Source organism: Podarcis gaigeae (genome assembly GCF_964106915.1).
Source record: "Podarcis gaigeae genome assembly, chromosome: Z".
NCBI classification, from domain to species: domain Eukaryota; kingdom Metazoa; phylum Chordata; class Lepidosauria; order Squamata; family Lacertidae; genus Podarcis; species Podarcis gaigeae.
This window is the reverse complement of record NC_139691.1, coordinates 33410924-33650323: the sequence shown is the minus strand read 5'-3', so window position 1 is coordinate 33650323 and position 239400 is coordinate 33410924. Positions and strand designations below refer to the sequence as shown.

The 239400-nt window shown below is 44.4% G+C and overlaps 8 protein-coding genes and 2 long non-coding RNA genes across 30 annotated transcripts; 6 read left to right on the top strand and 4 right to left on the bottom strand.

Annotated features, from left to right (window-relative positions):
* Positions 1 to 1276: 1276 nt before the first annotated feature.
* On the bottom strand, positions 1277 to 12611 carry TRMT12 (tRNA methyltransferase 12 homolog). 3 transcript variants are annotated; one of them, XM_083722964.1, is made up of 8 exons: positions 12072 to 12611; positions 10661 to 10761; positions 9406 to 9574; positions 8796 to 8994; positions 8562 to 8712; positions 7628 to 7737; positions 6893 to 7050; positions 1277 to 3419 (listed from the first exon to the last, which is right to left on the bottom strand). In XM_083722964.1, the coding sequence occupies exons 1-8, from the start codon at positions 12087 to 12089 to the stop codon at positions 2949 to 2951; spliced, it is 1377 nt and encodes a 458-aa protein (XP_083579090.1). In that variant the 5' UTR covers positions 12090 to 12611; the 3' UTR covers positions 1277 to 2948. The 3 variants fall into 3 exon arrangements, with proteins under 3 accessions (XP_083579090.1, XP_083579091.1, XP_083579092.1); XM_083722965.1 differs by lacking the exon at positions 12072 to 12611 and adding an exon at positions 11039 to 11246; XM_083722966.1 differs by lacking the exon at positions 12072 to 12611 and adding an exon at positions 11039 to 11222 and having other exon boundaries at positions 10661 to 10757.
* On the top strand, positions 11348 to 29596 carry LOC310836998 (uncharacterized protein). Of its 5 annotated transcripts, none has more exons than XM_083723113.1 (4): positions 11348 to 11516; positions 25344 to 25476; positions 26196 to 26389; positions 27114 to 29596. In XM_083723113.1, the coding sequence occupies exons 2-4, from the start codon at positions 25349 to 25351 to the stop codon at positions 27428 to 27430; spliced, it is 639 nt and encodes a 212-aa protein (XP_083579239.1). In that variant the 5' UTR covers positions 11348 to 11516; positions 25344 to 25348; the 3' UTR covers positions 27431 to 29596. The 5 variants fall into 5 exon arrangements, with proteins under 5 accessions (XP_083579239.1, XP_083579238.1, XP_083579237.1 ...); XM_083723112.1 differs by lacking the exon at positions 11348 to 11516 and adding an exon at positions 13963 to 14076; XM_083723111.1 differs by lacking the exon at positions 11348 to 11516 and adding an exon at positions 14810 to 14935.
* A 17553-nt stretch (positions 29597 to 47149) lies between these two features.
* LOC310836109 (uncharacterized protein) lies at positions 47150 to 56247 on the top strand. Of its 2 annotated transcripts, XM_083721016.1 has the most exons (7): positions 47150 to 47797; positions 49750 to 49836; positions 50184 to 50335; positions 51288 to 52765; positions 53658 to 53795; positions 54873 to 54997; positions 55759 to 56247. In XM_083721016.1, exons 1-7 carry the CDS (start codon positions 47649 to 47651, stop codon positions 55772 to 55774), a joined length of 2145 nt encoding a protein of 714 aa, XP_083577142.1. In that variant the 5' UTR covers positions 47150 to 47648; the 3' UTR covers positions 55775 to 56247. The 2 variants fall into 2 exon arrangements, with proteins under 2 accessions (XP_083577142.1, XP_083577143.1); XM_083721017.1 differs by lacking the exon at positions 50184 to 50335 and having other exon boundaries at positions 47764 to 47797.
* Positions 56248 to 58309: 2062 nt separating this feature from the next.
* Positions 58310 to 102616, bottom strand: NOX1 (NADPH oxidase 1). 11 transcript variants are annotated; one of them, XM_083722911.1, is made up of 18 exons: positions 102325 to 102616; positions 100352 to 100431; positions 98608 to 98694; positions 92844 to 92971; positions 89441 to 89587; positions 88147 to 88300; positions 81350 to 81445; positions 79765 to 79875; positions 78683 to 78767; positions 76765 to 76907; positions 75788 to 75969; positions 74885 to 75020; positions 74173 to 74265; positions 66144 to 66379; positions 65433 to 65595; positions 61381 to 61527; positions 58992 to 59116; positions 58556 to 58743 (listed from the first exon to the last, which is right to left on the bottom strand). In XM_083722911.1, exons 6-18 carry the CDS (start codon positions 88171 to 88173, stop codon positions 58617 to 58619), a joined length of 1671 nt encoding a protein of 556 aa, XP_083579037.1. In that variant the 5' UTR covers positions 88174 to 88300; positions 89441 to 89587; positions 92844 to 92971; positions 98608 to 98694; positions 100352 to 100431; positions 102325 to 102616; the 3' UTR covers positions 58556 to 58616. The 11 variants fall into 11 exon arrangements, with proteins under 11 accessions (XP_083579036.1, XP_083579037.1, XP_083579031.1 ...); XM_083722905.1 differs by lacking the exon at positions 88147 to 88300; XM_083722904.1 differs by lacking the exons at positions 88147 to 88300; positions 92844 to 92971.
* On the top strand, positions 87519 to 88372 carry LOC310837071. The gene is made up of 3 exons (XR_014560405.1): positions 87519 to 87601; positions 87782 to 87900; positions 88279 to 88372. It is a non-coding gene; the product is annotated as an uncharacterized lncRNA (long non-coding RNA).
* Positions 102617 to 105607: 2991 nt separating the features above from the next.
* On the bottom strand, positions 105608 to 147192 carry XKRX (XK related X-linked). Of its 2 annotated transcripts, XM_083722969.1 has the most exons (4): positions 147038 to 147192; positions 129120 to 130341; positions 119725 to 119984; positions 105608 to 107018 (listed from the first exon to the last, which is right to left on the bottom strand). In XM_083722969.1, the coding sequence occupies exons 2-4, from the start codon at positions 129479 to 129481 to the stop codon at positions 106273 to 106275; spliced, it is 1368 nt and encodes a 455-aa protein (XP_083579095.1). In that variant the 5' UTR covers positions 129482 to 130341; positions 147038 to 147192; the 3' UTR covers positions 105608 to 106272. The 2 variants fall into 2 exon arrangements, with proteins under 2 accessions (XP_083579095.1, XP_083579094.1); XM_083722968.1 differs by lacking the exon at positions 147038 to 147192 and having other exon boundaries at positions 129120 to 131466.
* Positions 147193 to 153986: 6794 nt separating this feature from the next.
* LOC310837078 lies at positions 153987 to 156083 on the bottom strand. The gene is made up of 2 exons (XR_014560413.1): positions 155951 to 156083; positions 153987 to 154659 (listed from the first exon to the last, which is right to left on the bottom strand). It is a non-coding gene; the product is annotated as an uncharacterized lncRNA (long non-coding RNA).
* Positions 154683 to 171048, top strand: ARL13A (ARF like GTPase 13A). Its single transcript, XM_083723000.1, has 11 exons — positions 154683 to 154769; positions 154884 to 154996; positions 155924 to 156043; positions 157934 to 158004; positions 159115 to 159364; positions 162144 to 162249; positions 163779 to 163984; positions 165252 to 165345; positions 166534 to 166750; positions 168893 to 168991; positions 170078 to 171048. Coding segments are annotated over exons 2-11 (1242 nt in total). The 5' UTR covers positions 154683 to 154769; positions 154884 to 154994; the 3' UTR covers positions 170155 to 171048.
* A 3156-nt stretch (positions 171049 to 174204) lies between these two features.
* Positions 174205 to 193404, top strand: TMEM35A (transmembrane protein 35A). Of its 2 annotated transcripts, XM_083723146.1 has the most exons (3): positions 174205 to 174390; positions 181096 to 181297; positions 192043 to 193404. In XM_083723146.1, exons 2-3 carry the CDS (start codon positions 181178 to 181180, stop codon positions 192427 to 192429), a joined length of 507 nt encoding a protein of 168 aa, XP_083579272.1. In that variant the 5' UTR covers positions 174205 to 174390; positions 181096 to 181177; the 3' UTR covers positions 192430 to 193404. The 2 variants fall into 2 exon arrangements, with proteins under 2 accessions (XP_083579272.1, XP_083579271.1); XM_083723145.1 differs by lacking the exon at positions 174205 to 174390 and having other exon boundaries at positions 180953 to 181297.
* A 2396-nt stretch (positions 193405 to 195800) lies between these two features.
* On the top strand, positions 195801 to 226228 carry CENPI (centromere protein I). Of its 2 annotated transcripts, XM_083722864.1 has the most exons (22): positions 195810 to 196001; positions 196403 to 196542; positions 197956 to 198090; positions 198263 to 198381; positions 198560 to 198667; positions 200404 to 200452; positions 200857 to 200903; positions 208196 to 208315; positions 209442 to 209528; positions 210962 to 211090; positions 211698 to 211835; positions 214265 to 214382; positions 214801 to 214892; positions 215660 to 215777; positions 215872 to 215936; positions 216662 to 216756; positions 216887 to 217022; positions 217332 to 217456; positions 221882 to 221930; positions 222641 to 222862; positions 224959 to 225000; positions 225761 to 226228. In XM_083722864.1, exons 2-22 carry the CDS (start codon positions 196410 to 196412, stop codon positions 225872 to 225874), a joined length of 2241 nt encoding a protein of 746 aa, XP_083578990.1. In that variant the 5' UTR covers positions 195810 to 196001; positions 196403 to 196409; the 3' UTR covers positions 225875 to 226228. The 2 variants fall into 2 exon arrangements, with proteins under 2 accessions (XP_083578991.1, XP_083578990.1); XM_083722865.1 differs by lacking the exon at positions 208196 to 208315 and having other exon boundaries at positions 195801 to 196001.
* The last annotated feature ends 13172 nt before the right edge of the window (positions 226229 to 239400 follow it).

Here is a 239400-nt window from a genome sequence, read left to right as displayed (position 1 = left end):
CAAATTTAGCACTGCTGCAGAAAGCTGGTGCAGAGGAGAGGTGGGCTGGTCCTGGTCCAAAGTACGCAGATGACCTATCTGGCTACATGTCATCACCAGCTGCTGGATTTGAACTCCTCCCCAAGAATACACACAAAAACCCTAACAGGCGATAACGTGGGTGGGGTCAGACCAGACTGGTTTGTACAGGCCCCAGATCCGAGAGTGGCTTTTACTTCTGGCCTGCAAGGATTTCCAAGTCTCTTCCTGTATCCAGTGATTAAATGCTTCCCTTTAGCCTATCCTCTAGGTCGTCTGATCTTCCTCTTGGCAACCACCTTTGCTGCTGCTGCTTCTCGGCACTGATTTAGAGGCTCCCTTACGCAGGAGGTGGCTTCCAGAACAAATGGAAAGCTGGCCAATGATGACTCATGCTCCGTTTGCTCTCTGGGTTCTGAGCTATGATAACAAAAATGACAGGCCTTAGTGTTGGCAGGTAGGCACCCCACCCAAACAGTGAGTTCACAGCTCCCATTGCTACCCTGCGGGCAGGCAGGAGATTAGATTGAGGCAAAAAAGCAGAGGTTGCACATCCCAGATTGAGACGATGCCTCACGGAGCACAAACAGGAATCCTGGCCTATATTTACTCTGAACATTCAGGGCTTACCTGCACTTACCTTCTGCTCCCCAATTTCCAGGCACAGTAACTTCCCAGAAATGTTACTCTAGTTTAAACCCATACAAATGAAACACACTTCCATAGCTGCGCCAAGACATTTGCATGTGATTGCTCTATTCCAGGGACATGGGCGTAGCCCAGGGGATGGCAAGGAGGGGCAGCTGCCCCCCATCAATAAAAATAAATAAAAATACATAGGTAATTGAGGTTCTGCTCCTCCCAACAAAAGGACTGCCCCCCCCCACAAAAATCCTGGCTACGCCCATGTCCAGGGGTAGGAAGTTTTTACAGCCCGAGGGCCACTTTGCCTCTTGGGAAACCTTCCAGGGGTGGACTGAATAGAGGCAAAAGGGGGCAAAGCAATGGATGCAACCCTTACCTTCTGTACAGTAATGTAGCCTTGGGTCCCCAGATGTTGTTGGCCCAATGGTCAAGGATGCTGCAACCTGCAGCCTAACAACATCTGGGGGCCCAAGCTTGCTAGAGGCAGCAGTAGGTTACGTTCAAGCAGCCCAAGGCTTCTTCACACACCTCTCTCCACCCAGGCAAGCAAGACACATTATTGTCGTTCAAGGGCACATTCCAGCCAGGCAAAACCACTCAAGGAGGACATGGAGCAGAGCCAATTTAAAAAAAAATGTTTTTATTATTTATTTGTGCCCCACCATTTTCCCAGACCAGGACTTACACAAATTGAAACTATACAGATAAACTACAAAAAGTTAAAAGATGCTTGTTGAAAAGTAATGAAACCCCGATAAAATATAAAGAAGAGGTGTTGCCTGGGTAAAGCACCAAGGGCTAATACCTCACCCTGATCTACTCAGAGGCATCCTTGTACTACTGGCTGGCACCCAAATAAAAAAATATGCTGCCCTGCCAAGGCAATGAAAACAGTAAAAGTTTGGTATTCTTAGCACAAGCAAGGTGGGCACTAGATGGAATCAAATATTCCACCCCCACTGCACTTCCCATGCCTTTGCTTCCTCTGTGAAAGCACTTTCCCTCTGCCATTTGCAGGACACAGGGGTCCTTTAGGTTTCTTCCAGGATATTCCAAAGGTAAGAAGGGGCAAAATGGGAAGAAAAGAGGAAGCAGGTAGGAGATGCCACCAAAGATTAATGGGCCAGCAAATGGTCATCCGTAGACCTCACCTTGCTCACAGACTTTCAGTTGCCAACTCCTGTAAATACAGGGTATGGCAGGGGTTGCCAACCTGGCTCCCAGGGGCACACATATGCCTGGAAAGGACTTCCCTGGTGCTTGGGACGTCCTCTCCCTTTGCTAAAATTAGGCTTGAAATAAGGAATCTGCTATAGCAAACTGAACAGGCTGTGGTGTGTGTTTCATTACAAGGGGTGTGGAGATGAGCATGTGGTGCCCACAACAGTTTCTCTGGTTTGCAAGCATGCCCAGGGGTCAAAAAAGCTGGCAACCTCTCATGTACAGATTGTCAGTGACCTCATGTTAAGATGAGTGAAAATGCAACAGCATCCTAAAGATTGGATTGTAGCCAATGCTAGTCCTATTCTAAGTAGACCTACTGAAATTCATGGGTAGGTCCAGGGCTCAGTTCCAGCACCTCTCAGGTGGGCACCATTGCAATTCTAAGAGAACAATGGAGGCGTTCATGGTGAGTTCTGGCACCTCTTTTTCTAGAAAAACTGTACTGGGCTGGTCCATTGAAAACAGAGTATAATTTAGTTGGAGAAAACGCAATGCTCACAGCAAGGTTTTAGGAGATAAGTTGGCCCCCTTTCCTGCCAGAACGCTCCCAAGATGAACAACAGCAATCATATCACTAGGGATAAAAGAGGATGGCAGTGAAGAATTGCATGCAGATCCAAAAGAACAACATGCATTTCTGCTGCCCAAACCCAAAGCTGTTTCCTCTAGTGCCATGAAGAAAAGACCATGTTCTAGAGCTAGATTCCACAACGCAGTGACTGTGGGAACCACAACACATTGGAGGCCCTCACCAGACCCCCAGTTCCTCCTTATCTTTTATTTTTAGGCAAGTTATTTTCGTTTTGTTGTTTGCTTTTGCTGTTTGGGAAGTGGTTTTCTCCTCCTTTTTTGTCTGTGTTTTACTTGGGGCTTGAGCAGGGAAGGTTGCAGTTGTTTCACCTGTCTAGGGCAGACGTTCTGAGCCTCACCAGTCTTCACTTCTGCAAAATGGCTGCTTATGACAGCTCCTCAGATTCCCAAATGTGCCCTCAGACCTATAAAGATGGGGGATGTTTTTCCTAGTGCTGCTCCTGTAGGAAAGCCAACTAACTACCTGTGTGCTACATAAGGGGCCGGCAGTCCAAATCCAAGACCAGGTGGTGAACGTGAGGGGCGTAAGATTTCACTTGCTCAATGTGCAGGATTTTTGTCCTCCACTGCTTCCCGTCCAAATCCTGAAGCAAAGTCTTGATCTGGGTTGCTGTGGCCTCTGCCCACCTTTGCCACTCGCCCCTGGCTGAGAGAGCCAGGCCCTTCCTTCCTGCATCCTGCAGAATACTGTGGTCTGCAAGGGCCACCTTGTCCTCTTGTACGTTGGATACCGCTTGCACTGGAAGCTGCTCGCGAGGTTGATCCTGATGTGGCTTGTGGTGCAGCCTAAGGGCATTCACTGGAAAGGATTCCACATTCTGGTGGATATGTAGGATCCCACCCACATCTTTCCGCAAAACCCGGCAGGCGATTGGCCATCCTGCCTCCGACGTGGGGATCAGTCCCAGATTCACCCTGTCAGCCACATCCCACAGTTCCAGCTGCAAACAAGGAAAGAATATAGACAGTTGTGTTTTGCAAGTTTGAGATTTGTCCACATCACCTACCCTGACTGGCAGCAGGTGTCACGCAGCTCAGGCAGGAGACTGGCCTTTCGTGCACTTTTCCTGAGATTGTTTTAACTGGAAATGCCAGGGATTGAACTGAGGACCTTTGGCGTACAAACCGCATAATCTATCACTGAATGGAAGAGGAAGAATGAGAGCAGGCATAACAGAAGGAAAATGTGAGGGGAGACTTTGTTTCTTTCAAAAAAAAAAAAATGTATTTGAGATGCAGAGAGGAATGCAGAGAAGGCAGCAAAGAGATGTCTGGGCTGCTCTAACAGATAATATATAGCAATTCTCAGTCTGTTGCTTCAGAGGGCAACAGGTGAAAAACTGAACTGCTGGACAATCAGAGACAAATAAAACTCTACTTCATGAATACAAATAGGTGGCAGAGATCAACCCCCGTGTCAGGGCCAATGCAGTCAGAAGACCCTGAATCCTTTATGCACTTAATAAAGTAGGCACCATTCAAATTACAATACTTTCCCATGGTGGCTTGTAACGTTTAAAACCACATTAAGTGGTTTTACACAACATAATCACCACCCTAGCAGCAGCAATTAACAAATTATAAATCAATACATCACAGCCAGCTACACCAGTGTTAGACTAAAAATAGAGGCTACTGCCTATTAGACACCCACATCTGGAGCAATGCGGAACAAACAAACAAGGCTTTTTAAGGTTCCCTAAAAACTACCAAGGACAGCGTATTTCAAGGGGAGAGAGTTCCATAGCTGCAGGGACACAGCTGAAAAGGCCCTGTTCCTTGGACACAGCTGCCAGACCTCCTTCCTGCCTGCTTTGCCCTGATAACAACCATCATAAAACTTTATTTTTTATACCTCGCCCATCTGACTGAGTTTCGCCAGCCACTCTGGGCGGCTCCCAATCAAGTGTTAAAAACAATACAGCATTAAATATTAAAAACTTTCCTAAACAGGGCTGCCTTCAGATGTCTTTTAAAGATAAGATAGTTGCTTATTTCCTTCACATCTGAAGGGAGGGTGTTCCACAGGGTGGGCGCCACTACCGAGAAGGCCCTCTGTCTGGTTCCCTGTAACCTCACTTCTCGCATTGAGGGAACCGCCAGAAGGCCCTCGGCACTGGATCTCAGTGTCCGGGCTGAATGATGGGGGTGGAGATGCTCCTTCAGGTATATAGGACTGAGGCCGTTTAGGGCTTTAAAGGTCAGCACCAACACTTTGAATTGTGCTCGGAAACGTACTGGGAGCCAATGCAGATCTCTCAGGACCCATGTTATGTGGTCCCGGCAGCCACTCCCAGTCACCAGTCTTGCTGCTGCATTCTGGATTAATTGCAGCTTCTGGGTCACCTTCAAAGGTAGCCCCACATAGAGCACATTACAGTAGTCCAAGCAGGAGACAACTAGAGCATGCACCACTCTGGCGAGACAGTCTGTGGGCAGGTAGGGTCTCAGCCTGCGTACCAGGTGGAGCTGGTAGACAACCGCCCTGGACACAGAATTACCCTGCGCCTCCATGGACAGCTGTGAGTCCAAAATGACTCTGAGGCTGAGCACCTGATCCTTCAGGGGCACAGTTACCCCGTTCAGGACCAGGGAGTCCCCCAAACCTGCCCGTCCCCTGTCCCCCCAAAACAGTACTTCTGTCTTGTCAGGATTCAACCTCAATCTGTTAGCTGCCATCCATCCTCCAACCGTCTCCAGGCACTCACACAGGACCTTCTGATCACTGGTTCTGATTTAAGAGAGGTAGAGCTGGGTGTCATCTGCATACTGATGAACACCCAGCCCAAACCCCCTGATGATCTCTCCCAGTGGCTTCATACAGATATTAAAAAGCATGGGGGAGAGGACGGAACCCTGAGGCACCCCACAAGTGAGAGCCCAGGGGTCTGAACACTCATCCCCCCACCACCACTTTCTGGACACGGCCCAGGAGAAAGGAATGGAACCACTGTATAACAGTGCCCCCAGCTCCCAGCCCCTCCAGACATTCCAGAAGGATGTTATGGTCGATGGTGTCAAAGGCTGCTGAGAGATCCTGCAGAACTAGAAAACAGCTCTCACCTTTGTCCCTAGCCCACCAAAGATCATTGACCAGCGCGACCAAGGCAGTTTCAGTCCCATGGTGAGGCCTGAATCCCGATTGGAAGGGATCCAAATGGTCCGCATCCTCCAGGCGTCCTTGGAGTTGTTCAGCAACCACCCGCTCAATCACCTTGCCCAACAATGGTAGATTTGTGATGGGGCGATAGTTGGCCATATTGGCCGGGTCTAAAGATGTTTTTTTAAGAAGAGGTTTAAGGACCGCCTCTTTCAGCAGGTCTGGGAAGGCTCCCTCGCAGAGAGAAGCATTCACTACCCCACAGAGCCCATCACCCAGCCCTTCCCAGCTTGCTTTTATTAGCCAGGATGGGCAAGGATCAAGGAGACAGGTGGTTGGTTTCAAGCATCCAAGCAGCCTGTCCGCATCCTCGGAGGTAACAGGTTGTAATTGATCCCATGTAACATGACTAGACAGGACTCCAGCACTCTCCCGTCCCGGCCCTGCTCCCACGGTGGAGTCTACCTCCTTCAGAATCTGAGCGACTATTTTATATATATTATTTTATATCCTGCTTATTTACTCATTACTGAAGTACACAAAAAAGCTTACATAACAAAATACAAAAGCAAAACCTTGTAATTAAATAAAACCTTTTTTAAAAAAGTAGAACCATTTTAAAAAGAAAAAGTAGATGGCACTCAACCATATAAGCAGCAGCTGGAACCAGAGTAAAAGCAAAGTTCTGAAAAAGTGTGCCTAAATAAGAGTTTTCAGGAGAGGTGGTATAGGAGGAAGGAGAGTGTGTCTTATCACTGTATTTGCAGGATTTATCAATGCTGCCATTTGTTGGCATCTGTTTGTCTCGAGAGACAATGGAGTGTGCCTCTCGAGGTGAAGTCAAACCACTGCATTAGCAGCGCCAAAATAACCTCCCCATGGCACAAGCCTGGGCAGTGTGTAGGAAGGTCCTGGGCTGCTCCAATAAGACCCCCCTTCTCAGCCTCAGTGATGCAGTCCAAAAGAAAGCAGAGCAATATGTTTGGCTGCAGGAGTTGCTGGAAGGAGGCTTACAAAACACCATCCAACCATCTTAAGTAGCCATTGATAGCATGATCTTCCACAAACTTGTTTTAAAGGTATCCAAATTAGGAGTCATTCCTGCCTCCTGTGGGAGCAAGATCTCTGGTTTTAACTATGCACTGTGTGAAGAAAGACTTTCTTTTGTCTGTCGTTAATCTTCCAACATTCGGTTTTGGTGATCCTTCCATATTGTTGGATTCCAGCTCCCATCAGCACAGGCAAATGTCAGAGGTGACGAGAGAGGATAATTTATTCATTCTATCTAGGTCATTTCTACCCCTCTTTGCTCACCTTCTGATTATCTCCCTGGTGAACGCGGCACCGATCCTGCACACGGTTCAGTTGCAAATTCTTCTGCAGTGCTTCCACGGCATGCGGGTTCCACTCGCAGGCATGGACAAAGGCAGCACCAGCATGAATGAGGTACGGCAGGGTGAAATAGCCAATCCCTGAAGACAAGGGGGAGAACAGCCACTCGTTATCTTACAGAATACCTTTAAAAGTGGGTTAGACAAATGATAGGGTGATACGGCTACTAGCTCCCCAAGCAGAGGCAGTGTGCATCTGAATACAAGCCTCTGCGGTGCACAGGTAAGTGCTACTGCACTCTTCTCCTATTGGTGGGCTTCCCAGAGGAACCTGCATGGCTGCAATGTAGAAAACAGGATGCTGGACTAATGAACTCTGGATGTGATCCAGCAGGGCTCTCTTTAGAAGCCTTAGTTGGCAAAGCAATGGGTCAAATGCTTCTTGCTAGGGCTGGAGAATCATGCTGCCAGTCACAGCACAGGATGCATGGCAAATGTAGTTCAACTTTAGGAGGGCTAGACCCCTGGAAGAGGGAACTAAAAAAGAGAAATCAAGCGAGCTGAGTTCATGCTACTTCTATACATGGCTCAAGGCGCCCACCTGGCTTCAAGACCCATCTCTGGAAGGCTAAACTATTTAGAAATAGGCTGTGCCCCAAATGGGGCTGCAGAAAGAGACAGCAGCCGCTTTGCTGCTCCCTCGTATCTCAGTATTTACCAGCGTAGAGGTCTACCACCACTTCCCCAGCACACTTCAGAGATGCTATTCGCAGCTTCTCGGTGATGTTTCCTGGAGACAGCATGCACTGTGTCACGTCAAACATGTACCTGCGGAGGCAACCGAATCAGAAGATGACCCCGAGGAATCAAACTTGTACTTGTTAAGTACTTGTAGTTCTTAACCAACCCCTATTTGGGGTGGGAGGAAATTCAGAGCATACAAGGATTCTTTTCTAAATACTGTGCACATATACAAACAAGCTTACAGCACTGAATGCAAGGGACGCATTCACAGATAACTATATATAGGACTGCAGCCTTATCTACCTTTTGCCCTGAGAAGTGAAACATTCACCTTACCCCACTCCAATCTTCACCCAATACCCAGACCAGCTGAGTTTTCCAGAGCCAACTCAAAAATCTTACTACATGAAAATGACTGCAGACTTCATATTTACCCTTTGCTTTTTTTAGAATTCATTGGAAGAAATAGCTATCATATTTTTGACGGGCACATTTACTTCAGCATAAGATCAGGCCAAAACAGAGGGAGGCATGAGACTTCTGGGCCTCTCAGCTGAAAGATCAGCAACTTCTGGCTCCTCTCCTTGAATTCTTTCCAATCCATCTGGCCATTACCGTATAATAATTCTGTAACTAAAAATAAGCTTGCTTTTTCCTCTTCCCTCCCACTCCCTTTTCTTTTTGTGTTGGATCTCTGAGGTGTCAAGCCTGAGGGCTGGGTCTCACTGCTGACCCTTGTAAGCTGATCTGGCTAAAGACTGGGGTGAATAAACACTCCTTAAACACCTTAAATTTTCTAGGCTTAAGCTCTAGAAATGAAAAAGTCTTAATTAGACTCCATTTTTCAGTGAACTCAAAGAAAGAAGACAGTGTGGTGGAGAAAATATTACACTGCACCTCTCTCTTACCGAATTCCATTCTCTACGTGTTCAACCCAGCCATCCTCCCCCAGCAACAGGGTCACTGTTGGGGATCGAAACAAATCTGACTGCACACGTCCGCGTTTTGCCACACGTTGGGCCCCGAGTGCACCAGCAACCACCTCCCAGAGCTCTTGTCCTGAAAGAGAACAGTTGTAATGGTTTTGCTGAGAAAGGAAGCAGCTCAGAATGGTCTGGCACAATGTTGTGTTTGTAATTTACCCAGCTCTCCCCATAGGGGTTCTCTGAAGCTCTCCTCACTGAACAGAACCAGATCCCCGTGCCGTTGCCAGGAGCGTGGTAGATCTCTCTCCAATTCTTTTGACCAGGCAACTCCATGGCTCAACATCAGGCACTGCAACTCATCATACAGTTTCTGGATGGGAGGCCGGAATTGGGCCGCTTTTGAAGGAATGGGATTCTGCAAATGGGGTGCAAATGATTAGTCAGTTTCCTATTTCATACATGTACCACGCACCACTTTCAAAGCCTATACAAATCCGTTGGCAGCAAGCACCATCTTTATGGTAAAAAGTCTAAAAAATTGTTTTGCAGATCAACACCTGGAAAATATTCACGTTATAGCCTAAATGATTCCCAAAGTATAATAACAGCATGTGGCCCCACCACTACCACACAGCCATACTGTGGCATCAGAGATCAACTGATGGCATCAAATAAATCAAGCAGGTAGGAAGCAGAGAAGAGGACAAGACAAAGGCAAGAAAAGAGGGAGGCAGGCAGGCAGGCTTGATAACAGTCATTGCCCAGTGTAGTGACAAACCCGTAGGTCATGAAATAAAAGCAACCTGCCAACAAGAACTTGGCTCACCAGAATCCATGTTAAAGCACAGGTCTTCCCAGGCAGGATACTTTCCTTCAGCTGATGCAGGTGCTCTGCTGTGAGCTTTTGGCCCAACACAGGCAAGGCCATGGCACCATTAGGAAGCTTCTGCACACGGTAGCTGCTGTCCAGGAAACCCTCTCTTTCCAAAAGTTTCCTGCAAAATCAACAACCTGATGAGCTCCTAGAGAAGACTATCAACTAAACCTACAGAAACTCCTTGCTATTGCTGCAGGGAAGAAGATCCAAGAGGGAGGGCAGGGAAAGCTCTTTGTCAGCTCTGTCAGAAATAGTATTGTGCCTTGATTACCAAGGAGGGGGCAGCTAGGCTTCATGGCCCAGAAGATGAAAAACCTTCTGGCCTCTGAGATGCACTAGAAATGGCTGGCCTGAGTATCCAAACAGCCTCTACAAGGCCTGTGTGCTTCACAACTGTGAATTGGGGAAACAGGTATGTGCTGGAGAGGATGGAGAGAAAAAATGCTAGACTGCAGGGATGGGGGACATTTTCCAAACTGAGGATCACATTCCCTTATGAGCCACCTTCCAGGAGCCATATGACAATGGTGCATGGAGCCAGAAGCAACAAATGAGCCTTGTACTGTAGGCCACACAACACTCAGATGTTACACACACACATATCTCTCATCAAGAGGCATTGTTAAATTTCAAACATGTGTCCCTGCCAAATGAAAGCTAGGAAGGGTATGACCAGGGTGAATCTCAAGGGCTGAATAAGAAGGGCTGTGTTTAGTCCCTGGGCCTGAGGTTCCTCATTCTCATGCTAAAATTGTCTCTCTTGACTGGGATTTGGGAAGAGGTCAAATGCACCGGTGAAATGAACATATAACTAGGCAAATGCATAGTTCTCTGTATTTATTTGTGGGCAAGTCTTTCTTCCTTTCTCTGCCGATCCCCCTTAGGAATGGCTAGGATCTCCAGCACTGGATTGATACCTTCACTTTTGGCATTGCCTTTTTCAGACATAAGAGTAAAAGGTAACTCTCACTAAGAAAGCAAAGTGGTACCCTCAGAGAAATCAAGGCGTTGTGAGCTAAATAAGTCTGACTCTTTGCCACTGGTAATCCTAAACCACTGAGAAATAGGTCTGTTCATTTCTACAAAAGCCTCACTTCCATCATCATAGCACCTCCAGTTTACTGATGACATGCATGATGAATGTACCTTTCTTGAGCATTTATTTCATTTTCTCCACGCCACCTCCTAACACCTGTCGCCATACCTGAATAGCTGAGCAAACTGTGGCTCAATAACAACAGCTGCAGTACCACAAGAACATGAATCTTCCGTGTTCATCTTATCGGGAATGGGGAGGGGTTCTGCCTAAAACAGAGTATTGAGAAACAGCGAGCATCATGGTGGTGTACAATAAAACAATTAAAACAAAACAATGCTGCACACTACAAAACAAATGACTAACACTGAATATTCATATACCATCACCCCCGATGGATCTAGCCAGCATTCGCCGCAGAATAAAGTTTGACCACATAACTCATCAGAAGACTCCTGAGGGGCGGCTTAAATGCAACTCCTCTTTGCACGGACTGCACACAACAACACAACAAGCGCAACACAGGCAGTTAGCCCAGGGAGATACCTAATTATTCAATTTTTGCTTCCTTTGTTTCTGCAGAAGGGGATAGAAGGCTTCAGATTCCCAGCAGCAAGCGCTGGGCAACCCTCAGGAACTACGATCCTATCTATGTATTCGGACTTGGGAAAGATTCGGACCGGACTCGGATTTCTAAGGAAACACGCGCAGGAGCGAACTGTGCACTTCCTTCTATCCCTCCATACTCGCTGGTTGGTTACTATGGCCACCACAGACGTGAGTCCTTCTATCCTTGCGTACTCGTTGGCTGGTTGCTATGGCCACCGCAGACGTGAGCCTGTCTATCCCTGCAGACTCTTTGGCCGGTTGCCATGACCACCGCAGATAGGAGCCCGTCTATCCCTGCAGACTCGTTGGCCGGTTGCTATGGCAGCCGCAGACAGGAGCCCGTCTATCCCTCTTGATTCGTTGGCCAGTTGCTAAAGCTGCAGTATGGCAAAATGTCCGAAATTCTTTTAACACTGTACGTAGCGATACATACTGGAGAAATAACCCACCCATGCGTCTCCTCTCCTTACGTAGCCCTTTTGTTAGTGAAATGGGGTATCTCTACTGTTTTGTTTGTTTGTTTCTGGAGTGCATGCCTTCAGAAAACCTTTGGGTCTGAACTTATTCATGAACTCCATTCCCCATCCCCGCACAGCATGCACCACAAAAATCACGGATCCACGGCTTCCTGGCCATTCCATGGCCCAAAAACGTGGTTCTGAAGCATGGATCCTCATGGATCCTCACGCTTTTTGCATTGGGCCAACCCAAATGCACCATCACATCACACATCATAGCCAGGGGCACAGCCAGCACCACAAAAAACTCGGATCCATGGCTTCTGGGCAACTCCATGGCCCAAAAACGTGGTTTTGAAGCACGGGTGCACATGGATCCTCAAGCTTTTTGCATTGGGCCACCCCTATCTCACCATCAAATCACATGGCAACTCCATGGCCCAAAAACGTGGTTCTGAAGCACAGATCTGTATGGATCCTCATGCTTTTTGCATTGCCCCCCACCAACTCACCGTCAAATCATACATCATAGCCAGGGGCACAGCCTGCACCACAAAAAACAAAAAATGACTTCATCGCCATCCAGTGTTGGTGCATAAGTGCTTATAATAGTAGCCTGTTGGTTTTTTGTGAGCTTTATCCGAAGGGTTGAGAGTCACTCAATTCCAGTAGGAACTTCTGACAGGAGCTTCACAAGGTCGTTTTTCATAGCGAAGCCTACCCCATGTATTCAGTGTTCTTGTTCTGATAGACCTTTCCAGAATAATGTGAAGCCTCCTTTTTCTTCCTTCAGTTGTCCCTCGCCTGCTCTTCAAGAGTCTTAAAGCACTGCACTATCAATGTTAAAACATTGCAGCTCTCTTGCCATGATGGCAGTTCTGCGTTTAGGACGTATGCTGTGTGTTATCTGACAAAGTCCATATATTCCATGTTCCAAAGTTCAGCTGTATTTTATGACCCCTGGGTGGTGACCCCACTGGGCACGGTAATCCAGTCAGGGAAAAAGGGAGGCAGACTATGTTTAGGGCACCGTTTCAAGCCCCTCCCCCTTTTCGGGGCGAGCAGAGTGGATCCTAAAAAGGGCTGCTCAGTCACGGATACAGCTGCCGAGCTGCTCAACTGCCTCGTTCCTTGAGTCAGAATGACTGAATCTGTATCCACCGCCCATGTGCTGGTTCATGACTAGGGGCTTCCAGGTTTCACATTCCTGCCCCAGTAACCATTTGCTGATCGCCATGGCACTTTGGGGGATTGGGTTGGGTTTTTGGAAGACACCTGTTTGTGAATTTATTTTATGTGTGTAGATCAGTGCACGCTGACCAACGCACAGTCTTCGCAGTAGGGCTCTGTTCTGATGGCATGAGTAGTCACGACGAACTGGTGGATCCTATCTGCTACAGCCTTCATCCGCCTTCACAGCCATTGTAACACACCGCTTGTTATCATCCACCTGTTCTGCCTTTGAGGACTTCTTGGATCATTCTTTGCCTAGCTCCTTCCCTGTTATGTACTAAGCTTGGATCCTAGAACAATAGGCAAGTAGGATCCTAGAATGCAAGAACTGATTGGCTTGCAGGAAAGGAACAATCAGGCTCCAGGAGGGAAGCAGAATCAGCCAATCAGATGTGTAAATATTATTGTGTAAATAATGTATATAAAAGCCTGAGGTTTTGGGGAAAATTCAATCAACGTTTTACAAGCTGCAATAAAGAGCATGAAATCACTACAGAACTCTGAGTAGATTTCATTTTCTTTGACCTTACCACCGTGGGTGACCCTGCTGGGAGTACAAGATTCCCAAAGGCTTCGCTCACAAGGGTCTTAGGAATGTGCAAGCCCACTCACCACGACAAGTGAGAGAACTGAGATAGCTTGCACTCAGCCCTGGTCTCATTAGACAAAGCGTTCCAGTAAAAAGGCTCTGGCTCTGGTTGACGACAGCTGGATATGTTTTGGGCCAGGGACCACCAGTAGGTTGCTGTTAGATGAGCGTCAGACCCTTTGGGGGGTGTATTGGAAGATAATTCCCACAGATAAGAAAGGTCACAGACTGTTTAGGGCTTTAAAGGTTAGCACCAAAACCTTTAACCTGATTCGAGACTCCACCTGCAGCCAATCCAGCTGATGAACAACCAACTGAATGTGGGCTCTCCACAAAGTCCAAGTAAGAACTCATGCATCTGCATTTTAGACCGTGTGGAGTTTTGGAGCAGTCTCAAGGGTAGCCCTGCGTATGTATGTATGTATGTATGTATGTATGTATGTATCATCTATCTATCATCTATCACATTTATACCCTCCCCTCCCCGGTTCAGGGTTAGAGCAAGTTAAAATAGTCTAGTCTGAAGGTGACCGCTGCATGGATCACCATGGCTAGGTTGGAAAGGGACAGGTACGGTACCAATCGCCTTACCTGATATGGATTAAAAAATGCCAGTTTGGCTACATTTGTGACCAATGCCTCCATAGACACAGAAGTGCCCAGGATCACACCGGGACTCCTGATGATGGCTACAGGTGACTATTGTGCCCAATGAAGGGCTGGGAGCTGGCAAACAGAACCGAAATTATTTCGGCTCAGCCATTGGACCCCCATCTTTAATGGATTGAGATTCAGCCGACTCCGTTTCCTCCATCCCAGCACACCCACCTAAAAACTGACCAATATATCCAGGGTAGCATCTGGCCAGGGCCACGAAACAGTAGATCCATGATGCTTGTGGTCAGATCTGTGGTTATGTACAATATATTTGAATAAAGGGTAAATTTGGGGTTCCCCAATGCAAAAATAGTGACAATCCATGAGAATCCGTGCTTCAAAACCATGTTTTTGGGCCATGGAGTTGCCAGGAAGCCGTGGATCCGAGTTTTTTGTGGTGCAGGCTGTGCAGCTGGACATGATGTGTTATTTGTCAGTGAGTTTGGGGTGGCTCAATGCAAAAAGCGTGATGATCCATGAGGATCCGTGCTTCAGAACCATGTTTTGGGACCATGGTATGGCCAGGAAGCCATGGATCCAAATTTTTTGTGGTGCACACTGTGCCCCTGGCTATGATGTGTGATTTGACGTGATTTAGGGGTGGCGCAATGCAAAAAGCATGAGGATCCATGAGGATCTGTGCTTCAAAATCACGTTTTTGGGCCATGGTATGACCAGGAAGCCATGGATCCGAGTTTTAGGTGGTACAGGCTGTGCCCCTGGACACAATGTGCGAATTGATGGTGAGTTTGGGGTGGCGCAATGCAAAAAGCATGAGGATCCATGAGGATCTGTGCTTCAAAACCACGTTTTTGGGCCATGGTATGACCAGGAAGCCATGGATCCGAGTTTTAGGTGGTACAGGCTGTGCCCCTGGACACAATGTGCGAATTGACGGTGAGTTTGGGGTGGCGCAATGCAAAAAGCGTGAGGATCCATGAGGATCCGTGTTCAAAACCACTTTTCGGGCCACGGTGTCACCAGAAAGCCTTGGATCTGTGATTTTTTTGGTGCAGACTGTGTCCATGGCCATGATGTTTGATCTGATGGTGACTTTGGTGGAAAAATGATGAGGATCCATGAGGATCTGTGTTTTTAACCATATTTTTGTTCCACTGCGGCCCCACGAAACAGTGGATGCGTGATTTTTTTGATGCTGCCTATAGCCTATAGAGTAAGACATGGTCTACAGTATCAAGGTGGTTTTATTTAATTTGAATGAAAAAATCATATGAATTCATGAGTATCCGTTTAAAATCAGCTGGATCCGCCTTTTACCCTTTTCCCTCTAGGGGGATTGCTTGTTCTGTGTGTGATTTCTACAGCTATAGAAGGTACCAGCGAGATGCAAGTGAGATGGTAATGTTTATGAGTATAGGATTGCAGAGAAGGTGGTTTAAAATAAAAACCAACAGCACTCATACTGTATTAAGAATGTGTCAAAAGTACTGTGCACACATAAATTGACAGGAAATAGGGCTGCCACACATCCAGAATTTCCTGACATGTGGGATAATGCAGGTGGCAGCAGTGCCTAATCCGAAATCGGGAAATATCTGAGAAAATCCGGATGCATGGTAGCCCATGTCAGCCATGCTGTTTTTGCAATTTTTCCAAAATGGGCTTTTTTATTTTCCCCAAAAAATTCAACAACTTTGGGCAAACTAAAAAAAAAGCTTTTCCCGGATTTTCACTGTTTGAAATATGGCAACCCTACGGGAAAATGAAGCAGGTAGCAAAAAAAAAAAGTAAAAGAAATTGTTTAAAAATTAAAATTACAATATATGGCGGATATTGCAGTATGTGATTTAGGAATATGAGTTCCAAGGAAAGGCAGGGAAAGTCTTTCTTGGAACTAAGTGGGGTGCTGTCAGAGAAAAAGTACAGAAGGGCTAAACAAGTGAATGTTGTGTTTGCAAGAGAACCACAACAGAAGGACAGCAACAGGAGATGTTGCTATAACTTTTGCGTACAAAGGATGAAGGGAAAGATAAGAAAGTTGCTATGTCTTGTGATTAAACCAGTAGAAGCTGGTCTATGGAAGTACTGCCCTAAATGGGCACAACCGCTCCTTCGCTTCAAAGTGTATTATTATTTATAAAACGTGTATGCTACCCTTCATCTGAGGATCTTAGAGTGGTTCACATCATAAAAACACAAAATGAGAACACAAAATACATAATGAAACAAAAACAAAGTATATAAATGTTTCATATTTTGGGTGCCACCCTTCAGCTACCGTATTTTTCGCACCATAGGGCGCACCGGACCATAGGGCGCACCCAGTTTTTAGGGGGGGAAATCAAGAAAAAAAATATTTTCCCCCAGCCCCAAAGAGCAGCATACAGGCTGCGCACAACCTCTCCCTCCCGGAGGGGTTGCGCACGGCTATGGCACAAGCCAAGGCAGCGAGCAGGTTGGATCCCACTCGCTGTTTTGGCTTCCCCTTTAGCCCCGTGCAGCCTCTCCCTCCCGGGAGAGGCTGCGTAGGGCTAAAGACTCCATAGCCCCGTGCAGCCTCTCCTTGCCGGAGGGGTTGTGCGCAGCTATGGAGCAAGCCAAAGCAGCAAGCCGGATGAATCCCGCTCGCTGTTTTGGGTTCCCCTTTAGCTGTTTTGGGTTCTCCCGGGAGAGGCTGCGTGGGGCTAAAGACTCCATAGCCCCGTGCAGCCTCTCCTTGACGGGAGACGCTGCACAGGGCTTTCCTGGCTTTCCTGGGAGGTGGGGGGATTCACCCACCTCCCGCAAAACCGGCAGAAGCCGCGCAACTCCTTTAAAGAGATCGCGGCTTCTCCGGGCTTTTCTGGGAGGTGGGAGAAGGGGCTGATGCGGCCAGTCAGTCCCTTCTCCCTCCTGTGGAAAAGCCCGCAAGAGCGCACGGAGCTTGTGTGCAGCTCTTGGGGGCTTTTCCCGCCTGCCTCCCCCCTGCATTCGCTCCACAGGACGCACACACATTTTCCCTTGCTTTTTAGGAGGGGAAAAGTGCGTCCTATGGTGCGAAAAATGCGGTACTTGCTGTTTGAGGTTGTGTCACACTAGCCTTTCAACACCTAAATAAACATCCTGTTTGACTGACAATTGAAGGCTGAACCCACAGGGTATTGGGGGTGGAACCCAAATCTTTCTCCTACAACCTTTAAGTTGTTCTGGGACAAGGAAGCCTGCTTACCTTTTCTTTGTGTTTGATGGAACATGATATACCGTATTTTTCCATCTATAAGACGCCCCCATGTATAAGACAGCCCCTATTTTTGCAGCAACAACCAATGGCCAGTCCACCCTCAGCACTATCCGTGTATAAGACGCCCCCTACTTTTTGACACGGAAAAATACAATATTTCTTTGACTTCTCTCTGTTCCCAAGCCATCCTCTCAGACATAGTTGTTGGAAAAGCCATCAGGGACAGGGATCTTGAGCAGGGAGAGGTGAAAGAGGACAATGTCCTTACCATCTTGGACACATATGAACTCTTGATGGAGCAATAGGACAAGTCAGGAACGACACAGCAACCCTGGACAAAATCGCTTTGTCTTCAGAGGGCTTAGTTTTCATATCCTTGGCTTGGCCCAGATGAGTGTGACCTGTCAGAGGGGCCCCAGGGTTGTGGAGGCTCTTTTCAGTCTTGCATGCTTCTACTTTTCTACTTTCTGTTTTCAACTCAGCCATTGTGACACATTTTCAGCCTTTCCACAAGTTCTGCATTCTTCCCTGTAGCACAAAATCCCAACATCTTACCCTGTTGTGCCTTTTGGAAAACAACAACAGTAGGGCTAACAAAATTAATTATTTGGTGTGGATTATCCTTAGTTCCTTGAGCTCATTCAATTCTCCATGTGTACCCTTGTGACAGAAAAGGTTGACTGCAAACGGTTGACTGGCAACGGCATCTGATTGGCCAGAGTTCTGGGGGAGGGATATAATTGGTTTGAAGCAGTTTCAGGTTTGGAGAGGTTTCAGGTGCGAGAGAGGATGAAGGGGTTCATTTTTCTTTTCTTTTTGTAGTATTTTTATTAAGTTTTCAACAAAAGTAACAAAAACAAAAAAGTAAAAAACAAACAGCAACAAATGCAATAACATCCATAAACGAAGAAAATTATACATAAAACCATATCATTTCCATAAAGTGGGATTCTCTGAATCCCATTACTTCCCTCCCCACCCCCCCTTTCTGGTTCCCTAAATTTCTTATCAGCTGCATATCATTTCTACTCCAAATTTTACTAACCTCAGATTTCCTATACTATTTCTAAAATAATAAGCGCTCTTAAAATCCTGCCAATGTATTTATCTGTTTACAATACCTTTGCAAATACAGTGGTACCTCGGATTAAGTACTTAATTCGTTCCGGAGATCCGTACTTAACCTGAAACTGTTCTTAACCTGAAGCACCACTTTAAGTAATGGGGCCTCCTGCTGCTGCTGCGCCACCAGAGCATGATTTCTGTTCTCATCCTGAAGCAAAGTTCTTAACCTGAAGCATTTTTTTCTGGGTTAGCGGAGTCTGTAACCTGAAGCGTATGTAACCCGAGGTATCACTGTACATAATAAACACTTCCCATTCTTTTTTAAATTTCTTGTTATCTTGATTTCTGAACTTTCCAGTTAATTTTGCCATTTCAGCATAGTCCATTAACTTGGTTTGCCAATCTTCTTCGGTTGGGACTGCTTATTCTTTCCATTTTGGGGCTAACAGTGTTCAGGCGGCCGTCATAGCATACAGTGGTACCTCGGGTTACATACTAGCCAGGTGAGGAAGGGATGCCCACTCATTCAGCCTCCAGCACAGAGCAGCTTCCTTTGTCAGACTAGCAACCATGCTTAGGTGGTACTTGGGACCCTTGCCTGGCTAATTCAACAAATCTCTCTCATCACCAATGATAAATATATAGAAAGAGAACCTACCCATGTGTTGAAGACACAAAAACCTAGCACATACAGGATGTAAAAAAATGAAAGTTTACTACTCCTCTCTCTGCCCCGTTTTCTCTCCCCATTTCTCTTCTCCAAGCTGTCTGCAATATTAATGTTTCACATAAAATATAACTGACCTGTAGAAAGGACTTTATTATCTGAAAACAAAGATTATGTATGTATTTTTGTAACCCAGGAAAAACCTTTAATAAAAACAGTTTTTTAAAAAACAAATCGAATTCTTCATTAGATTTTAATGCTTGTAGACTAACCTCCCCAAGCTCACAACAATATGTTTTGTGTACTATTCTGAAAAGCATCTCAAAGCTTGCCCAGACCAGTTTGTACAGTACTAGTCAGCCAGGAAAATTGTCCAGTGCAATGGATTCTGAGGTCTTGGGCCACATTCTTCTTTCCAAGAGCTCTGCAGGGCACCCTACTTGCAGACACAACAATCCATGCCTTTCTGTTATCTTTGTGCTTAGAATCAAAACAGAGAGGAAAATGTGTTGCCCTGTTAAGAAAAATATGGCTGGCATATGTATCTAGGATACAATAAAGTTTAAGTTAATAAAGGGTTTTAAAATCACGTAATTTGGATTTCTCTGTATAAAGCTTGGGTAAAATGCAATTCTTAATTGTATTTCACTATTAATATACTTAAGGGATGCAGGTGGCGCTGTGGGTTAAACCACAGAGCCTAGGACTTGTCGATCAGAAGGTCGGCGATTCGAATCCCCGCGACGGGGTGAGCTCCCGTTGCTCGGTCCCTGCTCCTGCCCACCTAGCAGTTTGAAAGCACGTCAAGTGCAAGTATATAAATAGGTACCACTCCTGCGGAAAGGTAAACAGCGTTTCCGTGCGCTGCTCTTGTTCGCCAGAAGCGGCTTAGTCATACTGGCCACATGACCCGGAAGCTGTACGCCGGCTCCCTCGGCCAATAAAGCGAGATGAGCGCTGCAACCCCAGAGTCAGTCATGACTGGACCTAATGGCCAGGGGTCCCTTTATCTTTACCTAAAATACAAGGATTTGTTAGACCCCAGGACACCGTGGTGGCTGTCTCCCTTGGATGCCATCTCTGTAAAGAAAAGAAAAATATGGAAAAGAACTATACATATAAGCAAACTATAAAAGAAGAACATAACCAATTAAAATTGAAAATTTTTGAAGAAATTAGACAACACTGCATCGATTGGCTATAATATCACCAATCAAATGATGTATTTAAATTAGATAAAAAGGTGGGTTTTGAAAAAGAAGAATCTAAATTACAAAAAGAGTTATTACAAAATACAAGGAAATCATTATCAAAAACATATGATTTGTTGTTGGATTGGGAATTAAAGGATACCGTATTTTTCGCCCTATAGGATGCACTTTCCCCCCTCCAAAAATGAAGGGGAAATCTGTGTGCGTCCTATGGGGGGAATACAGGCTTAAGCTGAAGCTTGGAGAGCGAGAGGGGTCGGTGCGCACCGACCCCTCTCGCTCTCCAGGCTTCAGGAAGCTATCAGCAAGCCTGGGGAGCCCGCGGGAGTTCCCGAAGGGGCGCCCTGAAGCAGAGCGCCCCTCGCGCCGGGCAGACATCTGCAGCATGGGGAGCCTTGCGGGAGTTCCCGCAGGGCTCCCTAGGCTGCGGATAGCAGCCTGCTGCACGGAGCGCGGGGCGTGCTGAAGCAGAGCGCCCCGCGTTTCGGGCAGATATCGGCCAGCCCCACTAGCTCGGGGGACAGCGGGGAGGCACAGCGCCACCATCCCGCTGTTCCCCAACCTGGTTTTTTGGGGGGGGGAATAAAGGAAATTTCCCCCCCAAAAAACTAGGTGCATCCTATGGGACGGAGCGTCCTATGGGACGAAAAATACGGTAAGTAAAAGAGGTGATGGTAAAGTGGACCCAAGATGTTGGACACCCCATCCAGATGAATGGGAAAAACTGTGGAAAAAAGATATAAGATTCACAGCCTGTTGCACAATAAGAGAAAATCTCATGAAGATGATGTACAGGTGTACATGACCCCAGGTAAATTAGCTAAAATCTACAAATTAAAAACCAATACTTGCTGGAGATGCAAGATAGGGGAAGGTACGGTGTGGTGGGGATGTGAGAAGATCAAAAGGTTTTTGGAATATGGTGTATGATGAACTTAAAAAGATGTTCAAAATAACGTTTGAGAAAAAATCGGAAGCATTTTTATTAGTGATTTTAACAATTAACATCCCCAATGACAAGAAAAAGGTGTTCCTTTATGCCACTGCTGCCGCCAGAATATTAATTGCTAAGAACTGGAAAGGGGAAATAGTTCCATCAAAGGTAGAATGGCAAAAGTATGTGGTATGTGGGTTCATAGAATTGGTTAAAATGAGAGCAGCTATTAGACAACAATCAAACCAGAAACTTAGAAATGGGAAAGTGTAGAATATATGATAAAACATTGTTCCAAAGTAAAACCTCTCATATGTATTGATTAAGTTTCACAAAGCTAAAATTCAGATAGGAAAGCTATTTATTTCATGTAAGAGTGAAAACATGGTTTACAACACAATAGAAAATGAAATGTAAGTAGATGATGCTGTAGTGAGGTGGTGGGAAGCCATGGGTGTAGTAAAGTTAATAAAGATGTAACAGACTAGATATTGGATGCAAGCGAAATGTGTAATTGTTTATTGGGGGAAAAACCCTCAATAAAAATCAATTAAAAAGAAAGAAGGAAAGCCAAGATTGCATCTCATAGTAGTCCTACTCAGAGTAGACCCATTGAAATTTATGACAGGACTAATTGAAAGGCAGTGTACTGTGGTGGCTGGGACTAAGGAGACCCAGGTTCAAATTCAGCCATGAAGCTCCCTGGGTGAACTTGGGCCACTTGCTGTCTCTTGTCCTAAGTTGCCTCACAAGTGGTGTTGTGCAAGTAAAATGGGGCTGGGTGGGTGGGAGAAAACCACGAACATTTTGGAGGTAGGACAGGATATCAACCTGAATGCAAATAAAATAAGCAACAGTTTCCTGGGCAGTGTTTCTTCTGGACATGCCTGTATCTTGGAACATCCATAGCCAGCTATGTCAGGTGATGCTCTTTACATTCCTCCTTCCCCCCAATTTTGTCACCCAGAGCATCTGGAAGGCACCAGAGTAGCTTAATTGTTTAGTAATGATGTATTGAAGAAAAAAAGTTAGGTGGAATAAAAACAAAGCCAAGGAAATCCTTGAAAGGGAGTGAAGAAGCTATGTTACAGATAACGGAACATTTGAAGATAACAGGAGCTGGAAATGCAGCCAATCATGCTTCGTTGCGTCTTTTTCGTTGAGGCTGCTCACATTGCAGGATAATTGCAGTTGATTCATTACCTCAGTATTATTAACCTCCAGTAAGGGAACCTAACATTTCTCAAGAGTTTTCGGTGGAGAAGGCAGGATACTGGAGCACCGGTGAGCGTTGGCAAGATTCGAGACTTGGAACGGGGAACTAGGCTGGCCACAACCAAGGTAGAGAGATGCAGTTAAAATCTCAAAGGCAGGGGTCCTCAAACTTTTTAAACATTCCATTTTAGCCAGGCTTTTGGCTGATTGTTTGACATCCTGTGCCCTTTTTAAATGTGGTTCTTTTTTGTGGGGTGGGGGGTGGGGAGATGTTATTGGGTTGTTGTTTTTATTTTGACTATATATATATGGTGCTTTTGGATTTAGATTTTGTTCTGTGAACTGCCCTAAGACCTCAGAGTACAGGGTGGTATATAAAGTCTAATAATAAAAGCTCAGTGGCATTCATTTTGTGAAGAAACTAAAGTGTAGAACAATTATAATATGCAGTAAGAATTGGAACTTTGGGGGAGCCATGGAGGGGAAGTCCTAGGTTGATTGATTGAATGTTAAATGTTCAACTAATATTTATTACTTACAATAAATAATGAGGGGGGGACTGTAGCTTTATGGGAGAGGGAGGGAGGTTGTTGGGCTTATTGGGGTGATGCGTGTTTGCAGAATAGCATTGAGCAGTTCTCCTGTTTGTTGCTGATTGAGTTGTCGGAAGTGATCCACCTGGGGGCTGGTTTCCCATGTTTGCATGCTCCACTCTTCAAAAAGGTTTCCTGCAGGTTGATCACTGGCATATTGGGAAGACATTGCTAGGCTGTGTAACCCTTTCTCTTGGTATTACCAATTTCTGAATTGGGTTGTTGTGTGTTTTTTCTCAAAAAACTTTTAATGGAAGTTTTTTGTGTTACAAAACAAATAGCTCAACAGTGAATGGTACATCTGTTGTCTCCACTTTCATTTCATAGTCTTTTTCACTGTTTGTTTACAGTTGGTTTGTGAGACCTTTGTCATAGACATCTTTCAGTTGGGGAAGAGATGGGGGAATTGTTCTGTTGCCTTTTATTAGTGTAGGGGTTTGTGTCAGCATCATGTGGGTAGTTCCTTTGTTTATGTATTTATTTATTTATTTATATTGATAATGCAAGAGATTAAGGGGTTGAGCTTGGTTGGTTGCATTCAGGTGATTGCAGTGTGGCTTGTTTGTATGTGTGGGTGGCGGGGGTGGGGGGGTGTAGCTTGTTGGGTCAGGTTAGCCATATTGAATTGTTTGCTGATGGGGGACGTGAATGCTGGGGTTTTATGATTACTGTATTTGTGGGTTTGAGGATACGAAATAACAGTCACGTGAAACACACACCACCCCTTTGCAGCCTGACTTAGCACAGTGTGTGTTGCTTCTCAGGCTTGGGCTGCCATTCGCCCGGATTTTCCTGGATATGACTGGGATTTAAAAGGCGGATGGGAAAGGATTTCGGACATAATATTCAGATGGCTGATTGGGAAACATTATGCAACACAGACTTGAAATTCACGGCATGTTGCACACTGAAAGAAAATTATATAAAAATGATGTTCTGGTGGTGTCTAACTCCTAGTAAGTTAGCAAAAATGTATAGAACAAGGAACCAAGAGGAAAAAAACTTTTTTTAAAAGAATGAGGAAAAATTATAACATATCTAGGAGACCACTGCAAGCAGATGGAAACATTAGCAGGATTTTAATCTCACTTGTAAAGTAACAGATACCATGGATAATTTGAGTTACAGATAGGTAGCCGTGTTGGTCTGCCATAGTCAAAACAAAAAAAATTCCTTCCAGTAGCACCTTAAAGACCAACTAAGTTAGTTCTTGGTATGAGCTTTCGTGTGCATGCACACTTCTTCATATACACCTGTATACACCGTGTATCTGAAGAAGTGTGCATGCACACAAAAGCTCATACCAAGAATTAACTTAGTTGGTCTTTAAGGTGCTACTGGAAGGAATTTTTTTTGTTATGGATAATTTGGATTGACATAAAATAAAGACTATGGAGTAACAGGCAATTGTAAATGTTGGTAATAGGACCCATGGAGGGGGTGGGTGGAAGTCACGAGATTCAGAGTAATTCCTACATATGGATATGCATTTGGAATGTTATAATTTTATATTTGTAAAATAAAAAAAGTTTCAAAAAATATATAACAAAGGCCGAATTGACATCCAGGGGGAATTTCCAAAAGGCGGCACTTTGTCCTGGATCTTAGGCAAGTAAGTCCATCAAAAAATATTGTGTTTTGGGGGGGGATTTTTGTAAACGGTGGTTTTCTTAAGAAAGACTCAACATTTTGGGTGTCTTCCTTAAAAAATCTCAACAACTCTCGTGGGGGGGGGTGTCCTGGTTTTTCCAGAGGCGATGCACTTTAACTGGAATACATAGCTGTCAACTTACAGATTTGAAAATAAGGGACCAGCAGCCAAAATAAGGGACCTGCAGCCTCACCTGTTCCAGGCACTCCAGTCTTCCTGTCCTCCTGCAGTCTGGTCAAACTCATGCTGGTAGCTTCGAGAACACTGTCCAACCAACTTTGTAACCAGAGGTTCAACTGAATAGAATCTGAATCACATGCACCACAAGGCCTATGCGGCCTCACCTTAAGATGGCTCCCCGGCCTGGCTTTGCACAGCAAAGTTTGCAGCAGCACGTGCAACAAAATGGCGTCCAGCATTCAAAAAACCCCTCAGCTTGCATTAACTAGCCACACACAAGGCATGCAAGCTCCACCCCCCAGTCGTTCTTAGACTTCTTATTGGGTGAGCAACACAGCCAAGCAACACAGTTGGAGCCTCCCTCCTCCCTGGCTGGCAGGGAGAGAGGGAGAGGAGCTTCTTCCTTTGAAATTTAAGGGACATCATTTAAGGGACATTTAAGGGACATCTATCAATAAGGGACAACAGCGCGACATGGAGCTGGAATAAGGGACTTTCCCTTCAAATAAGGGACACTTGACAGCTATGCTGGAATAGTGCCGTGCCATCAGTCTGGAGGCGGTCTCTCCCTAGATTTTCACTTTCTCTGCCTTTTGCTTTCCTGACAGTGACCATGCCAGATACACAGGAATCCGACCAATTCCACCCAGAGGAAGCTAGCACAGTATCCGCTCCAGGCCTTCCCGTATATTACCCGAATCTTCCATTTGGGGCGTCTATGCAACGGTCAGCCTATGGAAGGTAGGCAGAATGAGCTGGAACTGGTAGAACTGGTGTTAAGAAGGAATAATTGTATGTTCTCAGTAGGCTTGGAATGCTTGCAGAATTTCTAAAAATTCTGGTAGGAAGTAGCAGTAGCTCTTCCTCCTCACCTCCCACACCCTTTCATTGCTGTAGCTGCAGGGGGTGAAGTAACAGCTTTGTTTTAATTATATGTGCAAGCCTTTATGAGGCCTGGTTCTGTGTGTTTAATGCGCCATCAGACTTGCAAAGCAGGGAGGGCTTCATATGCTCTCCGGATGCCAGGGTTTAGGCTTAAGCAGGTGTTAGAGGGGAGCCAGGTGTGGTGCCGGAGGGTCAGAACCAAAGGACACATTGAAGCACACCAGAGCCAAGAGCAATTGTTGTTGCTTAGGCAAAGCCCCTAGCCCAAAGAGGGAGCCGTTTTCTAGCCCATCCTGTCTGGGAAGAGCCAATGGCCAGCTAGGGTGTGCAGTGCCATTCCAGAGCCTCTGTTGTACTTTGTCACAGTTCAGTATCCTTCGGGGCAAATGAGAGTTCTGGAGACTCAACACATGGCCACGGGCACAGAGCTGTGGGTTCCCAGTTCATGGCAGTTATTTCTGTCCTTGCTGCCTGAAAGCAGTAGAAGCCATGCAGTCATTGGCCACCTTGTTTGTTGTCTGAAAGAACTGAATCTGTATTCTGATGTCTTCTTCCCCCACCCCCCTTACCTGCAGGTATAATCTTTGGGAAATGATCCAGGAGATTCGTTTTTTGGGCCCCCAAGTGCCCCGGGTGCCTGATCGTCAAATACGTAGACCACGAATGAGAGGCGGAATGATAAGACAGCAGATGCCTTTGATGGGACAGCCCCGCGTAATGCAAGGTGGAGTGATGGGAGAGCCACAAGCGCCCTTGATCAATTTCCAGGGTGAGAGGTTTCAGGTTTAAATGAGAAAGGACATTGATTTAAATGGTATAAACCACAGCACAATAAATTAAAATGTAAAGATATCCACAAGAAAAAGGATAACTCTTATTCCTATTGTTATCTGTTGAAATGTCTTAGCAGAGCAGCAAATTCTCTGGAAGTCAAATGATATAGTCACCTCAAAAGCTATAACATGGGACAGGATGGAAGCATTCTTGTTAATAATTGGATCTAAAAGAAATAGATACCTGTTCAGAAGTGCCAAATTATAACATCTGACAAATAATTTAAAATGACAATTCTGATTGAGTTGCCTCTTGGAGATGAGGCCTTGTGAGATCTTAGGCAATGATTATTATGTTCCTTAAACATGATGCAATGGGGGTGTGTGGACCTTATAGGAGGACAAAGGGATCCAAACCATTCCCTCTGTGCCCTTGGCTCAGTCCCCGTCACCTTTCTTTGGCAGTTGAGGCTGCCCTCACAATCAGCACCACATATTGTGCTTCCAGGGGTGTGCGAGGCAATGCGTCTCTGCACTCTGACACATATTGCCTTGAGCCCCCTTCTGTCTGAAACACATAAAGCTTCATTCAAAGCTTCTCTATGCATGTATTAGGCACTGGCATGGGTTCCTTGCATGGTCATGGGCAAGTAGCTCCCATTTTTACTTCTCCATCTATCGAATGTGCTGCTTTTGTAAGTGTGATGGTCTTTAATGCAGGTAGAGGAGGAAGGGAGCCCCCTAGAGGTCCACAGCGCAGAGGCATGGGACGTCGAGGCATGGAACGTCGAGGCATGGGACGTCAAGGCATGGGACGTCGAGGCATGGAAGCTCCAGAGATAGCACCTGGAGGCATGGCACCTCCTCAGGGCATCGAACCCCAGAGAAGGAGGGAACCCAAGCGCAAGAAGCCAAAAGAGAAGAATCAAGGCGTGGAGCCCAGAGAGAGGGAAGAGGAAGATATGGAGCCCCCTAGAGACGTGAAGCGCAGACGCAGGAGATCTCAAGAAAGAGAACCCCCAAGTAATAGTGCCTGAAGGCATGGAGCCTCCTAACGGCATCTAACGTCCCAGAGGCAGCAAAGCCAGATGCAAGAATACCCGAGGCAAGAAAAATTAAGGCAATGGAGCTCACAATTTAGGTGTTTCTCAACAGCAGATCAGTGTGATGGAAGCCTAATCCATCTTGTTAATAGAATGCTCTGTTCTTTTGTTCTGAAAAATGTCTAACAAATTGGCATGTTGAAGACAGCATAGAAAATGGCTTCTACACCCTTCCTATGTCTGAACCAGATCAGTACTGGGGGGAAGGGGGCTCCCTTCCCCTTGTTTATCTTACTTCTCCCGTCATTTTGTTTACTTCCTTGAGTTTCAATTAAAAGTTGGGTTTGGCAAAACCGTGTGGCTTGTTGTACATCTGTATTGCACTTGCCTTCCCAGTCACCCCATCCTCCCTTCTAGATCAAAGCTTAGCTTACGTTCCCATGAAGTCGTTCCCACACATTCTGCCTGTTGTGTCATCCCTACTGCTGCCCAATTATTTTTTCAAAGGCACTAGATTAAAATTCTCCTATGCTTATCTAACCAGCAAAGTAAAAGCTGACCCAGACAAGGAACTCCTACAGCACTCCTGAAAAATGGGGCAGAATAGGACTTCTTTATGCACTGCTGAGGAAAGTTTGTTCCATGACCACTGAAGAGGGTCAGCAAAGTGTGCACCCATTCTGTCCTAACATGGCATGTTATCAAGATGACCCTGTCAGGACTGGTCAGGACACTCACTCCCTCCATACATGCACATGCATGCACCAACACAGGAAAGGGGGACCTTTGACCCGCCTGATGCTGTTGGACTTCAACTCCCATCATCACTGGCCATGTTGGCTGGGGTTGATGGGAGTTGAGGTTCAACAGCCATGGTTTTCAATCAGTGTGCTGTGACACCATGGGGTGCCTTACATGATGGCCAGGGGTCCTGCGGGAGACATTGGTCTCTGTCCCTCTTACCTTCCCTCTGATGCGCTCTCGTATCTCTGTCTCCCAAAGGCTCGCACAGCTGTTTGTTACAGCAGCCCTGGCTACCAGCTCTGCAGGCAAATGGTGCCTCTGGGTCTGGCCAGGGGGTGCTGTTTCCCAGGAGCTGAGGCAGCCTCAGAGTAAGTAAGCAAGCAGGCAAGGGAGCCCAGCCAGCCAGTCTGCCAGCCCTTGCTTATTCGGAATGGACAGACAAGTGGGAGGCTGGGAAGGCAAACTCTGCACTGGCCTTTCTTGTGCTTACTGTATGTGAAATATACTCAGAGCCAAGTGTGAATTTAATGCTCTTTATTCAGCTCATAGTAGCAATGAATGAATCTTTCCCCAAAACGTCTAACTATATATACATTATTTACACAATGGGCCCCGTGTGATTGGCTAATTCCGGGCTGCTCCTGTAGGCCAATCAGGATGCTGATTCACTTCATTCAGGAGCCTGATTGGCTGCTCTTGCAGGCCAACCAGGTTGCTGATTCACTTCCACCTGGAGCTGGATTGGGTGGCTCCTGCAGACCACTTAGACTGCTGCATTCTGGATCCTATTGGTCTAGGATACAGCTAAGTACATAACAGTATGCAAGGGCAGCCTGGGAGCTGAGGGCCACTGTGTTTGCAGCAGCACTGAAAAATGCATTTATTGGAGGCTAGACCTGCTGCCCTTTGGTTCTTGCCACCTGAGGCAGTTGCCTCACAGGTAGACCAGCCCCGGTTCCCTGTAGAATCAAATAAGTCTTTCCCTGTTACATGTACCTTTTCTGGGACACCAGTATCAAAGACTGCACACAGCCGGATTAATTGGTCCTTGAAGTACATCACAGAGTTGTTCCGCCTGGCCTTTGGCTTGGAGCCAATTTGATTCCCTCCCTCTCTTTCTTTTTTCCTTTCTCCTCCTGCGATGAGGCTACATTTTAATATTTTAATGTTTCAATATTTTAATATTGTATTTTAATTTTGTTTTTAAGTTGTAATCATTCAACTTGTTTTTATTATTGCTTGTTAGCCGCCCTGAGCCCGGCCTTGGCTGGGGAGGGCGGGGTATAAATAAAAATTATTATTATTGTTATTGTTATTATCTCTCAGCAATAAAATAATCCTTTGTCAGAGTCCTGCTCTGTGCTTTCTATCAAGTTTGCCTGTGTAATTTTCTCACTGGAGGAATCCTTTCAGGAATAAAGATAATATACTACTACTACTACTTTTATTATTTATACCAGACCCATTTGGCTGTGTTTCCCCAGCCAATCTGGGCGGCTTACAGTATATATATAAACATAGTAAAACCTCAGACATTAAAAACCACCTGATCCAGGGCTGCCTTCAGATCTCCATGGCAGGCTGATTGTTTTAGTATAGTGTGTAGATGCATCCTTTGTGGATCTGCAAAATTTGAACTGATATTCAGCCATTTGGTGAAGTAGCAGGACTTAAAATAAATAAAGACCAAACCAAACTCTTGATCAAAAATATGAATGGTGGGAGTAAAAATAAATAACAAGATGTATCAGGCTTAAAGACTGAAAGAAATATTTAATATTTAGGTGTATGGTTAACAGAAAGTAATACAAACTTGTTCAAAGATAATTATTTAAAAACTTGTGAAGATTTTTGTCAAAGCCGCCCCTAGGTCCCAGCTCACAGAGGACCAACGCCCGGCTGTAGTTATGTACAAAAGTCTTTATTGACGTTCAGTTTCCATTTCAAAGCCGCAGCGTGCAGCTCTACGTCTTAAACCCTAGACCGGCGAAGCTCCGTCTGAATCTCCTCCCCTTCCACACCAGTTTAAGACTCTAGCCTTGCTCCACCTCTTCCTTAGCTCCTTCCTCCTCTGGGCCCTCCTGCCCGCTGGGGTTTCATCCTTTCTCGACTCTTCTGACGCTGACCCCCCTGATTCTTGCCCCTCCTTCAGGCGGGCTTTAGGACCTGGCTCCCTATCCGGGCTACCTGCTGTGCCGCTCGCCTGTACATTTGAACTTGGCGCGCGCGCCCAACCGGCAACCTTCCTCTTGACCGTTCCCCCGCTCTCCGATGGAGGCGTGGTCAATCCTGACTCATCTTCTCTCGCTGGTGGTGAATACGCTGGCCCCGATACCTGGGACTCCTCCCCCCCACTACGCTCTGGTGGGGAAGCTGGTCCTGATTTCCAACTGCTGCTCTGGGAGTCCCCGCTGGCCCCTTGCTTCTGGGGTGTCCCCTTGGGGCCCCCCTTGCGCTGGCCACCGGTGCCCCCTTCTGTGAATCTTCCGATTCGCTGGAGAGGCTCATGGAATCTCTCGGGCTACTGTCATCTTCTCCTACGCTGCCCTCGGATTGCTCCCCCTCGCTCTCCATCTCCTCCCCTCCCTGCGCTCCCGCTGCGTCCCTGACAATTATTAAAAGAAATTTGCAAGTATGGGGCAGGATGAAACCTTCATTGGTGGGAAGAGCATCAACTATAATAACAAATATATTACCAAAAATGTTATTTCTCTTTCAATCAATACCGGTGATTAGCAATATGGATTGCTTCAACACATGGCAAAAATACATTTGCAGCTCCTGGGCTTGCATACCATAAGGTCGCAAATATAAGCCTCACTTTAACTTTTCACGGTTGGAACGTGGAGAAAAAGTGAGGCTTATATTCAGGCCAATACAGTACTTGTTCATCCTTTGTTTCCCATTCCAATAATATATTATACGTTTTGATCAACATTTTAACTTTACCTTCCAACAGGTCTCTTTCCAATTGTGCAGCTTATATTAGCGACCTTATGGTATGCAGCCAGGAGCATGGGGCAAGCAGCTCCAGGAGCAAAGCACATCCCCCCCCCCCGGCGTAGTCCCCCGTCCTCTCCCCCAAGGCCGGGAAGGGAGAGAGCGAGTATGCAGCCAGGAGCAGTGAGTATTTTTTTCTCTGCCCCCCTCATTTTAAAGGTGCGGCTTATATTTGGGTGCAGCTTATATTTGGGCCAATATGGTATAATCTTCAACAATACATTGGACAAGATATAGGTCATAACACTGAAATGGATGCATAGAATCGACTGTGGAATATGGATATAAAATTTACTGCACATTATAGTGTGAGGGGAAACTCTATGAAAATGTTATATAGATGGAATCTAACACCTACTAGATTGGCAGAAATGTATAAATCAAAATCAAACAAGTGTTGGAAACGTAAAGAAGGCACCTTTTATCATATGTGGTCATCTTGCAATAAGGTAAAAATGTACTGGGAAATGATATATAATGAATGGAAAAAAGATGTTTAAGTTAACATTTGTTTTAAAAAAACAGAAGCTTTTCTTTTGGGAATTATAGGTACGGTATAGATAGTATAGAAATTTATTTATGTATGAAACCACAGGTGCAAGAATGTTATTTGCCCAAAAATGGAAAGATGAAGGAATGAATGAAAGATTGGTTACAAAAACGCATGGACTATGCAAAAATGGTGAAACTTACCAGAAGAATAAGAAATCAGGATAACAAGCTTATTATAAAGGAATGGAAATGGTATAATGAATGGCTGGGCCAGGTTCCACGGGGGGGATGCACCGAGACACCCGATCTCAGTGATCACAGGTAGGAGGAGGAGTTACGCTAAGACCACATCATGACATTACCAAGGAGGCAGGTTTAGTCATTGTTTGAAGACTATCCTTGCCTCTGGGTCTGGTCTTGACCAGAAAGATACTGGAACCAACAAGGGAGACCCACATGACCTTAGAGTGCTGCTGTGCAATGCCAGGTCAATGATTCACAAGACCGCTGTCATCCACGACTTGATCATGGATATAGGACTTGACCTGGCATGTGTAACAGCAACTTGGCTGGATGAAGCAGATGTGCCTATTCTTGCCAGGTTTCTCTTACACACAGCAACCGAGATCATATGGGAGGGGAGGGGGGTGTTGCAGTTATTTTTAGGAAGTCGGTAGCTTGCACCAGGCATCCTATTGGAAAGACCCAGTTTTCTGAGTGCATGTTCTGGACGCTGGGCAATAGGGGCAGTACAGGATTCCTTTTCAGGTACTGACTTCCCTGCTGCACCAAGGATTCCCTGCCCAAGCTGCTTCAGGTCGTGGCAGATGTTCTCCTGGTGACACCTAGTTTGGTTGTCCTAGGGCAGGAACACCCAACTTCCAAGAGACTGCAATCTACTCCCAGGAAAAAAAACTAGCAGTGATCTACCCATTGGGGGGGGGGGACACCCAAAGTTTTTGAGCTTTTTGTAGAGGGGCGAGCAAATACTTCTGCCACTTTTGGGAGGGAACGCAACATGGATCGCTAAACAAGAAGTTGCGTGTCGAGGTCCCCCAAGCCAGCCCTAAATAATTCACAATTCACACATATTTTTTGTTTAAGGTTTTTGGCATAATTTTGGCCACAACTTTATTAAAATACATAAATGTGAGTGGTTGCTTAGGCATTGGTTATGACTATCTGTCCCCACGCCCAGGGACAGAACTGACTTCCGGATTCCAGCGAAAGCCAGTGAGGGAAAACAATAATGGGGAGAGAATGGAGCCGGGCACCAGACCCTCATCCCCCCCCCCCCCGCATGCTCCCGGAGGCTTGCGCAGCCCTAAGCCCCATTCAGGGGTACGGACAAAAGAATGGCAAGCCCCTGGATTCCTTTAACGGAATTCCCTTTCCGCAGCAGCATTGGAGGGCAGGCACCTACCCCTCCACCAACCAATTTTTTAACCAATGCCTAACCGCCAATCGAGCCCTCACGCTCACCGCCAAACCATTCACAACTGCACCCAATTCCTCAACCCCAACGACACGGCAGTAAACCAAATGTCATAACCAGCTGGAGAGAGGTGCACTCCATCATCCCTGTAAAAAGAAGAAGCTTGATGCTAATGTCAGGGTGCAAAATTAAGCACACACACCCACCCCAGGAATAAACCCTCTTAGCCACAGCACTATTAGTGTGCTTCCTGCACTGCATGGCAGACAACCACACCTCCCAAAGCAAGGACCTTCATGGCCACTGCGCTATCCACACGCTTTCTGGCCCTCTCGGTGGCAGGTGGGCCGTGGCTACCGCACCACGCATGTCACTGAAGCAATTGCGACCAAAATATTTTAAATCCAGGGAGAGCTGCCATCAACTCATCCAAGTCCTCATGCATGTGGGGCTCAAACTTAAATGCCGGGGGAAGACAGAAAATCATTTTCGCCCTGCTGCACCACATGTGCTGCAGGGGGGACCTACATAGGTCACACTCAACCACACCAAAGGAAGGAACTCCTCCCAAAGCATTCCCCATCTGAACATCCGGGATACATTCACATGGGCAGGAAGGCCGAGATGGCGCCCCCAGTCCAGACTCCTCAGGGTGCTTGCCAGCTCAGTGCATGATGCTGTGGCCGACAATCCAAATGAGCACAGCTGCTCCTATGAAAAAAGGAAATAACAGACAGGCATCAGCACAGGCATCATTGATGATGCTTCCTGATGTAACATTTGTCAGCATCAGACTTCCGATGACCCATATGCACAATCCTGTCTACTGACAGGCCCCAGCGCGCAGCCTTTGCAGCAGCACCTATTTGGAAGGAATGAGGCGTGTTCAGCGGTAGGCAAGCCACAGGCTGCAATAACTGGCGCATAACGTGAGCCTGTCTAACGGGAACCCATTTTCGTGCACTAGGATCAAGCCAGCCCCCAGGGGAACGAAAAGCCAAATATTTCCGGTATCCAAATAACAGGGCAAGGGCCCACCTCACCTGTGACTGGAAGCCTGATGGTGGCAACCCTGCTCACTAGGTCTGACTTAGAGCTCCAGACACTTATAACAAGCTCCAAAGCAGATAAGGAAAAGTCCTGAGGAAATAAGCCTCCAGATTCTCAGCCTCGTGTTGGGTCCAACACAAATTTTCCCAACCCTCAGTACACCAAAATTACAATGGAATACTGAAAGAAGTCTCGCCTTGATCTTGAACCAGCAGACAAGTCTTAACTTGTTGTGGATACTGCATAGGTCAAAAATTGACTGGCTTCCGCCTGCTGTCCTGTGAAGGTTGGAGCCTATTCCAACCTTCCAAGGCCCCGCACATGACCCTTTTTTACAAGGGTCTCTGAAAAATTAAAGCTTTACTATAGCAGACTGAAATATACTCAGAGTCGAGAGTGGATTTCATGCTCTTTATTCAGCTCATAGTGGTGAGGAGGAATGAATGTCCCCTCAAAGTATCTGCTTTATATACATTATTTACACAATGGGCTGCATGTGACTGGCTAATTCCGGAATTCTCCGGTTGTGGATTCACTTCCATCTGGAGCCAGATTGGGTGGCTCCTGCAGACCAATCATATTGCTGCATTGTTCTAGGACCAATCCGACTGCTGAATTCTGAATCCTATTGTTCTAGGACCAATCAGACTGCTGCATTTTGGATCCTATTGTTCTAGTACCAATCAGACTAATGCATTTTGGATCCTATTCAACTCAGTACATAACACAGACATTGTAGTGGACTGAATTCTGATAGCCTTAGCAGTTCATCCGATCTGCAGCAGCTGGGCCAAGTACTGCAGGACATGCTCAGAGGATGGGGGCAAGTTCCTCTGAATGGCCAAGGACTGCCAGCTAACACTAAGAAATCAGTCCAGGCCTTCTCATAAGACCTAAAAGCGGAAGGGGAAATGTAAGCTACTACTCCCCGTAATTATTAATTGTTGCCAATGTGCCACAGGAGCTCCAGAAAAATCCGGCAATAGCTGGGTGTCCAGCGCCCGGGATCTGAAGCTCTCCAACTGAAAAAATGGGATAGAGCGTCAGCGAAAACATTAGATGATCCCGTAATAAAGAGAGCAGAAACACAATATTAAACCTTAAGCAGTGCAGCTGGAAAGCACATAAAAGGGGTGGAGACTCTGTCGGAGCATGAGAACCGTTTTGCCAGGACGCTCACCACTGCCTGGTTATCAGACCAAGACAGACCCAACGGTCCCTTAACTCCTCAGTCCAGATGTGTGCTGCCACTACAATGGGGAAAACTCAAAGTTCTTTTTTGAGAGCAATATCACAAATGGACCGAACTACCCAACAATGCAGGTGGCGCTGTGGGTTAAACCACAGAGCCTAGGACTTGCCGATCAGAAGGTCGGCGGTTCGAATTCCCGCGACAGAGTGAGCTCCCGTTGCTCGGTCCCTGCCCCTGCCAACCTAGCAGTTCAAAAGCATGTCAAAGTGCAAGTAGATCAATAGGTACCGCTCTGGCGGGAGGGTAAACGGCGTTTCTGTGCGCTGCTCTGGTTCACCAGAAGCGGCTTAGTCATGCTGGCCACATGATCCGGAAGCTGTACGCCGGCTCCCTCGACCAATAAAGCGAGATGAGCGCTGCAACTCCAGTCTCGGTCACGACTGGACCTAAAGGTCAGGGGTCCCTTTACCTTTACCCAGCAACAGAATACAGTGGTACCTCAGGTTACATACGCTTCAGGTTACATACGCTTCAGGTTACAGACTCTGCTAACCCAGAAATTTGCTTCAGGATGAGAACAGAAATCATGCGGCGGCAGCACAGCAGCAGCGGGAGGCCCCATTAGCTAAAGTGGTGCTTCAGGTTAAGAACAGTTTCAGGTTAAGAACGGACCTCTGGAACGAATTAAGTACGTAGCCAGAAGTACCACCGTAGTCCAAAAGGAGAAGCTTGTTTTGTTTTATTTTGTTATAACAATGGCTAAGGGGGGGATATGAACCCTGTCTCCCAGGTCCTTAGTCCTGCACTCTAGCCACAAACCACAATGGCTCGTCTCTAGAATGGCGGTTGCCACTAACAGAGCAAAACAAACTAGAAGAAAATAAACTTATTCAGAAGCAGCATAGTTCAAGAGCAATCACAGAGCGCTCATAATCATTGGAGGCACAGAGAGCCTCTGGCTCCCTCTGTCTGCCTCAGATATACATTAGTATATCATGCCCAAGGATTAAGGCTTTCTGGGAAATGATATATAACGAAATGAAAAAGGTATTTAAATATACTTTCCTGAAGAAACCAGAAGCCTTTCTCCTGGGTATGGTAAGCCACGTGGTGTCAAAGAAGGACAGAACTTTTTTTTATGTATGCCACTACAGCAGCAAGGATCCTTATCGCAAAGTATTGGAAGACACCAGATCTACCCACTCTGGAAGAATGGCAGATGAAGATGACAGAATATATGGGGCTGGCAGAGATGACGGGCAGAATCCGAGATCAGGACAAAGAGACAGTGGAAGAAGATTGGAAGAAGTTTAAAGACTATCTTAATAAATACCATAAAATTAAGGTAAAGGTAAAGGTACCCCTGCCCGTACGGGCCAGTCTTGACAGACTCTGGGGTTGTGCGCCCATCTCACTTAAGAGGCCAGGGGCCAGCGCTGTCCAGAGACACTTCCGGGTCACGTGGCCAGCGTGACATCGCTGCTCTGGCGAGCCAGAGCCGCACACGGAAACGCCGTTTACCTTCCCGCTGGTAAGCGGTCCCTATTTATCTACTTGCACCCGGAGGTGCTTTCGAACTGCTAGGTTGGCAGGCGCTGGGACCGAGCAGCGGGAGCGCACCCCGCCGCAGGGATTCGAACCGCCGACCTTTCGATCGGCAAGTCCACAAAATTAATCGGCAATTAATTAATTTAAATTAAAAAATTAATTCGATCGGCAAGTCCACCATAAAATTAATGAAGGCTAAAAAGATATAGGTTTAAAAATTAGGGGTTTACAGGGGAATTGATTTAAGGAAAAAGAACAGAATTAATAAAAATTATGGGAAATGTGGGAATGGATTTGCTGATAAGATAAATGAGATTAGAATACAGAAGGGGGAGGTGTGAGGAGGTCGGTGAAATTAGGATTAGAAATTATGGTTTGAATTTATACCTGTTTTTGATTTGTTTGTTTGTTTGTTTATGTTTTTACTGTTTTTTGTGTCTATATGTGTTTTTTCTTAAAAAAAAACTTCAATAAATATCATTTAAAAAACAAACAAACAACTGAGCCTGCAAGCAGATGTCACGTGTCACAGAGACTTAACAATTTACTGTACCGCTAACTGTAGCAAGCTTAGGCTTGGATGTTATGTGCAGGCCGTGAAGGCCTCCCTGCATCTGCTCCTAAGAATATTTGTCTTATTGCAATATTAAAGGAAGCTCAAAATAGTGCTCCCGCCCAAGGCTAGATTAAAATTCAGCTAACAGCACTGCACGCACCCAAAATAAAGCCAACCTTTGGGGATACCATAAACGAAAGTGATTCCAGCTAAGCTGGGAACAGCCCTGACTAGCCCCACAATTAACAAACTGGCAAAATGGGGAAAACATTTTTGCAAAAGAAAGCCCCTAATGGGGGCTCTCTCTCTATTGGGAAAGGCAAGCCAAGGAGGATTACACACAGGCAGCGCTCACAGGTACAGGGAGAATTAATTAAGGAACTAGAGAGGATTAAAAAGAAGGGGAAAATAAAGAAATGTAACCAGACCGCTCCACTGTCCTCCAGATGGTCCAAGTGCTCTAGGTCATCCGATGCACACAGCAAAATAGCCCAGTCAGTGCTGCGTGACTTGATTTTATAACCTTTGGTCCATCCCCCTAAATGGCAACACCAAAATTTGCCCAGTAACCCAACCACCCAATCACTGCGGATGGTCATCCATACTAACCCGCCCAGCAAAAGAGGGGTGGCCTGTTCAGATCCCACCGCAACACGTGTTCTCTATGAAGGAGAACATGCTTAATCCCGCCGTCTTCTGTTCTTGAAATTGTGCGCAAATAATGGACAGAGTGAGGGGGCAGGGCCAGGTCTCATTCTCCCCTGTGGAGGAAATAGAGCCTGCGGTCAACTTCTATCAAGAGGGGATCGACCTGTTGATTGTGGTTGACCGGTTGGACATCCCTGTCCTAGGGGATTTTAACACCTATGCCGACATGACTTTACAAGGGGCACTCAGGACTTTGTGGAAAGCATGGCCTTCATGGGGTTGTCCCTGAATAAGTTTGGCCCAACTCATAGTCGCGGACATGCCTTAGACCTGGTGTTCACTTCTGTGGACGTGGGTGATTCAACAGTAAGTAAAATGAAACAAGAGAGGTGCCATGGTCGGATCACTTCCTGGTGCAACTGGACTTCTCAACAACCCTTCCCTTCTGCAGGGAGGTGGGACCGATTTGGATGGTCTGCCTCCGCCACTTCATGGATCTAAATGGTTTCCAAAAAGTGGTAGGGGGTGTTTTATCCCGTGTTGATGGCCTTTCAGATGATTCCCTGGTGGCCTGCTAGAATGCAGAGTTAACCAGGGCTGGCTCTGAAGCGCCTTCTCCGACTGCATGGAGTCCAGACAGCCCCATGATTTTCCCCAGAGCTGAGGGCAATGAAACAATTGCTGAGACAGCTAGAGTGCCGGTGGCAGAAAATTGATTCTGATTCTGAATCGGACCAGACATGGGTTAGAGCTCAATTCGACGAACCTACCAAGTGGCGATAAGCGATGGCAAAGAGGACCTTCTTATAAGGAAGCTCCCTTTTAGGATTCTGCCTTTCCTTGTGCTGCACAAACTATAGATTCCTTAGCCCCAGGTATCCATATATCGGGTATCTTGCCGATTGGAAGGTTGGCAGTTCGAATTTGTGCAATGGGGTGAGCTCCCATTGCTCTGTCCCAACTACTGCCAACTTAGCAGTTCCAAATCACACCAGATAAATCTGCAGCAGGAAGGCAAACAACATTTCCATGTGCTCTGGCTTCTGTCACGGTGTCCCCTTGCATCAAAAGCGGTTTAGTCATACTGGCCACATGACCTGGAAAGCTGTCTGTGGGCAAACGCCGGCTCCTTTGGCTTGAAAAGCGAGATAAGCGCCGCACCCCATAGTCACCTTTAACTGGACTTAACCGTCTGAGATCTGACTTTACCTTTTACCGTATTTTTTCCTTTATCTGAACTCTGCTCCCAAAGGAACCTGCCCAGACCATTATCTGAGGCTCTGCTCCAGAGGCAAGGGGCTATGGTATCCTTTTAAGGAGGAAAGTTTGTGCGGATTATGGGAAAACCAGCTTCATATAACCAACCTGCTTTCTAATTAATGCAGGAAGAGGGAAATAGCATAGACTAAGCTGTTCTGCCAGGCTTAGATGTCCACTTCCCCTTACTTTGGGAGGAACTAGGTAATCAAACTTCTGCTGACCCTAGTCTACCTGAGAAGCTCAGCAGGTGAAGAGGTTTGCATGGAGGAAGTCTAGATCGTAAAGCATGCACGTTTCCAGAAGCTGCAGCAGCACAAGTAACCTTCAGGCTGTTTCCCTCAAAGATGGTTCCCAGCCTTCCTGCCGCCTCCTCCTGCCTAGAAGCATTTGCTTCAAACTACCTTTTCCCGTGCCCTCAAACACACAGTTACCCTGGCAACGTTTGTGGCATCTGACTCCCCAGGCCAAAGGATCCTTCTATGGCCTATCAACACATTTTTGTAATGCTAACAGGTCTGCTCTTCCTCCAGCCAGCCAGGTTGGTTTGCATAAACCAGCCCAGGAATTTCTTTGCAGCTTGCGTTGTCCCTTCATACCACAAATAACCAAAATCCTAGCATTTATTAATTTCTAAGTTTATACTGTCTATAACACTATTTTGTGACATTAAATCTCTGCTGGGGTTCTATCACCAAAGAATACTTGCCCCAAACTTGGATATTAACATGCTGGAATTTTCCTATATTATTATTATTATTGCGCCAATGAGGATGTTATGTCTAATTCTTCACTAAAAGCTTCCATTTGACACAACTGTGCGTTGAATGTTATCTTGTTATTATGAGCGCAGTAGTCTGGGAACATAAAGTCTTGCTGTACACATTTCATGGTTCTGCCAGTTTGACCCTGAAGCTCACTGGGTTAAAGCTTTTCTCCTAAGAGGCAATTTCATAATAAAGATAAGTTTTTAAATAACCCTATAGAAATGCAGAAAGAAATGTAGGGTGCTATCCAACATTAGCTGTGCTCAGAGTAAGCCCACTATTTTCAGCAGGTCTGTTATATAACCTAGTTTGATCTAATCCATAGCTTTTTAATTGTTTCAGTTTTAAAAAATTAATTTAGTTGTCATTTCTGTTGTTTTATATACTTTGCCTGGAAGGGTCGCTTTGTGCAACATCCAGGGAACTTCTGTTATGAGAGGCTGCATAAAAGCAGTTATTCAAAAACAAATTGAATAAGTCATGAGTGTGTAATGTGTGGTGCTGTCTTCAGTGTTTATTCTTCTACCATGTTATTGTGTGTGAACAGAGCTTGATGATTATCAGATATGTTGTCCTTTAAAACTCAAGTGGGGAACCTGTGCAAAGTGGCCACGCTCCTCATTTTACAGAGGACAGCCCTCTATTTGAAAGCTGCGTCCAGTCCAAATTGTGGGAATTACACTGTAGTTCCCATTTGCAGAGTATGTGGAAGACAGCCCTGGGTTCTTTGATTCTTTAATTACCGTATTTTTTGCTCTATAAGACTCACTTTTTCCCTCCTAAAAAGTAAGGGGAAATGTGTGTGCGTCTTATGGAGCGAATGCAGGCTGCGCAGCTATCACAGGAGGCAGAACAGCAAGAGGGATTGCTGCTTTTGCTGCGTAGCCATCCCTCTTGCTGTTCTGGCTTCTGAGATTCAGAATATTTTTTTTCTTGTTTTCCTCATCCAAAAACTAGGTGACTCTTATGGTCTGGTGCGTCTTATAGAGCGAAAAATACGGTAGTTCTCTTTTCTCTCCTATAAAAATGATGCAAATCACTCTCTTTTAAAGTTCAAATAACATACGACTTTTACTTAGTGTACTTGCACTTGTAGATTAAAATACACAATGTAGGTAAAGGTAAAGGGACCCCTGACCATTAGGTCCAGTCGTGACCGACTCTGGGGTTGCAGCGCTCATCTCGCTTTATTGGCCGAGGGAGCCGGCATACAGCTTCCGGGTCATGCGGCCAACATGACTAAGCTGCTTCTGGCGAACCAGAGCAGCGCACGGAAACGCCGTTTACCCTCCCGCCGGAGCGGTACCTTTTTATCTACTTGCACTTTGACGTGCTTTTGAACTGCTAGGTTGGCAGGAGCAGGGACCGAGCAATGGGAGCTCACCCTGTCGCGGGGATTCGAACTGCTGAACTTCTGATCGGCAAACCCTAAGCTCTGTGGTTTAACCCACAGCGCCACCCGCGTCCCTCACAATGTAGGTAGATGATACTTAATTTGCTAGAACATCTAACATCCTAACATTTAACATCTAATTAGATTAAACATGAAAGCTCATAACTTGAAAGCTTATATTTAGTTGATCTTAAAGGTGCCACTGGAATTATTAAAAAAGATTTTTCCATCTTGCATCTTGTTATTTATTATGACTTTGACAGATCAACCCGGCTTTCCACCTGAATCTACCTCTGAGGCAGACAGCAGCACAATGGAACATATCTGCTGGTCAGCTGAGACTGTTCCGCTAACTGCCATAACTGTACCAACTCTATAACGGACACAGAGTGTACAACATCACAGAGTTCTGCAGTTCTTGTAATTAACCCTTTACATAGGCGTTTTCGATGCTTACATCCCACACAAATCTGGTTTAAAGATAAGGAACTCCGGTGCCAAGGTTTTCCTGATCTGGATTCTATAAATCTACGAATGGCCATAACTGTCAAACAAATCATACTTGGGAGAAGGCACTTGTAGCTCCAGTGACAGTTGCATTCAGAAGCACCCCCAAACTGCAAACCTGCTCCTTCAGGGAAAGTGCAACCTCATCTAGAGTAGGCAGTTTAGCACTTGATCTAATTGGAGGTTTGCATTATGTTTCTCTTTTAAAAGTCTGCTTTCACTTATGAGAATGCTACAGATTACAGCTTTGAATATGTCCTGAACCTCTGTTAAAAACTTTAACTTTCAAACTAGTCGGCCAGGAAAATTGTCCAACGCAATGGAGTCTGAGCTCTTGGGCCACATTCTTCGTTCCAAGAGCTCTGCCAGGCAGTCTGCTTGCAGATGCACCCTTCAGTATCTTTCTTTTATCTTGGTGCCCTCCCAAGGTTGCTGAACTGCAGTCCTACCACACCTGCCCATTGGCCATGCTTGCTAGGGCTAATGGGACTAAGGGTTTAGCAACTTTGGAAGGACAAAGATTCCCCACACCTGCATTAAAAGCTATCAGGTGCCCACTGGGGGAGGAAGAGGAGTGCGGGGGTAGTGCACCGCCCCTGGCAATGCGATCCCAGTGGGGTGACATCACGGCAGCCTCCCTCACCCATGCTGGATGCCACACCTTTGCAGGAGGAATGCCCCGCCCCCAGGGCACTTGCCCCGCCCCTGCGGGTGGCGCATCACGCCCCCAGGACTCGCGCCAGCCCCACCCCCGCCTGCTCTCCACCCCTCAGTGCCAGAGCACGAGGCTCCTCCACTGGAGATGCCAATCCTGCTGCCATGTGCGCCTAATTAATTAGCCCAGCATCCTCTTTCCCACAGAGGCCAACCATATGTTGTCTCCTGCTGTTGTTCCCCTGCAACTGGCAATCGGGGGCATGATGCCTGTTTTATTTTGCAGCCGTTATGGCTTCTAGCATTGGTAGCCTTATCCTCTGTGAATTTGTCTAATCCCCTTTTAAGGTAAAAGGTAAAGGACCCCTGGATGGTTAAATCCAGTCAAAGGCTGGACTATGGGGTGCGGCACTCATCTTTTTTCAGGCCAAGGGAGCCGGCTTTGGCCACAGAAAGCTATCTGGGTCATGTGGCCAGAGGACTAAACTGCTACTGGCGCATGGAGGAACTTGACAAGTGCCAGAGTGCACGGAAAAGCTGTTTACCTTCCCGCCACAGTGTTACCTATTTATCTACTTGCACTGGTATGCTTTTGAACTGCTAGTCTGGCAGAATCTGGGCAGCCATCACTACAATTTGTAACAAATTCCATAGTTAGCCATGCACAGGGTGGAAAAGTGCTTCCTTTTCCGTGTCTGCTTGGGTGGACAATGATGTGGATGCCACATGGTCACTTGTTCTCATGTGTGTTGCTGGGTGAGGTATTGGATATGGCTAGAGCCCCATGATTGAATGCTTCATAGTGCACAAACTTTTTCTGTAGGTTGAAAACTAGCATGTCAGAAGAGATGGCTATGCTATTAACCTGACATTCCCATTTTCTGAATGCAGGTGTTTTATGATTATTTGTGGGGTTGGGTTGGGGATGTGAAGTAACAGTCATGTGCAATTCACACCACCCTTCTTCGGTCTGACTTAGGACAACCAAGACGCAGATTGCTACCCTCAATGTGTTTTCTTTTTCTCTCTCTAAGCTGGGGGAGTATGCATGTCAGTGAAACCCCTCCTCTGATGCCACAGCCAATCCAGGCAGGAGTGCCAGTCCCAGGGTAGATGCCAACCTGCATACCTGGCCCCAGCCCCTTGGCTCCAGGAGGTGAGTCTTTCTGTGTGTGGGTGTCTTTGAAATATACTCGGAGTCGAGAGTGGATTTCATGCTCTTTATTCTGCTCATAGTGGTGAGGAGGAATGGAAGTTCCCCCAGAATGTCTGCTTTATATACATTATTTACACAATGGGCCCCACAATGGGCTTATTCCGGGATTCACCTGTAGGCCAATCAGGTTGCAGATTCACTTCCACCTGCAGCTGGATTGGGTAGCTCCTGTGGACCAGTCAGACTGCTGCATTTTGAATCCTATTGTTCTAGGGCCAATCAGACTGCTGCATTTTGGATCCTATTCAACTCAGTACATAACAGTCTTCCCAATGTTTGTCCTTGATTTAGCAGTGACCGAGGGTCACTGTGAGTAGGAGCCCCCCTCCTGCTCCCAGAAAAGGTTATTTATGTATGAACAACTGCGGCCCATGTTTTGTTAGCCCCCAAATGGAAAACGAGCGAGAGAAGAATGGCAACTTAAGTTGACAAAATATGCACAACTTGCAGACTTAACATATAGAATAAGAGAACAAGAAGAACGTACGTTTAAAGAAGATTGGAAAATGTTTTTTGAATATGTGGGAAATAATTGTGTACAGCTGAAGAGATTAATTCAGCAGTGTAAATAAATTTGATTGATGCAATAATGGAATACTGATTGCTATATTTTTTTTGTAAAATATGCAGGGATTAAAAAGAAAAAGGGAAGTCACTGATATCTTAAGGATGTAAAATAAGTATTTAAATTGTAAAACAGAAAATTTAATTTTAAGAAGGGGTCAGTGGGGTCAGGAGCAAGGATACAGAGGAAACCTTGAGGCAGGAATGGGCTTGATTTGGCCAGAGATGGCAAATAAGGTAAGACTGCAATCCTAGGCACACTTAACCGTTGGTAAACACCAGTGAATGTAAAATAACATCTTTATTAAGAAACATGTGTAAGATTAAGTTGTGGGGCCAGGTAGAAAATTTAGAGAACTGATAGGTATAGAGATCTGATGTAGAGAATTCTAATGCAGTGTATTTGTTTTCATTTTGAAACATATTAAAAACTCTTATTCATTTGATTCACTGCCAGCTAAGAAACAAATCTAGAAATCCACAAAATTCTATACTCAATAATGTCTGATAATCAGTCGCTCAACCCAATCCCATAATATAAAACCTTAATCAAGAGCTAAATTAATGAGGACCTCCACAGTCTATACAAGTCCTCCACAGTACTTCCCCAACCTAGTGTTACAAAACCTTAGGAAGGCTGAAGTAGGGTGTTTAAAAATTTTCTGCTTTATCTTTTTTAATGTTTTTCTGTGCTTTTGCTTTTCTGTTTTATTAAACAACTCATCTGATGCAGGCAACCTAGAATTCCATGCTGGGCATGAGGCAGCTGGGGAAGGAGGGATGGATCACACACCACACACACACACCTCGCTACAGCTTCTGTGCAAGATATGGAAGAAGGAAAGCATCTTTCTCCATGGAGAATGCTGGAGGAAGAGGGAAGAACTCAGCGGAAGACTTCTCTTCTCTTCTCTTCTCTTCTCTTCTCTTCTCTTCTCTTCTCTTCTCTTCTCTTCTCTTCCATGAGGCTTCCCCCTTTTCCCACAGTTAGCATGGACACACACACTCCTCCCTATCTAAGTTGCTCAGAGATCCTTCTTAGGCACTGCCCCCCCCCCCCGGCCTGCCTGGCCTGCAGGGAGTCCATATAGCGAGTGGCGAAGCTGCATGCTCCGCTACCGGGGGGCGGAGAGCAGGCGGGGGCGTAGCTGGTGCTCCCAGGGGTGTGGTGCACCACTGTGGGGGCATGGTGCGCACCCCGGGGCATGGCACGCCACCCACAAGGGCGTGGCCTAGCACCCACAGGGGTGTGGCGTGCATTCTGGGTGCATGGCACACCACCACGGGGCGTGGCATGCCACTGTGGGGCACTGCATGCACTCTGGGGCATGTCATGCTGCCCTCAGGGGCGTGGCATGTTCTGGGCGAGTGACACGCCATCTGTGGGGGCGTGGCACCCAGTGTGCGCAGGGGTGTGTGGCGCATGTTGGGGGGCACCGCTATGGTACCCTAGCGGAATAGTGGTGCCAGGGGCAGTGCACTCCCTCCGCACCCCCATTCCTCCGCCAGTGCATGTGACCCAGTGGGAAGACCCGAAGCAAAGACCCTTGATACTTGATTATTCTACGTAGACTCTCTGACTGTGAATGTTCTGTTTAGCCATTTGAGCACCAGCCACTGTGTGGACCCTCCTTCCCCATGAATTTGCCTCATCATTGTCCACTTGTTCCTTACCACAAGCCCTTGTGGTCTGCATATTTTCAGCTAAGGACTGAAAAAGGCAAAGCAGACAAACCTTGCTTGTGCCAAAATCACAATAATTCCCACTTAACACTCAATCCAATCCATCTACTCAAAGCCATCAGAAGGTGGTGATTTCTGCATGGCAGGGGTTTGGACTAGGTGACCCTTGATGTCCCTTCCAGCTCTATGATTCTACAATTCTAGTCTCATAGCGGACTAGTAGAAATAAATAAATTGCAGGCTTGTTGTTGACTTATTTGCAAGAGTGGTTTTAAATCACCCAGTTTGCTTTTCATTTTTTCCTGACATTTCCCCTCCCCTCATAATCCACCTAATGCCTCCTTTGCTGACTATTTTTCTTCCCAGGTGGCATGGCAGGAGGTGGCATGATGATGTTGAAACAAGTTTGGGGTAAAGCAGATAATCCATCAGTGCCTAGTGATGACCCCACTTTTCCAGGCCGACCTACTGACAAGTTTGAGGTGAGGAGGGACTTTCTATCAAGGTATCCCTCACCTGCAACTGCTCTCTCCAAGGCTCTCTGTAACATAGGGCTGGCTGGCCCACCTGTGAGGCAGGGTGAGGCAAACTTTCTGCACTCATTTTGATGTATTTTTTGCTAATATTTACTAATAATTTACTAGTTACAAAGTTGTATAAAAGTCTTGATGATTTCCTTGCTTGGGCAGTGCTTTTGGGAATTGACCTAGAGAAGAGGAAGAAGAGTTTGGATTTGGTACCCTGCTTTATCACTACCCAAAGGAGTCTCAAAGCGGCTCACATTCTCCTTTCCCTTCCTCTCTCACAACAAACACTCTGTGAGGTGAATGGGGCTGAGAGACTTCAGAGAAGTGTGACTGGCCCAAGGTCACCCAGCAGCTGCATGTGGAGGAGTGGAGACATGAACCCAGTTGAGTCTACCGCTCTTAACCACTATACCACACTGGTTCTCAAGGTGCTGTCCTGCTGCAGCAGAATTAATAAAGGGTACCCACTAGACACAAGAGCAAGCTATGGCGTGACATCTGTGGAACAACTCATGGTTAGCTTGTAGTTTGTTAAAGAATCCAAGGGTTAGCATTATGTGCAGATCTGAACACTGTATTGCCTGCATGTTTGATTGCTGTTGTGTTGGAGGAGGGGGGTCTACTTTCTACATTCCTTAAACAGACTGAAAACCAGTGTGCTGTGGTGGCTAGAACTGAGGAAATCCATGAAGCTCCCTGGGTGACTTTGTGCCACTTGCTATCTCTTGACATACAGTAAGCGGCCTCACAAGTGGTGTTGTGCAGGGCTGGGTGAGCGGGAAAAAACCCTGGACTCTTTGAGGCAAGGCAGGGTATCCTTTCCCCTAGTTCTGTCACCCAGAGCAGCTGGAGGAAACCAAAATAATTTAATCATTTGCATTGAGGACAAAAAGTTAGATGGAATAAAAACAAGGCTACACCAGACATCCTTGAACAGAATGGAGAAGCTTTGTAACAGATAACAACATTTGGAGATACCATGGGTAGAAAAAGCAGCCAATCATGCTTTGCCACTTCTTTTGAATCAAGGTTGCGTATGCAGCAGTTGATTCAACACAATATTATTCCTGACCTTCTCTCGCATTTCCCAACAGTTCTCAGCGCAGAAGTCTCGCTACTGAAGCTCTGGTGAGTCTGGGCAAAATTTGGGACTTGAAATGTAGAACTAGGCTGGCCACAACCAATGTTATGGGATGCAATTAAAATCTCAAAGGGGTTTCCCTTCCTCATTCCGAACTAGTCCTTTTCAATAACAGTAAGAGTTATCTTTGTGGGAAATTGTGGTGCCAGCCCACAATAAGGGGAATCTTTTACAGAGCCGAGTAACCTTAAGGTTTTGATCTTTCCTATTTCTTCAGCAATGCTCTCCTCTAAAAAGAGAGAGCCACCCAGTGTCATCTGGAGAAATTCCATTTGATGACTGACAGTATCTGAAAGCAAGGGTCCCTGCTTCTGGTCTTGGAGAGTGCTTTTGCCCTCCTCGTCCACTGCCTGGATTTTAATGGTTGGGAAGAATCAGGACACTAGCATATTCTGAATGAAGAACATAGCTGGCTTTAACAGTTGATTTTGTTGGGAATATATATGATCTGAATATTATATGCACAAAAATGGCTTGAGGAGACGGTACCTACTAAAACAGAATGGCAACTGCAATTGACAGAATGTGTACAACTGGCAAGTTTGACTTGGAAAATTAGAGATCAAAAAGAGACTAACTTTAAGGAGGACTGGAAAATGTAGATTTTTTTTAAACTCAATGGAAACATGTTAAAATGCAAGTAGGATTTGAGTAAGAACTGCAGAGGAAAGTCTGGTGGAGTTTTTTGTGAAGAAGCTAAGGCATAGAATAAATAGAATATGCAGTAAGAATTGGAAGTTTGGGGAAGCCATGGAGGGGAAGTCCTAGGTTGATTGATTGAATGTTAAATGTTCAACTAATATTTATTACTTACAATAAATAATGAAGGGGGGGGGAATTGTGATTTGCACAAGCTCATGTATAGTACTTCAGGAGCTTTATGAGAGAGGGAGGGAGGGAGGTTGTTGGGCTTGTTGGGGAGATGCGTGTTTGCAGAATAGCATTGAGCGGTTCTCATGTGTTGCTGAATGAGGTGTCGGAAGTGATTGACCTGGGGGCTGGTTTCCCATGTTTGCATGCTCCACTCTTCAAAAAGGTTTCCTACAGGTTGAACACTAGCATATCTGGAAGACATTGCTAGGCTGTGTAATCCTTTCTCTTGGTATTACCAATTTCTGAATTGGGTTGTTGTGTGTTTTTTCTCAAAAAACTTTTAACGGAAGTTTTTTTGTGTTACAAAACAAATAGCTCAACAGTGAATGGTACATCTGTTGTCTCCACTTTCATTTCATAGTCTTTTTCACTGTTTGTTTACAGTTGGTGTGAGAGACCTTTGTCATAGACATCTTTCAGTTGGGGAAGAGATGGGGGAATTGTTCTGTTGCCTTTTATTAGTGTAGGGGTTTGTGTCAGCATCATGTGGGTAGTTCCTTTGTTTATGTATGTATGTATGTATGTATGTATGTATTTATTTATTTATTTATTTATTTATTTATTTATTTATATTGATAATGCAAGAGATTAAGGGGTTGAGCTTGGTTGGTTGCATTCAGGTGATTGCAGTGTGGCTTGTTTGTATGTGTGGGTGGCAGTGATGGGTGAGGGATAGGTTGTTGGGTCAGGTTAGCCATATTGAGTTGTTTGCTGTTGGAGCACGTGAATGCTGGGGTTTTATGATTACAGTGGTGCCTCGGGTTAAGTACTTAATTCATTCCGGAGGTCCGTACTTAACCTGAAACTGTTCTTAACCTGAAGCACCACTTTAGCTAATGGGGCCTCCTTCTGCTGCCGCGCCACCGGAGCACAATTTCTGTTCTCATCCTGAAGCAACGTTCTTAACCCCAAGCACTATTTCTGGATTAGCGGAGTGTGTAACCTGAAGCATATGTAACCCGAGGTACCACGGTACTGTGTTTGTGGGTTTGGGAATACAAAATAACAGTCATGTGATACACACACAATCCCTTTGCATAGCTGTCAACCTTCCCTTTTTTTGCAGGAAATTCCCGTATTCCAGCACCGTTTCCCACTGCTTCCCGCTGCTATCCTGGATTGTTAGATATCCCGTAGACTGTGCCCAGGACAGGTGAGGCTGCTGATCCCTTATTTTCAAATCTGAAAGTTGACAGCTATGCCCCTTTGCAACCTGACTTAGCACAGTGCATGTTGCTTCTCAAGCTTGGGCTGCCATTCGCCCGGATTTTCCTGGACATGACTGGGATTTCAATGGCAGAATTGACATCCAGGGGGAATTTCCCAAAGGCGGCACTTTGTCCTTTGCAGCCTGAACTTAGGACAGTGCATGTTGCTTCTTGAGCAAAGCGGTGGCACAGAGGTGATGCACTTGAACTGGAATAGTACTGTGCTGTCAGTCTTCCTAGATTTTCTGATGTCTTCTCCCACCGCCTCCTTGCTTCTCATCCTCTTCTGCAGGTATTATCTCGGGACAATGCACCAGAGGTCTCTCTACCAGGGTCCCCCCATGCAGGGCATGGCTGGTTATGACCCCCGTGGACCGCCACCCCGTGTAACAAGTGGCGGACCAATGAGAGAACACAGTCAAGTGCCCTTGATGGATGTCCAAGGTAAGAGGTTTCAGGCTTAAATGAGAAGGATCATTTGCCGGTATAAATCACAGCACAGTAAGGGATTCATCAGCAGGGGTGATATATGAAACAAATAGAAGTGTAGCTAAAATAAACAATGCTGTATCTCATACAATATACTGCACAATAACGAATATAAATAATTATAAAGGGTATACCATGTTACTGAGGATCATATTGAAAAACACTTCCTAGAAACACCCTGGTTAAGGAACCCTGTAAACTATAAACACACACAAAATCAAAGCACAAAGGGTGTTAAACCAGACTGGTGCAATCCATTTTTAGTTCCCTCATACTTTCCTTAAACTCAATGGAGATTGTAAAAGTAAAGCATAATGCTATCCATACTTTAAAAAAGAAAATAAGAATTCAATAAAATAAAACGGAAATGTATCCACAAGAAAAAGAAACACTCTTATTCCTATTGTTATCTAATGCAACGTCTTAGCAGAACAGCAAATCCCCTGCAGACATTTTTGTTAATAATTGGATCTAAACAGAATAAATGCCTGCTCGGAAGTGCCAAATTATAAAATATCGATGAATAAGAGATAGCATTTAAAGTGACAATTTTGATTGAGTTGCTAGATCTTAGGCAATGATTATTAAGTTCCTTAAACATTATGCCCTGGGGAGAGTAGACCTTATGGGAGGACAAAGAGGTCCAAAAATTCCCCCCTGTGCCATCATAATCAGCACCACTGCTTCCAAGGGTGTGTGAGGAAATGCGTCTCTGCACTCTTACACCTATTGCCTTCTTCTGCCTGAAGGGAGCCCACTTCTGTCTGAAATACATGAAGCTTCATTCAAAGCTCCTCTATTCCTGTAGTAGGTGGGCATTTTCACTGTATTGGCATGGGCTCCTTGCATGGTCTCGGGCAAGTAACCCCCAGCTCTGTTTGTATAAGTGTAATTGTCTTCAATGCAGGTGGAAGAGGCATGGATGGCAGGGGCATGATATACCAAGGCATGGAGCGCAGAGAGATGGAAGAGAAGGACATGGAGCCCACTAGAGACAGGGAGCCCAGACGCATGGAATATCAAAGCATGGAGCTCAGAGAGAGGGACGTGGCGCCCACTAGAGGCAGGGGAGAGATGGGAGAGAGGGACGTGGCGCCCACTAGAGGCAGGGAGCCCAGACGCATGGAATATCAAGGCATGGAGCGCAGAGAGAGGGACGTGGCGCCCACTAGAGGCAGGGGAGAGATGGGAGAGAGGGACGTGGCGCCCACTAGAGGCAGGGAGCCCAGACGCATGGAATATCAAGGCATGGAGCTCAGAGAGAGGGACGTGGCGCCCACTAGAGGCAGGGGAGAGATGGGAGAGAGGGACGTGGCGCCCACTAGAGGCAGGGAGCCCAGACGCATGGAATATCAAGGCATGGAGCACAGAGAGAGGGACGTGGCGCCCACTAGAGGCAGGGGAGAGATGGGAGAGAGGGACGTGGCGCCCACTAGAGGCAGGGAGCCCAGACGCATGGAATATCAAGGCATGGAGCGCAGAGAGAGGGACGTGGCGCCCACTAGAGGCAGGGGAGAGATGGGAGAGAGGGACGTGGCGCCCACTAGAGGCAGGGAGCCCAGACGCATGGAATATCAAGGCATGGAGCGCAGAGAGAGGGACGTGGCGCCCACTAGAGGCAGGGGAGAGATGGGAGAGAGGGACGTGGCGCCCACTAGAGGCAGGGAGCCCAGACGCATGGAATATCAAGGCATGGAGCGCAGAGAGAGGGACGTGGCACCCACTAGAGGCAGGGGAGAGATGGAAGAGAGGGACGTGGCGCCCACTAGCGGCAGGGGAGAGATGGGAGAGAGGGACATGGTGCCTACTAGAGGCAGGGAGCCCAGACGCATGACATTTCAAGTCATGGAGTGCAGACTGAGGGACAGGGCACCCACTAGAGGCAGGGGAGAGATGGGAGAGAGGGACATGGAGCCCCCTAGAGGCATGAGGCCCAGAGGAATGGCATATCAAGGGATGGAGCCCAAAGGGATTGAATATGTGGTCAAGGTGCTCCCTAGAGGCATGGAGCCACCTAGAGGCATGAACTATCAAGGCGCACAGCCTCATGGAATAGATCTCAGAGCCATGAATTATCAAGGCACAGAGGCCAGATGGAAGGAATACGTGGTCAAGGTGCTCCCTATAGGCATCGTGCCACCCAGAGCCATGAATTATCAAGGCACAGAGGCCAGAAGGATGGAATTCTTGGTCATGGTGCTCTCTAGACGCATGGAGCCACCTAGAGCCATGAACAATCAAGGCACACAGCCTCATGGAATAGCTCCCAGAGCCATAGAGCCTCCCCAGGGCATGGAACCCAAAGGCTTGGAGCCAACGACTGGAGAAATCCAAGGTCCTGGACCTTTGAGCAAGGCAGCAACTGATCTGCAGGAACCTCAACAGGTATGTGGAGTAACTGTGTGCTGTTTCATTTTCCCCAATGGGTTCCTAGACACATTCTTGGAGCCAGAACATGAACAGCCTCATAGGGTCATGGCCAGACGATTGGTATAGTGATTTATTTCCCAATGGAGATGGGAGTGGGTAGGTGCAATTTTCATCATTAACCTTTTTTGTTCCTGAGCAGCACAGGGGGGGGGGGGCTACAGTGGTTGACCTATCACTTAGATATGACTCTAGGATGGGAAACTTGCATCCCTCCAGGTGTTGCTGGACTCCAGCTCTCATCAGCCCCAGCCAGTTTGGCCAGTGATTACTGGGGAGGGGGGTGTCCCTGTCACAGGTGCCCAACTTCTGCCCTGAAAGAAAAGGCAAACACTCTGGCAGGCCCTGCACCTTCAAAGCAGAAAACTGCTCGCAGTGCAAAGGCTGAAACCCAGCAATGCGAGAGATCATTAGAGAGAGCTAAGTTCCTAGCTTTGGAAATAGTATCAGGGATTTCAGGCCAGCTGTCATGCACCCTTCTGCCTCTGTTGCCCGGTACTCTCCTGAACTTTCCCCAGCTGTCAACATACCTCTCCTTTACCTGATGTTGGCAGGAAAATCCATGGATTGGACAAAGGAGCAGGAGTGGCACTTTATTTCTTTTGAAGTGGTAGTCAGAAGTTAAATTGCCTCCAGTGATGGGACAGTGGACCATGTCCCTGTGTGCTTTTCTAATCAAATAACTGCCCTTTATTTTCCCCATGCGTGTCCCCCAGCTCTTAGTGTCCAGAGGTAGTGCAGCTAGTAGTGTCTGAAGCTGTTTTCAGACACCATGTGAATGTTGTCCATGTAAACCACATGATTGAGGAGGGGTCAGCAAACTTTCTGAAATCTTCCTTTGTGTTTACAGGTGGTCAGCATGCCTATAGCAGCTATAGCAGCAGCAGAACAAGTTGTAGACATGCCAGGAGCAAGCGAGCAAGCAGCCAGCCAACCTGAGGGCTTCAGTCCTGGCCAAGATGAAGAAGAACACCTGGATAAAGATGACGTAAGCCAAACAATGTTGCCTTCTTTGAGCTCTCTATTAAAGAGGCAAGCAGCGACAGTCTGCAGGATGGGGTGGCAGCGCTTACCTGTTCCATCACAGGTGAGGTCAGAACAGTGCAAATTGCACTGGTGGGGCCAATCCTGTGGTCCCACCAGTCCCCCACCTCATGGCCCCCTCCCTCCCTGTACTCCACAGTGGCACCAGTGACAGAAGGTCAGCTAAACACTGCTGGCCAGTGCTGGGGGGCAATATCACTGGCAGTAGCATCAAGGTCTTTTCAGCAGCTACCCCAAAGCTCTGGAATGAGTGTGGTAGAACACATCCCTCTAATATGTTGATGTAATGTGCTTTGCAGATCTTTTCAAACTAGCTTTTAGAGTGTAATATGCTGTCCTAATATTGGGGGGGGCTGTTGCTATATAAGTTGTGTATAATAAACTATGATTTCTGAAATAAGAAAAGAAATATGAGCAGCAAGAATTTCACCACTGGTTCCAATTAGAGTGCAGGTGATTTGGGGTCAGATCAAAGGTCTATTTAGTCCAGTGTTCTGTTCTCACAGTGGCCAGCCGGGTGCCTTTGGAAACTCCACAAGCAGAAAAAGAAAGCTGTAGCACTCTCCCACTCACAATCCGGCAACTGGTACACAGAGGTAGGCTTCCTCTCATCCTGGAGGCAATATAGCCCTTCTTGCTTAGCTTACCCACTTCTTAACATGGGACTGAAATGGCCCACTTGAGTCTCCTTGAGTGGTGCAGCAACTGCTAGCACGTTTGCAAAGGTAAGCAGGGTAAGTCTGGTTTCAAATGGGATGGGGGGCTGTGTGTTGAGATTTCGACTAGATGACTCTTGGGATCCTTCCCAGCTCTACAATTCTGTGAATCTGTGAATCTCCAGTTCAGATGCAATTGTCAGCATGGTTATTAATGCTATGGTTATGTGGGGGACAGAGGGAGAGAATAAGTGAACACGGTTTAATAACCACTCTGAAAAATCCCACAGACATTACCGTCTTTTCTACTGAAAAAACATATTGGTCTGAATGCATCCTTATCAGTTTCTTTCATCTCTCCATAGGCCGAATGCATCGAACAATTCCTCAATATGACGGACGAAGAGTTGGCTGATTTTCATTCAGAGGAATGGCTGAGCATTTTCGACATGAAAGACGATGCACCGAATGGCTGCGACAACGCCATGGAGTAAGAGGGGAGCTGGGCTCTACAAAACATCCTAAGACCGTGCCAAGCCCAGCTTGGATGGCACTTGCTTCATAGTCTCACCCAGTCAATCATCTCATTAGCAAAGGCTGTGCTAGTTAATGTACTCCCGTTGCCTTCTTTTTCCAATGAACAATCAGTTATACTAAAGGGCAGAATCCAGCACTTATTTCTCCTGTTCAAAACCCCTTGAAATGAAGGCAGGTGTACAAACACCCCCATGCCCTCATCTTCAGCTGACCATTTCAGGGTCTTGGAACTTTGCACCTTTGGGGGAAAAGGTTGTGCCCAAAGTCCCAGATTTCTATAAAGGGTCTGCAAAGAGGCACAGTTCTTTAATATGCCTCAACATGTTTCTTTAGCACTTCTAGAAGACCTTCCATATGAAGAAAACTATGCTGAAAAAGCCAAAGAGAAACAATGGTTGAATGGCAGGCTTGGAAGAGCACTCAGAGGCATGCTCACTGGCAACTGCAGAATTGCAAAAGATCTGATGGCAAGTGTAGCCAGCAGCCAGACATGGAGCAAGGCACCATTCCTTAATCCAAGCAGCTCCAAACTGATGCATGCCCAACCTTTAAACAGCAGCAAACTGCCCTCTCAGTACCCTTCATAGTCCCTAATTGGTCTTTTGCCCACAAAATCCCTCACAAATGTTCACCAACTTCTCTGCAGTTTAGCTTTTGCTGCTTGTTCTATTAGTGGTCCATATGTTGAACAGCTGTTTCTCTTTCTCCTTTCAGGGATCAGTCCGGCTGAACTCAATGTTTAGGTGTTTCTCAGCAGTAGATTGGTGTGATGGGAGCGTAATCCATCTTGTTAATACAGTGGTAACTCGGGTTAAAAACTTAATTTGTTCCGGAGGTCCGTTCTTAACCTGAAACTGTTAAGCACCACTGAAGAACCACTTTAGCTAATGGGGCCTCCTGCTCCTGCCGCACCGCCGGAGCATGATTTCTGTTCTCATGCTGAAGCAAAGTTTTTAATCTGAGGTACTATTTCTGGGTTAGCAGAGTCTGTAACCTGAAGCATTTGTAACCTGAAGCGTATGTAACCCGAGATAACACTGTAGAATCCTTTTGAAAAATGTCTAACCAAATGGCATGTTGAAGACAGCATAGAAAATGGCTTCTACACCCTTCCTATGTCTGAACCAGATCAGTACTGGGGGGAAGGGGGCTCCCTTCCCCTTGTTTATCTTACTTCTCCCATCATTTTGTTTACTTCCTTGAGTTTCAATTAAAAGTTGGGTTTGACTAAAACCGTGTGGCTTGTCGTACATCTGTGTTGCTTCCCCAGTCACCTCATCCTCCCTTCTAGATCAAAGCTTAGCTTACGTTCCCATGAAGTCGTTCCACACATTCTGCCTGTTGTGTCATCTCTACTGCTGCCCAATTATTTTTTCAAAGGCATTAGATTAAAATTCTCCTACTCTTATCTAACCAGCAAAGTAAAAGCTGACCCAGACAAGGAACTCCTACAGCACTCCTGAAAAATGGGGCAGCATAGGACTTCTTTATGCACTGCTGAGGAAAGTTTGTTCCATGCTAAGGAACGTTTGTTCCATGACCACTGAGGAGGATCTGCAAAGTTTGTGCCCATTCTGTCCTAACATGGCATATTATCAAGAGGACCCTGTCAGGGCTAGAGGACACTCATTCACTCCATACATGCACATGAATGCACCAACACAGGGAAGGGGGACCTTTGACCCTCCCAATGTTGGACTGCAACTCCCATCATCACTGGCCATGTTGGCTGGGGCTGATGGGAATTGAGGTCCAACAGCATCAGAAGGGACACAGTTCCCTCACCACAGCTCTGAAGCTTCTGAGGCCGGTTAACCTAAATCTGCAACATGAGACCCACATTTAATTTCAATATGTTCTTCCAAGAGCTAAGGTGGCTACATGCTCACAAGAATTTTTTTGTGTGAGAATGTGGCACCGGACCATTTTGTCCCTGGACAACATCTAGCCTGCAAAACAAAAAGGGATTCCCATTTATGCTTTCCATCATCCCCCCTCTCATTTATTTTTTAAAAAAGAAATTCAACATACATTATGATATACAAGCCCACAGATTCCTGGTGCTGAAGACTGATCTCTAAATCAGGCGTGGGTAACTCATCTTCTAGATGCTGTTGGACTACTGGTCCCATCACTCCTTGCCATTGGCTACGCTGCCTAGGACTGATGGCAGCTGGAGTCCAACAGCTGGAAGGCCACAGTTTAGCCACCCTTGACTAGGCTGTGTTGTGCTTCTCACAGCACAAGCCCAAGACATTTGGGCACCTGAGGCGAACCACAAAATGCCCCTTGCCAGGGAAGAAGGGTTGGGTGAAGATTTACACTGGTAACAAGGAGGGGAATCAAATGGGCTTTCCCCCATCATAGAGTCTTTAAGAATGGGCCCACTTTGAATCACGCCAAGCAAGTGTACAGTCCAGGAGACTACAGAGGTCAGCCCCTGCTATTTTCTCCCTAGGGGTGGGAGAACCCTCCCATTCACCAAGAGGACACAGCAGCGGCAGCATGTAGGGGGGTGCTGCCAAGGAGGCAGCCATTCTGGCCTCCAAGAAGTACACCACAGCTGTGTCTGCCACCACAGTTGCAGCAGCAGCAGCAGCAGCACTGAGCAATGCATTTCTTGGAGGCTGAATCTGCTGCACCTTGGATCTTGCCACCTGAGGCAGTTGCCTCACCTTCCCTCATGGGGGGGGGGGGTGCAGTCCCAGTTCCCTGGAAAATCAAACAAGTCTTTCCCTGCTGCATATACCTTTCATGGGACACCAGCATCATAGACTGCACACAGCCGGATTAATTGATCCTTGAAGTCCATCTCTCAGCAATAAAACAATTCAGATTCCCTCTCTGTGCTTTTTATGAAGTTTGCCCTTGAAATTTTCTCACTGGAGGAATCCTTTCAGGGGACGAAGATCTCCCTGGCAGGCTGATTGCTTTAATACAGTGTGCAAATGCATATTTAGTGTCTGAATTGATTTTTGGCCTTACCCATTAAAGGGCAGTGCATGGGAGGTATCAGCTCTTTAACTGCGTTAAGAGAGAGCATTGCAGTTCTGAATATTTAGCCACAGAATACATTTTTCAGCCATAGGATTTCAAACTAGAGATTCATGTCCTGTGCAGATTAAGGAAGGATCAAACATAGAGAATGCAGTGCATTTCAGAGTCTCTTTGTTAACAACTTGGGTTTTCAACCGGCAACTCCTTTAAATCCGAGATGATTGCAGAAACTGCTGGTTTATTGATGGACCATTAAATCAGAAAACTATTTATTTTATTTATTCATTTATTAAATTTCTATACCGCCCTATACCCACAGGTCTCAACATAAAATGGCATTATAAAATGACAACATAAAATGGTAATATAAAAACACAAAATACATAGTAAGAATAAAAACAAGGACAACCCAATAACACCCCCATCTCCTACTTGAAAATGTTTCTAGTCTGCAGCTTTTGCCCAAAGAAGGGTGGTCCGGCCAAAACAATGCCATGCAGAGGTGGGAGTCCACAAGTTTGGCCAGTTTCTGGCTGCAAGACGTGCTGGGGAGGAGTAGTATTCCTGTGCTTGACTTAAAAATTCTCTTTATTGAAGTAAAACTGGACGTTTCTGGGATCTAGGCTGGAGTGTTGATGGCAGTACTTTTGCAGAGTCTTAGCCAGGCTCTCTGGGCCACACAGAAACACACCCACTGCAGACCTGCAAAGCCCAAGGAAGAAGCAATTAATGTCAGGAAACAAATGTTACTAATGGATTGCTTTGAGGAAAGGGAGAAGGAAAGAATAATACGCAGCAATGTTGTGCAAGCTGAATCATTCCATTTAGATGACAGAATCTGGGTGTCTTTTCTGCGGAATTCCCTACAAATGGGAGCAATAGAAAGGAGATCTATATGTATATATATGGTCTCCGCTCCGACAACCTGGGAACAGAGCAGCAGACCTCACCTGGGATGGGCAGCTGCCACCGCTGAGAATTCATTGCTCCACATGGGCCTCCCAAAGAAAGTTTTCTGCCGCAGGCCCGTCACCATGTCGGTGGACCTGTCAAAGTTGACCGCTGCGTGACCAACCTAGAAAAGCAGCAAAAAATTGGGCAGGCCTCACAGCAGCTGCATAAATATTTCATACAATTTCTTAAAATTGACCTTTCAGCTTCTTTCTGATGTTCATGCTAATGGGCTAAGTTATGGATCTCAGCACAGTAGTTTTCATGGAATATTAAGTCTGGCTGTACATATTCCAGGATTCTGCCCTTCCTTCTGCTGCCAGGGGCGTACGAAAGCAGGTGTGGGAGGGGCAGCTCGCCCCTGGTGCCACCCGGGGGGGGTGACAAGATGGCCCACTGCCTCTTCCCCCCCAGCTGTAGAGCAGCTGAGGGCACACACATGGTGTCCGTATGGGTACCGCGCATGCGCAATCCTGCCCTGGGGGCCGGAGAGGCTTCCTCCGCCATTGTCTGCTGCACAAACTCTAGATGCTTGGCCCCTGGGTATCTGAACAAGCACTCTGCTCCCAAAGGAACCTGCCCAGGCTATTTTCTGAGGCTTTGCTCCAGAGGCAAGGGGCTGTGGTATCACTTTTAAGGAGGAAAGTTTGTGCATTTGGGGAAATGAGCTTCATATAACCAACATGCTTAAGTCTAATTAATGCAGGAAGGGGTTAATAGCATAGACTAAGCTGTTCTGCCAGGCTTAGATGTGTCCACTTCCCCTTACCATGGGAGGAACTAAGTAATCAAGCTTTTGGTGTCCCCTAGTCTACCTGAGAAGCTCAGCGGGTGAAGAGGTTTGAGCTGGTTGCTCCTTCTCAAATTCACGGCTGTTGCATGCCATGCCTGCATTCTGATACTAATAATTTAGGAACTTTCACCATTTTGTAACTAAGCTTAGTTTTGCAGCCTGTGCAACTATTCTGAAGTACAAAATAGACCTTTGGAGAGTTTGTTAGTAAACTGTTTCTTAACTTACCATACGTGTGGTCTTTTGCCTATGATTGGGGAAGAGGGAAACTTTGGAAAGGAACTTTTTAGGGAGTGTTTTGGAACTTGATTTAAAGAGCACATTTTAAAGCTTTACAACCAATATTTCCATGCTTTACTTTGCCGCATGTTTTGAAACTTTAAATCTCTGCTGGGGTTCTCTCACCAAAGAGTACTTGCAGCTTCTTCTGCAAGTTCCAAAGATCTCAGAAGTCTGCTCCCCAGTAACTTGAAACAGGGCTTTTAGTGTGGCTGCCCTTGTAAGCCTACAATTTATGCAAGGGTTCTGATCCCGGGAACCACATGCAAACGTCCAATCACATAAAGCCTGGAAAACACCTTAAAACAACCCGTAAAAAACCCCCCAAAAATGTAAAGAACAAAAACAAAACCCTGCACCTCCTCTTTCTCATATCACCTCTGACTGCTTGCTCTCCATGCTTTTGCATGGCCCTATCTCACTCTCCAGCTCCAACTCTCTGACGATGCCCAAACACACTCCCCAAGGTGAGTGAAATGGCCGTTGTCAACTGTTGTGTTCCATTCTCCTGTGTATTTTGATTTTCTAAGCATTTTCTCTATTTATTTATTTATTTATTTATTTATTTATTTATTTATTTATTTCAGATACCTGTGTAGGGATGCCATCGCATAAGAAAAGTGATTTTAAGTTGCGGGCTTACTGTATTGATATTTCTCTCTGAATTCTAGTAAATATTTCCAGATTTGCGTCAATACATTTTATGCAAACTAATCCCATCTTTTATTGGCTATTTTTATATTTGTAAAGCTAATCCTCTTTGGGGGAGGCGGGCAATGCACAACTGGCTACCCTAACTTCTGGCCGTCCACATATTGTTGGATTCCAACTCCCATCAGCTCCAGCAGCGGACAGGGATGATCAGAGTTGTGGTGGCACAGCAGCAATCAGAAAGTGCCACTGCCTCATAGCTGCTCTAGAAGAGACTGGTACGTGAAAGTGCCTTGGAACCATAGCTGTCAACCTTCCCTTTTTTTGCAGGAAATTCCCTTATCCCAGTGCCGTTTCCCGCTGCTTCCCACTGCTATCCCAGATTGTTAGATATCCCATAGACTGTCCCCAGGACAGTTGAGGCTGCTGACCCCTTATTTTTGAGGCTGCTGATCCCTTATTTTCAAATCTGAAAGTTGACAGCTATGCTTCGAACTTCAGCCCTTGCAAAAGGACAACGTGGTACATTGCTGACGTCTCAAACAAAAGCTGCTGCGCGTTTTGTGTGTGTTTCCTTGACAGAAGGAAGAGCTTGCTCTTCTGAGAAGGGTGTGCATAGCCTCCCAATGGAAGCAAGACCACAAGGGGAATCCTGCGTGACTCACCATACTGCTGTTCCAGCCTGTGAGGTAGAGATGGTAGCTGAGCATGCCTGCCCTGCCAGACTCATCCATCTCTTGTTCCAGAGAGGCCAGCAGATCCCTGAACCAGGCAAAGGCCCCTGTCTCTCGACAGATCCAGTAGAAGTAAATCTTAAGAACACAGGAACACAGAGGAAGAGAAGAGCTATTGAAACTGGAGACAACTTTGAAGACAATGGTTTGCAAGGAGTAGGTTGGTTAGCTGACTGTGGACGGCACTAGCAGCTTTGCAATGTTTGCTGCTGCTTTTTTATTTTTTCTAATGTGAAGTAGATTGATTATGGGGGGTGAAGCAAGAGAGAGGCTATGGGTATGCTACAAATTTATACTGGTTGTGTAATAGCTTAGTTGTCGTGCCTTCCTTCACAACTGGGAACTGTAGACTTGGTGCTACGAATTATACACATTTTTGCTTCCCAGAGCTCCATAATGAGAACAAATGTCTCTCTTTAACCTTTATAACTGTTAACTAAGAAACACAAAGATTTAGCAACAGCAAGGGCATTTCAGAATTAGACCCAGTTCCATTTTAAGCATACACCCAGTGCTTTCCCCACCCCCTCCTGGTGGTACCCAAGGATACGCAGTATTGGCAACTTTTTTTCACCAAAGGTTAAAAACATGGCACATACTTTAACAACTTCATGGTGAATACCAGCAACTTTTTTCTTTTCTTTTTAAAAAAGCACTGCATACTGCCCATCCCATCTTTGTGTTTGTCTTTTGGTTGCAAAATGTTTTTTTTTAATGTTGTTTTTCATTTTAAAGGCACAGGAAAGACAAAGTTTCAAAGCAAAACTAAAAGGTGAAGAGGAAGTTTCGTTCAGGAAATTTTTGCAGGGGAGAGTCAAAGATTCAGCCTAGTTAACCAGGTGATTAAGGGAAAATAAAAAGTAAAACAGAAGGTTATTCGCCTTCTGAGTGGCTGAAGGCTGGGAGAGACAAACTGCATATACAGTGGTACCTCGGGTTAAGTACTTAATTCGTTCCGGAGGTATGTTCTTCACCTGAAACTATTCTTAACCTGAAGCACCACTTTAGCTAATGGGGCCTCCTGCTGCCACTGCGCCACTGAAGCACAGTTTCTGTTCTCATCCTGAAGCAAAGTTTTAACCCGAGGTACTATTTCTGGGTTAGCGGAGTCTGTAACCTGAAGCGTATTTAACCTGATACATCTGTAACCCAAGGTACCACTGTATAAGCAAGCTAGGAAACTGAGTAAAACAGTTATTGTGGGGTCAGAAGGTCATGGAGCAAGACTTTTAAAGCTGAAGAGCAGCAGGAAGACAAAACTAGGAAAGGATTATGAAGGGATGAACTGAGGGGTACAAGGTGGTAACTATTGGCTTGGTTGGGGAAAGCCCAGGGCACACTTACTTGTGGTTATTTTCATTTGTTCTTATAAAATTAGAATGCATTTCCCCCTAAAACCATTTTCTCTAAACTGTCTAACTCAGTGATGGGATGTGTCTTCATGGTTCCTGGTGGGTGGGTGTGCGGGGGAGGGGCATGGAGGGGAACGTGAGGAGGACACAACCGCGCAGGCATGCGCCCTTCCAATCAGTCTGATGGGACTGATTTGAGAGGTGCATGCCTGTTGCATCCTCCTCACACCGCCCTGCCAACGCCACCAGAAAAATGCACCCAGCAGGCCTACTCACACGACACCCCCAGTCCAACTTATTGCTTTAAGAAAAAGCTGGGGGGGGGGACACCTGTCTGCAGCTTGTTGTTTAGCAATATTTAAGTGTTCCACCCAGGTTGGGCCAATTAAAGTCAGGCCAATTAATGAGTTTTAAAAGTTGTTTAGTGGAGGCAGCCAAAGAAACTGTTATGTATTGAAGTTCTCACCCTGGCCATCAGGGAGTATTGTGTATATAGTTTTCACTCAGGTCCACAACAGTTAATTTAGGCAGCAAACCCTGGGCTGTTGTTGTTACAATGTGACACCCGGCTGCCTATAAAAGCAGGCCGGCTGAGCTGTGTTCAGTTCAGTTCAGTTCCAGCTTACTTATAAAGAACTATTTGGAGAAATCTCTGTGTCGTCTGCTTGTCAGCCCACTACTTAATAATAATAATAATAAATACATTTAGTGACAGCGGTCAAGTTAAGGAGGAGAGCTTGGTTTGACTGGATAGTTTTCCCCACTTCCTTCCCATAGTGCAGGCAACAACCTGTGCCATCACAGAGACCTTTTAAGAAGATACAACGGAGCCTATTGTGTTATACTCATTAAAGGTAAAGCGATCCCTGACCGTCCAGTCGCGAACAACTCTGGGGTTGCAGTGCTCATCTCGCTTTACTGGCCGAGGGAGCGGGCGTACAGCTCCCAGGTCATGTGGCCAGCATGACTAAGCCACTTCTGGAGAACCAGAGCAGCGCACGGAAATGCCGTTTACCTTCCCGCCTGAGTGGTACCTATTTATCTACTTGCACTTTGACGAGCTTTCGAACTGCTAGGTTGGCAGGAGCAGGGGCCGAGCAATGGGAGCTCACCCCGTCGCGGGGATTCGAACCGCCAACCTTCTGATCTGCAAGTCCTAGGCTCTGTGGTTTAGACCACAGCGCCACCCACGTCCCGTTATACTCATTGCTTCTGTCCTATTTTGTTATGTTCAAAAAAACGCCAACTAATATGCCTCAGTACAACTTAGCCATTAGGTTTTATGACAGTTGAACGTACTTGTACAAATGCTAATTATCTGTCTTACACCATCATCTTCCTCATGGTGCCAGATAAGACAGCTACAGTCATACCTCGGGTTGCGAACGTCATCCGTGCGGAAGGAATGTTCGCAACCCGTAGCGTTCGCAACCCGCAGCACCACATCTGCGCACGCACGTGACGTGATTTGGCACTTCTGCGCATGCACGTGATGTCATTTTGTGATTCTGCACATGCGCAAGTGCCGAAACCCAGAAGTAACCCGTTCCGGTACTTCTGGGTTCAGCGCAGTCTGCAACCCAAAAAAGCGCAACCTGCAGTATTCGTAACCCGAGGTATGACTAGTATATTTGGAAGGTGCTTCATGTACTCTGTAGAGTTTGTGACATGAGTTTGTGGGGTACAGACCTTTAAAGCCAAAGCTGGGATAGCTCAGTTGGTAGAACATGAGACTCATAGTCTCAGGGTTGGGGGTTCAAGCCCCACGTTGGGCAAATGATTCCTGCAATGCAGGGGGTTGGACTAGATGACCCTTGTGGTCCCTTCCAACTCCACAATTGTATGATTCTAACTCCTGCACCCAGCAAATGTTAAAATCTAAGCCTGATTGAAATATAAGCCCGGATGGCTCCATCAATAGAGACAAAAGGGAGATAACCCATTAAGAAAGCCATCAACCAAGCCAGCAAATGGGTGGAGCCCCACCATGATCTTTGGGAAGATCACAGAAGGAAAAGTAGTTGCAGTTTGCAAGTAGCAGAAAACTGGAGAAAGGGGGCTCAGAGTACAATATGCTAGAATCTCCTCCATCATAGGCTCAGGTTGTTTATCTGTGCAAATAAACCATAAATCCTAAAGGCACCACTGCCTGTGCCTCATTTCCAAAGGAAACACGAACCCTGGGTAACTGCCTGGACCCCTGGTATCTCGGACCACTCAGAGATTGGTGTGGCATGTAACAGTCTGAAAGCTTTTAAGTGCACTAATAAATCCAAATGGTTGGCACTTTTGAGAACAAGTTCCATTTCTTTTTCATTTCGCTATCGTTTTCTTTTCTTTTTTGCATCTTTCTTGATGTGTGTTTCTGGCTTGTACATATTTGAAGCAATCCAAAACCTGCAGAATTGTTTGGAAAAGAGGTGGGTGGTGATGCAATTACATTTCCAGTCATTTTCAATATTCTGAGCGGGGCGGGGACAGGGTGGGAACCTGTCCTGTCCCTAGTTTGAGACTGCAAGATACTACATGTCAGAGGGAGTCTTCACTCCCTGCAACTCAAAGACTAGCATTCTCTAGCAAACCGAATTTATTTCATATTGGTCTCAGTGCAATGGGGCGATCCCACCATACCGTTTTTGTTTGGAGACCCTGGTCACCGTGCTGGAACTTGTACCAGATGGATTTCAGCACAGAGGCAAATGGTGTCACTCCAATCCCGGCTCCCACCAACATAGCCACCTCGTACTGGAACACATCTTCGCTGGCAGTGCCAAAGGGACCATCTACTTCAATCCTGGAAAGTTGAGAAAATCTATGTGCTGCATAGAACTTTGTGCTCAAAAAAATTTAGTTCCACAAACCGAATCAATAATCAATTTAGTATGCAGCCTTTCAGGGGAAGCCTTCTCAAGAAAGTCTGCAAAAGATAGTTTACCTTTAGCAGGAATGTTATTCCACATTTAACGCTTCCAGGCCAGACCCCAAATGATCTTCCTTTTACCCATAGACCACACCTATGACCAGTTCTGCTGTGCCTATCTACCAGCGTTTTTCCCAGTCCTCTTTCCTTCTCCTCACCCTGTCTCCAAATCCCTCCTTCAATGGCCCAATGCAAACTTTGTTCTAATGATGAAAATATTTTGGGATTCATACAGCAGTTTCTTTCCTGTTTGGCTGGACTGCCTTGATATTTGTCCTCTCCAAAGCCCTTCGCATCTGCAGGCCACACAGTAACTGAGCAGCTCATGTACCTGAGCCTGAGCATAAGAGGGAGTTGCTGCTGCTTCACCCCCCAATGGCCTCATCGAAGGCAAATGGTTGCTGGTTTATGCAGCTACTCACCTGGGCATCACCGGGTTTGGCTGCTTAAAGTTGTCAATCAGAGCCTCTGTCCAATCACCTGCTGCCCTGATGTGGACAGAGAATAACTTTTCCTCTGGAGCAGATGTGAGGGTGAATGGATGCCACTCCAAACAGTAGATAGACGGGCAGTTGAGGAAAACATACTGCCCTACTTCCATGCTGAATCCTTTCTTGTACAGCTGCAGCTCAAGGACATTTGAAGGGTGCATAATGGCCTGCAAACAAAAGTCATGCTGACATCGAAAGGGAGAGGAAAACTCCCTCTACCATTCTCAAGGGAATATTAATTGGACTTGAATTCAAAGCAGCTGGCCTTCTTCTGCGGCCAGAAATCTCAATGCCCAAGGTCTTTTCCTGGCACTTAAAAGCACCTAAAAGGCAATAGACAAGCCACCCAACTACAGAAATACCTCGGGTTAAGAACTTCATTCGTTCTGGAGGTCCGTTCTTAACCTGAAACTGTTCTTAACCCTTAGCTGTTAACGTTTCCCTTTTTTAAAGGGAAATTCCCTTATTCCGAATAGGATTCCTTGCAAGAAAAGGGAAAAGTTGACAGCTACATCTTAACCTGAAGTACCACTTTAGCCAATGGGGCCTCCTGCTGCTGCTGCGCCGCCAGAGCACAATTTCTGTTCTCATCCTGAAGCAAAGTTCTTAACCCGAGGTACTATTTCTGGGTTAGCAGAGTCTGTAACCTGAAGCGTATGTAACCTGAAGCGTCTGTAACCCGAGGTACCACTGTACATAAGTTCACTATTGTGAGCCCACATGCTAAACCCTGTCCCTGAAGCCTACCCCCCCCCCCAGACGCTGAGATGGGGGCAGAGTGATGGCCACCCTGTAGCCAAGGTGGGTGGCACCCTGGTCCCAGGAAGCCCTGCGCAAACCCCGCCCCTTTTTTGGAGCACGTGAACAGTAGCTGTCATTTTGGCACCTGCTGAACATTTTCAACAAGACTTTTACATGGAGACTTTTACCCTGGCTTGCATCTCTATTGGATTTTAATTGGTTTGACATATGGTTTGTTGTTGTTGGTTGCTCTTTTTACATTTTTTTTAATATTCATATGACTTGTTTAAAATTGGTTTTTATATATACAAAAATTTTAGCTGCTTTTAAAACATGCCACTGCCATTTGTCTTTTGTTGTTGTATTGTAAACTGTACCGTGGTGCCCTGCAAGATGAATGCCTCGCAAGATGAAAAATTCGCTAGATGAAAGAGTTTTTTGTTTTTTGAGGTGCTTTGCAAGACGAATTTCCCTATGGGCTTGTTTCCTTTTTCGTAAAACCGTTAATACCCAGGGTGCATTGCTTGAAGAGGTGCAGTTTCGACTTGAACTTCGAGGAGCAACACATAGCATGCGGTGCGGTAGCCTTTTTTGAGGTTTTTGAGGACTTTGCTGATTTTTGAAGCTTTTCCAAAACTTCTTTTGCATCCATTTGGTAAGTTAAACTTTTAAAACTTTTTGGGGTTTTTTTGGATTTTGGGTTGGGGTGTTTGTAATTCAAGGACTTGGTTTGGGGAGAGGTTTGCAAGAATCTGGGAGCTTATGTGGTTTTTTTCTGCATTTTTATGATTTTTTGTGACCATTGGGCCATGTTGGGGTTTTTTAAAAAAAAAAATGGGTTTGAATTTCTGTGTGGTGGGTGGCTGGGGGAACAGTTGGGGAGAGGTTTGCAACAATCTGGGAGCTTGTGCGGTTTTTTTTTTAAATTTTTATGATTTTCTGTGACCATTGGGCCATGTTGTTTTTTTTAAAAAAAAAATCTGGGTTTGAATTTCTGTGTGGTGGGTGGCTGGGGGAACAGTTGGGAAGAGGTTTGCAAGAATCTGGGAGCTTGTGTGGGGTTTTTTTGAATTTTTATGATTTTCTGTGACCATTGGGCCGTGTTGTTGTTTTTTAAAAAAAATTCTGGGTTTGAATTTCTGTGTGGTGGGTGGCTGGGGAACAGTTGGGAAGGGGTTTGCAACAGTTGGGGAGGGGCTGGGGGAACAGTTGGGGAGGGGTTTGCAACAGTTGGGGAGGGGTTTGCAATTTCTGTGTGGTTGGTGGGTGGCTGGCTGGGGGAACAGTTGAGGTTTTTGAAGACTTTGGTGATTTTTAAAGCTTTTCCAAAACTTCTTTTGCAGCCATTTGAGGATTTTGAAGACTTTGGTGATTTGCAGCCATTTCGTAAGTTAAACTTTTAAAACTTTTTGGGGGTTTTTTGGATTTGGGGTTGGGGTGTTTGGAATTCAAGGACTTGGTTCTGGGTTTGATTTTCTGTGTGGTGGGTGGCTGGGTGCTTTTGAATTTTTTGGAAGTGAAGCACTGATTTTCTTTTTCTTTTTCTGAGTTTACGAAGGTAGGAGCTGTGCTGCCACGGGACCCAAGAGGACTGCTGCTGCAGAGGCTGGCAAGAGGAAGAAGGAGAAGGTGACGCTGGAAATGAAGAAGGAGATCATCCGGAAGCACGACGGTGGAATGCTTGTGACAGACCTCGCCAGGGAGTACGGCAGGAATCCATTGACCATCGGGACCATCCTGAAGATGAGGGAGAAGATCCTTGTGACTGATGCAGCCAAGGGAGTCACCAGGATCGTGAAGAACCACTCAGCTGTTCTGGAGGAGGTCGAGAAGTTGCTGCTCATCTGGTTAGAAGAGAAGCAGCGTGCAGGGGACACAGTGACTGAGGCCGTCATTTGTGAGAAGGCCAAGCCTTGCACGCAGACCTCGTCTGGGAACAGCCAGGAACCTCAGGCGAGCCAGAAGTCTTCAAGGCAAGCAGAGGTTGGTTTGACCGCTTCAAGACAAGATCTGGAATCCACAGCATGGTCAGGCATGGAGAGGCTGCCAGTTCTGATGTTCCTGCGGCTGAAGACTTTGCAGCGGAGTTCCTGGAGGTTGTGAAGACGGAGGGCTACGTTCCACAGCAGGTCTTCAGCTGCGACGAGACCAGGCTGTTTTGGAAGAGGATGCCCAAAAGGACTTTCATCACACAGGAGGAGGCCAAGTTGCCTGGCCACAAGCCCATGAAGGACCGTCTGACCCTGCTCTTCTGTGCCAATGCAAGCGACGACCTGAAGATCAAGCCCCTGCTGGTGTACCACTCGGAGAACCCACGGGCCTTCAAGAAACACAAGGTCGACAAGGAGCAGCTGAGTGTCATGTGGTGATCCAACAGTAAGGCTTGGGTCACACGTGTGCTGTTTGTGGACTGGGTCAATCTTGCTTTTGGCCCTGCTGTCAAACAGTACCTGCTGGACAACGACCTCCCGCTGAAGGCTTTGCTTCTGATGGACAATGCTCCTGCTCATCCTAAAGGCCTTGAGGAGGACTTGTTGGAGGAGTTCAGCTTCATCAGAATCATGTTCCTGCCGCCTAACACCATGCCACTGCTCCAGCCGATGGATCAGCAGGTCATCGCCAATTTCAAAAAACTCTACACCAAGGAGCTTTTCAGGCGATGCTTCGAGGTGACTGACTGCACCACCATCACCCTGCGGGAATTCTGGAAGGACCACTTTGACATCGTCACCTGCTTGAAGATGATCACCATGGCCTGGGACGGGATCAGCCAGAGAAATTTGAATTGCGCTTGGCACAGCCTGTGGCCGGACTGTGTGGCACCAAGTGACTCTGATGCACCAGAGTCAACAGTGGTGCAGGACATTGTTGCCTTGGGGAGGACCATGGGACTGGAGGTCACAGAGGAGGACGTCAGCGAGCTGGTGGAGGAGCACAACCACGAGCTGACCACCCAGGAGCTGGTTGAACTGCAGGCAGAGGCTGCGCAGGAGCAGGCCTCGCTGGAAGAGGAGGAAGCAACTGAGGAACGGCTGTCCTCCAAAGAACTGAGGGACATTTGCCAGAAGTGGAAGGATGTGCAGGCTTTTGCACAGCGGCACCACCCTAACAAGGTGGTACATGACCTTGCGAACACTTTTGATACGACGGTCATGTCGCCTTTCAGGGAGGTGCTGAAAAGGCGGATGAAGCAGCAGACCATGGACAGGTTCTTCAGCAAGAAGCAAAGAGTGGAAGAGGAACCTTCTTCAAGTGGTCCCCCAGAGTCATAGAAAATGTACGGTACACTTTGTTGATTTTTAAATGTTTTTCTGTCATGTTTAGAAACTCAATTTATTGTTCCTTCAATTTTTGAACTGCTCTTTACAGTATGTGTGACTTTAAAGAGCAGTTAATAAACTCTTGTTGTACCAAATTTGGCTTTGTTTGGACTTTTTTTTACCATAGGAACGCATTAATTGAATTTCAATGCATTCCTATGGGATTTCGTGCTTCGCAAAACGAAAAATTCGCTAGACAAAAAAACTCGCAGAATGAATTAATTTCATCTTGCGAGGGACAACTGTATTGGGTGCCTCTTGGGAAGTCATAAATAAATAACCTGTGGCTAAAGGATCTTGCAGCAAGCAACAGCCAGAGGCTTCCGCATTCCCACATTAGGCTCGGAGTGGAGAAGCAACAAAACTCATTTATTTATTATTTAATGTATTAAATTTGTATATCAACCTTCATTCGAGGATCATGGGGTAATTTACAGTATAAAAACACATAACATAATACACTGGAACCTCGGTTTTCGAACGTGATCCATTCCGGAAGACCACTCGACTTCCAAAATGTCTGAAAACTGACAGAAAACTAAAAAACTGAAAAAAAGCAGAAGCCTCAATACAATAGGGAAGCTCAAAACAGAAGCTGCATGCCATGTTCGGCTTCTGAAAATCGTTCGAAAACCAAAGCAGTTACTTCTGGGTTTTTGGCGTTCGAAAGCTGAAACATTTGTCAATGGAGACACATTAAACAACTGAGGTTCTACTGTAACAAGTAAAACAATAACCCAACCACACACACACAGTTTAAAAGGCCATAGTTTCTTTAATTAGCCAAAGGCCTAGGGAATGTTTTTGACTGGTGCCAAAAGAGGTGTAATGGAGCGAGGCTAGCCTCCCTGCGGAGAGCATTCAATAAATGGGTAATATTTGGTTGGGAGCTGCCCAGAGTGGCTGGGGAAACCCAACCAGATGGGCAGGGTATAAATAATAAATTATTATTATTATTATTATTATTGATGTGTTAGGGAAATTTCAGGGTTCAAGCCTGATTCACAGGGCTGCCTGGACCAGCCAACTGAATCTGGACACAAATTGTCAGCAAAACAGGCCATCTTTATTGAAAAAGCATTGCAATGCATTCCAACCAGCTCTCACCAAGCAGGCGGGGCACCCCGAAAAAGAAATTTCACCTCTATTCCTACTAAGCAGATGTCATATGACACCAGGGTTGCAGAACAGGATCATAAGGTTTCTGCCCTCTCCCCTATTCATTTATTCGTCACCAGAGTTTCTTAGTAAATAAAAAGTCCTGGAGATAACAGCTAAAGCCTACAGTATTCTTTGTCAAGGATTCCTGTTATCTATTCACAAACTGGCTATAGAGGAAGCCAGGAATGTATTGCCGCCTGAGGCAAAATACCCCACCACTGCTGCAAGAGAACTCCTCAAGGGCTTCCTAGAACACTAATCTCTTACCAAGACTCAGCAAAAGGGAGGTTTTTTCTGGGGGACGAGGAAGACCAGCAGCAACGCTGTGCAGCGAGACGCTGTACCACCCTGCCACCACTGAAGCCTCCCTTACCTTGGCTCCTAGTAGGGTGGGTGAGTACACTTCTTCCACTACCACCACCCAAGGCAGCTGCTTCATGGAAGGGTTGGCTGCACACATGTGCACACACTTAGAATTACATTTCTCATTCTTGATCTCTTCAAAATTTTGTTCTTTTTCCTCAGAGGACAGAAAGAAGTGGCCCATCCATGCAGGACTTCGGAACAGAGGCCAAGGACCCCACCCAGCAGAATGAGCAGGAAGCCCCCCCCCCATTCCCCCACCCGAACAGAGCGGGGAGTACAGTCATACCTCAGATTACAGACACTTCGGGTTGCGTTTTTTTTGGGTTAAGGACCAGCCGAAACCTGGCAGTACCAGAACAGGCTACTTGTGGGTTTCGTGTTCATGCAGGCGCAAAAGCACTACATCGCAGAAGCGCCGAATCACAACCCGCGTGTGCACAAACGCGCTGCTGGGTCACCCGAACACTGTGGGTTGTGAACGTGCATCGCGCACGGATCACGTTCACAACCTGAGCGTCCACTGTACTGTTATCTGAAGAGGCGGAAGGAGCCCCACATAAGACCACTTAAGTCCAGTGTCTACTCGATGCTGTGCTTTAGTCAGCTTTCATCCCAATCTGATTAGGCCAGGAGTACTTTCAGGCTCTCTCTTGTTTCCAGGTGGAGTTCCAATCACACTCTAGCAAACTCATATTGCATCATTATAGTCGGTGGTGGTGAGCTGTCTTGCGCAACAAGCCCACTTCCCTCAAAGACCAGACATTCCGTGACAAGGAAAGGGATAGGGAAATGCGCTGGAAACTTGGGGACAAAACTTGCTATGGCACAACGTCATAGAATTTCCCCGCAAACAAATCAAAATGTGTGCTTGTTAAATAGCTAACGTTGTCTAGTACCCCAACAAATAAATCAGGATGTAAACAGGTTGCAGAGTGGTAGGATGACATTGTGTCAAGCAGAAATTTCCCCATAATTACCAGTGCATTTTCCCATGATTTATCATGAAGAGTCTGATTGGGGGGGGGGGCAGGTTTGCTGTATAACAGTTCCAAATCAGCTTTAGTTGCAGAAAGCCTCTCCTCTTCCCAGAGGGGGTTGTGAGCAGGAATCGCTTCCTGCAGTCGGGGGGGGGGGGAACGTGGCTAGGCCCCTGCGTCACTGGAGCCCTGGGCCCACGTCATGCCCCTCAGCCAGCCAATCCGGCTCGCTGGGGGGCGTGGTTTAGCCGGATTTAAACGGCCGCAGGCCCATGAGCTCTCCCTTGCTTTTCTGGCTTCCACGGATTACCAACCCACCCACCCACCCTCTAGGTTTTGCTTCAACTCCTTCCCTTGCTATGGACTTCGGCTGGTCGCCTTGGTTGTCCAAGGGGCCTGGTAGGAATTTTTTCCACTTGGCAGATTGGAACTAGCCGCTTGGTTTATTGCCTACCTCACAGCAAATCGTCACAACTTGGTGGTTAGGCATCGGAAAATGCGTTGTGTGTGGAAGGGGAGGTTGTGACCATCACCCACCCCTCCACTTGAAGGGTATTCCATTAAAGGAATCCAGCGGTTGTGGTTCCTGTCCAACGGCCAGGTGGTGGCTAGGGCCATGGCACGACCCTCCGGTGACTCTAGGGCAGCGGTTCTCAACATGTGGGTCCCCAGATTTTGTTGGACTACAACTCCCATCATCCCTGAGCTCTGGCCTTGCTAGCTAGGGGTGGTGGGAGTTGTAGTTCAACAACATCTGGGGACCCACAGGTGGAGAAAGGCTGCTCTAGGGGAAAGCTTCCAGTTGATTCGCATCAACAAGCTCCCCCTACAGGTTGTTAACCCTTGCATGACTCCCTGCAGAGCGGGCAGGAGTCAAGTATAGTCTGTTCGGATCCAGTGCCTAAGCCAATACCACTCACATTCTGTAACCAATAAAGTTGTGGCCTTTTTTAGCCCATTAACCCAAATACTTGTGTCCATGTATCTTATTTCATCACCAAGTGGGGAGCGGGGCCTTGACTCACAAGCTGAACCAGTATACAATTGAATCCCACCTGAAAACACCAGCAGTCTGAAAGTGCCCTCATTTTACCACTGACACGAAGAACTTGTCTTGATTTCCTTAAGCTCTAGCTGAGGGCAGATCCACACCACATATTTAAAACACATTTGATGAATGTTTAAAACAGATGACTTCCCCCAGAGAATCCTGGGAACTGTTGTTGTTTACCTCTCACAGAGCTACAATTCCCGACAACCTTAACAAACAACAGTTCCCAGGATTCTTTGGGGGGTGCTTTCAGTTGTATGGTGTGCTTCCATCTTGAGGCACACGTAATGTGTCGTATGTATCCAACTCAAAGCCAAGAAGAAGAAGAAAGCAGAGATGCTTACCTTTACAACAACCACCTTCTGGCAGGAACGCCAAATCCTCAAGGCTCTCTCAAAGGCATAGAGGATTATCGGGGCCAACACCCACTTCCAGGACTTTAAAGAAACAACATCCACGTTAGAATGGACAGTTTAATTGCGGATCCAGCATTTTCCCACTTGTGAAACCTTCCACCTTCATCACTTCAGTGCTTTCCTCATGTTGTACCGTATTTTTCGCCCCATAGGGCGCACCAGCCCATAGGGCGCACCTAGGTTTTTGGGGGGGGGAATAAAGAAAAAAAAATATTTTCCCCCCAGGCGCGGGGCTGGGGCGGGGGAAGCCCAAGCTTCCTCCGACCCCAGCCCCCAGAACAGGCTGCTATCCGCAGGCATGCAGGCAGCTATCCGCAAGCCGTGGGAGCCCAGTGCAAAGTCGCGCCGGGCTCCCACGGCTTGTGCAGAGCTGCACAAAGCCCAAAGCCTGGGGCATGCTGCAGACAGCTCTCTGCAAGCCTAGGGAGCCCGGCGGGAACTCCCACAGGCTCCCAAGGCTTGCGGATAGCTTCCTGAAGCCTGGAGAGCGAGAGGGGTCGGTGCGCACCAACCCCCCTCGCTCTCCAGGCTTCAGCGAAAGCCTGCATTCGCCCCAAAGGACGCACACACATTTCCCCTTCATTTTTGGAGGGGGAAAAGTGCGTCCTATAGGGCGAAAAATACGGTATGTCATTCTTACCTCAGCAGGAAGACCCTGAAACTCAGGCAATTTGCAATGAGTGCTGTTGCCTTGAGCCCACTCTGTATACTGCCCAGCACAGAGTTTAGGATTGCTCTCCTCCAAGCTTTTGTCTGTCTGCCCACGAACAAGACCTCTGGAAAAAAGAACAGAACCATCAAAACTGCAAATGTGAAAGAAAGGAACAAAAGCCCAGTACAGTGGTACCTCCGGTTAAGTACTTAATTCGTTCCGGATGTCTGTTCTTAACCTGAAACTGTTCTTAACCTGAAGCACCACTTTAGCCAGTGGGGCCTCCTGCTGCCACCGCACCACCAGAGCACAATTGTGTTCTTATCCTGAAGCAAAGTTCTTAACCTGAAGCACTATTTCTGGGTTAGCAGAGTCTGTAACCTGAAGCGTATGTAACTTGAAGCGTATGTAACCCAAGGTACCACTGTAGTGGAAAAGGAGGTTTGCTCATACAGGCCATGTGAGCTAAGCAAACCTTTCCAATAGACTCTTTCAGCTCATATTGTGTTTGGTTTTCAGTTGTAAGGTGTGGGTTGCAAAAAGGTTGCTCTTTGCTTTAAATCAGCAGTGGGGAAGTGTGCACATAGAAACACGTATTAGTGAAAATAACATTCAAATGCACCATATGTGGATAAATTGTTTCGCAAAAAAGGTGTATATTAGGCAAAACAACACAACAAGATGTGCATGTTAGGAGAAATTCGCACTAAAAAAACTAATGAATTTTCAGGAAGACTACTTAAAACACACACAGAGAGACACACAAATACTGCTTTTGATTTGTAGAGAGCTTAACATTCCTCTTAGGGAAAAGAGGAACATGAAATGGTTAGATTCGCCCACTCCTAGCTATCCTAGCTAGCCTACCCCACAATTGCAGAAGTGCCTTACGCAATGCCATGGATGACGAGGCCCAGAAAGTAGATAACAAAGAGATGATGGGTGTACCAGAAGACCTCAAAGTAGTTTCTGCGGATGAACTCCATAGAAGAAGTGACCATAAGGATGAAGGACAAGGTGATGATCACACCAGTTAGACCAGGAATGGTGGTGAATGCCACATACAAGGGTGTCTGCAGATGAAAACCAGATTATGACATGTAAAGTTGTGCTTGATAAAAGCTCTGGCTTACAGACAAGGTTTAATTATGACATTTATATACCACCTTTTCTCCCAGGAGCTCAAGGTGGTGCACATGGTCCTTGACACTGAAAGATAGCTGTATACATGACGGAACATCTCCATCCCCATCGTTCAGCATGGAGACTGAAGTCCAGCTCTGAGGCCTTCTGGTGGGTTCCCTCATTGCAAGAACTGAAGTTACAGGGAACCAGGCAGAGGCCCTTCTCAGTAGTGGTGCCTCCCTTGTGGAATACTCTCCCATCAGATGTCAAACAGACATACAAATATTTTACATTTAGAAGACATTTTAATGTATTATATATATTTTTATACTCTGTTGGAAGCCGAAGAAGAAGAAGAAGAAGAGGAGGAGGAGGAGGAGGAGGAGGAGGAGGAGGAGGAGTTAGGTTAGGTTAGGTTAGGTTGAGAGATGGTCCAAGCAAGGCTGAGTGGGGTGTCTTCTTCATAAGTGCTATAGACTCTTAGGTTACGTTCACACATCCTAGTAACCCAGAACATACAAGCGCACCACTGAAATTCTCCTTAAAAATAACACCAACGAACTAATAACACCCAGATGAAAACTCATCACCAGTAGGCTCTAAATAGAACAAAATGCATAACACTGACAAGTTATTGCTTACAGTCAAAAGGAAAGGAAGCTTTCAGCAAGGCTGAAGCACCAGCAACTTTCCCTTTCAGAACTTCAATGATGTTTATTGAGCAAAGCTTGTGAGGCACCAACCGTAGTGTTTGAATGGATGGGGTTTAGCCACAACCCATCGTCCTCATGTAAGTGAGAGAGGGTGGAAGCCAGGTCTCCGTCTGTTGCTTGCTTGGCACGGTTGTACCACTCAAAGTTGAGCAGGTGAGCAATGATGTGAACCGCTGGAAGAGAGGGCAAGAAAAACCTGAACTGCGTCCTTGTAGACAGCCAAATTATACAATATGTTGACACCAACAAAGGGGCTTTGATGTTCTCTTTCTATACTACCAGTAATTGGGGTTAAATGCACGTAGCTATCTGGCCTTGCTGACTCAGTATGTATGTTTCCATGCATGCACATTCCCATGTAGGGATGGGGGAGAAAGTGATTCAGTTTGCATTTTTATACGAACCTACCTAATATGAACTTCCTGAACCAGTGAGCAAACTGCAATCATGGATCTCAAGGACTGCCTCTCCACATAAAAACCATCCCAGACTCGATGATCATCCTCGGAGGCCCTTCTTCATGTGCCTCCTCCACAAGGGTAGCAACACAAGAACAGGGCCTTCTCTGCAGTGGCTCCCCATCCGTGGAATGCTCTCCCAGGGAGGCTTTCCTGGCACCTTCATTATACATCTTCAGATGCAAGGTGAAAATATTCCTCTTCAGAAAGGCCTTTGGCTGATTAATATCCTACAGCCATTTAAATGTATCTGTAGGGAAGGGGAGTTATTATTTTGCTCCTTTGGTTTTATAACTTGTGTTTCATCTTGCATTTTATTCTGTGAACCTTTTGATGAAGGACAGTACCGTAGATTCCGGCGTATTAGGTGACTGGGCGTATAAGACGACTCCCCAAATTGGCAGCTGCAGCAGTGGGCGGTGGGCTCCGCTCTGTGCCGAGAGGAAGCTGTTCAGCAAAGCCGGATTAGCATCGCTGGGCAGCTTCACCGGGCAGCTTCCTCCCGGCGCGGAGCCCGCCGCCCACTGCCGCTGCCCAGCAAACCCATACCTGGTGTATAAGACGACCCCCAACTTTTTAGAGGATTTTCCGGGGTTAAAAAGTCGTCTTATATGCCGGAATCTACAGTATCTAATTTGAAGAAGAAGAAGAATGCAACTATACTTTGAAATGTGTACTTCTCTGCGTTGTATGATGCAGTTCTCCAACCCAAACGTGTACATAACAATACACGTATTGGTGAGAACAATGTACTAAAGTTATGTCATGCTAGTGAAAATTCCTTGCAGAAATGTCAATAGGCACTGGTTTTCCACTTCCTCCTTTCCAGTCTCAGGATTCAGCTACGTTAGTAAATATGGTGATTTGAATGTGCTATAAACATGCATCACCAGATGGCGCCATAGAGCAGGAAATTTTAAAACATGGTTTTCCATAGAGATTTCTTTCTTTTGTTATAACGATCTAATTCCTGACTTATTTATAGCTTCCCCCACCCCACCCCCCGTGTCTAGATCCACCCTCAGTCTTGTCCCTGCAGAACTCAACAGGAAGGAGGATGTGGCCAAACTTAGAATTAGACATTGCCCTTGGCTCCAGCTACTGTTGACCACCCTGACCTCTGCCCCCACCATTTTGCACCCATTTTTTAAATATAAAAAAATAGTTAAATGCTTTTGAAATTGTTATTTTGAAGACACTTTTTTCATATTAAAAATGTTCTTAGCAAAATGTTATGAGTATTAACCTACCCAATCCATTACAAACATAAACTGTGAGCTCAACAGAACCCTTAGTTGGGAATCAATTTGAAGCACAATATAAATGCTCTAGTTTGGCAGTGTATTTCCTCCTCCCCCAGTTCATTTTAGTTCCACTGGTGACATCAGTGTTTATCACTGGACATTTGTGGGGTGCCTTACAGTACTTATTGTACTCATGAAAACGAACGTTGGGCCCTTTTGATTTCTCTAGAACAGAAGTCATTTTACCTGTGTGGAGGGCAATCATGTAGGCCACCAGCTTGTGGAAGGTCAAGTTGTGATCTAGTTGTTTCCTCATGGTGCGTCTGCAACACTGAATGGAAACAAAAAAACAGGCCAGCTAGCAGACTAGGTGTAAAATTCAAGGTGGGTATAACACAGGGTGGGCACCCCAGCATCGGCCCCAACTTCACCCAAAGGATCACCCAAGCAATGCTCATCTGCCCCACACCTGACATGATATGTGGCTACAAAGCAATTTCAAAGCAGGAATCAGGAGCTTAAAAGGAAATTGCTCCTTTGCAAACAGGACTCCCTGTGATCAGCAGAAGGAAATGGAAGAAATTATTCAGATTATTGTTACATGATGATGATGATGATGTGGGGTTGATCAGCAAAGGGGGCTGGAGGAAATGGTTTGGATTGTTGTTGTAGTAGTAGTAGTAGTTTCATGTATTTATATTCTGCCTCTCTCCCAAGATTTAAAGGGCTTATTCCATTCTAATGACACAGTATGAGAAATACACAGAATTTTGTATCCAATGTACCGCTGTGTTAGCGTCACTTAGCTGTGCACTTGTTTCGCCAGTGAAATGTTTTGCACCAGCAGAACGTTTTCCCCCAAGAGAACCCATAAGTAGATTGTGGGGCTGATCTATCTGTTGCACAATGGTTTTCTGCAAGTCACAACTATTGTGTTGGGTTCCTTTTTTTGCACAGCCTTAAACCTCACCTGTCCATTAACACAACAGATATTGAGGTCATAAACAGCCCAGAGGTCCCAAACACCATGATTTCTTCGGATGATGAAAACTGGACGAAGGAAACCTAGCTGGAAAGACAGCCTCCTTGACCACATTCACACCATACATTCATACCACTGTGATGCCTCTTTAAACAGTTATGACCTCCCCCCCCCCCAAATAATCCTGGGAGCTGTTGGTTGTAAATGTAAGGTGTGAATGTAGCCTCCATATTTTTTTATATTGTAAACCGCCTTGTGATCCTCAGATGAAGGGCAGTATAGAAATTGAATAAATAAATTATAAGCAACAAATTGGAGGTGCAATTGAGATCAATTTCTTGCTCACCCAACAGCTGCCCCTCAGAAAGGAGAGAAGGTTCCGGCAAACAGGCAGCAGGATCAGCATGCTGTTGAAATTGAGGCATTTGGCCGAAGCACGTGCCCAAGGCAGGGCAGACTACAAATAAAAAGAGGAGAAGCTGTAGAAGGGTGTTGGGTTCTTTTACTACAAACTTGTAACTGTTTTATACTCCGGGTAAAGAGAGGCAGCTGCCTCTAGTGTAGGGATGGAGGGGGCCCCCAGAAATTTGGTTTGGTTTGCAATTTAATGCGAAACTCCCCAGTTTGTACTTCCTGAAACAGTATGCAAACCTTAACACAGGCATCTTTCCACTCTCTCACTTTTCCGAATTTTGCACTACAGTTCGCCAATAAAATAATTGGTAATGTTTGCCTATTAGGGGAAAGTGTGCCTTAAACAGCACATTAGTGAAAATATACATAGAAAAATGCATCGCATTTGGAAAATTTGTTTGCAAAAACAGGTTTATATACAGAGAAATTTGAACAAAGATACTAATTAAAGAGAACTTTTTAAAAATATTAGAAATTTACAAACAATGCAAAATTGTGAAGAGCTGAGGGCTGCCATACGTCAATCAAAATTTTGTGTTCCTGGTTGTTGTTGTTTTTTAAAAAGCTCAACAATATGGCAACCCAAGCAGAGCTGAGCTTAAGATTTGGAAAATGAGAAACTGAAATTGATAGGTAGAATATGCTGGGCGGGGCATGGGGGAAAGTAGAAAATTGTTCAAGGGCATATGACATATGACCTGCTCTATGCAAATCACACTGCATGCCTTCAGTTGTCTTTTCCTCCCATCTACCTATGCCACTTTTCCTCCTCTACCTGCCTACTCCTCACACCATGCTCTCAGCCTGTGCTACAGTGGTAGCTCTGGTTAAGAACTTAATTCGTTCCAGAGGTCCGTTCTTAACCTGAAACTGTTCTTAACCTGAGGTACCACTTTAGCTAATGAGGCTTCCCGCTGCTGCCGTACTGCCGCCGCATGATTTCTGTTCTCATTCTGAAGTAAAGTTCTTAGCCCAAAGTACTATTTCTGGGTTAGTGGAGTCTGTAACCTGAAGCGTCTGTAACCCCAGGTACCACTGTAGTTGGTAATGATTGCCATCATTTGTAATTTAGGTAGTTTATTATCCCTAATGGCAATTGCAAGGCTTATTTTGCATCGGTAGAAGCTGGTCCAATTAGGGCAAATGTGGTGCTATCCAACTCCCAACCAGCCCCCACATGCCTGACTTCCAACTTCCAAGGGGTTGTACTACCAACAACTTCCTCTTCCTGACCCTCAGTCTCAGGTGTTGCTCCTCAGCCAGAAGGATGGGGGGGGGGTCAAAACTAGGATTAGTTGACTCTGACTCCCATTGGCTCAGGTTCCACCTACTTTTGAGGCTCCTTACCTTCTGCCCTAACAGCCCAATGATTCATATGCTATATTAATTAACAATATGCAGGGTATTAATCCTGTCAATGAATTAGGATTTTCAAACAAGCGTATCTTGCTATCCTTTGCCAAGATTATTCATCTCCTAAGAGCAGAGGCAATCAGAAGTTGAGGAGATGGTCTCACCCCAAGGATCTGGCGGGTGTAGAAGTACTTTTCACCTCTGTCAAATGTCAAGAAATAAACCACAAAGAGCAAAATGTTTACTCCCAGCCAAGCAGCCTAGAACACAGAAGCAGAAAACATAGTTGAGTTGGCTTACTAACCCGATACACTTTAGAATATTGGGGGGTTGGGGGAATGGGCAAAGGTTTTAGCTCCATGACTGTCACCAACAATTCCAGTACAACTTCATCCTTTATTTCAAAATAAAAATAGATCATATCATGTGAATATATGGCAAGAATAACAGTTACATTATTTGAAAGATTATTATAGCAAGGGGCAACTTCTTAAACAGTAGCAAAGATGCAAGTGTGTTTAGAAAATAATCGTATCGTATCGTAAAACCTTTTATTGGCATCACATACAACATCCAAAACAAATCACTACAGAATTACCACTTCCTCAGTGACATAAACATTTGCTAAAAGAAAGGAGGCAGAGCAGTCTATCATCACGTCTCTTGGTCTCCAGGGAGATCAGACATCTAAAGTGTATTTCAACGACAAAAAACCAAATAGAGATATTTAGCCACTAACTCGGTGAATTCCTGATCATTCCCCAGTAATAGAAAATGTATGACCTCTGACTCTGGTTTCCATTTGGGGATACAAAGTTGATCTAGAAATTGCTGGCGGAGATCAGCATATACCGTATTTTTCGCTCTATAACACGCACCTGACCATAACACGCACATTGTTTTTAGAGGAGGAAAACAAGGGAAAAAACATTCTGAATGAAACAGTGGATGTATCATTTTTGGGCTTCATGCTGTGGCCACAGACATGTGATCTGATGGTGAATTTGGAATGACCCAATGCAAAGATCCTGAGAATCCCTGTGGATCCATGCTCTGTAACCACGTTTTTGCACCATTGCAGCCCCAGGCAACAGTGGGTGCGTGATTTTTTTGGTGCAGGCTGTAGCCATGGACATGCTATGTGATCTGATGGTGAATTTGGGGTGACCCAATGCAAAGATCCTGAGAATCCCTGTGGATCTATGCTTTTTAACCACGTTTTTGCACCATTGCAGCCCCATGCAACAGTGGGTGCGTGATTTTGGGGGGGCAGGCTGTAGCCATGGACATGCTATGTGATCTGATGGTGAATTTGGGGTGACCCAATGCAAGGATCCTGAGAATCCCTGTGGATCCATGCTTTTTAACTACATTTTTGCACCATTGCAGCCCCAGGCAACAGTGGGTGCGTGATTTTTTGGTGCAGGCTGTAGCCATGGACATGCTATGTGATCTGATGGTGAATTTGGGGTGACCCAATGCAAAGATCCTGAGAATCCCTGTGGATCTATGCTTTTTAACCACGTTTTTGCACCAATGCAAAGATCCTGAGAATCCCTGTGGATCTATGCTTTTTAACCACGTTTTTGCACCATTGCAGCCCCAGGCAACAGTGGGTGCGTGATTTTTTTGGTGCAGGCTGTAGCCATGGACATGCTATGTGATCTGATGGTGAATTTGGGGTGACCCAATGCAAGGATCCTGAGAATCCCTGTGGATCCATGCTTTTTAACCACGTTTTTGCACCATTGCAGCCCCAGGCAACAGTGGGTGCGTGATTTTTTTGGTGCAGGCTGTAGCCATGGACATGCTATGTGATCTGATGGTGAATTTGGGGTGACCCAATGCAAAGATCCTGAGAATCCCTGTGGATCTATGCTTTTTAACCACGTTTTTGCACCATTGCAGCCCCAGGCAACAGTGGGTGCGTGATTTTGGGGGGGCAGGCTGTAGCCATGGACATGCTATGTGATCTGATGGTGAATTTGGGGTGACCCAATGCAAGGATCCTGAGAATCCCTGTGGATCCATGCTTTTTAACCACGTTTTTGCACCATTGCAGCCCCAGGCAACAGTGGGTGCGTGATTTTTTTGGTGCAGGCTGTAGCCATGGACATGCTATGTGATCTGATGGTGAATTTGGGGTGACCCAATGCAAAGATCCTGAGGATCCATGTGGATCCATGCTTTTTAACCACATTTTTGCACCATTGCAGCCCCAGGCAACAGTGGGTGCGTGATTTTGGGGGGGCAGGCTGTAGCCATGGACATGCTATGTGATCTGATGGTGAATTTGGGGTGACCCAATGCAAAGATCCTGAGGATCTATGCTTTGTAACCACATTTTAAGTGGGGAGGGAAGGAAAAACACAGAAGGGACAAGGAGCAGGAGAGGGGTGTGCAGAGAAGCAGCTGGCTAAGAATGCAGGAGAGGGGTAGGGAGGAAAGGAAGGCAAAAGTTTTCCCCTACCCAAGCCAGCCAGCCATCTCTCTCTCTCTCTCTCTCTCTCTCTCTCTCTCTCTCTCTCCCTCCCTCCCTCCCTCCCTCCCTCGCTCCCTCCCCCCCTCTCTCTCCCTCTCCCCCAGCAGCACCGGAGCTTGCCTGGAGGGGAGGGGCTTTCCCTGCTCTTTGTTCCGTTTCAGCAAACACAGCAAGGAAACAGAGAAGGGTGGGCAGTAAGACCCTGAGGCAGAATGCAGGAAAGCAGCCGCTTTCTCTTTTCAAGTTTCGCTTCTCTGTGCAGCGTGCAGCCCCGCGATTTGATTTTTGCTTGATTTTTCGGCTCCAGGGACCACACATTCGCTCTATAACACGCACAGACATTTCCCCTTCCTTTTTAGGAGAAAAAATCTGCGTGTTATAGAGCGAAATTTACGGTAGTTTACAATTGAGAACCATATGTGGTTCCACCAGGTGGTCTTCACATGGGCAAGTTCTTTCTCCTTCTACCTTGCCTGAGAACCTTCCCCAAAGGAGGTTTGATGGATTTGAATTAAACCTGGCCAGCGAAAATGCCCTTCTTTATTCAGGGTTAAGCAGAAATTCAAGATAATTATGGTTAATTTCATGTGCCCAAGAAAGTTGAAAATAAAGAGGGGAACATGTTTTCTCTGCCGCTATTGTTAGTTCTTGGTGTTCAATATCCCACAACCTAGTTTTTATTATAGCCTTGGCAGATGGTAGGGACATCGATCACAAAAGTTCCACTGTCAGCCCGAGTTGCTGTACCTTCTTGTTAAGCAGTTGTAGCCCTGGGGATAGAAAGGGGTCTAGCAAAACTTCGCTAAGGAGAGGATCTTTATCTGATGTAAGGCAGATGTTTAACCAGCATAGAAGAAATCTCGCCCAGGCAACAGTCTCTATCTTGTATTGACCTCCCTCTAGACACAAGGCTGCATAGGGTACACAGCGTGGGACAGCGAAAATCTTGAAGAGAAAAGCTACCTGCACTCGTTCAACCAACTGGGTAAACCCTGGCAGCAACTGAGCTATAATTTTGGCATTGAAGATCTTAAGGGCAGAAGGGATATGTGAATTACCTCTTGTTATGAAGAAACGCATTATGGCCTGCATAGACAACTTACTGGCATTCACTGCCGTTGCACAGTGTGTGGACCAGAGAGGCCTATGATGGAATGTAATTCCCAGACAGTTGAATTCGAATACCTGCTGGATGGGTTTACCACCAAATACCCAGCTATAGCTCTTGCGTGAATACCCAGAGACCAGTATTTTGCTTTTGTCAAAGTTCATGCACAATTTCATTCTGGACAGATAGTCAATACAGGAATTTAACAGTCACTTTAAGCCAATTCTTATCTGTGAAAGCAAAATCATATCATCTGCATGTAGGAGGATGGGAATGCTTAATGCATTGAGTTTTGGGCTGTGGGCATCTACATGTTTTAGTGAAGAAGCAAAGTCGTTAAGAAAAAGGTTAAAAAGGGAGGGAGCGAGTACACAGCCCTGCTTAACTCCTCGGTTTATGATGGCAGGATCTGTCATTTCATTCCCTTGTGTTGTTCTTATATGGCAGGTGTTCTTTGTATAAAGTTTTTTGATCAAGTGGAGTAATCTGGGTTCTAGGCCCATTGTCTCCAATTTGGTCCATAACAGCCCCCTGCCAACAGTGTCAAAAGCAGCCTTAATATCTAGGAAGGCCACATAGAGATGTTCTTTGTGGAGCCACATGTACTTAGCGGCTTATTGGCTGATAGTTGGACGGCAGCTTTTTATCACCCTTTTTAAAGATTGGAATAAGTATAGATTGCTGCCATGAGTTAGGCATAATACAATATCTATCTATCATAGTGAAAAGTTCCGCTAGTATCGGAGCCCACCACTCTGACTTGGCTTTGATCAATTCAGATGAAATGGCATCAGGGCCTTTCCTAGTTTCATCTGGTCAATTAAACTTATAACTTTGGTAATGGAGACAGGAGGCCACTCATCCGCGAGAGTAAAAGTGGCATGATCCTGACTATCAGGAGGAGGAGCCAAGATGCCGTCGTTAGAGGAAGCACTGATTTGAGCTCTACGTTAGTTGTGAGGTTTTTATTAGTTTTTATTAGTTTTATCAGCTTTTTATTAGTTTTTACTAGTTTTAGTTTATTGCTTGGTAGTTTAAAATAACTAAGATACCGAGCGATAAACTAAAACTAAAAGTTTTAGAGAAAGTCCTGGAAAGTCCCGGAGAAAGCCTTAATTAGCTCCAGCTCGACTCAATGTACCAAGTACTTATCAGCAGGAGAGGAGTTCAAACGCCCTAATCTTGGAAGGATGTTGAGTTTCCTGATTTACAGCTGAAAATAGTAGCAGCTGCATTTCTGTGAAAATGTCTAAGAAAAAGAAGCGATTGGCTCCATCTCCACAAGTGAGCCTAGAGCAGAATTGCAAGCAGAAAATAATCAAATCAATGTCATGCTTGTTAGGATATCAGTTAAGATCATTTCTTATAAATACATAAATCACATGGCACAATGAATGCACACTATTTGAATGGGAATGCCCATCAATTTTGTGGGAGCTTAGCCCCCTCAAATATTTTAGGGGGGCAAATTCCCCACAGCTCCTAGGAGTTGGCTCCTATGTGCCTTGCATACAGAAGGTTCTGGGTTCAGTTCCTGAAATATCCAGGAACAGTTCACCCTCCGGTGCACAACTCTGGGGCAGAGGCCCATCCAGCAGAATGCTCAGGAGGGAGCTCAAATATAGCAGGGTCAGCTATAAAGCAAATGAAGCAATTGTCATCTGTAAAGAGAGAGTCCCATAAAAACCATTTATGTTCAGAGTCTAAAATTAGCTAATCGTCCCACTGCTGAGACTGATCTGCTTTTTATTGCTTATCCGTCATTGTTTGTGCTCATGACGCTATGTGTCTCTTATCAATTTCTGATCAGTCAAATACAGACTTAATATGTCAACTACTTACAACTTCTCTATGTTTGACCATATCACATATTTGAACTGCCTTTCCGGTTCAAACTACTTAGGAACTGATCCAGATTCCATTAAGAGCAACGGCTGGAAACAGCTGCAGGCACCAGCAAGCTCTGGAGCTACTGCTCAGGCCATTAGCTGTGTTCCCACAGCCAGCAAATGTCACTCAGTGTGCACAGAAGCAGCAGCCTTGGCAGGGAGGAAGAGCAAATTTGTTCTTCTGAGTCAACTTTGCAACTGGCTCCTGAACATTCCTGCACCATAAAGTATGAGGAAGTTAGGATGTTATGGAGGTTTTGAACAGGTTTTATACTTTCTCTCTTTGTTTTGGTAAATATTGATTTTATTTTATCATTGTAGGTAAAGGACTCATTGCTTGTGACAACACTTGTATTTTGGAACTCCACGCCAATCGATGTGGGAGATGGCCTTCTCGGTGGCTACTCCCAGGTTTTGGAACTCCCTTCCCAAAGAGGATGGACTGGCTCCTTCCTTGTTGTCCTTCCGCTGGCAAGTGTAGACTCCTTTATTCCAGCAGACTATGAGGAACCAATTGCTTTTAAGAAAAGGGTTTTAATAATGTGTTGCACTGTTTGTGTTTGTTTGCCATAACTATCTGCAATTTAATAGGCCTGTAATTTACACTGTTGCATTCCATTTTCAACAGTAACATTGTACTGTTTGTGCTTTAAGCAACATGTGCTTTATCTGTATTTGTGTTGATTTATGTGAACTGCCTCAAGTTCCGGGTTCTGGGGGGAAGACAAGATTTAAGAAGGATATTGACAAGCTGGAATGTGTGCAGAGGAGGGTGACCAAGATGATCAAGGGTCTGGAAACCAAGCCTTATGAGGAGCGGTTGAAGGAGCTGGGTAAGCTCTTCTTCAAGCCACCTTCAAGTATCAAACAGGCTGTCCCATGGAAGAGGGAACAAGCTTTTTTTCTCCTGCTCTGGAGGGTAGGATCCAAACGAGGGGTAGGCAACCTATGCCCTGTGGGCTGGATGCGGCCCAATCGCCTTCTCAATCTGGCCCGGGGATGGTTTGGGAATCATCGTGTTTTTACATGGGTAGAATGTGTCCTTTTATTTAAAATGCATCTCTGGGTTATTTGTGGGGCATAGGAATTCGTTCTTTTTTTCCCCTTCAAAACATAGTCCGGTCTACCACATGGTCTGAGGGATGGTGGACCGGCCCATGGCTGAAAAAGGCTGCTGACCCCTGATCCAAACCAATGGCTTCAGGTTGCATGAACATCAAGAAGAACTTTCTGACAGTAAGAGTTGTTTAACAGTGGAGCAGAATCCCAAGAGAGGTTGTGGGCTCTTCTTCCTTGGAGGTCTTTAAGCAGAGGTTGGCTAGGCCACCTGTCATGTATGAACTAGTTCAGATTCCTGCATTGCTGGGGATTGAATTAGATGAGCCTCGAGGTCCCTCCCAGCTCTACAATTCTATGGTTCTATGAAATAAAATAAATAATGTTGACACTGGGCTGGCACCATCACTGCCTTCCATCACTCACCCCTGCTGAAACATGATTTAGTTGCATCTGTCCTTCAACTTGCTTTAGATGTTTTTTGAATGTTTTTGACAGGTTTTTAAGATATTCTAAATTTGTTTTTATTAACTTTGTTTGTTTTTCTTGTTGTTGCAGAAATGCTTGCCCCTCTGGACTCCTTCCGAAAGAAGGACAAGATACAAATGTAATAATTAAAATTAATGAATTAATGAATAATAAACAAAAAAAATTAGACTAAACAGTTGTAAGAACTGAAACACAGCCATCTTCAAAATTTGCACAAATCCAAATTCGCAGTACGGTTTTCCAACTAACAATGTTTACAAAATTGCATTATATTCGAAGAAATTACTTGCATAAATGTGTACTTCAGTTAAAACTGTGTTAAAAATCCATTTATTGGGAGTAATTCACTCAAAAATTATGAAGATTTTTTTAAAAAAAGAAAGTCACAAATTGCTGCAGAAATATGGGGAACTGAATATAAGATTGAAAAAAAAAAAAAGAATTTGTGAGAAATGAAATTGACAGATCCTTCCATCCCCAGTCTAGATTCCACTTCATCAGATGCATGAAGTGTTAGCTTCAGCTTGCATTTGGGCATGCATTTATAAGCATACATGGAGAGGGAGTACATAAATCCAGTTATCTTTCAGAAAAAATGATCCATCCCGGAACACAGAAGATCATTGTTCTAGGGCATCCTCCTAATTGCACAGAAACAAAAAACACACCCCTTTTACATACATACAGTGCTTTTTTTCTTTTTAAAAAAAGTTTAGGAGTACTGTACTCTCAGTTTCCTACTCATATTGAAATACTGCCCCTCAATGAGGCCAAATTTAGATTCACAAAATGTTTAGGGGTATGCATACCCCTGCGTCTCCCGAGAAAAAAAGCACTGCATACATATTATGTTAGTAAATGTCAAAAGATACCCTACATGCTTAACTGGGAGCAGGTGCCTTCTCAATAGTAGCACCACAACTGTAAAATTTCCTTAAAATACCTAAGGAGGGCCCTGCGAGATCAGACAGAAGTCCTATTAAGGTACCTCAGACTTTCATTATTTTGTAGGAGCGATTCAAGCACATACCTAAAACTTAGGCCCCATCTGCACTATAAGATGTAAAACAGCATCATACCACTTTAAACCATCATGGGGACTGTAGTTTGTTAGGGGTACTGAGAGTTATTTGGAGACCTCTCTTCCCCTCACAGAGTTACAATTCCCAGAGTCTGGCATCTTCCTTGCTTCTCAGATCTATCCCTTTAGAACTTAACAAGAGTTACTTACAATCACAAGAGCTGAAAACCAATGGTTGACGGCCCAGTTCCCCATCAGAGAGTCTGCAATGTCTCTTATCTGGCACACCTGTGACCCTGGCAGGGCTTCCTTTTTTGGAACTGTTCTCAGGAGTCCTTCTACCTGTAGAGTCTCCTTCTGGGAAATAGAAAATTTGCTTCTTTTCACCTGCTTCATTGATTTTATGAACTGGGCAGGGATGTGATGTCCTAAGCCAAGCCCATAAGTATTGTTGGGTTTTCCCCTGCTCAGCTTTTTAAAAGGAAATGGTTCTGTTCTCTTTCTCTCTCTCTCTCTCTCTCTCTCTCTCTCTCTCTCAGCCTCAAAAATTATTTCTCACCCACTTCAGTTCTGATAAGTTCTTGTTCAGAATAATCAAGATGAGTTGATTATCGATTCATTATAGATAAACACTTTCTATGAAATAATTTGAGTACTTCTAAGTGTTTCTTTCATGAAATCATTATAGTGTACTTTCTAACCACAGCAAAGGTAAATGTAAAGGACCCCCTAGATGGTTAAGTCCTGTCAAGGGTGACTATGGGGTGCGGCACACATCTAGCTTTTCAGGCCCAACCACAATAACTTCTCAAAGCAACTTAGAAACATAAATGCTTCTAATAAAGGGCTCCTCCAGACTTGTGATATCACATCCACACCTGACATTTAAAGCACTCTCATGCCACTTTAACTGTCATGGCTTTCCCCAAATAATCCCGGGAACTGTAGTTTGCTAATGGGTCTTCTAACAATTCCATTTAAAGTGGTATAAGAGTGTTTTAAATGTATGGTGTGGGTGTGACACTGTTTATTCACATTCATCCTGATTTGTTTGGTAGTCAACAGCCTTTACTGAGCATTCATTCTGATTTGGTTATGGCAATGAACATTCATCCTGATCTTGGTTGTGGGGTGTTTAAACATCTTCCTTTTCATTGTTCGTTGTTCCCACACCTTTTAATGCATTTGCTCATCATTTTTCTAATAGCAAAAACTATGGGGTGAAGGTGGTTCATAAAGGATTTGTTGTGTTAGAGCAGCAGCACTTTAATCCACATCAAATGCACAAACTTGAAGTTCCAGTATGTCCTTGAGTCCCTTCTACAAAATAATGTCAGCCTGGACCTTGTGTTATCATGACCCTGTGTTATCAGGGGCAGGATGCTGGCATAGCAACAGCAGGGATCATTCAGTTTGTAATGCAACATAGGGGTGGGGAAGCTGTTTGGTTCCACAAACCATATCATTATCAGGATCCACTTCACAGGCCAAATTTGACATGGTTGTGGGTACCCAGCTGCCCAACATCTGGTATCCTCTCTGGGGATTTACACACTGCCCTTTGGAGCACCCTCCTTTAAATGGGGTAGGGAGGTTATTTCAAACAGAGAACTCAGATAGATTGGTAAAGAAAAGGCGTATTACAGTGGTACCTCGGGTTAAGAACTTAATTCGTTCTGGAGGTCTGTTCTTAACCTGAAACTGTTCTTAACCTGAAGTACCACTTTAGCTAATAGGGCCTCCCACTGCCGCCACGCAATTTTTCTCACCCTGAAGCAAAGTTCTTAACCCAAGGTACTTCTTCTGGGTTAGCGGAGTCTGTAACCTGAAGCATCTGTAACCCGAGGTACCATTGTATATGTGTTGTATATGTGATATAACACTGTGACACCAGATGGCAATGTGCAGTCCCATCTTTACCAACCAGATTTCCCTGTATGAGTTTACAATGCGCTTATCTGAATCGCTTCTTTGACGTGTCTAGATCGAGCCAGAGCTTTGCAGTCAAGCTATTTAAGGCGTCCTGTGACAGAGCTATAATGTTGTTACGAGTTGCAGGGGATGCGGGGATAGGCTGTACGCTTGAGCCTCCTTCTAATTCCTGGATCAAGCAGGCATTAGTTCAGTTGGTAGAGCATGAGACTCTTAATTTCAGGGTCATGAGTTTGAGCCCCACGCTGGGCAAAAAGATTCCTGCATTGCAGGGACTGGGACTAGATTACCCTCGTGGTCCCTCCCAACTTTACAATTCTTTGATCCTATGAATTCCTATACTTAGAGGGCCATCACCTGACCAGGAAGCTAGCCTGACTTTACTAGGAATTCATGTTAATGCTGTGAACCCCTAGATTGGATAAACATCTGGAACCACTTGGAGATTGGGATGGCATGTAACAAAATACAGAATGGCTTAACAATCAATCCCTCTTACAAGGGAACTATGGGATCTGTAATTCTGTTGGGGGAGGGTATCAGTACCAGTGCTATTTTTCTAGAAAAAGAGGTGCTGGAACTCACAATGAACTCCTCCCTTGTTCTCTTATAATGACAATGGTGCCCACCTGAGAGGGGCCAGAACTGAGTTCCGGTGAGTTCTGGCTGGGGAAAAAAGCCCTGCTCGGTACCCTTAAGAATTATTTGGAGGAATGACTGTTTAAAGCGGTACAATGGTGCTTTAAATGTATAGTGCAGTTAAGTCATTAGTCTGGAGCAGATGTGAGTTTCACATCATATTGTTGATGTCTGTCTACATCTCTTTGTGTGTCCCACATCAGAAGCATGAATAGCTGCCGTCCTGTATTTCTGAGTGTCCTAATATCTCTTAAATATTTCTTAGTCAATAAGAGTGTAGAACCTGAACCCTGGACTTAGCTGCCAAAACAACTGCTACTTCTCAGCTTTCAGAGGTGCCTTCCACAATACATTTGCACTCCAAAACATTGAGGTTAGAATAATTTACTGTGTACTTTGGGTGGGTATAGATTTCTTGTAGTGATAAAAAATTCAGGCATGATTTATTTTAATTTTACAATGTTTGTCTGCCCTTTTAATGAGTGAAGACCAGCCTTTTAACGTGACAAGTTTAATGAAACAGGTAAAGTAGGAATACTGTGTTTCTCGAATGTTCTTTGGGAATGACTTGTTTTTAAAAAAATAGAACAAGGATATGAAAATTTTATTGCTGCACCCAGCAATGGCATGGTCACTGCTACCTATAAATATTGCCTATAAAGACCCAATTAAAAGCAAAATAAAACTTGAGCTATAGAAGGGTAAGTATAGACCGGGGTCAGCTAAGTATTTGGGGCTTGGGCCGGTTCACGGTCCCGCAGACGCCACGGTGGGCCGGAGTGCACACATGCATGCGCAAATGCTATTTCCGGTTCTCCTTCCGGCACAGAGGAGGCATGCGCAGGTTTCCATTGGCAGCAGGAGCTTCCTGCAGCCAATGGGAAGCTGGTCAGCATCGTGGAAGGCAGTCCCCGCTGTGCTCTGTGCTGATTTAGTGCGGTGCACAGGAGCTGACTGAGCGGGCAGCAGGGGTCCATGGGCCAGTTAAACGACCCCCATGGTCCTTAGGTTGCTGACCCGTGGTATAGACTATATCAATCACCTTCACAGCAGAGCCACTTCTTGCTTTCAGAGAAGGGTCTGTTTGAACTGGAGAATTATGATGGAAGTGGGAAGAACTGTAGTCAGGGATTTTGAGCTGAGTAGTAGTTTTCAGTCTCCCTTCCCCTACTGGGGAAAGCAAAAGGATGCTGATCAGCATACATACATACATACATACATACATACATACATACATACATATCTATCTATCTATCTATCTATCTATCTATCTATCTATCTATCTATCTATATCTATCATCTATCTATCTATCTATCTATCTATCTATCTATCTATCTATCTATCTATCTATCATCTATCTATCTCTCTATCATCTATCTATCTATCAAATATCTATCTATCTATCTATCTATCTATCTATCTATCTATCTATCTATCTATCATCTATCATCTATCTATCTATCTATCTATCTATCTATCATCTATCTATCTCTCTATCATCTATCTATCTATCAAATATCTATCTATCTATATCTATCTATCTATCTATCTATCTATCTATCTATATCTATCTATCTATCTATCTATCTATCTATCTATCTATCTATCTATCATCTATCTAATCTCTCTAACATATAGGTACTAGGGGTGGAGGGCAGATTTCTTTGGTTCTGCAAACCAACCTAGTTTATACATCCTGGACTAATAAGCAAAATGCAACACAGTTATCCTTTGGAACTCAATACTTCTAATTTTGTGATACAGTTTTGTAACCCCCCAAAAATGTAAGAACGTCAAAAGAACCTGCTAGGTCAGGCACATGGCCTATGTAGTTCAGCCTCCAGTTCCCCAGTGGCCACCAAGATGCCCATGGGAAGCCCACAAACAGAACCTGAGTACAACAGTGCTCTCCCCACCTGTGATTCCCATAAATTGGAATCCAGAACCATTACTGCCTACGGTCATGGAGGCAGAGCATAGTCATCATGGCTAATAGCCATTGATATCCTTCTGCTCTGTGAAATTATCTAATGCAGTCGTACCTTGGTTTTCGAACAGCTTAGTTCTTGAATGTCTTGGCTCCCAAATGCTGCAAACCCAGAAGTGAATGTTCTGGTTTGCGACTCTGTTTTTGAAAGTCAAACATCCGACAGGGCTTCCACGGCTTACGATTGGCTGTAGGACCTTCCTGCATCAGAAGCCACACTTTGGTTTCTGAACATTTTGGAAGTTGAACAGACTTCCGGAACGGATTCCGTTCGTCTTCCAAGGTACAACTGTACTCTTTCTTTATACTCTTCCTATTTTCTATAACCTCTAGGTTGGATTACTGCAATGTATTATATGTGGGGCTGCCTCTGAGAACAGTTCAGAAGCTTCAGTAGGTGCAGAATTCAGCAACCCGGATGCTCACTGAGGCAAGATGATTTGAGCATATTACACCAATCTGGGCTTGACCGGGAAAACCTGGCATATATTTGATTATGATGAGTTACTTCTGAGGCATGCATAGGAACACACCACAATTTTTGTTATTTTTAAAAGGTCTGCCGCTACCAGGAAGTTCAGAGATAAATCTCTGTGATCAATCTATTCAAATTAGTGCATGAATACTAGCTTCAGGTTTTAATGAGAGCAGAGGGGAATTCAGCATTTTTATGTGTGTGTTTTCAAGGGTCAAAAGTGTCATTAGCTAACAAGGAGGAGAGAGCGAGCGAGAGAGAAGGAAGGGAATTTACTACTAATTCTCCTTGGAGTACTGGATCCAGATGGTACGCTAGATTACACGCGCTTGTTAGAGCTCTCCTCAATTGTATGTTGGGGGCTCCTACTCCTTTTAACTTTTTTAACTTTTTAATTTTGCAACTTTTAAACCCTCTTCTTATCGAAAGTACGGTATGTTTTATGTGTTTGGTAACCTGGGGTCTTATATCAGAGAACTTGTGAAGTTGACACCATAAATTAGATCTAACAAAGTCGAACAGCTTAACAGCTGCCGCCCAGCCTATTCCAAGGACTCGTAACTCTAAACAATTTTAATTAATCTTCTGAACTTTTTTCCGAACTGACTCTGACACAGGCTTTGACTCGGCGTTTTAAATGAACTAAGGGAGGTGGAGAAAGGTTATTGCTACCGAAGATGCTATGTTACAAGAGTGTTCCATTTGGGCTTGCCTCTACCTTCTTAGCTTGTGAATCCAACTGTGCTGTATGCCTTGCTTCTATATTCCCAGTTGTGAATCCAACAGTCCTGTATGCCAGCAGTACAGTGGTACCTCGGGTTAAGAACTTAATTCGTTCTGGAGGTCTGTTCTTAACCTGAAACTGTTCTTAACCTGAAGCACCACTTTAGCTAATGGGACCTCCCGCTGCCACTGCACCGCCACTGCACAATTTCTGTTCTCATCCTGAAGCAAAGTTCTTAACCCAAGGTACTATTTCTGGGTTAGTGGAGTCTGTAACCTGAAGCGTATGTAACCTGAAGCGTATGTAACCCGAGGTACCACTGTACTCCTAACTGAAACAGACTGATTAAATGGTCGGCATGGAGCCTGGGTCAAGATATATTACTCAACTGAAAGGCACCTAGGGAAGCCAAGGGGGGTCCCACCCTCAAGATGCCAGAGACTCTTAAGCCACAGGGCTGGCAGCTGGCTGTAGCAGAGGAGGTAACCAACAGAACTTACGTGAGGCCAAGGCTCTCAGGGGCCTTTGTGGTGAGGGCCTTCCACCTGGGGATGAGTCGCCATCCGTTCTTCAGGTGGCAGCTGGAGTTTAGGATGAGGCTAATTCTGAACCTCTCAGGTCTCAAGACACCCAAGACTGAACCTACCCAGGTGGCAGCTGCAGGACAGTCAGTCCTGGAGGTAGCAACACTGGTGGCTCCCACCCTGGCATGGAGAAGGATGATGTAATGGAGGCTTCCCCCCCCCCCCCGGAGGTATCATCCCATGGCCCTGAGAATACCAGCTGTGGAGGAAACCTGAGGACTCCTGATGCCAAGAGGAACACTTTCTCTGCCACTACAAGTGCTAGCGCAACAGCAAGGGGAGGGCCCCCTGAGACCATCGGGCACGGCATCGACATCGAACAGGGCATTTACTGAGCCTGTCCCTCCTTGTTTTGCCCATCCCCCGATGTTGCCTGGTTGTCCAGGTTGGCAGATCATTTGAGTAGACTCAAGCTGGCGCGTGATGCTACAAGAACTTCGTCTGCTACAAGAACCCTTTTTCTTTTTTCTTTCTCCCCCCCCCCCGCCCCCTTCCTTTTCAATCTGTTTTAGTTCTTTATAGTCCATTATTTCATGATTATATTTAAGTTTTGCTTGTTTACTGTTAGATGCTTGTTGTTCTCCTACTATTTAGGTGGTTTTTCTTCCCTGAATGTATGCTATATGGTAGTTCTGTTTAGCTGTGGAATGTTTTGTGGTTTATTTTCCAATTTAATTAATTAATTACCACCCGGTTTCGAATCTTCCATTCCTGGGTAAGGTGATTGAGAGAGCGGTTTCTGAACAGCTTGGTGGGTTTCTGGATGAAACATTGGCTCTGGATCCATTCTAATCCGGCTTCCGCTCTGGTCATGGGACCGAGACGGCTCTGGTCGCCCTAACAGATGATCTCCGTAGGCAGCTGGATCGCGGCGGGTTGGGGCTGCTGATTCTTTTAGACCTGTCAGCAGCCTTTGACATGGTCAGTCATGAACTCCTGGACCACTGACTCACCAAAGTGGGGATCCAAGGCACAGTCCTTCAATGGCTGCGCTCGTTTCTCTCTGGTTGGGGACAGAGGGTGGTGCTTGGGGGGAAACTGTCATTGTGCCACTCCTTGGTGTGTGGAGTGCCACAAGGTGCGATACTCTCTCCGATGCTTTTCAACATCTTTATGCGCCCCCTCGCCCAGCTTGTCTGGAGTTTTGGGCTGGGCTGCCATTTGTATGCTGATGACACCTAGCTCTATCTGTTGATGGATGACCATCCTGACTCGGCCCCAGACACACTGATCAGATGTTTGGAAGCTGTGGCTGGATGGTTACATGGGAGCCGGCTGAAGTTAAAACCTTCGAAGACAGAGGTCCTTTGGCTGGGTCAGGATGATATGGGATGGGGGGCAATGCCCATCTCTTGCGGGGGCACAATTAGTGCCAGCACCATCCGTTAAGAGTTTGGGTGTAATCTTTGACACCTCCCTTTCCATGGAGGTGCAGATTGCAGCTATAACAAAGGCGGCATTTTTTCATCTCCGCCAAGCTAAGCAGTTGGCTCCTTACCTCTCTCGCCCTGACCTAGCCACTGTGATCCACACAACGGTCACCTCCAGACTGGATTATTGTAACTTGCTCTACGTGGGGCTGCCCTTGAGACTGACCCAGAAACTCCAGCGGGTGTAGAATGCCACAGCGAGACTCCTTACGGGGTCTTCGCTGCGAGATCACATTCATCTGGTACTATACCAGCTGCACTGGCTCCCAGTGGAGTACAGGATCAGGTTTAAGGTACTGGTTTTAACTTTTAAAGCCTTGTACAGCCTGGGACCCTCGTACCTACGGAACCGCCTCTCCTGGTATGTCCCACGGAGGACCTTACGGTCTTCAAACAAAAACATCTTGGAGGTCCCGGGCCACAGGGAGGTTAGGCTGGCCTCAACCAGAGCCAGGGCTTTTTCGGCTGTGGCTCCGATCTGGTGGAACGCTCTGTCACAAGAGACTAGGGCCCTGCGAGACTTGACATCTTTCCGCAGGGCCTGCAAGACAGAGCTGTTCCACCAGGCCTTTGGCCAGGGCACAGCCTGACCCCCTCCTTTGGTAATCCTCACAGAACTCTAGCCCAATGGTTGCCATTAATTTGATTTGAACTGATTTTATAATGAAATGATTTTAGAATGCTGTATTACTTTACTGTTGTTAGCCGCTATGAGCCAGGGTTCGGCTGGGGAGGGCGGGATATAAATAAATAAATTATTATTATTATTATTATTATTGTTGTTGTTGTTGTTGTTGTTGTTGTTGTTGTTGTTGTTATTATTATTATTATTATTACAGTGGTGCCCCGCAAGACGAACGCCTCGCAAGACGAAAAACCCGCTAGACGAAAGGGTTTTTCTGTTTTGGAGGCACTTCGCAAAACGAATTTCCCTATGGGGTTGCTTCACAAGACGAAAAAATCTTGCCCCCCGGCGGGTTTTTTTTTTTTCTTTTTTCGCCCTTTTCTAAGCCGCTAAGCCGCTTATCAGCTGTTCTGCTGATAAGCCACTTAACAGCTGATCGCTGGAAGCCGCTTGACAGCTCTAGCACTAATCCGCTAAGTTGTCAATGGGCTTGCTTCGCAAGACGAAAAAACCGCTAGACGAAGAGAATCGCGGAACGGATTAATTTCGTCTAGCGAGGCACCACTGTATATTCTTTTCTCCCTGGCCCCAAAGGGACCTGGACAGGTTTACTTGGACTTCCAACAAAAGTCCTCTTGCATCTATTGGTTAAGTCTCAGGAAGCAAAGAATAGGAATAAATGGACAGTTATCCAAATGGAGAGATGTAAAAAGTGAAATCCCTCAAGGTTCAGTATTGGGGCCTGTACATTCTAACTTTTCATACATGATCTAGAGTTAGGAGTAAGGAATGAGGTGGCCAAGTTTGCTGATGATACTAAATTGTCCAGGTCATTAAAACAAAAATACTGTGAAGCGCTCCAAAAGGACCTCTCCCAACCTAAGTGAACAGGCAGAAAATGGCAAATGTGATTAAATGTCAACAAGTGTAAGGTGATACGTGTTGGAGCAAAAATATCTTAATTTCACATATATACTCACCAGGAATGAGACCTTGGAGTCATAGTAGATAGCTTGATGAAGATTTTGATGCAGTGTGCAGCAGCTGTGAAGCAGGCAATTTTCATTCTAGGAAAGGAATTTAAAATAAAACTTTTGCTAGCATAATGCTACTATGGTCACTTCACCACAAAATGGGTGTTGTACGGCTAGAAAATGATACAACTAGAATTAGACACAATTGTTGAGTGACAAAATGTAATGTTGTTGTTTAGTTGTTTAGTCATTTAGTCGTGTCCGACTCTTTGTGTTCCCATGGACTAGAGCACGCCAGGCACTCCTGTCTTCCACTGCCTCCCGCAGTTTGGTCAAACTCATGCTGGTAGCTTCGAGAACAGTATCCAACCATCTCGTCCTCTGTCGTCCCCTTCTCCTTGTGCCCTCCATCTTTCCCAACATCAGGCTCTTTTCCAGGGAGTCTTCTCTTCTCATGAGGTGGCCAAAGTATTGGAGCCTCAGCTTCAGGATCTGTCCTTCCAGTGAGCACTCAGGGCTGATTTCCTTAAGAATGGATAGGTTTGATCTTCTTGCAGTCCATGGGACTCTCAAGAGTCTCCTCCAGCACCAAAATGTAATATTTAAGCTCAAAAAAATATTAATTAGGGGGGGGAGGGAGGATGAATGTTCATTGTTGTATAACCTCCCCACAAACAAGGCAGAAAGAAACATAATTTGCAGGTGCCTCCCTCCCCGATAGTGAGTACTACTAATACTCTCCGGCATGATTTCTGTTCCTGACCTCCAGCAAACATAGAAGTGCAGTAATTTCTACTCCCATTTCTATTGCTGATGGAATTCTCCAACATCTCAGACAGCGAACTTGCAAGTACTTCTAAGCAAAGTCTTACATTGCTGTTTTGTTTTCTGTGGTTTGATTTGTTTGCAAGTTTCATGGTTTTTCTTGCCCGGAAGAACCTTGGGCAAGATAGTGCTTGTACGCACTCTGCAGCTAGTAGAGCTGAACTGAAAGTTGCTTCCAACTTATCAAAAAAAAAAAAAAACCAAAAAAAACCCAACCAACTCAGAATTTTTCCTCTGCCACTTTTGTGAAATAGTCTCCAGATCATTTTCTTAAGTAGGATATCTGCCAAGTATTTGACATCCTACAACATTTTGTTTCAGTAGTTGACCTTTCAAAATATTTAATACCTGTCGTGTAATGATTCAACAATATTTTATGGTTGGCATGCAATATTTAGTGTCTGATTGCATACTATTGTTAACATGCATTTGACAGACAACATACATTTAGGATTTGACAGCTTTTGAGATTCCATATTTGATATCCGCTAAGACACAATGTGAATAAAGCACTTGAATATTGAGGTAAAATTTCAAATTCAAAATGCATATTTCAAATGTTGGGAGTTCAATATTTCACATTCCAAACGGGAATAGCAAAACTTGAAATTCTGGACAATTTCAAACTTTCTTTTCAGCTCTACATTTTTGCTCTAGGTCACAGTGGGGAAAGTGGCACCCAAAACCAAAAGAAGTTGAAGAAGGGCTAAGTTTGTAAAACGGTGCTCTAAAAAAAATCAAGCTATCAAATAATATAATTCTATGTAATAGCAAAAAGCCCAATACACATGAGAGCAGAATGTTAACAGAGGAAACTGCCTTCTACTGAGTCAAAGAATTGGTCCATCTAGGTCAGTAGTGTCTGCACGGACTGGCAGCAGCTCTCCAGGATGTCAGACATACAGTAGAATCTTTTCAGACCTACCTGAGGATGCAGAGAATGCACCTTGTAACTTCTATGTGCAAATCAGATACTCTACCATTGAACTATGGCCTTTCTGCAACCTTTAATACAAACACATTGGGCATTTCAGTAATGATATAACTATATTGTTTTAAAAAGTTCAGTTATTCTTATTTTGAGCACCGCTCTGAGTCCTTGCATCTTTCTCTGCTTCTAGCCTAAACCAAATCACAGCTGCCATCTAGTGGTTGATTTCTGCATCTTCTCAGTTTTAGACTGAAGACGCTTACTAAACCCATGTCGACCCGAGATTCCATAAAATACCATTCTGGAAAACATGTGGGCCCCAGTTCTATTATGCTAGCCTTACTGCATTACAGGATCAAGGACCAATCTTTTGAGAAGAGAGGTCTTCTTCATCTGTTTCATTTCAAATCCAGAGAAAACTGAAAACACTAACCTAACATTCCAAAACTACCTTGGCTGCTTCTGGTCTCTGTTTTAGGCACCTGATAAGCATAAGGCTGATAAGCATAAGCATAAAACATGAGCAATATATTATTGTACTTATTAAATCACGGGTGTTATATTTATTTATCTTAATGACGCAGGGATAGGGAACAGAGCGGCCTTCAAACTTTGTCAGACTCCCAACTGTCATCAGCCCCAGACAGCATGGCCAATGGCCAAGAAGATTTGAGAGTTGTAGTCCAGTATCATCCTGAAGGCTGCAGGTTCTGCTCCCTTAGACCAGTAATAATAATAATAATAATAATTAATTATTTATGCCCCGCCCATCTGGCTGAGTTTCCCCAGCCACTCTGGGCGGCTCCCAATCAAGTGTTAAAAACAGTATAGCATTAAATATTAAAAACTTCCCTGAACAGGGCTGCCTTCAGATGTCTTTTAAAAATAGGATAGCTGCTTATTTCCTTGACATCTGAAGGGAGGGTGTTCCACAGGGCGGACGCCTCTATCCAGAAGGCCCTCTGTCTGGTTCCCTGTAACCTCACTTCTTGCAGCGAGGTAACTGACAGAAGGCCCTCGGTACTGGATCTCAGTGTCTGGGCTGAACAATGGGGGTGGAGATGCTCCTTCAGGTATACAGGACCAAGGCTGTTTAGGGCTTTAAAGGTTAGCACCAACACTTTGAATTGTGCTCGGAAATGTACTGGGAGCCAATGCAAATCTCTCAGGACCGATGTTATGTGGTCCTGGCGGCTACTCCCAGTCACCAGTCTAGCTGCCGCATTCTGGATTAATTGCAGTTTCCGGGTCACCTTCAAAGGTAGCCCCATGTAGAGCGCATTGCAATAGTCGAAGCGGGAGATAACTAGAGCATGCACCACTATGGCAAGACAGTCCGCAGGCAGGTAGGGTCTTAGCCTGTGTACCACATGGAGCTGGTAGACAGCCGCCCTGGACACAGAATTAACCTGCGCCTCCATGGACAGCTGTGAGTCCAAAATAACTCCGAGGCTGCACACCTGGTCCTTCAGGGGCACAGTTACCCCATTCAGGACCAGGGAGTCAGACAAATGGATGGCAGTGGTTTTATTCATCATTGACCTGGCATTGCACAGCAACACTTTCAGGTCATGTGGGTTTCCCTTGCTGATTCCAGTATCCTTCTGGTCAGGACCAGACCTGGAGGCAGGGATAGTCCTCAAACAACGACTAAACTTGCCTCCTCAGTAATGACATGGTCTGGTCTTAGCATAACTCCTCCTCCTGCCCATGATCACTGAGATCGGGTGTCCCAATACCTCCCCCCCCCCCCCCCGTGGAACCTGCCCCAGCCATTCTGTTGGCTGAGGCCCACTCCCAGGCAGCCCCGACCCCTCCCCTTAAAAGGCAAAATACAAACTATATAGTAACTTAACAGAATTAAAGAAAAATAAAAACAAGAAACAATTATGTTAAATTAAATTGCTCCCCACCCTGACTTATCACACCCCAAGCAGAAATAATAAAATATTATAAAAAACAACCACCATTTAAGGTGCAGCAAATTAAAAGCACTTAAAACCATTTTTGTCACTTGCTGCAGGTAGCTGCTCAGGCCTCTAAACTGTAGTGGTGAGTGCAGGCCCTGCCCCCTAGGCCGGATGGAGTTGACAGGAGAGGGAGTGGCCCTCCCAGCACTCACCAGAGCAGCAGCAGCAGCAGATCGATAGATCAATACAGTGGTACCTCAGGTTAAGAACTTGATTCGTTCTGGAGGTCCGTTCTTAACCTGAAACTGTTCTTAACCTGAAGCACCACTTTAGCTAATGGGGCCTCCTGCTGCCGTCACACAATTTCTTTTCTCATCCTGAGGTACTATTTCTGGGTTAGCGGAGTCTGTAAACTGAAGCGTCTGTCAGTGGCGTAGCGTGGGGGTGAGGGGGGCCAGCCGCACCGGGCGCAACATCTGGGGGGGGGCACTCGCACTAGCAGCTCTCTGCCCCTACTAAAATCCACGGGTTGGGGGCGCAAATAACTTTCCTTGCCCCGGGTGCTGACAACCCACGCTACGCCACTGGCGCCTGTGACCCGAGGTACCACTGTAATCTACTCTAGCCTTTTCCTTGACTTTCTATGTACAACGTGTACATCTCCAACATGTTATCTTCCTCTTCCAGTCTCAAAAAGCTGTATTTTACAACTCTGCTATCTGGAGGAAAGGGCTAGGGGCTGCTAGGCCCATGTTCTGCATGCAGAATGCCATTGGTTCAATCCTTGGGATCTCTAGGGACGGCTGGTAAAGTTTTCTGCCTGAAACACTGGTGTAGACCAGGGATGGGGAACCTGTGGCGCTGTGGATGTTGCTAGATTCCAACACCCATCAGCCCCAGACAGCATGGCCAATGGGCAGGGATGATTTGAGTTGTAACCCAAGTAATATGTAGAGGACCAGAGGTTCCCCACCCATGACGTCCCCATGATGTCCCCATCCCTGGGCCCTGGGCCCGATCTTGGCTGGGAAGGGCGGGGTATAAATAAAATGTATTACTATTATTATTATTATTAAAATTTAGTATTATTTATTTATTTATTTATTATTATGAAAAGTGATTGCATAGAATGCTGCATTGCTGCAACACTTGACCAACTTGTCCCCACCCCTGTCTATGTCTCCATTAGGTAAATGTTAGGTCCAGTCGCAAACGACTTGTGGGGTTGTGCGCTCATCTCACTCTATAGGCCGAGGGAGCCAGCGTTTTCCACAGACAGCTTCCGGGTCATGTGGCCAGCATGACTAAGCCACTTCTGGCGAACCTGAGCAGCGCACAGAAATTCCGTTTACCTTCCTGCTGGAGCGGTACCTATTTATCTACTTGCACTGGTATGCTTTCAAACTGCTAGGTGGGCAGGAGCTGGGACTGAACAACGGGAGCTCACCCCATCAAGGGGATCCGAACTGCCGACCTTCTGATTGGCAAGCCCTAGGCTCTGTGGTTTAGACCACAGTGGCACCCTAAAACCTCTGGATTAGGGGTTCCCAAGCTGTGGTCTAAGGACGCATAAGCCTTCATCAGGTAGTCAGCAACATGCCCACATTAACGATCCATTACTTAGTTTTAATTGTATCTTTGTTGCTTCTTTTATTGCTTATATTGCATTTTAATGATTTACAACTTGAATTCTGAGGAATGCAAAATGTGTAATACAATAAAATGCAATATAAGCAATAAAAGAATCAATACAAAATAAAATAAAAAATCACACCACATTGCAATTGCTTAGGGTTGCCAGAAGTCCGGAAAGTACCAGACATGCATGGAATACTGCAGCCACAGGCAGTGTCCGAGTGAAAATTGATGGAATGTCTGGGAAAATCTGGACGTATGGCAACCCATGTTGGCAGTGTCGTTTTTTACAGATTTTTTTTCACAAATAGCTCAACAACTTTGGGCAAAACTAAACAAAAAAAGCTTGACAACTACTTTTCTGTCAGATTTTCACTATTTGAAATATGGCAACCCTATAATTGCTAGAAGAGGCATAAAAATCATTAAGTGGTTTGCAAAAACCAACAGTAGTTTTCAAGTGACTGGCGGACAGTGGGAAGTTTGGAAACCTGTGGGCTAAGGTCTCCAGTGCTGCATTTAAACAATCCTTGGTAAACAGAAAATCTGTGGGGAGATATGCGTTGTTGTTTTTAGGAAACATGCATAAAAGCAGAGTATATCACATGTGACACCTGAGCCTAGAGTTTTCTGAATTCACAGCCCTGTTCGTCTGTCAGTCTGGTGCAAAGCAATCATCAAGAACCAGAAAGTTGTGAGGTGCAAACTGAGATCAAGATTTTCCTAAGGGCTGGTTTGCACTCAGCTCTTATCTCTGGCTAGGTCTTCCATTGCTGATGTTGGTACATGCTAGATAGATTGTGAAATTCTACCCATGGGTGTAGAGATATGTTTCTGTGGAACTCTTTATCAGTTATTGAATTGGCTTCCTTGAGATAATGTTCTTACTTTGTACCATGTGTTGAATGAGAAAGAGAGAAGCTTCAGTTCAAAATCATGATGGATGAGGTGTCCAGATCCTCTTTGCAACCAATTTTTTATTCTGTACTGCAATCCTTAAGGGTCAGCAACCTTTTGGGACCAGTGGACACACATTTGGAATTTTGATAAGTAGTCACAAAATAGCTATGGGGAGTGGGGTGGTGGTGGAATGGCATAAATGCAAAGTGGCTGCCACTTCTGAAAGTGCACATCCATTGCCCACTGCAGTGTTTACACACAGAGAAGCATTTTGCTCCTCTACTCTGTTCACAGAATGGAAGGGAAGGTGGGTGTCCAGTCCTTGCATCCAATGAAGGAGTCGTGTTCAAGGTAGGAAAGGCTGAGTCAGTGCAAGCAGGAACCAAACAGGAAGAACAAATGGTCTCCTGTGTGTTGTGAATTTTTTGAAGGTTATTTACTGAGACCTTTCACAAGCGCCACAGAAAGCATTGGCAAGCACACCAGTGCCCGTGGGCACTGCGTTGGAAATCCCTGCCTTAACACATATAACTAATAAATAAAGGTACTTTATTTGTGGGAAAGAAAATTCACAGGTCATTAAGATAATTTAAATAACATATATTTGAACAAGGTAACCTGAAGGCCCACCAGGACTTGAGCAAGAAAATAAGTTTTTTTTAAAAAAAGACAATAAATGTTTCATGTCACCCAAACATAGCTAACTGGAAAACAGCTGCCGTCAAGATACTAAACAACAGAAATCCAGAAGTTCTGAAGGAACCTAAATTGTGTTTAAATTGAGTATAAAAAGAGGCCAAATTCCTTTAAAATGAAAAAAGCACTTAAAAATGTCTATTCTCAGCTCAACATATAAATAAACACAGAACTACAAATGGGGGAGGAGCACCAAGGGTGCTGAAGGACAACCAAGTCTTAGAGCCTCAGCTGTCACGACTGTCAGGACTATCCTTGAAAATGCGGGGCCACAATTCTATCCATCTGAAGACAGACCATGGTGCCCATGTGGATGCAGTGGTGTAAATAGATGGCTGCCGCATCAAGACCCATTAACCACCCTTCCAAAGGATCTCCCCTTACTTAAGCTAACCGTGAGTTCAACCCGATTGAGTATCCTTCAAACATCTGACATAACATCAGTCAATGGTTATCATCTAGAAATGACAACACAGTCCTTCTGAACGTAATAACTGACCCTGCTGCATTGGTGTACAATGCAGACTACTCCAGGCTCTGCAGGCAGATAAGGAAATTGAAATTGCCCCCCTTATTGCCCATCCCAATTTGATCAGTTCAGACGATGCTCTGGAAGGCTCAGTCCTGCCACTATGACTCCCTGCATTGTCCCTTGTTGATAAATTATACCTGCTGAGGCCAGGTATGGGGTATGCCCCTGTTGAGATGTTAGGATATAGTTTCCGTTCCACCTTCAGCAGAATGGTTTATGATTTGATTTCGACTTATGTCCCATCAGACAATGCTATGCTTCACGCCAGGCTCCCAGGGAGGCTCAAGGTGCAGGGGTTCAGGTGCTTCGTCCCGCTTACAGCAGACGCACTGCAAGAAGTCAGAGACGTTGTGCGTAAAGAGGCTGCGGCAGGGGTGGAGATACTGCATGAAGAAGAGCATGAAGGCGATAGCCAAGCAGTAGGCTACAATCAGCTGCAGCACCAAAAAGGGGGCACAGAAGTACGCGTAGACATCCGTCATGAAGAAGTACCAGACGACAAGCAGCACACTGTTCTCCAGCCCTCGGAACACATAGAAGAGAGCCAAGCATCGCCAGTTTTGTGACTTGGCAATCAATTCCCGGTCACCCAGCCTGAGCTGCACAGCTGACCAGCAGAAGATATTGATGCCAGCGTAAAGCAAAGTGATGGAGAACAGGACCGAGAGGGTGCCCACCCGGCTGAAGTTCTTCTCCACATTGTCAGGCAGCTGGGCACCACTCCACCAAAACTGCACCCAGGGCAAGAAGAAGAAGAGCAGGAAGTTGGCCCCACCAATGCCCATGGCATAGTACTTGAAGACACTCCCAAAGAGGACCAAGATGGTGATGCGGGTGGAGATCTCCAGGCTACGCCACAGGATGATGCAGATGAAGGCCAATGGGTGCAGGCGGATCTTGTAGTCGTCATACTTGATCTGGATGGCCAGGACGTTGCAGACTAAAGCTCCATAGGTGACCGACACCAAGCAGATGCACATCAGGACTGCTACAAGAGGTAGGAAAGAAGGCCAAAGAGTGAGCACACAGAATCAGCCCAATGAGTGTTCACTGCACAATTATTGTCACACCTCGGTGTACTTCTGCCTTGCAATTAAGCCCACAAAAGTTACTAGCCCATTGGAGCTCACTTAGGAGCAACGTTAGTAGTAACTTTGTGGCTTAGGGCCCTCATATTTACAGGACCACCTCCCCTGGTATGCCCCACAGAGGACCTTAAGGTCCATGAATAATCATAGTTTAGAGGTCCCGGGCCCTAAGGAAGTCAGATTATCCTCCACCAGGGCCAGGGCCTTCTCAGTGATGGTTCTGACCTGGTGGAATGCTCTGTCCCATGAGACCAGGGCCCTGTAGGATTTAACTTCCTTCTGCAGGGCCTCTAAGACAGAGCTATTCCACCTGGCTTTCAATTTGAACTTAGCCTGATCTTTTATTCCCCTTCCTTCCCCCTCCCCTTTTTATGAAGATTACCCACGCTGGGATCCCACAGCTAATTATCCCCTGGTTTCTTCACTGGCCCTAATTTAGCCAGCTAGCCCTGGTGATCATCTAATGTTTATTGGATGGATTTTCCTAAACTGATATTTGAATTCTGAATTTATTGGTATTCACGTTTTATACTGTATTTTGTGTTAATTTTTGTTGCATCAATTAAGTGTTTTAAATTTGTTGTTAGCCACCCTGAGCCCAGTTTTCTGAACCGGGAAGGGCGGGGTATAAATAAAAATTTATTTATATTTATTATTAACTTGGTGCTAACTGGCTGCTCGTTCTTCTCTGCAGTGTGTTGAAACTGGAGCTGCTCAGATAGTTTACAGAGTGTCAGCTGGGGCAAGAGGCACACACTGGGAGATGGCAGAGATGAGATGGTTAGACAGAGATTGCTCAGGGCAGGTGTTCGGTCAGCTGCTGCCAAAGAGGTAAGAGCGCTAGATATTCAGGCCTGAAATAGCCTAAGTAGTAGCTCTGTTGAAATGGGGAAAGAATGTCCTGATGCAGAGGTTTTGGCTTGTTCTGCAATGGCAAGTATGTCTCTCTCATCATCTGCTGGACATAGCTGGAAAATGTGCAAGCAGCCACATTGTACAGCCCAGGCATGTACAATGGCAGCCCTTTGGACCAAATCAGGCCAGCAGCCATTCACGAACTGTTGGTCCAGCAAACTACCCTTCATTTAATTTGCCTTACCATTCCAAGGTGGCTGTTGCTGTGCTAAATATTTATACAACAACCATACAAACAAAGCCAGGGGTTCATGTAAAGGTATGGCTAAAGCGATGGCTGATCTGTATCTTTTGTGTAGCACAAGCTTTTGTTTGTTTTTGTTTTTTAAAAGAATCCAGCTGTTTCCTGCTGGAAATGCAACAGGTCTTCCTGCACATACAGATGAAAAACATTTGTAAATTTTGAAATCAGCTCACCTACTAGCATGGCCACTTTCCTTTTTATTCTTTTCTTTTCAAAGGGGGCTCCAGATAGGGAGAAATGTGTTCTGAATTTCCTCATTCAGTACTGGCTAGGCAGTCTCATTCAAGTAGAAAGAGGCTCTGCTCAGGGCTTTGGTCACACCCAGTTCCAAATACTGCTCCCAGGAAATACCATTTGGCTTTCAAAATAGATTATGCAAATCAACAATAAGCAAACATGAATTGTGAGGCAGAAACCCCAGGGAAGGGCACAAGATATCTGCAGAGTGGCAAGACTTCTGTAACACTGGGAACTTATTTACAGGAAGACCAGTAGCAGTGATGGGGGGGGGGGGTAGGACTGTCTTTGGAGAAGCATCTTCCATTTCTCTGATGTGCTGTCACCCCACATGGAAACTATGCAAGCAGCATTAACTCCACAGAAGTGGCTGCTGAGTTCCTGTTCATCATTCAATACCTAAAGAAGCTAAGAGCTGGTAAACCCATTATTATTCCATCATCTTCACCTACACTGGGCACTTCCAGATTGTCACTATTTTCATATGGGATTCCATCACATTTATTGACAAGCTCAGGTTGTTCAGTTAAACATAAACAGTGGTAAGGGAAAGGTATTTTACACATAGGCAGAGGCACTGACGCTCACCCAGTGCACTTCATAGCTGAGCAGGGACCTGAAGCTGTTTATTCCGTCTGATTTAACTGCATGGTTCACATCACATAGTAATTAGACCAGAGCTTTCCAAACTTTTCATGTTGGTGACACATTTTTTTTAGACATGTATCATTTCACGACATAGTAATTCAGTTTTACTAGCAAACCGGAGGTTGAACTAACCCTTTTCCACCCCCAGGAGGAGCATGGGGAGCATTCACGCAACATACCTACACACTGCAGCTGACACACTAATGTGTCTCAACAGACAAGTTTGGAAAGCTCTGAATTACGCTTACCAGGATTTTGCATATGGGCAGGCTCCCAGTGAGGAGCTCGCCGCTGCTTTGCTGCTCCCTCATCCTTTTCGCTCTCACACTGTGCTATGCTAAGCCATGATTCAGTGTGTCTTTTTTTAGTGTGCTAAACTCTCTCCTCACTCACCATAAGCTAAGGCCAAGAACAAGCCTTGGTTAATGAGGAGAGAGATTAACCATGAGACCCAGTTCAGAAGGCATGCTATGCTAAACCTTGGCTTAGCTCAGTGCAGCACGACAGAGAGAAAGGCCAGGAAGAAGCAAAGAGCCTATGAACTCTCCAGGAGCTTGCAGATTCACACAATCCCATCAAGCTATGGTATGGCTCAGCATGCAGTGTGACCCAGGCCAGTATTGTGTAAGCATTCTTGTTTGTATGCTCCAAGGCTGATCTCCAGCACCAAAAGCACAGAGCAGCACTGCTTGAATCTAAGCAATGGGAACACCTGCTGCCTCTTAACAGGTATTCATTACTGCAACCACACCCCTGGGAGTTGGGCAGAATCCTATATTAAACAGGTGCCAGAACTGAGTCACACCCAAAGAGTCACACTCTTGGTTGCAAAGAGAACAGACACTCTTGACTCATTCTTGACTATTTCTGTGGAATTTACCAGCTACGCCACTTGCAGCTGATCTAGTCCTATGTTTCAAGGTGCATTTTCATCATCAGCCAGAAATCTGTGATAGCCTTTAGCTCACTTCTGGCACGCCCTCATTGAAAGAAACACACAGATTTGTAGAGGGATTGATATGTAGTTTGGGTTACAATTTAATGCATAAAGCAAGGATGGAGAACCTGTGGCTCTCCAGATGTGACTTGAAGGCAGTTCCCATCATTCTTGAGCATTGGCTATGCTGGCTGGAGATGGTGGAGGTTGGAGTCCCACAGCATCTGGAGAGCCACAGGTTCTCCAACCCTAACATAAAGCATCACACATCAGGGGAAGGGTTCAACTAGTGATTTGGCAGAAACTTTTCAGTCATCCGTGGCAGGTGCAACATATGCAACAGCTAACCAGATGGATCACCATTACTGACTGCATGCATATCCTTTGCAGAAAAACCCTTTCTATAATGATAATTCCCATGAAAAGCTGTTTTGCATTTCACAACCAACCAGTGGCGTAGCGTGGGTTATCAGCACCCGGGGCAAGGCAAGTAATTTGCGCCCCCTAACCCATGGATTTCCCTAACCCCCAGATGTTGCGCCCGGTGCGGCCGGCCCCCCCTGCACCCCCCACGCTACGCCACTGCAACCAACACATAGTTCACAGAAAGGGCAGGTGTGTTTGTTGCATTTATATCTTAGCTGTCTGAGCGGCTGACAGACCCACATGTGGGTCTTCAGATTTAGCGATAGCTATCTCACGATTGTTCCATGGCAGGTCAGAGGACAGAATGCTTTGCCAATACATATATTTATGTGTGTGTCTGTGTAATGTAAGTTGAGCAGTTAATGGACATAACAAGCAGGCATTGTGTACATTCACCATGCTTCATGGAAAATGTATACATAACCCTTCTGTGAAGAGGGAATTGTGCACATTTCGCAATCTATCTACATAATACTCAACAGGTCTTGGGGAATGTGCATATCTCAGCTGAATTTTACATGCATAACCACACAGTTTAATTCCCCTTAAAAAAAACATACATATAGGCAAAATACTTTAATAACCTGAGTGTCCGGGGCAAGAATTCCAGCCTAACCCTGTCCCTCATATGCTAGCTTTCTATGTGCAGTGAACTATTTCCATAGGAATACTATCAACCATCTGTCCTCCCACCTGAAGATGAAAGTGGTACGATCCAGAAAGAGCTTTATCAGCTGTCTGCAGGAAGAGAACATGCAGGCCATTTCAAGAGGCTTTTGTGCAGGGGATCTTACACACAGCTTGATTTTTAGCTACAATAATTTAAGATACAAGCACTGGAGAGAGCTGGCTAATAGTGTACCGTGTGCTTCAGAGGCTTCCTGTACACAATCCCTTCTTTTCTGAAGTGCTTAAACAGGAATAACATGAAGCCACAAGCACACCTGTCTATTAGCTGAAACTTTGGGCTTGTCTACACTTCTGCTTCTACCATGCCTAAAAAGAAGGGCTCTTGGGGGTTCTGATAACCTTGGGGGAAAGCTAAATGGCCATTTAAACTTGGCAGTGGAATATGACACCAAACTATTAGCAATTATAGTTTGCTGGGCATTCCTGTTTGAGCCAGGTTCAGTCAGACTTCCCCAAGTTGTTCCAACCAACTAAGCCAGTCTGTTTCTCCTTCTCAAGTACACAAAGTAAGATCTATGTGCTAGGCTGTGGGAGACTTGGTTGATAGAGGATTTGACTGAGAAGACCTAAGTTCAAATCACTTCTCAGTGGTAAAGCTTACTTACGGATAGCTTTGGGGACAAAGTGAGGCAATCCCAACCTCACTACCTTGACTGCAGGGGCAAGGGAATATAAACTTAGGGAGCTTCCAGACTACAAGCTCCATCCAGTGTTCTATGTCTGCTAAAGGTAAAGGTAAAGGTACCCCTGCCCGTACGGGCCAGTCTTGACAGACTCTGGGGTTGTGCGCCCATCTCACTTAAGAGGCCAGGGGCCAGCGCTGTCCGGAGACACTTCCGGGTCACGTGGCCAGCGTGACAAAGCTGCATCTGGCGAGCCAGAGCCGCACACGGAAACGCCGTTTACCTTCCCGCTGGTAAGCGGTCCCTATTTATCTACTTGCACCCGGAGGTGCTTTCGAACTGCTAGGTTGGCAGGCGCTGGGACCTAGCAGCGGGAGCGCACCCCGCCGCAGGGATTCGAACCGCCGACCTTTCGATCGGCAAGTCCTAGGCGCTGAGGCTTTAACCCACAGCGCCACCTACGTCCCCTCTATGTCTGCTAGTGTAAGGCAAATTTTAATGTTAAACAGAGCCATTTCCCGTTCCTGGGGAGCTGACGTTGCAGACTGGGAGCAAGCCTGCCCCACGCACATGGGGCGGTATAGTTCCTGCACCATTGGGGAGTCCTCGGCAGCGTCATTCCTTGGCCATCCAATCCAGATGGTCCAGGGGCGTGGTGCAGGTTATTTAAACTGGCCGTGGCCGAAGACTCACCCCTTTTCTTCCTGCTTACTCGGTTCTCTTGCCCTCCTTCCCTAAGGTTAGGCTCTTTATCTCTTGACCTTGCTATGGACCTCGGTTGGTCACCTGTCAAAGGGGCCTGGTAGGAATTTTTTCCACTTGGCAAATTGGCACCAGCCAATTGGTTTTTTGCCTACCTCATAGCAAATCGTCACAACTTTGTAAGGATTGATGGTTAGGCATTGGAGTGTTTGGTTGAAGGTGAATGGTGGTAGTGGCCATCACCTACCCCTCCTAATTCAAGGGTAATCCGTTATAGGAATCTGAGGGGCATGGTCTCTGTTCTAAGCCCCAGAGAGGGGGCTAGGGCCATAGCACAACCCCTAGCGGTGACCCTGGGGCAGTTCCTAGTTGATGTGCATCAGCAGGGCTCCCCCTGACTGGTGGTTAACCCTTCCAAGACTTCCTGCAGACGGGCAGGAGTCAGATATAGTCGTTTGGTTTCCAATGCCTAAGCCAATACCACTCACATTCTGTAAGTTGTGGTCTTTTCCGCCCATTAACTCTAAATACTGTTTCATGTGTCTTTATTCCAACTCCCTGGGAGGGTTTGGGACCTTGCCACGCAACAGAGGGTTCCAATGCAACAGCTGTGCCAGAGGAAACTCACTGTGCATTGCAAAAGATCTCACAATCGATTCTGCAAAGAAGTTACTAGCAACCCGATTGTGTATTCTCTGCAGCACCCTTATACTGGCACGAAACATCTCACCTTCGGAACAAGTACAGTAGGTTGCTAGTGGCTTTAACCTAGCGCTACATTGCATCCAACCCTTCTAGTTTATTAATTGTTTGCCCTGATTTGTTGGCAGGGAAATTCTACAACCCTAGCTATTTAACAGGTAGTCATTCTGATTTGTTTGCAGGGAAGCTTAGCTGACGTTGTGTCAGTGCATTTTTCCATCTCTTCCCTTATTGCAAAAAAAAGGGGGGAGCCCCACCTTTTTGGGAAGAAGGTTTGCTGTGCAAGACCTCCCAATCAATTATAGTAGCACAACCTGAACTTGCTGGTATGCAATTGGAATCCCTCCTGAAAGAAGCAACCGCCTGGGAGCAGTCCAAGAAAATATGGCTAACTCTCATCTCCCGTCCTGAAAATACCGAACATGGGTAAGTCTCATCTCCTGCCTTGATGCCTTATCCTCCCTTCAGTCTGCAGTTGTCACATCTCAGCCCTCTTCATCTTTGTCCAAATGTCTGCTGCCAATATCCAGTCTGTGCACAGGGCAGGTCTGCGAGGGCAGCAGTCCAGGGCCCCAATAAGCAGAATGAGCTGGAAGGCCTCCAAGCACAACTCCATCCTTTGGAGTAGGTGGATACACATTACCATCCAAAGCAGGAGTGGGGGAACCTCAGTGTGGGGCTGAATGTGGCCCTCCAAGCATCTCTAACTGGCTCTTAGAATTCTCCCCAGGCCACACCTCCTCACCAGCTCCACTTCATGATCTTGAACTGTGACCATGCCCTCTCACTTGACTGGAGGACAGTGAACAGCGGTGTAGCTAGCTGCTCGGCGCACCCGTGGGCAGGACAAGCCAGGGCAGAGCACGCTGCGCAAAACCTCCATGGAGTCTGCAAGCCCCACATGCCATTTGGGGCAGCGCAGAGCCTGCAGGTGCCCGAGCCACCGTGTCACTCCCCAGGAGAGACGTGTGGCTTGGGTGCACTGCAGGCCAGGCCCTGCCGTCACCCCCCTCAGTTATGACACCCGGGGCGGTCCATAGCCTGCCTTCCTACGCCACTGACAGTGAAGTATGCGCGAGTGTGCAGAAGGTGCTGGCTGTTATGTGGCTGCATTGTAAATCTACAAAGATTAAGCATTGGATTGATGACTCCAGCTACTTTTACTACTGGCACCACGCACCAGTGGCAATATGACTTCCAGGCTGCAAAAGATTCCTCACCCCTAGTTCAAAGAGAGGCTCCCCTGAGACCATTGAACTCAGAGTCTAAAATTACCAAGCTGCATCACTGCAAAATCTCTCATCATTCTAGCCAAAGGATGCACATCCTTAAATCCCTATGGGGACATCCTGTCCAAATCCTGACCCCTTATCCCTTACCTTCCAAGCCTTTCACAATCTTGCACTCTCCCTGTTCACTCTTGTATCACATTACAACTCTGCCTAGGACCTTCACTCCTCTAGCTCCATCTGCTTGGATATCAGACTCGCACAAATGAGTTGCCCCTTATGCCTGGAACTGCCTCTCAGAACACTCCTAGGATGCCATCTCTCCTACTTCCTCCAGTTCCCTCTTCAAAGCCCACCTTTTCCATGAATCTTTTGGCATCATCTCCTTACCTGCCTTCCCCAACCCTGCCCAATATCCTTCTGCACCCTACCCTGCAACCCGGTGCTCTCCAGACATTTGGGAGTACAATTCCCATCAGCTGCTGGCTGGGGCTGATGGGAGTTGTAGTTCAAAAACATCTGGAGAGCACCAGGTTGCGGAAGATGACCCTACTGTAAGTGAGCCTAAGAACGCATAGCTGGTTTGGTTTATCCAGGAATGGAGTCTCAGGTGACCCTGATGCTGTACATGTATTATCTTCCCCCAATGCAAGACGTTTAGGAGTTTGGAGGCATGAATTAGATTAGGGATGCTCATGTCAAAATTGCCATGTAGTGTCCGTATGAAATTTGTTTGGCAAAATCCTTGATATTTGCAGGTGTTCATGCACTTTACAATTATAGTCCTGTAGCATGGAGATTAATGGCAAGAGAAAAGAAATTTGCAATACTTTACGGTCACCAAGAGACTTCTACTCTAAGCCTGGAAGGACAAACAGTGCCATATATTATGCAATAGTCCGGTGACCTTAACACTCTTGCTACATTTGAACATACATATATAAATATTTAACAGGGTGGCAAACAGTTGTTGTTGTTTTCTGGAAACAAGTAATACATAAATGAGTGCTAAACTTCTGCGGGATTCAACTGCATTTCCAGAGTGGCTTTTATGTCATGCGAAAGACCACATAAAATGCAAATATTAACTGGTCAGGAAGAATAATGTGCTGCCCTCTGATGGATGTATGGATGGGGTATTATATTGTTAACGTGAGCTGGAAGGGCAGTAGAGGTTCTCTGGGTTTATTTTTTCTTTCTCTCATCCTACTTTTTCCTCTCTGTTCTTTCTTTCTTTAATACATTTGCATTTTAAAAAAATACTCTTGTAGCTGCTTTTAAATTTTAACAAACAAACAAAGTCATGATTAAGTATATCTTGGCTCTTAGATTGTATGAGCCTCAGGATAGGGACTTGTGGGCTCCCCCCCCCCCTGTAAAGCACGATGCTCATTCAGAATGACGTGCAGTATATTGCTATAAATAATGAAATGGATGATAAAATTTGAGAGGGGGGAAAATATAGGATGAGTTTATTGTTCTGGTTTGATTTTTCTAGTTTTGGAACAATATTCTGAGGCAGAATCAACAAGTTTTTCCAGAACTATTATATAACTATGAGCTGCAGTCTGAAAATAAGCAATAAACCTCACTCGGCTTATGATAAAATCGGAGTAGCCTTGATGCTGCAACATCCACAGCAATATTTCAATGGGGACCTATATCCAGCCCTGTATTGTTTTTTAAAAAAAACAAGTTGAAGTGGAGACAATAGCTGTACCATCCCCTGTTTATCTGTTTGCTTTGTAACACAAAACCCACCCAATAAAAACTATTTAAAAAAAAAAATTCAAAGTCGAGGCCCCATTTTAAAGTTTTCATTTTGCTTCCAAGGTAGGCTAGTACTACATCCTGATTTAGCAAAATCAGGCTTGGGCGATGCAAAAAAAAAGTCCTATAGGATTGCCATTATTGTTGTTATTTGGGGTTGCACAGTAGAAGCCAGTGGAATCAGTTAGATCGGTGGTTGCTGACCTTTTTAGTCCCATGGGTACATACTGTACATTTGCATTCTTGTGTGAATACTTTGGGCACGCAGACCCAGTAGAATCAAACTGAGCTTCCAAAAGCACATAGAGCTAAAAGAGGAAAGAGCATCACTTCTCACATTCCTCCTCCAGCTCTATGTGCTTTTCCAGGTGCGGTGGAGCAGCTGGGCAAGGACCCAGGAGACCACTGTTCAAATCCTCACTCACTGGTGAGTTTGGGCCAGTCACAGTCTCTTAGCCTAACCCCACTGCATAGGGCTGTTGGAAAGATAAAACTGATGGGGAGAACCAGGCATACAACCCTGAGCTCACTATAGGAAAGGCAGGCTATAAATACAGAGAAAGGGGGAGAGAGCGAGAGGTTGAAAAATAATAAAATGGCTGGAGCAACTTCCCTGTAAGTAAAGGTTGTAATGTTTTGGGCATTGTAAATTTTGGAAAAAAGGGAGCAACATGATAGATATGTAGAAAACCATGCATAGTGTGGAGAAAAGAGGTGAGGAGAGACCTTTTTTTCTCTCTCTCATAATACTAGAATCCAGGATCATGAAATGATGCTGGAACAGTGACAGGTTCAGAGCAGACAAAAGCAAGTACTTCTTCATACAATAAATAGAACTTTTACACACCGTACATTAAAAGCAACCCCTGCTCAAATAAAGGATCCTGGGAACTGTAGTTAGTTAAGGGTGCTGGGAATTGTAGCACTGTGAGGGGGGAAAACTACAGCTGCCAGGTTGCTTTTGTGGGAGAGCATGCTTTAAATTTATGGTGTGCATCCAGCCGTTGTTTTCACAAGAGGTACTAGCGATGGCCATCAACTTGCATGGCTTTAAAAGAGGGTTAGGCAATATTGTGGTGCAAAAGGCCATCAGTGGCTAATAGTTACAATGGCTGCCTATTACCTCCAGTATGAGAGGCAAGATGACTCTGAATTGCAGCTGCTGTGGAGCAACAGTGGGAGAGGACTCTTCCTCCCTCCCACCCCGTTCCCTGCTTTTTGCCTTCACAGATGCTTCTGTTTGGCAGCTGTGGGAAAGAGGATGCTGGATTAGATAGGACCTCTGCTGGGCAGATAGACCTCTGCTGGGCAGACCATATCAATTGTTAATATCATTGATTTAATGTCCTTTTGTTCTGTCTGGGGTGGGGTTCTTAAGGTCTGCTTCAGGCCCATTGACAAAGCTTTCATTTTGTAATGCTCCAGTTCACCTTGAAAGCCTGTTTCTGTAACCATAAGGAAACCATAGATGAACTTCACCAGGGATGTGGCAAGCCCAGCAGGCACCAGCCAAAAGGCAGGTTATCACTGTGATGGAAGCCCAGAGTATACGAATAACTTCAGTGAGAGTTGTCAGCTTCACTTACCAATCGTGCTCCCATGCCTTTAGCAGCAGCCAGATGCTAATTTAAGGATCTGAAGCTTTTTCATGTTAGTTTTCCTTTTTCTGTTACTTTAACTCATAGCTGTCAACTTACAGATTTGAAAATCAGGGACCAGCAGCCTTGAAAATAAGGGATCAGCAGACAAAACAATGAATTTTTAGGGCACGGGTATGTTCAACTTCTGAGCCCCTCCGAGCCAAAGGCAGAAAGCCCAGCCAGCAGCCAAACGAAGCCTCAAGCGGTGGTTCCCACAGCACCGCAGCCCGGCAAAGGGGATGCAGCAAGGAAAACCACTGTCACCTCTCCGCTGGGAAGCACTGAGCAAAGGCGTGTCCCCAGGCAACATGGCTGATTTGATCAGCACAAGGCATGCAAGCTCCACCCCCAGTCGTTCTTAGACTCCTTATTGGGTGAGCAACACAGCCAAGCAACCCAGTTGGAGCCTCCTCCTCCCTGGCCGGCAGGGAGGGAGGGAGGGAAAGGAGCTGCTTCCTTTGAAACCTGGGAAATTCAAGGCGCATCATCAATAAGGAACAGCAGCGGGAAACGGCACTGGGATAAGGGAGTTTCCCGCCAAATAAGGGACAGTTGACAGCTATGCTTTAACTCCCTTCTAAAATAAACTTCACCTTACTTTCTGCAGGGTGCACCGTTATTAAAGGTGGAAGAACAGAGCCTGTAGAAAGTTGGGCAACATGGCTGCATTTTTTAACGTTGCCTTACATGTCTTTGCCACCTGCTTAAAACTTTTTGGTTTAAACAAATCTACCTGGACATGTAATTTTATCATATATGGGGTTTTTAAATTTAAAAATCTGATTGTATTTATATTTTAGCAATTTTATTACATCTACTTTTATTGCTACTCTAAATGAATATTATTTAATGAAGATTTGATACGTTTTTGTAAACTGCGTAGTGATTCGTTTTTAGATTAAGTGTTATACAAATCTTGTTAAAAAAAATTAAAACAACAACCTCCCTGCAAACAGAAACCTAGCACTGCAGGTACAAAGCTGGGATAGAAGCCTTCTAGCCTTCTGTGCCATATGCCTTAATTTTCTATTGGCACTGTGTTTTTGTTTTGTTTGTTTGAATGAGGAATATGCATCCCATGCATTCTGAAGTGCAACTGCCCAGCCTTACCATCCTAGCATTTGCAATGCCTTATTCTGTTGCAAGTCTAGACCCTGTTTGAGTCAGGAGAGAGCAGTGAGAGAGAGAAAGGTTACAATCACACCATACATTTGAAGCACTATCGTGTCACTGTCCAGCAATCCTGGATAATCATCAGAATCATAGTTTGTTAAGGGTTCTGGGAACTGCCATTCTGTGAGGTCAGCAATGTAAACAAACTGTGGCTGCCAGGACTCTGCAGGGCTATTAAAATGGTATAAAAGTAAAGGGACCCATGGCCATTAGGTCCAGTTGCGGATGACTCTGGGGTTGCGGCACTCATCTTGCTTTATTGGCCGAGGGAGCCGGAGTACAGCTTCCGGGTCATGTGGCCAGCATGACTAAGCCACTTCTGGCGAACCAGAGCAGCACACAGAAATGCCGTTTACCTTCCCGCCGGAGAGGTACCTATTTATCTACTTGTACTGTGATGTGCTTTTAAAATGCTAGGTTGGCAGGAGCTGAGACTGAGCAATGGGAGCTCACTCCGCCACGGGGATTCGAACAGCCAACCTTCTGATCAGCAAACCCTAGGCTCTGTGGTTTAGGCCACAGCACCACCCGCGTCCCCACGACCCTCCTCCCAAACCCTTTATAGTTTGCACCAGACAAGCAAACTGGCTCCTAGCTGAAAACACGTGCCCTTTAAGTCCCCTCCCATTCTGCACAGTAAAGACCTGCAATGCTCTGCTCCGCCTTTTACCTCTGCTGGTGGGGACCTCCTGCTCCACAACACTGACATAGAGCTGCAACGTGAGCTGCGGGGTAGAACCTAGGAAGGCCTGGATGACAGCCATGCGCTTGAAAGCGTTGCGGTGGGTGACCAGCCTGCGCACCAGGTGACCCACTTCCTGCTCCAGCTCAATCTCAGCATCCTTGTAGATCTGCTTCTTGCGAGTGATGGTGACGTAGGGCTCTTCCTCCTTCCCCAACCTGCAGAACATCACTATGGCCTCTAAGCACCTGCATGAGAGAAAGAGTCAGGATCAGTATAGAAGCCACCAGCCCTTCTCTTAAGGTCTTCACAAGGGAGAAGCAAACAGACATACTCATGAATATTCATGTGTTTTGGGAGTGGGGGGAGGGTAAAAGTCTGATGGTATTTTGAGCCAGGGTTTCAGCCATAGGACTTTAGGGTTGCAAAGGATATTGGAATACCCTTAGTCCAGCCTTCTTCAGCCTTGAGTCCCCAGGTGTAGTTGGACAATTCCCACCATCATCCCAAACCATTGGCTAAAGTGGTTGGGGATGATGTAGTCCCAAAACACCTGGAGACCCAAAGCTGAAGAACTCTGATATAGTCCAACACCATCATTCTCAACCAAAGCCAGGTGTAAAATGTGAAGGGAAAGGGAGAAGAGCAACACTTGGTGTAGTGGCTAGAGTGTTGAACTAGTGCCCAGAAGCCCAGGTTTCAAATTCCCACTCAGGCATTAAAGCTCAATGGATGACCTTGGACAGTTGCCATTTCTCAGTCTAACCTACCTTGCAGGGAGAGGGAATGAACCATCTACACTGCTCAGGAGCTCCCAGGAGGAAATGTGAAATGTAAATATAATAAAATAATATTTCATACTAATAATACCACCTCTGGATACGTTTTAGCCCAAGAAATAGGTTATCGTACCAGATCTGAACTCAATGTCTTTTTACACACAAAGGTCCACTATTTTTCAGCCTGATTTAGAATAGTTAAAAAATTATTTTTGTTGTTGTTGCCACTGCTGCTGCATGATTTGGAGTCAGATCTATAGCAAATCACCCAAAGGTCTGCAAATAGAGCTTTGTCTCCTTTCTGCCCTCCACTGGGGTTGCCTATTTCCTTCCGGTTCATTATCTGTTGCTGCAGAAGTAGTAGTAGCTATAACAAGAAACTGCCGATCTCAAACGTTAGCTACGAGCAGGTGATAAACATCCAGCTTCCGAACGCGTCCGCCGCTCAGGACTTTCCCACAGTTTTAAAAGCAGCACACCCACAACTGTCTCCCAAGGCAAAATATGAGACTGAGAGCACACACCCTCTTCGAATGATCCAGCAAGACATTTTGATGGGGACAAAGCAGTGCTTCTCCTCCAGAATGACTCACCACGACTAGAGCGACATGCTTTCAGCTCCACCAACCTGACAGTGTTTTGTTTTTTTTGGCTTTTTGACTGCTTATTTTTTTTAAAGCAGACCACCTCTTTTTTTCTTTTTCTTTTTAATTTTTTTTTAATAAAAGGAAACAACTTTTAATGCACTGTGGTGCATTAAATTGGCAGTGCCAATTAAAAGAAGAGAAAGAGAGGCTAGGCCTTTCAGGTAGCTACGGGGACGGTGGTGGTGTGCGTCTTGAGGGAGCCATGAGGTCATTCCTTTAGGCAAAGACCCCCTCTTTCTCCAACTCAGACTCATATGAACATGGGGAGCTGCCTTATTCTGAATCAGAATAAGCCATCTAGCCTTTGGCCATCTAGCCCAGTATTAGCTGTGTGGACAGGAAGAGGCTCTCTAGGGATTCAAAACAGGGTCTGTTTTTATCCTATTCAACCTGGAACGGTTTGCATGCAAAGCAGGTGCGGTACCTCTGACCAAGGCTGCATATACACCATAAAGTACATTTATAGCACATTGCTTCCCCAAAAGAATCCTGGGAACTGTAGTCACCCCACAGAACTACAATTCCCAGCACCCTTAGCAAACTACATTTCCCAGGATTCTTTGAGGGAAAAGCCATGTGCTTTAAATGTATGGTGTCAACACAGCCCCAGACATAGATCCTGTGCTTTTCATGGCTACACAGCGGCCAGAATATCAACTGGTAAAGCTTTCCCCATCCCTGTGCTACCATACACAGGATTCTCAGATGTAGGAAGCAGCCTACAGAGTTAAACCTTTGATCTGTCTACCTCAGTAGTGTTTATGCCAACTGGCAGCAGCTTTTCTGGGTTTCAAACAGGAAACTCAAGTCTTTCCCGGCTTCTAGCTGGAGATTCAGGGGACAGAACCTGGAAACTTCTGCATAACTCAAAGGTTACAGGGACTTGGGATGAGACCAGGAAAGTACTGACAGAAGCTGTGTTCAGCAATTGCAGAACATAACCTTATAGGCCATTCCAAGTGAATAGATCCTGGGAATTATTACTCAGATGCAAGCATGCATCGGATTTTGATATGTGTCTGTCAGTGTTTTTGTAGGCTAGAGCCTACATCAGATACATGAGGTGTGTCCTTAGCTGAAAGATATTCGTCAATATGTTTATTTTGTATACATCTCAGCTTTGCATAGAAACATTTGAGACTGTACCCCTTGCCTTTCACCGACCTTCTGACTTCTCTGTTTACCATTTTATTCCTTTATGTGTGTCTGTCTGTGTATCCACTTCACACATCTGATGAAGTGAACTCTTGTTCATGGAAGTCTATGTCGCAGCCCTGTTAACTTCCCTATGTTTCTCATGATCATGCCACAGCTGCTCATGGGACAAGCATGCAACTCTTCCCCACAATCTAAGATTTAGTGCAACACGGCAGCTTGTTAATCAAAATGACAGGTAATGAGGTATAAATGGGAGCATTAGAAATGGATACAATAAACCCCCATGTCTGAACACAGCCTAAATTTGGGGAAAACATTTTTTGGAACCAACCAAATTGTCAGGAAAATGTAGCAATCCTTCAAGTTAGAAGCCGGAAATGACAAACCAGGTATTAATTTGGGGAGGAGCAGCCATGGCTTCTTCACCTCAGAACCATAGGTGTGTGACTTCATACCTGTAACACCTGGGAGGAACTCACGTCAGCCTGCAATCACCATCTTGGAACCAAGTCTATAATTTGGCTTCATGGTTACCACATCCAGTCTAATTTCTGCACTGTTTTGGTTTTCCTTCATCCCCACCTCCCACTGCCACCCTCCCTGCTTTGTATAATACCTCACCTGATGGGAGAATTCAAAAAGTTGCCACATTTTTGTAGCATTTTGGTTGGTTCTAATAAAAGTTATGACCCAGCTTTTGGATTTTATTTTTTCCCCTTATGGACCAGCCTTGGCTACATTTGCCTTTTATGTCACAAAATAAGTGTTAAAGTCTTTAAGGTGCCACAAGACTTTTTGTTATTTTGGGGAATCTGGGAGCCTCTCGTCATCTCACATGAATGATCCAGCCCCAAAACATGCTAAATTTGCATCCCTCTGACTTTGCCCATTCCTCCCAAGGCCCCATAAACTGCCTTGTGCATTATGCTTTCAAAGCTTCGTTCAACCTGGAATGAAAGGGAGGCGAAGTCCGCAAACAGAAAACTTAAAGAATGGCTCTTTGACGAGTTCCATATGCTAAGAATAGTACTGACGGCAGCTTCACTCCATTCCCTCGCCAGTGAGAGAGGGAGGGGGAAGACTGAAATTGAAGGGCAGAGCACAGGGCAAATAAATGAGGGCTAAATAAAGCACAGGGTAAAAACAGGCAGAGAAGAGGACCTTCCTGGCTTGGCTAGTCAGAGGAGAACAGGGCTGGCAGGACAGAGAGGGAGAACCCTAATGATTTTGTACTTCAGGCTTAAGCTGGAGAAAGAAGAAGCATTTGCATGAAGAAGCTGGCTCGCTTAAATGAACCATTAGTTGCAGCAAACCACAATCCTGGAGTCAGACACAGGAACATGCTAACTTTAAGGGAAACAGCAAGTAAACACTGCTAAAGTACACCTGGCCACGTGGAAGAAAGGAAACACACAACACTGGGGCTTGCCTGGTCTTGTTCCAACCTGTGCATGTTCCACTAAACCATAAACAACATCACTGGCTTCAAGTTAGTTCTCCAGCCCAATTCAAAGTTTGAATTCTAAAATCCCAAATGATCTGGGGCCAGCATACCTACAGATCCGCTCCTTTCTCTTACGTATATTAAGGCTGCAATATTACACACTTTTACCTGGGAGCAAGTCCCATTGAACTCAGTGGGGCTTTCTTCACAACAGACATGCATAGGATTGTTTGATAAGGTGTGGGTTTTTTGTGTGGAGACTCTGCTCCATGGGCTCTCACCACCCAAACTACAGTAGATGGGTACATGGGAATCCTCGTCAGGTCCACTGCAACTGTGGGACTTCCTTTGCAGGGACACATTTGCCTCACTCCTTCCCTGCTGGCTTTCAGGTCACCACCCAAGGCAGTTCTCTTCCAAGGAGCTTTCGGAGTGTCCTGGCCATTTTAATTTGTAAGGAGTGTCATGCTTTTGCTGCTTTGGTTGGCTAATAATAACAGATGATGATCTGATAGTCTGCATCATTTAATTGCAGCCAATTCATTGTAGTGATTAGGAGTGTGCAGACTAGGACCAGGGTTCAAATCACCCACTCAGCTGTGAAATTCACTGGGTGAAGTTGGGCCAGTCACTATCTCTCTGCCTTATCAACCTCACAGGGTTGTTGAGAGGATAAAATGGAGTTCGGGAGAATTATATATGCTGCCTTGAGTGCCTTGGAGTGCGGCAAGTAACAAAACAAAAGTATTTTGTTAAGCTGCCTTGGGGATTATAAAGCTGGTAGATGGCAGGCTACAAAGCAGCCTTCCCCAACCTGGTGCCCTCCAAACGTTTTGGACTACAACTCCCATCAGCCTCCAACCCATGCTGGCAGCAGCATGATTGCAGTTGCAGCCCAAAATATCAGGAGGGCATCAGCGTGACAAAAGCAGATATAAATGTTTTTAATTAATAACATAAAGCCTTGCGTCTTGAGCAAGGAAAACCACATCTGTCTATAACAATGAATGTAAAATTTATGCATGTTATTTCTCTTCTGCACTGTGTTCCACAACAACCACATTCACAGCAGCCTCCAAAGTTTGTGGGGGGTGGGGTTCCAATGTGAAGAGAATTTCAAAAAAGAACTCCCCACCCACTTCCCTTCCTGCACTCAAAGAGGTGGAAGAAGAGCAAAGCAGAGACTGGGGTGGGGAGTGGAGAATGAAACATCTGGACAAGCAGAGGCAGGGTTAAGAATTACAGCCTTTGCTGACACCCACCCCCCTGTTTGACTCATGGGATCAAACCAGTTTCCTTGCTATGCTGCCTAAAGGAGGCAGCCAACGACCTTTCACCTTGGAAAGCAAGCAGATTGAAAACAGCAAGTTCCCATCGTTACAGAGCGCATATGATTCTCTGAAGGCAGCTGGGATGTGCTCGCAAGGCAAAAAGAAAGTATCATATTTTAAACCAGAGTTTCCCAAAATTGGCTCTCCCCTGTTGCTGGACTACAACTCCCATCATCCCTAGCTAGCAGGAACAGTGATCAGGGATGGTGGGAACTGTAGTCCAGAAGCAGCTGGAGACCCAAGTTTGGCGAACCCTGCTTTAAACAGTCAGGCTTTCTGCAAAGAATCCCGGGTACTGTAGTTTGTTAGGGGTGCTAAGAGTTGTTAGGAGACCCCTATTTGTTATGTACTGAAGTTCTCACCCTGGGCCAACAGGGGGATACTGTAGTTAGTTATGCAAATGAAGGATCCAAAGTGAAGTTCAATGATTGGATAGTTTGTATGCAAATGAAGGATTGAAAGTGACGTTCAATGATTGGATAGTTTGTATGCAAATGAAGGATCGAAAGTGACGTTCAGTGATTGGATAGTTTTAGAAAGTTGCTACAGTTACGTTGTTCTGGAGCTCTATATAAGCAGGCTGGCTGAACCCTTCAGCTCAGTTCTGTCCTGGCCTTTGAATAAACAAGAGCTGTTTGAGGAATTGCTGTGTCGTCTGATATGTTCGCCCACAACTTAACACTATTCCCCTCAAAGAACTTCAATTCCCAGTTTAACAGTCAATCCCTCTTCTCCATGAATTGTTGCTCTGTGAGGGGAGTAGGGGTCTCCTAACAACTCCCAGCTCCCTTAAGAAACTACTGTGAAGCAGCTTTTCAAAACTCTGGAGTTCTTCTCCCTTCACTTCTGGGGTCCCACCTGAAAACATTTGGACAAGACCCTTTGGAGGTGATTTGAGTAGCAGGCTGTTTACCTTTTACCTGCTCCTGCACTGCCACCCAATTTACCCATCAGTCCAACTTGCATCTCAGTCTCTGGCCCCTCCACTACACCTGTGTCTGAAGTCCTACAGTAGCATAAATGATGGAGGGTCAAAGTAGACATGATGATACATTTGTGAGGGTGGTAGTTCAATGGGGACAATCATAGCTCAGGGGCAGAGCACCTGCTTTGCATGCAGATGGTTCCAGGTTCAATTCCCAGCATCTCCAGGTAAGGCTAGGAAAAGCTCCTCATCTGAAACCCTAACAGCCACTGCCAGCCAGTGTACACAATACCAAGGCAGATGGTCCAATAGTCTGACTTTGTATAAGGCAGCTTCCTATGTGATTGGATCTCTGGCTGTTTCGTTTCTTAACTTGGGAGACATTTATGGAGGGAGGTCTAATTGGATCAGGACAGCAGCACCGTGGAAACAAGAACTTTTCTCCCCACAGTGGGACTAAAAATATCTTTGGAGAATAAATTCTGCTTGTGAAAATGGCATGTGGAGTGCGGGGATTAAATTGCCTCCTTCCAGCACTGCTGCCCCATTCAGTCCCACTGCCCCCATCACTTGCAGGCTAGGTTTTGCTTGTTTGCATTGGGCAATCTGGCCCCATGTGTGTCATGTGTCAATTGCACCAAGCTGTGGGACAACTAAGGGCTGTGCATGCTTTATGCTTCAAAAATCACAGCTCAAAAGTGCAGCATATTCTGCAAGTCAATGAATCCTGCAGCTTTCCAGTTTCACAGTGAAATTGGTGTTTCAGCCCTTGCAAAGACAGGATTGGAAGTGGGGGCGGGGGTCCCTGTTCACTCATGGGTGGGGAACCTTTGTCAGAGCAAGAGCTGTATTCCCTTGCAGACAGTCTTCTGGTAGGCTGCTTGCTAGTGGTGGGCAGGGTCAGAGGATAGAACAACAGGTGTGACAGGTGTGGTTCTTACATTTCTATAGTGGTCTACATTATAGCTGCAAAAAAATTCAAAGGTTCCTACACACAAACACCACACACCACTTGTGTCACCCTCCAGGAAAGTAAAAGGCATTGTTAACAAGGGCACATTCCAGCCACAGCACCGTGAATTGGGATGTGGCCTGGAGAAGGGGCGTGGCCTAGTGAGAGTCTTGAGGGCCAGTTAGATATGTCTAGAGGGCCGTATTTGCCCCCCCCCCCCAGACCTGAAGTTCCCCATTCCTATGCAATGATGCTAGGAGTGCTGAATGGCACTTCCAAATGGACAGATGAGTTTTTAGTATTCTGAATGGCACTTGGCCAGAGCTACTATCAGGCTAGCAGTGGCAGACCTTGGGCTCTCAAATTTCAGCACCACCCTGTGTGATGCTAAAATTGGGGTGCCCTCCGCGTCCCGTTCTACAGCATTGCTGTGATGGCCCGTGCAGCACAACAGCCAATGTGGCCGAATGGGTTGCACTACCCTAAAACTGCCTCTGAGGCTACAATTGTGTGGTGGGGTAGGAGAGATGAAATAATGCCAATATATTTCACACCTGGCTGCCAATTTGCTCCTTTGGTTTCTGATAGTACATGGGTAAAAGAGACTCAAAAGTCCAGGGCACAAATTTTCACGGCCCTCTAGCAGCTATGGTGGCTCATTTACCAGAAGAAATGATTTAGCAATATCTCTGGAAATATGTACTTGATTCTGACCAAACTCAGCTTCCTGATGTATATTTTGCTCTGGGACACTTAGTTTAGTCAGAATCAAGTATACATTCCCATAGTTATCACTAAATACAGTACATTACTTCTGGTAAATAAGCCAATCTAGTCACTAGAGGGCTGTAAAGTTTTGTGTTCCAGGCTTTTTAGACTCGTCTACCCATGTACTATTTGAAACCAAAGGGGCACATTGGCTGCCAGATGTGAATTTTCTTCCAGCTCTCCTACCCCACTACTGAGTGGCAAAGGTCCAGGACCCCACTCAGCAGAATGAGCAGGAGCAGCAACCTTAAGAAGCATAATAGGGTGCTGTATCATTTATGGAAGATGTTACCGTATTTATGCGAAACTAATGCACCATTGAATCTAACGCACAACTCAATTTTCAAAACCATGAAACCAAAAAAGTATTTGCTGGCGCCATCAAGTCTAATGAGCAACCTAATGCACACCATAATTTGGCCAAAAAAGGTGTGCATTACATTCAACTAAATATGGTATTGCCTGTTTTCAGGACACACACACACACACAGTAGCTTGCCACTGCCTTTTGCTTTCTTCTTTCTAAGGTAAAGGTAAAGAGACCCCTGACCATTAGGTCCAGTCGTGGCCGACTCTGGGGTTGCAGTGCTCATCTCGTTTTACTCAGGAACCGGGGTACAGCTTCCGGGTCATGTGGCCAGCATGACTAAGCCGCTTCTGGCGAACCAGAGCAGCGCTCGGAACCGCCGTTTACCTTCCTGCTGGAGTGGTACCTCTTTATCTACTTGCACTTTGACGGGCTTTTGAACTGCTAGGTTGGCAGGAGCAAGGACCGAGCAAACAGGAGCTCACCGCGTCGTGGGGATTCAAACTGCCGACCTTCTGATCGGCAAGCCCTAGGCTCTGTGGTTTAACCCACAGTGCCACCCGCGTCCCCTTTCTTCTTTCTAAGCTCAGAGCTTATGACTGCAGTTCTACACAAAGAACTCTCCAGCTCCCTGCTGGGTAAAGCTCCCTGCTGAGTAAAGTTGAGGGGGGTGGGCAGGGGGAGGGAATTAGGAAGCTGCCTTATATGGAGACAGGCAATTGACCCTTCTAGCTCAGTAATGTCTGCACTCACAGGCAGTGTCTCTCCAGGGTTTCAAGCAGAAAGTATTTCCCCAGCCCTCCCTGGAGATGCCAGGGACTGAACCTGGAACCTTCTGCATGCAAATCAGATGCTCTACCGCTGAGCTACTACAGTCCTTCCCTAGCCAATGCTTCATCTAGCTTAGTACTATCTACAGCAGGAGTTTCTCCGGGAGTTCAGGCAGGAGGAATTCCCAATGCTACCTGGAGATGCTGGGGATCGAACCTGGGACCCCCCTGTTTGTGAGGCAGATGCTCCACCACTGAGCTATATGGCACCTTCTCCAAACAAAGTTGCTAGGACGGCTCACCTGATGAGAGGACCCAGCAACACAAGATGCATGAAAAGGATAAAGGGCTGGTCACTAGTCAGGTCCCGGTTCACAAAGATGAGGGTAAGTTGGTCCATGACGGCAGGTATCAGCATCAAGAGGAGAGTTAGGGAGAGCCAGAAGACATCATTGGAGCAGCTGTAGGCATAGCTCACGACGCAGGCAGAAGAAATCTCTGCACAGTAGAGGAGGGTGATAAAGGCGATCCCTATGGGCAGGTTCACCTTGGTCACAGTCTGGGATGCGACTCTGCGCACTACGTGGCGGGGTCGGTACCCTGCCACCCTGGGAAGGACCTGGTCTGACCATTCTCCACTGGAAATGTTACACACAGTGTCCATCCTGGGGTCCACTGACCCTCCAGTCCAGAGCTGATCTCCTCCAATGGAGGCTTTGGGACCCTAAAGAGGAGGCGACCAGTAATTTTGACCCAAGTTCCTTTTTACAGACAACAGTCTCTTTCCACCAGCAGGTAGTCTGTCTCTGCAAACAAACCAGCACATGCACCACTCTGCACAGTTTCTCTTTTTTTCAGGCTCCAGCCTACAATATGGAGTGGAGAGCGGGCGATTAAGGGGTCCAGCTCCAGCAGCGTTCTTTCCCCTTTACACCCACACCCATTTGCGGAAGGGAAGAGAAGCGCAAAACTGAGACCCCGGCAACCGAGGTTCTACGGCAACCGGGGCGCGTCTTCAGAGGCTGTTCTTCCAAAACGCCAGAAAACTTAATATGGCTCTTTCCCAGAGACAATACCGGGAAGCCAAGCGCAAAGGCGACCCTAGACAGATCCAGAAATCAGCGAGTCAGATGACTCGGAGGGAGAAAGGAGGCTTCGATGAGGTCAAGAACATTCACACGAAGAAACCCAGGCTTGATCCCGGTGGCTTCTCCGGCATCGATCCTGCAGAGGGACTTTGCGTTTCCAGCCTCCAAAGAAGTCCTGAGTCCCTCGCGACCGATTCAAGGCGAAGAGGGTCTTCCCAGAAACAGCCGCTTTTTATTTCCTTCGCTCCAAAAGCCACGTGGGAGTTCCAGCACCCTCCGGCTCTAAAGCGCAGCGAAACCCGAAGTCCCTCGCTTTTTAACTGAGGAAGGCGTGTCTCCCTTCTCCGCTGACAACAAGACGGCGGCGTCCGCATTCACTCTCACTCCGCCAGAGCGCGCTGTCGCCGTCGGGGGTCTTCGGGCCAGCTCAGCTCCGCTGAAGGGGAAAAAAGAGAAAACGACAAGAAGTCAGCAGCGGAGGGCGGGGGCGAGAAGCAGCCCAGATGCCACGACGAAGGACGTCGGGCTGGAGGCGTCGGCGATCGCTTCCTTCCAGCTGTCTTGCTAGCGACCGATCCGTGCGCTCCGCGAAGCGCGCGAATTGGCAGAGCAAGCAGAGGGAAAGGCTGGCCAGAAAGAGCCCCTTTGCTCAGCCCGATTGGGAGCCAGACGTGAGATTTCTCCCCTTCTCCGTCTCGCCCCCTGCGCACTCGCTCGCCCTGTCTGTTTGGTCTTATCTTGGAAAACAGGTGTGTCTGCACTCGCTGTTGGCGGCAACGCTGGGTCCTAGTGCACGCCTGCTACAGGGCAGAGTTACATTCCTTAAGACGCCGCCATCTGCAACTCTTCGCTTGATCAGCAGTAGGGTTGTAACTTAACCAGCGACCGCCCTTTCTTTCTGACGGAGGTCCTGACCTGTGCCTTTAATTGCTGCAGGCAGAAATTCAACAGATGTGGCTATCCCAGCATAGGCATGAGATGGAGAAGTTTCACCTGTTGAATTTCTAACTGCTACACTGCTGCTAAAGGAGATGGGGGGGAGTGCCTTTCAGCCTCTAGCTTGTGCACCTATGGACATTATCAGTACTGAAGTGGGAGAGAAAAGCAGAAGAGAGCCAGGAGGCCTGCTGCATCAGATCAAGGCTAGGCTGAGACTTTTCATGTCACAATTTAATCTTGCTGTAGACTGCAGGGAGGGGAAATGAATTTCTTAACCTGATGCAAATGACCTGATTTGTTTTCCCATGCCTGCAATTCCTGAAGCTCCTTTTCAATGAAGCCACCCTCTGCGCGCACGCTGTAATCTGGGTGTGCAATGGATGTCTGAAATGTTCACACCTCAGCTTAGCCATGGCTTACATGTTCAAACTGGGTGGAATGGCTGAGAGAAAAGGCATCTCAAGAAACTGAAGGACACAGGTGGATTGTGGCTAAACACCTGTGTGGCTTCAAATGCCAGAGCACATTGGAACTGGAGTAAACAGTAATTGGGTGCACAGCCTGAGAGTCATAGCATCTTTTTTCCTGTTTTGCACCCAGTAATAAAACCTCTCCCAGTGTTATTCCATAGCAACTGGTTGTTGTTGTTGTCACCATCATTTTAATTACATTTACACCCCACCTTTCCTCTAAAAAGTTCAAGGTGGTGTACATGTGTTTTTCCTCCATTTTACTCTTCCCATCAGACCCTACAATGAACCAGTGGGCATCATTGCTGAGTGTTGATTTGAACCCACGTGCAGGTTTTGCAGTGGCCTATAAAAGTCCACTTTCTGCCCAACCACATCTTTACCTGCCCCACATCTGATGTCACACTGGATATCAGGTGTAGGGGCAGCAGGTGCATATAGCTTAGCCAGAACAATCTCGCAGGCCAAATGAGAATGCCTGGCACCTGCCCAACTGATCATCAACGCAAAATGCTGTTTCTTTGCTTCCAAACTGCGTCATGGGTCACGTGGCATCACTGCGACATCATGTGAGTGACAAGTGGGCAGGGCACACTTGTCAAAAACAGGACCCATGGAGGAAGTAAGGACCAGGTGTGCTCAATGGATCCAGGTCCCCACCCCTAATTGACCCCTCTAACCTCTATACCACACTTAGAGCTCGGTTGAGTTAGTTTTTCCCCACTGTGTTTCACAGCTCTTCCCCACCCACACGCACAACAACTGTTCACATCAGCACAGCTTCGTTAGTATCAGCTTCACTTCTGTACACTCCAGGAGAGGTTGATGGGGTGAGGATATATGTGCCCTATGCAAAGCTGTTCACACCTTGACTAGAGATGACTTCAGAACGGCTTAGGGACTCCAATGGGTTTGAGAAACAACACATCAAGCAGTTGTATTTTCTAACAAAACACAAGATACACATGCCTTTTGGATAACATCAGGTGAAGACTGATGTTTCTCAGCCCTCAGAAACACAAAGTAAACAGGAATGTGGACATGGCCTAGCTAAGAAGCATATCACCACCAGGACTGGAAGCAGTAACCAGCCACCACGACTAGAAGTTGTTGACTGCTGCGTCCTCCATCAAAGTTGGTGTCTGCCGCAGAGCTACGTTTTCCTGAGTGGTTTAAGAATCAGTCTCCCTTCCCAGTGAACTCTGGGAATTGTAGTTAATAGGGAGTCTTCTAACAACTTTCAGTACCCTTAACAACCTACACTTCCCAGGTTTGGGGGCGGGGGGGAGCCATGACTGCATATGGTAGTCTTTTAAATGTAGAATGTGGATGGACCTTCTTAACCTCTAAAGAAACATGCTTACTGTTGGAATTGGGGGGGAGATGTTTTCACAATTTTTTGAAGAAGAAGAAAAGAAGTCTGCAAAGTGGTTGTGTAAATCTGGCCATGATGTTGTGAAACAGGAAATCATCTGTCTCAGTGCTATTTCCATTTGCTGAACTGAGGCTGAGAGAGAGCTGTGTGTGAAAGGGGATGCTGCAGAAATCCATACACCCAGTGCTCTCATGATGACCCAACTGCATAACCCTTGCACTTCTTAACCATCATGTGGCTGGGCTGATGCTCCAGGCCCAAGTATGTCTCTGTCACCAGACGCCAAAGTGTCTTCTGTGGCTAGGAGTACTTTACCAGTTGCACTGGCTCCCGGTGGAGTATTAGGTCAGGTCCAAGGTGCTGGTTTTGACCTTTAAAGCTCTTTGTGGCTTAGGGCCCTCATATTTACGGGACCGCCTCTCCTGATATGCCCCGCAGAGGACCTTAAGATCAATGAATAACCATAGTTTAGAGGTCCCGGGCCCTAAGGAAGTGAGACTATCCTCCACCAGGATCAGGGCCTTTTCAGTGATGGCTGCGACCTGGTGGAATGCTCTGTCCTATGAGACTAGGACCCTTCAGGATTTAACCTCCTTCCGCTGGGCCTGTAAGACAGAGCTATTCCGCCTGGCCTTTAATTTGAACTTAGCCTGATCTTTTATTTCCCTTCTCTTCCTTCCCTCTCCCCTTTTATGAATATTACCTGCTCTGAGATCCCACAGCTAATTCTCCCCTGGCCTTCTCGCTGGCCCAAGTAGGACCAATTTAGCCAGCTAGCCTTGGGGATTATTCTAATGCTTATTTCCCCTAAGCTGATTTCTGAATTTTGAATTTTATTGTTATCCATGTTTTTATACTGTATTTTATGCTGCTTTTACAATTAAGCATTTTAAATTTGTTGTTAGCCGCCCTGTGCCCGGTTTTTGAACCGGGAAGGGCGCGGTATAAATAAGAAAATATTATTATTATTATTATTATTATTATTATTATTATTATTATTATTACCATCTTCATATAGGTTGCAACTATGACTACTCCTGCTCTGGGATACCCTGACCACTGTAGTCCATGCACTGGTCAAGTCTTGATTGCTGTAATGTTTTTCTGTGTGGGGCTGCTCTTGGATCTGCCTTGGAAGCTCCAGCTGGTGCAGAATGTGGTGGCCAGACAGCTGACAGCTTCTGGCAGAGATACACCATTGTTCCAACAGCTGCGTTGCCTGACCATCTACTACTGAGCCAGATTCAGGGTTCTTGTATTAATTTGTGGAGCCCTGAACAATAACGTAGGTCAAGGGTATCTCAGGGGTTGCCTGAACTCTTATATCCCAGCTCAATCACTGAGACCACCTGAAGGAGCTGGTTGTTCCCCACGTTGGTAAGATCTTAAGAGACTGGAGAACTGGGCCCAAACCAACAAAATGAATTTCAATAGGCTCTACACTTAGGCAGGAAAAACCAGCTTCACAAATACAGGATGGGAGGTACCTGTAAAGTCCTTCACCTGGATTGCCAACAGTATGTCTGAAAAGGTTCTAGGGGGTCCTAGCAGACAACAACATGAATCAACAGTGTGACACAGCAGCAAAAAAAGCTGCATCAACAGAAGTACAGTCGTACCTCGGGTTACTAGGTTGCATTTTTGGGGTTACGGATGCGCCAAAACCCGGAAGTACCGGAACGGGTTACTTCTGGGTTTCGGCGGTTGCGCATGTGCAGAAGTGCTAAATCGTGCTTTGCGCATGTGCAGAAGCGCTGAATCGCAACCTGCGCGTGCGCAGACGTGGTGCTGCCTCCCGCACAGATCACGTTTGCAACCCAAGCATCCACTGTATAGTGTCCAGATCAAGGGAAGTAATATCAATGCCCTATTCTTCCTTGGTCAGACCATACCTGAAATACTTTGTCCAGTTATGGAATCTGTGCAGAGGAAGGTAACAAAGGGTCTGGAAACCAGTACTTAAGAGGAACGTTCGAAGGAACTGGGTATCATATTGAGCAAAGAGTTGAGTGCAGGCCCACAGCCGGTCATTTTTTACTGAGGGGGCCTTCCTGTGGGGTGGTATAGATAGGGGACATGGGCAAGTCAATATAGAACAGCCAGAACCTCTATACATCTGAACAGATTTAGGTAAATATTAATAAAATACATCTACTAGAGCAGTGTTTCCCAACCTTGTGCCTCCAGATGTTTTTGGCCTACAACTCCCATCATCCCTAGCTAGCAAGACCAGTGGTCAGGGATGATGAGAGTTGTAGGCCAAAAACATCTGGAGGCACAAGGTTGGGAAACACTGCACTAGAGTAAGTAAGTAAATAAATAAATAAATAAATAAATTTGTAGAGTTGGAAATGCCACTAAGGGTCATCTAGTCCAGCCCCCTACAATGCAGGCATCACAACTGAAGAATCCCTGACAGATAACCATCCAGCCTCTGCATTAAAACCTCCATGAAAGGAGTCTCCACCAGCTTCCAAAGGAGTCTGTTCCACTGTTGAACAGCTCCTACTGCCCAAAAGTTATTCTTGGTGTTCAGTTGGAATTTCCTCTCTTATAATTTGAATCCTTATTCAGAAAAGTTGTCTCATAGCTAAATTTTGCATGGTGGTTCCTCAGATCAAGGAAACGGTTTTTTGTCTATGTTTGGATACATTTGGAAACTATTCTGAATCAAGACAGTTAACTAAACCTTTCAAAGCTGTATAGATTTTAACCAAATTTAAGATATTGTAAGCAAATTTTGCATGATAGTCCCTGAGAAGAAGGTGCAGGTTTTGTCTGTGCTTGGATACAATTGGAAACCTTTCAAAACTGCACTAATTTTTAATCACTGATTTCAAAACTGAAATGCCTTTTTTTTTGCTCCAAGATCTGACAATTTCTGAGCAGTTGTCATGGTTTGCACCAGAAATTCTTGCATCACACTAATTGAACGCACTCACATGCACACAACCTGTGACTCCTGGCTGAGAATTCAAAGCTACCAACCTGGAGGAGGTAGCTGAGTCAAGGTTTGATGCCGAAGTAACATAGTGCTCAAGTTGCATAATGCATAAAGTCGGCAGCTTTTCAATTTAGAAAAAAAGGGCAAGTAAGAGGAGACAGGACTGAGATGTATAAAATTAAACATGTCATGGGGCAAGTGGATGGAGAAAAGTCCCGCCTCCCGCCCCCGCCCATAATACTAGACCTTGGGACTTGTATTTAAGCTGCAGGCTTAAATATTTCAAGACAGACAAAAGAAATTACTTCTTCAAATAGTGCATAGTTAAACAGTGGATTAGACAAATAACGTGCTTGCTAAGAGTTTCGCAGACCTGATCAGGAGAGCTTTAAACTGGATCTTGAGGGAGAGGGAGACAACTTTACAGGTGGCAGAAGAACACCTGGTACTGGGGATAATCGATTCATAGATGCACAGGAAACTGAGGTGGTGCTCCAGAAACTTGCTAAAGAGCAAGAAACTACAAGAAGGAAGCAGCTGGAGGGAACTACTCATGATCTCAGTTGCCTCTACACAAATGAGTATACAGTGGTACCTCGGGTTAAGTGCTTAATTCGTTCTGGAGGTCTGTTCTTAACCTGAAACTGTTCTTAACCTGAGGTACCACTTTAGCTAATGGGGCCTCCCACTGCGTCGCCGCCACATGATTTCTGTTCTCATCCTGAAGCAAAGTTCTTAACCCGAGGTACTATTTCTGGGTTAGCAGAGTCTGTAACCTGAAGCACCTGTAACCTGAAGCATCTGTAACCCGAGGTACCACTATACTCTACAGAGTATAAGAAACAAGCAAGATGAATTTGAACTTTTAATATAGGATGGCAAGTATGACCTGGTAGGCATTACTGAAACCTGGTGGGATGAGACTCAGGACTGGAATGTAGGAATTGAGGGGTATAACCTGTTCAAAAGGAATAGACCAAACAGAAAGGGAGAAGCAGCAACATTATACTGTATGTAAAGGATGTGTACACTTGTGAAGAAATCCATGACTTGGAGCACAGAAAGTAAATTGAAACTAGGAGAGTGAAACAACAGTGACCGTAAGTGTGGCTGTTCGCTAAAGACCTCCAAGCCAGACTGATGACCTGGACGGCGCCTTCCTAGAGCAGATTACCAAACATTCAAAAAGGAGAGACAGAGTAGTCACGAGTGACTTCGACTTCCCCAATATCTGTTGGAACTCAAACTATGCCAAGAATGTTGCGTCCAATAAATTGCTCCATTGGCTTCAAGTTACAAGAAAGGAGATTCCAGCCAAACATCAGGACAAACTATCTGACAGCAAGAGCTGTTCAACAGTGGAACGGACCCCCTTTGGGAGGTTGTGGACTCTGCTTCCTTGGAGGTTTTTAAGCAGAGGTTGGATGGCCATCTGTCGTAGATGCTTTAGCTGAGATGCTTTAGATGCTGTAGCTGAGATTCCTGTATTTCAAGGGGTTGGACTAAGTGACCCTTCAAACTCTACGATTCTATTATTCTTGGAAGATAAGGCTGCCAGTGGCTGCTAACCATGGTGACTATATTTTACCTACACTGTTGGAAGCAATATACTGGGGAGCACAAGTGGTGTTGTGTTCAGCTGCTGTCTGCAGGCTACCTATGGGTATCTGGCTGGCTACTGTGAGAACAGAGTTTGGGCCTGATCCAGCAGGACTCCTATGTTCTTACGTTCAAGTGGAGTATGATGCAGCAAGCTTGGCAGCCACACTTCTGACTGATTGCCAAAACTGGCTTGTGGGGTTTGTTGAGAAGTCCTTGAACCCTCTGTTCAAGACAATGTGTAACAAGAAGAGATGAATCTGGCAGAAAACAAACCATTGGTAAGGAACGAAGGTGGTAAAGTCCATGGGGGCAGGGAGCTGATAGCAAGGTCAGTCATCACACCACAACAAATAAATCAACTTTGGGACACAAGGCAGCTGGAACTGTTCCTAGCACCCACTTTGGGCCTGGATATGGCATGTTTTTTCAGACCAAACGCAGCCCTTGTGCCTTGTAATTGGGCCCTGCTGGGTGCCTAACAAGCTCTATATGTAGTCCTAGACAGGCACAAAAACCAGGAAGGCTGTGGGCATTGATTCACATGTAATAAATAAATTCACAGCTGGGAGAACTGTTTTTGGTGGACATGTTCTTTCAGGCCTGCCCTGAATAAAAGGCAAATAGTGAAAGCAAAGCGAGAAGATAGAAGGGACCCTTCTCTTCACTATCACAAAGCTTCAAGCGATTTGGTATTTATCTTCCAAGCTCAAGTTTTCTCTCTGTTTACATCACGAACCTTTGGAACTGACTGCCCCAGGATAGAACAGAGGGCAACAACATTATCCTAATAATCTTCTCCTTGTGGCTGGTAGAAAAGTAAATCAATAACATGCCAGCAGTGGATTTTGAGTACCTTATTCCCCACCCCACATTATTTCATATCAACCAGAGATCATTTAAATAAACAAATGAACAAACAAACAACTTTCGTAAATAAGTCCCATTGCATTTATGGAAACTTCAAGATGAGGACAGAGAATGTTTCTCTGAATTGATTTGATTTTAAATTGATTTGGCCAGTGCTCATTTATTTAAAAATACAACCCCCCTCTGTTTACAATCCAGAGCAATTTTAATTTGTTAACCCTATTGTTTGCTCCAGGTAATTATTATTTTTAAAAAAAGACTATCTTATTCCCTATGCTGCTGTTCGTATGGAATTAGTCTGAAAAAGGAATGATTTCGTCTATTTGTGGGTGTGGGACTTCTAAAAAATCCCGTGATTGCAAAATATGCAGTTAGTCTTTTGTTTAAATATCCCCTTGCCTGCCATTCATCTTTATTTTGCCTCCCTCCTGCCTGCCCTGAAAAGCATCTAAGAGACAATAACTGGAAGAAAACTGAAGGTAACTTAAATCCCCTTAAAGGCCCAAGCAACCTGACTTTAGTGTACAGCTGTCTGCTCCCATACTGTTGGATTGGTTTGTGTTAGGACCCAGGAGAGAGCGTGGCTCTAAGAGGAAACCAGTAAAGCCTGCCAAGAGACTTACATGGTCCCTTTCCCAAATATAGTAAAGTTCTGGGTCTAGAGGCAGATGGGTGACTAAGGGAAGACAGAGAAACCAGTGTTAAATGTGCCCGCAGTAAAACCATTTGTACTAAGCAGTGGATAATGCTTGATTTGATAAGGCCAAATGCCTGGAAAAGAGCTTTCTGAAGGCAACAGGAAGCAGGCCACTATTAGTTTAGAAAAGGTTTTTAAAACTATAGGGGGGAGGGGAGGGCTAAATTCATTATACCTTTGCAGCATAGTATAAGTCTTATAACATTATGAATGGTGTAGCTGGAAATATATTTTCCTCCTCTCTCTCATATTTCTAACTTGAAGTCACACACTGATGCTGATTGACTGTAGGCTCGGGACTAACAAAAGGAAGCATTTCTTCACATGCTAGGCCATTAACCTATGGAACTTACTGCCACGAGGTATTGTGGTGGCCACCAACTTGGGTTGCTGTTCTGAAAAAGCTTAGATAAATAGAATCCAGGTCTATCCATAATTATGAATTAGGGCTGCTACTCAGTTAAAGGCATACACCACTCCAAGCACTTTTTTCTCAACAACCTGTGGGATTGGGAAAAGGCTCACTATCCCTATTTTAAAAGATGCAGATATATATAACAGGCATTATCTTAGAAGAGGCTTTCTTCCTATGTATGAAAGAAGAGGAAATGCCTCTATTGTGGTTTTTGTCACCTGCAGTTTCTGTAAGCGCATTTGTTAAAAATTGTGCATATGTACCTGCTGCTTGATTTTACTCGGAGCCCTTACAGACAATTAAATTCTCATTGATTACTCTCTAGAGACAATGAACTGATGGAATGTTTCACATAGCTAAACTGCCACTAGAATCTTCAGCTATAGAGGCAGGCAGCCTCCAAAGGCCAGACACTGGAGCATCCAGCTTCAACTTTTAGGAAAAAAATATGCTAAACAAGGTGGCCTTTGGAGTAATTGATTCCAGAGCAAGGCCATTCTTTTGCAAATCCCAGAACAGTTGCAAACAAAGAAGACCAAAACCTGGCACTACAAAATTAGCAGTGCAATCCAGTATATTTCTTCTCAGATGTCACAGGGTTCAATTGTACTTACTCCTGGGTTTGTAGGCCAAGGCAGTTTAAACACTTGTGGCAATTTAACTCTCCTCTTCACGGCATAACAGGAGAGGTAGCCTCCTTTATCTATCAATGGTTGACACTGCCAATTTTAAATGAGTCAATGGATTACACTAAAGACTCGCACTGTGCATTGGTGTGAGATGTACACTCACAGATAGATTGAAGCAAACACTTGCCTCAGTATACAGTGACATTTGCAGTTACTGTGCATTAGACATGAAACATAACTTGTTAGAAGCAGCTGTTTCCCCATATCCCCCCCCCCCCCAGCTCACAGATCTGCTTCTGGAAAAAAGAATGACACTGGGTTCACAACACACAATGAAGAGTGGGGGCATTTGTCTGAATCTACAGGCTCTCCTTATCAAATAGTAAAGGTAAAGGGACCCCTGACCATTAGGTCCAGTTATGGACGACTCATCTCAATTTACTGGCCGAGGGAACCGGCGTGCAGCTTCCGGGTCATGTGGCCAGCATGACTAAGCTGCTTCTGGAGAACCAGAGCAGCGCACGGAAATGCCGTTTACCTTCCCGCCAGAGCGGTACCTATTTATCTCCTTGCACTTTGACATGCTTTTGAACTGCTAGGTTGACAGAAGCAGGGACCGAACAACGGGAGCTCACCCCATCACGGGGATTTGAACCTCCAACCTTCTGATCGGCAAGCCGCGTCCCTCCTTATCAAGTACATATGTGCAAATCTCTCGCCTACCCTCCAGGTCATATCTTTTTAGGTATTGCTTAAGGCTTTAATCCTATGTACACTTACTAAGGAGTAAGCCCCAGTGAATTCAACAGGACCTCCTCCTATTCTGAGTGAACCTGGATAGGATGAGGCAGTGAGGATTTTCCTGCCAACTGAACTTTGCGCAAATTTTTGGTGGAATTTCAGTAAGCTTGCTTGTCTTGTGCTGGCATCAGAAAGCAGGAGTGTTAATCAGAGGCACTATTTGGGTCAGATTACAAGGGGCAGGTTTGGGAATCCCCAACTGCAGGACAGTCCCAAACGATTCTGTAACAGCAATTGCTGCAATATCTTCCTTAAAATTTCAAAAAAGCATTTTACAACATAGGCATGCTACTCCTGAATAGAGTTCCCGAAAATACCTAGAGGCCAGCCACATACTTAGGTCAAAGAAAAAGTGAGCTTGTGCCTTGAACACGGGGTATTCAGGAATTAACCAGTGAAGATTTCCCACCGCTACCCTCAGCAGCATGGAAAAAAGCATGATCACTGTCTATCCCTTGCAAACAAAGATGATGCAGAGGGCAGTAAACAAACTGGCAACTCTCCCACCCACTCGTCTCCTTCTCTCCACCCCCATTCTGAAATGGAAACCAAGACCTGCCAGCAAATGGGTACAGTGAGTCAGGCCTGGTGTACTTATGATTTCCAGCCAAGATAATGTATCTGAAGCATCCCTGCCAGAGCTGGCTTACCTGCCATGTAGGAAGAAAGCAACACTGGCAACCATATTTGGCTAATTGTTTTGAGTCTTCAATTCATGCTAATGCACACTGTGTACTTTTGCTGCTGGCCTGACCAGCACCCTTTGTGATCAAAGGATGACTGTGATCAGAAGGCATTCTAGCAGCCTCTGTAGCCTCCTCCTGGGGCATCTTTGATGCCTGCACAGTTTGTAAGGACTGCTAGCAAGGGGTGCTTGCTGGAAGCACTACAAGGGCCTAGGCCAGCCATCTCTTTGTGTTCAGTCTTCTTCTTCCTGGGTGATCACTCATAGCCAAGTAAGATTGTTTTCCATGAACATGGTCTTAACAGTGAGTCCGTAAGTGACTGTGGAGGCCAATTCTGGATCCACATGTCCTTCCACAGTGGGGAAATAGGTTTCCAGGCGGAAGTTGATCACGGTGAGGGTTTGCCAAACGTGCCTTCCTCTTAGCTCATTTCTCCCTTTCATCCTGAGTTCGAGCATCTTCAAAGTCCACGACACCTTCCGTAAAGGCTGTTCTCCAACTGGAGTGCTCACAGATCAGTGTTTCCCAGGTGTCAGTGTTTATACTAGATTTTTTTTTTTTAGATTTGCCTTGAGAGAGTCTTTAAACCTCCTTTGTTGACCACCAGGAATTATTTTTTTCCATTTTTAAGTTTGGAATAGAGTAGTTGCTTTGGAAGACAATAATCAGACATCCAAACAGCATGACCAGCCCAACAAAGTTGATGTTGAAGAATCATTGCTTCGACACTGGTGATCTTTGCTTCTTCCAGTACACTTAATGTGTATGCATAGATTTAGAATCTATACAAGTGGAGGCTGGCCACCTAGGACAAATGGGGCACTGCCCTACTAACCTCCGTCTATCCTCAGCCAGACCCTGCCTGTCTGCCTTCTTACTTAACAAGCAGTCCAAGGGGTGACACAGCCTATCAGCTTCCTCTTCCTTAGTCTCAGCAGTGCTCTGGTAGAATTCAGAATGGAAGATGGGGAGAAAACTGAAACTGATGGACTCTGCTTCTCATTTGCTGTGTCTCTACTTACTGTTTGGGCTTCCTGCCTTCCACTCCACCAGTCCCAATGGGCACCACCCATGAAGAAAGGTTTCCTCCCTGCCCCTGGTAAGAGCTCATAGGCTTCTTACAGCTGTGCAACAGGAAAATATTCAGCAATTCTTTTTCTTAGGAAGGTAATGCCCTGATAGGTAAGCATTTCCCCCTTTACATGCCGTCTCTTAATATTGTTTTATAGGTACAGAATACCTAACTACTTCCTGCCTGTTAGAAGAAGGGTCATCTAGCAGCCTGCTTGCATAGGACTTACCTTTGCGTTGGCTTCTGCTGTTGTCCCTTTAATTACTGGGCTGGCCCTTCCATGAGGCAATATGTTGTAGCTGCCTCAGGTGGCAAATTTCAAGGGGTGGAAAGTGGTTAGAAATGTGTGCCCTGTGTTCTGCTCTGCAGCCCCTAAGCTTGCTTGCTGTCCAAGGGTGCGGTAGAGGACTTTGTTCAATCACCAAATTGTGGAGTAAGATTCAACTACCAGTCTAATCAGATTTTGTGCATGGCATGGGAAATGCACCATCTTGCCCATTACCTCAGGCAGCAAAATGGCTTGGGCCACTCCTGAGGTCTTTGAGCTACAGGTAGTCATGTTGAATCCCACTGCGGATGATTTCTGCAGATCAACCATCTGTTCTTCCTTGCAAGCGAAGGTTGGTTTTCAACAGCAAGAGACAAGAACAGGCCAGACTTTATTTTCTGGCCAGATGGCAGCCCCACAACAGATAGGTACATGGTGAGAAGCCAATATTTGTAAGTTGTGTTCAGTTTACTTTTTGTAAAATAAAAAAGTGAACAACTTCTATTAGAAAAAATAAGAATAAGAGAGTGCTGGGGTTGTTCTGGGAGACCAGGGTTTGAATTCCCACTCATTCACGAAGCTCACCGAATGATCTTACACCAGTCACAGTCTCTCAGCCTAACCTACCTCATAGGGTTGTTGTGAAGATAAAATGGGGAGGAAGAGAACAATGTATGCCACCTTAAGCTCCCTGAAGGAAAGGTGAGGTATAAATGTGATATTAAAATAAGCAACACAAGAAAATGAAAACTTTCCTCTCTGGCTCAAGGTACGATTTCAGCCAGGGATGGGTCATTCTTTGCCCTCCAAGTGTTGTTGGGAACCAACTCCTATCAGCCCCCCAGCCAGCATTGCCATTGGCCAGGGATGATGGGGACTGTAGTCCCACAACAGAAGAGTCACACATTCTGTATCCCTGCATTAAATGAGTCTATATAGGAGGCTGCTAATCATACCATTGGTTCTTCTAGCCCAGAATTCTCAACACTGACTGACAGTGGCTCTGTATGGTTTCAGGCAGGAGTCTCAATCAGTCCTACCTGGAGATTCAACCTGGGACCATCTGCATGCAAAGCAGGTGCTGTACCACTGAGCTACAGCACTCGAATTTAGAAAAGGGGACAGTGAGAACTGTAGTTTGCAGCGTTGCTTAGCGCCAAATGGTCCTGTGCCAGCAGAAACCAGGATCTGATGCTTACTTGTAACACATCTAAAAGGCTAAGCTAAACTTTAACCAAGCCCCTTGTTCTCTCCCTCCTGCCTTCAGCAGACTAGAGGCAGATCTCCGCTTTCAGCACCCCAAGCCCTTATCAAAAGCTGCCTTTCCATTTCCTTCCCCAGTGACTAGCCAGGCCACAGTTACCTTCTGATGTCAGTCTGTTCTTGTTTGTATGCAATTAGTTCTGCTGGCTTTATTATCATGACCAGCCAGTATTTGCAAGGGGGCAGGGAGGAAACACTGAGGAGAAGGCACAAGTATTTAAAGAGATTGTGCCAAGCACTTGTGTCTTTTACAACTATACAACAACCTGAAATCCTAACAGGTACTATTTTACGTAACGCTGATGGGTTGAGTGTCCCCAGGGCTTTTTTCCCAGCCAGAACTCACTGGAACTCAGTTCTGACACACCCCAGGTGGGTGCCATTGCCCTTCTAAGAGAACAAGGGAGGTGTTTGTGGTGAGTTCTGGGACCTCTTTTTCTAGAAAAATAGCACTGAGTGTCCCCATCCTTGTGCAGCTGTTTCAAGGCACAGGGGTGTGTGTGTGTGTGTGTGTGTGTGTGTGTGTGTGTGTGTGTTTCTAAGTGCAATCCTAGCTTGAGTGCATTTTAATTAAATAAAAGGGTTTTAAGGAAATTGCTAAATGTTATTCTTCAAAAGCTGTTTATTCTCCTTAATTTCTGCTGGTAGCTTTGAAACTTCTTGATTCTGTACCCTAACTAGCATGAGTTCATAACAAGAGCAGATACAGTGGTACCTCGGGTTACATATGCTTCAGGTTACAGACTCCGCTAACCCAGAAATAGTACCTCGGGTTAAGAACTTTGCTTCAGGATGAGAACAGAAATTGTGGTCCGGCAGCGCGGCGGCAGCAGGAAGCCCCACCAGCTAAAGTGGTGCTTCAGGGTAAAAACAGTTTCAGGTTAAGAACGGACCTCCGGAATGAATTAAGTACTTAACCTGAGGTACCACTGTAATCAGAAGCAAGTCATGCTTGATGGCAAAGGTCAGGCAGGTGGGCGTGGCTTGGCCAAAATAGCTCAGTCAGTAAGAGCATGAGGCTCTTAATCTCAGGGCTGTGAGTTCCAGCGCCACATTGGGCAAAGCGTGTTCTCCAATAAATGAGAGCACGTGTTGCGATGTGGGCCACCAGGCCAGGCCTCTTGTTGCCAGGCAGGTTAATAGTTGTTGCCCGGCATCATGATTGGGTAACCGGGTTGCTGGGGCAAATTGTATGTTGCAAATTGGGTGGGTGGGACCATAGTCTTTAAATATTGGTGCACTCTGGTTTCTCTTTCTCTTTGCAGAGTGCATCGGATCACCCGCCCGCCTGCCCTCTTTTCCAGTTGACCTTGCTTTGCTTAGGCTGGGCCTGCCCCTCCTATTGCACTGAAGGGAATTCCGTTAAAGGAATCCTGGGGCTTGCCACAATTTCATCCAATCCCTGTTATGGGACCAGGGCCGCCCAATCCCTTTTATGGGAATCCTTGTTATAGGACCGGGCAGGCAAGCTTTCGGGGAGCTGCTGGGGTGAGCGGCGTGGGTCCGACGCTTAGCTCAAATGACCCCCCAGTTTGACTTTCCCTTCTTCTGGCTACCGATCGGACCTCAGGATGTCAGTTCTGTCCCAGGCGGGGGGGCAGATAGTCATAACCAATGTCTAAACAACCACTCACTGATTTTGTATTTTAATAATGTTGTGGCCAAAATAGTGCCCAAAAACCAAAACTAAAATTACGTGTTATGTGTGAAGTTATTTGAGGGGTGGCCTGGGGACCTACACACGCAAAAGATTCCTGCATTTCACATGGGTTGAACTAGAGGCCCGCAGTGGCCCCTTCCAACTCTACAATTCTATGATTCTATGAAATGGTGGCATAGACTATAGGGAAAGCCCTACTAAAGAGTGGTGTGCAGTCATTGGGCAAGAGGGACTTAATGTTTCCCTGGTGCCTCCTTCCCAAAGCTTCTGCCCGGCTTAGAGAAGGAGGCGCGATGCTCAAGGGAACAACGTCATCCTCCCTCCCCCCCCCAAAAAAAAAACCTCCTTTGTAAGCTGGTGCCTCTGGCCCTAACTGTTCCCCTATGAAAAATGTCACCGCACGCCACCGATACATACTGATAAATATAAATATCACACGGGTGAAGAAATAGAGACATTCATTCCGAAATGTTGCTTAAATCACATAAACACCCCGCCGCCTCCATCCTGCATTTGTAAATTGAATGAAAAATGCACACTGTTGAAAATGTGTGTTCTGAGTATAAAACGACTGTTCTCTTTCACTTTTTGTACCGCATTACTGATGTTCACAAAAGTTCCATGATCTTTGTTAACATGCTTCATCAGAAGTAAGGCCTCCCATTCAGAGGAAGTTTACTTCCTGGTAAATCAAATGCTGCTAATAAAGATGGCTAACTTCCTTACTTCCTTTCTTATTCTTTTCTTTTCTTTTCTTTTCTTTTAAGGGCCCTGCCCTTTAATGACAGCCTGACATGCAGAAATGTAACAGGTGAGACATTTCCCTGCCATTGAGATGAAGTGGTGGAAGATGGTCCATGGGTTTAATTGCTGCATCTTGGGCTAGTCTTAGAGCATGGGTAAGCAAACTAAGGCCCGGGGGCCAGATCCGGCCCAATTGCCTTCTAAATCCGGCCCGCAGACGGTCCAGGAATCAGCGTGTTTTTACATGAGTAGAATGTGTCCTTTCATTTAAAATGCATCTCTGGGTTATTTGTGGGGCATAGGAATTCATTCTTCTTTTTTTTCTCTTCAAAATATAGTCCGCCCCCCCCACCCCCACCCCCCGCACAAGGTCTGAGGGACAGTGGACCAGCCCCCTGCTGAAAAACTTTGCTGATCCCTGTCTTAGAGGCACCTAGGGTCTGGCAACTTCAGACATAGCCTGTTCCCTTTTTGTCATGTTAATTTTGACAAACCTGAGCTCTTCCCATTCGTTTTTGATGTCTCAGCTGGCACAAGAACAAATAGGCAGGCCTTGTCTGTCATCAGCAGTCCTCTGTCTTCGATCTTCAAGAAACACTAAGAGATGTTTGAGAGTGCTGGGGAAATGCTTTAAAATGTTTGAAAAGTCTTAAAAGGATGCCTGCATGAAGACAGCCAACTATACCCCAGAAATACTCACATGTGACTGTCTCATCTCTGAATCCATTCCACAGCAGGTTGCCTCTAAGGAATGACCAGTGGAACATGAAAAAGAGGCTCTCTCTTTTTCATCTAAACTGGTTAACAGCCAAGCAGCTTCTGTTATCACCTAAGGATGCAAATTCTACCATGGAGCGTATCCCTGGGCAACTGTTCCCATGGAAACCTGGTCTCACATCACAAAGCCAGTTCAAAGGTCCAGACAATAGGTCTCCTGAGGAAGCTATGGTCGGTATCTGCTGCTGACTACTCAAGTGTAAATTGACAACAACTGTGCTTGCTTTCATGAGGCTCCTCTGGATCAGCCTGAGAGTGGATTATTATAGCTGTACACTTGTGTAAACGAGAGACTGTTGAACTTGAGATGCTTATCTCAATGCTCCCAGCTAAGAGGTCCAGCTGTGTAACTTGATGCCTGCTCAGCCAGCCAGCGAAATAAAGGTCACCAGCAAAACTAACACCGCCTCTCCTGTTCTAATCATATATTGAGCAGTCTTGGTTGCAGGCAAACCAACCAAGCGTCAAGTTGCATCTAAGTTACTAATAAATGTAATGTAACATACTACTTTAGTGCACCACAGTTAGGCTTGGGGAAGAAATTAGTTTGGTTTACAATTTAATGTGAGCCTACATCCAAATCCAGGGTACACCTGCATCAGCTCAACCAGACATCTTCACTGCCCCTGCTACAACAAAGCATGTCTCTCCCATTTCGGTCTCTACAGCCACAGCAGGCGCTGTAACTCTCCAACGGTTCGACTTCAGCCCCGAAGTTGCGCTCTTCCACTGTCTCCAGAGACAGGTGGATGACAATCAACATTTAAACTGAAAAAAACTATCCTTCCAAAATCACATTTCTGGGCCTTTCTGCATGCAGTAAGTAAACAGTTGTATGGTGCAATGTTTTTCAAAAATAGTTTTTAGCTGCTTGTATGCACCTTTGGCTATATGTTGCTAATATTGGAGACGGTGTGTGTGTTTCCTTCCCACACTAATGGTGGATTGTGCCTGAATTGAGAAAAGTTGTGTGGCTGTTGTCACATCCCTTCGGTACCTTTCTTGTTCCTCCAGCCAGCAAAGGTTTGTGTTATGAATATGCACATTTGGGTTGGCATTTTCAGAGCTTTTTTCTATTTCATTTTTCATTTAATGCCTGCTGTTCAAGAATTCTAATCTTGCGGGAGTTTAGGATATCAGAAGGGAAATTAAAGTATGCGCCTGCCTGACCTTTGGCAAACCTGGTTATTTGTAATGTATTTTTGCCTGCAGTTAACAACAGCTATCATGAGCAGTACTTTGACCTAATACCATCATCTCTGTCTGCTACATCTCTCCTCTGGAATGAGCTTGCAAAATGACAGCCCACATGAGAGGGAGGTTGCAAGAAACAGACGCTCCCAAAACACGCCCACCAATCCTCAGCCCCTGCACACAAAAAGCAGGACAATGTTTGTATACATGTCACACAAATGAAAAATAGTGAGGATCCATTCCAACAAAGGTCAGTAGAAAATAAATCAGGGGTGCTTTTTTTAGTACATTATTCTGGAACAGAAGCTGAATAATGATGACATAGTCTGGTAGCATGCCATTATTATTATTTTTAAAAAGACCCCAGCGACTATACCATTACAAATTTCGATTTTGTGATACCACAAAAATGTGTACAAAAATGGTTGCATTAGGGGAAGTGTGCATTAAAACTTCACGTATTACTAAAAATACCCAAAAATGTTTTTATTAGGATGAATTAGCATTAAGATGAAGACAAATTTTGGAGAGGACTCCTTGTTAAAAATTTGTAAACTGATGAGGAAACGTGAACAACTGAAATGGTGAGGGGGAATCAAGGAATGGAGAGAACTCAAAATCAAAATTTCCAAGCTACAGCATGAAGCAGTCTTCAAAAATTGCTATTGACAAAACTTCTTAAAAAGTATTCTCACCGTGCTCATGAGGTCTGTAATCATTTAAAAAACAAACAAACACATTGAAAGTGCCATGAACACCACCTGGAACATGTGTGTATTGTAAATGGCTCAGAAACTGTGGTTGGTCCAGACTTTAAACTGGGAGGACTGAGCATTTTTACCACATTACATTTGTACTTTGCCAGCTGCTGGACTCCCAGTCTGATCCTAGGCCAAATTTAAAGAGATGGCTTGGAACCAGGGTACCTAAAATAACACCTTCTCACTGGCAGGGCCTATCCTGAGTCACAATGCAGCTTTAGAGCTCAGAGGTCAACCGTCAACATTTCTCAGATGAAAATAGGTGCATCCCATTCCATAATGATAATTTTACTATTTATAACCTATACATTTTACTGGCTTACTGGCTTGCCCCAGCCACTCTGGGCAGCTTCCAACATACATAAAACACAATAAAACATTTTTTAAAAAAATTAAAAACCCAACCCTTCCCTATACAGGATTGCCTTCAGACAGCTTGGGGGTCAGATAACTCCATACCCTCCAACATTTCTCCAATGAAAATAGGGACATCCTAAGGAAAAGTGGGACATTATGGGATCAAATCAGAAACCAGGATGGCTTCTCTAAATCAGGAATGTCCCTGGAAAATAGGGACAGTTTGGAGGGTCTGTCAGCATGATTTACTCATAGCTGCAGGAGAAAAGGTAAGATGCCCCTTGTTCATCACCTTCACAGACCTGCTAAAGGCCTTTGACCCTGTCAGCTGAAAAGGACTCTTCACACTGCTCAGCAGTTTAGGATGCCCACCTAAGCTCCACAAGATTATTGGGTCCTTCCATGGGAACATGCATGGCACCATCCAGTATGATGGTTCATCCTCAGGTGCTTTCCCTATAAAGAGCAACGTGAAACAGGGCTGTGTTCTCATCCCAGTTCTCTTTAGCATATTCTTGTCCCTGTTGGTCTCCTGTGCCTTCACCTCAACTGAAGATGGTGTGGATTTCCATTCAAGGGGCAACTGGGGTCTTGTTCTGTTCAACCTGGGATGTCTCCATGCTAAGATAAAAGTACGTCAGGTTCTTATCACATGGCAGGACAGAGTCTCAAACAAATATGTGATCTTCCAAGTCCACATTCCCAACATGCTCCCACTTCTGTCTCAGCAAGGTCTATGCTGGCTTGATCATGTACACAGAATGGAAGATGGCAGAATCCCCAAGGACGTGCTTTATGGAGAGCTGACATCAGACACCAGGCCCATTGGCAGACTAACTCTACATTATAAAGTTGTCTGCAACATGACATGAAGCCTGGTAACATTAAACATTCCCCCTCTCCACTGTGTAGGTGTCACTTGCGGAAGACTGCTGTGCCAGGAGACAGACAGCCAGGCCCTATATCCACAGAAGTGATCAGAGGAGAAATGACCGCTAGGTGGAGCACAGAGAGAAGAAAAGCCATGGTGCATCTGTAACAGCAAAACTGGATGCTTTCATCTGTTCCAGCTGCAATAAAATGTGTCTCTCCCATACTGGTCTCTACAGCCACAGCAGGTGCTGTAATTCTCCAACCACCTCAGATGGCGCACTCTTCCATTGCCTCTTGAGACAGACAGATGCAAACACCTTGCCCAAACCTAAGGATGCTCTTCAGAAGTGCTGTTGCTTGTGGCCCCTGCCAGATGAAGTAAGGTAGGTAACATGTAGGGCATGTAGGGTGTGGAACCTTTTCCAACCCAAGAGACAGCTGCCCTTGTGGGCAGCCATCTGGGAGCCACATACCAATGATGGACATAGCCAGAAGCAGAAATACACAGTATAATGGATGTGACTCTTTCCTTTGCACCGTAGGCTAAATTCCAGCCATGAAAAGCCAGATCTTTCTACATATTCGCACCCACACAGAATCACCGAGTTGTAGAATTGCAGAGTTGGAAAGAATCCCAAGAGTCATCTGGTCCGTCATTTATTCTGTTCTCACCACACTGAGCACTGCTTTCCTTTTGGGTGAAGACAGAGGCAAAGTAGGTGTTGAGTAGTTCCACCCAATAGCATTTCTCCATCTTCTAGACACAGAGGACTTACTACTTGATTGTTCTTCCTCTTGCTTTGAACACAGCCAAAGACACCTTTTATTACTATATTATTATCAACTGCTCTTGCAAGCCTGAGCTCATTCTGAATTTTTGCCTGTCTGACCTTCTCCCTGCAACTGCTGTCTAATTGTGTATACTTCTCCTTTGTGATTTCCCCTTTCTTCCATTTATTATATACACCCTTCTTAAATTTCAGCTCATTTGTAAGCTCCTTATGCAGCCGAACTTGTTTCTTTAGAGGCCTCTTACTTTTCTTTCTTTCACAAGCATTTAGCAATACAAATGTTAAAAATAACAGTTAATGAGAAAATAAACAGTTAAGCAAGCATATTAATAACAATAAAACAAGATATTGGTTGTTCATTTGCATGCTAACTCTCACAACCAGTTATGGTTAGGGGTGTCAGGTAAGGAGTATCCCAGACACTGAGATTTCATGTTCCAAACCTGAGACCTAGGGGCGCTACTGGTGATGTCACAGAGGCAGGCCCTAGTGATGTAATGGAGGCGGTCACTGGAGACGGAGGTTAATTGGGAGAGGGGAAAGGAGAAGTGCAGGGGGGACCCCCCTCCCCACCAAGTATCTATGTTACAATTTGCAGCTATAGCTATGGCTCTTTTCCCCAAATTAACTGCAAGGGCTGGTTTGCATGTAAAGCCTGTCTCTGGCTTGCTCCTTTGCTGCTTCATTAAATACAGAAACCTGGGAGGACCAAAGCATTGCCTTTTGAGCTGTGTTTACCAGCATGCAGCTCATTCACATTTCAAGCCCAGTTTAAAATAAACCATGGTTTAATGTGACACCATTATTGGCTTCTGATTTTAGTCTGGAGTTTAGCCAAAGTGTGAGTCTTCTTCCTGTCTAATGCAGAACTCATTTCCCAGCAGATTTTAATGCATCTAAATTGTTTCCCATAAAGTGCGTTGTGCTCAACCCTGCATGCGCGCACACACATAGTTTAAATATACACCAGTTCTGTGTGAGAGAAAGTGACAACCCCATCAAGGTCACCCACCTGTGTAGGGACTTCATTTTGCTTTTCAAATTACTTTCATTGGAAGATTTATAGCCAAACGCTGTAAGCAAGGGGTGGACAACCTTTTAATCTCTCATAGCCCACATTACCTTGTGGGGTGATATATCAGCTGCATACTGGCGTTCTGTGGGGCTGAAGACAGTATTGGGCAGGGTGAAATCCAGGAGGGGGGCACCTCTCTTCTCTCACTCTTCCTGACACCTGTCTCTTTCTGACAACCCTTTCTCTTCCTCTCTCAGTCCCTCCTTGCCCAACATTCTGCTGGGAGAAGGAAAGATTGTTTTTGCAAAAGTCTGACACGATTCCTTTCAAAGAGCTTTTGGCATGAGAGCCATCCCCGCTCTAATCACTATACCACCACAGTCTTCCACTATTTTTTGTTTCCTCCCCCCCCCCCCTTCTCACTGCCCTTCAGCACAGCAGACTTTATCTAGGACACAACTTTAATCTGCTCAAATCCCTCACAGTTAACTAGTTTTATAGCACTCTCATCTTCTAGCTTTTCTGATTTTACCACCTTTCTCCAGTGCCAGACTAGTCTAGTTTGCAGGGTTGGCTCAATACATTTCACCCCTGTAGGCAAAATTCCCCCACCCATGCCCCTGCCCCAATGATACCCACAAATCTGAGCCTCTGCCCTTGTTGGCATACACCCAAGGAAACCGGGGCAACTGGCAGGGCCCCAGCTGGCTCCAGCCCACTGGCCGGTGTGCCAGGCAAACTCCGGCCCTTGGTGCAGCATGAATCTGTGCCTAGGCTTCAGAAGACTGAGCACACAATTCAGCAGAATAAACACTGTGCAAACAGAAATGGCACAAGAGGCTGTGTGAGCATATTTACAAGCAGGTTTATTCAGGGTAGATCAGGACAAAAGGAAAACATGTCTGATCTCCTTCGTGTCCAAAGCAAAACAGAAAGCTATACAATGGTACCTCGGGTTAAGTACTTAATTCGTTCCGGATGTCCGTTCTGTTATGTACTGAAGTTCTCACCCTGGGCCAGCAGGGGGATACTGTAGATAGTTTTCACTCAGGTCAGCATATGCAAATAAGAGATTGAAAGTGACATTCAGTGATTGGATAGTTACATAAAGTGGTTACTGTTGCATTCTAGCGGAGCTCTATATAAGCAGGCTGGCTGAACCCTTCAGTTCAGTTCATTCTGTTCTGTTCTGTTCTGACCTGTGAATAAACAAGAGCTGTTTGAAGAATCACTATGTCGTCTGATATGTTCACCCACAACTTAACACGTTCTTAATCTGAAGCACCACTTTAGCTAATGGGCCTCCTGCTGCCGCTGTGCCACTGGAGCCCAATTTCTGTTCTTATCCTGAAGCAAAGTTCTTAACATGAAGCACTAATTCTGGGTTAGCGGAGTGTGTAACCTGAAGCGTATGTAACCTGAAGCGTATGGAACCTGAGGTACCACTGTACACAAACAGAAGTTCCCAGCATACTGAGCTGAAGTGTAAACAGACATGTGACACACAACAATCATGCCTGTTTCTTAAGGTGGAACAGAACATCCCAACAGTCCTATCCCACCCTCTCCCTGCTTCTGCTGTTGTGCTCACACTGCTGCCAGCCCTGCCACCACAACTCACCTGCAGCTGCACCTGTGCTGCCGCCATGATCCAGCTGCTGCTGCAAGGGTACAGCAATGAGGGCACATCAGCAGGGGTGAGGGCAATGGCACTTTGTGGGTGGCACACGCAAGGCCCCAGCAGGGCTGTCACCTGCACAACAGTGGTGGCCTCATGCACAATAAAGAGGATAATACCACGTACCACCCTGAGCTTCCCAGAGTGAGAATATAATATGAAACATGCTAAAATTAATCATGTAAAAGGACACCCAAGCGTAGTTCATTTATTAAAATTTATTTGCCAATATGTTTGTATTGTCATCAATGCTGCTTTATGAATTGGTCTTATGTACACTGAAGCTTTTCAATGTATTGTCTCTGCTTTTTAAATTGCTTCACAGTGGCTCTCCTGCTGCCATTGCACACTTGTCCAAGACTCTCTCTCCCAAGAAGAGAAAACTTGCGGCTCTCTAGATGTTGCTGGACTCCTACTCCCATCACCTCCAGCCAGCATGGACAATTATCAGGGGTAATGGGAATTGTAGTCCAACAAATTATGCAGGACAACAAGTTCCCCATCTCTGATCTATCCAGTACACCGACTGACTGTTGTCTGCAAATAAGGAAGTTTCAGAATGACTGTAGAACGAATGGCTGTGCTTTCCTGCAGGTGCCGAGAGGTCAATCCCAGGATTAAACCAACACATGACTGACTGAACCGTGATGTGATCCATTACAAGAGATTTGCTGAACTGCCCAATTGGTGTGTTCCATTTTCTCAAGCCATTTAAAACAAGTGACAAATCTGATTGCTCCTTTCCTCAGACACTCAGGGCATAGCCCGCGCAGGAAATCGTAGGCATCTTCTCACACACATCTTGTCATTTCTGGATAAAGAAGCAAGGCCAACTGACAGTCCTTTGGATTTGCCGTTTTTCCTCCCTTGGATGTCCTTGGGATTAAAGAAACAAGGGGTGGTGAATACATTAAATCCAGATTAAGTTTAGCTGGATGCAGCGGAGCCATCAACAGGGAAGAGCAACACATGAAAGCAAGAAAGAGGTGAGAGTTTATGTTTTAATTTCACCCTCCTGACTTAATAGGAATTCTTCAGCCTGCCTTGGTTTGCTAGCCACACATATTTGAAATATATTCCTGGCTATGACTTTCTGTTAGGTTAGGCCTAACTGACTGTTGGGAGATGGTCTTCAAGACGAAAGGGGAGATACAGTGTGTGAAGCAAGGGACCATCAATCTCTTACAGAGCCAAATCCTGGATCAAAGTCCATGTAAAGAGCTTTTTAAAGAGAGATTTGAGGAAAGGATGTATTTATTTATAAGGTGTTTTTTTTAATAAATAAAAATCTGCACTTCACTGTAAGGTCCCAGGATACTGTAGATTACAAGTGCATAATATACAGGTATACTCACTGCACTTGGGGTGGCATAGCTTAGAGAAGAGCTGAGTAAGAGGCAACATGATACAAGTATATAAAGAATTATGCATGGCATGGAGGAGGTGGACAGAGAAAAGCTGTTCCCTTTTAACGCTAGAGCTCACAGGCATCCAATGAAGATAAATTTTGAAAGATTCAGGGCAGACAAAATAAAACTACTACTTCACCTGGCTCACAGTTAAACTACAGAGCTCACCCCCATGAGAAGCAGCAATGGCCACCAATTCTGATGGCTTTAAAAAAGGATTTGACAGAGAAATGGACTATCAATGAGTGCTCGCCTTCATAGCTATGATCTGCCTCCACAACTGGAGGCAGTAATTCTTCTGAATAGCAATTGCTGGAAACTTCAGGAGGGGAGACTGCTGCTGTGCTCAGGTGACTGATGCCCTGCTTGCATGTCTGCCACAGGCATCTGACTGTGATGGACTAGATAGGGCACTAGCGTGATCTAGCAGGAGTGTTCTTATGTTCTCATGTGTGTGGAAGGACTGAGAGAGCACCATTCAGTTCTGCTATTCAAAACAAAATTGTGGAGTCCAAAATCTTTGATTTTAAGCATGTATTTTGTACTGAGTTCCGTTGATAGATCCTGGGGTCTTAGTTAAAATCTAAAGTGTGCTATTTATTTATTTTAAGCCATCAACCTGCCCTATACTGAAGTACGCACATAGCCACCAGTAAAGCATCCCCCCCCCCCATATTTTTAAGGGAAGAAAATCTTACAACAGGATTGTTGCTTTGATATTTTTCTTCAAGGACGGCGGGGAAAAGCCAGAGACTCACCCTGTCCCTGTTAATCTCTGTGGTTTGCTGGAGTATGTTTCACCTCTTCTCTTACTGCTGGTCTTGGCTGCAGGCTATCCAAGAGCCAATGAGGTAAATCTGGAGAGCAAGGATATCTGGTGCCCTGCGGGACTGGTGGGGAAGAAGGCTGGGAAGTCAGTGGTAGGTGAAGGCAAAGCCAGTTATAGATGGAGCCACAGGCTGAGCTAACTAACTTTGTCCCCATCCTCATTCCTATGGATTTCTACAAGGCAGTGGCGTAGCGTGGGTTGTCAGCACCCGGGGCAAGGCAAGTAATTTGCACCCCCTAACCCGTGGATTTGCGCACCCTAACCCTAACCCCCAGATGTTGCGCCCGGTGCGGCCGGCCCCCCCTGCAACCCCACACTACGCCACTGCTACAAGGGTAACATACTAAGGAGAATGAAAGTAACATGTGATGGCAGCCCCAGGACTAGTTGTTGGAATCCTGGAAGTCAAGCCCCAAGTTTGAGGAAAGTACTCTTTGGTGAGAGAACAGCAGCGATTTAACGTCGCAACGAAAAGCGTTGACTTCTGCATGTGGAACTGGGAGATGGCACAGTCTTGTTCTTTTCCTCAGACAGCAAATGCCTTGCTCTGGTCCTGCTTTTAGCCTCAATATCTTTTTCCTTTTTTTTTTTTTTAAAGGAACTGCTGCATTTAGTGCCTAAGCAAGCAGAGCATTCTGGGTAACGAGAGACTCGCCATACATCTCTCTGCCAGCTTTATACAACCACTGAATTCTGGTTTGTTTGCATAGTGCCAAACAAAGGTTGCTAAGGCAATAAGCTGAAGCCCTGCTGGTTGCCAAGTGATGCACTTCATGCTTCCATCCACTTCTGTTCCAAGTATATGTTGCCCTTTCAACTAGGCCTGTGCCCCACAAAAAAATCACTATAGCAACACAGAAGGCCTGCACTATGCTACTACGCATGCCACATTTTCACAAAGAGAGGGGATGAGTATGCCATGTTCCCTCAGAATGGCAATGCAATGATGAGGAAATATGTGCTCTGATTCATTTTTGCCTGCCATAAAGCCACAGTTATGTGCAGGAACAGAATTTCCCTTCAGTTCTTAAACAGAGAACTCCTCCACCTGTTGTGGGGTGAGGGGGAAGAGGAGAGAAATAAAACAGACCCTTCACATCACTGGTAATTCTCACAAAACGATGGCTTGTAAATAAACATTTTATGGAAGAATTATTGGTCCCACTATGGAGAGCTTCAGGGCCAAAGTACTCATTACAGTAATTACATTTTTGAAGAGGCATATTTAGGACTTGCCATGCATTTTTCTTGGGACGCAGGTGGCGCTGTGGGTTAAAGCCTCAGCGCCTAGGACTTGCCGATTGAAAGGTCGGCGGTTCGAATCCCTGCGGCAGGGTGCGCTCCCGCTGCTCGGTCCCAGCGCCTGCCAACCTAGCAGTTCGAAAGCACCTCCGGGTGCAAGTAGATAAATAGGGACCGCTTACCAACGGGAAGGTAAACGGCGTTTCCGTGTGCAGCTCTGGCTTGCCAGATGCAGCTTTGTCACGCTGGCCACGTGACCCGGAAGTGTCTCCGGGCAGCGCTGGCCCCTGGCCTCTTAAGTGAGATGGGCGCACAACCCCAGAGTCTGTCAAGACTGGGCCGTACGGGCAGGGGTACCTTTACCTTTACCTTATGCATCTTTCTTAACAAAAAAGTGCAGCCATATGGATGGAGAGGAAGGGTGGAATGTGTGCACAAAGCAGTTGTGTGTTTTTTTAAAGGTGTTTCCATGCAATAGTTTCTCACAGTCTCCCTCTGCAACAAAATAGTTTCTCACAGGGTCCCCTGCAACAAAATGTCATCCAAAGGCCAGCCCATGCTTTTTAAACATTTCATCTGGATTTCAGTTTACTATGGGAACTCTAATCCTCCCTCCCTGCAATGGTGTTACCAGATTGCATCTTTACATGACCCTTCTCTTTCCCATCAGGAAAGTGACCATTCTTGTCCTTGGCCTAGACAGCGCAGGAAAAAGTTCCCTTGTGAAAGAAATCCAGAGAGGTGAGTTGCTGAGCAGAACTTAATGTCAGCTAAGCTTTCCAGCTCTTCCACTCCTGAACCTGAACTCAGAGCCCAGTAGAGCCGACAGGAGTGTCTCTAAAGGCTCATCCACACTTAACCTTTGCTCTGCGTTTATAGGTCCATGCTTTTCAGGTCTGTGTCTGAGTATTCTGTTCCGTTCTGGTGCTTTCCCAAGGAAAACTCATGTTTTACCACCGAATCGGAGCAAGCAGCAATCCATTTGCTCTGATTCAGCAGTAAAACATGCTGGGACATAGACCTGGGAGGCCCAGACTTGTGCCTAGAGATGCGGCGCAAAAGGAAGTGTGAATGAGTCCCCAGCCTGTGCTGAAGGCCTTTCTTTCATATAACATTCCTCAGCCAGTCTTACATAGTTTAGTTCTAGGAGACTAGCTGTCAGGTAGACCTGAGTCTCACCATCAACCTATAACCCTTGTTGCTGATTTCAGCTGCCTATGAGCCCTGTACGCACTAGCTGACCTGACACATTACTCTGTACAACCGTCACTTAAATAGTAAATAATTCCCAATGTTTGGGCTGTGAGTACCATTGCTCAAACCGCCAAAATAGCAATACCTATGGCCAAGAGAGTAGTATCAGTAGGCTTGGGGAAACCCCAAAGTTTGCAAAAGAACAGAAAACTGGGAGACTACCAAAACAATATAATAAGGACTTGGGCTGCATGCATACCATACATTTAAAGCACACAAACAAAAATATTGAGACCTGTGGTTAACCCCTCACAGAGGTACAATTTCCAGCAAACTACAGTTCCCAGTATTGTTTGGGGGAATAAATGTGCTTTAAATGCATGGATGCATACACAGCCTGAGTGTATGCTGACTGTCAGGGGAATATAATGGGAAAAAGAGCTTGAATGGGCAAATACAATGGTATATCCTAGAGGAAGGAGCTGAACAGGAATGCTTCACTGTGCAACATTTTATATCAGGCCCTCCTTGCAACTTCCTATATTTTTTCTGGAAATTAGAGGAAAGCTCCTGTGGTGTATGACCTTACCTGTATTTTTACTTGAGACTGATGCCCGTTGTTGTTGTTTCATTTGCTCTTGCTACTTTTGTTTGCAGTCCTCTCCTGTGAAGTGCTTCCCATCACGAAGCCAAACCAGACGGCACTCAGGGTGGACAGGTTTGAGGTGTCCCTCATTGACCTGCCTGGTGGACAGCAGTCCTTGGGAACCTGGAGGGACCAATACAGCACCGCACATGGGATTATATTTGTGCTTGACTCCAGCGATGTGGCAAGGATGGAAGAGGCCAAGAAGACTCTCTCCCGTGTTCTGGGGCACCCCAAAGTTTCAGGAAAGCCTCTGTTACTGTGAGATACTGATTCTCCCGGCATCTTCCTTCCTTCCTTTGTACCCTGTGGTGAATGAATGGGTGTAAAACAGGGGCGGAGATTTCTCTCCCCTCTCCTCTCCTCTCCCCCTCCCCTGTTTTATTAGACCCACTAGGATTCCTCTTTGGGACGCAGGTGGTGCTGTGGGTTAAACCACAGAGCCTAGGACTTGCCGATCAGAAGGTCGGCGGTTCAAATCCCCGTGATGGGGTGAGCTCCCGTTGCTCAGTCCCTGCTCCTGCCAATCTAGCAGTTCGAAAGCACGTCAAAGTGCAAGTAGATAAATAGGTACCACTCCGGCGGGAAGGTAAACGGCATTTCCGTGTGCTGCTCTGGTTCGCCAGAAGCAGCTTAGTCATGCTGGCCACATGACCCGGAAGCTGTACGCCGGCTCCCTCAGCCAATAAAGCGAGATGAGCGCCAGAGTTGGTCACGACTGGACCTAATGGTCAGGGGTCCCTTTACCTAGGATTTTACCTCTTTAGGCCCATGAGGCCATTTCAGCCAAGCTACATCCACCTGCCATACACTTGACATTATATATGACATCAGATGCTGGGTATGCTATATCCACTGACATGAAAGAGAGGTTGCAGGCAGAACTGATCCGAGGCAACTACAAAGTGCCACAGAGAGCAGTAAAGAGAGTGGTTTTCATAGAATCATAGAATCATAGAGTTGGAAGAGACCACAAGGGCCATCGAGTCCAACCCCCAGCCAAGCAGGAAACACCATCAGAGCACTCCTGACATATGGCTGTCAAGCCTCTGCTTAAAGACCTCCAAAGAAGGAGACTCCACCACACTCCTTGGCAGCATATTCCACTGTCGAACAGCTCTTACTGTCAGCTCTTACTTGGAAGGTTTTATACCTTCCAAGTCATGATCAGATCCACAAGCCAGTTTACAGGGGAAACGACGCATCTCCAAGCCATCTCAATAAGCCTACACTCAGCCCACTTCTGTGATCAGTGAAAAGTTCCAGGGGCCAGGTTTTAGTTCCCTTTTGAAGGAGGCCACTGGAGACTCATTGGTGTTTTGTCATATCTGTGTTTATCTACAAACACACACAGAGAGAGCATAGTTGGAGGTGCAGGTTAAATGCTCCAAAAGCCCATGACTCCCGTAGTAGGTCTTACGGGAAACAGGTGCTGCTCCCTACAGCCAAATACTGTTACCTTACAGAGTTCTGGAGCTCCTCCAGATATTTACTGACCATTCATCCTGGTTTTCTTGCACAAGCTATTGTGGAGGATGTACAGTGTCCACTCTTTCTTGAGCATCCATTCTAATTTGTTTGATGAGGCAGTGATACAACAAATCACATTCATCCTGATTTGGGTGTGGGATGTTTATATGTCTTCTTCCCATTAATAATTTGTTTATCCCACACCTTTCAGTGCCTTCCCCCATCACATTCCTGACTTAAAAAGGTCACCCCTTTCCTTTCTTTTCTTTTCTTTTTTTTAAATGTACTACGGCAGCAGAGTGCTTTAATCTACTTTAATTGTGCAGACCTAATTTGCTACTATGTGCTTTAATCCTTCCCACAAAATAATGACAGCCTGAATCAGGGGTCAGCAAACTTTTCCAGCAGGGGGCCGCTCCACTGTCCCTGAGACCTTGTGGGGGGCCGGACTATATTTTTTTGGGGGGGTGAATGAATTCGTATGCCCCACAAATAACCCAGAGATGCATTTTAAATAAAAGGACACATTCTACTCATGTCAAAACACGCTGATTCCCGGACCATCCGCAGGCCAGATTTAGAAGGTGATTGGGCTGGATCCGGCCCCCGGGCCTTAGTTTGCCTACCCATGGTCTGGAAGCAGGGATAGACAGTTTAGCACTTTCCTAACCCTTTTCCTAACAAGAAGGGGTAAATCGGGATGAGTCATCTCTGACCATCACTTCATCTTTTTGGGCCCTCTTAGCACCCATGGAATAACACTGGCAAAATATCAAAGTTATTAGTAGTCTTTTATCAAGCCTAAAGTCACATCAACACCATACCTTTAAAGCACATAGCTTCCCCCCCCCCAAAAAAAAAACAATCCTGGGAGCTGTAGTTTGTTAAGTGTGCTGGGCATGGTAGCTCAGTGAGGGGTAAACTTCAGTTCCCAGAATTCCTTTGAGGAAGTCATGTGCTTTAAATGTGTGTTAAATGTGCTTTAAGCGTGTGGATCTGCCCATTCAAGACTGCATAGTGGACCTGGTGCCCTCCAGATGCTGTTGGACTTCGGGTTAGAGCATAAATTTGATTCAGCACACATTTAAAGCTTTAAAGCTTAGTCTATCAAGTTTGCACTTTCTAAAACAATATGCGAACAAAAACACAGCAATTATTTGTAATCCATTCTTACCCAAATTTTGTGATGCAGTTCTCCAAACAATGTTTACAAAAATGCATATATAAGGGGAAAGCGTGCATAAAAATGGAGATATTGTGGGGAGGGGGAGCGTACAAAATAGAGTTATATTATTAGGATACATTTTCACTGATGGATGTAAAATTGGAAAAAGGAGAAACTGAGAAGTAGACAGATCCTTTCACCTTTGTACTACAACTCCCACTAGCCACAGCCAGCATGGCCAATGGACAGCAGTTATGGGACGTGTAGTCTAACAACATCTGAATGGCCAAAGGTTCCCCATTGCTTTTTTAAATGGTATAGCTACAACAGTGAGTGTGCTGTTTGCTAATGGAATCTTGCCTTTCCGTCTGTTCTGTTTTCAAAATTCTATGTGAATGGTTCAAGGCTGGCAAACAAGCAGGACAAACTGGATGCTCTCTTGCCCTGTGAAATCATTGAGTGCCTGTCTCTGGAAAAGTTGGTGAATGAAAACAAGTCGTTGTGTCGAATTGTAAGTAAAAAGATACCCTCTTTACACAGGTTGGCTATTCTTCACAAGGGCTGGAAAGGAAGTCTCCCTTTTGTCCACTCTGCCCTTCATGATGAAGGGGCATCTCCACCCCCATCATTCTGCCCGGACGCTGAGGTCCAGCGCTGAGGGCCTTCTGCCGGTTCCCTCATTGCAAGAAGCAAAGCTACAGGGAACCAGGCAGAGGGCCTTCTCGGTAGTGGCGCCCGCCCTGTGGAACGCCCTTCCAGCAGATGTCAAAGCGATAAACAACTACCTGACATTCAGAAGACATCTTAAGGCAGCCCTGTTCAGGGAAGTTTTTAACGTGTGATATTTTACTGTATTTTGGGTTTCTATGGAAGCCGCCCAGAGTGGCTGGGGAGGCCCAGCCAGATGGGCGGGGTATAAATAATAATTTATTTATTTATTTATTTATTTATTTATTTATTTTATTTCATTTCCATGGAGTTTGTACAGACTGCTACTTCCTCTTGTTCAGATTACATATCCCATTTTAATTCCTGCCCAATGGAATTGAGGAAATTGGGTCAGAGAGATCTGGACAGGAAGTCCTTGCAGTCAGAGATGATGGGAGTTGTAGTCCCACAACACCTGGAATAATGGAGGCTGGTGGCCATTAGGACTGGTAAGACACCAGTCGGCAGACTCAGAAGCCATGACAGATGGAGCCAAATAATTCTAGTTTTGCCCACATCCAGTTCCCTGTGGTTGCACAAAGGCAACCAGAAGACTAAAAAGGGTAGAGATAACAGCCAGTGACCCCTCCCCCCTGCACACGTTGTAAGAAGGCAAGCAGGTAGGAGTTAACTGAGAGCAAGCGGACACCTCCTCTTGCCTCCTGGGTGGGTTGGCCCTGGAATTCAGCACTATCTTAGCAGTATCTAGCTCACATAAGGTCTAGTTTGCTCCTACCTTCGGGCAGGAGATACAGAAGTATAGTCAGCCGCACCAACAGGTTAAAGGACAGTTTTTATCCATGGGCTGTTGGGCTGCTGAATGGGAGAAAAAAATAGTGGTGCAATTGACTTCCGACAAGCACACAGAGCGCGAACAAGACTGAGTGTATGTGTGGGGCGGAGAGGGGCTCATTTAATTTCACTGCACACAGGTGGTGTAGTGACAATAAAGGTTAATTTTTATTGTTTGTTTGTTTGTTTGTTTGTTTGTTTGTTTGTTTGTATTTAGTTAACAACTCCTGATGCATAGAAAATACATTGATGGTTGTTTGGCAGAAAATGGCTTCTTGCAGCAAGCCGTTTCATCTACATCAATTTCCCTTACATCATGTAGCAGGTTTTGCATTGCACCAGGAAATGTCTCCCCTTTGCCTGCTGGTCTGAACATGTCACCAGAGAGGGCCTGCCAGAGTTTCTTGTAACAGACCTCCCATAGGTATTATGGTTTTGTTGTTGGCATCCATCTGCCAACTCACAGACTCCTCTACTTTCTTTGCCTTGAATGGGGCAGCTGGGTTTTCAGACTGGCTGTCCTCTACCTTCATCTTACAGGAACCATGTTCAGCTTCCAAAAGGCTTCCCAAAATCCAATGCTGGACCATCGTTCAAGGGCTACATTGGCTATTGCGTACAATTGCCACCAACTACAGTGTACTGTGTGGTCGCATCCAGGAAGACAGTCCTGAACAGCAAGTGTCACTAGAGCAGGAGGTATCCAAGAAAGTACAGAAATCCAGGAACAGGACATCAGAAGCCAGGTTCCTCCTCCTTCCTGCAAGCCTATGCTGTGTGTAATGCCTACTCTTAAGATCTTAGAGGGGGTTGGACCATAGCTCAGTGCTGGAGCATCTTGCTTTACATGCTGAAGGTCCTAGGTTCAATCCCCATCATTTCTATATAAGGGTGGGGGAAGATTTCTTGTATGAAATCCTGGAGGGCCGCTGCTGGTCAACATTGACAATATGGAGGTAGATGTGCCAATGGTTTGACTCAGTACTGTATAAAGCAGCTTACATTTTATGTTCCTAGAATGCATATGGGAGGGGCGCAGAATGGTGAGAAACGAAAACAAAGGTCAGTTTATAAGAAGATTGCTTAGTGCAGGGTGGTGAAGAGAGAGAAGGGGAAAGAGCAAAGTGATGAAAAGCTGAACAGAGAACAAGCTGGCAAAAGGGGAAAAGACAAGAAGGGAAGAATTAGAGCGGAAACTGAAGCAGGAGTCAACAACATGGAACCCAAGGTTCCAATAGGACCCTTGAGGTCTTACCTTGGGGCCAACGAAACCTCTGTGTCCGTCCCCCCCACACTGCCCTCTTGGTCATAAGGTAAAGAGAGTGCTTGCCTATTTCTTCTTTTAAAAGTACATAGAGATTAAGAAGGAAGTTGACAGAGTGGTGCTCTTTCCCACTTCCTTTTTCAGCTGTATGTGGTCTTCAAAGCTCAGCTTAATTCTATTGGATCTGGTTTTTACCCAGATTCCTTGGTAAAATGAAGTGTGTACATATACGGGGCATGTGTGCCCACAGACCTAAAAAGTAGAGCAAATGGGACAGGCTGAAATCAGAGACAGAAACTACTACCCAAACAACAGCAATTACTTGACATTGACTGAGGCTGAGAAACTGAGGGTGAGAAACAGTGAGTCCATATCGACACCATATATTTAACACAAATTTAAAGCACATCACCTTCTCCTGAAGAATCCTAGGAACCGTCATTTGTTAAAGGTGCTGGAATGTAGTTATGTAAACTACAACTCCCAGGGTTATTTGAGGGAACCCATGTGTTTCTAAAGTGCTTTAAATACATAGTAGGGATTTCACCTGATTTGCTCAAGGGTCCACCAGTAGATCTGCAGTTGAATAGAGACCAAGTTCTCCAAAAACTACATTAATTTGTTGTACCACATAGACAAAGAAGATGGCAGAGCTGTTTTTAGCACCACTGCTTAGTTTCAAAGTTGAAGGAATAGAATAATATGTACATATGTGTATCTTTTGAATAATTTATTACATCTGCCTTTAGGGAGTCATTGGCCAGAAGAGAGTGCAGCCAAGGTGGAAATGCCAAGATGGAGGAAAAGAAACCCACAAAGCTGCCCCAGAATATCCCCTCCCAGGTAACTGGTGATTCTGCTATATTTTGTCTGCCAGGAATTTTACACTTTTAAAGATGCAGTGTTTCATAAAATTAATTAGTGGCATAATGGGCAGGTTTAGACATCATGATAAACCACAATTAATTATTTACCACACGTGAACCATTTGCACCCAGTTTGCTCCTTGCTAGCACTGGGGAGAAACAGATCACAATTCCTTAGCATTACATCTGAGCCAGAAATCATGGGTCGTTTCACTCAAACAAACTCATGATCAGGAAGTCAAGAACAATCCATGTGTGGGCAATGGGGATGCAAAAAGGCATCATTTTCTGTCCCATTCCACCTTGCATTCATTTCAGCAGCTCATCTTCCATCAAAATTGCTGTTGCTTATCTCACTGTCCGCCATGGCAAAACTACATAATTTATGTGATTTATGTAATTAATTCCACAAATTACGTAAATTATGTTGTCATCATGCTACTCCACCGCATTCATTTCAATGCAAAGGAAATGCAATGCAAATGTGGGAGGGGGGTACGTAATCAATTATGTATTGTTTGCAGGCTCAAGGCAGCAGCAACAGTGAATGCCAATTGTATTTGCTGTTCTGGACATGAGATGAATACAGTGGTACCTCGGGTTACATACACTTCAGGTTACATATGCTTCAGGTTCCACTAACGGACTCCCCTAACCCAGAAATAGTACCTCGGGTTAAGAACTTTGCTTCAGGATGAGAACAGAAATCGTGCTCCAGCAGCGCAGCGGCAGCGGGAGGCCCCATTAGCTAAAGTGGTGCTTCAGGTTAAGAACAGTTTCAGGTTAAGAACGGACCTCCAGAACGAATTAAGTATGTAACCAGAGGTACCACTGTAGGTGAACATTGGCAGTTTCCATTTTCATTGGAATTCTCCAGCATCCCTAGCGCGCAGGGCCATAGTTCAATGGCACAGAACCTTCTTTCCAGGCGGAAACGCCCAGGTTCAATCCTTGGCATTTACAAGTTGGCCAGTGCAACTTATAATTCCTCCCTGAAAGTGTGAAAGGCTGCTGCCAGTCCGTTACTGAGCTAGATGGACCAATTGTTTGGCTCAGTTATATACTGTAGCTTCCTATGTTCCTGACATTTTCTGTGCCACGCTTTCTGAAAGCATTCCCAGAGACAGGGCTTTTTCTCACACGCACACACTTTGTTTCTGCTCAGCAGGAAGAAATGCCGGTGGCCTCCAAGAAAAAGAAAGGGAAATTAAAGCTGAAGGTGAAGAAGAAAGGTTTGGTGCAGTCGGAGAATACCTTGACAGAAGATGACAGTGCGAAAGCAGCAAGTGGGAGCAAAGTGGGAGGTGTCACTGTCTGCCGTCCCAGCAACAAGGTTGCGCAAGAGAACCCCAGAGTTCTGGAAACAGCTGCACCCCCAGCAGGTAAACATAGATTTCTTAGAAACATGAGAGAAACGCTAGAAGCATGACGATGAAGAAGAAGTAGCAGTATTATATTTCCATCCCACCTTTCTTCCAAAGAGCTTGAGGTGGCACAGGTAGTGCTCCCCCTCTCCATTTTATCCTCACACCAATCCTGTGAGGTAGGTTAGGGTTGAGAGACAGTGACTGGCCCAAGATCACTTCAGTGAGCTTCAGGTTTGAGTGAGTCTCTGTAGAACTTCCTCAGAGTGCGCTGTCAGCTGCAAACAACATCTCGCAGGTAAAGATCTGCCGTGCTTTCATCTTGGCATGGACAGGCCTCCATCACTCTTGAATAGAAGTCCACACTGTCCTCAGCTGAGCTGAAGGCATTGGAGAGCAACAGGGAGAAGAATGTGCCAAAGAGAGTCAAGGTGAGAACACAGCCCTGTTTCACACCACCTATTATAGGGAAGGTGGACAAGGATGAACCATCATGCTGTCACTGGGGGGGAACAAAATCTCATTTCTCAATCAGATTGTTCCTCCAATCTTCTGTTGCCATTTGTAGCATTTGAATGTCCACCTGGTTGTTTAGTTCTAGGTTTAGCTCTAGTGCTTTTATTAGTCCAGTCTGCAATTTCATAGAATCATAGAGTTGGAAGAGACCACAAGGGCCATCGAGTCCAACCCCCTGCCAAGCAGGAAACACCATCAGAGCACTCCTGACATATGGTTGTCAAGCCTCTGCTTAAAGACCTCCAAAGAAGGAGACTCCACCACACTCCTTGGCAGCAATTTCCACTGTCGAACAGCTCTTACTGTCAGGAAGTTCTTCCTAATGTTTAGGTGGAATCTTCTTTCTTGTAGTTTGGATCCATTGCTACATGTCCGCTTCTCTGGAGCAGCAGAAAACAACCTTTCTCCCTCCTCTATGTGACATCCTTTTATATATTTGAACATGGCTATCATATCACCCCTTAACCTCCTCTTCTCCAGGCTAAACATGCCCAGCTCCCTTAGCCGTTCCTCATAAGGCATCGTTTCCAGGCCTTTGACCATTTTGGTTGCCCTCCTCTGGACACGTTCCAGTTTGTCAGTGTCCTTCTTGAACTGTGGTGCCCAGAACTGGACACAGTACTGCAGGTGAGGTCTGATCAGAGCAGAATACAGTGGCACTATTACTTCCCTTGATCTAGATGCTATACTCCTATTGATGCAGCCCAGAATTGCATTGGCTTTTTTAGCTGCCGCGTCACACTGTTGGCTCATGTCAAGTTTGTGGTCAACCAAGACTCCTAGATCCTTTTCACATGTACTGCTCTCAAGCCAGGTGTCACCCATCTTGTATTTGTGCCTCTCATTTTTTTTGCCCAAGTGCAATACTTTACATTTCTCCCTGTTAAAATTCATCTTGTTTGTTTTGGCCCAGTTCTCTAAAACAAATAGATAGATAGATAGATAGATAGATAGCCCAGATAGATATTTAAATTTCTGTTTGAAAGCTCTGCCCGATCTGAGACAGGAGCTTTCCTTATCTTGCTTATGTAGCAGTCTGATTCTTTGTCTTCCTCCACAGTTGTTTGCATTTTCATGCCTTTTTGTGTTCTCATTCCTCCCTTGACCATCTCTGAATCTGAGGCCTGAAAGAAGGATTTGTCAATTTCTTCTTGAATACTGAGTCTTGCTTACTTCTTTTTTGGACCCTGGAGTCTGTGTGGCTTTAGTCTGCCAGAGCAGGAATAAAGTTTTAGAATTGTATGTGTCTTCTCTGCATCAAAGTAGTCCTTAGGCAATTAGACAGTAAACTATGCTGCCATTTAGCTCCTTGGCTAGCCATGCTCCCCAAACGCTGGTGAATTTTCATGAGGATTCCTTTAAAAAAATATGTGTGTAAATGCTACATATATGCAGAGAACTGAATTTATGATTGGAAAAATGAGAGATTGAGAAAACCACTACTGACAGATCCTTCTGTCCCTGCTAGTTACTATGATGTGGCTCTGAAATCAGGTTTGAGTCTGTAGCACAAATATGGGATTCTGGTTAATTCTGTCCTCCTGAACCAGTACCTATAGATCAAACCATAGTTTACTGTGGCTTGCAAACCAGAGAATTTATTCCATTCCCCCCTCCCTACTTCTTCTTCTTTTTTTTTTTCAGGACAAAGCACAAAGAAGAAAAATAAAAGACTGAAAAATAAAGTCAAATCTCAGGAATCATCACAGACCCAGCCAAACGAGCACCTATCAAGCACTTTTGGTACATCTTACTCAGCTAGGAAAGGGGTTTGTGGGAAGAGTTGCAAAATATCAAGGATACTCATTAAAGCAACAAATAAGTTTGATTAGCTTGGGGGGGGGAGACAAAAGCTCTGCGTGTTTTAGGGTCTTGAGCCAGATTGTGGGCAAATGTGAAGTCCTGTGGCAGTGCTTCCAAACCGAGGTGGAAGCAGTATTAGGCAAAATTGCATATAAAACACGTGTATAAGGGAGAATTTCTCACTAAAATGCTGAAAAATGTTCGTGAGGACTTGCCAAGTTATGTAGAAATGTGGATAAATAAATGTTCAAGGCTAGAAAAATTATAAACTGAGAGAACCCAGCTTTTACATATTTGCCCATTCCTACTTTAGACTAACCATTTACTTAGCTGTCTTGTTCATCCTTGGGTGGATAACTAGGGTATGAATCTTCTTAAATAATTGTCAGATTTATATGATCCCACCTGCTGAAGCACCTGTTGTTGTTGGCATTCATCTGTCTTGAGAGGCACTGGTGTGCACCTCTGGAGATGAAGCCAGACCACTGTGTTAGCAGTGTCTCCCCAGGGCACAAGCCTGGGCAGTGTGGAGGTCCTGGGATCCCCAGAGGACAAGACCCTCCCTCTCAGCCTCCCTGATGTAGTCCAAATGAAAGCAGAGAAATACATTTGTCACCAGCTTGGCTGCAGGAGTTGCTGGAAGAAGGCGGACAAAGGGCCATCCAGCTGTCTTAGGGACTCTGCTTTTGATTTGAGTAGGACTAGAGGTCTTGTTATTTCCTTTGTATGTATAACAGTTAAGAAAAAGTAATTAGATCAGTCCAGTGTGACTGTGCCCTACTTTACAGAGGATGGTCCCCTGTTTGAAGGGCTGTCTGCTTCAAAATTCTTTAAAGAACCATAAAAAGGGAGAACTTCCAGAGGCCAGTGAAGTTTCCCATCAACAGTTAGCAGCAGGATTGCAGACTGAGCAGGTCTCCTGGTCACAATCTTCCCCACTTTGTGCAAATGTATGTCCTCTTTTTTCCTCTTTCTGGCAATCTGTAAGTGGTCACCCTGTTTCATCCATGGCTCCTTCTTCCACAGATTTGTATCGGAGAGCCATGCTGGCTCTGAAAATGCAGCCACAGGGCCGGAAGCCACAGTCTACAACCATTCCCTAAATGAGATGCTCCACACTTTCCCTTGGGACTGGGGATTCAAAGTGGTACTAAGAGAATTGAAGAAACTGCAGCAGCAAGGCCAAACCTGATTCTGAGGTGTTCCAAGCTCATCTCTGCAAGATGTTGCAAGGTGTTTAAAGGGGCATGTGTTAGCATACAGTTGGTAGTTGACGGAAAGAGCCCTCCCCAAATGGAAAGCTAGGGAGCTTCCTGCCTATCGCTGTTTTCGAGGAGGTTCAATCACATACTGACAAAGTAAAGTTGTGCAATTATAAGAGGTCTTGCGCAACAAATTCGCTTCCCTCAAAACACTGAACTTCTTTTGCAATAAGGAAAGGGAAAGGCACTGGAATGTGTGGGATAATGCTAGTTTTTAACACAAGGATCATCTTAACTTCGTGGAAGCAAATCATAACAAATCCTCATTAAATAGCCAATGGCAGCTAATTTCCTTGCAATGAAATCAGGATGAAATCTTTACTAACATGGCAACTGGAAGTATCCGTGGTCTCAGAATTAGAAGAGTGGGGTGCCTTCAGAACTCCTCCAAGTCATTTTGCTACCTGAGGCAGAAGACAAGATGATGTGTTCGCCGCGCCCTATTCTACACAAGAAGCCGAACAAGATTGGTGGTTGAATCTTCCTTCAGCATTGGCAACAAAACAGCATCTCCACCATGCCTGAAGGTAGCAGACTTGCATAGGGAGCACATTGTAGGCCACTTGTGCGCACAGCTCCCCAGAATCTTGCTGCTGTTCCCTGCCTCCCAGCATTTCCTGCTTGAGCTGGTTGCCTCATTCTGCCTAATAGTTGAGTTGGCCCTGGGTGGCTCTGGGGCAGCGATGGAGAACCTTTTTCATTTCTTTGATGGCTAACTTTCCATGAGCCACATGCCAGTAGCCTCTCCCTCTCCCTCTCCCTCTCCCTCTCCCTCTCCCTCTCCCTCTCCCTCTCTCTCTCTCTCTCTCTCTCTCTCACACACACACACACACACACACACACACTTATTTACATCCACACACAAATACAATTTTGCATTCATACACATGCACACATTATACCCACATGCATCTATTCTCACATATAACATACACACATTCAGTACTTCTCTCCCTCTCTCCCAGACACTTCTGTGAAATTAGAATTTAGAAATTGCCTTATCCTTTATGTCCAACTGTGATTGACAAGTGGGCTCTCCCTTAGGACCATTACCTGTACCAAATGATATTTTATTTTGTATATTGTTTTTCAAAACTGTTGGTTTCATCTGTACTTTCATAATTTTATTGTGTCTACTTTTAAAGTTTGTCGATTTTATTGATATTTTCTTATGAATATTTTATATTATTTTGTGTAAGCCATTTAGAGAGGGTTTATTATTATTATTATTATTAAGTGGGATATAACTCTTGTTAAATAAATTTAAAAAGTAAATGTACAACTATGGGGAGTACTCAGAGGCTGAAACAGTCTTCTCTTGGAGTACTGCCAGAGGCTCTGTGGATTCCATAAACCTCAAACAGCACAATTGTGGCTTGATTGAACATAGAATCATAAAGCAGTACAGATTGTTCCCTTCTGAAAGAAAATTATATGAAAATGATGTATAGATGGTATGTAACACCAGTACAGATAGCAAAAATGCATAAAACTGGCTCTAACATTTGCTGGAAATGTAAAGAAAAAGAAGGCACTTTTTATCATATGTGGTGGCAATGTAAAGAAATTTAAAAACTTTGGGAAATGATATATATAATGAATTGAAGAATATGTTTAAAATGACATTTGTAAAAAAAAGAAGAAGAAGAAGCATTTTTGTTAGGGATTGTAGAACAAGACCTGCCAAGAATAACAAGGTATTTATTTAATGAGGAAACCCCAACAAAAGAACAGTGGCAAGAGAAATTGATGAATTATGCAGAATTGCCTAAATTGACATACAAACTGCGAGACAAGGACAACTGTGACTTTAAGGAGGAATGGGAACTTTATACAAATTATTTAAAAACACAACAAAATGAACTGGACTCCTTGGCAGGTTTTGAATTAAACATACACAGATTCATTGTTGACAACATGATGGAAAGATATGTAAGGATATATACAATTTTATAATATGCAGAGAAAATATGTGCAGTGAAACCAGGAAGAGGAGCTGAGGGAAGTCCTGGTTGGGGGGGGGGGATTTTGTAGGTGATTATATGGTATGATAATTTGTTATGTGGAAATTGAGCAATAAAGAATTTTTTTTAAAAAAAGAAGCATAAAGCGGTAGAGGTGGATGGGACACCAATGGTAATCCAGTCTACCCCACTTCAATACAGAAATCTCAACTAGATCATATATGACAGTTAGTCATCCAACTTCTGCTTAAAACCTCCAAGGTCTACCACCTCTCATGGGAGTCTGTTCAACTGTCGAACATCTCTGTCAGAAAGTTCTTTCTGATGTTTCATAGGAATCTCCTTTCTTGTAATTTGAATCTATTGGTTCAGGTCCTAACCTCTGGAGGAGAAAACAAGCTTTCTCCATCTTCCGCATGATAGCCCTGTAAGTATTTGAAGATAGCTATCATATCTCAGTCTCCTCTTATCCAGGCTAAACATACCCAACTCCCTCAACCGTTCCTCATCAGGCTTGTTTTCCAGAGCCTTGACCATCTTGGTTGCACTCCTCTGCACACATTCCAGCTTATCAATGTTCTTCTTAAATTGTGGCACCCAGAACTGGACACAGGACTCCACAGGTTTGATGGGACTCTTAGTAAAGTGACATCTGGTGAGTCCTGTTCTAACTCAATAAAGACTCATGAAACAGCATCCTTCCAATCTGGTGAAAGGCTGTTGTTTTCTCGTGGTTAAATTTTGCAGCATGGCATTAGCGCAAATATAATGCCTTAGTGGTGGGTTTATACTGGACCATCTGCACACCTGTTCACTTTATTAGCTGTTCTGAAATGCTTCCCCAGTGTTATTGCATTACTGCCACCTGCACTATACTACAAGAAAAGTTGTTGAAAGAAAGGTAAGAACCAAAAGTTCTAGGATAGGCACTGATTGGTAGTGAAGTAGTATGTCTGCTCCAAAACATTTGCAGGCACAAACAGTATTGAAAGCGGGGTCACGTATAACTGCCCCAGTGCCATCACGAGCACAGGCCATCATGAATGCACAATTTTAAAAATGATGCATAGAAGGTCCCATGGAAAACACTCTCCCTCCCCAGTTCCTCCAAAGGTCTCTGGACTGGCCCTGGACATTTTGGAGCTTGAAACAAAATGCCCTGCCACCACCCTCCCCCTGCAGATCTGGGACCACGCCACCTTTGCCTTTGCTGTTGCTGTGTCTCAGCGCCCACCGTAAGGAGATAAAACTAGTCTCAAAGATGCTTTGGAGGGAAGCATGCTTTAAATGCATGGTGTGTACATACCGTATTTTTCGCTCCATAGGGCGCACCGGACCATAGGACGCACCGACCCCTCTCGCTCTCCAGGCTTCAGCGAAAGCCTGCATTCACTCCACAGGACACACACACATTTCCCCTTCATTTTTGGAGGGGGAAAACTGCGTCCTATAGAGTGAAAAATACGGTAGTTATGTCGCAGGGAAAAAACAAAAGCAGTTGTGCTGACTTATATGAAAGATGTCAAATTCCACATTAGGGCCCTACTATGCTAGGCCAGTCAAAATGTTCCGAAAGGGTATGCAAGCTTTCCAGTTCTCTGGAAGACTTCATTGGGTTGATGGTAAACAAAATAAGGTTGGTTTTGGACTAAGACTCTTAGTTTTTGCTAAAGATGGAGCTTCTAACACATTTATTTATTTTTATTATTTTTACAATGGGGGGAGGGAGTCCCCTAAATTCCTGGATTTAGTGAAAGTTTGAATTAATTAAGGTTTGATTCAACTTTGCCAAACGCAGAAACCCCAGGATTTAGTTATGCTAAATGAAGGGCAGTATACTATTACTACTAATAATAATAATGACGCTGGGGGTCTCAAGAGTTATCCTGAGCTTATTTACTGAGTTGCTTCCAGTCCAGCCTCAGAACGCCAAGGTTGCAGTCCTGAACCCACTTTCCTGGCTGGGAGTGATCACTCTCAAGGCTCATCTGGAGCCCTGCCTAGATAAATCCAGAACTGTATTGCCAATCACATTGGGGCAAGGAGACAGGCTGAAAGTGAATGATGTCAGATAGCCATTGAAAGGCATTAGTGCCCTTTTGGTTGGCTACAGGTAAACATTGCATTTCAGGATGTGTGCGGCTCAGAGAAATTGGGGTTACCCAGAGGACGGGCTTTAGGGGCCTTCCACAAGCAGCCAGGCAAGAAAGAGTTGGACAAAATAACTATAGACTAATGCAATCTTTCTCGCGGAAATAATAGAAAAAGATGGAGACAATTGGAGGTTGCAGCGTTTGGAGAAATTAAAGGGGAAAGTGCGAGATTGGTTACATTACGCTCAGATTAAAGAAGCTTTTAAGTCAGATAAAAAGTTAGGATTCCAGGTGGGAAAATCAAAGTTAGAAACAGAACTGTTAGAACCCAGCTCTAAGTTACTTTCAAGAATGTATAACTTGCTGCTAAAATGGAACACACTGGATGAAACGGTCAAATCAGCTATGATAAAATGGGCACAGGACATAGGGCACAACATTATGTTCGCGGACTGGGAAAAGTTATGGACCACAGGTTTGAGATTTACGGCATGTAATGCCTTGAAAGAAAACATTATGAAAATGATATATAGGTGGTACATAACTCCAGTCAAGCTTGCAAAGATATATCATGTGTCTGACAATAAATGTTGGAAGTGTAAAGAAGCTGAAGGAACATTCTTTCACCTCTGGTGGACTTGCCCTAGAGTGAAGGCTTTCTGGGAAATGATATATAATGAGCTGAAAAAGGTATTTAAGTATACCTTCCCTAAGAAACCAGAGGCCTTTCTTTTAGGCATTGTCGGCCAGAGTGTGCAAAAGAAGGATCGAACCTTTTTTATGTATGCTACAACAGCAGCAAGGATACTCATCGCCAAAAGCTGGAAAACTCAAGATTTGCCCACACTGGAAGAATGGCAGATGCAACTGATGGACTATATGGAACTGGCGGAGATGACTAGCAGAATCCGAGATCTGGGAGAAGAACTGGTGGAGGAGGAATGGAAGAAATTTAAGGACTATATAGAAAAATATTGTAAATTGTATGAATGTTAAGAAAGATGTAAGATTAGCAATAGAATGGCTCCAACAAATTAGCTACAAGGAATACAAATCTAATTGTAATTGAAAGAAAAGACAAATTTTGGATAAATTGTTATAACTAAGTCTTCAAAAGAGTCATCTAAATTCTAAAATCTGAGATTTAATATTGGAAAAATATATTATATGAATTGAAACAAGTTAATAATTTGCTAGTAAAATTTATGAGTTTAGGATGCAGGAACAAGAGATGTGAGGAAGTCCAAAGATGAGAATGAAATGTGGATATTGGAAAATACTATGTTATTATGTATGTTTTTTATTGTGTAAACAAAAACTTAATAAATATTATTATTTTAAAAATGCAATCTTTCTCGCATTAATTCTTACAAGTCTGGCTGATGAAGAATTGATCAAGATTGGCTGATGAAGCATTTAACAAAACAGATTGGTTATCCGGAAACTGTTCCGGCGATATTTGGTGACAGATTATGTATATATCGAACTTTTGAATTATTCTACTGTGACTGGTGAAGACGATTTAGAGACTTTGGTTGCAATTTCTGATCATTTGTATTAGTCTATGAATAGTGTTTAGTGCCATTGTTATTGGCCATCGTGTTGTGTTATTTCGTTCAGCTCATCCAGGCAAGAAAGCGTTAGCATTGGGATGACAGGTGGCCTGCATTAGGGTGAGTCTGGATCCTGCACCCCGATCCTCCATCCTCTCAGTTAAAGCACACCCTGACAAGTGTCTTTTTGGAATGGCTATAAGAACTGCATTAGGATGGTTGAATCCTGAGCCATGATAAAGTTTAGACTTTAAAAACTAAATATATTTTTGTGTTGCTTTCTAATGGCTGTTTGGGCAGGTAATATTTTGTGTGTTTGTAGATGGTTCCTAAAATCCACTGTGTCTCTGGCTGGGGAGCTTATGGGTCCAACAATAGCCCCTTCTAGGATCTTTTCCTTCTCTTTAGGGAAATAATCTGGGTTGCCCTATCTGGCAGTTTAACAGTCCAGTTTTATTTTTTTTTTAATTTCCACTCCCTCCTGATTGATTAACACTCCATGAGCTCTGATTGGCTTCTCGGTCTCCAATAGGACAACCCATGGTCTGTCAGTGGTGGTCGGGTCCAGAGGCAATAGTGAGTGGGACAACAAAAGTCAGTTCTGCCTTTGTGCAGTAGGCTAGGAGGCATTCACACACCGCATCATGTGCTTGCCAGTGGAGTAAGGCTGGAAACGACACAAATATAAGCAAACAAGTTGGACTTGCAGCAAAATGTTAATATGTGGTGTATGCCAGTGTTCCAACCAGCCAGCCAGCCAGCCATGGCCTCTCTCAGAATAGCCCATTCTGTCTCTCCCCCCGCACAACCCAGTTTCCTAGGAGTTTCCCCTCCAACATTAAGTCAACATTCTGTGGCTCAGTCCTTTTCCAGGATTTAAAAACAATTTTTTGCACTTCTGCGAACCTTGCTTTTCCTTGCTCACACCTCCCTCTTGTGTGGAAATGTTGTCATTTTAGCTTGGAAGTCAGAAACTGTTAGTCTATATCCAGGATGGGGAACTTGTAGCTCTCCAAATGCTGGACTCCCAACTCCCATCATCACTGGACATGATTTTTAGGACTGATGAGAGTTGGAGTCCCAATATCTGGAAAACCACAATTTCCTCATATATAATTTACGGTGTTATGAGTTTGCGAGTGCCAGACACCCTAAATTCCTGGGTTGAGTAAGTGTTAGAATTTAATCAAGGCTTGGAGTGTTAAAACAGTGTGCTAGACATGAGTGTATTAACTCTACCAGGGACCAAGAACTTGCTTCATTTATTTATTTATTATTTACACCATTAAATTACATGGCACGTTTAATCAATGGAATTAAAGAATTCACAACTAAATCAACAGTAATTAATTTCATTTTAGCAGTAATTTTTAGACAAATAATTTTTAGACAAATAATGCAGCTGTTGCAGGAAAGATTTTTTTCATGGGGGGGGGGCATCAATACAGCTCCTTGCCAAGGGTGCAAGGGACCCTAAGTACACCCCTGAATGCAAATCTAGGAGAGGAGGGAACTGGGGGATGGGGGAGAAATTCAGAATGAGTGGAAGGAAATACAGTAACCCCCTGAATTATTATTTTTAAAAGCAACCAGATGGTACAACACATGCAAATAATACCTTTTTGCATGATTTTTTCCAGTAATATGTTGGATAGATCAGCATGAGATTCTTAATCTCAGGGTTGTGAGTTCAAGTACCACATTAGGCAAAAAAGATTCCTGCATTACAGGGGGTTGGACTAGATGACCCTTGGGATCCCTTCCAATTCTACAATTGTATGAAAAGGATTTATCTCTGAATGTGGTGACTGAGGGTTTTTTGTGTGAGGGGGTGCTGTTTTAAGTTGAATGCACACTGAAGCATCAATAGATTTAATAAATTACCCAGAATACTTGCATGTAACCCACAAATAGTAATCAGATTAGATTCTTCTCTTAGTTTAAGGAATCCTGCAGATGACAATTTTGTTCAGCGTTCATGCTGCTTTGCTTGCGTAAAGCTTCCATAGTGGATAGACTGTGTCCTGTGTTTTTTGAGCATTTGTTCTGATTTGCTTGCAGTGTACTTATCCGACAATGAGCATTCATCCTGATTTGCTTGTGGGGTGTTTGTATGTCTTCTTATTAATCATTAGTTCATTCTACAGTTTTCAGTGCATTTCCCTGTCACTTACCATAGTGCAGAAAGTCTTTTTTTTTTTTACAGTGGTACCTCGGGTTACATATACTTCAGGTTACATACACTTCAGGTTACAGACTCCGCTAACCCAGAAATAGTGCTTCAGGTTAAGAACTTTGCTTCAGGATAAGAACAGAAATCGTGCTCCAGCGGCGCAGCAGCAGCAGGAGGCCCCATTAGCTAAAGTGGTGCTTCAGGTTAAGAACAGTTTCAGGTTAAATAGGGACCCCCAGAATGAATTAAGTACTTAACCCAAGGTACCACTGTATTTTTAAAAAGTGGATTTGTTTCAACAGAGCAATCAAGCACTTTAATTGTGAAAACCCTAGAATTTTCAACACTATACCAAGATACTGGAGACATAAAAATTGAAAACCACCCTAGTAATGTGGTGGCGGAGAAAGATGAGGAGGCATTCCAGTTAATCCTCCCTAAAGCGTTCCAGAGATTGCAACCATATGTTGCTGCTCAAAAAGTGTCAACCTCATCCACGTTTTAAAAATTCCCACCCACTCTTTAGATGTCAAACAGCATAGCTAATTCTACCAACTGCAAATCTTAAATCTGTATAATTAACCTAGAACTTCAAAGCTACGCAGGAACAGCTGCATAGTTGGGGTCATTTTCCAATGTTATCTAGCCCAGTGTTTTTCAACCTTTTTTGGGCAAAGGCACACTTGTTTCATGAAAAAAATCACGAGGCACACCACCATTAGAAAATGTTAAAAAATTTAACTCTGTGCCTATATTGACTATATATAAAGTAATTCTCTTGAATAGGAATCAAATAAACACAAAGTATTTTATAATTACTTTATTATGAAATAGTAAGTAAACAGAAATATGAAAAATTATAAAATATTTTATTTTTAAATCTTTCGAATTTTTCAATTTTTCCCATGGCACACCAGGCAACATCTCGCGGCACACTAGTGTGCCGCGGAACAGTGGTTGAAAAACACTGATCTAGCCCATCCCACTGTCATTTAACGTAGCAGGATTTCTTGGGGAATATATCCACCCCCCAATAGGCTTTCCTGCATACACTCCTTCCATTGAGTTCAATGGAGTTAACAGTAAAGCCCAGCTCCAGTCTGTATGATAGGCAGCCTGTAAGAGGCATCTTGATTGGCTGGGCTATGGATAAAATCAGTTGTGGACCTGAATGGGGCAAGTCACCACCTCTCAGCCTAACCAACATTACAGGGTTGTTATGTGGATAAAAGATGGGGGGAAACTTGTAGGCTGCCTTGAGTTCACTGGAGGAAGGATCCTGTTTCCTGTCCATACATGATCAAACAGAGCAGATCCTTCTGCAGACTATGCTTGACTACAGTGGCTTCAGACTAGATATCTCTCTAGCTAAGGCTGCTTACAGATCTGGTCTGGCCTGGACAGTTTCCTTTGATGTATGAGATTACAAATTCAGCCTTGGGATCTCCAATTAAAGGAGATCATGTAGGAAGAGGTAGCAGTGGCGTAGCGTGGGGGTGCAGGGGGGGCCGGCCGCACCGGGCACAACATCTGGGGGTTAAGGTTAGGGGGCGCAAATCCACGGGTTAGGGGGTGCAAATTACTTGCCTTGCCCCAGGTGCTGACAACCCACGCTACGCCACTGAGAGGTAGGAAAACCTGCCACCATAATAAGCCAGAATAGACCATACTGACTAGATGGGCCAGTAGCCTGATTCTATATAATTTTGATCATACTGGTTGTAAAACAGGGCAAAGCCTCTTTTTTAAAATATCAAGTTGGTGCAGTGGCTGGCCCTGTTTTTTAGGAGCTTCAGAAATAAAAGTTTTCATCTGCTGCAATCGACCCTGTAATAATTCTTCACCAAGAATCTTTTTCTGAACACACTAATCAGAAATAGTACCCGCTTGAAATTGGCAAGGTGTCTTCTAAATTATTGATGCAATAGACCAAGACACCCTCTTGTGCAAGTTCTGCCAAAACAAATGGGAGAAAGAGCTGAAGCTGACCCTAGATTGCAGTCAGGTTGTTAATGAACCTACTGAAAATCTATCTGCTTTTGGTCCTCAAGAATTTATTGGTTGCAGAGGAGTGGCAAAACTGAAACGTTTGTTAGCATTCATATATCTCTCCAACCACTCTTTGGGATTTCCCTGCAGCAATCCTCCTTCATCATCATCATAATACTTAATGTGTATATAACACTCGAGAGGTTATTATCTCAGTAATTATGCAGCTATAGAAAGCATCTGAGCCCTGTATACTGGAGATATTTGGGGCTCAATGTTGAGGAGCTGTTAACGCTGCCAATTTAAAGAAGAGCAAAATTGCTACTTCAAATGGTATTCAGTACAAATATGTGCAAGGATGAGGAATTGAGGTGTGCTTGTTTGTTCAACGTCGTGGGAAGATGGGAAGAGCATAGTAGCCAACTAAGGAGAATAAATCGTGAGACAATTTCCTTGTGCTAGACAGAGATTCTTGGGCAGCTAGCTAGTCGAAGCTCCTAAATGCCTTCATGTCTACACTGTACTGCGTCTTAGATTTGAATAGCTCCTGAGGTTCCCCCAAGGATTAAAAATAATAAATGGGGCGGAGAGAGCTCGGAATAGCAGACATTTGTGGCATGTTACAATCGGGTGTGTGTGTTGGGTTTGGGGTTGTTTTTTTTGGAATAGAGACAGGTTTGGAAATGCAAGATCTAACCATCACATTATTAGAAAGAGGAGAGGTTGCTGCTATGAAACGTAATGCAGCAGTCGGTGTGTGCATTAGGCTATTTTGCATATTGCCTTTTGGGGACAGGAGCTGTTGTAGATTTCACAAAGGTTTGCAAATAGCTTTGGAACAGGAGTGCTATAGCAACATCCTGGCTTTTTGTCCATAATATTTTCCTGCCCGTTCCGTAACAGATGTCGCCTTGCTGTTGTCGGGAACGTGGGACATTAGGACCCAGAGGCTGCTGAACAGGAGAGGCAGAATTGCTTCTCTCTTTTGTCATCTTCCCTTGCCTCTGCAGCCTTCGTCTCCTGATCTCCTTCAATGGTGACTGACCATCTCTTACACAGCCAGGGAGCCAAACCACGGTAGGACCAGACCCGATGGCCTCTCCCAGGACTATAACAATTGTAGCCCTCTCGGTAGCCTTGGGGCTCTTCTTCGTCTTTATGGGGACCATCAAACTGACCCCCAGGCTCAGCAGAGATGCCTACAATGAGATGGTGAGTAGTACATCTGGGGTGGGAGACATCTTACTGCCAGCACTGGCTGGCATTCATCCTCTTGCAGCCGCTGCTGTCTGTTTCTATTTGCAAGTAGCATCAGCCATGTAAAAAGAAGGCAGCTGTTGCTGTGAATGTGCCAAGGGTGGGAGAAGGGAAACAAATGGGTACCACAGAATGACATCCTCATCCTTATCTGGCTGGGAATAGAGATCAAGAAGCCTGTACTTCCCTTTGCGGCTGCTGAAATTATATTTCTTGTTAGCTGGTGGTTTGGCTCCTGTGGCATTCATTTCTAAGGCTGCCCTCCACCCCCACAGCAAAAACACCTATAAATTGAGAAGGGCTGCCAGAACAGGGGTGAACAGGTTGGGGGAGAGCTCTGCAGAAAGATAAATGTATCTGATCTGAGAAGACTCAATCACAACATGGGTGCATTTTACCCATCAAGTGAAGTGGTGTGGAGGGTGGCAGTCCCAAGTGTGTGTTTTTTTAGGATTGTGAGCAAGGTAACATAAGGTACTGGATCCCTGTCCCCTCTCCTCAAAATGATCTAAAGTGGATCACCTTCCCAGGCAAAGGACAGAACCAGCCAAAGAGAACAAGGCAGCTCATGTCAGGGCATGAATTCTGAGTACCATTTAAAGGCCACAAACTGTAAAATTATTTAGCCTATCGCCACTCTGTGGGGTATTGTGGATATTTTGCTGAAAGTACCAAAATGTATTGGGTCAACTCTGTCAAAGGGTAATATGATTTTGTCCGCTGCCTGCCCTCTAATTTCTTTCCCAAGAGAAGGTTCTGGAAAATGACAAATGTAGGTCCTTCATAAACCAGGGATTTCTGGCTGAGATGCTGCCAGTCTTCCAGTTAGTCAACATGCTTCCATTTCCTCCTGTTTCTTGCCTATAATTAATCCACCAGCGAGCCCCACCTATGTTGCGATGCAGGCAACCAAAGTGTGATTGCCCATCATTTAGTCTTCCTGCTGCTACCACCTCAGCTATGTTTTGCCTATCTATCCTAGATACATTATTTCTTTCTGAAAATAGCTAGAGTTTCTTGGAAGTCCTAAGAAACAACTATGAAACTTTCTGACATGTTCTAATTTTTCCTTGCCTTGCTGCACAATCTGGCATATCGGGGGGATATGGATCTCTTGTGCCAAGCTGCCTTCTTGAAGGACTGGCAAAATACTCTGGAACCCTTGAGTAAAGGGCAGCCATAGGAATGTTCAGTTATGTCAGGCTGGCTGTAAAGCACAAATCTCACTAGCACTGTACTTCATTTCTTACCCTTTCTACCCTTACCCTCTTATTAATGAGATTTCAGTATCATCAGCATCAGTGACCTCATCAACACAGTCTTTGGTTTAATCAGGGTTTTTGTGATGGCCCCTTAAATAAATGCACACATCAGTTATGTTACCATCTAGAATTATTGTCAGACAACTTTGGTTTTAACAATATCTCAGAAGAGCCAGCTGCAGATTTCATCTCCCTGCTTTCCTATTCTTCTGCATCTCCCCTCTTTGTATCTTATTTTGAAAATCATGCAACAGTCATGTTTGCTTTTTTCTTTTACTAATTATCCTAATCTCAATAAGAATAATAATATCAACATCGATATTAATAGAAATAATAATAATATCAACATTAATAGAAATAAGGATAATGATAATACTCCTGGAATAGTAATCTTTGCCTGCCCATTATTTTCCTTATAAGCAAGATACAGTGGTACCTCAGGTTAAATACACTTCAGGTTACACACTCCGCTAACCCAGAAATAGTGCTTCAGGTTAAGAACTTTGCTTCAGGATAAGAACAGAAATCGTGCAATGGCGGCGCGGCAGCAGGAAGCCCCAGTAGCTAAAGTGGTGCTTCAGGTTAAGAACAGTTTCAGGTTAAGAATGGACCTCCGGAACGAATTAAGTACCGGTACTTAACCCGAGGTACCACTGTACCCAACTAACTGATGCTTGGAATTTGCAACATGGTCTGCTTTTCAGTTTGAACTTGTAACTTTCAGATAAGAAAGGTGGCAGAGAGCAGTGTTAGAACCTTAAACCAAGGTTGCAGTCGCTAGTTGCCATGTTTGAGCAAAACGGTTCTGAAATCTTATTTTTCAAATAATGGACTGACTGTGATTCTTTCTCAGTAAAACAACTGGCTAGTTCAGATGACAACCTTGAGCTGGTTTAAGAACTTTGGGAACTTAAAGAAGAAAAGTCACTTGAACCAGGGATAGTCCACATATATATTCCTACCTCTTTTTCTTAATGGTGATTGCTCCTGCTCTGGCTGCACAGAAAAAGCAATTTGGTTCCAGAAATTCATTCTGATTGTGCAGAAAATAATATAACTGATAGAATTCTATAGGATGGAGTATTAGTGTGTAAAAACAGTCCAGATACAATGATCCTCAGATGGTGAAGATGTCAGCTGCCATCCTGGCACCCAGGTATCTTCACTTATTCGCAAGTGGTCGAAAGCCAGGTGCAAAATGCTCCTCGCACCTGGCTAATTTCAAACATTGGCAGAGAGTGCAGATTGACTGACTGTTACTCTTCCTATAACCCCTAACTCTCCTTTCAGATAATTTCTTCCTTCTGATTACTCCTATGATGTGTGTGTTACATTTGGGGTGCTTTTTCCAAGTGAGAAAGTCAAAGGTTCCCCCAAATGAGTGGTATGCATTATTTCATAACTAATGAAGAACGGAACGGAATCAGTGCCGTTTTCTTCTTAAATGAATGTCAAGAGTAATAGATAGAGCTGATTTCGTTCGTTCATTCATAGCATTCATTTCCTCATATCTTTAGATTAAAAGGCCCCCTAGGGTGGCTTAAGTAAAGATAAAGTGACCCCTGACCATTAGGTCCAGTCGTGGTCGACTCTGGGGTTGCAGTGCTCATCTCGCTTTATTGGCCGAGGGAGCCGACATACAGCTTCCGGGTCATGTGGCCAGCATGACTAAGCTGCTTCTGGCGAACCAGAGCAGCACATGGAAACACCATTTACCTTCCTGCCAGAGCGGTACCTATTTATCTACTTGCACTTTGACGTGCTTTCGAACTGCTAGGTTGGCAGGAGCAGGGACCGAGCAACGGGAGCTCACTCCGTCACAGGGATTAGAACCGCCGACCTTCTGATCGGCAAGTCCTAGGCTCTGTGGTTTAACCCACAAGCTATGCACCCTTGTGTTTGTCCCGTGTTTGTTGCAGAATCAGATCAGGCATCCATCAGCAGAATGTAGCTTTTCCAATTCAGCAGTAAATAGTGGGTTATTCCTGAGGAAAGTGGCAGGCCAAAAAAACCCAACCCACCTCTCAGAACCAAAGTCACTTCGAAATTCAGGACAAACAGAAGCATGGATGGGCCCTAAAACAAGAGAACCCCTGCCCACAGGCTTACAATATAAACAAACACAGCACACAAGAGAAAAGGGACATGGAGGGAAGATGAGATGGGGAATCAAATTCAGGCATCAGTTCTTGAACCCTTGTTCTTATAACTAGTAGCTGGCCCAGTTCAGGGGTTGGAGGTGCCTGATGGAGCTTGTCTGTCGCAGTAGAGCTCTTGGAGTTAGTTCTGCTTCTCACCTCTCCCATTGAGCAGCTGATGGAATGGCTGCTCCCAGGTGACAGCTGAATGAAAGGTGCTATTTTTTTGTGACTTCATCCCTGTGCCTCACCTTTTTTTGGTACTAATGCCTTCAAGTAGCTGCCAATCTATTTTGCCAGATTCTGCAGATATTCATGTTGGTTCAAGAAAAAAAAATACAGGCCTAAAGAAGAATTTCTGGGTGCCCAGATCCAAGTTTGAGGTAAATCCAAGTTTGATGAGAGAACCCCCAACAGAGATTTAGAATCACAAAACATTGCTGCAAAGTAAAGTGTGGAAATATAGGCTGGTAGACCTTTAAAATATCCCCTTACGAGTTCCTTCCAAAGTTTCTCTCTTCCCCCAGCATAGAAAAAGACCACACATTTGGAAAGTTAAAAATAGTATACTTACAAGCTTTCCAAAGGTCAGGTTTATGTGCTTTTCCATACAGCATTTAGAAAAAGCTGTGCAGGCAGTAAAACTTGGCTTAGTTATGGTGGTGAAAGTTCCTAAATTATTTGTATCAGAACTCAAGAATGGCTTGTGAGAGCCATGCAGTCTGAATTTGGAGCAACCAGCTCAAACCTCTACACATGGTGAGCTTCACAGGTAGATTGGAGGGTGAACGATAGACTTGATTGCCCATTTCCTCCCAAGGTAAAGGAAGTTCACCTAGCCTGGCAGGACAGCTTACTCTATGGTCTTAACCCCTTCATGCATTAATTAGACTTAAGTATGTTGGTTGTATGGGACGTGGGTGGCGCTGTGGGTTAAACCACAGAGCCTAGGACTTGCCAATCAGAAGGTCGTGGTTCGAACCCCCAAGACAGGGTGAGCTCCCGTTGCTCGGTCCCTGCTTAGTCATGCTGGCCACATGACCCGGAAGCTGTACGCCAGCTCCCTCGGCCAACAAAGCAAGATGAGCGCCACAACCCCAGAGTCGGTCACGACTTGACCTAATGGTCAGGGGTCCATTTACCTTTACCTATGTTGGTTATATGAGGCTGGTTATCCCACAATTTCGTCATATCAGGACAATTGGAGATTGGGTGGGGTGGGAATGACAGCCTTCAGTGCAGCCAACCATTTTTTTTTGTGTTGACCATCAAAAAATCCAAGGCTTTCTGGGAAAAGAATATGACAGCCTCCAAAAGGACCTCTGTTGTTGTTTTACCTTTATTAGCGTAAGTTTAAACAATAAAATCATACAAAGTCACCCAAATACATTAATAATCCAGTTAATGTTGTTGCAAGAAGCAGTAACAAAAAATACTAAACAACACTGTGACTAGCAAAACAAATGTGATATTAATAAATTATAATATAAAAATATAAAAAATGATAATAAAAATATCATTTTTATTATTAAACTCTTAATTTTGTTTTAATAAAAATGAAATGGATACCCCTATACTAAATTCAACCTCACATTATTTTGTGATGGTACCTCTGTGACTTGCATCTGTAGAGAGAAGACAGGGGCAGGCATAAATATGCACTCAATGTTGCTATGTCCATTTGCTTTGAAGTTTGTGTTTCACATACAGCTGGTAACATATAAAAATTAAAAGTGTCCATATCAGAATAAACTGAAAAGCTTGCCTCGATAGATGTTTGACTTTCCATGCCATAGTTTGGAATGTACACCTTAACTTTTAGGAGCCATAGGAAGCTTTGCGAGAGAAAATAAGAGAGATTTGGGAAAGCCATTTCCCGTTCCAGGTGAAATTATGTTGCGGGCTGGGAGAGATAGCCCCTGTGCCATTGGGGGGTCCTCAGCCGTGTCATCCCTGGCCGACCAATCCGGATGGTCCGGGGGCATGGAATGGGCTATTTAAACTGCCCGTGACCAAGGACTCGCCCCCTTTTCTTCCTGCTCACTCAGTTCTCTCTCCCTCCCTAAGGTTAGGCTCATTATCTCTTGACCTTGCTATGGACCTCGGTTGGTGAGCTGTCAAAGGGGCCTGGTAGGAATTTTTTCCACTTGGAAAATTGGCATTTGGTTTTTTGCCTACCTTGTAGCAAGTTGTCACAACTTTGTAAGGTTTGGTGGTTAGGCGTTGAAGTGTTCGGTTGAAGGGGAGGGGGGTCGTGCCCATCCCTACCCCTCCTAATTCAAGAGTATTCCATTAAAGGAATCCAAGGGGCGTGGTCTCTGTCCAAAGCCCCACAGAGGGGGCTAGGGCCATGGCACAACACTTAGCGGTGACCCTGGGGGAGTTCCTTGGCAGGGTTCCCCCTACTGGTGGTTCACCCTTCCAAGACTTCTTGTGGATGCACAGGAGTCAGATATAGACGTGTGGTTTCCAATGCCTAAGCCAATACCACTCGCATTCCATAACCAATAATGTTGTGGCCTTTTTCACCCATTAACCCAAAATACTCTTTCATGTGTCTTTATTCCAACATCCCGGGGGGGGGGGACTTTGCCACGCAAGGTGGTCCTACCTGTACTTACACACCAACTTGAAAGCATCTGGCCACCTCCCCTCCAAGGTGATTGTGTGTATGTGTGAGAGAGTGAACTTAGACAGATTCTACCAGGCGTGGATGTGGAGTCCACTACAGGGTAAGGTGTTAAGCTTCTAATCTCCTTCCTCTGTTTTCAGACCTGGGTGGTGGATGGTGGACCCACACATGGTGGATGTTGTTGAATAATTTCAGTTGTATATGTGCGGTGGGGTTTGTGTGTCTGCATCTTGTTTGACCTAGTGTTATAAGAAATCAAACTGCTCCTTTCCCATTATAGGGTACCCAAGTGCCCATATAGAGTCCTTTTGTAGGTTCCCTATTGGTAGGAGAAAATAACAGAGACCAACCAGAGACTATTGAGAAGCAAAGCAGGTAGTAAGCCTGATCTTTATTAACTGCTGCAACAGGATTCTCCCCCACACGCAAGATGGAGGAGGAGGACCCAGAACAAAGGTGTGCCTGCCCTTACATAGACATTTTAAATTACCCACCCTGGAGTCCAAGACTACCCCCAGAAACATCATACATTCATCACAGAAGGGGTGTAGCCCAAAACCACCCCCCAGATACACCATACCTAGGTAAAGGTAAAGAGACCCCTGACCATTAGGTCCAGTCGTGGCCGACTCTGGGGTTGCAGAGCTCATCTCGCTTTATTGGCCGAGGGAGCTGGTGTACAGCTTCCGGGTCATGGGGCCAGCATGACTAAGCTGCTTCTGGCGAACCAGAGCAGCACACAGTAACGCCATTTACCTTCCCGCCGGAGCTGTACCAATTTATCTACTTGCACTTTGATGTGCTTTCGAACTACTAGGTTGGCAGGAGCAGGGGCCGAGCAACAGGAGCTCACCCCGTCACATCATACCTACATCACAACAGAAATCTCAGTGTGTTGTTTATCTCCTGTCTGGCAAGGTACCTGATTGCATTATCTGGATTTTGACCACTCCTTTGTTATTATAACTACTTAATTCCTGAATCTAGGTCAAAGGCTCACACCCTGTTCATATCTTGAATGTGCCCTTAAGATAGGATTTGTGGGGACAGGATTTGTGAGGAAAGAGACAATGGGGAGGTTTCCCACTTTGACCTTGCAGAGAAGTAGTTGAGGTCAATTTGTTCAGGACCTTTTCTATGGGGTTTCAGACATGTGGTTTATATATACAGTTATGAACATTTATTTTTTATATATATGACCTTAAAATTCTTATAACACTAGCAATGTGAAATGAGGATGTTAGTGATTCTGAGCATGTTTAGAATGAACAACAATCTGTAGGGCAGCCAGTTCCCTTTTTCCTGAAATGCGGATAAGGCTTCCCGATCAAAAGGTTATTTTCCTGGTCAGTTTAGAAACTGGTACCTCTTTTTTGTTGTTGTTGTTGGGGACAAAATTAATCAAGAAGAGAAACACAATATTGCAAACTAAGGACAGAAAAAAATCTATTGTTTTGGGAATATGGGAGTTAATCTGGTTAAATCAGCAAAATACCGTAAATCTTAGGCTGCAATACTAGTCCACATACATGAGAGTAAGCCCTACTGAACTCCACTGGACTTACTTATGAGTAGACGTGTTTAGGTTTGTACTGTTAGTTGCTTAATTGTAGGAACTTCAATTATTTTAAATTGGGGGATTTCTTTATTTAAATCTGCATACATTGGTATCTGACAAAAACAATTATTCTAAAAGGATCTTGGGGTCCTCCAGATGTTGCTAGGCTACAACTCTTAGCCTTAACAATAACAGTCGGTGATCAAAGATGATACAAGTTGCAGTCCATCAACCTTTGGAGGGCCATAGGTTCCCCAATCGTGTTATTTGTTGTTAGCCACTCTGAAGACATTAGTAAAAAAGCAGAATGGCAATAATAATAATAATAATAATAATAATAATAATAATAATAATGCACTTTGTATTTATATGCCACCTCCCTAAATATTCAAAATACTTCTCTAACTCTGAAATCTACCTTTATATTCTTAGTGGTTAAGTGAATGGGGATTCAGTGCTATGGGACTAAATTTTGAAAAGATGGATTGTAGACCCTGCAGATGGGCTCAGGTGAACTCAGTGGCTTGAAGTTTCCATTTCCAACTTTGACAATTCCTGAACAGGGATAATCTTGCCACAATGCACTATATGTTGGTAACCTCATCATTGTTGTTGTTGTTTAGTCGTTTAGTCGTGTCTGACTCTTCGTGACCCCATGGACCAGAGCACACCAGGCACTTCTGTTTTCCACCGCCTCCCGCAGTTTGGTCAAATCATGCTGGTAGCTTCGAGAACACTGTCCAACCATCTCGTCCTCTGTCGTCCCCTTCTCCTTGTGCCCTCCATCTTTCCCAACTTCAAGGTCTTTTCCAGGGAGTCTTCTCTTCTCATGAGGTGACCAAAGTATTGGAGTCTCAGCTTCACGATCTGTCCTTCCAGTGAGCACTCAGGGCTGATTTCCTTCAGAATGGATACGTTTGATCTTCTTGCAGTCCATGGGACTCTCAAGAGTCTCCTCCAGCACCATAATTCAAAAGCATCAATTCTTCGGCGATCAGCCTTCTTTATGGTCCAGCTCTCACTTCCATACATCACTACTGGGAAAACCATAGCTTTAACTATACGGACCTTTGTCGGCAAGGTGATGTCTCTGCTTTTTAAGATGCTGTCTAGGTTTGTCATTGCTTTTCTCCCAAGAAGCAGGCGTCTTTTAATTTCGTGGCTGCTGTCACCATCTGCAGTGATCATGGAGCCCAAGAAAGTAAAATCTCTCACTGCCTCCATTTCTTCTCCTTCTATTTGCCAGGAGGTGATGGGCCCAGTGGCCATGATCTTCGGTTTTTGATGTTGAGCTTCAGACTATATTTTGCGCTCTCCTCTTTCACCCTCATTAAAAGGTTCTTTAATTCCTCCTCACTTTCTGCCATCAATGTTGTGTCATTTGCATATATGAGGTTGTTGATATTTCTTCCGGCGATCTTAATTCTGGCTTGGGATTCATCCAGCCCAGCCTTTCGCATGATTAATTCTGCATATAAGTTAAATAAGTAGGGAGACAATATACAGCCTTGCCGTACTCCTTTCCCAGTTTTGAACCAATCAGTTGTTCCAAATCCAGTTCTAACTGTAGCTTCTTGTCCCACATAGAGATTTCTCAGGAGACAGATGAGGTGATCAGGCACTCCCATTTCTTTAAGAACTTGCCATAGTTTGCTGTGGTCGACACAGTCAAAGGCTTTTGCTTAGTCAATGAAGCAGAAGTAGATGTCTTTCTGGAATTCTCTAGCTTTCTCCATAATCCAGCGCATGTTTGCAATTTGGTCTCTGGTTCCTCTGCCTCTTCTAAATCCAGCTTGTACTTCTGGGAGTTCTCGGTCCACATACTGCTTGAGCCTATGTTGTAGAATTTTAAGCATAACCTTGCTAGCGTGTGAAATGAGTGCAATTGTGCAGTAGTTGGAGCATTCTTTGGCACTGCCTTTACTTGGGATTGGGATGTAGACTGATCTTCTCCAATCCTACTGTAATGTGCTATAGGAGGGGCTACCCTTGTAGCTGGTTCAGAAGCTCCAGCTAGTGCAAGTTGTAGCTGCTAGAATGCTTAGTGGGACACTTAGCTATGCAAATATTATTACATCAGCACTGTGAGATCAGTGGTGCTTCCCTGTTTTGTGGAACATTTCCCCCAGGAAGACATGCTTGGTTCTACCACTATCAGTTTTTATTCATCCAGCTTTTGAACCCTATTTTGGAAGGTAATATATGTTTGCAGCCTCTTCTTCTGCTCATCTTTTTAGTGAGGTGGGCTAGATCAGCCCTGATTTACATGTTACTGTTGGGCATGTAAGGATGTTTTTACACTTGCTTGTATACGTTTACAATGTTTGTTTCTGTAAGTCACTTTGAGTCACTTTTGTGAAAAAACGGGCAGAAGGAGGAGAAGCAGCCGCAGCTATTGAGCCAAGTTCAATATTTGTTGTTGACTTTTGAAGTCTTCGAGAACTTGGGCCCACACTACCTAGCTGACTGCTTCTACTGTTACAGAACAAGCTTATATTTCATATATTCCAAGGAGACCTTGCAGGTCACTTTACAAATGGTGGTTGTCACTTAGCGACAGTGTAGAAATGGGCCTTCTCAGTGATAGTACCCAACCTCTGGAATGCCCTCCTTCAGGTTGGAGGCAGTAAAGACTTTTAAATTCCTCATAAAAACTTACATGCTTACTTTAGCTTTCTTGAACTCTGACTCTTACTTTGTAATTTGTTTCTTTTCATGCATATATTTGTGACATATGGTTTTTAGGAAATGTTATTGAATATTATTCTATTTTTATTGTTTTTACATAACCTGCTTACATATTTTCATTGTATTAATCAGTACAACATTTTATAGTCTATTATTAATAGCCAGGGGAGAAAGACTCTGCCTCAGTGCATGACACAGGTGACTGAGAACTCTTCAACACTATGATGGAAGAAACTGAATAAAAGATGGAAAATCCCATCTCTGCCTGTGCTAACAGCTTCTTTTTATCTGACTTGTGGCTTTGCTTTATTATGGGCAAAGCTGTATTCCACTTAGAGCCTGTATATTCAGATGGGGGGGGGGAATCTGTATGTCAGATCCCAATCAGTACTGAATCCCATGTTGTTGCTGCTTTATTTCAGAAACGAGCCTACAAGAGCTATATCCGTGCATTGCCCATGCTTAAGAAGATGGGGGTCAGCTCCATCGTTCTCCGCAAGAGCATTGGAGCCTTAGAGGTGGCCTGCGGTATTGTCATGACACTCGTCCCTGGACGCCCCAAGGACGTGGCTAACTTTCTGCTGCTGCTGCTTGTTCTGGCTGTGCTTTTCTTCCACCAGCTGGTGGGTGACCCACTCAAGCGCTATGCCCATGCCCTGGTCTTTGGGATCCTGCTTACCTGCCGCTTGCTGATCGCCCGTCAGCCTGAGGACCAGTTGCCAGAGAAGAAGACCCTTTCGGTGAATGGAGAGGAGCAGCCACCTCTTGCGGAGGCAGCCCCGGAAAAGGGAAAAATCAAGGTGTCCTAGTGGGAAGCCTATGAGGGACACATGGGGACCCTCCAAGCAGCTCTCTCCAAAACCTGAAAAGATTTGCATTTCTTTTTCTTTTTGTGGTTTTTGTAAAGGGTTACCTTTTGGAGCATGGGGAAAACCTTAATCTGCCGGCTCCACAACAGCTTGGCTTGTGCACTCCAAACCTCTAGAGCTGCTCTCTCCTGTGTCCCACACACATGTAGACATGACTTAATTTAATGGTTCTAGAGGGGAATAAATGTACCATGTGGTGTGTGCGTGCGTGTATGTGAGTGAGTGAGTGAGTGAGTGAGTGAGAGAGACTGAACTGCTTAACTTGAACTGCCTCTGCATCCGTCTGTATTCTTCAGAGGCAAAAGGCATGGGAAGTTCCAACCCTGTGCTTGCTCACCTTCCCAGTACTTTGCCCCTGTTTGCCTAGCATCTAGCACTGGAGTGACAAACTTTTTTTTTCTGCTTCAAATGAGCCAAGTGGTGCATCCCACCCACCTATCTCAGCAGAGAATGCTGTATACCCAAGAATAAACCCAGCAGTCATTCCCCAAACCCTTTCTACTCCCAATTCTCACTGTCTGCTGCTGTCAAAAGATCAGGGACTGCTCACTGTCTGCCTACACATAAAACTGCTTTTTCAGCCATCCATTCACTCTAACTTTAAATAAGTGACAGGTTACTGTGGGTGGGTGAGGGCTTGATGCTAAGAGCAGGATTCATTTTTCCATCCAACATGGGAATCTACTGATGAGCCAAGACATAGACAGGTCCCTGTTAAGAAGCTGCTTCAATTGTTTTAGTGTTGAGCTTGGAGGGCAAATAAACAGAAAGATTAAACTGTCCTGGGAAATAAGGTTTTTAAATGGTATGTTGCCTTTTTTGGTATTGTCTGGTTTGCATTCTCCACCTCCTCCTCCCTTTCTTTGCCCTCCCCATTAATTTATAAAAATAAACTTTTTGAAATTTGAAGGAAAATGTCTTTGTAAATATTTGAATTTTCATGTGTGTGAAACATACTTAGGATTGAAATGCCTTGCATCTGCCTGTGACTTCCAGCTTGCTATTAGTAACATGATTATTTATTCTTGGATGATAGAGGGAGTAAGCCAGGAACCCCTCAAATTATATGGGGCCATGGATTCTTTCAACTTGCTATGAGCTCTGATGTGACTTCTCTGAGTACTGGGGTTGTTATACTAGAACAAGCACTTAAGATGATATTCCTGGATAAGGGAAGAATCAGGGGTTCAACATAATAAATGCTGCTGGTGAATTTTCCACCTGAAAAATGACTATGTGAAAGGATTGTGTGACCAACTCTTAAGACTCCATGCTGCAGAGGTAGAAGAGGCCCCATAAGCAGTGGTCATTCATCTACAGCAGGGATGGGCTGGTCTACATTTCCTTCCTTTCACTGTTGGATGGGGAAAATATGGAATATGCATTCACAGCATGCTTGTGAGGCAGGACCTTCCCACAGCACTGTACCTAAAGACTTAATATGGCAACAAACCCAGGTCAATGAAGAATCCAGCTCATGTATGTCCAGATGGTAACATTAAAGAATTCAAATGATTACTCTAGACCAGTTGATTTTGAACTATTTTGTTAGAATTTCTGGGGTTTAAAGCTTATGGGGATCTTGACTTTTTCAGTCACTTTTTCAGATAGCTCGACTACCACCACCAATTACCTCCTGCAGAGTGTAGCCACAAAAGAGTTTTGGGAGCACTGTAGGACAGGCTTGCAGTTCATTCAGGGCAGAAGCAATGGGAGAAGGGCCATAGCTTAGTGGTAAAGCACCTGCTTACATTCAGAAGGTCTCAAGTTCAATCTGTTGTATCTCCAGGTAGAATGTCCTCTGTCTGAAACCCTGGAGAGTTTTTGCCATCCATTGTAGACAACATTGAGCTAGATGGAGCCATTGTGTGACTCACTATAAGGCAGCTTCCTATTGTCCCAGCAACAAGCCTTTGCCATGCACAGTAAAGATAAAGGGACCCCTGACCATTAGGTCCAGTCGTAGCCGACTCTGGGGTTGTGACGCTCATCTTGCTTTATTGGCCGAGGGAGCTGGCGTACAGCTTCCGGGTCATGTGGCCAGCATGACTAAGCCGCTTCTGGCGAACCAGAGCAGCGCACAGAAATGCCATTTACCTTCCTGCTGGAGCGGTACCTGTTTATCTACTTGCACTTTGACGTGCTTTCGAACTGCTAGGTTGGCAGGACCTGGGACTGAGGAACAGAAGCTCACCCCATCGCAGGGATTTAAACCGCCGACCTTCTGATCGGCAAGTCCTAGGCTCTGTGGTTTAACCCATAGCGTCAGAGGATTCCTTAAATAAATTTGCCTTGGAAATGGATGCTGAAAATTAGTCTAATTTTGAAAGCACTGGGACAACAAAACAAAACACTCCGACACAGTGCCTTTAAAGCACAGACCTGTGCCTAAGAAGCATGGGGCACAAGGTAACTGTGGAAGAGTCCTGAGAGACTGCTGTCCAAAGTACTGAAGGGATTGAATACAAAGACGCAATTTGTTATAATTTAAGGTGGCATGATGGTGCTTTGAATGCTTTAAAGCAGATGCGGTCTAACTTGCACAGTTGCAGAATTAACTGAATTGAACTACTAAAAGAACCAGGACTACATGGGATATAGAACCCTATACAGGAAATGGCTTATGAATGGCCCGCCGGTAGAGGCACATTATGCAAACAGCAGTTTAAAATCAATTCATGGGAAACTGAGCTCCAAAAACCTGCTCTCTGAAATCCTGGAGAACAGCTGTTGGCTATGGCAGACAATACAGAACTAGATGGCTCGGCGGTCTCACTGGGTTTTCAACCCAGAACAGAGCTTAAGCGCCCCAAGAACGAACTAATTTTTAATTCCCAAAACTGTTACTAATCAGAGTTTCGTTTTTAAAATGATAGCAGTTAAAAGCATTTATTTGGGGATTTTCAATGTTCAAAAGCACTTCGTATGCCTTGCCTTGCGTTCTGTGGAACTACACGAAGGCCTTATTTACACATGGGATTATTCTTCTGAATTTTATAATGGTGCAAACTGCTTTATTTATTCGTGAAATAACGACCGAAAAAGAAAAAAATGACATAAAAAACAAGGTTTCCTCCCGCCTGACTGTAAAACGAACCCCTCCCGCTCTGAACCAAAAGCCCGCCCATTTTTTTTCCACCATTCCTTTTCATTTGTGAGCATGCGCGGCTCTCCAGTTCCGTTCCCCGCTTACTCTTCGGGAGCCTGCGGTGATATCATCCCCACGCTCCCTCTACGTTTTTCGTCTGAAGGGAGGGGGCGCGAGCAGTTCGCGCATGCTCATACTGAGACCAGCTCCGCTCGTGCGAACGGTGGGAAGTGACGCAGCCAAAGGGAAACCCGAGCCTTTTCTCCCGAGCGCACCCGCTTCCTTTCTTCTTCCAACGGCCCTGCCCCCGATCGCGATTTGCGCCTGCGCGTGGAAATATTTTTTGAACTGAAGGGCGGCTACTGAGGAGGGAGTTTTTTGACGGCGCTGGTTTTGACGGTGCGAGCTGAGGAAGGAGCAAAAGGTAGGTGGGCCTCGAAAACTGGGAAATGGCGCGAGAGGAGAGCGGAGTGCTGGTGGGAGGGAAGGATTTAATTTTTAAAATATTTTTTTAAAGGGCTGTTTGAGGTGAAGAGAGGTAGGCTGTGGAGCATGCCATACTCGGACACTGTAAATACTATTCAATTTAAAGGTAGGCTTTTCGGGGGGGGGCATCGCTGAGACACTGGTTCTGTCATATTGCTATTGCCCTGTTGTTATTATTGGGTTCATTGATGTGCCTGAGGCACCTTTGTTTGTTTGTTTTAGAAGGTAGCTCTCCATTCATTTTCTGCACCAAACGTGATTACTGGAGGACAGGAAAATACTAACAAAAGAAAACAAAAAGAAAGTTGACCTTGTCTTGTGTTTCTTTCCTGGAATAAGAAAAAAAATGAAGAGAAGCAGGAGTTCAGAACAAACTTTGCCAGCTACTGGTAGTAAACAAACCAGAAGTGCCACAAAGCCTGAAGAGATAGAAGATGACAGACTTTCCATCGAAGAAGCCTTGAACTGTTTGAATAAAAGTAAGAACAAAGATAGGGCTTAATGCTTATCCAGCAAAAAAAAAAAAAAGAGAAATACATGTAAATCTGCTCTTGTATGTTTGTTTCTTGCTGGATCACGAACTGGGAATCAGGATGGTGCATATCTGAGTATTAGTACTGTACTGCATTGTTTCCAATATGATGTACTTTTGAATGTATATTTCTATTCATATTTTAGCTCAACAAGCCATATTTTAAAATTGTGTTTACATCTAACTAGGGTTGGGTATGGTCCTTATCATAAGGATTTTAATACTTGGATGCTGAATTGAAGTTTATCCCATTCTCTTCAGGTGTTTAAGGACTGCCCCTCTTTCTGATTTACTCCCTCTGAACTTGGTACCATCTGCAGATTTCAACATGCTTCTACTTACCCTGATCAAAACCATTGACAATGTTGCTTCATGCTCTTATGTGACAGGGAACATAACAAAGGGCAGGACTATGCAAATAGGGGTTGGCTTTCATTGAGTTCTTTGGACACAGTAAAAAAACAAAAAACTGCCATCTGGTTTCTCTCTGGATGTTAGGATTGTTGAAAACAGATTTGATCTCCACTGTGACAATCTCTCTCAGCATACCATTTTTCCCCAGATAGGTGGCTACTATTCACTTGTAGGAAGATGTGCTTATTTAGAGTACAACATTTCAGTGGGAGCAAAACCCACATTTCTTCCCTCTAGCGGGTTAGTCTAGTTTCTATTCATATGGACTTCTTGGAGTATGTGCTCTTGCAGGGTCTGCTTCCTTGTGAGCAGAAACTATTGCAGGTGTATATATTTTGGCAGAAATGGTTCACAAATATGCATGATGGCAAGCAGGCAGACAGTAACACAAATCAACCTGGCCCTGCATAGCCTAGAAGCTGTTTCCAACTAGTGAAATAGAAACCTTTCAGCAACCTTTACAGCCATCTACAAACACCAAAGTTTGTATTTTCTTTAGCTTTCTATAGAGAAGTAGCAGCTGTTTTCTATATTGGAGCATAATAGTGTATGAAGTCTAATGTTTTGTTTAAAGCAACCCCTTATTAAGTATCTTGAGCTAAATTGGGCTTGTGCACAGATCTTAGCACACTAACCAACAAACAGAACTTCTGGCCCTCCAGACGTTGCTTAACTACCATTCTCATCATCCTGCCCATTGGCAATGCTGGCCGGGGCTGATTAATTTCAATAAAGCTTTAGACTTGCCCCTACCTGCTCCTACACACTGAACCAAAGAGCAAGAATGCAGATGGCAAATTAAACAAGAATTCCATAGTTTTACAAATGCCATGGCATCTCAATGGGCTACCTTGCCAATTGATGGTAAAGCAAGCCATTTGAAAGGCCATCATGTATGAGGATGGTTTTTAGAATGTATGTTACTCACACTTTGACTTTTTTCTAGTTAAAGGTAGTGCGTCAAAAAAGCATAGAGCTTTGCAAGGTCCTTTGAAGACTGTGGAAAAGATTGCACAAGAGAGAGGCTTGGCACCAGAAGAAATTCATAACTTGCTGAACATCGCACTCAGTGGCAAGCTTGGTAAAGAAAAAAAATTTTTTTCTCTCTTTCCCCTTGGCAGTAAAGTATGTCAAAGTAGCTGCATTGCCATGCCTTCTCCCTTAACAAGAACCTGTGCTGCTTCTAACTTGTGACAAATTATCAATAGTGAAGATGTTAAGAATGTTAAGCAGTGTATTTCAATGTCTTGCAGGTACAGTGATAAGCACTAGGCTACTGAAGAATCTGATTCCCATTTCCGTAATAACAGAGGATTCTGTTATTTCAGCTGTGTCTTGGCTTTGTGCTCGCAAGTGTTCTAGTGACATTCAGGTAACTTGGAAAGCATGGTAATGATGTCTTGGTTCTGAAGAGTGATATTTTTGCCAGTCTGACTTATTTATCCTGGTGATTATTAAACTAGATGTTGTACAATTCCTGAACATATTCCAGAAGGGGTTTGTTATCTTGGTCTTGCTTTCACTTACTGATATCTATCTTCTCCCTCTAGGTGCTCGTTCTAAAATGGCTAATTGTAATGTTTGACTTCATTGATCAGAAGGAAAATATTAATGCTCTCTATGGTTTCTTCTTCAGCTTCTTACGATATGACAAATTGGTAAGATAAAAATGAATGTGTTATTTTGAAGGAACTAGCTTTTGTTCTCTGACAGTAACCAAAATCAAACAATAAAGAGTACTTTCTGACCACACAACAGGACACAATGTAAAAAGTGGGGCCTTTAAAAAAACCTGAACATTACTAAATACTGAATTCTGAACACAACAATAAAATAGACAGTCATACCTTGGTTATCGAATAGAATCCGTTCTGGAAGCCCGTTCAACTTCTGAAAATGTTTGACAACCAAGGTACGGCTTCCGATTAGCTACACGAGCTTCCTACACACAATTGGAAGCTGCGTTGGACGTTTGGCTTCCAAAGAACATTCGAAAACCAGAACACTCACTGCCATGTTTGCGGCGTTTGGGATCCAAAACGTTAGACTCCCTAGGCATTCTGCTTCCAAGGTATGACTGTAATAGGCTATATCCAATGTTAGTCATACTCAGACCCATTGAAATTGGCATGACTAACATAGATCCATTAAATTCATTGCACCAATCTTTTTTTTGTACAGGCAACCCTGGATTGTGTTCCGGGTTTTCATGCATGTTGGCGGAGCATGCATAAATCCATTATGTCCTGGCCCCGCTTCTCCCAGGTCCAAAAAATGGGTTGCAAATTCTTTGAATGTACACAAAAAGGGGCTTGCCTGTATTTAATTTTGATTCATTTCACGTATGAAAACAAACATACATATAAAGTCATGCATTAGACATATTTATCATCCCTGATACAATAACAATGCATTATTTGACTTTATCCCACTTTAGAACTAATTGGATACGAATATACCCACCTCCCACCAAATGTAAATAACAATGCCAGCACCTAAATGATTTAAAGTTTAGATAATTGTGCCTACATTTAAGGGAAGACAGAATGTTACATAAATACTAAACAGTGAGAGACAATACATAGCTTGTAGTATATTTAACTGTATGGTCTGAGATGACAAATACAATTCTAGTTAGGGTTCCATAGCCATGGCAAAAAAGCAGGGGTGGCAGTGAGCAGCTCTGCTTTGTGCTCCAGCCAATGAGAAATATCAGAGTGTTCCCCATTCAGCAAAAATTAGTTCACTGACCCATAGTATAAATTAAAAAGTGGATCAACCCAGGATGCCAAAGGAACATAGAATTGTAAAATGATCTTGCAAGTTTAAACAATCAAATGCCCTGACTGTGTCCAGCATCAGGAGAATAGTAGGTTCTGGATGTGACTGATTCCAAGCTAGGCTATTTTTGCTTCCAGGGAAGGAAGGAGCAGCAGATCGAAATGCCATCTTGCTTCAGTGATACCAACTTGAGTGATGGTTTTTCTAAAAACATTTCATTTTCACAAAAAGCCTGATGCAGAGGCCAAATAGTTAAATCTGTATTCTATTTAAGCACTTGCCTGGTATCCATAGGCAACAAGGAATTTCATGCCAGGCCCTCCCCACTGCATTCTAGCATCCAGCTGCAGTAGTGAGACTGCTCGTGGTAAACCCCACCCCGACCCTGCTGTGCACAGAATGGTTCCAATGAATAAAGTGAGACTTCTGAGTAAACATTTGGCAGTTAAATACGGTCTATAAGCAGGCTAGTAATTTAGAACTCATTGTCACTTGGACACTAAAATACTTGCTGAATTAAATGCCATCTGCTTTTCAGGATTGTGTTGAGATGAAAAGAACTGAATTTACCTGTTAACTGCTTTTGTGTAATATATTTTCTTTCTTACTGTAGCTCCCCTTTGCCTGTCATGTGCTGTGTTTGCTGACCAGAATGGAGAGTGGTGAGATCTTAATTAGATTCATGGTACATGTTATGTGATTGCATCGTAAGCTTTTTGTCATTTGTCACAGGAGGCAAGTCATCTCCACCACCCAGTCTTGGGGACCCACTTTATGGATTTACCACCCTCCAAAGTGTGCTCAGCCCTTTTATTCAAACTGGCTGATTTTGTGCAAGAGAGTATGACCTATCTTGTTTCTAAATCTGATATGCTGCTTTACTTGGAATAAAGATCCCCTTGCTTTTTACCTACAGCTGCCTTGAGTACAGACTCATTGTTAAAACTGTGTTTATGGAAGACAATGTTACTCAGCTACGAGTGATCGCCAAAGAAGAAGAAGAATATGTGAAAGGCAGAACATAACTTTTTCGAATAAGTATTGAGTTTTGTTTTCTTCTCCCTAGTGAAACCTTTCCATGTGAGGAAACTTCTAAATTTACACAGCAGCATGGTAAGAACTTGAGATATGAAAGTTGAAGCAAGACAAAACTTTTTTTATAAAAATATGGAATCTAATCTTTATAGGAACTCCAGTGTGGCATAAAAGCTTAATATTTGGATAGCTGACAAATATCTGATGTAATTTAAATGGTGCATTATCTTGCATTCTAAGACGTAAAGCAAAGCTGCAAATAGTAGCATCTACTATTCTTTATAACCTGCTGATGGTGTAGGTCTAATGCTGAGCTCATCTGAGAGGGCATGCAACCTTTGTCCTTTGCTCTCTAAGCAAAAGGTATACAGTCATACCTCGGGATGAATACGCTTCGGGTTAGGCATTTTTGGGTTTCGCCGCGCGCATGCGCAGACTGTCAAAATGACATCATGCGCAGAAGCGCCGAAACGTGACCCGCGCAGATGTGCGGACACGGGTTACGTTTGCTTCAGGATGCAAACGGGGCTCCGGAATGGATCCCGTTCACATCTCGAGGTACCACTGTACAGCATAAATGAACAAAAGAGATGGAAGAGATTCTTTTGTTAGCTTTTCATCTCTTTCGATTTTTTGTTTCTACAGCAGCTGTAGCCGCCTCACTCCACTAACTGCCCTTAATTAACTATAGTGCATCCACTGCATGGTATGCCAATTAAATGAATTTCTACAATTTACCACAGTCTTATGTGAAGGAAAACTTTTTTATATAATATTTTTATTAGATTTTCAACAAAAATAAAAAACAAGCAACCACAAACAAAGAAAAATATACATAAAAGCAATATCAAATCCATAAAATAGGATTCTCCGCATCCCATGACTTCCCTCTCCTGGTTCCTTAAACTTCCTTTTCAACTGCATATCATTTCTACTCCAAATTATTTTTTCCACCTCAAATTTCCTATACTATTTCTATAATTACAAGTGTTCTTAAAATCCTGCCAATGTATTAACCTGTTTACAATACTTTTGTAAATATATGATAAACATTTCCCATTCTTTTTAATATTTATTGTCATCTTCATTTCCAGTTGGTTTTGCCATTTAAGGCGTGGTCCATTAACTTGGTTTGCAAATCATCTTTGGTTGGGACTGCCTCCTCTTTCCATCTTTGGGCAGTATCTGGGCAGCCATCGTAGCATATGTAAACATTTTTTTCTGTTCTTTTGGAATCTCCACTCCTAGAGTACCTAATAAAAAGGCTTCTGTTTTTTTAAAAAAAGGTTACTCTAAACATTTTTCCCCATTTCATTACAAATCATTTCCCAAAAGTTTTCAACCTTCCTATATTCCCACATCATATGATAAAACGTACCCTCTGTTTCTTTAGATTTCCAGCACTTATTAGAACTTGTTCTACATACATTTTTGCTAATTTAACCGGGGTTAAATATCACCGATACATCGTTTTCATGTTGTTCTCTTTCCCAATCCATCATTAGTATATTATGTCCCACATCTTTCGCCCATTTTATTGTAACACATTTGACCTGTTCCTCTTTGTTTTCCCACCAATTCTACAAGAGCAGATTGTACAATTTATTTAATGGGGTATATTCTCTCACATGACCTCAGGCAGGAGTAAAGACTTGTGGGAGGCAGCCTGGCACTTCCTCAGTTTTTTCTCCTGCCTGACTCAGAATCTTTTGCCTGGCTCTCCTGCTTCTTCAGATAAATTTTTCAATTTTGACACTTGCTTCTATTTTTATTGATTTATGAGCCAGGAAGGGAGGCAGGTTGTTTTGTTTCTGGTACTTTGGCGAACATTGCTGCTTGGTGAATCTGAAAAACTGAGGAAGTGCCAGCCTGCCTCCCACAAGTCTTTGCTCCTGCCTGAGGTCACATGAGAGGATATACCCAATCCACTGTCCCCAGCATCCCCAGTTGTGTGGTTTTTTCAGCAATTTTGTACTACCTTCTACTATTTCTCTCGGAAATCGTGACACTTCATAACTAAATGCTTTCTTTTTATCATTTAAAAATTTTTAATTTAATTGCAAATATTGTACCCAGTCTACCCCTTTTTCCTCTTACTCCTTCAAAACCTTTTAATTTTAGTTGGTTATCTGTTTCTGTTAATAGCTATATGTCGGCCAATTTATCCTCATACTCACTTTTTTCAAAGCTATTACTTCTAATGGGGAAAGCTAGCATGGTGTTTTCTGTTCTAATAAATCTTTGTATTTCTCCCAAACTTTGAGTTTCTTATTATGTGAGTATAAAAACCTTTATGAACTTTTGCCTTATGGTAAGGCATACCATAAATATGCATGCCAACCAAATCTATTGCCAAATCCAATAAATCAGCATTTGTTAAATTTATCCAATCCCGGATCGAGCAGATGCAAGATGCTTCATAATATAATCTTAAATCCAGTAGAGAGAAATCTCCTCTAACATCTATTAATAATTTATGTTTAATTCTGGGTTTTTCCCCTATCCAGATAAATCTTGAAATGTCTTTTTGCCATTCTTTGAAGCAGCTCACATTGCTTACCACCAGGATTGACTGAAATAAAAACAACATTTTTGGCAATGCGTTCATTTTGATCACTGAAATTCCACCTAATAATGACAAACTCATCCTTCCCCAAATTTCTATGTTCCTTTTTATTTCTTTCCATAGTTTTTCATAGTTGTCTTTAAATATACTAATATTCTTGGCTGTCAATCATATTCCCAAATATTTAACTTTTTTTAAAAAAAAATTTATTAAGAGTTTTTTAATTACAATATAAATAAACAAACAAAAATATTACATATCATAACATCTTTTCTTATCTCCTTTGGACTTCCTCACATCTCCCGCTCCTGCGTTCCAAATTATAAAAATTAAACCAGCATTTTCTCACCTTGTCTCCATCCTGGCTGTCTATTTTTCCAATGTTATATCTCAAATTTTAGATACATTTATTTCCCTCTATAGCAAATTAAACTTAGCCTAATAATTATCTTAAAAAATTGTTTTTTCTTAAATTTAACTTGTCTTCATAATTCACCTCATCTGTTTTAATGGTGCCAAATTGTTTATAATCAAGCATCCTGCTTAACATTCATACAATTTACAATATTTTTGCAAATAAATCTTGAATTTTTTCCAGTCTTCTTCTACTGTCTCCTCTCCCAGATCTCGGATTCTGCCAGTCATCTCGGCCAGTTCCATGTAGTCTATCAGTTGCATCTGCCATTCTTCCAGTGTGGGTAGATCTTGGGTTTTCCAATGCTTAGCGACAAGTATCCTTGCTGCTGTTGTTGCATACATTAAAAATGTTCGGTCCTTCTTTAGCACCCCTTGGCTGACAATACCCAAAAGGAAGGCCTCTGGTTTCTTAGGGAAGGTATACTTAAATACCTTTTTCAGCTCATTATATATCATTTCCCAGAAAGCCTTCACTCTAGGGCAAGTCCACCAGAGGTGAAAGAACGTTCCTTCATTTCCCATACATTTCCAACATTTGTTATCAGACAAGTGGTATATTTTTGCAAGTTTGACTGGGGTCATGTACCATCTATATATCATTTTCATTACATTTTCTTTCAAAGCATTACATGCAGTGAAATTCAGCCCAGTAGTCCACAACCTTTCCCAGTCCTCAAACATAATATTATACCCAATGTCCTGTGCCCATTTTATCATAGCTGATTTAACCGTTTCGTCTTGTGTGTTCCATTTTAACAGCAAGTTATACATTCTTGAGAGTATCTTAGTCTTAGGCTCTAACAATTCCGTTTCTAACTTCGATTTTTCCACCTGGAATCCTAGCTTTTTATCAAGTTTGAAAACTTCTTTAATCTGAGCATAATGTAACCAGTCTCGGACTTTGTCTTTCATTTTCTCCTGACTCTGCAATTTCCAATTGTCCCCATCTTTTTCTAATATTTCCCAATACTTTGGCCATTTGGCCTCCATATTGAGCCTTTTACGGGCCTTAGCTTCCAAAGGTGAAAGCCACCTTGGAGTTTTATTTTCCAATAAGTCTTTGTATTTTGTCCAGACATTAAACACTGCTTTTCTGACAATATGATTCTTGAAAGCCTTGTGAATCTTAACCTTGTCGTACCATAAATATGCATGCCAACCAAACGCATTGTCAAAACCTTCCAAATCTAATACATCAGTGTCCTCAAGAAGCAGCCAGTCTTTTAACCAGCAGAAAGCTGCTGATTCATAATACAGCCTTAAGTCTGGCAGGGCAAAGCCCCCTCTTTCTTTCGCATCAGTTAGTATCTTAAACTTAATTCTGGGCTTTTTGCCCTGCCAGACAAATTTAGAAATGTCTCTCTGCCACTTCCGGAAGCACTCTGTTTTGTCCACAATCTGTAATGTTTGAAACAAAAACAGCATTTTTGGCAATACATTCATCTTTACAGCAGCGATTCGGCCTAACAAGGAAAGTTTCAGTCTTGTCCAACTTTCTAAATCTCTCTTAATTTCTGACCAGCATTTCTCATAATTATCCTTAAATAGACTCAGATTTTTTGCTGTTATGTTTACCCCTAGGTACTTTACTTTTTTAACCACGTTTAACTCTGTCTCTTCCTGAAACCGTTCTGACTCTGTAACTGTCAAATTTTTTCCCAGTACCTTAGTTTTCTGCTTGTTTAATTTAAATCCCGCCACCCGACCAAACTCTTGAATCAGTTGTAATACTTTTTTCGTACTAGATTCTGGCTTCTGTAGAGTCAAAACTAGGTCATCTGCAAACGCTTTAAGTTTATATTGTTTCGCTCCGACCTGAATTCCTTCAACCAACCGGTCCCCTCTAATCATGTTCAAGAGCACCTCCAGGACCGAAATAAATAACAGAGGGGATATGGGACAGCCTTGTCGTGTTCCTTTTTCAATTTTGAACTCTTCTGTAATCACATTGTTAACTATCAATTTAGCCTTTTGATCTGAATAAATTGCATCTATCCCATTTTCAAAACCCCGTCCCACTCCCATTCCTTCCAGATTTTTCTTCATAAATTTCCAAGAAATATTATCAAAGGCCTTCTCCGCATCTATAAAAATTAGCACAGCTTTTGTATTGATATTTGTTTGCAAAAGTTCCAAAATATCAATGATGTTCCTTGTATTGGCAAACAAATGTCTACCTGGGAGAAAGCCTGCCTGGTCCTTGTGAATTACTTCATTTAAAACTTTTTTAAATCTACTTGCTAAAATATCTGCAAATATTTTGTAATCCACATTCAGGAGGGAGATGGGGCGGTAGTTCTTGAGTTGTGTCTTTTCAGTTTCTAATTTTGGTATCAATGTGATAAACGCTTTCCACGTTTCTGGTGCCTTTTTCCCCTCCAAAATTTCATTGCTAACCTCCATTAGTGGTTGTATCAGATAGTCTTTCAATGTCCTATAGTACTTGGAGGTAAGCCCATCTGGCCCTGGAGATTTGCCCAATTGCATGTTCTGAATGGCTTGTTCAACCTCTTGTCGTGTTATTTTACAGTTCAGGATTGATCTATTTTCTTGTGACAATTTTGGTAGTCCATTCTTTTCCAAAAATTGTTTTATCTCAACCTCGTCTTGCAGCCCTTGGGTATATAGTTTTTTAAAATATCTCTGGAAGCACTTTCTAATATCAGCAGGGTTCTGAATGTTTCTTCCTTCAATCTCTAAATTTGTAACTGTATTTAGTTTTTGTCTCTTCTTCAACTGCCATGCTAGCAGTTTCCCACATTTATTCGCCAATTCAAATGTTCTTTGTTTCATTAGTTTAATTTTCCACTCTATTTCCTGGTTTATCAATTTGGAATATTGTGCTTGATAGAGTTTAATTTCTCTCAGGATCGGCTGTGACTTCGGGTTTGATCTCAACTTCTTCTCCAATTCTTTAATTTTCTCCAGAATCTTATCTTTTTTCTCATTTTGCGTCCTCTTCTTTACAGCATTCTGTTGTATCAGGAACCCCCTCATCACGGCCTTGCTTGCATCCCAGATAGTTCTTTTTTCCACTGTGGTGTTCAAATTCATCTCAAAATAATCCTTCAGGACTTTTTGGGCCTTCTTGGTAATCTCCTGATCTCTAAACAAATTGTCATTCATCTTCCATCTAAAGGAGCCGGTAGGTAGTAGTGTCATATCCATCTTTACTGCATTATGGTCGGAGCAGGTCTTTGGGCAGATTTCCACCTTTCTGGTCTTAGATGCCAGACCTCTAGATATCCATATTTGGTCGATTCTCGTCCATGTCAGTTGGGCTTCAGAAAAGAATGTTCCTTCTCTTCCCAAGGGGTTCTTTGTCCTCCAAATGTCAATCAAGTCCATATTGTCAGTCAGTTCGAAAAAGGTCTTAGGTAGTCTGCCATCTTTTGTCACATTTTGATTTTGTGACTTATCCATGTTAGTTGATACCACGCCATTCATGTCTCCCATCATAATGATGTTGTCATAGTCCAGATAGTCCAGGACGCTCTCATGCAACTTCTTATAAAATTCCGATTTCCCCTCATTTGGTGCGTAAATTCCTAATATCAAAAACTTCTCTCCTTGATATTGTATCTCGATTGCCAAAATTCTTCCTTGTTCATCCTTAAATAAAAATTTAGGTGACAGGCTCTCCTTTGCATAAATCACCACTCCTCTCTTCTTATTCAAATATTTAACTTTCTTTTATATACTTATCTCTGTCTTTATCTTGCTCTGAAATGTTCTTCACTAAAAGCTTAGTCTTATTTTTATTCAGTTAAAAACCTGATACTTCTCCAAATTCCAGTATTTTTTCTAATACTTTTGGTAATAAGTTTATAGGATCTTCAACCGTTATCACAAGGTCATCCGCAAATGTTTTCAATTTACCATATTGGTCCAAATATAAGCTGTACCCGCAAATAAGCCACACCTTTAAAATTGGTGGGAGGGGAGACAATACCCATATATAAACCACTCCCTTAAAATTGGGTTACAGGCTGAAAATCGCTGCGGTTGGTAGAATTGTAACTCCGAGCCAATTTAAGCCTTTGATCTTGCAAGCCTGCAAAAGTTACCGTACAATCACTAAAATCGCAAATCCCTATTCAATTGCTACAATTCCGCAGGCACTCATACCCATAAATGGCAAATGAACCATCTCAAGCTCGCAAATTGGCAATAAAACGTTTTTTTTTGTTCTGTTTTACCATATGTCTGTTTCAGCAGCAATATTGTAAAAACGCATTTTGTAAGGTCGCAAATTTAAGCCGCACTTTAACTTCACGGTCAGAATTTGGAAAAAAAGTGAGGCTTATATTCAGGCCAACACAGTATATGCTTTATTTCCTACCTTTGTTCCTCAGAAGGTTTCTTCTGTGCTTATATTTCTCACCAGAACTGTGTAAACGAAAAGCTCAGGGAGTCTCAGGCAGGAGTTGATCAAACAAAAAAAGTTTTATTTCCAGAAAAAGAGTTTGGTGAAAGAAAGTTGAGACAGGAGATGGCCCATCTTCAGGTATAAGTCTACTTGTTTAGGCACAGTATATGCACATTTTTTCTGAAATTTCAGTTACTCAGAAATCAGTTGTTCAGTTTCTGTTACTTCTCTCTCATTTTACTTAGTTATGACAGATGTTTCAGGTTAATGCTTTTAACGCAGCACAACTTCCTTCACAGTTTATTAATTAATTTGGTTCATGAGCAAGGTGCACTTTTCATCAGTTACCCACTTTTTCAACAATCTGATTCCTGAGGTATTCTGATTAGTATACCAAACCCAGAGGATCACCTCACCCCTTGTTACTGGCTTGGGAGTCTTCCTTACCTAGAAGACCTCTCCCATCCTGGCAGGAATGAGACCCAGGTAGCCTGTATTCCCATAGCTTCTACCTCTCCTGGCTCAGACTCAGCCCTCCAGTTAAATGCTGTCTGTATACCTTCGCCAGACACTCAACCCAGTCTTCCTATCTAAACTGAGGCTCCTTCCTCTTGCTATAGATAGTCTCCTCAGAGCTGATGTTCGACTCAAATCAGAACCAATTCTCTCAGACAAACCCTATCCTAATCCCTATCTCTCATCTCAAATCAACTTCTATCTCTCAAACTAAACCCTGTCCTCCTGCTTTTTCCCTTCGCTACCCCTATCTAAAAACTCATTCAGAAACCCCTCCTTTTATTCTCCCTCCCAAAGTGCTGCTCCACACTCGCCCCTCTGGCTGGCCGTTGTGGTGGTAGCTAATCAGAGAGAATTCTGCTGGAATTCTGAGGGACTGCATCACCATATTCTGGTCTGGCTTGCTGTCTGTCACAACAGCATTTGCTTGGCATTGGTATAGCCCTCCACCTCCTATTTGTAGGGTCATGGCTAGAGATTTGCTATGTCTAATGCAGTGCAGTGCTTTTTTTTTCTAAAAAGGAATTTGTTTAGGGGCACTTTCATTACCCTGCTCAGGTTGAAATACTGCCCCTCAATGAGGCCAAACTTAGATTCACAAAATGTTTAGGGGTATGTGTCGCCGTCCCCCGTCCGTCCATCCTGCCACCGCCAGAAAAAAAGCACTGATGCAGTGGGTTTCATAGTTTCTCAGCTACTATGTTTGAACATTATCAGGGGCAACAACATCGAACTCATTTCTTTTCAGACATCAGATTCTCTGCAGACTCTGCTATGGAAGTACAAGATCTTTGCTCCTGAAATGGTAACAATAACTTTGCCTACAAAAACAAAGGTGAGGATGCTTTCAAATGAGATCTGTGCTGTGAGATCTGCGCTGGGAGACTAGGCATCTGAATTCAGTGTTGCCAAATTATTAAACTACTCATTGATGAGGAAGAAACAGTTAGATTGGAACTGGTGTACACATAACTGAATTCTTAAACTTTGCATATCACGTTGCTTAATATTAAACTAATAATGAAGGTGAAGCAAAGAGTGTCATGTGATTGTTGTAATCTCTACCAGACAATAATAGTTATAAAAAATCCTTCATGAGTTACTTTTGAAGTGCAGTGGTACCTTGGTTCTCAAACTTAATCTGTTCCGGAAGTCCGTTCCAAAACCAAGGCACGCTTTCCCATAGAAAGTAGTGCAAAACGAATTAATCCATTCCAGACTTAAAAAAAAAAACACACCTAAAACAGCAATTTAACATGAATTTTACTATCTATGACCATTGATCCATAAAATGAAAGCAATAATCAATGTACTGTACAATGAAATAAATAAGACAGTATTGTAAAGGGACCCCTGACCATTAGGTTCAGTCATGACTGACTCTGGGGTTGCGGCGCTCATCTCGCTTTATTGGCCGAGGGAGCCGGCGTACAGCTTCCAGGTCATGTGGCCAGCATGACTAAGCTGCTTCTGGTGAACCAGAGCAGCACACTGAGTTCTCCTCTGCCAATAAACTTTGTTGAGGTTTGCTGGGCTGCTCCTACTAGGCCTGAAGCACAGAGCTTACCTGGCCAATGGATCAGCTGAGCTACCTTTTTTGTTCTTCTGTGTTTTTTTAAAGCAGACTGGCAGATTTGTCAGCCTGCTCTATAATGAAGAAACAAATTTGCTTTCCTCCACAGCAAACATGAAAACAAAGTTGCTGGGTAAGGAGTGAGCTACATGTCCTTTCACCACCAACTAGCTCACTCATCTGCATGGAATTCCTAGTTGTTTATGGTACCAGTCTAATTGTTGAGTACATGGATGGTATAGAGCATCCTGTTCAATGATACCCTCCTCCACTGTAGGTAAATAGAACATTGGACTTAGTATGCAAAGTTCCTCTTCCACGCTGAATGGAGGATAGTTTACCTGCCCTGGAGGGGTGATTCCCATTGCTGGGAAAAGTTGGGGGTGGTTGTATGCTCTCAGTTATATTTGGGTTTTGATATCACCCATATCAATTTTCCCCCAATGCCTGCTGTTTTTGCTATTAAGGGTTGCAGTCCCTCTTCTATCAAGGACAGTTTGAGCATTCATGGTTCAATTTGTTATGTTATGTCCCAAAAGTGGAGAGGTTCTCTTCCACACATGTTGGCAGTAAAAAGTTTGATTTGCGTAGCCTGTTGGAGCAAGTGCAGAGTCAAAGCATTTGAGGATACCCTCCATTTGCCACAGAAAAGGAACTTCATCTCAACAAAACCAATCTTCTTCTTCCCCCGCCAGATGTCATTTAGGACTTTTTCACATCCGTGGAAAACAGCAATTGACAACTTAAAACTGCGAATTCACGGAACACCATCTGCATCCCAGCTAACTTTGAAATGCATGGAGTATCCCCAATCTCAGAAGAAGGTTTGTTGCTGAGGATAGTTTGAATGCAGTTATTGGGCTACAAGTGTGCATGCTAATTTTATTTACTTTATTGACAACTAGTTAGTGTCAGTGATGGCATGAGAATCTCTGTCCACTCAGATATGGAAAGGGTTTCCTGATGGTAGCAAGTGTTGAATAACTTTATTATATTTTCATATTTGAAAAAGTTTAGAGTAGCTTACATGACGCTTTTAGTAGACTCCTGTTCTGATTATTATTGGATTCACACTTGCTATAGCAACAGATGCTCTGTGGTCATTTATTTTTTCAGTTACATTATAAATGGAATGCAATATGTGAAGCTCACACATTTATTATTATTATATTTCTGATCAGGAAGAGGCAGACTTTAAGGAGGAGTGTAAACCTTTTACTGAATATTTAAAGCACACAAAGCTTGAAATACTGTTTGGTTTTCTTCTTCCACCTTTACAGAATTGTAAAGAAAATTAATCACTGAAGGCACAACTTTAGAAAAGATTTGGAAGATAATATGATAGCTGAAATTGGGATTAGGGTTGACAGAGGCATAATCTAGAAATGTAGCTGTGAGCCGTTTAATTTTGGCATTTTGTTTTCTCCATAGGAAAGGAATACAAAGTTGATTCCGCCTGTATGCAGCTCCAATGCAGAAAGCTTAGCTGAGAGTGAAAAGCATAAATTCTTTTCGTTGGAACAGCTACAGACCTTCCCCCAGCTTCTGCAGAACATTCAATATTTAGAGGTAGGTTTATGAATAGCACTTTACTAATTTAATGCAGAGGTCAAATAGACCCCAAATGAAACACAGCTTTAAAACAATTAAGAATGTTTGACAATGATTCCAATTTAATGTAAAAATATGAATGTAAAGATTATTGTAGCCTTCTGTTAAACAACCATCATGGCCTTTCTCCTAATTTCTAGCCATAGGGTTTTTGCTTACTCATGCAATTTTTTCTGTAACTTAACCTGGAAGCATGGATTCTAAACAAAAAGGAATGGTTAAAGGTGAATATTAACACCAGTGCAACAGTTAAGTGAGATACTGTGGTACTGTAGTCATAATGTTACTGTAGATGTGCAACAATTCATTCACCTGCCCCCCCAAAAAACCACTTAAAATGAGGGCTTAACTAAACTGCTTTGAATGAAATATTCAGAGTGGAAAAGAGGCACTATGTGTGCACAATAGGTGAGAGATTTGAAACATGGCAAAAAGCATAATGTAACAAATTATTTTTATTTATTTATTTATTTATTTATTTATTTATTTATTTATTTATTTATATTTATACATACCCCGCCCATCTGGCTGGGCTTCCCTAGCCACTCTGGGAGGCTTCCAAAAAAAATATTAAAATACTGTACTACATCAATCATTAAAAGCCTCCCTAAACAGGGCCGCCTTCAGATGTCTTCTAAAAGTCTGGTAGTTCTTGTTCTCTTTGACATTTGGTGGGAGGGCAATCCACAGGGAGGGCACCACTACCGAGAAGGCCCTCTGCCTCGTTCCCTGTAACTTGGCTTCTCGCAGTGAGGGAACCGCCAGAAGGCCCTCGGTGCTGGACCTCAGTGTCTGGGTAGAACGATGGGGTTGGAGACGCTCCTTCAGATATACTGGACCGAGGCCGTTTAGGGCTTTAAAGGTCAGCACCAACACTTTGAATTGTGCTCGGAAATGTATTGGGAGCCAATGTAGGTCTTTCAAGACTGGTGTTATATGGTCTCCTGCTCCCAGTCACCAGTCTAGCTGCCGCATTCTGGATTAGTTGTAGTTTCCGGGTCACCTTCAAAGGTAGCCCCATGTAGAGCGCATTGCAGTAGTCCAAGCGGGAGATAACCAGAGCATGCACCACTCTAGCGAGGCAGTCCGCAGGCAGATAGGGTATCAGCCTACGTACCAGATGGAGCTGGTAAACAGCTGCCCTGGACACAGATTTGACCTGTGCCTCCATGGACAGCTGTGAGTCCAAAATGACTCCCAGGCTGCGCACCTGGTCCTTCAGGGGCACAGTTACTCCATTCAGGACCAGGGAATCCTCAACACCTGCCCGTATCCTGTCCCCCCAAAACAGTACTTCTGTCTTGTCAGGATTCAACCTCAATCTGTTAGCCGCCATCCATCCTCCAACCACCTCCAGACACTCACACCGGACCTTCACCGCCTTCACTGGTTCTGATTTAAAAGAGAGGTAGAGCAAAGCCTACAGAATATGAAATTGCACATATTTGGTGGAAAATATGTATATTTAATGCCACATTGGAGCTATTTGCTAAAAGTGTAAGATAGCTAGCTACATGATGGATTTTTAATTAGACGCGACTAGACTTCATCCTTTGGTGTGGGTGGCTTATGAACTATATTTATACTAAGATTTACTAAGCACTTACACAGATTAAGAACAAGACAGTTCCTGCCCACAGACTTGCAATCTAAAAGATGTAATTCAAAAAGAAAACAAGGAAACTCTGATGCTAGTTTTTGAAAACACTAGCTTGAACGGAAACAGTCCAGGGAGGAGCAAAATGAACTTGTACATCAGCCAAGTCAATGGTGAAGGCCCTATTTCCTGATCCATCTCTTTATTCACTACAGCCAGATGTGGGATGGCTACTATTAGGGGAGTTGGATGGGCAGCAGCTGTGCTAGGGTAGTGCCAAGGAATAGCCATATGTTCTGCTTGCTCAGGGTGCAGCAACCATGTTGATTAAGCAACTTCTGTGAGGCAAGGTTCCTTTTGGCTATGCAAAACACTTAGGGACGTGAGGACCTGCATTCTGTTGGCAGCAAGGGTATGGACAGGCAAAGAAGAGCAAGTGGGTCGAAGAACCATGGGTTGGGATGTGGTGGGAGGGCTCTAAATTTTCCATTGACTTGAACCAACCTGTTCAATTCTGGTTATGTGAGATCTCTAGTATATGTGTTCTTAGAAGCAATGGCTTTTCTATAAACTGAAGATTTTAAAAAAAAAAATACTGCTGATTAAATGAGGCATTCTGTTAAAATCAAAACTGGGGGTGGCTTGCAAGGATAATTACCCTCCAATTAGTCCTGGTTTACGTTCCGTGAACAGACTCTGCTAACATGAGATTTGCTTTCATCGTGGTGGAGCACTGTAAGTCTGAGTTTTTGTGTTCCCTTCTGAACATTTCTTCTGGCTTCTCTTCCAGCCTCCAGCCCAAATAGGAGCGGTGATAGGCAATCCTCTGTTGCTCCACTACTTCAGCCTCAAAGATAAATCAGTCTCTAGGAGGATGCATTACTGGATGGGCCATACATTAAAAGAAGGTAGGGAGACTAATTTGATTCCCACATAGGAGAAACTGATGCCTTAGATCTAGGCTACGGCCTGGTTCTCTCAGAGATAATCTTGTGTCTGAGATGTGAGAGCTCACATGATTGATTGATTGATTGATTGATTGTTCTGCTGCATTATAGATCTTGGAGAGCTGAGCTTTAACCTAATATGCGAGTTTTCTATCTGCAGAACATTTTTTGTACAGAAAAGCATTTCATCTTATGAGTCCATCCCCTCTCCAAATATCTGACTTGGTACAGCACAGACACAGGTCACCATCTCAGTGTACCTCAACTGTGCCAAGGCAAAATGGGTGGCAGACTATATACAAAGGTGAAAACTTGGGAATGTAAGAGAATAAGAACTTGGAGGATAAGCAATGTTCTACCCCTTTGTCTCATGATTCAGGATGCCCTTGGTATAAGAGGATGAACCAGGAAGATGAATTGAACTTCAAGGTCTTCTTAGAGGAAGTCTTCAAAGCAGAATGTTTCTTGCAAGTTAGTTCATATGTGATTCTCATCCCATCATTCCTTGGACATTGTCTTTTGTCCACCACCATTCTATGCCTTGACTAAAACATCAATATTCTGTTAGTAGGATGTTAAATAATGGTATGCCAGAAATGAAAATACTGTAGCTTTTTTTAAAAAAGCACAGGAGGGAGAGAAGCAGGGAGGTGGGAAGAGACGAAGGGGCTGTACTATTCTATTGTAGTAATGTGAAAACCCTAATAAACCATAAGTAAAAAACTATTCTATTGAAAGTCATGAAGCTATCCAAATTAATTACACAGCTGTGGGCTTCCTTATCAAAGGACAGTGGTGGCCAAATTGCAGCTCTCCTTATTTTTTTCCTAACAGCTGCATGATGAAGGAAACAGAAAGGGCATCCAGGGGCAGGTGGTGAGTGACACAGCCTAAATCTGTGCAGTCAAGAAATAGGGTTCCTGAAGAAGGAAAACTGGGAAGCAGAAAAGAGTGGCATGAACAAAAGTAATTTGGGATCTGCTTTTTAGGAGGAGCGGTAGAGGCTCTTCAGCCAAAGAAGATCACTTGAATTATTAGAAACTTTTGCTATCCCTAGCAAAGTACTTTTAAGATGGCAGCCCAACTAATCTGCTTCACTAGCTTATCCCTTGAATTCTTAGAAGTTATCTGTCTTGGCCTTCTTAGGTATTTTCTGCTGTGGAAGAGCACTGTCAGGCTGGGTGCATGAAAAGGGCTGGCTTTCAAGAATCTTTAGCAGCGTCTGTTGTGCCTTTCAGAGGGGTTTCTTGGCCTGCGAAGAATTCTTGTGGAAGAGTCTGCGCTTCTGGGATGGCTGCTGCTGTCAGTCACAGGTCCTGCAGCTGGCGAGATGGATCTCTCCCAACACCTTCTCAGGTATGTGATGCAGCCTAACCAATCTTACCCTGCTTTGTGGTCCAGACAGGCCTGCTTCAAACTCTCTGTTCCTTTTTTGTTTCTTTCCTTTCAGAAATGAAGACTTATCTCTACCAGCCATTGTTGAAGCTTTTTTCCATATCATCTCTTTATTTTAAGGTAATGGAGGGAAGGTGGCCAGTGAATGTCTGCTTTGGCATGTAAGAATTACCAAATTTGATCCCTGACATACAACTAGGAAATATGTTTGTCTGAGGTGCCCAAGAGTAGGGCAGTTGGGAGCAAAATACCAGGTGCATTGCGGTTGATACAAGACAAATCCTTGAATATGTTTGGGATTGCTATCCTTGTTAAAGGAAGGAGACAAAATACTTGTCAGACTCAGATGAATTTCTTGTTGTATGTAAACTAGTTGAATGAGCCTTAATTGGACGTACAGAATCTCTGCTTTTTGCTACGCACAAACTAGGAATCCTAGCTTGCAACAATCATTGGTGGTTACCAAGCAAGCTCGCTTCAGTCACATATAACACTAGTGCATTATAACAATAATGCACATAACATTGAGCATTATGTGTGAACTAGCCTTTTGGAATTACAAATACAGCACCATAGCAATAAGAATGGTTGCTGCTTTTCTTCCTTCAGCTGGAAGTATGCAAGTTTCCTATAATTTTTCTCTGCTTTTATCTCCTATCTCTCTGGGGGCTAACATCACAACTGCAGGCTACTGAAGCACCCTAGGAGAATTCTTAAACTTATGTGTATGGATAACCTGAGCTTTAAAAACCTTTTCAAGCATATTATTGCAGTACTGCCGGTATGGAGCTCCCCCAAATCTGAAATACAATGGGTCCATTTTTTTGTTTTTTGCTCTTCCATAGTATGAAGTTCTTGAAAGCCTAAGGGAACTGTTACTGAACATGCTGAATTGCCACATGCAAGCAGACATGGCAACAGAATCAAATGTTGATGTGTTGTAAGTATAATCTTTACAAAGTGGTACACCTCTAGAACACAGGCAATCAAGCAATAATGCAGCTCACATGGGCACAACCATTCTCTTCCTACTAGATGCTAAGGCTGATATCTATCTTGTTTTGTTGCAGGAACACCACCCAAGTTGACCTGATAAGCTCCTTGGCAGAGCTCATTCACTTTGTAAACAGGCTCTCAACTGTTGGTCTGTGCTTGGAGAACAACTCTACTTTGTTGATGAATGTTATCCTGGATTTCTATGAGACAGTATGTAAGCTGTTCACACTGCAAATTTGTTTAATATCTTTAGACGTTATGTATTTGACAATCCTGAGGGAGGTTCTGATAATTTGAGGGGGAGGCAGAGAAAGAGAAATCCAAAGGAAAAAAGTGGGTAGATTGTTTGAAGCCCATGTTTGCCTCTAAAGTAGAACGTCTATATATAATGTTGTAGACTGAGACTAATGTCTGAATAGGCAAGAACAAGGCTGTTCCTCTGTTTTTCCTGTGAAGGTAATGTGCTAAGGGCAGAGAGCTGAGAATACAAGCTTATACAGCTATCTTTCCTACTTGTAGGTATCTGATATATATCTGAAGTACAACCTCCCCTTGGTTATTATGCTTCCTACTGGAGTCTTCTATCCAGCACTTCTCAGCATGAATTCTGCCACACTTGACCAACTCTGCTACATTATGTACAGGTACTGAGAAAATTCCTTTTTCTGCCCCTTGTGCTTTTCCTCAGCCTTTCTGCATGGCCATAGTCTCACTTGTATTAGACCACTTCAACTTCTCTACTAATCTGCGATTGCCCGCTTGATTCTCCACACTATAATAATGCCAGAAGGCAAAATGTCAATTTGTCCTTTCTAACTTGTTGTTCTTACATTTAGTGAGTGTTATGAAGGCAGTTTGCTAACTTTCACAGTGTTGTAGATTTCTTGGGGGGGCAGGGGGCGCTTGTGGCCCTGATGCTTAAGTTTTTTAATGAGTTTTTGCTTGCTAAAGAAAGTTCTTCCCATGATAGAGAGAGTCCTCATTTCAGGCTCGGGATGCAATACCTCTCCATATGAACCAACCTGGGCCTTGAGATTATCATCTGAGGCCACCTTTGTTTTTGTTTTGTTGTTGTTTTTTTCTTTTTTAAATAATATTTATTAAGTTTTCCATTTTAACAAGCCAATAAAAGCCACATTAAAAACATTCCAAATTATAAAATAATCAAACAGTCTAAATTTTATGCCAAATGTTAAGTCTTTGGTTGACTTCCCATGCTCTAAGGTTCGGGGAGTGACGATCTCACAATTGTGTTGCTTCTCTTAATTAGTCCAGATAGTTCCAAATAAGACATTCTGATGTTGATCTCCTTCCAAGACAAATAAGCCTGTACTTTAGCTAGAAACCATAATTTCCATCACCTATTCTTTTTTATTGATCCATTGAAAGTGATTGCAAAATTCACAAACCAGTTCCACACGGTTAATTCTATAGTTAAACCATAATTATAACAATAATGAAATACTCTTTCTTTCCAGTCCTACTTGCTTACTCAAACAGTCAGGCAGTCAGTCCTTCCAGGGAGATTTGCCAAATAAGATAACAAATACAAAATATATAAAAAAATAATAATGGAGGCTCACCCCCCCCCCTCCGTTCTGACATACCAGTCCCATAATAATGGTAATCCTTCTTCCACTCAAATCCTTTGACACTCCAGTGGCTGAATCAGTTAGCAGAATACTTTATCTCCCCTCGCTTAGAGCATGCCTGTTAATTAAGTCCAAATTTCATCTTAAAAAAGCAGGTATTCGTTGCTCATGGCGACAGCTTTGGAGACTTGCCAAAGAAACGCATGGTGCTTTACACCCAGTGCCCCCTGCCCCCTCATTCCTTCCGGACCAGGAGCAAGCCTTGGGTGATCTGCTGGTGAAGCTGCTCCTTGCCACCCCCCGACCCTGGGAAGGTTGGATGATTACTCCCATTTCATCATCAAAATATTCCGTGTGAGATGGCTCTGATGTAATGGGCAGCCATTCGCTAAAGCAGCCAAACAGGAAGTCCTGAGGCCACCTTTGTGTGCCTCCATGAGAGGTCTGGCATCACAAGATCAGGTCTTTTCTGTGGTGACTTTCTATGTGTGGAATGCTCTTCCTAAGGAGACTCACCTGGTGTCTTTGCATATCTTTAGGTGCCAGGTGAAAATATTTCTCCATAAAGAGCCTTTGGCTGATTAATATTATAAGACCTTTTAAATGTGTTTGTGGGATGGGCGTTGGTGGTTTGTGTTTGCTTTTTTATTATGTACTTTGTGTTTTTATCTTATATTTTTATGTTGTGAACCATCATCAATATGTTGTGAATGCGCTCCTCAATGGAGAAGAGTAAAGGAGCCCCCATCCCGGCTTGTGTGAGCCGGAGGCAGGATGGGGGCTTTGTTAGACTTCGCCACTGAGGGACAGGCAGCCACATTCCCCTCAGTGGAGAAGTCTAAAGGGGGTGCCTGCCCGCACGAGCACAAGGGAGGAACAAGCTACATCGGCCCTCTGTGGTATGAGGGCCAGAGTGAGATGGCTGTTTCACCCAGCAGTGTATCACAAGTGAAACCACCACCGCTCCTGAGTCCCTCTGCTACAAGCATCCATCTGCAGCTTGGTTCTCCCTCGGCATGCTGGGCACTGGTGGCAAAGAGACTTAGGAGCGGCAGTACGTAGTTTCACTCGCGATATACCTCCAGTAGAAGACGCCACCGCGGTCTGGTCCTCACCCGCTACATCATCCAGTCCTAGATAGTATGTCTTGGAGAAAAGTGGTGTGGAGGAGCAACATAGAGCAACCCTTTGGGGAGAATGTCAGGTGAAATAAAGGTGCCTTGTACACCCAGTTAAAGGGAAAACTTAAGAATGCCACGCCATGCAAGTGAAAGGGCTCTTTCATACAGTCCAGTTTCAGATATGAGTGACATTACATAAAAAAGAAAGATGTGATGTTCTTGAGACATATTGAGTTGAGTCAATTGTCATGCCACAGTGTTAGAACCCAGCCACTCGGATGTTTCTGTTCATTTAATCTATTTTTAGCAAAGTGATCTTTCTTTTGCTGAAATGGGATAGACTTGGACTTCTCAGGAAATAAAACCATGGTACATAACTTAGGTTTGCTGACTGATGCTCATTTTTTCCAAGTAGGAGATTACTGGCTGAACTGAGAATGTTACTTGTGTTACATGTGGTATTGGATTTTGCAGTTGATGAGAACCTTGTATTTGTGACTGGCATGCCAGATTATATCAGGCTGGCTCATATTTTTCTTTAGTTACTACAATGATACCCATTGGCGGAGGAAGAGGAGTGCGGGGGGAGCGCACCGCCCCACTGGGATGCCATCGCGGTTGCCTCCCCACCCGTGCTGGGTGCCATGCCCCCGCCTTCTCTCCGCCCCCCAGTGCCGGAACATGAAGCTCTGCCACTGATGATACCCTCATTGCCTAGAGCAAAGCTAAATTACACACACATTTGTGGGGCATATGCAGAAATTCAACTGAACTGAGCTTCTCTGTTGCGTAACCCATAAACTTACCTGTGTGACACTGATGAAGCTATTCTGATTTTTGAATCAAATTTTTAACCCAGTAGTCAAATTTTTAACCCAGAGTCTCAAACAGGTGATAATGTGTTGGGGTGGCATTGCTGTGCTGATTAAAAGGTAAAGGTACCCCTGCCCGTACGGGCCAGTCTTGACAGACTCTGGGGGTTGTGCGCCCATCTCACTTAAGAGGCCAGGGGCCAGCGCTGTCCGGAGACACTTCCGGGTCACGTGGCCAGCGTGACAAAGCTGCATCTGGCGAGCCAGAGCTGCACACGGAAACGCCGTTTACCTTCCCGCTGGTAAGCGGTCCCTATTTATCTACTTGCACCCGGAGGTGCTTTCGAACTGCTAGGTTGGCAGGCGCTGGGACCGAGCAGCGGGAGCGCACCCCGCCGCAGGGATTCGAACCGCCGACCTTTCAATCGGCAAGTCCTAGGCGCTGAGGCTTTAACCCACAGCGCCACCTGTGTCTCTGCTGTGCTGATTAATGACTAACAAAAGTTCAAGCCTTTGAGGCCAGTTATGCATCTGGATGATTTTTTTTTTTTAATGCCCTGTTCTCTTCAGGAAATGCTACATAAGAGTGCCATTCTTAACATTAGTTCCAGCAGTTGTGTCTGATGTGAGAAGTAGCCAATTGTTGTCAGCTGTTGTAGAGCTCTGTTCAGCTTCCTGCTTGAGGAAGCTGCAGAGTAATTAATATGGAAGGATGCAGTTGCTGAAGATGCACTGAAACTAGTGTCTATTATACAGAGCAGCTGCCAGGACCTATACTTCTATTTCCTTCCAGTTTCTATAGTGACTGAACAAGGAGTCAGTGCTGCTGTTTGCTGCTTGAGGTCGTGCTCCACCTTTTTGTCTCATGCCTGCAGCTCATGCATAACAGTTTCTTTTCACATACGCACCCTTGTGAACAGAAATGAGCATCCATTCAAGTGTTTGTCTTTCTTTCTAAGTAACAGTTGCTTCTGAACGGTGAAAAGTGCCCTTTGAACTCATTGAATCTCTTTATATTCAGAACCAAATTCAGCATGCTCTCTATTGGGTGATTAGTAACTGTTTTGCATGGCATCTGTGTTTTTCTCTCAAAGTCTACTCTGTAGATGGTTCTCCTATTGCAGGGACATGTGGTAGGTAAGCAAGAGAGAGATTTATGTAACATAACCCAAGAAATGGAACCAAATGAGAAAAGATATGTGCTATCTTGCTGCCTCATAATGCTAAGTGAAAGATAGCTATGTACTCTGGGATAGTCACTGCTCACCTGTTCATAGTAATAATTGTATGGCACTGTCATGTGTTCAAAGCGCTTCACATGCTTTAGCTAGCTGTGGTCCTTAAAACAACCCCCCTGGTAGAACTGTTCACAGTAAATGGGGGAGCGGAAGTTGAGAGAAACTGGCTTGCTAAAGACCACCTAGTGAGTTAATTGAAAAATCAAGACTCATGCAAGGGATTTCTTTAGCCACTACACAGTTTCATTCTGCGCACATATGGTATATTACAATTCAGAATAATCGTCTTTTTTAATTCTTACTTAGGTATCGAATCAACCTGGTGGCTGCAAAACAAAAACCCGAGATTAAAAAGGTACTGCAGATAAGGTGCTTAATGGCAAATGCTTGGATTGGAACAAATATATTTAATGGCTCCTTCATCTGAAATTTCACTGACAAAACTTGCCTCCCTTATCTTTCACATCTCTTCTCCCATATGAGATGTTCTTGGACTTCAAAGATTCAATGCATATCTAGTCAAAGAGAAAAAACTCTTCTACAGACTTTAGGAAAATAGATGGTTCTGTGTGATTCTAATGGCCAACTACCGTATATGGTGCTGGAAATGGGGTGGGAGGGGGACACCCACACAAGTAAGCTTTATCCCAAGTCATTGTTTCTTCTTGATCTTGTTTCCAAACTGCCAGTAGGTGGCTTGCACATTTTATGCATCTGGTTTAGGTATAAACATAACATATATCTGACTTCATTCAGTGTCAAGCAAAGATTCAACATGTTTTCCTTTTCTTCTCTCCCCCCCACCCCCCGCTATGCTTCAGTCATAAGTACCAGGCAGTCCACAATATTGTACACACATGGTGGTGCTACATTTGTCTTAGTGGGTCACAAGCTGCTCAGGCTTGATGTTTAGTTGATTGATCAATGGTATTCTGTAATGATTATGGAGTGGACAGGATGCATGTTGGAGTGATACGTCTTGCTAGTAATTGATGATGTGGAGCTATCATGAACCTGAAACATTGTCTAGATTGTCACTTTATGTCTTACCATGTGCTGCTGCAGTTCAAGTTCAGCCACCAGATTTGCCAGGAATACAACCGATATCTATCAACCATAGTTGGGTATCTGTGGACCTCACAAGCATTCCAGGAGTCCCCCTGCCCCCAGGGGATTCAGCTGGACTCAGAAGTGCTGGAGATGACAAGGGTGAAGGATCACAGGAAGGGCTTCAATGTAGTTTTCCACCCTGCACTGATGGGATATGCTATGCTCTTCTTGAAGAAGGTGAGGAGAGCAGTTTGCATTTTTCAAGTAGAATCATTTGCAATTATTTTTAACACTGTAATACTTGAGGACTACTGAGCATGAGTGTGTATGATCACTGTTAGTTACTATGATGTCTGCATTGTGTCCTTTAAAACTCCAGTCTTTGGCACACCATGGCCTACCTTCTACCATGCCATATAAAGTCAAGCTGTACATGGGCTTATTAAGAATAAGTACTGTGCAGGGAGGAATGGGGAGACCTGGGTTCACCACTCCATTTAACCGTGAAAGCTTAGTGCCAAGCCTCTGGCAACAACTAGCAGAGACAAAAGAGATCTCCTTGCACTTCCAAGTCATTCTGGCTCCATTCTTTGGAACGCCAAGTTTAAAGGAAGGCTTCTCCTCCTCCTCGAATCATTACCAACTCTCTTCCTTAGAAGTGTACTAAAGATATGGGATATGGGAGGGGCCGTACCTCAGTGGTAGAGCACATGTTTTTCATGCAGAAAGTACCAGTTTCAAGCACTGGATTCCCCACATACGACAGGAAAAGACTCTATGTCTGGAGAACTGGAGAGTGGTTGCAGTCAATGTAAACAATACAGAACAAAATGGACCATTGGTCTGTTTTGGTAATATAGCAGCTTCTTGTGGGGGCTGAAGAATTTGACTTCACCTCAGTCTTGTTTGTTCCTTTTTTTCTTTTTCTTTTTTAAGCAAGTTTCCAGCCTTTGCCATTGCAAAAATATGCCTGAGTATTTGGGCAATGTCTGGTGAAGTATAAAACCAAAGGAATTGCCAGATGAAGTTCCAGGTTCATCAGTAGGTGCACTCTCTACTGTCAGGGTAAACAGTACCCCCTGTCTGTTTTTTTTGACCAGCAGTTCTCAAAATGGGAGACCAGCCTCCTATATCTGGTCTGGAAAGCTTCCAGGAGCTACTACTGCTTTATTTCCAGGAAGCAAACTGTTAGCAGCTACCCAAATCAGTGTGCAGGGAGTACCAAACTTCAGTACAATTCTTTGTTGCAACAGAAGACAATGTGATACGATTTATTATACCTGTTGCCCCTTCTGTGGATTCATTTTCATACCACAACCAGACCTCTTTCTTTGATCTGCTTGTAACTTTGTCCCTAACTGGGCTTTTTTCTTTCTCTTTTTCTTTGCTTCATCGGCCTTTTTTAGAAGTTTAGTAGGCTTGGTTCAAGAACCTACACCTTATTTGTTTCTGATTCCATTTTCTTGATAAGTCTGCCTCTGAAACATTGTTTTCCAAGCTTTTTTTGTGTGTGTCTCCCTGTGGTATCTAAGTATTTGCACACAGCTTTTTAAAAGTAGCATAGAAGGTAAAACTTGTCCCCAGTGTAAGCTTTTATTTCATTGTGCTTCAGTGAAAGTGGAAGCTGAACTTTTCTCTTTGGTGCAGCTTTTGGGCTCTGGACCTGGTAACTGCTTGCTCCTACTCAGGCAGCTTTACTGATATCCAAAAACCTAAGCTGCCTTATACCAAGTCAGATCATTAATCCATCTGTCAGTATTGTTCGTGTTGCCAAATTCTCTAGTGTCTTTTTCCTACCCCTACCTGGAACCAGAGATTGAATTGGGATCTTCATGCAAAGCACGTGCTGTTCAACTGAAGTGTGGCTTCTTCTCTAGGAGATGATGTGGTCTTCTGCCTTAGGAAGACATACTAGACTGAAATTTGCTGTTCAGTTCACCAGAGAGTGCTGATGTACAACTGAAGATTAGCTGATAGCAAAATTATGAGAGCCATTTTCTCCCCAGGCAACACTGGTATGTGTTTGGCTGCTTCTTTCGATGGACTTCCATGTGTTGAACCGAAAGAGCAGTGCATGGTACAGGCCCACTACAAAATGTCAGAGATGTGAATTTTTCAAGACCTAGTAGTTTTGTGGAGCAGCTCTGAGGCATTGGTGCTGTCCAAAAGGCATTTAGTGTTTCAGTTGTGCCATGTCATCTTCAGGAAGGTTAGTCTGAGGCTGATTCTAGAGTTAATCTCTAATAATTTCAAATAACTCTTCTTTTAAAAGCTCTAGTCTTAGAGAACCATTAATTTCTAACACCTTTCTCCCCCCCCCCCCTTCTCTTCAGATGCAACCAGAGGACATAACCCTGAACTTCAAATTCATTCGGGTAAAGTGGCATGCTTGACTAAACGCTATGTTTCTTGGGAAGCTGGTTGTCAGTTGGAGCAGCTGGGATTTGGGGCACTGCCACAGAAGAAGGAACAACTAAAATGTCGAGAAAGGGGAGGGGTTAGGAGAGGGTACCTTCCAACTCTAGAATTTTGTGCTTCTGTGACAAGGCTGATAACCTGTGCTGCTGAGGAACCTACATCTTTTAGCTTTGTCCACCATGTATTTTCCCATGAAAAGGAATTGTTCAGTAGCAAACAGTTGGTACCACATATCTGAATGTGGCAAGTACTACACCTGAAAAAGTTTTTATTTCTGGTCTGAAAATGGAACTGGCATAAAGATGCAATTGTTCCCTAAGGCTAGGGGATCTCAGCTAGGTCTTTTTGTTGCTTGGTTTACAGTACCAATTGGAATATAAAATTTCAAAGAGGGAATTCTGGCATCAAGAGATATTCATTCTTTGTCGGAGCTCTCCTCTACTGCAAAGAGGAATGCCCGCTAAAAGCTAATTGAAACTGCCCTATGTGAACTGGCTCATGAAGAGGCTGCATGGTGATAGCTTATTCCTCACCACAAAGACCAAGTTTGTGTCACAGCATATTAGCATCATAGGTATTCTGGGCTTTTGCAGTGTGGATTGGTCTGCATGTTCAGGTGCTGGAGAGCTGGGGTTGGAAATGAGAGGACACTTTGTGGCCCAAAGAGAAAAAGCCATTGTATCTGAAGAGATTTAACTCCTAATGCTTTATTTGCAGGGGGCAAGGTGGGGATGGTACCAGGAATTTCTCTACTCCCAAGGATTACAAGGCCTGAAGCTTTTCATCGAAAGTAGCATTTGCCATGCTCCTCAAGAGAAAGTAAGGCATTAATGGAAGCAATAGATTGATTCTTACAGTCTGTTATGAACTATCAAGCTATTCTTCAGAAAATAAGAGGAATATTTTTTAAAAAAAATATGTATTTATTAAAAGATTTTAATGAGTAACAAAAGTGCATTTTAATGAGTAACAAAACTGTTTCCAGACACCATGATAATTTCCAGTCTGTGACCATCATAAATCAATTCAATTCAGTATTGTGATATATCAAAATATTGTGATGTTTAGCTGGTGATTTATCGTGATGTTGAAAACTTATATGTTTTTAAGGAAAGGGCTGGTGCTATGTAGTTTTTACTGTAATAATCTGTATGTTTTAAATAAATAGTGTGTTTGCGTGTTTTATGTTTTTCTCCTGTTTCTGTTTGAGCAAGATGGTCCCTGTCAGGGAAAAAGGTAGGGTATGAATAATAATTATTATTATTATTATAATTTTCACAGAAATGTCCCTTTTTGAGCTATCCCTCTGTTTTAATTTCCTAAATAAACTTGTTTATTGAGCACTGCAATCATAATTGGCAGCACTTGAATGAGAAACAAAAAATTCAAAAGGATAACAGTCTTTAAAGCGGGTACACGTTCTGACGGATAAATTTACATCTTTCCAAGATCTACAATCCCAAAAAAGAATGATGTGAAGCTGTCTTTCTTTACAGCTGATAGATTATTATTTATCTGCACTCCCAAATATTTTATTACTTCATGGCAAATTTTAAAACTCATCCGTTTTTGAATAATTGGTTAGAGGAAATCCCCATATACCGTATATACTCATGTATAAGCCGACTTTTTCAGCACATTTTTATGCTGAAAACGCCTCCCTCGGCTTATACTCGAGTGAGGGTCCCACCCGAGCGCATTTCCAGCAGCCGCTCGCTGTCAGTGGTGGTGGAGGAGGAACGAGCAGCCTGAAAGCAGCCCTTTCGGGCTGCTTGTTCTTCTGCTGCTGCCACCTGCCTCTGCCTCTCAGCAGCACCCTAGATAGGCAGGGGGGTGGGAGGGGGAGAGAGAAGCCCCCTCTGCCATGTGTGCACACGCACTCTGGCCCACCAGCAGGTTTGTGGTGTGGTGAACTGGCTTATACTCGAGTCAATAAGTTTTCGCACTTTTCTGTGGTAAAATTAGGTGCCTCGGCTTATATTCAGGTTGGCTTATACTCAAGTATATACAGTACATTATTTCTGATTTGGATTTGTTGATTTTAATCCTGTGTTTTACCACAATTACTTAGTTGTTTCATTAATACAGGCATTGCAGCTTTTGGATTGGATAGCACAATTGCTATATCATCTGCAAAAAAGCATTATTTTGTGCATTTCCTTTTTATTTTTGTTCCTTTTATCTCCATGCTGTTGGTTCAATAGCTATTGGTTCAACTGAGAATGTGAACAACAACAATAACAACAACTACAATGTTATTATTTCTACCCTGACCATCTGGCTGGGTTGCCCCAGCCACTCTAGGCAGCTTCAAACATATTTAAAAACATAATCAAACATTATAAACTTCTCAATACAGGGCTGTCTTCTAAAAGTTGTGTAGGCATTCCACAGGGAGGGCGGTACTGCCGAGAAAGCCTTCTGCCTGGTTCCCTGTAGCCTCACTTATCACAATGAGGGAACCACCAGAAGACCCTTGAAGGAGGACCTCAGTGTCTGGGCTGAAAGATGGGGTTGGAGGCGCTCTTTTAGGTATACAGGGCTGAGGCCATTTAGGACTTTAAAGGTTAGCACCAACATTTTAAATTGTGCTTGGAAATGTACAGGGAGCCAGTATAGATCCTTTAGTGTTATATGAGCCTGGCGACCACTCCCAGTCACCATTCTAGCTGCAGCATTATGGAGTAGTTTTGTTTTTTAAAATTTATTTAATCATTTTTTCAATACAAACAACAATCGCAAAAGACACATACAACAAAAACCATAATAACACTAATAACACAGTTTGACAATTCAGATTTGCATACACTAATATACCTATGACTATATACCTTTTAAACAGTATTTTCCCTCCTCTCTCTCCTTCCCCTACTTCCCACCACTTATCCGCCTTATCAGTTAAATATTCCTTCCAGATTTCTTCATATTTATCCATTCTTAATTTGCATCGACATGCAATTCGTTCGTATGTAGCTAATCTGTCCATATTATCAATCCATGTGCTCAATGGAATCTTTTTGCGGCTCTTCCAGTTCATCAAAACAAGTTTTTTTGCTTCTAATATAGCATGGTACATCCATATTTTTTTTTACCCATTGTAATCTCCCACGTTTCCAGAATATAATTTAGAATTAAATTTAATACCGCTAAATAATAATTTCTTTTTATTACTCTTGCTATAAATATCCTCACCTCACACCAAAATTATCTTATCATCGGGCAGTTAATCATCATATGTACTAAGTTCGCATTTTTACTCCCACATCTCCAGCAGTTGTCTGTACTTGTTATTTTCTTATGGTATAATTTTGCTGGAGCCCAGTGGACTCTGAATATTATTTTCTGTTGAATAAGTCTTAGTCTTAGACCCATAGAGGCTACTTCTGTTGATTTTATACTTGACACCCATATATTATTTGTTATCTGTACCCCCTAACTCTTCACTCCATTTTTGTCTATCATATTCTAAATCATATTTCTTCCAGTTGAGTAGGGTTTTATAGTGCAAGTGTAGAGTTTTTTGTTTTTGTTGCAGAGATTAAATCTTGTAGCAGCATGGGTGTTTCCAATGCTGCTATAGCGTCAGGGCCAAACTGCATTTCCAACATATGTTTCAATTGGATGTATTGCCATTGTGTTTCACTGGTTAATCCATACTTTACTTGCAAAGTCTTATATTCCACAAATTTGTAATTTTCATCAATTAATTGATTCAATGTCAAAATACCTTTTTTCATCCAATTTTGCCAAATTATTATTGATTTCCAATTTTTAATTTTGGGTTGGTCCATATTGTTAATTTCTCATGTTGATAGGGGTCATCCTTATTATTTTTATTTATATTCATCAAAAAATTTATAGGTGCTTTAATAGACTCCAGGATAATAGGATATATCATAAAATTGGAGCCAAGTTTAGTCCACCCTACAAAAGATTCAAAGAAACTATATTCGAGAGTAGCCCAGTTGGGATTCCTGCTAGATCTCCAATCATTAGTCTTACTCAGCAGGTATGCCTGGTTATATAGTTCCAGATTTGGGAGACCAAAGCCACCTTCCTTAGTTGGAAGTTGCATTTTATGTAATGATATTTTTGGAGGCTTTGTACCCCACAGGCACGATCTAAATAGTTTATTTATTTTTTGGAAGTAAAATTTGGGAATATGTATTGGTAATCCTCTAAGAATGTATAAAAGCCTTGGAACAACATTCATTTTGAGTACATTAACCTTTCCCCAAAGGGAGAGCTTTAGAGGTCCCCACCTTTCAGTATCAAAAGAAATCTCATTTATAATTTGATTCAAATTTTATTTTACAATTTGGTCTATATCTGATGAAATCATTATACCCAAGTATTTAATAAAGTCTTTGCACATCCGAAATTGCTGGTTTCTATACAGTGTAGCCCTTGGCCCAATTGGTAAAATCTCTGATTTTGTCCAATTTATAGAATATCCTGATATTCTGCCAAAGGTTTTTTATAATTTTTGGAATTGTATCTTCTGGTTTTGTAATAAATAAAAGGATATCATCCGCAAATAATACAATTTTGTAATTATCTTAGTTGTGTTTTGCACCCTTGATATGCTCATCCTGAATTATTGCTCTTGTTAATGGTTCCAGGCAGAGATTAAATAATAATGGAGAAAGAGGACATCCTTGTCTCGTCTTATGGAGTACTTAAACTTTCTGAGTTACCTTCAAATATAGTCCCACATAGAATGCATTGCAGTAGTCCAAGCCGAAGATAACCAGAGCATGTATCACTCTGGCAAGACAGTGCATGGGCAGGTAGGGTCTCATCCTACATACCAGATGGAGCTGGTAGACGGCTGCCCTGGACACAGAATTGACCTGTGCCTCCATGGACAGCTATGAGTCCAAAATGACTCCCAGGCTGTGCACCTGGTCCTTCAGGGGCACAGTTACCCCATTCAGGACCAGAGACCCCACACACTCCCAATCCCCCTCCCTCCAGAACAGTACTTCTGTCTTCTTGGGATTCAACTTCAATCTGTTTACTGCTATCCATACTCCAACCACCTCCAGACACTCACACAGTACCTTCACTGGTTCTGATTTAAAGGAGAAGTAGAGCTGGGTACTGTTAAGAGCAATTGATTTTCCATTAATTGCCTGCCCCGTAAGGGTCCAGGAAGCTTATAACGTCAAGTGAGCTTCCCCCAGTCAGAGATAAAATGACAGAGATCAACCAGATGTAATTCAAAGCAAAGCGGCGATTACGCTTGAGCCTTTATTGCAAAATATAGAGCACAGTTGCAACAGGGGTTCCTGCTCCCAAATGCCCAATGTGGTACGAAGGAAGGAGAACCCCGAACAAAAGAAGACACAGATTTTTATACTTTCTTACAGCACAGCGGAATACGTCACAGGGGGGCGATATCAGAGATTACAGGTGAGCAGTTGTGGGAAGCGTTTTGGTGAAGTATTGTTGTTATGGTAGTTATTAACACTTTGATGTTTACATGCAAAGTTCTTAAGTGGTGTTGACAAAGAGAGGAAGGTTGCGGGTGACTGTTATTGGTATTTCTCAGCCCATCCCGTCCTTCTTACTGAAGTCTGTCTATTATGATTTTATGATGACGTTTGATGGTTCAGCCTGAAGTGCTTACTTGCAGGGAAGAACAACTGGGCTTTGGGCAATTCCAGAGCTTAGGTTGATATTCCCTGACACCTTATGAATGAAACGTACCATATTTTTCGCCCTATAGGGCACACCGGCCCATAGGGTGCACCTAGTTTTCAGGGGGGGAAATCAAGGGGGAAAATATGACACACACACCCCGCAGCTCTGGGAGCAGCGGACAGGCTGAATGCCTTTAAAGAGCGTGCAGCTTCTGCATGCTTTTGCGGGAGGTGGGGGAATTCCCCCATCTCCCGCAAAAACCCCACAGGAGGGAGAAGGGACTGACTCGGCCAGCCAGTCCCTTCTCCCTCCTTGGGGAAAAGCCCGCAGGAGCGCACGGCTCCTGCGGGCTTTTCGACCCAGCGCTGCTTTCCCCCACCGCCAGCCTCAAAGCCGGGTCTGGGAGCAGCGCTAAGGCGTCGCGCGCCTTCCCACTGCCCCCCCCCCAGCTTGTAGGGCTGGCAGTGGGGGGAAGCACTGCTTTCCCCCACCGCCAGCCTCAAAGCCAAGGAGCCTGCATTCGCCCCATAGGACGCACACACATTTCCCCTTCATTTTTGGAGGGGAAAAAGTGCGTCCTATAGGGCGAAAAATACGGTAACTTGTGAATGACTCGTTGAAATAAACAGTTGCATTTGTGAATTGGTGTCATATCACTGCAGACCCTGTAGATGGAGCTATAGCACTATATTAGTGCTTGAACTGTCATTGTGCATGTTCAGGGAGTTACACTTAGCTTTCATCTATACAGATATATATTAAAAAAAAATGTGGATACATTTATGAAAGTGTTTAAAAGACTTAAGCATAGCTGCATTTTCAGAAAAGTTAAAAGTTGGTACAAAGTACATAAACACATACATTATTCAAGTTCAGAAAAGATCGACATTTTATAGTTTGGTACAGGATAGAAACATGGGTGAGAGAAAGGAAGGGATTGACCTGTATTGATATTTATTAATACATATTTTCTTATAACAGTATCATCTGCATACTGGTGAACACCCGGTCCAAACCCCCTGATGATCTCTCACAGTGGCTTCATATAGGTATTAAAAAGCATGAGGGAGAGGACGGAGCCCTGAAGCAGTGGCGGAGGAAGAGGAGTGCGGGGGGAGTGCACCGCCCCCGGCAGCTCAATCCCGATGGGGTGCCATCACGGCTGCCCCCTGTGCTGGGCCGCCACACCCCCACAGGCAGCGCACCACGCCCCTGCGGGTGGTGCGCCAAACCCCCACCTGTTCTCCACCCACCCTGTGCTGGAGAATGAAGCTCCGCCACTGCCACTGCACCCCACAAGTGAGCTCCCAGGGGTCCGAACACTCATCCCCCAACACAGGCCAATCTGCCATGTTCAACCAAGTCTCTGTTACACATGGCAGGTCAATTCCTCCATCCACGATCAGGTTATTGATGGCAGCAATCCTGGGAATGATTGTCTTGTGAATCATTGTCCTGGCATTGCGCAGCAGAACTTTAAGGTCATGTGGATACCAGTATCCCTTCCGGTCAGGATCAGACCCAGAGGCAGGGATGGTTTTCAAATGACAACTAAACCTCCCTCCTCGGTAATGACATGGCCTGCTCCTAACATAAGTCCTCCTACCTTTAAAGTGTTGGTGCTGACCTTTAAAGCCCTAAACAGCCTCGGTCCAGTATACCTGAAGGAGCATCTCCACCCCCATCATTCTGCCCGGACGCTGGGGTCCAGCGCCGAGGGCCTTCTGGCGGTTCCCTCATTGCGAGAAGCAAAGCTACAGGGAACCAGGCAGAGGGCCTTCTCGGTAGTGGCGCCCGCCCTGTGGAACGCCCTTCCAGCAGATGTCAAAGCGATAAACAATTACCTGACATTCAGAAGACATCTTAAGGCAGCCCTGTTCAGGGAAGTTTTTAACTTGTGATATTTTACTGTATTTTTGGTTTTTATGGAAGCCGTCCAGAGTGGCTGGGGAGGCCCAGCCAGATGGGCGGGGTATAAATAATAAATTATTATTATTATTATTATTATTATTATTATTATTATTATTATTATTATACCTGTGATCACTGAGATTGAGTATCCCAATGCACACACCCTTCCCCCTGTGGAACCTGCCCCACCCTGTCCCTCTGTCCTTAAAATAACTAATATAATGTAAAATGGTAATCTAAAATACAAATTAAAATAACTCTTTCCCAAGCTAAAACACTTTAAAACACCCCAAAGTTAAAACCCCATCCTCATTAAAACAGTAACTTTGGCACAAGGGGGTTGGCCCACCACCCATATCCCACCCCTGAAGTGTCAGCTCTCAAAAGGGCAACCCCCTTTGCTGGCGGCCCCTCCCCCAGGGCAGGCAGGCAGGCTTTATAGAGCTGCCCCAGCATCCAGTGTACACCTAGATGGGGCAGCAAATATTCCTGATGCTGCCTGCCTGCCCATGGTCCTGGTCCTTGCAGGACTCTGCATTCCCCTTGGGTGAGTTGGCAACCCCCCAGCAGCAGCAGCAGCAGCTAGTCCTCTTGGTGGGGAAGATGGCAGTCCCCAGGGCTGCGAAAGAGAGCATCCTTGTTAACACACACCCCTTGCAATGGAGAAAGCTTAAATTATATCTCTCTGAATGAGCCCTTTTCTTGTATGAATAGCTTTTTTTATCTGTAACTGGGCTAATGTTTCACTTGTGCTGAATTAAACCATCAAGATAAATGGTAAATTAATAATATAATCAACCAGCGCTTATTAAGGAGGGGTCATGTTCCCTTATTCCTTTTGAAAACAATAATATTATTAATAGTAAGTAACAAGCAATGTGTAAAATGAGAAGTAACTAAAAACAGTCAACATCAGCAGTTGACTGGCATTAAACAAACACAAAAGAGAAACCTGTATCTGCCAGAGGATGTGGACTACTGTTCTTTTAAAATTATTACCAAAAAATTCTAGTCCCCAAAGCTAAAATAGCTGGCAGTGCTTAATCAGTTTCAGTGCTTGCTGAAATTTTGTCTTTGTCTCTTCAACTGAACTCTTCAAGTTCTCATTCATCCTTCTCTTAATCAGTAAGCACACATTCTGCAACCTGCCCGGTATGTGGGTCAAAATAAAGTACTTTCATTTCATATTGTGCTGCTCCTGTTTGCCTAACCTGTTGATTTGGCTCAGAGTGTAGAATCTGGCCCCCCCTGGTACGTGACAGTATTTTGGCAAAGGGAACAAAGCTTGAGCAGCCTTGGAAGACAGAGCATGTTCTTGTCCTTAGCAATCCAGCAGCAACATATAATCAAGCGCATGCTTTCACCCACACATAATAGTTGCTGATAACCAAGTGTGCATCACTGGAAACTGTGTGCAGATGCTGTTCATGTTATGTTCTTCACCTCCTAGTGGGGGTTCATTATATTGTAATCAGGAAGGCACCAGCAGCTGTTCAGCTGTAAACTACATTATGTTGCTGAAAAAAAACAAAGTTTTTTATGGAGAAATGACTGCCCATATTTGCCAGTTTGTCACTGCACAACTAGGCTGTTAAACTGCTATTGTTCCAGAGGAGGCAACCAGAGTGCTGAGCTGAAGATGTATTATGCCTCCCAGCAAGCATTACTTTTGCATGTTTTCCATTTGTTTCTTTGGACTTTTAGTGGTTGACTTGCAGCAGCAGTGTCTGGAGAATCAGACCCCTCTCTTTTCCAGTATTCATTGTGTACACACTGCATCTGGGAAATGGGTTAACTCTGCCCTAAGACATCTACAGACTGTTTTCCAAAGCCATGCTATGCTTTCCATCTGTTAATCAGTCTCTGTGCAGGGAGGGGAAAGATGTGTTTTTATCTTACTGAGGAGTGCCTCATTTTTTTCTTGGACAGACCTTTCCAATCTGTTTAGCCTTTAGTCATTTCAATGAGTTAACGATTTCTCCCTTTTTTTCTTTCTGCTGGAATGGCAAAAACTACTTGCTGTGTGTTCTAACTCTCTTCTCATGTTGGCCTACTTCCTAGTGCTTGTGCTGTGCATTCCTAATGCCATGAATAAATCAGGAGCCTGCAGATTTGGAAGGGGGTGCAGCTGGAGCCTCTTGGAAAACTCAACTGCTTAAGCAAAACCTGCCAGTGGGTGGCTTCATGAAGTCTCTCTCTCTGCTTTTTATTAGTTTTCTTACTTAACACACACATACACAAATTAACAATAATAATAAAATAATAACAAAAAGAGAAACATAGATACATCCATAAACCCATAAGTTCTTATAAAACTTATGCTACCGTGTTCTTAATTCCCACTTACTTATCCTATCCAGTAGGCTTCCGTCTTCCTTAAAGTGGGTCTGTCTTATCTATTTGTTAAAGTGCTTCTTTGATCATTTCCCCATTTCTTCCATTATCTGAATGCTATACTTATAATCTATCTTGTAATTTGCGAAAATTAATCAAAGCATGTCCAGGTTTTGACTTGAGGACACTGTTTTTTAAAATATTCTTTATAAATTTCCCACTCCTTCTTGAACGTTTGGTTTGGCTGTCTCCTAATTGTCTTTTTTGCCAGTTGGAGATATTCAAATAATTTATCCTGCCATTCTTCTTTTGTTGGTACTAATTCTCCGTTCCATTTTCTGGCAATTAATATTCTTGCTGCTGTTGTAGCATATAAGATTATTTTCATTCTTTTCATTTGAAATATCTGAGTCTAAAATGCCCAAGAGGAAGGCGTCTGGTTTTTTATGAAGGTTTGCTTGAACATTTTTCTTCATTTCCTCTTAAATAAATTCCAGAAATTCTTGATTTTTTTTGCACCCCACCACATATGAAACAGTGTCTCTTCTGCCTGTTTGCACCTCCAGCAAATGTTAGGTCTTGTTTTATACATTTGGGCCAGTTTGCTGGGAGTTATATACCACCTACAGAACATCTTCAGGAAATTTTCCTTTAGTGTATAACAAGCCGTAAATTTCCATTCTTTATTCCATAATCTTTCCCATGCTGATAGCTGGATATTTTTACCAAAATCTTTCACCCACTTAATCATTCCTTCTTTCACCCCTTCATCTTTCACCTCCCACTCTAAAAGAAGCTTGTACATTCTGGATATTACTTTTTTCTTGTTTTGTATTAATTCTTTGTCTACTTTTGATTTTTCCATTGCAAAACCCTTTTCCGTGTCTATCTTAAAAACCTCGTTTAATTGATAATATTGTAGTCAGCCTGTTGGGTGATGTCTTATTTCTCAGAATTTTTGCACTTTCAATTGATTATCTTCCTCTTCTAATAGGTCTTTATACGTGGCCCAGTTTGTTTCCATATTTTTTCTTTTCATTACAATGGCCACCAGAGGGGATAGCCACCAGGGAGCTTTTAGTTCCAATAAATCTTTGTATTTTCCCCATACCTTATATAGTGGCTTCCTTATAACATGATTCAGAAAGCCTCTTATGAATTTTAACTTTTTCATATCCCAGGTTTGGGTGCCACCCAAAACGGTTATCAAAACCTTCCAAATCTAGTAAATCTGAGTTCTGCAATGTCTTCCAATCTTTTAACCAACATAAGCAAGTTTCTGGCAGTGCAAATCCCCCTCTGTTCTTACTGTCTATTAATAATTCATTTTTAATTCTAATTTTTTTGCACTGCCAGATAAACCTTGATAAGTCTTTCTGCCATGTCTTAAAACATCCCATCCCCCCTATCACTGGGATCATCTGGAACATTATCTTAGGGAGCACATTCATTTTTACTGCTGATACTCTCCCCCAGAGCAACAGGTTCAGCCTATTCCATATTTCTAAATCCTTTTTTAATTTCCTTCCATATCTTTGTATAATTATCATTGAATAGATTGTTGTTTTTAATTGTAAACAAAATTCCCAAGTATTTGACCATGTTAACCATTGTCAGACCCGAAATTATTTGCAATTCTTTTTTCTCTTGTGCTTGCAATTTTTTTGCCAACAGTTTGGTTTTATTTATATTTATTTTAAATCCCACCACCTTCCCCCATTCATAAATTCTTTCTGGTATTTTTGGTAAACTTTCTGACTGGTTTTCAGTTATTATCAAATCATCTGCAAAGGCCTTTCTTTTGTATGACTTACTTCCTACTACTATTCCTTTTATTTCTGGGTCTTATTGCAATTGCCAGCAATTCTAACACCATAATAAACAGTAGCGGTGACAATGGGCAACCTTGCCTTGTCGCTTTCATTATTTTAAAACTTTCTATTTTTTCATTATTTATAATCAATTTCGCTCTCTGATTCTGATATAGGGTCTCAATGCCTCTACTGAAATTCTTCTCAAAACCCATAATTTCTATATATATTTTCATATAGCTCCAGGATATATTATAAAGGCTTCCTGAAGTCTCATCCCTGCTAAAGAAGGAAATTTATGATTTTCAATTTCAATACATTTCAGTAATTCCACATCAATAAAAACTCTGTTTATTTATGTCTTGATTTTTAACATTTTGCACCTTATGATTTGGTTTATTTTCACAAGTCACTGAACTTTTGGCTCTGTAAACATCTCTTGTACAGCACAGCCTCTCTGTTCAGCATTCAAAGACAATTCTAGATTGATTGAGTGACTGAGTGAATGAATCTTTATAGCTAGAAGCTATGACAGTTGGTAACAGTGCATAGAATACAAATAATTAATTTAAAACTGAACAACAGCAAAGCAAACATACCAAAATGTAAAAATCACTCTTGCCTAAGTTAATGATACTTGTCTTTGTCCCTAGCTCTCAACTTACTTGCGGGGGGGGGGGGTGTTAAGTGTGTGACGTTGGTCTCTCCTTTGCCTCCTCTTGGCGGAGCCACTGGAGGCAGCTTCAACCCTCCTTCGCCTCCATAGCAGAAGGAGAAGGAGCCAGCCACTGATAATGCTCTGCAGTCGACTGCTCTTTGGACATTGGGGTGGTGGTGGCCCCCCTACCCAAAAATATAGGGGGGCCAAAAGGGCTTGGATCCCAGGAGCTGGGGTTCCTGTTTCGGGGCGAGTAGTGTATAAAGCCTGAGGCAGAAATGGGCAGAGCAATGGATGTGGCTTTTACTTTTGTACTGTAGGCTACATTCCAGCCACACAAAATTCAAAGGTTTCTGCACACACAGCTTCTCCAGGAAAGCAAGAGGCTTCATTGCAGTTCAGGGACATGTTCCAGCCAGGCAAAAGCACTCAACAATCGCATTTCCCGAGGGTGGAAGAAGCAACAAGGGGATCACCTATGTTGGACCTGGTCCTCACCAACAGGGAAGAACTGATGGACAAAATGAAAGTACTTGGAAACTTGAGAGGAAGTGTTCATGTCCTCCTAGGTTTCATGATACAGAGGCAAGGCATAGATGAGTGTAGTCAGACATGTAGTCAAAGTGTAGTCTGGACTTCAAGAAGACTTATTTCATAAAGCTTAAGTAGCTACTGGGTGAGATCCCATGGCCACAAATACACGTAGAGAAGGGAATCCTAAATGGATGAGGGTTTTTTAAAGGTGAAATATTTAGGGCAAAATGCAGACAGTTCCAACAAGAAAGAAAAGTGGGAGGCATCTAAGGAAACGTGTGGTTGCATAAGAAGCTTACAGATGAACTGAGATTTAAGAAGGGCATAAGAAATGGAAGAAAGGGGAAAACACAAAGGAAGAGTATATACAAGTAGTTGACAGTTGCAGAGAGAAGGTCAGGCAGGCAAAAATGCAGAATGAGCTCAGGCTTGCAAGCGATGTAAAAAATAAAAGGTTTCTTTGGCTATGTCTGAAGCAAGAGGAAGAACTAGTAAATGGTAGGTCCTCTGTGTGGTGAAGATGAAGAAATGCTATTGAGTGACGGAGAAAGGGCGGAACTACAGTGGAGCCTCGGGTTACGTACCTCTCTAGATATGTAATCTTCGGGTTGCGAAAGCAGCAAACCCAGAAGTATTTTTCCGGGTTTCGCTGCTCACACACGTGCAGAAGCGCTCTATCGTGCTGCGTGCGTGCAAAGAAGCAGCACCTCTGGTTACGGATTTTTCGGGGTGTACACAGACCCCCAGAATGAATTAAATCCCTATCCAGAGGGTCCACTGAACTCAGCACCTACTTTGCCTTTGTCTTCACCCCAAACGAAAGATGCTCTACTGGTGATGATTTAAGGAGGGAGATGCAGCCCAAGACAGGAAAAGAGGTAGTAAGGGAACACCTAGCTACATTAAATTAATTCAAATCTCCAAAGCCTGATGAGCTGCATCCAAGGGTACTAAAGGAGCTTGCAGATGTAATCTCAGAGCCCTTGTCTGTGACCTTTGAGAATCCTTGGACAGCAGGTGAGGTTACTGTTTACTGGAGAATGGCAAATGTCCCCATCTTCAAAAAGGAAGGAAAGAAGACCCAGATAACTAACTACCAACCGGGTTTCTCAAAAACAAGTCATGCCAGACAAATTCATTTCTTTCAAGGTGGTGTCTGGGTTGGCAGCAGGTTGTGAGTTCTGCCACTTTTTTCCCTAGAATAAAGCACTGTCTTTACCCAGTCCTTCAGCCGTTAGACAATCTATGGCCTTTTAAAAGCGAGAGGACTATTACTATGATTTTTTTCTGTGTCTGTTCTATTGCTTTTATTATGCTACATAAATTATGTTCCTGATATTGTACACTGTCCTGGGATCTTCAGATAAAGGGTGGTATATAAATTGAATTCCTATTCTCGTTATTTAGGCCATTCTTTCAACCTCGGGGTGGGGGATTATAAGTTGCTGGGGACTGAAGGATAC

Excerpts from the sequence above, each read along its gene's own strand:
- TRMT12 (XM_083722964.1), bottom strand. Across the intron at positions 9,575-10,660 it reads CAGTTTGCTCAGCTATTCAG|GAAACTTTTGGAAAGAGAGG; the intron begins GTATGGCGACAG and ends TTGATTTTGCAG. Across the intron at positions 3,420-6,892 it reads ACCAGGGAGATAATCAGAAG|CTGGAACTGTGGGATGTGGC; the intron begins GTGAGCAAAGAG and ends CCTTGTTTGCAG.
- LOC310836998 (XM_083723110.1), top strand. The coding sequence starts at position 23,725 with ATGGGAAAGGATTTCGGACATAATATTCAGATGGCTGATTGGGAAACA. Across the intron at positions 23,861-25,343 it reads CTGGTGGTGTCTAACTCCTA|TGACCATGCCAGATACACAG; the intron begins GTAAGTTAGCAA and ends CTTTCCTGACAG. Across the intron at positions 25,477-26,195 it reads CAACGGTCAGCCTATGGAAG|GTATAATCTTTGGGAAATGA; the intron begins GTAGGCAGAATG and ends CCTTACCTGCAG.
- LOC310836109 (XM_083721016.1), top strand. The coding sequence starts at position 47,649 with ATGGGTAGAAAAAGCAGCCAATCATGCTTTGCCACTTCTTTTGAATCA. Across the intron at positions 50,336-51,287 it reads GCCCTTGATGGATGTCCAAG|GTGGAAGAGGCATGGATGGC; the intron begins GTAAGAGGTTTC and ends TCTTCAATGCAG. Across the intron at positions 52,766-53,657 it reads ATCTGCAGGAACCTCAACAG|GTGGTCAGCATGCCTATAGC; the intron begins GTATGTGGAGTA and ends TTGTGTTTACAG.
- NOX1 (XM_083722901.1), bottom strand. The coding sequence starts at position 89,626 with ATGAAGCAGGTGAAAAGAAGCAAATTTTCTATTTCCCAGAAGGAGACT. Across the intron at positions 74,266-74,884 it reads TTCAGGGTCTTCCTGCTGAG|TCCTGGAAGTGGGTGTTGGC; the intron begins GTAAGAATGACA and ends GTTTCTTTAAAG. Across the intron at positions 66,380-74,172 it reads AGAAGGTGGTTGTTGTAAAG|GCCATTATGCACCCTTCAAA; the intron begins GTAAGCATCTCT and ends TTTTGTTTGCAG.
- XKRX (XM_083722969.1), bottom strand. The coding sequence starts at position 129,481 with ATGGACACTGTGTGTAACATTTCCAGTGGAGAATGGTCAGACCAGGTC. Across the intron at positions 119,985-129,119 it reads TTGCTGGGTCCTCTCATCAG|GTGCTTAGAGGCCATAGTGA; the intron begins GTGAGCCGTCCT and ends TCTCTCATGCAG. Across the intron at positions 107,019-119,724 it reads GGAGGTCCCCACCAGCAGAG|CAGTCCTGATGTGCATCTGC; the intron begins GTAAAAGGCGGA and ends TACCTCTTGTAG.
- ARL13A (XM_083723000.1), top strand. Across the intron at positions 159,365-162,143 it reads TCAGGAAAGCCTCTGTTACT|GCTGGCAAACAAGCAGGACA; the intron begins GTGAGATACTGA and ends GAATGGTTCAAG. Across the intron at positions 162,250-163,778 it reads ACAAGTCGTTGTGTCGAATT|GAACCATGTTCAGCTTCCAA; the intron begins GTAAGTAAAAAG and ends TTCATCTTACAG.
- TMEM35A (XM_083723146.1), top strand. The coding sequence starts at position 181,178 with ATGGCCTCTCCCAGGACTATAACAATTGTAGCCCTCTCGGTAGCCTTG. Across the intron at positions 181,298-192,042 it reads GAGATGCCTACAATGAGATG|AAACGAGCCTACAAGAGCTA; the intron begins GTGAGTAGTACA and ends GCTTTATTTCAG.
- CENPI (XM_083722864.1), top strand. The coding sequence starts at position 196,410 with ATGAAGAGAAGCAGGAGTTCAGAACAAACTTTGCCAGCTACTGGTAGT. Across the intron at positions 208,316-209,441 it reads AGGAGATGGCCCATCTTCAG|ACATCAGATTCTCTGCAGAC; the intron begins GTATAAGTCTAC and ends ATTTCTTTTCAG. Across the intron at positions 217,457-221,881 it reads CTCTGCTACATTATGTACAG|GTATCGAATCAACCTGGTGG; the intron begins GTACTGAGAAAA and ends ATTCTTACTTAG.